The 233,284-nt window shown below is 40.2% G+C and overlaps 5 protein-coding genes, 2 long non-coding RNA genes and 1 other non-coding gene across 12 annotated transcripts in view; 5 read left to right on the top strand and 3 right to left on the bottom strand.

Annotated features, from left to right (window-relative positions):
• Nucleotides 1-348: 348 nt before the first annotated feature.
• Nucleotides 349-52,900, top strand: plxnc1 (plexin C1). 3 transcript variants are annotated; one of them, XM_088347349.1, is made up of 31 exons: nt 349-1,366; nt 2,850-2,972; nt 5,164-5,298; nt 11,384-11,484; nt 12,663-12,768; nt 12,842-13,007; nt 15,530-15,632; nt 15,701-15,779; nt 15,844-15,885; nt 19,769-19,902; nt 19,970-20,149; nt 29,887-29,995; nt 30,123-30,302; nt 30,782-30,949; nt 31,018-31,114; nt 31,238-31,339; nt 33,706-33,809; nt 34,613-34,654; nt 34,733-34,845; nt 34,910-35,108; nt 37,613-37,759; nt 39,014-39,182; nt 41,300-41,400; nt 41,532-41,589; nt 41,681-41,715; nt 41,781-41,876; nt 41,959-42,122; nt 48,715-48,862; nt 48,920-49,060; nt 49,121-49,195; nt 52,516-52,900. In XM_088347349.1, exons 1-31 carry the CDS (start codon nt 365-367, stop codon nt 52,618-52,620), a joined length of 4,524 nt encoding a protein of 1,507 aa, XP_088203475.1. In that variant the 5' UTR covers nt 349-364; the 3' UTR covers nt 52,621-52,900. The 3 variants fall into 3 exon arrangements, with proteins under 3 accessions (XP_088203475.1, XP_088203476.1, XP_088203474.1); XM_088347350.1 differs by having other exon boundaries at nt 34,721-34,845; nt 48,954-49,060; XM_088347348.1 differs by having other exon boundaries at nt 34,721-34,845.
• On the bottom strand, nt 32,072-36,660 carry LOC148357371 (uncharacterized). Its single transcript, XR_015852003.1, has 2 exons — nt 36,544-36,660; nt 32,072-35,144 (listed from the first exon to the last, which is right to left on the bottom strand). It is a non-coding gene; the product is annotated as an uncharacterized LOC148357371 (long non-coding RNA).
• A 2,338-nt stretch (nt 52,901-55,238) lies between the features above and the next one.
• Nucleotides 55,239-61,932, bottom strand: LOC148357369 (uncharacterized). Its single transcript, XR_015852002.1, has 2 exons — nt 61,737-61,932; nt 55,239-55,747 (listed from the first exon to the last, which is right to left on the bottom strand). It is a non-coding gene; the product is annotated as an uncharacterized LOC148357369 (long non-coding RNA).
• A 3,619-nt stretch (nt 61,933-65,551) lies between these two features.
• elk3 (ETS transcription factor ELK3) lies at nt 65,552-93,662 on the top strand. Of its 2 annotated transcripts, XM_088347895.1 has the most exons (5): nt 65,552-65,790; nt 75,126-75,272; nt 83,033-83,251; nt 84,231-84,755; nt 91,920-93,662. In XM_088347895.1, exons 3-5 carry the CDS (start codon nt 83,045-83,047, stop codon nt 92,037-92,039), a joined length of 852 nt encoding a protein of 283 aa, XP_088204021.1. In that variant the 5' UTR covers nt 65,552-65,790; nt 75,126-75,272; nt 83,033-83,044; the 3' UTR covers nt 92,040-93,662. The 2 variants fall into 2 exon arrangements, with proteins under 2 accessions (XP_088204021.1, XP_088204020.1); XM_088347894.1 differs by lacking the exon at nt 75,126-75,272.
• A 493-nt stretch (nt 93,663-94,155) lies between these two features.
• On the bottom strand, nt 94,156-154,151 carry cdk17 (cyclin dependent kinase 17). Of its 2 annotated transcripts, none has more exons than XM_088348438.1 (17): nt 153,889-154,151; nt 134,032-134,176; nt 125,600-125,764; nt 118,220-118,353; nt 115,527-115,652; nt 114,346-114,402; nt 114,153-114,267; nt 112,504-112,598; nt 110,155-110,217; nt 109,176-109,299; nt 105,646-105,766; nt 105,479-105,576; nt 105,301-105,406; nt 104,288-104,330; nt 104,121-104,211; nt 100,218-100,292; nt 94,156-100,146 (listed from the first exon to the last, which is right to left on the bottom strand). In XM_088348438.1, the coding sequence occupies exons 2-17, from the start codon at nt 134,156-134,158 to the stop codon at nt 100,106-100,108; spliced, it is 1,581 nt and encodes a 526-aa protein (XP_088204564.1). In that variant the 5' UTR covers nt 134,159-134,176; nt 153,889-154,151; the 3' UTR covers nt 94,156-100,105. The 2 variants fall into 2 exon arrangements, with proteins under 2 accessions (XP_088204564.1, XP_088204563.1); XM_088348437.1 differs by having other exon boundaries at nt 153,927-154,151.
• Nucleotides 144,463-144,535, top strand: trnam-cau (transfer RNA methionine (anticodon CAU)). The gene has a single exon. It is a non-coding gene; the product is annotated as a tRNA-Met (tRNA).
• A 38,837-nt stretch (nt 154,152-192,988) lies between the features above and the next one.
• Nucleotides 192,989-217,289, top strand: phyh (phytanoyl-CoA 2-hydroxylase). Its single transcript, XM_088348676.1, has 9 exons — nt 192,989-193,145; nt 193,824-193,873; nt 199,847-199,957; nt 200,018-200,186; nt 200,266-200,347; nt 207,504-207,685; nt 211,866-212,015; nt 212,079-212,210; nt 215,916-217,289. Exons 1-9 carry the CDS (start codon nt 193,080-193,082, stop codon nt 215,967-215,969), a joined length of 996 nt encoding a protein of 331 aa, XP_088204802.1. The 5' UTR covers nt 192,989-193,079; the 3' UTR covers nt 215,970-217,289.
• A 10,425-nt stretch (nt 217,290-227,714) lies between these two features.
• Nucleotides 227,715-233,284, top strand: part of ucmaa (upper zone of growth plate and cartilage matrix associated a) — a 6,656-nt gene continuing 1,086 nt past the window's right edge. The window contains exons 1-5 of the mRNA XM_088348678.1: nt 227,715-227,827; nt 227,938-228,026; nt 229,910-229,960; nt 230,023-230,115; nt 233,037-233,135. Of these exons, the coding sequence (XP_088204804.1) occupies nt 227,805-227,827; nt 227,938-228,026; nt 229,910-229,960; nt 230,023-230,115; nt 233,037-233,135 (355 nt within the window). The 5' untranslated portion in view covers nt 227,715-227,804. The remainder of the gene's footprint in view (nt 227,828-227,937; nt 228,027-229,909; nt 229,961-230,022; nt 230,116-233,036; nt 233,136-233,284) is intronic.

Genomic DNA, 233,284 nt, shown 5'->3' with positions numbered 1-233,284 from the left:
ACAACTTAGGCCGATCTACAAGCACTAGCTTGTAAATATTGCCCATCTATCCTAATATTCTTTATTTCTTTCCTTTAAGTTTCTTTTTACATGTTTATCTTGTAGTGTCATGTCCAATATTGTTGTTAATAACCTTAACTGCGCTGTTATCTATATAATAAAGACAATTCTCATTGTAGAAGTTTTTTTTATATATTGCGTTGACTGCATTTCATTTGAATGGGTTGTGTCTGTAAGATCAACAATAGTCCTCCTCGATGTTTGACGCCCAGCATAGATTGGCTCCCCCCCTTGAGACATTCCGCTATGTGCCGGCAGCACGCCTCATTGAAAGCCATGTGTCAGCTCCACACTCCACTGCAAGATGATGCTGCTGTTGCTGCTTCTGTCTACGCTTTCCGTCTGCCTGCTCTGGTTACAAGTTGCTCTGTGCCTGGAAGAGCCGGGTAGAAGCTTCACATTGGACGGGGATGTCCGCCATTTCACCGCCACCCCTCATTACATTTATGTCGCTACAGAGAAGAAACTTTACCAATTTAACCGCAATTTGAGTCTGGTGCACGCACTCAGCCAGACAGGCATCATCACTGGTAAAGGTGACAATGCCCGGTTCTCCAGAGTATCAGGTGGCCCATGGAACGATACTTTCAGCGTCAACGTGCTACTGCCCTTTGTAGAGAACAGAACCCTTATCAGCTGTGGCGTGACGGACAGCTGCGGCTACTGCGAGCTGCTGGAACTGGCCGACATCTCCACGGCACTTCACCGCGAGAACATCCTGGTGGGGCCCCCAAGCCGTGCCAGCTCCTCCGCCGCCTTCTTGGTGGCCCTTGATAGCTCCCGCCGAGACTTTTACATAATGACTGCCATCCAGCAACGCAAGAACAAGAGTAAGCACGTTTGCTTCCCCTTCACAGAGGCGGCGTACCTCCACGACGTTAATAACAAACACAATCGAGGCATCTTCTCCCACTCAGGAGATGGCTCCATGCCGCTTCTCAAAAGCAACGGGGACGTAGACTTTGTGGATGGATTCCAGAAGGGCGGAATCATTTATCTTTTTGCAAACTTGCGCTCTTCGCGAAAAAACAGAATTCGGCTCATCTGGATGGAAGCCAAAACTAAGAAAGAGGAGACCATGAAGTCCCTGCGTGGAGCGTTTCTAGTGACCCCCGGAAAAACTCTTAAAAGACTGGTTGCCTCCTCGGCCCTCTCACCAACACTGTGGACAGGCGTATTCAGCGCTGAGGGAGATCAGAGCAGCACAGAGCTGCTTCTGTTTAACATCACTCCCGATCTTACAATCACAGCAGATAAGGACTGGGATTTCTGCAGTGCTGTCAAATGCAGCCAGCAAAACACAAAGGTACCATATTTACCGCACTATAAGGCACACCAGATCACAATGCGCAACCCCAAAATTTGTGTAATGTGATATTTTTTCATATATAAGCTCACCAGACTATAAGGCGCATGGAAATAATACTACTGTAAGTGCTAGGGTTGAACAGAAAAAAAGAAGTGCCATATTAGCACATTGATTGGTCAGTCAGCGTATAATCCTGATTAGACTTGCATACAATTGCATAAAATTGGATGGAATGGGAATTGAACTCGGAAGGCAGCATGGGGTGCACTAGCTCGTATCCACTAGACTACGAGGGGTACAGACGACACATGAAAAGGCATTAAGGTCTAATCAAGTCATCACACTATTTTTTTGTCACATTACCAAATTTTTGATGTGGTTGTGCCAGGCCACAAGAATATTGTCAATATACATTAAACAGTTGCAGGATACGGACAACTTTCAAAGTCTTTATAAAGTGCACGAGATTCCGAACTGAATGACCAGAAATGTATTGTGGGAAGTAATTCGTTGTTCTGAACTGAATGAAGAGAATGGCATTGTGGGAAGTAATTGAATTGTCCTTAAAAAGAGAAATAAACGCATGGCTTCACGGATTCAAAATAACTGTCACTTACAATTCTTAGTCTCCATTGTAACATTTCTGGTACAGTGACTGAAAATAGTGTGAAAATGCTATGACTTAATGCCTTTTCATTTGTAGCCAGTATTCCTAGGGGTCTAGTAGATAGGATCCAACATTTTCCTCAACGTGATCTGGGTTTGGTTTCCATTGCATTTAAAGGTGGGGTGCGTCATTTGAAAACATACGCCTACAATCATGACTTTAAGCCAGGGGATGGCAGCAAATGTTTTACCTTTATTTCTGATACAAGCTCGGATAAACTCTTCTTTTAAAAGCAAATTGGTGCAATAGAAATTAAAGCATGACGGATCTTTGAACTCCGTTAGGCATTGTTAACACATCTGTAATAGAAAAAATAAATTAACTTTCAACTTTTTAAAAACACCTCAAACTAGCACCCCACCTTTAATGTTATGAAATTGTGAACAACCATTCATGCCCCTGATGGTAGGGATTTGGTGCTTTTACAATTGCTATCAAGTTCCGTTGTTATGTTTTGTTATTTATATCAGGGGATGGTGTTTTAATAGTCTGTAATTTGCAATAATCTGTGGTCTTAGCAGCACCTTGAGAATCCTTGTGATTAAGGTTTGAGCAAATAAATATGACTTGACTTGACTTCACTTATGCAACAATGGTAAGGGATAACACTTATTGACTGATTAATAAATGCACAAATATGGGAACACTATTCCGATTTTGTCCGGATACAAGGCACACCGGATAACAAGGCGTTCATATTTCTTTCCAATTTTGGGTTTTTGGGTGCGGCTTGTAGTCCGAAAAATACGGTATTTCCGGCGCCCTTTGCATTTTTGGGCTCGATGATCTCTTGCTGTTGTGTGCTTCCATCAGCCTAGAGAGCTGCAACCGATCAAGGTGCTCTTCAGCCAGAGCTCCATGACCTCCGTGCTGGCCACGACACAAGGAACGTGGATGGTCTTTTACATTGGGACAGCAGATGGACAGCTCATTAAGGTCTGACTTTATTAGAGAAATATTAAAGTGCCAACTTGGTGATTGTAAAAAGACTAATAGTACCCTAAATCACAAGCGATTTTAGTTCAACTTTTACCTCGACAATGCCAGTGGAAAATTTTCATCTTGAGAGAGAAAATTAAAGGCAACCGAGATACAGTTATTGCATAAGTCTGTACATCCTGTTCTTAGTAGTCAGTTGCTCCTTTTCAAAAGCTTGCAAAAACATGGGACAATTATGAATATTTATACCTATTGCTAATAAAATTGATTGTACTCATTGCAACAAATATTAAAGAAAACACTGTAAAGAAATAATACTCAAAACGAGCAAAGTAATCTGCTGATTTAAAAAATGTTTTTATCTTCCTATTACTAGGAAACCAGTATTAAACCCAGTAAAATCATGAAATAAACAAATTGATCTTGTTTCGGAATATATCGCTGAGTTTAAATATGTTTTCTTATTTAAATGGAAAAATGATTTCACATTTTAAGTGCTTGGTAAAGTCTCTCATCTCACTTTATTAGCTGTACCGCTTATCCTTATTAGGGTCGCGGGGGGGGGGGGGGGGGGTGGGGGGGGGGCTGGAGCCCATCCCAGCTATCTCCGGGCAGTGGGCAGGGGACACCCTGAACTGGTTGCCAGCCAATTGCAGGGCACACTTAGTAAAGTAAATAAATTAATAAAATGAGATCAATTATCTGCCATCTGATGTAAGATTATTTATCTGACTTCAAATACATTATTTTACTTGAGAAATGTTTTTTTATTACAATAAAACAAGGAATGTTGTCAAACAAGATTATTTAAATCTGCTCTCAGAATATTGTACCAGTTTTAACGTTTTTCTCTCATTTTGCTAGAAAAATTCCCCCATGCATTGTCTGCATCGCTTATCATCAGTAGGGTCGCGAGGGTGCTGGAGCCCTACTCAGCTTCATCTTCGGGCAGTGGGAAGGGGACATCCTTAACTGGTTGCCACCTAGTGGCGGGGCACAAATAGACAGACAACTTATTTGCTCATTCACACCTAAGGACAATTTGGACCAGTCAATTAACCTGACATGCATATTTTTGGAATGTGGGAGGAAACACACAAGCACGGGGAGAACATACAAACCCCGCAAAGAAAGGCTGGTAGCTGGATTTGAACCCATGACCTCAGAAATGTGCCAAAATGTGTTAACCACTCATCTGCCATGCTGCTGTTGCTAGAAAATATTTTTCAAATGGTAGCATAATGCTTTGGGGGTGGTTTTTTGACAGCAGATGTCAGATAACTTAGCTCATTTACAAATGTTCCTCTTTTTAAGAGGTAACTCATTTTAAAAATACAGTAAAATAAGGACACAAAGTTAGAAAATGATCTGCCATTTGGCTTTTTTTCATTTAATTTATTTCAATAATTGACTTGAAATTGAACTTAACTTCAATTGAAGTTTTTGACTGAATAACCAAAAACGGTGGTAGTATTAATGACAAGTATTTATTTTTGTTTATTTGTTTGATGATTTTGGATATTACCTCTGCCCAGCCAAAGTTTGAGATTATTTTACCAGTCAGATCATAAAAGTTTTCTTTTTTTCATCTTTTTTGTGGTTTGGATTTGCGTTTGGACTGTATTTGAAACAGTTACTGTATACTTTTGCTTTCACCATTTTCATGCTATACTAACAAAACACTCTGATAACAAGCATTAGTCTCTCTCCACGGTCCCCCTTCCCTCCTACCTAATGTGTTGCCAGTCCCAGAACAGTATTGTCAAAAGTAAGATAAAAGCAGATAAGCGCAGTGGAAAAAAATGATAAAGTACTTTTTTGTACTTATTAAAGAAAATATTTCAACTTTTTAAGGACACCTCAAACAATGCACCCCATTTCTTAGAAGAAGCCTGTAAAGTCACGTTTGAATGTTTACCTCATAGCACGAGGGAAAGTGAAACTGGTCGAAAAAGTTCCAAAGGAAGTATGAGTTTGAAGTTCCTGGCGGCAAAAAGTACAATGGTTTGTGGCTTGACCTTAACCATAACGAATGCAAGTCCACTCATGCAAAATGGCCACATGTGCTGAGCAAAATGTCTGAGACGTTATTTATGTGGTGGCATTTTGGTCCCACTCATTAGGTAATGCAAACTGTGGCTGAACCACAGATTGATTCGTCATTCTCCATTGTCATTGTTGTTTGCAGCTGAGTGTGGACAAAAATAATCGCAGCACTTGTCCCACATTGCTCTACCGGACGGCTGATCATCGCAAAGTGTTTCCAAGCATGCACCTTGATGAAGTGGACGGCAAACACGTGTACGCCGTCTTTAGTAATCAGGTTTGTTTGCTTGTTTGTACGTTTTTTTTCTGTTTTCAATATTAGAGTTTTCACAGGATGGCAGTTTCCTATTTTGACTATTATTGTGCATTGTTGTTCGTTGGTTTGACACCATTGTTGTTATCGGCCAAACGTGTGTCTTCTATGATTTCCCCCCCCTTAGGACTGATCGTTTTTTTGTAACCTTGGAGATTTAATGGAGGCGGCAGGAACAGGGAATAGAACAACAACAGCATAGCAGGGGACAGTGCTCTATTCGGTCCTGTTAAACCTGTATACGTCGGATATTCAGTACAACTTTGAGTCCTGCCACCTACAGAAGTTTGCTGACGACACTGCTATTGTGGGATGTATCAGAAGTGGGCAAGGGGAAATGTACAGGAAATTGATCCAGGACTTTGTCCAATGGAGCCACCAAGACCGGGGAGATGGTGGTGGACTTCAGGAGGCCTAGACCTCACCCGGAACCTGTAACCTTCAAAGGAGAATGTGTAGTTTTTTCAGACCTGCAAATACCTGGGTGTGCAGCTGGACAATAAACTGGACTTGACTGCCTACACAGAAGCTCTGTGCAGGAAACGACAAAACCGACTGTACTTCCTCAGAAGGCTGGCGTCCTTCAACATCTGCAAAAAGCTCCTGCAGATGTTCTATCAAACTGTTGTGGCAAGCGCCCTCTTCCATGCGGCAGTGTGTCCTGGAGGCAGCACTAAGAAGAAAGATGCCTCTCGTCTGAGTAAGCTGGAGAGGAAGTCGGGCACTGTTGGGGGCACAGACCTGGACAGCCTGACAACTGTAGCTGAGAGACGGGCACTGAACAAGGTGCTGTCAATCATGGACAATTCACTACATCCACCACACCTTCCTTGGAAAGACTGAGAAGATAGTTTATCCCTCATGCCATGAGGCTCTTTAACTCCACCCGGGGGAGTAAAAGCCCACATTAAACCCCAAACCCACATTTGCATATTTTACCCTATTTTTTTTATTTTACCCTATTTTTATTACAGTGTGTATTTTTTGGAACATTATTTAAATGCTATTTATTCTACACGTTATATTGGGTATTTTTGTATTCTATATCTTATTTTATTTTATTTTTTAACAAAAAGATACTGATGAAAATGTGAATTTCCCTACGTTTATGAATAAAGTATCTATCAAAAATTATCTTATCTTTAGGCTCTCTCCCTGTTTTTCCCTGCTTGTTCAAAATCCACTTATGTCTTTGAGTTTTTACAGAGGTTTAAACTTAACACTTGTTTGAAGGGATAAGAAAATATCTTTTTTTTTTTACAAGTAGGCACAGAATGTGTATGTTCCTCCCCACAATTATACAGATATGTTTTAGATTATTCCACACACCATGGATCTCAGGAAATTATTTTTCAAATTTGACAGTTTGACCTTATGTCCCCTAGAGCCTTTGACGTCACCCGCTGACAACAAGGAATTAAAACAATGGCGCGTCCCGTTGAAAAACTGATGTGATCTTAGTAATCAGGAAAGGCATAGCGCTAATTTTTGCTTGGAGTAATTGGAGCTTTGTTTACCGTGTTGCTGGCAGACTTCCAACTGTTTTATCAGAGTTGCGTGCTTTGATCATCAAACGTTGCGTGAAGTTTACGTATCGTCGTATAAAGCGTGCGTTCCTTTTTTGCTTTTGCCTCCTTTCAGGTATGTGATTGTGACTTTTTCTTTTGTGTTTTTTGCCGCAGGTCTTACAATTAATATGTTGTCCAGAGAGCATCCCGTTAACATTCGGGCTCCCGAAGGGTTTCCAGTTTTCTTTGGTACCAGTTAGCCCGATTAGCAGTCGGCTACCTGGCTCGCCTGCCGTGCTCATTGTTTTCCCTTAGGCTGGGTTCATGTTTGTTGCTGTGGTACTTTTTTTTGTTGTTGTTGGCTCACAGTTATCCTGTCTGCTTACTGCATGATTTTTGTCAGCCAGCCCCCTCTTTTCCGCAGGTCAGTCCTGCTAGCCGTTTTCAGCAGTTGGCTAGCCTGCCGTGTCACGGCTGGTTTAGCCTGCATTAGCTCACTGTATGTTATTTTTGCCAGTTTGCATCGTTTTGGCTGCTCGCCATTTATTGTACCATTACTGCGCCCACCTACGACACAACAATTAGCATTCTCTGCAAAATCTAGCAAAACTTTGCTGAAAACACTGAAAACATTTTCGACTAATTAGCATGTGAGCCAACTTGGTGACTGGCTTGCTAGGGTGCTGGTGTTCTTCATATGACGTCACAGCTCAGGAAGTCAAATAGGCTCTTCAAAATGCATTATCTCTGCAAATAACTGCAGTATCTATCTATCCATCTATCTATCTATCTATCTATCTATCTATCTATCTATCTATCTATCTATCTATCTATCTATCTATCTATCTATCTATCTATCTATCTATCTATCTATCTATCTATCTATCTATCTATCTATCTATCTATCTATCTATCTATCTATCTATCTATCTATCTATCTATCTATCTATCTATCTATCTATCTATCTATCTATCTATCTATCTATCTATCTATCTATCTACCTTGGTCATTTCCCTCAAGAGGGGTGACCGACAGCAAGATACACACATACAATAACAAAGAAAACAAAAGGGAAATAAATAGCAAAAAAACACACAAAAAATGTTGGACCATGGCCAACCCAATTGCCCAAACACGCAAATAAGTTAGGCACCTCGGGACCCAAGTTGGTCATGCTTTCGTCCCTCCAGATGAAACGGGACACCAGAGAGCGGCCATGTCACTCGGGTCAGGGTGACACAACACACTCTTTTGTTCAACAGCAGGGCCGCATCATACGGGTGCCCAGCCCATCCTTAAGAACGCGCCCACAAACCCACTATCCTTTCACAACACCTCTCCACTCCTTTCTATCACCAACAAGAGCTCTAGCTTCAATTATATTTAGACCTCTTTCCTGCAGTGCACCCATAACACCATGCATCCACGTCAATTGTGGCCTTCCTCTTGGTCTCCTTCCATTGACTTCTGCTCTGTAGATCCTCTTCAACATTCACTCCTCATCCATCCTCTCCATGTGTCCAAACCAACCGGGTACTCTCTTATCAACACGCTTGCTCAGTTCCATGACTTCTCCAGTTCTGTCTCTCACAATTTCATTTCTCAGTCTGTCCAATCTTGTCACTCCTAACATAGTCCTTAAACACTTCATCTCAAAAACATTCAACTTCCTTCTTAAATCTGCGTTCAGGCTCTTAGTCTCTGCACCATACAACACAGTCGGCACAATCACACTCTCATACAGTCTCCTCTTAACATCCATACTCATACTCTTGTTGTTCATCACTCTCCTCAGAGCACCCAAAACCTTGCTTCCTTGATTCACTCTGTGCAATACCTCACACTCCATTCCACTAACTGCAGCCACATCACAACCCAAGTACCTAAAGCTTTCAACTTCTTCCAGCACCTGTCCATGCAACCTGATTTCTAACGTAATGCCCACTCCATCTCGTGAACACTTCATCACCTTACTCTTCCCAACATTGACACATAACTTACGCCTATCACATACTCTTCCAAACTCCATTACCAGCCTTCTCAATGTTTCCTCAGAGTCAGCCACAAGCGCTGTGTCTTTTGCAGACAACAACTGACTTACCTGCCACACTGTTCCACTGTTGTCTATCATGTCTACACCTCTGCCAAATACTCTTGCATTCACCTCCCTCACCACACCATCCATGTACACATTAAACAGCCATGGTGACATCACACACCCCTGTCTTACACCAGTCAACACAGGGAACCACTCACTTGTCTCACTCCCTACTCTTACACATGCTCTGCTGTTCATATAAAAACTCTTTAATGCTTCCAACAACTTTCCACGCACTCCATACATCACCATCACTTGCCACAACGCCTCCCTATCAACTCTGTCATACGCCTTTTCCAAGTCCATGAAAGCCAAACAAACATCCTTACCTTTTGCAAAATATTTCTCACACAACTGTCGTACTACAAACACCTGATCCACACATCCTCTTCCTTTCCTGAAACCACTCTGCTCCTCCATCACCACCTCATTCGTTCTTTCTCTCACTCTCTTAATCAAGACTCTTCCATACAGCTTATCCGGCACAGACAACAAACCGATACCTCTCGAATTGCTACAATCTTACTTATCACCTTTACCCTTATACAATGGCACCACACATGCACTACACCAATCAACAGGAACCACACCACTTAAAAAACATACATTCAACAAGCGTACTAACCAGTCAATCATAGCTGTGCCACCTTTTTTCAGGCATTCAGCAGTACAACCATCCAACCCAGGTGCCTTCCCCCCTTTCATTTCTTTCACTGCCTCTTGCACCTCCCATGTTTCCACAGGCTTCACATTTAAATCACCCAACACGGGCTTTCTCTCCATACCATTGATCACCTTGACTCTCACTTCTCTCCCATCCTCCACATTTAGCAACTCCTCAAAATACTCTGCCCATCTCGTCCTGACTGCACTACCGCTAACCAGCAATCTACCATCCTTATCTTTCACTTTCTCTTCCTTTCCAGACTCACTGTCTCTTACTCTTTTCACTTCTTTCCAGAACACTTTTCTCCTTTCCTCAAAGTTCACTCCTATCTTTTGACACCATTCATCATTTGCTTCCCTTTTCGCTGCTTCCACCTCCGCTTTTACCAACCTTTTCTTCACTTTATATCTTTCATACGCATCGGCACTCTTATCTTGCAGCAACTCCTCAAAGGCACGTCTCTTTTATGTCACAGCCTCTTATACCTCATCATTCCACCATTCACTTCCTTTCCTAATACCTCGACCAACTTTTCTCATTCCACACACTTCTTTTGCACTCCTCAACACTGCCTCTTTAAACCACTTCCATTCAATTTCCACACCCTCCATTTCTCTTCTACTAACCCGTTCATACTCTTCCCTTATCCTCTCTATAAACTGTCTTTCCTTTTCTGCCTTATTCAACTCTGACATTTTCACCTCTTCCCTCACACTTTTCTTATAACTAGCCCTCCACGATCCATCTATTCTCAGTTTTCCTTCCACATAGAAATGATCAGACATACCACTCATTTCACCTCTGTAAACATGCACATCCAACAATCTACTTAACATCCCTTTCTTAACCACTACATAATCCATCAGTGCTTTGTCCACCATCTCGCCACCATCCACTCTGACAAAGGTATACTTATTCACGTCCCTCTTTTTAAACAATGTATTTCCAATCACCAACTCATTTTCCACACATAACTCAATCAATTTCTTCCCACTCTCATTTCTTCCTGGTACTCCATATCTACTAATCACATTTTCAACCGTTTCATCACCCACTCTAGCATTCAGGTAACCTAGTATTACCACTTTCCACCCTTCTTTCGCACTTGCCACACATTCGGACAAGTCCTTCCAGAACTCCTCTGTCTCCTCAGCGCTTCTTTCTGAACCAGGTCCATATGCACTAATAAGCATCCATACTTCTATACCCCACTTCAACCTCACCCACATCAATCTGGAAGATATATCTTTCCACTCCACCAGTTTTTCCTTTGCTGTCTCACTCACAAGCACAGCCACTCATTCTCTAGCATGCCCACCCGTAAATCCAGACCTTCTACCATACATATCTCCAAACTGCAATTCACCCTTTCCTTTCATCTTTGTTTCACTCAAGGCTAACACATCAACCTTCCTTTTAGTCATCATCCTTCCGATCTCCACTTTCTTCCACTCAGTCACTTTACTTCCAAATCCTCTCACATTTAATGACCCTATAACTAGGGTTTGCGAGACCTTTCAGTCTCCCGCCCCGCTTTGTTTGCCTTGCTGTGTCTTAGGGAGTAGAGATAGAGAGGAGAGGATCCCCAGTCCCCTCGCTCCCTCCACTTTAGTCGCCTCTTACGGCACACAGCGGACCATGATGGGAGATATTATGCCAAAAGCATGTCATATTTTCTCATATTTTGAGTGTTTTAGGATTTCGTTATCCCTTTAAAATGGTGTGCGTGTCAAATTAACTGTCATTGACACCATTGACGAATGATGTGTTGGCAGGTGAGGAGTGCACCAGCTTCAATGTGCCATGCCCACAAAACATTGGAAGATTGCTGGTCGGGGCAGGATCCAAGCTGTGTGTGGTGTCATGCTAAAATGAGGTTGGTAAGTTTTTCCTGCATTTAACAGGGTGGTGATGATAATAAGTCTAATGTTTATGCCATCACTTATGATTTTTAACGAGGAAAAAAAAACTACCACATTTTCCAGTCTCTAATGTGCATTGGATTATAAGGAGCACTTCAAAAAATTGTTTTTATGAAATATTTGTATATATAAGGCACACTGGACTATATGGCGCGTGAATCCTGCAATATAAAACAAAAAAGTTTATATTTTTTTATATCTGTTTAGTTCATACATTTATATCTGTATATTTCTTGTAATATCTTTTGTTTTCGTTTTTAGCAGGGATCCTGTAATATAAAACCTTAAGAAATTGTTCATATTCATTTATCTAGCTACAGGTAAATACAATTGGAATTGCACAACTAAAATGAATCAATTAATTTTAATGGTGAAACCTTCGTCCGTAATATTTATCTTTTATGAATTATGCATTTTTTTTAATTTACTGGCTTTTCTGATGTAACCCTAGCTCTTACAGTACTCCTTATTCTTGCGCCTAATGACCCAGCACGTTTTCTAAATTAAACTTTTTCACAAAATACTATTTCTTAAAGTGTGCCTTATTATGTGCGTGTTAAAGTCTGTAAAGTGCGGTACATAAATAAAATCTAGATATGTATATATGATTTGTAGAAAAATAAAACTATGAATGTGTGTGTGGACAAAAAAGTTTTTAATCTATTCAAACAAATCATTTTTTCTTGTAAATTTTTCTCTCTTATTTTACTGTATTCAAAAAAATAAATGGTTAAGAGATTTTTGAAATCAGCAAATTGATGTTAGCGAATGGTAAATATTTTTCCTCACTATTATATTTCATATTTTAGGACATTTTAAATATGTAAAATAATTATTTTCATGAAAAAAAATACACTGTACTGTATTCAAATCAGCAAAAGGATGTTAGCATGTGACAGATTTTTTTTTCATATTTCAATACATTTCCAAAATGTAAAATCATTTTATTGTAATATATATACATATATATATATATATATATATATATATATATATATATATATATATATATATATATATATATATATATATATATATATATATATATATATATATATATATATATATAATGAGCAAAAATAATATGAATAGGATGAATTTAATTCATATCCCAACATTTTTCTAATCCCAGCTGCATGTTCAGGGACGAATGCCAAAACTCCAACTGGCTGTCCTTTCCTGACGAGTACCATAAGAAGCGTATTTCCTACACGGTGAAAAAGCAAAGTAATGGTCAGGTACTTCAACGATGCGTCATCAAATGCACCCATGGAAGTCCATTTTCCTTTTTGAAGCTTTGCTTTTGTTTAGATCAGGTTGGAAATCCGCGTGCATGTTGAGGTGGATGCAGAGGCGAGGAGCACCTTCGCTTGTCAGTTTTCTGCAAGTTCTGGGGAGCTTTGCAACAGAGACGGGCCAAGACCTGTTTTCCCACAATGCACCTGCGTCCTCTTGGATGGCAAACTGACCAGCGAAGGTTTGTAAGTCAAAATTGTCAACGTGCAACCCATTTCATCAGTTTGTTAGTTTGCTAATTTATTTACTCCTTTGTTTTAACCCTAATAGCTAAACCAAACACCTCAACCCTAACACAAATTGCTTTTTATTTTATTTTTTTTCAACAATACGTGATACCAAAGTACACGATATTTTAGTGTACTTTGTCATCTCGCAACGTTTCATTCATTTGTCTATTTTTTATTTGAGTGTACAGACAACTCTGTTTATACCTATTTATTTTTGTCATCACACTACCCTAATTATCCATCCATCCATTATCTGCACCGCTTATCCTCTGTAGGGCCGTGGGGGCGCTGGAGCCCATCCCAGCTATCTTCGGGCAGTGGGCGGGGGACACCCTGAACTGGTTGCAAGCCAATCGCAGGGCACCCTAATTATTGTTATTATTATTATTTATTTATGTCAACACGCAACGTTTTTATTTGTTTATTCATTTATGTATTTCTTTTGGTCATCGATCCATTCACAAATCTATTTATTTGTCTTTGTCAACTCGCAATATTTTATTCATTCCTTCAGTCAACAGAACACCCTTTGTATGTATGTATTTATTTAATTGGTCAATACACTACCGTGTTTATGCATTTATTTTTTTCAACACACAACCTTTTTAAATATGTATTTTTTATTTTCACAAATACTTAGGCTACATCCTTTTTCAACTAATTTTTGTTCACATGCAACCTTTTTCTTTATGTATCCGTATCTTTGATTTTGTTCAGTGTGTGTTTGCACGCCGCCTCGCAGAGGAGAGATCCGTGTTTTAACCCAGCCAACGAAACACACGCACGCAATAAATGAACGAATCATGGCGGCTCCTCAAGCAAAAACATCTCGTTCCTTCCAGCCGGCGTGGACAGACAAATGAGACTTGGTGCGAAAAATGACCGTGCCATTTTGTGCATTATGCCTCGAGGGCGTTGTACCTCGCATAGCAAGTGTTAAACGTCATTGCGAGACGAATCATGAACATACGTTCAAGGATGAGTCTGACATGGCAGAGACATTAAAACGCGCTGTGTCCAGGTACGGCAAACAATCACAGACCCTTAAGACCTGTGTCACTGCTAAAAACACCACCACTGAACCAAGCTATCACATTGCTCACTGCATCGCAAAGCACAGAAAACCATTTACTGATAGCGAATATTTTAAAGAAGCGTGTGTGTATGCGTGTATGCGTGTGTGCGCGCACATGTGTGTGCGTGTGTGTGCGCGTGCGTGCTTTCTGCTCTGCTGCTGTTATTTCAAGTTTTTATATTTTCTGCAACAAGATATCATTGATGAATGGTATGGTAGCTGTCGATAGCACTCGTTTTTGATTGTAGTTCATTGTTAATGAAGAATGGTTGTTTCTGGTTAATTCTTGTGGAAAAAAGTTAAAGTCATGGATGGCTACAGGCCTTTCACTTGTTAATCACATTCATTTTTTAGTTGATTGATGAACAAGAATAGTGGAAGATAAATTGGTCAGTTATACCAGTGGTTTTCAACCAGTGTGCCGCGGCACACTAGTGTGCCGTGAGACCTTGTCTAGTGAACCGCTGGAATTTGCCCAATTTTATCTTTCAAAAAAAATCAGGCCATTATTCAGTGTTTTTGCAATCTTCAGACGAGGAACTGTAACAGTCATCCATATCAGTAGGTGGCAGTAGATTTTTATATACTTCTTATGTACTAATTATTTGCTCTTGAAATAGCACAGTACATATAATAACTGAATTTGTTTAACAAAGCGGTTTAAGATTGCACTGTAAAAAATAAAAACATAAAGCACATCATTTTTTATTTTAAGTAGTATTTTCTTCTTTTTATACACTAATTATCTGCTTATGAGGTAGTACATTGAAATATTTGACATAACTTCATTTTCATACATTTCGACGGACGATGTGCCTCGGAACTTTTCTATAAATAAAAGCGTACCTTGGTTCAAAAAGGGTTGAAAAGCACTGAGTTATACGATTAAAATGTAAATCCATGTTGTATATTTGGAGTGGTGTAAAATGACAGCTCTGTTGGATATTAAAAAAATGTTGTGCAAGTCTTTAATCTTGGTGTGGCACACTGTTTTACAAGGAAATTTGAAAGTGGCACTCCACACCGAAAAGGTTGCTGACCACTGCAATTATGTATCTCACCTCATCTCATTAGCTGCACCGCTTATCCTCAGTAGGGTCGCGGGGGTGCTGGAGCCCATCCCAGCAATCATCTGGCAGTGGGCAGGGGACACCCTGAACTGGTTGCCAGCCAATCGCAGGGAACACAGGGACAGCCAACTCGCTCGCTCATTCAAACCTCGGGACAATTTGGACAGGCCAATCCACCTGAAACGCATGTCTTTGGAAAGTGGGAGGGAACCGGAGTGCCCGGATATTTTTTTATTTCTCTATTTTTGCCAACATGCAACCTTGTTATGTAATGACACACGCTACTTTTATAACTTATCACACAACCCAATTTTTGTCATCCATCCAGGCCTGAGTGTGACAGTGAAATTCCGACTGCGCCCAATGGGATTTGTAGAAAGGATTAATTTGGAATTGTGCCCTGATGTCAGAGGCTTGCTTTCTCCTATGTTGTGAGTCCCAAAACGACCACGACAAATATTGGTCCAACATGAATGAAATGTTCTCCTCCTCGTTCCAGGTGCAGGAAATGTTTTGAGCTCGGGTGCAGCTGGAGTAACGGCCAATGTTCCTGGGCCACTGCGCAAGATGTGATGGATGTAAATACTTGATAGGTTTTCACCCTGTGACTGAAAACCTAATATTTTTGTTTTTCCCCAACAGGACCAAGTTTGCCAAATAATCCAATCCCAAATTATCTTTGCTGTAAGTCTGAGTCAAAAGCAGTGTATTTTAATTAGTGTGCCAAGGCACACTAGTGTGCATTGAGACCTTGTTTAGTGTGCTGCATGAAAATGCGGCATTTTATCTGTGCAAAAAAAGCCTTCCATTGTTTAGTATCTTTTCTTTCAGATGAGTAACTGTAACATTCATCCATATTAGTCGGTGGCAGCAGATTATATACTAATCATCTCCTCATGAGTTAGTACAGGGAAATACAATACAGGGAAGTACATCTATCCATTTTCTGTGCTGCTTATCCTCCCTATGGTTGCAGGGAATTATTGTATATTAAATACCTTTTGTTTAAAGAAGCTATTTAAGATCGCACTACAAAAATACTAACATAATTAAAATGGTAAATGGTCTGCATTTATATAGCGCTTTTCAAGTCAATGAAGACCTCCCAAAGCGCTTTAACTTACACACTCACACTCACACCAATAGCGGCCATGCAGCCATGCAAGGCGCCGACCTGCTTATTGGGGGCATTACTAATGCCGCCCTGATATATACAGTATATATATATATATATATATATATATATATATATATATATATATCTGGTTTCATTACACATCAACTGAACTATTTCAAGCCTTTTATTATTTGAATATTGCTGATTTTGGCTTACAGCTGAAAAAAACTCAAAAATCCTATCTCAAAATATTAGAATACTTCCTCAGACCAAGTAAAAAAATAATTTTATAACAGCAAAACTAAATAAAACATTTGAAAATGTCCATTGATGCACTCAGTACTTGGTTGGGAATCCTTTTGCACGGATTACTGCATCAATCCGGCGTGGCATGGAGGCAATCAGCCTGTGGCATTGCTGAGGTGTTATTGATGCCCAGGATGCTTCGATAGCGGCCTTCAGCTCATTTGTAGGTCTGGTGTCTTTCATCTTCTTCTTAACTATACCCCACAAATTCTTGATGGGGTTCAGGTCAGGGGAATTAGCAGGCCAATCAAGGACAGTGATGCCATGGTCAGTGCACCAGTTACTGGTGGTTTTGGCACTGTGGGCAGGTGCCAGATCATGCTGGAAAATGAAATCCTCATCTCCATAGAGCTTTTCAGCAGATGGAAGCATGTAGTGCTCTAAAATCTCTTGGTACACAGTTGCATTTACTCTGGACTTGATGAAACACAGTGGACCAACACCAGCAGCTGACATGGCTCCCCAAACCATTGCTGACTGTGGGAACTTCACACTGGATTTCAAGCAACTTGGATTTTGCTCCTCTCCAGCCTTTCTCCAGACTCTGGCGCCTTGACTTCCAAATGAAATGGAAAACTTGCTTTCGTCTGAAAAGAGGACTTTGGACCACTCTGCAACTGTCCAGTGCTTCTTCTCCATAGCCCAAGTCAGACGCTTCTTCCGTTGTCTTGAGTTCAGAAGTGGCTTGACCATGGGAATACGGCTATTGTAGCCCATTTCCCGGACACGTCTGTGAACTGTGGCTTTTGATACCTGGACTCCAGCTTCAGCCCACTGTCTTTGAAGCTCCCCCAAATTCTGGAAGCGGCTCTTCTTCACAATTTTGTTAAGGCTGCGGTCATCTCTCTTGGTTGTGCAGCGTTTCCGGCCACATTTTTCCCTTCCAACAGACTTTTTGTGGATATGCTTTGAAACTGCACTCTGTGAACAGCCTGCTCTTTAAGAAATTTCTTTTTGTGTCTTACCCTCCTGATGGAGGGTATCAATGATGGTCCTCTGGACAGCAGTCAGATCAGCAGTCTTCCCCATACTTGTGATTTAGTTTACTGAACCAAGCTGAGTGTTTTTAAGGCCCAGGAAACCTCGCCAGGTGTTTCGAGTTAATTAGATGATTCAGGTGATTAGTTGAATAGCCTACTTGTATACTTTTTCATGATATTCTAATATTTTGAGATAGGATTTTTGAGTTTTCTTAAGCTGTAAGCCAAATTCAGCAATATTAAAATAATAAAAGGCTTGAAATAGTTCAGTTGATGTGTAATGAATCCAGAATGTATGACATTTTTGTTTTTTTAATTGCATTACAGAAAATAAAGAACTTTATCACAATATTCTGATTTTCTGAGACAGTCCAGTATATATATATATATATATATATATATAAATATATATATATAATCAAAATACTACACATCATTTTGCTCATTTTATTTGTTTTCTTTTATAATGAAACAAAAAACGGGAAAAACAGTAAAGTGGTATGAAAAATTTCACTGGCAGATCATTTTTGGTCATTTAAATATATCTAGCTATCTATCTATCTACCCAGGTCATATCCCTCGAGAGGGGTGACCGACAGTAAGACAAATACATACAAAAAAAAAACAAAGAAAATAAAAAGAAAAAAAGTACCAAGAAAATCACACACGAGATTTTTTGGACCATGGCCGACCCAAATGCCCAAACACCCAAAACAAGTTAAGCACTTCGGCACCAAAGTTGGTCATGCTTTTGTCCCTCCAGATGAAAAGGGACAGGAGAAAGCAGCCATGTCACTCGGGTCAGGGTGACACAACACACTCTCCTGTTCAACAGCAGGGCCTGACAGCTTTCACTGGTTTTCCCCTGCTACATCATACGGGTGCCATTCCCATCCATCAGACACGACCAAACATCCTACTATCCTTTCACAACACCTCTGCACTCATTACTATCACCAACAAGATCTCGAGCTTCTATTATTCTTAGACCTCTTTCCTGCAGTGCACTCATAACACCATCCATCCACGTCAATCGCGGCCTTCCTCTTGGTCTCCTTCCATTGACTTCTGCTCCGTAGATCCTCTTCAACATTCACTCCTCATCCATCCTCTCCATGTGTCCAAACCAACCGAGTACTCTCTTATCCACACGCTTGCTCAGTTCCACTACTACTCCAGTTCTGTCTCTCACAATTCCATTTCTCAATCTATCCAATCTTGTCACTACTAACACACTCCTCAAACACTTCCTCTCAAAAACATTTAATTTCCTTCTCAAATCTGCGTTGAGGCCATACAACACAGTCGGCACAATCACACTCTCATACAGTCTCCTCTTAACATCCATACTCATACTCTTGTTGTTCATCACTCTCCTCAGAGCACCCAAAACCTTGCTTCCTTGATTCACTCTGTGCAATACCTCACACTCCATTCCACTAACTGCAGCCACATCACAACCCAAGTACCTAAAGCTTTCAACTTCTTCCAGCACCTGTCCATTCAACCTTTTTTCCAAAGCCATGCCCACTCCATCACGTGAACACTTCATCACCTTACTCTTCCCAACATTCACACATAACTTACGCCTATCACACACTCTTCCAAACTCCATTACCAACCTTCTCAATGTTTCCTCAGAGTCAGCCACAAGCGCTGTGTCATCTGCAAACAACAACTGACTTACCTGCCACACTGTTCCACTGTGATCCATCAACTCTACAACTCTGCCAAATACTCTTGCATTCACCTCTCTCACCAAACCATCCATGTACACATTAAACAGCCATGGTGACATCACACCCTCTGTCTCATACCAGTCAACACAGGGAACCACTCACTTGGCTTATTCATTTAAATATATGCCGGTAGTAAAACTTGGAAAGCGGTTTACAAACATAGTAAAATCCAAAATGACATTAAAATCATTAACAAAAATAAATATCCTGTATTTCCTCGGAGGCACAGTGAGAAAAAAATGATGTCGAATTTTTTAAAAACACACTCCAAACTGGGGTCAGGACTTAATTTTTAAACTTTTTTCACATATTTCATCAAAAAAAGTGTGCCTCGGCTCAAAAAAGGTTGAAAAACACTGCTCTAAAGGCTACCAACTCGACAGTTTCAAGGAAAAAGTAAGAGCAATCTGTGTGTTTCCTTTTAGAAGCCGGAGATCTCCTCCGTCACCCCCAATGTTGTGTCTTTCTATGGCTTCAACTCGGCTATTTTGTCTGGTTATAACCTCAGCCATGTGACAGCTGTAAGAATTCAAAGCGACTTGGACTGCATGCCAAGAGAGTGAGCTTCATATTTATAAATCTAAACGAATAACCCTAAAGGATGACATTTTGACTCCTGAACTCAGGTGTCCCGTGTGGAACAACACTGGCGTGAACCTGAATTTCCACATTCCTGCCATTCAAGGCAAAGGAAGTGTCCGCCTGTGCGCCGTGCTCCCGGATGGTAGTTGCCATGGCAATGGCACAGTCACCTACACATCATCTCCATCCTGCAGTGCTGTGATGCCAAGCAGCACCTGGAGCAGGTAGGCGTTCCAATTAATCATTTGTCCATTTTTCACTCTAAGTCTGAGTTTCCAACCTTTTCTGTAGCACGGAAGTATTCAATGCAGGGGTCTCAAACTCAATTGAGTTTGGGGCCTCTGAAGCTAGGATCAAAACATTCCGCTATTCTTAAAGGGACAGTGTTTTATATTAAATATATTTTTTATTTTCCTTTTTCTCAGGAGTTTTACTTTTTGTGTTGTTTCTCGTTTTCATTTTTCGCTTTTTCTTTTTCGTCCTTTTTGTTTTTTGTCTTTTGTTTTTCCCTTTTTTGTCTTTTTCCTTTTTCTTTTCCTTTTTTAGTTTAGCTTTTAGTCTTTTTTCTCTTTTCCTTATTCCTTTTTCTTCTTTTAATTTTTTCTTCTATTTTATCTTTATTTTCTTATTTCTCTTTAAAAGTAATAAGGTTCATTTTGCTCACTGTGTATCTTCGTATTTAGTCTTCTTCTATTGTGCTTATAGCACGCATTTTCGGTGGCATGACAGAATACAACGACATCTACTGGGAAAATAATACACTATCACATTAAGGTTGGGCCTTAAACTATCATCCTGGGAGCTGCAATTCAGCACTCCTTTATTATAAATTTTGTGCTCACATTTGCCCTATTGATTGCTGTACAAGCCACACACCCTTCCCACATGCTGCCTACCATTCACTACTGTTGACACACTACAAAATACACACAATTAAACTGACCCTCTGGTTTCACATTTCATTTTATAGTTTTGAATACAGCTTGCATGTGAGTATATAAAGTAGGGAGAATATCAGAAGGGGGAAATTACGAGACCTCGTACTCAGTGCTTGAGGCCGGCGCCACCGTAACTGTATTCAAGTCAAGTCAAGTCACATTTATTTATATAGCCCTTAATCACAAAAATGTCTCAAAGGACTGCTCAGGATTACAATGACACAATTACCTGATCTTAAACCAGCATGCGGGCAAGGAACAACTCAAAAACCTCAGTGTGAAGAGAAAAGAGAAACCTTGAGAAAGGACATCACATGTGGTAATCCCCCTTCCAAGATTGACCAGGGTGAATCATAATTAGCATTACTGTACACAGAATAGTAAACACTATTCAGTTGTATTTCATAGTTTCAAATAAACACGCCTACTCTTTTCCTGTGAAATGTTCAAAGTTTTGTTGCTGACAGATTATATTATATTATATGTTGCTCTCAAAGTACTGAAAACATTGAAAGTCATGATATGCTTTAAAAAGTAGCGGAGTAACACACCACGATGTAACAGCTAAGATACAAAATTTGATGAATAACGCGTAACAGTACTCATTACTGAGAAAAGTAATGCCATTCCAGGAACGTGTTACTTTGTAATGTGTCATGCTGGTGACCTGAATTCAATCCCTGAACTGTGAGGCAGACCTGCTAATAGCATTAAACCGTGGTCGCTAACTTCGAGCGTGCCAAGTAACTAAAAAAAAAAAAACTCGTCAAATAAATCTACCATGTGTGTTGGTGTTATGTGGTCTCTGTGTCATGTTCTTGACATAGGGGGGATTTTGTAAGGTTTATTGTTCTATTTTCTTTATCATTTATCCATTATCCGTTATCGGTCAAATCATAATAAGCTACAAAGCCAAGGGGCCGAGACACTTGCTCTCAGCCAAGAGGCTGAGTCAAGGTCCTAGCCACAGAGCAAAGCAGCGATCAGTGCGAATGCACCGTACCTCAAACTATGTTGGCAAGAAAATTTCGATGACGTTTTGTTTATGATGTGTGTGACATGACGCTGTGTGCTGCAGTTGACCAGACGTCATCTGATGGGTTATAAGAAATCCAGTTCTTCCAAAAGAAATGTTTCATCAGCTGCACCGCTTATCCTCAGTAGGGTCGCGGGGGTGCTGGAGCCCATCCCAGCAATCATCGGGCAGTGGGCAGGGGACTCTCTGAACTGGTTGCCAGCCAATCGTAGGGCACACGGGGACAGAAAACTAATTCGCTCAGTCATACCTGGGGACATTTTGGACCGGCCAATTCACCTGAAATGCATGTCTTTGGAACGTGGGAGGAAACCGGAGTGCCCGGAGGAAACCCACGCAAGCACGGGGAGAACATACAAGCTCCGCACAGTAAGGCCGGGAGCTGGATTTGAACCCACGCAGGAGGTTCCCACGACCTCAGAACTGTGCCGCACACACCGTGCTGCCCCAAAAGAAATGTACATTTGCAAAATATAGAGACACCTCGCTACTTCTGTTATCCTTGTTCACTTCTTTGTGGATATTTAATTTGATTGAATTATTTTGGTGAATTGTGTTTCTAATGGGCAGCAGACAGCGAGAAAGGGATTAGGGAGACCACTTTGTATTGGGTGGGTGTGACTGTGTGCGCTACTGTGATAGGCTGGAGTAAGCTGACAGTTAAACAGTTTTTGTGCCCAGTTTGGGTATGCACAGTCAACATCTCTGTATGAAAACATACTGGATGGGGTAGTGGCTAGGCTGTATGATTTTGGAAAAAAAAACCTAATTGCGAGTTTTCAGACCAGAATTTAATTTTAACCCCGCGACCCTACTGAGGATAAGCGGTGCAGCTAATGAGATAAGATGAGTCTCTCTTAATGCAGTGGTCAGCAACCTTTTCGGTGTGGAGTGCCACTTTCAAATTTAATTTAATTCTATGTGATTTTCAGATTTTAAAGAAAGGTGCATTTTCTCTGCTAGTTTTTTTTTGTGTGTACTTAATCACGGTAACCAGTGTTTCCCATGGAAACTTGTGAGACCCCAATCGGGTGGACATTCTGGGCCCGGTGTCTCACACATGCGGCCCGGGGGCCAATTGCAGCCCATGGGGTGTTTGACGACTTAATATAAAAGTTTAGAGGGACAGTTGTATTATTTAGCGCATCCTAGAGGAAAAAAAAAATATTCATTAAAAAGAACAATTTTGATTTAAAAAACAATCCAAAACACGCAAACTATGATATAAACATGCAGTTTTTAAAGAATACTCGAGAAATTTGTATTCATTTACATGACATGGGCTAATTGTCTGCTATCTTGCTGCTACAGGTCACTAAAATCCTAAAACACGCAAGCCAAGAAAATTGGTCACTTTGAGTCTCCATAGTTTGTCTTCTTCCTGTTTTTTGATTGCATTACACAATACAGCAACATCTTGTGGTCAAATAAGACACTAACGCAAATTACGAATTAATGGAATATTTCTGATGCTGTGTTGTTCTCATTTTTGTTTGTTTTTGCTTTTTACATTTTTAAAATAAGCGCTTTTCATTATATTTAAGCCTACCCTGTCCTTTATTAAGGAAATAAAGTTTTCAAAATCCTATAATTCTTGGGGGTGCTCGGGTTGAATTTGGGGGTGCTCGAGCAAGCTGTTTACGCCCATGGGTAAAAGTTCACTGTAGATTGAAAGATAACCCCAACGGGATTGCATCACTAAACTACTTATTAAACCCAGGGGCCGGGGCGTCAGATGCAAAAACGTTAATTATACAAAAAAAAAAGCGCACCTGATTATAAGCTGCACCCACCACATTTTAAGAGGAAAACCGATTTTGGACTTACACAAGCCGCACCTGTATATAAGCCGCAAGTGCCCACATTATAAAATGTAACACAAAATTAATCCTAACCCGACTTTAAGTCCCGCAATTGAAACTGAATGTCCTTCGTTAAAGTACACAGTCCAAAAATCACAGCCTGCAAAATGAACGGAAAATGATATCGGTACTTAAGGTTTGAGAGTCCGGGTCCTGTTGAAAGTAATCCAAGGAAAAAAGTGTATACAGTAATCCCTCGGTTATCGCGGTTAATGGGGACTAAAACCACGCGCGGAAAGTGAAAATCCGCGAAGTAGCGACGCCCCTTCAAAAATGTTAAAAAAAAGAAATAAATAAATAAAAATTTAAATTATTATTTTATTTTATTATTATAATTTTTTAGACCCGGTTAATGGGGACCAAAACCACCCGCGAAAAGTGAAAATCTGCGAAGTAGCGACGCCCCGTCAAAAATGCCTAAAAAAAAAAAAAAAAATATATATATATATATATATATATATATATATATATATATATATATATATATATATATATATATATATATATATTTTTTTTTTTTATTATTATTATTATTTTTTTAGACCCGCGAAGCTCTGAACTCACCAACGTGGAACTTCGAAGTAGCGAGGTCCCACTGTATTTCCAAAGGTAAGGGTGGGAAAAATATATATCCACTATTGTCCGCCACGTCCACAAACACGTCTCACCTTTACTCCACTTCCCGTCAGCCCCCGTTTGATTCGCCCCTTCTTTTTGATTCGCCCATGCAAAACATATCAGAATAAGTCTCTAAAATAAATATATTACAAAAATATACGGTTGCAAATACATATTATACATGGTTACACATATTTACAAAGAAAGACGGTACACCGAGAGAGTTTTCAAAGCTTTAATAATAATAATATAACTTTCATCCCAAACGGTGCCTGTGACAGGGGAGTTAATTGTAGCAACACGCTAGCAACACGCTCGCAACGCAGTAAACGGGTCTGTTAAAAAAAACATACTGTACTTGTAAAAATCACGGTAAACCGTCCTCATCTTCCTCCTTAGAACTGAAGCCATCAAAGTCGTCTTCCTCAGTGTCGGAAAGAAACTTTGTCATATAGACGTCGTCCCACGCTCCCGCAGCTGGACTCGCGCTGTCACTGTCGCTTGAACTCTAATCCACTCCTGATTCTGTGCCCTCCTCTCCGTCACGCAGCAGACCGGCTTCTCGGAACCCGTTGGTGATGGGGGATTTTTTGATGTGCCTTTCTTTTTGCATTTTGCATGATGAGGGTATGTTAACGCTAATTTAATTTGTGCACAAGCCAAGAAGTTGCAGTCTTCTTTGGCGCATATATTCCACCGGTCTAAATCTTACCTTTTGTACTCGAGTGCAGCTGGCAGCCGTTAGAAAAATTACATAAATTGGCCGCATCACTGAATAAGCCGCAGGGTTGAACATTTGGGAAAAAAGTGCGGCTTGTAGTCCGGTAACCCAAATAGTAGATGAGACGACAGAAAAAAGACAGCAAGCGAGAACGTCTGCGCGTTTGCCCTACTGTATAACACCGTTTTAGTTGGCCAAACACTCTTTTGCATGACAAACTATACACCCTTACACATTGGCACTATGTCACATTGCAATATTGATTCGATTTTGGTTAATCGAGGGCGCTAAATTTTAACAGCTCAATACATTGAAAAGAAATTCATCAATGAAATCAGACTCTAAGGGAAGTAGGAAGAACACAAAGAGATGCTTATAACTAGCTGACACAGGTGGCGTCTGGAAAGAAAGAAATAGGCTGGTAGCAGGGCCGGCCTACTGCTACTACTAGGCTAACACCTGGTGCTAGCACGCAATTAGCCAGCCGCTTGCTCCCGTACCTACACATGACGGGGTGGCGAGAGTCCAAGCGTTCTGATTTCTGTGTAGGGGCAAGCGGGGCGGTAAAGTCCCATCCACACAGGGGTGGATGGGGCGTGCGTGTTGAGATAAGTGGGGCCTCTTCCCTCGTACCTGAAGCTATGCGTGCTTTTGACGAATGTCCTCAAATTTAATTTTTATTTCGTATAATGGAAATAAAACCATCCATTCCACTGCAATTATGTGTGGGGTGTCATCAATTGTTGATCTACAGTTGTTATTTTGTTACAGTCATATACTCTCAGTCGGTAATGATGTCATCTTGAGGTAAGTTTGCCCCTTCAGGGCTTTTATGAATGTGTGACGCTACTTCTTAGATGTTCACTTTTTGCAGGTGGTTCTGGTCCCAATTAAGCGCAAAAACTGAGTGATCTTTGTGTGACAAATCTAAAAGTTTCTTATCCAACCCCTAACTGAGCTCAAGTCTGTTTTGTGCGGCGTCAGCCGCTTTGCAAAAATGCTTGTCTTTCACCATCAAGCTACTTCCTTCAGCAGTTTCAAAATCTGAAAGTTGCGCTTTGAAGATACGTTGCTCTGGTGCAAAAATTCCAGCGAATGACTCTTTCAGCACAGCCATTTCTCATATGATGTAATGTTCTAATTCTTTCTGAATGATCTTCGAACGATATCAATCTGTTCATCTGAATTAGTCATGATGTCTCTCTTTTCTGAGCAGGGTTCTACATTTATCATAGTTTGTTTTTCAAGCCCACTAAATTATTTTCCTATTCTTGTTTTAAAAAGTTTATTTATTTAAGTATTTTGAACTATATAATTTTTTTATGTCAACAAAAATACCATTTAAGAAATGCGATAACCTTTCATTCCAGAAATTAAATACAGACACAATAAACAAGAACATAGACTAACAGGCTAAGAGACAGTTTCCTACCAAGGGCTATCACCACATTAAACAAGCGCAGAATACTGTTAAAAAAATAAATATCTTGTCTATGTATAGAAAAATTAGTATTCATGTTGTTAATCGGCTTATTTTGAAAAATATGTCGCTGCTAATATCACGACTTTTTGTGCACTATTGTTTTGATGCACTTACAACTTCTGCCAGTCTTGAAAATATTTTGCCTATTTATCGTAACATCTGTATTTCTCTTTCAAGTCTTTATTACATGTTTATCCTGGAGTGTCACATCTTATTTAATTGTAAACAGTGTTTCCTACCTTGTTTTAAATAAGCATAAAGAAAATTCTAATTCTAAAGAGTTCTATAGAGTGCATAGTGAAATAGTAAATGCACCAAATGGTTCAGTAAAATAATACTAGACAGAACACAGTGTGCTCAGATCCTCTATAAATCTCTTGCCTATAACAGAAATGAAAATCACCATTATAACATAAGCAGGTAGACTTTTAGTTACTAAAAGTGACATAGTAAATTAGCGTGTCCTAGTGGTAAAAAAAAAACTTTTTTGATAAAAAACAGTATTTAGTTAAAAAAAAGGAAAAATGAACCATAAAAAGTATATATTTATATAAACATAAATTATACATATATATATTTATATATATATATATATATATTAGCTGCACCGCTTATCCTCAGTAGGGTCGCGGGGGTGCTGGAGCCCATCCCAGCAATCGGGCAGTGGGCAGGGGACACCCTGAACTGGTTGCCAGCCAATCGCAGGGCACACGGGGACAGACAACTCACTCGCTCAGTCACACCTAGGGACAATTTGGACCGGCCAATTCACCTGAAATGCATGTCTTTGGAATGTGGGAGGAAACCGAAGTGCCCGGAGGAAACCCACGCAAGCACGAGGAGAACATACAAACTCCGCACAGGAAGTCCGGTAGCTGGATTTGAACCTTAGAACTGTGCCGCACACGCGCTAACCACCATATATATATAAATGTGCATTTTTTTAAATATGTCAATTTTATTTCTTTTACATAACACGAGGCTCACTTAAAGGGAGCAGACATGGTTGTCTGCCATTTTCTTGCTAAGGGTACCACATTTACTGAAATTAATCAGGCCACTCAAAACTCTTGTTGCAGACTAATTTTCATTACATTTTGCAAAATATTATAATTTTACAATACTATGCCTAATACACAGTTTTTAAAAAGGTGCGACTGGTGCACCACTTGTTTGAGTGAAACCATTTTTGAACAAACACGGTGTGCTAATATCAGCCACAGCAGGAGTCTCCAATGCAGTGCTAGTATGCCTAAATAGCCCGCAGGCAGGTTCTGAAAATAGCAGTGATGGGTCAGTAAGATTCTCCAGGAAAGGATGTTTTAGTGGTTGGCCAGGCCTATTTTAACTTAACTTCAAATAATACAGTAATTGTCTGCCAATAACATAGTAACAACATAGTGACAAAATGATACATTTTCATTTCAGAAATACTGTCACAGAGCAGAAACAGACACAGGACCCAATAGCGCTCGTTTGCTCAGTTTTTATTAATAAAGTGGGAGAGTAGGGCTTGCTTCCACGATCCGATGGTTGACGGACAAGGGTAGCAGGTGGCAGGAGACGCGCAAGTGGCACTTCCGTGTCGAGCGAGGATGGTCGAAGATTGGCAGGAAATAAAAGTCGTTAGCCGGGACGGGAGAGCAGGGGCGGTGTCAAGTCAGGCAGGTAGCGGGGCAAAAACAGGTCGGATATCGGGGAGGCAGAACGGGCAGAGTCAGGTCTGGAAACAGGTTGGCAACGGGTATCAGGTAGAGAAAAACAGGGCAGGAACAGAGTCTGAGCTGGGAGCAACGGTTCGCACAGTGATTTGACAGAGATCTCTTGAAAGCAGGGGGTTTGAACAGAGTCCATTAGCCAATCAGCTCTCAGGGCTGTTGGCGCCAATTGAGCAGTCACAGGTGCACTGAATCGGCAATCATGACAAATACATGTTAAATTGTTAGCCAATTACTTACAAGAAGAAGCTCTCTCCCTCAAAAAATTTGGTGACCTCTGCTCTACAACTTGTGTGCCTTCAATGGAAATTGAGAATCAGCATTATTACATCACCGGACAGACTTCTAGTTTCTTAACACAGAAGTCCTAGGAATTGCCCTACCCCTCCAGAATGACCAGCAGACAGCCAAAAGGTGGTGTTATTCAAAAAACAATTTTACAGCCCATCTTGCCACCATTGGTCTGTAAATGCGGCAAGGTGGGGTTGTTCAAACGGGATGGGGTGGGTGTGGTTTTCATTGATGCATAAAGAGCTTGTGTCCAGGACCCCTTTTCAATAACTCACTCTACTTGTAGGCCCGAGACTGGAAGGTCGCTGGTTTGAGCCTCAGCCTTGTCATACTTAAGACTTACAACAATGGTACCCATTGCCTCCCTGCTTGGCGCTCGGTATTAGGTTTTGGAATTGAGGGGTTTGGTCACCTAATGACTCCCAACAAGATGTTGCAACACATCAGTTGGGTTGAGCAAGTGGGGCTGGGAATCCCTTCCTCTGTATTAATCTCCCAGAAAGAGTCAAAAATGTAAATATGTTCTTGACTCTAGCCACCTCCCACTGGGGATATTCGATCTACTAAAAGGTGGAGATGCCAAAGCATTACGCTCAGGAGGCAATGGACATGATCCGGGCTGACTCTCGTGACTCCAATGGAGAAGATATATCACACAACAGGAATATGACGAAAGTACCACTACAGTAATATAAAAAAAATACTACTGATATACTTTAACCTTATCCTATGGAAATACTACAAAAACACTGTGGAAATACTACAAAATACTACCAAATTAAAGAACAGTAATACTGTAAAAAAAACTACAAAAATCAGACTGCTGAAATACTACAAAAATACCTATAGGAATACTAGAAATATATGGTCTGGTGGCCCCACAGAACATTCTTTTCTTCACATTAGCATGTGAAGTGTCATGACAGAATTGTTTTGTTCAGCTTAGAGTTTGCGTCAATTGCAGATCAATGGTGAAACTAATCCAGTCAATTGGTTTTCCTTTGAGCATTCTATGTATGAAAGCCAAATAGCTTGGATGTGGTACTTCTAGTTTCTTGAAACTTGTGCCACAACCCTTTTTTGCAATGCCATGACCACTTTATTTTCAAATGTTACAACTTTTAAAGACATTAGTCAATCCCCACAACTGAAGTTGAGTCACCCTATTGGTTGAAGAACAATTTTGCATTATGATGATTAGAAAATCTTTAATTTGTATGCTTAAAGGGACAGTGCATATTTAACCACGACATGTTTCTGTATTAAAAGGTAGTCACGCCTTTTATTTCCTCAGCGGCAAGAGGAAGATGACGCTGGTTGGATCAAACCTGGATGTTGTAGGCGGCCTTCTTCACAGCCACACCTTACATGAAGTCATCGTTCCGACGAACAAAAGCTCCAGAGTAGGTTTTATCACACACGCGCCTTGACACACATTAGTCATGATTATCTTCGGAATGTGGTGTGATAAATAATAGCACTCTCAATTATGATTTCTCAATAGCTGTCTTTGTTTTTTACCACTTGCAGATTCTGACCTATCATTCCCCTGCAGCTGAGGGAACTCGGGTTTCTTTTTCCAGCAGTTTGTCCCTCAAAGTTGGCAATGAAACGCTTCCCTGCTGGCTGTCCATCTTTTATCACCCTGAGCCACAGTTTATAAGCTTTACCCCCATAAGAACCGGGGAGGATGTTCGCGTCACCATACAGGTCTGTCAGGTGTTTTAATCAGGCCCACCAAATTAAAATGGTAGAAATATAAATGCTATATGTGTATATATATATATTTATACACAGTAATCCCCTCGTGTTTTCGGGGGCCAGGGGGCTCTGTGCGTTCCAAATACGCATCAAAATAATCAAAACCCGCAAAGAAGAAACCTTTATTCATTTATTATTAAAGAACAAATCCAATTAACAGACTCAAGTTTATACATCCATCCATCCATTATCTGCATCGCTTATCTTCAGTAGGGTTCCGCCGGTGCTGAAGCCTATCCCAGCTATCTACAGGCAGACGGCAGGAGACACCCTGAACTGGTTTCCAGCCAGTCGCAGCGGCCTCTATACAAAAAAATAATTATTTTGTATATTTTTTCCTTCTGGCCAAGCCTATCAACAAAAATGGTTAACCCAATGGGGTCCGCGGCTCAAAAAGTTTGCATCTTACACCTTCTCACCTGTTGTAGAAAATGCGGGACAATTTGGAGATGAGCATTAAAGATGTGTATGCGTGGGGCATCCAAGGAGGAAAGGAGTACGCCTGCATCATGGAGGCGAAGCACACCGACAACCAGACTGACTTTTTCATTTGCGAAATTCAAAGTGTGCCTGACGTGACTTTTCACCAGTTGAAGGTGAATCTTTTAGATTTAAAATATTTTTACTCATCATCTGACTTGTTTTTTTATATATTTCGGTGAAGGTTGTATATGGACATAGGACAGTCATGCTGTGGAATACATCTTACTTGTTCTCGCTCATCTTGATGGTCCTTCTGCTGATTCCCTGCATTATCGTGGGTTGGTTACAGCAAAGCTTTGTCATGAATAAATTTTTATATATATATATATATATAAAATATACATATATTTATTCATTTATATACTGTATACAATTTTTATTTTTTCCTTTTCATCTTTAAGTGGTGGTGATGATTTACCGCCGCCAACAAAGACGGTTGACGGTAAAGATGAACAAGTTGATGGAAAACCTGGAACTTGACATCAGGAATGACATCAGACAAGGTGTGTTTCACTGTCATGTGAAAAATATGTATTTCTGAATTTGAATTGTTTGTCATTATCCAAACTATTCTGAATGTGTCAATGTACACGAATAGTCGCTTACACATAAAAAAAAAAATCTCCCAAATTGTTTCTTTTCAATAATAGTGTTTCTACATCCTACTGAAAAAAACACTAATTTGGAACCATTTTGGATTTTTTTTTTTTTCATTTTATAAAATTGAAAAGAAATATAAATATAAATACAATTTTTTTTGGCGGCCCGGCGGCTGAGCGGTCATCTCGTTCGCGGCACAGTTCTAGGTCATGGAATCAAATCCAGCTACCAGCCTTCCTGTGTGGAGTTTGCATGTTTCCTCCGGGCGCTCCGGTTCCCTCGTATATTCCAAATACATGCATATCAAGTTAATTGGCCAGTCCAAATTGTCCCTAGGTCTGAATGAGTGAGTGAGTTGTCTGTCCCTGTGTGCACTGCGATTGGCAGGCAACCAGTTCAGGGTGTCCCCTGCTCACTGCCGGAGGACAGCTGAGATGGGTTCGACCCGACTGAGGATAAGCGGTGCAGAAAATGATAGATCGATGGATAAATACCTTTTTTTTTAATTAATATAAAAAAACTTTTCGATAAGTGTCACATGAAAGGGAGGGACAATGTAAAATACATTTTAGACAGATTAAAATCATGATCAATTAAGTGTAAAATTGAATGAAACAAATCAGCCACATATAAGCTGCTGTCAAGTTTGTTAAAAGTAGTTTTAATTATGTGACAAAGGCATTATCATTAGTTTTTTTTTCTTTTTGCATTTTGTCTTTTTATCTTTTTAAAGTCTGTAAAATTCAATTTTTGCTTTGTAAGAGCTGTTCAATGTATTTTTTAAAGGGACAATGTGTATTATTTAACACTTCTTTGTGTTAAAAACGTTATTATCAAAATCATATTGATTTAAGTAAAATGCAAAAATACATGAATTATCATGTAACTAGGGCTTTGTATTGATAAGGTTTTAGCGATTTAGAATCCTTATCGATCCCTGCCTATCGATCCAATTCCTTATCGATTCTCACTGCGGAAAAATATGTACTATGTGACTACAGATATAGTACAAAAGGTTTTATTAATACAAAATTAATTTATTAAGGGGCTGGACTGTTGGACGAGGGGCCTCTGCTGTACCCGCTGCTGCACACTGGCTACCTGCAGCCTGAGTCTGACGGCCAATCGGGTCATCTAAATCATATGTGTAAAAAAATGTATTCAGAAGTGTGACTGGATACACACAGTGGCGCTAAATTAACTTTATGTCACGACTAAGAACTAAAACTAAAAGCTAAGGTAGATAGCTAACCGTTAGCAGGCTAGCTAGGTTGTTTACCTCCTGTGGCTACACTGTCCTCCTGTCTTCAAGCACCTCAAATACGCTGCATTCTTTTGAGTTTAATGCCATATTGTCCAGCCAGGTGTTTTGAGCATGTTAAGATAAGATAATCCTTTATTCGTCCTACTATGAGGACATTTCTTTTGTTACAGCAGTAAGACAATGAATAATGAATAACAGCTAAGAATATCACTAGTATAAACAAGTATTCAGAAATATAAAGAAACAAAAAAATAAAAACCAGAATAATTCTAACGGCAGGTGTGCAAAATAGTTAAAGTTAATGTTAGTAATGTTACCCCCTTTCGCTGCGATGGCTTTTTTGCAAGTATGGCATATTCCCGCATCGTCTTTTGGCGTGAAACACAGACACACCTTTGACAGTTTACCGCGAGCCGGTGACATCTCTGCAGCTGATATGATTGGTCGAGCAGCGACAACAAATAGCACATGGAACGACGTCAACTGATCCTGCATTGGGTTGCGTTCGTTTGAGCTTTACCACAGATTCCAAGGAATCGGTTAACTGCGGAGCCAGTTCCAAATTAGAACCGGTTATCGATGCGCAGCCTTACATGTAACAATGCGAATTTTAAAAAACTCGTTGGTTAAAAGATTAGCATTTATTTTACATACTGTGATACTCCTCTGGAGGGACATATTTGTCCCCCAACTTGCCGCTACGGGATACCCCAAAACCTCAAAAAGGCTTGGCAAAAAAGTGAGAAGTTAAATGCCATGTCTTGTTCACTTCGCGTTTGTGAGGAGAAAACCTGCTTTCTTCTTTATGGTTTTTTAGCACTCGTTTTTGGTGGCACCACACCATGCAGTGACATCTAGTGGTCGAACAATACACACTGTCCTTTAAAAATACTTCGTTTATCACTGCACTGTACACAAATAGACTCATATCTAGGTTAACATTCATATTCAGTCAGCATTCATATTCCCTAAAAAGTGCGGTACCCAATTTGATATTTCCTGCAGGTTTTGTAGACATGCAAACAGAAAAGGCGGACCTGATGGAAAACGTGGGCGCCATTCCTTTCCTTGATTACAAGCACTTTGCATCCAGAATCTTCTTCCCCGAGGTCAGTGAAAGCTAGTGACGTGCTGTTCTTGTCGAAGCGCAGTCAGATTTGCAAATAAATGAACCTACATCTTATTCATCATTTGATTGGAGGAGCAAAAAAGCAACATATAAACTGTAAATTCTGGAGGTGTCTCTGTAGCTGGTTCTATTTCTGTATTTAACACTACATAGGGCGGACTGCACAATAGGGCAAGAGTGCCCCCTGCTCCCCATCTTAAACGTTCTCACCTAAAGCAGAAAATTCATGACAATTTGGAGATTAGCATCAAAGACGTATTTGCACGGTGCATCCAAGGCGGGAAGGGAGTACGCCTGCAAACCCCCTGCATGAAATGACAAACCTTCGAATCATTAATCTTCAAGTCTCTCGCCGCTGCTCGATTACCATGTTCTTCCGCGTAGTGTAGAAATCAACACATCATGGTGGTCAAAAATACCAAAAGCATTCAAAGGAGGGAAAGTGAGGTTTTGGATTCAATTGATATTAAGGGCGGGACAACAGCGGAATAGCTTTCAAATTGCTGGATGAAATATAGGGTTCACATTTCACACGACGCAGCCCTCTTTGCGTTTTCTTTTAGTGTAGTTGTAAATATGTGCTAATCGCAATGGTAGTCTCCATCTGGCATGGTCACAAGATCGGAAAACACTTGATGTAAACAACTTGCAGTAGAGCTGAAAACAGCTTCAGATTTGTGAGGCCTTTGGCGTTTTGCAGCCAAAGGCGTCAACGCCAAATTCCCTACTAATAATACTCAAAAGCCCCAAAAAAACTCTAACTTTTTTGTGCTTTTTCTGCAGAATGAAGCTTTGATGGTGTCGTGTATGGCTGATGTGGGTCAGGTAGGGCCGAACACAAACCAGTCGTCTTTGTTTAAACTGCATTTCCATTGAATTTGACTATATTAGGTGACCGTGAAGGTTCGTTTGGACGAGTGCTGCCAGGCCTTTTCCAAACTTATCCAGGATGAGCGCTTCCTGACGTGCATGGTGCACGCTGTAGAGGAACAGAAAACCTTTACCATTAAAGACAAGTCATTATCGGCCACATTTTGCTGTTTCTAGTGTTCGAGCGCTAATCACGTCTTTTGGATGCAGATGCGCGCTGGCATCTCTGCTGACCGTGGCGCTCCACAGCAACTTGTCGTACCTCACGGATGTTATGGAGCTTCTGCTGAAGGATTTGATGCAGAAGAACAGCAATGCTCAGCCAAAAATGCTCCTCAGAAGGACAGAGTCCGTCGTGGAGAAACTCCTCACCAACTGGATGTCCATCTGCCTTTATGGCTTCTTGAGGGTAAGATGTCCACTACTGTACAGCTAGAATGTGTGACTTTGTGAAACCCATTGAGAAAATTGAGAGATAAATTAATAGATCAAAATCAAGACAAATACTATTCATTACAAGTATTTTTTTCAGTTATTAGAAAGCTTGACTAATATTATTTTTTTACATTGGTACTGGAATTATTGCACTAAGGAGCTTCAAGAACACAGCAAAAAGTCTGGTTAAAAATAAATGTGCAAAAAAATGATTATAAAGATTAATGATCACAAAATATTTCATTAGTCTGCAAATAAGTCTTTCTCGTGTTAAGTACTTTTTAATAATCAGCATTGTAAACTTATTTTTTGCAGTAAAGAGAAAATGCAAACTTAATATGAGAGAAAGGTTAATCTGTAAGTAAAATTTTACAGTGCGGTGGTGCAGAATTTTGCCCCTTTTTAATTTTATTTTGTTCTTATTTTCCCATACATTAAAAGTTTTGTTTTTTTAGTTGAATCAATGTTTTAATTGCAATATTTGGTTGCTATGGAGAAGTGCAAAGTAAAATGTCAAGTTGAAAAATTAACAACAACCAAAAGTTATAAAATTAATGATTTGAAAAAAAAAAAGATATACACAGGAAAAATGTCTTGCCTCACTCTAAGGAAACCATACATATAATATGCATTGTTTTCTTATAATTTCAATCTTATTTTAAACTTTATTTTCGTACAAAGAGAAAATGAATACAGTGGAACCTCGGTTCTCGACCATAATCCGTTTCAGAAGCCTGGTCGAGAACCGATTTGGTCGATCACCGAAGATCAATTTTCCCATTAAAAATAATGTAAAGTTGTTTTAATCCGTTCCAAGACCTTGAATGTTTAGCATGAATAATCAACGTGATCATAAAGCTAACACATGCTAATCGTACGTTCGCGTTATCGTAATCTTCTGTACGAAAGATTACGCTAACATGAACATGTAAAAATAAAAAATCAGGTCGTTTACAAGTCATTTAGCACGGGTGTCCACAACAAGTGGTGAGCGGTTCATTGTCTGCGTCCCAACACCCTCAATGTTGGGCTCCGTTCCAACACCCTCAATGTTTACCTGAATGTTTAACGTAAACATAATGCTAACACATGCTAATCGTACGTTCGCGTTATCGTAATATTCCGTACGAAAGATTACGCTAACATGAATGTGTAAAAATAAAAAATCAGGTCATTTACAAGTCATTTAGCACCCGGGTCTTCACAAGTGGTGAGCGGTTTCTTTGGAAAGGGGACTCTGTTCCAACACGCTGAATGTTTACCTGAATGATCAACGTAATCATAAAGCTAACACATGCTAATCGTACCTCCGCGTTATCGTAATATTCCCTACGAAAGATTACGCTAACATGAACGTGTAAAAATGAAAAAAAAGGATAAAGAAAAGAATTATGAATAGGAGTTCTTACCTTTGTGGTGCTCAGTATCAAGCAAAAAAAGAGGCACGTGTGCACGTTGCTACAATGTATGTGTTTCACCCGGTGCGGTTAGAAGGGGGCACCAACTGTCAATGTAAACACTGAAGTTTCCGGTAAAGCTGAGTGACATACTTCAGTGTTTACATTGACAGTGGGTGCCCCCTTCTAACCGCACCGGGTGAAACAAATACATTGTAACACACGTGATAAAAGTTGGTCACGAGGGTTGGGGGCCATCTCCACCCATGAGCCGCTCAGCATAATGTGTGAGTGTGTACGCTATGGTGCGTAGCATACGCACTCACACATTACTGGTGTTCGAAGACCGGTTTTTTGACCGAACACCGAAGCAAGAATTTCTCGAAATTTTTTGTCGAGCACGGATTTGTGCGAACTGAGAGGCGTTCGAAAACCGAGGTTCCACTGTACTTTAAGATAAATGCTAGCCTTTATTGGTCATTTTTGAGTGTTTTGTCAGGATAATGATTTCCTTATTTTAAATCTTACTTGACAATATTCTAAATGGTTTTTGTATTACTTTAATCCTATTTTTTCCTAGACCCTTTGCATTCTGTATTTTTTAAACCAAGCTGCATTAAGTTCAGTCAAAAAATTCAGGGGGAAAAAATCCACAACTGAAAAAAATGTACAATCCCAGTAGCAGAAAATGTGATTCATCTTTACAGTATATTTTTATTTTGTATTTAAATAATAAAAATACTTCAAACTAGATGACAAAAAATAAGGCTCTCATTACTTAAAATAAGTAAATTGGCCCAATCAGTAAATTATTACTGAAAATGGGCAAAATTATGTGCTAACCAAACAAGCAAAATTAAACTTTTAATTATTCGTATTTTACTTTAACATTTTCATTTGGATGTTTTGCAGTTTCTAGTTTAACATAATAATTTCAACGTTGACTTTTACTGCAGCCAGCCACACAGAAGTGCTTTTTTTCAGTTTCACTCTTACGCCACTCTCCTCTTAATTCCTGTTTATGAGCCGTTTTAAACCTTGACCACATTTCCAACACTTCCTGCCTGTGGCTCACATACAGGAGAGCGTCGGGCAACACTTGTTCCTGTTGGTGAGCGCCCTCACGCAGCAGATTGCTCGAGGGCCTGTTGACCGTGTCTCCGAAAAAGCACTCTACACACTCAGTGAGGACTGGCTTCTGTGGCAGGCGCAGGACTTTACTGAGCTGGTATCACAACACCGGAGAAGGGAATCCTTATTTCCTCAGTCAAACAAAACTAATCCAAGGCATTTTTGTTCCTAAAAGATATACAGTAGGCTCCTGGGATACTGTGACCCCTCCTTACGGTGTTTTTACTTCTTTACTATAGTCCCTTTCATTTGTTTGTAAACAATATGACTTATCTGATGGGCGGGGCTTAGCCTAGAGGCAAAATAATACTTGCGCCAGTCAGAAGACAGATAATACGATAGTTGTCGTTGCTGCTAGCTGTCGTCAAAAACTTTAGTGTTCATAAATTGAAGTTATACAGGATCCCAGCAGACACTCCTGATCAAAGAAAAAGAAAAGAGTTGTGGTAAACGCATTAGAGCAAAAAGATTGGACCGAGGCACTCAGCAAAAATTCTCGGGTTTTAAGCGCACACTTCACATCAGTTAAGAGAAATTAAACTTTTATGATTATTGCTGTTGAGTCCATATTACTTATTATATCGGCAAAATATCTTGTTATTTTCTTAGCCTCAACTGAATGTTAGCGTGTAGCCAACAGTTGCCCTATAAACACTGCGTGGTTCCAAAAAAAAAGGGCACGCATTGCCAACAATCGTTGGGCACAGAAAGTAATTTATGAGATAATTTTAATTATTTATGTATTTATTATTTTGATTCAGGAGAATGATCTCTTGATCAGGCTACATGTTAACGTTAGCTGAAGCTAAGAAAATAACAAGATACTTTGCTAATATAGTAAGCAATATGGACTCGACAACAATAATCATAAATGTTTAATTTCTATGAAGTGTGTGCTACAGACACGAGAATTTTTGCTGAGTGCTGCGGTCCATCTACAAGTCTCTTCTTTTGTCTTTGATCAAGAGTGTCTGCTGGGATCCTGTAAAACTTTTATTCACGATCACTCACATTTTCTTAGATTCTGTTACACAAAAACAAAACACAACATTTTAACACAAAAAGCAGAAATGAAAGCTTGGTTTCTTGACCAGAGCTGAGTATTTATTCTCTTCCCTCTAGCTTTGACTGTGACGTGGCGCGTAGGCTATGAAAGGGTCTGTATGTTTCTATCCCCCTCTATAAAGCAACTTCCCACTTCAAAACGGATAGATAACCCAGGGGTTTACTGTATTTTATTTCAACAATATGAGGCCAGAGATTGTCCATTTCTAAGACATTTGATTCATTCATGAAAAGAGAAGTATTTCATCACGTCCTGCTCATGCTCGCTGTCTTTTATATCGGGCAGAGGCTGAGGGCCTTGTTTGCGGTAGGCAGTGAGGGCGAGGTGAGCGAGCCCCTGGATGTAGTGGCCCTCAGCTGCGACACGGTGGAACAAGTCAAAGAGAAGATCCTCAACACTTTCAAGGCCAAATTCGGCTTCCCCTACAATAGCCCTCAGTGCAGCGTTCTTATCGGTGAGTTGGTAAGAGTTACAGACAGCTTTGAGGTGGCCAAGCAATTAAATATTTCATTAAGATTAATCATGTTTTTGTCGTAGATAATTCACTGTTAATCGATTTATATATAATTCCTTATACATGGAGGAAGGATTAGTGTTTATTTTAATCATTTGATATAACAACGAGAATAGAGAATGGAAACCTAGTAATTGATTGAATATTGTACCAGTGACGTGTAGTGAGGTTTGTGTCTGATGAGGCAGTCAGATTTGCAAACAAATGTACATACATCTTCTTCATTGTTTGATTGGCAGAACAAGAAAGTAAGGTTTAATTGTCCATGGACTGCTCTTTTTGAATAAAAGCATTTATAGTTAGGTAATCCTCCATTATGATAAAAAGGTCCATGCAACAAGAAAAAAAAAGTTACTGAAAGGCTTGACCTGCCAATACTTTCACATATTTGAGACTGAGGTGTGCATAAAATCATAATCCTTGATCTCACTGTCGCTTTCTGCAATGAAGCAAGAGAATTGCGTGCCTCACTCTGCATCTGCTGATGCTTAGCACAGTAATATGTTACAAATTACTTATATTAATAACATTCACGCTATAACCGAGATTTTTTTTAAAAATTAAAACAATATTAAATCAGAAAGAACTTTAACACTGAATGAGAATAACCAATTAGGACATATTGAGGTACTGCCTCCACTGAATGCATGTTCACCTTATTGTACGTATAAATAATAGAATAGAATAATAGAATAGAATAGAATATACCTTTATTATTATATTATATATATATATAATATAATATTATATTATATTATATAGATAAGTGGACCAGACCCCGCGATTAAAACTAAACGTCCTTCTTTTTGGTTTGAACAATTTTATTGACACTATTAACAGCAAATACCTTCATTTAAGTACACAGTCCAAAAATCACATCTGGCAAAATGAACATAAAATTATACCAGTACTTCAGGTTTCATGCAGACCTGCAGAGTCCGGGTCCCGTTGAAAGTAATCCAAGGAAAGTGTATATTTCCAAAGGTAAGGGTGGGAAAAATATATATCCACTATTGTCCGCCGTTTCCACAAACACTCACCTTTACCGGTCCCCACGTCCCGTCACCCCGCGTTTGTTACGCCCCTTCTTTTTAATTGGCCCGTGCAAGACATATCAGAATAAGTGTCCAAAATAAATACAAATAAATACATTACAAAAATATACAGTTGCAAATACATATCATACATGGTTACACATATTTACAAAGAAAGACGGTACACCGAGAGAGTTTTCAAAGCTTTAATAATAATAATATAAATTTCATCCCAAACCGTGCCTGTGACAGGGCAGTTAATGGTAGCAACACGCTCGCAACACAGTAAACGGGTCTGTTAAAAAAACATACCGTACTTGTAAAAATCACGGTAAACCGGCCTCATCTTCCTCCTTAGAACTGAAGCCATCAAAGTTGTCTTTCTCAGTGTCGGAAAGAAACTTTGTCATATAGACGTCGTCCCACGCTCCCGCAGCCAGACTCGCACTCTCATTGTCGCTGGAACTTTCATCCACTCCTGATTCTGTGCCCTCCTCTCCGGCACGCAGCAGACCGGCTTTTCGGAACCCGTTGGTTATGGTGGATTTTTTTGATGCTGCCCCACGCTGTAAGGATCCACTGGCAGACTTGCGAAAAAGTTGCCTTTCGCATGCGGCCAGTTTTAGTGAAGTTGGTGTCTTCCTTGGCGCATATATTCCACCTGTCTAAATCTTACCTTTTGTACTCGAGCGCTGCTGGCGGCCGTTAGAAAAATTACATAAATTGGCCGCATCACTGAATAAGCCGCAGGGTTGAAAGTTTGGGGGAAAAGTAGCTGCTTATCGTCCGGAATTTACGGTACTTTGCTTTAATAGACCACAAGAGCAATTCTCCTGGAAAATTAGCACGTTTGTTTGAAAAAGGCAAATAGCACAGGTAGCTTATTGTGTTTCTCGCAGTAGCATTAGCGTTGTTAGCACTAGAAGGCACGTCACAGACTCATTTATTTCATCGGGATGTCATTCAGAATTTGTAGTTTTTTAAAGTCCTCCCATTTCCTCATCACTTTTGATTTGCCATCAGAGCTGCAAAAAGACAGCGCCTTTTTTGCTCTAGAAGAAGTAGACGCTTACTCTCAAGTTATCGGAGATGTGACCATGCTTAACACTCTTCAGCACTATAAGGTGACAATCTTTAAAAAAGATCACAGCACAACAATTGTTACACTGCAGTTGTGTACATTTTTGTTGAATTATACTTCAAATTGTCCATTTTTTTCAGCCGCTTATTGTGATCTGATTTTTGTTGTACGTAGGTCCCAGATGGCGCTACAGTCAAAGTGTTTTCGGAAAAAAATTCTGTGAGTCTGAAAGGTGAGCTGATGGCAAAATTGAATACTGTGTGTCAAAATGTTTGAGCATTAATTAGGCATTAGTATTGACGTTTTTAATCATTTCCTTTCAGATGATCATAACTTTTCAGGGAAATATTTTCACTTGGTAAGTGGGACATCATGGGTGCCATTCTCATTTTAGCAATAGCAGAATTGCAAGTTCCCTTACAGATTGGCCCCGATTTGGACGAGGATGAGGCAAAAAGTCCTGAGAGAAAGAAGTTGAAACTGAAGGAAGTGCATCTCACCAAACTGCTGTCAACAAAGGTGAAACAGCGTTTCCTCCAACTTTGTCTTGTTCCTGCAAATAACTCAGTTTAAGTAACAGCGTGTGTCTTTGTTGTGTAAGGTGGCCGTGCATTCTTACTTGGAGAATTTGTTTAGGTGTATTTGGGGAATGCACAACTGCAAGGCGCCGCTGGCTGTTAAATATTTCTTTGACTTCCTGGACTGTCAAGCAGACAACATGAAGATCCTAGATCCAGATGTGCTGCACATTTGGAAGACCAACAGGTATTTTGTTTTGTATATGTTTAAGATTTGTATTTATTCCGAAATAAAATAATGTGACGCGGCAAATCTTTCTCGCTTGAGAGCAAGATAGGAATCATGATTTACATGTAGACATTTCTAATGTATAATGAATAGGAATGCATGAAAACTGGACTTGCAAAAAAATTATGCATTAGATATTAGCGCAGCAGCAAGAAAATAGACCCAATAATTGGTCACTTACAGCCACGCTTCAATATCCAATCAGATGGCATTATATTTTAGGGTTTTTCTTAGAAATAAATGACAGAAATTTTGGTGAAAATCAACTGTGTTTCTGAAACAGACAAAACAATAAGGCATTTATATATATATTAAAAAAAATGATAATATGGAGGCTATTATGTGAGGTAACCCTCAAGAATACTTTATAAATAGGCTTTTTGTTTCAAAGACAAAAGTCTGTGTTCAGGTGATTTAAAAAATACAGTAGGAGGTTCCTTTTCTGGGTCATGTAAAAATAATAATAAAGGAAAAACTAAGCCAGTGAAAAGTAAATAGGCAGCTATCAATGGTAGGACATGTAAATAGAAAAAACAAGGCTAAAAAAAAGTTCTAAGTTAGTGAGGGTTTTTGTCTCTTTCATTACATTTAATCTAAAAAGGGGTATTTAGAGTAAGGTATTTTTCTAGTGAAATAAAAACGGCTTCTAGTATGTTGTGTTTTTACAACAAATAAAACGATGTTTTTTGGGTCAAACAGTGTTGATTTTTTCTCAAAAAACAAGAGCTCAAAAAAAGTATGACAGTTTAAGGCTTTTTTGGTCAAAAGAAGTGTTTACGAAATAACTATTTTCTTCAAGTACAACAAACCAATTTATGATTTACTAAAAAATAAATACAATAATGTGCATGAGAACAATGTTCCCTCTAAGCTACGTGCGTGCGCAATTGCACACTGCTCATGTTTTCTCTGCGCCGAAGAAAATAAATCCAACACCTAAAAATCAAGGCTTGAAATTGTGAATTCAGTTGCAAATTTGGTAAAAAATTATTGCATGCAAGTAAAAACAATTCGGGTTTTCTTGGCGGTGGGTTTTAATCCAGTATTTCGAAGTCAACGTCAGCACGAGATTGAGTAAAGTAAAGTAAGCATGCATGAGAGCTCGGGTTCTCGCGCCAGGAAGGGGCGGGTAGGTAGGTTTGATTGGGATTTCACACCTCTAGATAAAAGTGTCTTCTGCCTGTCCCCGCTCACAGGAATTTGGGATTGGGGATAATGGAACGTAGTTGCACTGGTACAGCTCAAATTAGGCAAATTCATGGGGAAAAAATGCTGCCAGACCTGACAAGAGTGCACTGTGTCCATCTTTTGAATCCCCAGGAGGTATCTTAGGGTCACAGGTGTTTCACCCCTTAACCTGTACACCTTTCCTGAGCAGGGCAGAAAGGGCTGAGTTAGCCTTCACCTGTGGAAGCAGTCCAGCTACGACCTCATGACAGCCACAGCCACGTTGAACTAATTTTGACTACTGTGGCTATCTCCCTGACAGCCTTCTGTACTTGTTTGGAATTAAGTCAGATCTTCTGCAGGAAAATGCGCATATACAGTGCATCCGGAAAGTATTCACAGCGCTTCACTTTTTCCACATTTTGTTATGTTACAGCCTCATTCCAAATTGTATTAATTTAATCTCGTATCTCAAAATTCTACACGAAATACTCCATTATGACAATGTGACAAAGTTTTGTTTTTTTTCACTTTTTTTTGAATTTATTAAAAATAGAAAACTAGGAAATCACATTTACATAAGTATTCACAGCCTTTGCTTAATACTTTGTTGATCCACCTTTGGCAGCAAATACAGCCTCAAGTCTTTTTGAATATGATCCCACAAGTTTAGCACACCTATCTTTAGGCAGTTTTGCCCATTCTTCTTTGCAATAAGTCTCAAGCTCAATCAGGTTGGATGGGAGACGTTTGTGCACAGCCATTTTCAGATCTCTCCAGAGATGTTCGATCGGATTCAAGTCTGGACTCTGGCTGGGCCACTCCAGTACATTCACGGAGTGGTTCTGAAGCCAATCTTTTGAGATCTTGGCTGTGTGCTTTGGGTCGTTGTCCTGCTGAAAAATGAACCTTCGCCCCAGCCTGAGGTCAAGAGCGCTCTGGAGCAGGTTTTCATCCAGGATATCTCTATATATTGCTGCATTCATTTTTCCTTCTATCCTGACTAGTCTGCCAGTTCCTGCTGGTGAAAAACATCCCCACAGCATGATGCTGCCACCACCATGCTTCACTGTAGGGATGGTATTGGCCTGGTGATGAGCGGTGCCTGGTTTCCTCCAAACATGGCGCCTGGCTTTCACACCAAAGAGTTCAATCTTTGTCTCATCAGACCAGAGAATTTTGTTTTTCATGGTCTGAGAGTCATTCAGGTGCTTTTTGGCAAATTCCAGACGGGCTTCCATGTTCCTTTTACTAAGGAGTGGCTTTTGTCTGGCCACTCTACCATACAGGCCTGATTGGTGGATTGCTGCAGAGATGGTTGTCCTTCTGGAAGGCTCTCCTCTCTCCACAGAGGAACGCTGGAGCTCTGACAGAGTGACCACCGGGTTCTTGGTCACCTCCCTGACTAAGGCCCTTCTTCCCCGATCGCTCAGTTTAGAAGGCCGGCCAGCTCTAGGAAGAGTCCTGGTGGTTCCAAATGTCTTCCATTTACGAATAATGGAGGCCACTGTGCTCATTGCGACCTTCAAAGCAGCAGAAATTTTTCTGTATCCTTCCCCAGATTTGTGCCTCAAGACAATCCTGTCTCGCAGGTCTACAGACAGTTCTTTTGACTTCATGCTTGGTGTTTGTGCTCTGACATGCGCACTCAACTGTGGGACCTTATATAGACAGGTGTGTGCCTTTCCAAATCATGTCCAATCAACTGAATTTACTGCAGGTGCACTCCAATTAAGCTGTAGAAAGATCTCAAGGATGATCAGTGGAAAAAAGATGCACCTGAGCTCAATTTTGAGCTTCATGGCAAAGGCTGTGAATACTTATGTAAATGTGATTTCTTAGTTTTCTATTTTTAATAAATTCAAAAAAAGTGAAAAAAACAAAACTTTTTCACATTGTCATAATGGAGTATTTTGTGTAGAATTTTGGGATAAGAGATCAAATTAATACAATTTTGAATGAGGCTGTAACATAACAAAATGTGGAAAAAGTGAAGCGCTGTGAATATTTTCCGGATGCACTGTATGTGGTGCGTAAACCCCAAGGGCCAGCCTTATTTGGGTGGAGGGTGGCATGCCACCCAGCGATGGTAGGCTCATCCACAATGTCCTGGTAATTAACACTCTTTACCTGATGAGATATGGCTAGCCTGACTTCCCAGGGAACAGTAAGTTCTGCTAAATTGATGGCCTTTGAGCTCCTAGAATGAAGGATCATATCCAGTCGGAGGGTATTTGCCTCTACCTCCTAAGGAAAGAAAGCTTCTTTTTTTGATCGATCCACAACTCCCGATCCGATGCACGGTGCAGCACTGATGATAGGTGGTTGGATCTTTTTCCCTTTGGGACTTTACTGCTCTGTGGGTGGAACCTTGTGAGCCTCAGTGGTATTGGGGGCTGCTTGTATCCGTAGTTTGACCTACTTTTCGACCTCGGTGAGGACTGTGTCGTGTCTCCACCAGCAGTGCCCATCTGTCAGAGCTTTTGAGCAGCTGGTCAGAATGTGGTCCAGTGTGCAGAGGCTGGTGACACTAACTACGGGATGCCTCATCCTCTTTGCCCCAGATCTTAAAATTTATTTGTGTGGGTAGATCAGCCAGAGCACACAACAGGAATTTCAGTTTGCCTTGGTCGATGTCCCAGAGCATCTTCCAAGACAACGATCTCTCGAGCACCCCCTTCCCAACTGCATCCAGTGTGCCTGGGTGCCCAACCCTGTTGCTTTGATGTGACGATTTACTTTAGCTTTTTCTCGCACCCTTTGTACCACCATGTTCCTTCTCTCTCGCGCGTTGGTGTTCAGCCAGCTTTTTACGCTGTAGTTGTGAAGTCCCAGCAATCCGCGACACACAGTGCCCACAATTTCCTGATGCCTCCAGTAGGCTTTTGTGTCTTTCACGGCCTGAATGAAGCAGCCCCCTGCAAATGTCCACAGCAAGGGTTCCTGCTTCTTCTTCCACAGTGTGCGCAGCAGTGTGGCCAGTGTCCTTAGCAACTCTGGGCAATTCTTATAAATCTTTTAAGACGTCCCTGATGGACCAGGGGCAGATCCCACCCAAGCCCGTTCCACCACTGACCTCACTTCTTCAATGGTAAAGTCTGCCATGTTAAAAGGGATGCTTAGATTAAGCTTCGAAATACAGAAGGGCACACTCCCAGTGGTAGGAGCCTGCTGGAGTCGCTATGTGCTACCTTAATCGCATCTTACACTTCTTCCTTGGAACATGCCAATCTACTGCTCTTGAGATCGCCAAAGAGGTCCGATGTATAGCGGAAGGGATTATTCATGAAAGACTTCCTCTGCTGGCACTTCTCTTTCGGTCTTAAGCGCATTGCCTCCGCTCTCTAAACTGGGGTAGGTTATCTGCACTTCTGAGCTTAGCGACTCAGGGCTTCCTTTCTCCTGATGTTCTGCTCTCCTCCACCGCTTTTTCAGTTCCCGAAGGTCTTGACACATTTCAGCAATGCAGCATCCCCTTTCGAGGTGTTGTCAAGGATGATGATGAGGTCCTCATCCAGTTGTGCCCACCTGTAGTCCTTGGGAGATAACAGATTCAACCGCGACTTTTTCGGCAAGCCTTCCATGCTTTGCACTTCTTGGCTCATCCTTATGCTCAGAGCAAGTTGAGCTAGGGGGTCTTGAGCACTGTGGTGTGCCTCTTCACTCTGGTCCTCCATCGGCTGACAAACAAAGCTAGCAAACCTTGAGAAGAAACTAAGGATGTATTGCGCTGATGCAACTGCTCTTTACACTCGATTTTGTCCAGGTGAATTTTGACTCCATGCTTTTTCTTAAAACTAATTTTATATATATATATATATATATATATATATATATATATATATATATATATATATATATATATATATACAGTGGAACCTCGGTTGTCGACCATAATCCGTTCCAGAACCCTGTTCAAAAACCGGTATGTTCAATCACCAAAATCGTTGTTCCCATTAAAAGTAATGTAAATCATTTTTAGTCCATTCAAACACCCTGAATGTTTACCATGAACGTAAACATGAAGCTAACCAAGGCTAATCGTACGTTCGCGTAAGTGTAATCTTCCGTACGAAAGATTACGCTAACATGAACGTGTAAAAATTAAAAAATCTGGTCGTTTACACGTCATTTTGGAAATGGGGCTCCGTTACAACACCCTGAATGTTTTACGTAAACAAAGCTAACCCAGGCTAAACGTACGTTCGCGTTATCGTAATCTTCCGTATGCTAACATGAACGAGTAAAAATAAACAAAGGGTAAAGAAAAGAATTATGAATAGGATTTCTTACCTTTGTGGTGCTCAGCAGAAGCCATGCTGTATGTATAGCAAGATCGGAAACTCGCACACCTTCTTCATATTTTGCTATTATTTCTTTCTTAAATGCAATAGATGAACGCACTACTCTTCTTTTTTCAACTGTAGCAACTTTGCTGCTTGCACCGACCTTCTTCAGATGCATAATTAGGGGCTAAAACACTTGGTACACCTATATTAGAAAGGGAAAGCAAAACGAAACACGTCTGCACGTGATAACAGTTCTTCACGAGGGGTGGGGACAATCTACACGATCTACACCCGCTCAGCATCGCACCCTAGCGTACCGGCGTTCAAACTCCAATTATTTGACCGAACAGCAAAGCAAGAATTTTTCGAAATTTTTGGTCGAGAACCGATTAGTTCGAACTGAGAGGTGTTCGAAAACCGAGGTTCCACTGTAAATATATATATATATATATATATATATATATATATATATATATATATATATATATATATATATATATATATATATAATAAAATAAGAGCTAATAAGAGCTGAAGGAAAAATAGCTGGAAGTACACACTGTCCCTTTAACTTTCATATTAAGGCAAGGGTCTCAAGCTGTCATCCCTAGGGCTTCAAATGGCCCTCGGGCTGAAGATTTTTGACCTTTGTGTTACAGTAAAATAAGGCAGAACTTCCTAAAAAAAAAAATCATATTTTCCAAGTTGGTATTTTCCAAGGGCAGCACGGCGGCGCAGTGGTTAGCGCGTGTGCGGCACAGTTCTAAGGTCTTGGGAACCTCCTGTGTGGGTTCAAATCCAGCTACCAGACTTCCTGTGCGGAGTTTGTATGTTCTCCCCCGTGCTTGCGTGGGTTTCCTCCCACATTCCATGCATATCAGGTGGATTGGCCGGTCCAAATTGTCCCTAGGTGTGAAAGAGCGAGTGAGTTGTCTGTCCCTGTGTGCCCTGCGATTGGCTGGCAACCAGTTCAGGGTGTCCCCTGCCCACTGCCCGATGATTGCTGGGATGGGCTCCAGTACCCCCGCGACCGTACTGAGGATAAGCGGTGCAGCTAATGAGATGAGATAATGAGGTATTTTCCCATTTTTCAGTTTACCGCTACGTTTTTGGGTGAACATCTTGAAGAACCCCCAGTTTGTCTTCGAGATGGACAAAAGTCCTCACTTGGACGGCTGCTTGTCGGTCACAGCTCAAGCTTTCATGGATTCGTTCTCTCTCAGCGAGACGCAACTTGGGAAGGTAAGAGCTGCCATCCCACCCCATCAATGTGGTCCTGAAACTTTTTCTTTGGTGCAGCACGCACCCACCAACAAATTGCTCTACGCCAAAGACATTCCCAAGTTCAAAGAGGAAGTGCAAACTTACTACCGGCAGATTCGAGATGAAGCGCCTGTCACACGCTCTGAGTTCCACGCTTTTCTGCAGGACGAGTCAAAGGTGACCTTCGAGCAATAAAAAGAAGTCATCACAATTGTTATAACTCAAGTGTTCTTTTAGAAGCACGACAACGAGTTCAACGAAGGAACAGCCCTTAAGGAGCTTTACAAGACGGTGCAGCGATACTTTGCAGAGGTCAGATGTTTGACTTCATTGTAATGTTAGAGAGTCAATGAAACCGAGTGATTTGACTTAACACTAATTCAAATTCAATGCTAATTTAAAACAGAACATATTTTCTTCAGAATTTTGATTAAAAATCAGTATTGAGAGATTGTGTTACGGGAGAATGTCATCAGGAACACTTATGCTGCATTTCAGAAAATGAGGAATTTGCATTTATCAGATAGGACCTCAAAGCGTTTCAAGTGGTAAGTCGGGTTTTCCAACCTCTTGCCAGGAAAATATCATTGGAATTACTCAAAGTGGGAGGTCCTGATCGTAAAGGAGAATATTTCTTTTTTCCTGGTCGGAGATAGAAAATCTGACTTCCCACTCTTCTGGAACACAGCATAGGGCTACAGAAGTAGAGCCATGATTGGTCAAAACTCGACAAAAACTCTGAAAATAGCTGCCTCCCAAGATGGAGAAAAACAGCGATCGGCAGCGGAGTCGGAATGGGTCGACGCTCTCGATTGGGGCAACCCCGCTCCCTCCTCCGAACACGCAGGAATGGGGAGAGGCAGGCGCCATCGGACGACCGGACTCGGCGCTCGGCAGGGGGGGTCCGGCGGGCAAACTGGACAGGCAGAATCGGCGAAAACAGGACAGAATCAGAACCGGCAAACAGGACAGGTAAACAGGAGAGTCGGAATCAGGACAGGCGGGATCAGAACCGGCAAAGACAGGACAGGCAGAATCAGAACCGGCAAAGACAGGACAGGTAGAATCAGAACCGGCAAAGACAGGACAGGTAGAATCAGAACCGGCAAACAGGGGGGTCGGACTGGCAGGCTGTAGAGTCGAACAGGCAAAAACCCCCCCTCGCACCCCGGATTAGGTCGACGCTCTCGATTGGGGCAACCCCGCTCCCTCCTCCGAACAAGCAGGAACAAGGAGAGGCAGGCGCCATCGGCGTCGGACGGATCGGGCTCGGCAGGGGGGATCGGACAGGCAGGCACGGGAGTCGAATGGGATCGTCCGCTGAGTTCATTTCTTGGTTGGCTCATTCGGTCACGGGGGGGACCGGACCAGAACGGAGGCAGGAAGGGAAAACTCAATTGCGTTGACAATCATAACTTTTATTTAACAAAATAAAAGTCGTCCAAAACTCCGGGACAAAACAGAACAAAAACATTCTTACACACAGAATGGTCAAGTACAGGTTTCCTCTGACTCAAACTAAAAAGGACAGGGCATAACAGAACGGAAAATGTGTAATGAGCCAGCACCCGCAAAACCCACAACCCAGCCTTAAGTAGCACACACGCAATTAGCTGATCTGCTTCAGCTGGTGCCCAGGGGGCGTGGCCAGCCGGTCGCCACAGCGATCATGACAAATATTGTTGGGAAATGCTTTGGGTCGTCCTCTTCAATGTTTCTAAATAAGGGAGAATATGTTCCTTTGTATTATTTAGGGCTGGGATTAGCTTGCATGATTAAGGGTTAGGTTGAAATATATAGGGCTATCTTGCATAAATTAGGATTGCTAGCATAATTTAGGGTTAGGTTTAGTCAGTGTTAGCTTGCATGACTTTGGCATTGATTAGCCTGCATGAATTAGGATTAGAGTTATGTTTGGTTGCCTTGCACAATTTAGGGTTAGGCAGTGTCTTGTACCAAGCCCTTAAAGCAGAAGTGACAAACTCTGTTAAGCTCAGGGGCCACATGGTAGGAAAAACATTTTCACGGGGGCCAGACTAGTAAATAAATGGCATAAAGAGTCAGCCATAGCTGGAGGGTTGGGGGTCTTGTCGGAGACTCACCACTACATTATAATTTAGGGTGTAAGGTTTGATTATAAACCAATGATTATTTATGATTTTTTTCCCCCCGATATAATTTCCCCTTTGCTAAGATTTAATCTTTTGTAGTGTTTACCAACTGTGAATTCTTTAAAAAAAAAAAAAAAAAGGAAAACATTCTAATTCATTTCCACTACACACTAGTTAACTCAGGCAGACTGGAAGGTAACAAAAATAGCATGTATGCTCTAATTCAAATGATTAATTTAAAAGTATAAAAATCTTTTTGATTTATATTTTTTATGAAAATGTTTACTGAATATGGTAATTTTAATATTTATTATAGAAAAAAAAGCTAATGCTTCTTTAAACTGCTGACACGGAGGTGCCATTTTTTTAGCCACATTTGTCTCGCAGGCCATGAGTTTAACCCATGTACTCTAGGGTTTCCTTTATAATTTAGGGTTAACTTGAATCATTTTGCCCTATCTTTCGGGATTTAAAGTAAGGTTGCATCAGTTCGCTAACATTATTTAGGTTTAGGGTTAGCTTTCATGGTTTATCGTTAGGCAAAGTCTTAGACCTCGATGTTTAAGGCTTAAGGTTTTTTGTACCCTAGATAAAGTAAAACTTTTTTTGACTAAACAATTACAATCCAGATTCATGAATAAAATGTATTTATAGGGTTAGGTTTAACATTTTTAAGTGCAGAAGAAAAGTAAAACTAAATTTCAAATTGCTTGGACGTGTTTTTAATTAAAAAAAAACAATTTTAATAACTATAATTATTTCCTTGTTACCTTTTTTAACAAATAATCAGCAGTGTTGGGCACAATACTCTAAAAGGTTATTAGCTATAGTTACTTTCAAAAAGTAGCTGGGTTAATAATTGAATTACTCTAGTAAGTAACTAGATACCAGGGAAATAAACTATTTCAGTCTTTTTAAAAAGAAGTTGTTGTATGTCCAATAATTTGACATTTTCTGAGCATTCGAGTCAGTTGAATAGAGAGGAGCAGTCGAGTACTTTTTATCCTACACTTAAAAGTGCAACAAAAATAAACAGTAAACAACATAAAAATATAACAAACAGTACAGTATGTACATAAACACGCACAAACAATATACGTCAACACAAAGAAAACGTACAAAATCACAATCTGTTATGTGAACCCACACAAAACCTACATAAACACGCACTAAAACGTACATAAAAACACAAAACAAACCTAAACACGTAAAATGTATGCAAACAAGCACAAAAATAATTGCAAACACGGACAGAATAAACATATGAAACTTAAGGAAATACACACAAAATTTACGTAAACATATAAAATGTACGTAAACACGCACAAAAACGTACATAACGCACCGCTTTTGCCCCAAAGTAATAGTAACGGCGGGGAAAAAATAATTATTTAGATCACTTTTTTATTGAAAAATATAACGCCATTGCGTAACGGCGTTCTTCCAAACACTGATCATGAATAACAAAGTGGTAATTCTTTTTCTAACATAACACAGTGTTTCTTTGATAAACCTTTGCAGATCATGGCCAAGTTGGAAGAGGACAGCGCCCCCGCTGGTGTGAAAGAAGAGTTGCAACGAGTGAGGAAAATGTTTGATGGACTCAAAAGCTGCTCGTGGACTTGACACAGCCCAAAATCAGTGTTTGAAGAAGTAATATCGACTATGAACAAGGGCAAAAAATGTGACTTTAATCGTCCATGGAGGTTTATAATGTCAAATAATGTCAATTGTTGACACACTTCATCGGCGAGATGTGTCCTTGCTTTGATGATAACAAGCATGCGTAATAGTTGGGGCTAAAAAGCTTATCAGCTAAATCATTTTTGTCAGCTTGACTGTGAATATGTCTACGAAGCAAATAAGACTTTTTTTCTGAAAATTAAAGCTTTAAACTGCTGCATGAGTTTTTAGTTGTCTTGCTGTTTGTTACAAACATTTACGGTCTTAATTACAATAGACCCCCGGGGGGGTTTTTAAGGGTTATTGATCCATCTTCGTTATTCATTATCCATTATCCGTTATCGGTCAGTTCATTATATGCTACAAAGCCTAGGAGCCGGGACACTTACTCTCAGCCAAAAGGCTAAGCTAAGGTCCTAGCCCTAAGGCCAAGTTAAGGTCCTAGCAGGCGTTCCTTCCTCACAATGTTTCCAACTTACTGTGTGGAATAAGATGTGTTTTTGGCCCATCTTTATAGCATTTTCCTCACTATATGACATCATTTTGAATGCCTGCTTTGGTTATACAATGAGTGCTGGGTAAAATAAACAGGGTTAGGGTCAGTGCTTACAATTACTAGGGTCAGGGCTGGGGCTTGGATTAAGATAGGGATTAGGAAAGGGGTTCAGGTTACTTTAACTGTTAGGTTGGGCAGGGGTCAGCAAACTGCGACTCTAGAGCCATATGTGGCTCTTTAGTGCTGCCCTCGTGGCTCCCTGGAGTTTTGTCAAAAATGTTCGGGAATGGTAGATGAGGAATGGAAACTTTTTTTTTTTAAATAATATGACCCATTTTCAAACATTTTCCAATGCTATAAAATGTTTCCAACCAAACCTTGTATGTTAAGAATTGTCACCACTAACTGTTGTTAGCGGGTCTATTTTGACCCGGGGTCTAACTCAGTCCTGACTACTAAAAGGAAAGGCGTATCGCCCAATATAGTTAATACAACATTCTAACAAACATTATAAGCATCCGTAACCATTGTAATTAATTTCATGGCCCCTGAGACACATCCGTTGTCATCTTTTATAACCTTGAGATGGGTCATTGAAGACCTGAATACCACCACACCTCCAGAAGATGTTTGATTTCCTTGAGGGCAGTGTGGAGTTATTCTTAGCCACCCGCAAGCTGTGCTAGATCACTCAGGCTGAATCTCTGCGTTATAAACGGCTGGGAGGCTTGGCTGTTCAAAGGACCTGTTGCAGTGCGAGGTGGTTGTGTCGGGCAAGCTGTGGAGACAGCAGCAAAGTCCATGAAGTTTGTGGACGGCCTCATGACGCACAGTAGGGAGCCTGTCAACTATTACGTCGATTTGGCCGTCAGACACATTCTGCTCAGCCAGGATGTGTTGGGCATCAAAGTGAAAATCATGCTGCCATGGGACGCAAGCAGCAAGATCAGCCCAAAAAGCCCAATCCCAATGTTAGCATCATGGAGCCCAAAGACGGGCCGCTGCCCATCACGCCAATCAGAGGGGCGCCAAGCCAAATGTGCTATTTGAGGTTTATGTATGAATCCTTTAAAAATAAAGTCTTAAGTGTTTTGCAGCTTAAGCCACGTTTTATTTATTTATTTTTCATTTTAGTCTGATTTGGCTTTTAACAGGTGCAGCACGGCAGCACAGTAGATAGCGTGTGTGCGGCACAGTTCTGAGGTCATGGGATCAAACCCTTCTGTGTGGAGTTTGCATGTTCCTCCCGTGCTTGCGTGGTTTTCTTCCGGGCACTCCGGTTTCCTCCCAAGTTCCAAAAACAGGTTAATTAGCTGGTTGCAAATTGTCCCCAAGTGTGAATGAGCGAGTGAGTTGTCTGTCTCGGTGTGTCCTGTGACTGGCTGGCAACCAGTTCAGGCTGTCCCCTGCCCGCTAACCTAAGATAGCTGGGATGGGCTTTCACCTTGATGAACACCCACTTTTTCGTTTTTTATTTGTTAAAAAAAGTTTAAAATATCCAATAAAGTGTGTTCCACTTCATGATTGTGTCCCACTTATTGTTGATTCTTCACAAGAAACTACAGTTTTATATCCTTATATTTGAAGTCCGAAATGTGAGAAAAGGTTACAAAGTTCAAGGGGGCCAAATAGTTTTGCAAGCCACTGTATATGTTTGTGCTACTGGTGCATCTGGCGACACAATTGAAACATTGTAACATCCTTCATTTCAACTCTATTTGCCTTGCAGGTCATTTAGACCCAAAGACCTTTTTTAGTCATTTTCTTTGGAACTGCTTACATGGAAATATGAATAAAAACGTTTTAATTTTTTTCTTCTACGGTTGGGACAAATCTAGAAAAGAACATATATTTTAAACTAAACAAAAAATATATTTAGGGTTTTTGGGGGGAGTTTTTAACAAAGTGGCTGGTAATTTTGAGTTGAATATAACAGGAAGTTAAACTCTGTTACACAGAAAAAGGTTATCGATCAATGATGACAGATGATGCAAAGACTCACCTGACTCCGCTAATTGCACGTCATAGAGACACTACTTTAGTCTTCTGGAAATAGACACACCTGTACACTCCCAATCAAGAGGATATTTTAATGGTTTCATGTTGTGCAAATATCTCAAAAGTATTTGAAACGTCACTTTGTGCAGCTGTCGTCACACAATTGGGTCACTAAAAAAGGTTACCTTGAAGTTTTAGATACAGTCATATGGCAAGCATTTTGAAGCTTTGTTGTTCACAAAAAGCAACAATTAAAATAATTTTAACTTAAACCCTCCAGTAACAGATCACTTATAACACTACAGTAAATGGCAAAGAACACACATTTGCTTTTTTTCATCATGAATGATGCACAAATCCATTATGTTATTTACTACAAAGTGCAACACACCTCTGCAATGAAAACCAGTTTTGTGTGTGTGTGTGTGTGTCTTAAGGCACAATGTGTGTGTTTGGAGTTTTAAGATGACGAAAGAGTTTGGTTGAATTCAGTCAAAAGCTGGCTTAATGTATCCTTTTTGGAGAGCAGATCCGTTGAGCCCAGTTTAAGTTTAAGCAGGTCCATTATTGTTTGCCCTGAAAAGAGAATAAGAATTTAAAGAATTAATGTTATAAGTGGATAATAGCTGAGAAGCCAAATATTGAAAATCAAATTAAGAATACAAACAAAATTGCCCGATTCGGATGCTAAGAGTGGTCAGTAGCTGCAAATCCAATTTGGCCCCCAGATGGCAAATGGTAAATAGACTGCATTACCATGGCACTTTAACCAGTCACTGAAGCGCTTTTACAATGTATTTCACACTTACCCATTCACACACACACACTGACACACCGAAAGCGAAGCAAGGCACCTAGCTGCTTATTTGGGGAGTTAGGGGTTGAGTTCCTCTTTGACATTTAAATCGAGAATCGGACATGCACCCTCTTGGTTCCAAGACAAGGGCTCTGCCTCCTGAGCTATTGTCGCACCAGGTTGGATATTTATCGATTTTTTTCCTATTCATTTGGGCTGCCATGACAGGAAACCTAGCTAAAGACACTTGCGGAGGACTAAAATACAACTGTAAAGTTTCACAAAAATCGTCTCTGCCGTTTCAGAACCTATACGCAGTGTTGGGAATGGCACCGTTATAAATAACGCCGTTACTTGACTGGGCAATGCAATTAATACTTTTTTCCGCTGTTACAACGCCGTTGACAACGGTTAAAAGGTAGTGCATTAGTTATGCTTTTGTGATTTTCCGTACATGTTTACGTGTGTGTGTGTTTATGTACATTTTTGTGCCTTTATACGTATGTTTTGTGCATTTTTTACATACATATTTGTGCCTTTTTAAGTACATTTGAGCGTGTTTATGTACGTTTATGTGCTTGTTAATGTAAATTCTGATTGTCATTTTATTATGGTGTTTACCGTTTGTTTTTGTTGCACTGGATAAATCTGTTGCTGGTGTGATGCAATAAATATTACCACGTTCTATACAACTTCTCTATTCAACTGAATCAAATATAGCTCAGATAATCAAAATCTGTGATTCTTTTTTAAATTAAGGAAAATAGTTACTTTCCCTGGTAACCAGTTACTTTTACTATAGAGAGCAGGGGTCCCGACCCCTGTGCCTGTGGGCCAGTTCTAAAAATAGACCTAATATCGCTGTCTAAAAAGTAATTAAATTGGGATAAATTGCATTTACAGTGATGTAAATCAAAAACAAAGAGTATAAAAAATATATATAAAAACCTAAATAAATTAATTATTAAATAAAAATAGCAGAGTTTGATAATCTGAGAAGTGTGATGTAATGCTGCAGATTGAATCTCAGGGGGCAGAGCATTCCACAACCCCGGGGCCCGAATGGAGAATGCTTTCAGACCATCCAAACAAATGACAATGTCGTTGGTGGCAACAGTAAAGATGGACTCAAAATATTGAAAAACTTTAAAATGTATTACTGAGTTTAAAATATATGGTTTTTTTCATGGGTGCTCATTTAGTGATGAGTAGAAATTTTGGTTTTATCTAATTATAAAATAAGTTTATTTTGGAATAATAATAATAATAATTTCCTTTGTATTGTCATTCTTTGTAACAATGTACACAGAACGAAATGTCGATACATCTGACCCGTTGTAGCGAGTCGATGCAGCCGCAGCCAGAGGGCGCCGCCATTATACCAATTAGGTATGTCTCGGTCGAGGCGCGAACCAGCGACCTCCCAGTCTCAAAGCGGGCACACTTCCATCTAGGCTACTGAGCTGGTATGCTCTGCCTCCTGAGATTCGATCTGTATCCTCAGTGGAACTGTTTAAATCTAAGCTTAAAACACTCTTCTATTCTATAGCTTATGAATGACCTAAATTTCATGTTGACAATGTCTGTGTATTGTTTGTTATTACAACATTTATAGCAGCCTGGTCATCCTGGAAGGGGGATTACCTCATTAGCGGTACTTTCTCAAGGTTTCTTTATTTTCCTCAAGTTGAGGTTTTTGAGTTTTTCCTTGCCCTCATGTAGGCTTTAGATCTGGGGGTGGTGTAATAATAGTCTGTGGTTTGCAATAATCTTTGGTCTGTGCAGCCCTTTGAGACTCCTTGTGATAAAGGGCTCTAAAAATAAACATGACTTGTTTCAACATAATTTATTATTTGTAAACTGAAAATGAGGATAATGATAATAATTTTCTGCAAAATGTCGTGAAAGTTGTCATTCTTTTTTTGTTTCCTTTTGAAGAATAGAATTTACTTTTATTGTCATTCCTTGTAACCATGTACACAGAACGAAATGTCGATACACCTGACCCGTACACTTAAACTGTAGCAAGCCGATGCAGCCGCAGCCAAAACTTGAACCAGCGACCGCCCAGTCTCGGAGCCGGCGCCCTACCATCTAGGCTACCGAGCTGGTGTAATTTGCAATTGAAAAAATTGGAAAGGTAAAGAAGACATAAAATATTGCATGTTGAAGTTCATCAGTTTCCTACCTTGTTAAATCATTCTGAATAATTATTATTCATTAAAAAATCTGTTTCAAATATCAGTAAGACAGAAAATTAAATTAATCAATTAATTAGATGAAAATTCTTGTTCCGGGGGTGCGTTATCAAGGTGTCCTTTGTCTTACTCCGTGCCGATGATGTTGCTGTCGGCCTCAAAAGGTTGGAGACCCCAGTATAGAGTAATTCAGTGACTAACTGTGTTACTCACTACTTCTTTCAAAAATTAACTATAACCAATTACTTTTTTAAACTAACACGGCCTACATACAAACATGCACACACAAATCTGGATTCATTATATACTTTAGATTTAGATTCAATTTAGATTAGATAGAAATATATTTTTTAGATTTTGTAAATGTTTTCTACTACTATTTGCATCATTTTTTGGTCGAAAGTGGTTCTTTGACATAAAGAAACCACACAACAAACCTGGTGTTACTGCAAACGTCCAGTAGATGGCAATTAAGCACCATCAATAACTAAGGAAAATCACATAGTGAATGGAAAAAAACTTGCTGATGTTTTTCCATATCAGATTTTCGGAGTTTTCATAAAAAATGCAAACTTTGTAATAATAATAATAATAATAATAATAATAGGGCTAGGTCCTGAGTCCTTGTTTACATTTTATATAAACTTGTATTTTTTATATTATCCTAAAGTTTGTTCGAAAATATTGGTGTTCCCACGTTTTTTTTTTAAACATATTACAATGTAATATCAACCAAGAGTACACTATAGAACTGACGTGACTTTAAAAGCAAGGCCTTTTTAAGTCAAACCACCCTCAAACAATCTTTTAGGATCTTACAAACAGGGATCAGAATGGAGATTTTCATTTTCAGCTGAAATATCCAGCGTCCAGGAATAAACCAGGGCGACAATGCGGCCAATTTTTCTAACGGCCGCCAGGGTGCGCCAGAGCAATAAAGGAAAGAGTGAGACAGTCGGATTTTGAATTTGTTTGCTACGCAAGAGAAAAAGTGAAAAAGTCGGAATGCCTTTGGGGTTCAAAAACAGCGGAAATCCGCGGATCCGCGGAAAATTCTGATCCCTGTACAAAGGACATTGTTTATTTTTTGAGCACCTCCTAATAGTAAATACAGTTTTTGCCATGTTAAGTAGTGATCAGGGTTAGTATATGTATTGTCACACACCACTGCACGTCAATGGCGAACTCCGGCTCATCTCTAAAAAGCAAGATAACGCTTTACACCAAAAAATAACAGCGACCAAATGATAATGCATACCTGTCAACCAGTACGTTTTTGCCGTACAAAGTACGTTTATTATGCATTTTAAGACGTGTACGACGTACAACAAAATCTGCACGGAAAAACGCAAATTTGTCAATTATTATTACCGACTATCACAAAACGGCAAATCAATCGAGTTCACCGCAGTAGCCTATATCTCGGTATCGTTTTTTTTTTTCGTTGCAAACGAAGCGAGCGGTTTGATGCTACTGTGCGCATGCGTCTGCCGCCTCGGATTTCATGTGGTAGTTGTGTAGTGAAAGGAAGACAGTCTTTTTTTAGAGAACCGGCTTTTTCGGCTCAACTCATTAAAGAGAGCCGGCTCTCAAACGGCTCACATGCTTTGATAATAATAATAATAATAATAATTTCCTTTGTATTGTCATTCTTTGTAACAATGTACGCAGAACGAAATGTCGATACACCTGACCCGTTGTAGCGAGTCGATGCAGCCGCAGCCAGAGGGCGCCGCCATTATACCAATTAGGTATGTCTCGGTCGAGGCGCGAACCAGCGACCTCCCAGTCTCAAAGCGGGCACACTACCATCTAGGCTACTGCATTATATTACGAATTATTATGTTGTATAAATAAGTTAAGAAAAAAAGGAAGTATAAAAGGAGAAAATGAAAAAAGACCGGTTTGTGATTATCCCTTTAATCAGTATATTACCAACAATAATTTAATGCAGAAAATGAATGAATAATTTGAATAAGAAAATGCATTATTCTACTTAATTATATTTGCATGTATTTTTTCCTTCTACAGTGAACGTCCAAGCTACTTAATTTTTAAACTTTTTTATAATAAACCTCATTCATGTCGAGCAACTCAGTATCCCACAACAAAATGTTAATTAACAATATATATGATATAGCGAAACAAATGTACAATATAACATGTTAAACTACATAAATAAACACGTTTGGGGGGAAAAATATGGTGTAAGATTATTTCGTCTTTTGTAAGGGCATGGAGCCGTGGAGGTTGACAGGTATGATAATGGTGCTGTATCTGAGTTAGATCCGGATGCTTCTCCTGCTACTGATAACTATGGAAACCAGTACTATCCGTTTTATGTGGGGGAGAAAACCTTAACCCCAAGAACCTGGAGAACAGTGGGCGCCACAAGGCTGTACTTCCCCAAGACACACCACAGGAAATGGTGAAACTACCATCCAGGCTACTTTATCGAGAGAGAGAGAGAGAGAGAGAGAGAGAGAGAGAGAGAGAGAGAGAGAGAGAGAGAGAGAGAGAGAGAGAGAGAGAGATAGATAGATAGATAGATAGATAGATAGATAGATACTTTGTTCATCCCCGAAGGGAAATTCACATTTCCAGCAGCATCCCTGAGCTGAGAACAATCGAGAACAATCGAAAATAACACGGGAGCTGCTGGAGTGGCTGCCATTCGTGACGGCGCCGGAAGAAAAGATTCAATTTGAATCATGTACAAACAAACAAACAAAATATTCATGTTTCAATAAGATATCATATTACATTTGGAATTATCACCTTGAACTTATCATTAAGCTATAGTTTGTATGTATGTATGCATGCCATGCCATGCCATGCCAATGCCAAGCATGGCCCGAGGGCCGGATCAGGCCCGCCACGGGTTATAATTCGGCCTGTAAAACAGAGGCAAAAGCCCAAGAGAAAAACGAGCTGCAATTATGAATGTGTCCACATTATGTCACCAAAGACGCATGCCACTCACAAAGCAACTAGAGTTGTAGTTTTCTGCCCCTCTTTCTAAACACGTCATCATTATTTTCTTTTTATTTTATGTGTTTGTTTAAAGTCTGTATTTCTGCAGCACTTTTTCTTTTCTTGAAAATTGTGACGTTTGTGTTGCTATTTGACTGTTTCAAATAGTATACAATAGTCTTCACTGTCATCGATACCAACGTTGAGAAACATTCTCTGCAACGAGATTAGACGTGGCACTCAATGGTAATCATTTAATAAAGACTTTAAATAGAATGATAAAAGATTGTCAGGATGAATAGGCAAAAATATTAACAAAGCAATGCTCGAGAATGGCTCAAGCATTCCCAACATGTTCCCTTAATAATGCCGATCTTGTTTGTAGCGATGCAAATGTTCAAATTATAAAAGTGTTTAAAGTGTAATCTTTTAAAATTCCCTACAAAATAAAGTCAGACTGACTTGATTCTTGTCTCTAGTCATTTACGAGTCGAATAACTTGTTGGACAAAATGCCAATCGCAAATAAATAAATGATGCTAACTTTATCTAACCATCCCATTGACAAATAAGAGACAGACAACCGAGTCTCTACTTACCATTTTAGGGTACTAGGAAATACATAATTAAGAAAAACACGACGTCAAAGGCAACAAAAAGCCAAAAGTCGAACCAGTACGAGTGTTTAGGTAAAGATTTGTCCATTTCATTGAATTTTGTGAAGTCTTCGTCTCGCTTTAGCGGCGACAGTCCCATGTTTGCTAGGCATGAAGCGGTGCGTTCAAATTCCAGTAACGAGTGAGAATTATTTGTTTCGGAAGAATGGTAATTGTAATTATGGTAAAATAGTACGTCTATAAACAGTTTAATACGTTTCGTACACCAAAAGGCTTGATGCGTGTATGTGCTTAAGTGAAATTATTTTTTTTTTAACTAACATTTGCCTTATTCCCGAAGTTTATTGAACGTCACTCATTCCTAAAACCGGAAATATACGTTCCTTTGATTTTAGTGATGAGAATTCCGGCTCTTTTTTAGAAAAAAGGCTTTTTCGGCTCAGCTCTCTAAAAACAGCCAACGCTTTCGGTTCCAAAACGAATCATCTGATTATTTGTTTTGTTTAAATGCCTAAATTTATAATTATTATGTAACATCATACACAAAAGCACTTTAAAAGGGGGAAATGTAATGCAGAAAAAAGAAAGAAAACGTAACAAAAAAGGGGAAGAGAGAGAGAGAGAGAGAGAGAGAGAGAGAGAGAGAGAGAGAGAGAGAGAGAGAGAGAGAGAGAGAGAGAAACAGAAAAAGCGTAAAAAGGCTCTTGATTGGTGTGGAGTTTAATCATGAAGCCGTTCTGTTTGCAAATGACACATCACTAATTAATGTGTGCAGTACTGTACTTCATTACCAGCAGATGACGCAATCAATTCTGGTCAAATTGGTGTTTCCCGGAGCAAACACAAAGAAAAAAAACTGATTTCTGTGCGATATTATTTGTGCAAACAATTACAATACCTTCGTGATTAACCGACACCCGAGACCAGCTTTAGTTGTCAAGCATAGGGGAGACTAGGTAGAGTTGTAACACGGGGACAGTTGTAACTGCCAAAGTTTGACCAGTTGGAAAATTGTTTATTTGATGCTACTGATCTAGGATACCGCCCTTTTGATTCTGACCTCACACAAGACGTTTGAAGACTCTGAGTGACGTTGTCTCAATTTTATGGTCAGAAAACAAAATTTCATGTAAGATTTCCAACTCTGCATTTCTCACTATTTTCGTATTATGTCAAATGAACTAAAGATTGACAAATTTCTGGCACATGGCTGTAATGTCCACATTCTTAGCTTCATTCCATTTTTTTCATGCTAGCTAACAACCACATGGAGAAAACGTTCGCTTAAAGGTAGAGTGCTCAGCTTGGGATCAAGAAGTCGCAGATTTGATTCCCGGCCTCCTTGTTATATTTCGAGGTGTCTTTAGGCAAGACACTGAATCCCTAATGCCTTGCATGTTTGACGCTGCTGTTGGTTAGTGTGTAAAAAGGGAAAAGTGTGAAGTACATTGTAAAGCGCTTTGGGAGGTCTTCAATGACTTGAAAAGCGCTATATAAATGCAGACCATTTACATTTAAAGCCGCACTGTGTAACATTTGACCACTAGATGGTACTGTGTTGCCTGGTAACACTATCGCTTAAAATCTGCCTGGCAACCAAGTGCGCATGTGTGCTCGCAGCATGCTCTTCTGTCACCATCACAGTTCACAGGAGGAAGACATTTTAGCACAATTCCATGAAGTCTCAGAATTTGTGGAATGGGATAACCTGGAAAAAAGTGTTGACAAGTCGGGCTATTGCTACGCCTGCCTCACGCATTTCCGATGGATTGTCAAAAGCCAGCAAAAGCGGACGTAATTTGATCAGTTTTTCAATAAACGTGAGGCAAAAAAGGAAACGAATACCTCATTATTTATTCTTTGTTTTTTACATAATGTGCCTCTCGTTTTATGTTTATTGTTCGGTAATCTAATTTTAACATGTTCAGTATTTGTAACATGCTCTGATGCTCATGTATGGTATTTTTAACAAATTTCCTACTGTACTTTTGCAGGGCTTGGAACGGATTTGCGCATTTGCATTCAAAATGTGTGTGTACTGTTCGAAATTTACAGGTCACGAAGTTACTCCCAGAGCGAATTAAATTCTTAAGTAGAGGTACCATTGTAGGGGGATCACATTACCCCGATTTTAGCTAACCTGCATTGGCTCCCTGTTAGCTTAAGATGTGTTTTTAAGGTTCTCTTGGTATTATACAAAATCATGCATGGACTTGCTCCCTCATATATTTCAGATTTAATATTCCCCTATGTTCCGGTCCGGAGCCTTCGTTCTGAAAGCGCTGGTCTACTGGTGATCCCACATCCAAGAAGAGTTCCGCAGGTTCAAGAGCGTTCTCCATCCGGGCACCGGTGCTGTGGAATGCTCTTCCCCCTGAGATTAGATCTGCAACCTCAGTAGAAATGTTTAAATCCAAGCTTAAAACACACTTCTACTCTATAGCATATGAATAACCTATATTTTTTGTGGACAATATCTGTGTATTATCTGTTATTGCATTATCCATTGCAGCCTGGTCATCCCGAAAGGGGGATTACCACATGTGGGGTCCCTTCTCAAGGTTTCTTTATTTTCCTCATGTTGAGGTTTTTGAGTTTTTCCTTGCCCTCATGTTGGTTTCAGATCAGGGGATGGTGTAGTAATAGTCTGTAATAATAGTCTGTGCAATAACCTGTGCGTGGTTAGCACGTGTGCGGCACAGTTCTGAGGTCGTGGGAACCTCCTGAGTGGGTTCAAATCCAGCTCCCGGCCTTACTGTGTGGAGTTTGTACGTTCTCCCCGTGCTTGCGTGGGTTTCCTCCGGGCACTCCAGTTTCCTCCCACATTCCAAAAACATGCATTTCAGGTGAATTGGCCGGTCCAAATTGTCCCTAGGTGTGACTGAGCGAGTGACTTGTCTGTCCCCGTGTGCCCTGCGAGTGGCTGGCAACCAGTCCAGGGTGTCCCCTGCCCACTGCCCGATGATTGCTGGGATGGGCTCCAGCACCCCCGCGACCCTACTGAGGATAAGCGGTGCAGCTGATGAGATGAGATAACCTGTGCAGCCTTTGAGACTCTTTGTGATTAAGGGCTATACAAATAAAGTTGACTTGACTTGACTACTGTGCATTTGCCACAACTGCTGGTCAGACTCTGATTAGCAAAGCTGTTCATACGAAAGGATAGATATGACACAAGCACTTTGTTCTATCCCATGCTCTTCTTGTCATTGATTTCTATTAAATAACGAGTTATTCAAATATTGGACTATCTGAAGGTTATGTGTAATAATTAACAGGGATGGGTAGGGTTACTTTAACTGGGTTACTTTCAATTACTTTTGGATTACTCCAATACCAAATATGCTAATAAAAGACAAAAGAAACTAAATATGAATACAATTATGACTCACAACACAACATGTGGTAAGCTTTCTCTCCTGGCTTTGATCTCCGGCAAAACTAACATTAACTACGACAGAAACAAAATGAAAAAATCCAAACAGCTTGCCAACATCATTTTTGCCGTTCCATGTATTCCAAGCCTGCACAAAATTTAGTAATTTTAAAAGTAAAATGGTCTCCCCTGCGGTTGTTAACTAACCAAAACATCGTGCTGTACGAGGAATACTGCGGCTCTAAAGCCTTTTATATAATGATTATTAACCTAAAGCCGAAGTATAGACCACTCTAACTGCACGGCAGTCAAAGTAGTGCTGTTTTTCCGTTGCGCGAGTGTAACAGGAACCCGTACTGGTGAGCAGGAAGCAAAAAGTATGACGTCACTTATCCGAGTGGCGTTCAGTGCGTGTGCGAGAATAAGCGCGTTTGTGTGCGCGAGTGCACGCGCCGCCTTTAGTGCAAACGGGAAGTGCGCCCAAGTCCGTGTGCGCGTCCCGACTTCTTGCTCCGCGCTAAGAACAAAACAAGCAAAGTGAGAAACTGCAAGAACATTTGGCGATTCCACTTTCACGCACGAGCGGCATGGAAACTCCACACAAGACACGCAGCTAAGACTTTTTTACGCACATCCGGACCGGAACAAGCTCCAACAAGGGTATGTTATCTCTGATTCGGTTGACATGGCGAAAAAAAAATAGATTTTGGGTTTTTTTTTTCTTCACGATTGAATATACAGTACAGTAATACGATTGCTTCTCAAGGATATTCATACAGTATCAAATGCACAGTCGAGCACAACTATTTGTATCCCCAATGTTTTTCAGGGATGTGTTTCGAGATTAGCTTTTTTTTTAAATGTGTGTTTTTTTCTACTTTTTTTCACTGAAAAGTCAACGTTTTCAATAGAAATTTTGTTGAGTAATGTAGGGATTCCAGTTTAAAGTTGCTTAGTATAAAAACGTTTAAATGAGTTAAGTTAATGGCAGAGTGAAATATGTTATCATAATTTAGTATGATGGATTTCTTTTGATCTGTTTCTTATTTCTTTTTTTAGTTTTATTGTTTTCATTTGTTTCCCTTTTTCCTAGCTGTTTACCTATTTTTCTTTCTTTATTGTTTTTTTCTTCATTGTTCTCCCTTTTTTTTCTCCATTTTTTCATCTTTAGTTTACCTTTTTCAGTTTTTCCGACTGCTCTCATCACTAGGCCTATTTTTCTTTGGATGGGCATAGCGTACCTTTGGGTGGGCACTGGCCACCCCTGGGCATTTTATTACCCCCCAAAACTATTTGCACAGTATTGTTTCCAGTGTTTTTCAGGTTTATGTTTTTAAAACTGTTTATTTAGTTTATCCTTTTATTTTGTAATTTATTTGTTGTTGCACTGGCAAATCATTATTTTAATAGACCTTTTGTGTCCACTTTAAAGCTTCTTAGTATATAAAAAAGTTTTTTGCTTTTTTTCCATTTCCCCTTTTTAATTTTATGTTTTTTCTTCTTTGGTTTCCTTTTTCTTAGCTTTATAATTCGTTTTCCTTGCCTTTTCCTCCTCTTCTTATATTTTCGTGCTTGATGTCATTTTTCTCTCTTATTCCTTTTTTCCTAGCTAGTTTTTGTTGCTTTAATATTTTTTCTTTTTCTCTCCTTTTATGTTTTTTTTCTTTTGATTTTGGACTTTTCCCCTAGCATTTTCTTTTTCTTGTTTTTTCCTATTTTTCTTATTTTTTCCTGCTTGTTTATTCTTCTTTTTCCTCTTTTCCCTTTTCTTTTATTCTTTTGTCCCCCCCATCTTTTTACCTCTTTTTTTTTCTTCTTTTTTAATTTTTTTTTTCGCTTCTCTTTTTTCCCTTTTTCCCTTTTCTTTTCTTCTCTTGTTCTTCATTTTCTTTTTTCCTTTTGTTTCATTTTTCCTACATCCACCTCTGTTTGGGTGGGCACTGCCCACCCTTGCCCTGCTCTAGTAACGCTCCTGATAGGATGTTCTGACTATCATATGATATGTAAAGCATTAAGGGAATAAAAAAAAAGTGAGTGATGTATTGAAGATTATATGGGAAGCGGAAATAAAAGATTTTCGTGTGTAAAACACCCATGTTGAATACAGTATTTTGAAAACAGCAATCGGGAAAAAATGACCTTTTTTATTCATTGTATGTTGGAGGATCCTAAAGGGATATTGTATATTATTTAGCACCTCCCAGTGGTAAAAAAAGAGAAAATTAATTAAAACATATATTGTTTTAAATAATTCCTAATGTGCTGCTTCCAGTTGTGTGCTTTTATATTTTTTTAATATTTTTCATGCACCCCAAAATTCAACCCAAGCCCCCCAATCCCCCCAAAAAATGATTAATTATAACATTTTTAAAACTCTATTTTCCTTAATAAAGGACAGGCTGAAATATAACAGATAACACTAGCTAAAATATACAAAATAAAAAAAACAAAGGAACAACACAACTGCTTTGAAATGGTTCTGTCTATTTGATTCCTAGCATCGCTCTCACCCCCCTTATCGCTCCTCTTTCACTAGGCTAGTGTCACATAGGCATCGTGCTAGAGTCTGTGGAGGCTCCGGTGTAGTTCGATCACAGTATATTATACAGTATTTATGTTGAACAACAATATTACCACCCGATACCATTACTTCGTTATCATCAACAGATACTCTTTTTAGCTCCTTGAATGCCAAAAATGATCAGCTGAAATCAGGCATTTCCAAAGTCAGTTACGGCACTTAATAAAATTGTTACTGGGCTCTGCCTTCTGTTATAAAATCAATAATATGTGGCCCGCCAGTAATATTGACCACAGTTTAAAATACATTTGTACCATTTGACCAGACAATGGCAGTAACTCTTTGGCCACCTTGCCTTTGGTTTTCTCTGAGAATTTTAGACTACCTCATTTCCAACATGGCGACTGTATTGGCTAATTTGCTAAGAGACAGTGGCTGTTTTCAAAGTATATATTATCAAAAATTACTGCCGGACAAAACATGCTGACTACAACTGGATAAGAACGTTGTGAAAAGGTAAAGCAAGTGGAAACTGTTTCAATGGTGAGTCAAATGAAAATGCTACAAAGGCGGGCAATGAGGTCGCCACGCTGATAGCCAAATACTGCAAACCTTTGACGGGTTGTGAATTTCTTAAAGGCTGTTCAAAGAATGCCAGGTTGAATGGTCGGCCCTAACACATTTTCACATGACCAAATCTGGTCCGCCTTGCGAAAAGTTTGGACACTCCTGTCGTAGGGACACCACTTTCAGTGGGATTTGGACCATGTACCGCCTAGCATTATTAGTTGAAATTTCAGTAAATCAAAAGCTTGTAGGAGTATTCAACTGTTAAACGTCGCCCTCTCTTCCAAAAATTCTATAAATAAAAAACCTAAGAGTAAGCGTGAATCAATACCGATGTGTTTCCTGGTGACAGGAAGATGGACCTTCCTCCAAGGGTGCGGCCTTAAAATCTGGAAAAAAACATCCCTGAATGACAGGAAGCACTCATTTTAGGCTCACACAATGTTGCAAGTTCCTTAGTCACTTAAAACAGACAGGAAGATGCCCAGGAGGGTGTATTCATTAGGACGTATAATCAAAATGTTTAGCCACTTTCCTCCTGCGTTTCTGTCTCTATTGTTAGAATGCTGCAAATATCACAAGTAATTGATTGTAGTCACTCAGTACTTTTTCCATAAAGTAACTTAGTTAATAACTGAATAGCTCTTTAGTCAAAGTGATTAGTTACTAGGGAAAATAACTTTCCGTAACTTTAAAATAACCCTAACCCTAACTTTATAAAACCCTAACCCTAAAAAAAGTTGATGAATGTCAAAGCATTTGAAATGTTTTGAGCAGTAGTCGAGTCAGTTAAATAGAGAAGAACAAGACAGGTAATTGAGTTAAAAAACGTACTTCACCAGCAACAGATTCATCATATACTTAAAGTGCAACAAAATTAAACAGCAATCAATATAAAAAAATAACAATCAGCATGCACATAAACATTCAAAAAAGTACGTAAACACACAAAACGCACCTAAATACACACAAAACGTACGTGAACACAAAATGTACATAAATATAGACAAACATACGGAAACACGCACAATAACTTGAGTAAACATGCACAAAAATGTACGTAAATTTGCCCTGTAGTCTACATACCCCATTACTGAAAAATAACGGCGCTACGTAACGTTGTTATTTATCAATCCATCCACCCAATATCTGCACCGTTTATACTCAGTAGGGTCGCGGGGGTGCTGGAGTCCTTCCCAGCCATCTTTCCGGGCAGTGGACAGGGGACACCCCAAACTGGTTGCCAAACAGTCGCAGGGCACACAGAGAGATACAACTCTGTCGCTCATTCACACCTAGGAACAATTTGGACTGGCCAATTAACCTAACATGCATGTTTTTGGAATGTGGGAGGAAACCAGAGTGTCCGGAGGAAACCCAAGCAAGCACGGGGAGAACATGCAACCTCCACACAAGGAGACTTCGGTAGCTGGACTTGAACCTCCACACCGTGGGGCTGCGAGCTAACCACCCAGCCATTATAAAAAACGCTGGTAGCACGCCGGTGTTATTTATAACGGCGTTATTCCCAACACTGCAGTGTTCTAATTCCCATTCAAATCAAGAATAGTAAATTGTTTGACGAGTAGGTGAGTAAACACAGAGACAGGTCAACTAGTTAGACAAGGAGACCTATTTGGCTTAATCACCTTAGTGACAAGCACACATTTCCCTAAGAATCCGGATGTCAACTGTTAGGATTGATCTTACATTTGTCGTGCATTTGTCTGAGAAAGACCCTGACTCAAAACCACATGACTTTGTTGGTTGGGTGTAGGGCTGTCATGATTTGGAAATTCTGAAGACCATTAATTGCTGCACAAATAATTAAGACTGACGAATGTATTCTGAATCTTAAAAATGCGAACACGTTGTTATGATTTATTTTTGTTCTAACTAAAAAGTAATTCATGCATCATAATAAAAATGCTTGAGTATTGGAATTGGTAGTCATCTGCCAGTTTTGCCTAAGGATCCATAATGTACTACTGTAACATCCTTTTTATATTTTTCCATTACTAAAACATTGAAAAGTTCTATGTTTTGGTTGGAAATCTTTCAACTAGACCAAAGATTGATTTTAAAAAAATGAAACAAAAAACGTTTGTTTAAAATTGCTTCTAATTCATGTGTGTTTTGTTTCAATTGGTTTTTTTTTTTTTTTTTGTCGAGTTGATCTTAAGTTTGAAAAGGCATTTTAAAAATTCTTAAAGTCTTAAATTTAACTTGCCTTAAGCTGTAGAAACCCAGGATAAATGTCTCTCTTTCTCTTTTTAACTTTGAGGATTTTCACCACATTTTAAGTGAGTGCAGCTAACAGCAGCAGACAAATGTCTCTCTTCTTTGCTTCAAGTTCTTAGGCTTTGAAAACAAATACGGGTACACAATAAAGCAGGTATGTACTGTAACTAAGTAAACACACGGTTACTCTTAAAAACTGTAAAAAACAAACAAACTAAAAACAACAATTGCTCAGTTTAAGTTCTGTTGAACACCTGTTGATATCAACTTGAATATCAACTAATAAACTTAAAATTGCACAAGGCAAACAAACATATTGTCACGGAATCGAAGGGAAGGGGGCTGTCACGAGGCGTGGTGGAGTGGAAGGGGTGACCGGACCAGAACGGAGGCAGGAAGGGAGAACTCATATGCGTTGACGATCATAAGTTTTATTTAACAAAATAAAAGTCGCCCAATACTCCGGGACAAAACAGAACAATACAGAGTTCCTCCGGCACGAACTCAACAGGGCAGGGCATAACAGACGGATAATGTTTAAAACCAAAACAGGACAAGGCATAACAGACCGGGGAATGTGTAATGAGCCAGCGCCTGCCAAACCCACAACCCAGCCTTTAGTAGCAGACCAGCAATCAGCTAATCTGCTACAGCTTGAGCTCGGGGGCGCGGCAGACTGGTCGCCACGGCGACCGTGACAGAGCCCCCCCTTTAAGGGACAGCTCCTGAGGTCCCCAAAAAAGAGAAAAAAAAAAAAATACTACCTCACGCCCCGGAATGGTTCGACGCTCGGCAGGGTTTGGCAGGCAAACTGGACCGGCGAACACAGAGGACAGACGGAATCAGGACCGGCGAACACAGAGGACAGACGGAATCAGGACCGGCGAACACAGAGGACAGACGGAATCAGGACCGGCGAACACAGAGGACAGACGGAATCAGGACCGGCGAACACAGAGGACAGACGGAATCAGGACCGGTGAACACAGAGGACAGACGGAATCAGGACCGGCGAACACAGAGGACAGACGGAATCAGGACCGGCAAACACAGAGGACAGACGGAATCAGAACCGGCAAACACAGAGGACAGACGGAATCAGGACCGGCAAACACAGAGGACAGACGGAATCAGAACCGGCAAACACAGAGGACAGACGGAATCAGGACCGGCAAACACAGAGGACAGACGGAATCAGGACCGGCAAACACAGAGGACAGACGGAATCAGGACCGGCAAACACAGAGGACAGACGGAATCAGAACCGGCAAAACAGGCGAGTCAAAATCAGAACCGGCAAAACAGGCGAGTCAAAATCAGAACCGGCAAAACAGGCGAGTCAAAATCAGAACCGGCAAAACAGGAGCAGCAGAGTTGGAATGGCAGGCAGCAGAGTCGGACTGGCAGGCAGCCAAGTCGGAGTCGACCCGGCAGGCAGCGGAGTCGGAGTCGGCCCGGCAGGCAGCGGAGTCGGAGTCGGCCCGACGGGCAGCGGAGTCGAAGTCGGACTGGCACGCAGGGGAGACGGAATAGCAGGCAATCGGCACGGGAGTCGCGCAGGCAGGCATGAGAGTCGAACAGGCAGGCGTCAATTCTTCCCGGGACCCCATTCGAGGCACAGCAATGGCCACGACGGGCGGGGCCGTGGTTCGAACGGGCAGGGAAGGTTACCTCAGTGGTCGCTTGCCAAACTGCGTTCTCCAGCTCTCCCCAAGTCGCGCTGGGATCGTTCGCTGAGTTCTTGTCGTGGCTGGCTCATTCTGTCACCGAATCGAAGGGAAGGGGGCTGTCACGAGGCGTGGTGGAGTGGAAGGGGTGACCGGACCAGAACGGAGGCAGGAGGCAGGAAGGGAGAACTCATATGCGTTGACGATCATAAGTTTTATTTAACAAAATAAAAGTCGCCCAATACTCCGGGACAAAACAGAACAATACAGAGTTCCTCCGGCACGAACTCAACAGGACAGGGCATAACAGACGGAAAATGTTTAAAACCAAAACAGGACAAGGCATAACAGACCGGGGAATGTGTAATGAGCCAGCGCCCGCCAAACCCACAACCCAGCCTTAAGTAGCAGACCAGCAATCAGCTAATCTGCTACAGCTTGAGTTCGGGGGCGCGGCAGACTGGTCGCCACGGCGACCGTGACAGATTAAAATCGATGATTAAAAAACATTGGAAACTATTTAGAGCATCGATTCGTGGTATCACGTGATTTATGAGACACCAAAAACATTAAATTAATGCAAATTAGAGTGCACACAATTTTGTTGTGACGGTGGGAATTGTAGTACCACTTTGGTCTGGCCGAGTTCGCCAAGACAGTTTTTATAAAAAAGCTATGTTACATTTTTTATATACTACATTTTGAACATTGCATCATTTACAAAAAAAATGACATTAAAGTTTCCACTTTGTAGTGTTTGACTCTTCCATCATGAAACAAAGTTAACAATTTTCGAGGGAACAGACAGAAATACAGAGAAAAACTATCAGAAAATAAGTGAAAAATAGATAAAGTAAAATGAAAAATAACAATAGTGACTTGTTCAATTCTACCCAAGGGGCAAATTCTTGAGCATACAGGGTATATCATTTTCATATTGGCAATGTTTATCATATTCCAAAATTTAACCCCCAAAACCTCAATTGTCGACAAAATTTTGAAAAGTGGATTAAAAAAAAAAAAAATGTGGATAAAAAAAAAAATCTACATAAATTGAAATGTATTGCTTTTTCTTTTTTGTTTTGTATGATAAGTAAAACTTTAATATGATCTGTGGATAAGGTGGTAGGAAAAGAGTATCTTACATATTTTCAGGTGTATAACATACATTTCTATGATTTTTAGCAAGGTAATTGACAAACAATTATAATTTTTTTAATTGTTTTATATCATTGGATATTTTTTTTTGTGAACTATCGTCCCTCTGTCCAAAACTTCAAAATTTGAATAAAAAGGAGGGAAATTAGAAATCCGATTCATCGATTAATCGAAAAACTAATCGACCGATTCATTGATTATGAAATCAATCATTAGTTTCAGCCCTGTTTCTTAAAAGGAGCGTGTGTAATATTTAGTGCCTCCTAGTGGTCCAAAAATACTTTCATTCCATGAAATGAAATGAAATGATCTGCATTTATATAAAGCTTTACAAGTCAATGAAGACTTCCCTAAGTGCTTTAAAAATATGCTTCACACTTACCCATTCACACACACTCACACACCAATAGCGGCCGTGCAGCCATGCAAGGCGCCAACCTGCTTATTGGGGGCATTAGGGATTCAGTGTCTTGCCCAAGGACACTTCGACATATAACACTGAGGAGCCGGGAATCAAACCTGCGATCTCCTGATCCCAAAACCTACCTCCTGAGCTAATGCCGCCCATAAAAAAAGGTTTGAATAATAGGCATAAATACATGAACTATCATACAAATGTTAATTTTTATTTAAAGAAAAAACAAAAGTTGAAACATTTCTATTTCCTTTACACAATGGGATCCCCACTAAGGTTTCCGCCATGTTTGTCCGGCATCTTGCCACCACGGTGTGCCATGTATCACTGGCCCTCACTAGCACCAGGCAGCACAGTGCCATATACTGGTCAAATATTACACACTGAGACTTTAAATAAACAAAGAGATGTCCCACTTTATATTATTACCAGTTTTGTACTATTGTTAAAATAAAAAGTACATTTTTTTTGTTTCAAATAATTATAGAATCTTTGAAGAGCGTCTACGTTTGATGACAAACATTAATAAATGTAAATGTAAATATCAGTTAAAGTAATAAAGTATCCTCAAACGGACTGTGTGTATCATTTAGGACCTCAAAGAAGTAACAATCTTTTTGCAAAAGCCTTGCCATTGTTCAGTAACTTTGCTTTTTTGATTAATTGAGAAACTGTAACATTCGTCCATATCAGTAGGTGGCAGCTGATTACCATTTATTTTCTTTTTATTAGTTGTACGTTCATTACGTAGTACAGAGAATAAATCCAATAACTTTTTGTTTAAAGAGGTTTAAGATGGCACTGGAAAGAAATAGTGATGGCAAAGTTAGCCGCATAAAGCAGTAAAGCCCTGCAGGGGAATGCTTCACACACACACCTTTCAGAGGATTCATTTACTCGACTATGCTGTCATGTGGACAGAAAACTACATCACATCAAAATGTATTTGTATAGCACTTTTCGGGCACCAAAATGCAGCTCAAAGCCATAAATATACAATAAGAAAATCATGTCTCCCTACCCAACATAACAGAATGTCAAATACAGTCTCACACACACACAGAGAGAGAGAGAGAGAGAGAGAGAGAGAGAGAGAGAGAGAGAGAGAGAGAGAGAGAGAGAGAGAGAGAGAGAGAGAGAGAGAGAGAGAGAGAGAGAGAGAGAGAGAGAAAGTAAGGAAATAGAAACAGAAAAAGCGAAAAAAGGCTCTTGATTGGTAAGAGAGAGGTATATATGTATGTGTGTGTGTGTGTGTGTGTGTGTGTGTGTGTGTGTGTGTAAATATTTATAAAAAAATATATAAAGCGTGTATAAACATGAATTGTTCTGTGTTACTTCCCGCTTATGCAAGCAGTAAAAATGTAAAATAAGTAGGTAAATTAAATTGCCTAACCATTTTTAGTCAACTCATTTTTTTCTTCCAAAGTTATTGGACTACACTCCAACCTAGCAAATCATTAACTGAATCATTCACAAGCTACACCGCTTCAAACGTGGCTGAATACGTCATCAATCCACACATCGACACGCTGTTCACAGACCACTCATCTTAATTACTCAGCACACGCTTCAGGTATTTAAACCAAGTCAAGTCAAGTCATGTCATGTTTATTTGTATATCCCTTAATCACAAAGGTTCTCAAAGGGCTGCACAGACCACAGATTATTGCAAACCACAGACTATTATTACACCACCCCCAGATCTAAAACCTACATGAGGATAACCTCAACATGAGGAAAATGAAGAAACCTTGAGAAAAGACCGCACATGAGGTAATCCCCTTCCAGGAAGACCAGGCTGCAATGGATGTTGCAATAATAAATAATACAACATAAATATATAATTTATACATAAATAAATAATTGTCAACATAAAATATAGATTATTCATATGCGATAGAATAGCAGTGTGTTTTAAGCTTAGATTTAAACATTTCCACTGAGGTTGCAGATCGAATCTCAAGGGCAAGAGCATTCCACAGCACCGGGGCCCGAATGGAGAACGCTCTCGAACCTGCGGATCTCTTCTTGGCTCTTGGGATCACTAGTATTCCAACATTTTCAGAGCGAAGGCTCCAAACCGGAACATAGGGGGAAATTAAATCTGAAAGATATGAGAGAGCAAGAAGCACATCACCGCAAAAAAATAGTAAAGATGTCAAGTAAAAATATTGCACATATTTTGGTTAGTTTAATTAGCAGAATGGCCTGGGGTTGTTAGGCATTTTCTTAGGGCGAGGTTGTTGGTGTTTGTTAGTGAGCTAAGCTGAAAGTTCCAGCCCCTGAAATAGAGCCGGAATTCCCCTTACTAATCGCTCGTCCGAAAAGGACTTGGCGTTACTAACTCGCGAGCTGAACGACCCCTCCTTCCTTGCAGAAATAGTCTTCCCCCTCCACTGTGAAAGAAGCACTGCTCGACGCGAATGGCTACAAAAAAAAAAGAGCCTCGCTTATCCAGCTTTTACCACCAATGAGCGTCGGTCCAACGGCCAATCGTAACGCACACGTTTTACAGTGTTTGTACGGGTGTGTGAAATCCTTGTTATTAAATGATGTTATCAAGGTCAGGAAAATGCTTGAATTTTGGGTGACCTGGCAGTCCGACTCAATAAACCACACTTTCAAATGAAGAAAGAAAATAAAAGTGTGCTCAAGTCCTCATCATGTGAAGGGGTTAGCACAGGAGTCTTAAAGTCGCAGCCTGGGGGCACTCTGCGGCCCCCGGGATGGTAGTTTGAGGCCCCTGCCTTAATATGAAAGTTAAGGGAGAGTGTGTCTCATTTGCCCACTAGATGTTGCTGTATTCTGTTGTTCCACCTAAAGCCAGTGCTAATATCACAACGGAAGAAGACAAAATAAGGATACTAAGTGTCTAAGATGCACCTTATTACTTTTGAAAAGAGAAAGGAGGAAATAAGAAAAATAAAAAGACAAAAAGCAAATAAAAATTTAAAAAATAGAATTTTTTTTTCATTTCTCTTTTTTCTCTTTAATTCCTTCCTTTCCTTTTTTTCTTTTCTCCATTTTCCCTTTTTTGCTCTCCTTTTTCCTACTTTTTGTATTTCCGGTTTCCTTTTTGCCTCTTTACTTATTTATTCTCTATTTTTTATTCCTTTTTAAAATATATATCTTTTGCTTCTTTTTGTTCTCATTGAGAAAGGCTGGGGGAACATTGAAAGGAAAAGGTTGGCTTTTGCTCACTTTCTGTCTCTGTAATTTGTAACCTCCCTTGGACTCCTTTTTGGTTGCACAACACATTACAGTGAAGACTAGTGGGCAAATATAAAACACTGTGCCTTTTAGAAGAGCGGAATGTTTCTATCAGCACTATTTTGGCCAAACCTCACCCGGACCCAAGCTTCAGTGGCCCCCAACCCAATTGAGTTTGAGTTCCCCTTATTTAAAGGTGGAGTGAGTCATTTGAGTATATAATATTTTCTCTATGCCCAACTAAGTTCCAAGAGCCTTAAATTTTGCTCACTGTGCCTATATGATTTGATCTTACTATTACCAAAGCTCTTGCAGGACTTTAAACACATTAGGTGGGAAGAAAGAGAGCGGAAGGGGAAGGGAGGTTGGAGAGTGACTTTATTCTTCTCATCATAGTTTTTGGTTTGTGTATCAGTGTAGTTTTTTTTGGGGGGAGAGCGAGAGAGAGAGCGAGAGAGAGAGAAAACAACACTATATTTAAGACAAACCTCAACAAAACCGCCAAACGCTCTACCCAGACACAAGCTAATTCTTCAGCCATTTTATTTCACTGCACGATGTTTGATAGTTTCATTAAGTCTATGAATTAATAATATAGCCAAAGCTTGTGTCCCATATCAATATAAATATACCACATGAAATTCGACTCCTTCCTGCACTTACCTAAAAGTGTCGAGGCTCATTTTGACCGTCATGTTTGTCCTAAATAATGGTTTTAATACAAAATGTGAGCAAAGTTATTTTGTAAAAATATCTCAAAATACTGAAAATGAGCATACCAACGTGTTTACCTTCAGTGCAGACGGCACTGGGTAAAGGAGAAAGTCCTCTTCTGTGTATAGCTGCGCCCATTCGTACTGCTCCCCCTATCAAATTACTCCAGGTGCTTTGCTAGAGCTTTACAAATTATGTTTTTTTCTTGGGTTAAAGTTTGTTCAGTGAGTTTTCCTAAAAAAGTGTTTCAACAATAAACTTAAATTGTTTATCGCCTTAACGTTCCGACGGCCCATTGCGTGCCGCTGAACTTTTAATAAACAAATACATTTCTGTACAACAGCATCAGTCACTAAAATACGTCATCCCACATATCATTGGAAAGCTTAAACACTCTGAATTTAAGATATGATACTTCAAAACGTACTCATCACAGAAACATCAAGATCAGTCTGAAACAAGATACACAAAAACTGAAGACGGCATGACTCACCAACAACGTCTTCAAATTCTTTGAATGACCGCAAAAAACATCTGTAACATAACGGTCCATCCATAATATCCAACCATGTAAAATATTTACTCCAAAACACATGTTAATGATGACGGATAAATAGAAATCTGCTTTGTTGGACATTGCTTTTTAAGATTTGTTTGTTTCAGTCCAAAACTCCCCTTTAAAAATTAACAGACTTGTAAAATTATTCACCATATGGTATTAAGCTCTCCCCTTTTGATTGGCACCTTTCTCGGCCAATTCCCAACATAATTTTATGCCATTTTCCGTGGGTGCATTCAAATTGGAGCTGAAAAAAAACGTGTGTCAGGCAACCCGTTACTCATTTTTACACAACATTAATACGCACAAGTGTGCACAATCATTGATTTGACTTCTGGAAAGAGAAGTCAAACGTTTACAATTCTTTCACAGTGTCTAAAAAAATTGGCCAAGTAAAATACAAATCTGCAAACGTTTTTGTGTTGTAAAGTAGTCATCTACATATGGCCACCTTTCGAAACGCATAAAAACCCACGCTTAGAAATCTTTTTTAAATACAATGTTTAGTTTTTCAGAATGCAATAAAATTTGACAAGGTGCCAGGTAAGGTAAGGCTGCAAGCTATTGCCCATGCTACACTGTTTTGTAGGCATACGATTGCAAAATAATAAAAAATCAGGCGAGAATAAAAACCTTTTATTTCTGTGTGTTCCAACTCAGATTACTCAATTTTAGTAGCAATTGCAGAGATTATTTCAGTTTGGGACAAGACTTCTGAGTCATACCTTTCAAAAACAAACCAAAGAAGTCCATATTCTCCAAATGGTTCAAGAACAGCATCCAATTTACTTAGAGTACCTCTAGGATTGGGATTTTAGGTGAATTGTACAGGATCGTTAATGGGCAAATGAGCTTTCATTTCTAGAATAGAATAGAATATACCTTTATTGTCATTGTTACAAAATGGGTTAACATGTTGTGACAACGAAATTGGGCATGACACTCCAGTTTCACACATTCACAGTGAGGTAAAAAAAACAAGAAGATAAAGGAACAGAGAAGATAAGGTTATAAAACCATGAGGATAAGGTTATAGTTTTAATTTACACAATATTTACACAAGAAATTTCGGCATGTGGGATGTTACATACAGTTTGGTATCGTAAGGGTTTGTGCAATATGCATTTGGTGCAAAAATAGTCATCATAGTGCAAAAAAATAGTCAACATAAGCATTTGGTGCAAAAAATAGTCATCATAGTGCAAAAAAATAGTCAACATTGTGCAAGGTGAGCAGTAAACATAGTGCAGTCAACATGTGCGAGAAACATAGACATGAGTACCATTTTACGTTCGTATGAGGTAGTGTTTTTGCAAGAGTTTTTCAGTTTTTTTGTGACCTGTAGTGCTTGCCGTGAGGCAGCAGGTCGAAGAGGTGGTGGCCGGGGTGAGAAAAGTCCTTGATGATGCTTTCTGCTCTGCTGAGGTGGCGAGAGCAGACAATGTCCAGACCTGGCAGAGAGCAACCGACGATTTTCTGGGCTGTTTTGATGACCCTCTGGAGCGTTTTCCTGTCTGCTTCTGTGCACCCAGCATACCACACCGTAATGCAGTACGTTAGAATGCTCTCCACTGTGGCTTTGTAAAAGGACACCTGCAGCTGCTGTTGTAGATGATTTTTCCTGAGGACTCTCAGGAAATGCAGTCGCTGCTGGACCTTCCCTGAAACCGCTCTGGTGTTTGCAGACCAGGAGAGGTCGTCAGAGATGTGCACACACAGAAATTTGAAGGAGTGGACTCTCTCTACACAGTCTCCTTTTATGATGAGTGGTGCTGGATTCCTGCCATTCCTTCTGAAGTCCAGTATCAGTTCTTTTGTTTTTGTGGTGTTCAGTATGAGGTGGTTTTCCGAACACCACGTTGACAGTGACTCCACCTCATCCCTGTACGCCGCCTCGTCCCCTTCAGAGATGAGGCCGATCAAGGTGGTATCGTCGGCGAACTTGATGATTGTGTTTGTGGAGTGGGTCGGTGAGCAGTCGGAGGTGTAAAGGGTAAAAAGCAGGGGGCTCAGTGGACAACCTTGGGGGGAGCCAGTGTTCATTGTTAGGGTGGGAGAGACATGGTTACCGAGTTTCACGGACTGTGGGCGGTTTGAGAGGAAGTCCATTATCCAGTGGGAGATGGAAGTAGAGAGTCCTAGGTGTGTGAGTTTCTCCACTAGGATCTCTGGGATAATGGTGTTGAAGGCTGAGCTGAAGTCCAGAAAGAGCATTCTGATGTAGCTCCCCCGGTGGTCCAGGAGTTTTAGCAGGGTTTAAGTGCTGTGTTTATGACGTCGTCAGTTGAGCGGTTTGCCCTGTAGGCAAACAGGTGGGGGTCCAGTGTGGGTGGCAGGGAGTTTTTGATGTACTGGGACACTAACCTCTCGAAGCACTTCATGACCACAGGCGTAAGAGCGACAGGCCTGTAGTCGTTGAGGCTTTCCACTGCTGACTTTTTGGGGATGGGAATGATGGTGGAGGTTTTGAGGCAAGGTGGAACGGTCGCCTGTGACAGGGACCGGTTGAAGATGGTGGTGAAGACCCCAGCCAGCGGATTGGAACAGTCCTTGAGTACCCTCCCTGGTACTCCATTCGGGCTAGCTGTCTTCCTGGGGTTTATAGTTTTCAGCACACGCCTAACTTCATGCTCCTGAAATGTGAGTGTGTTCCTGCTGGTTGTTGGTGGGTGTGATGTGGCTGTTTGTGGCTTTCCAGCTTCAAAGCGAGCAAAGAACTGATTAAGGTCCGCAGCTAGTGAAGCATCAGCCTCAACAGTTGCCAGGTTGTGGCCTCTGAAATTAGTGATGTGTTGAAGACCCTGCCACATCCTCCTCGGGTCATTTCCAGCGAAGAGGTGCTTGATCCTCCTCATGTAGGCTGCCTTTGCCTTCTTAATGCCTCTCTTCAGGTCAGCCCTGGCCACACTGTAAAGAGCCTTGTCTCCAGACCTGAAGGCAGTGTTACGGTGTTTGAGGAGGGTGCGCACCTCGCTGGACATCCAGGATTTTTGGTTTGGGTAGACCTTTTTTCATTTTCATTTTTGTGGAGTAATCCTGGAAAAAAGACACATTTTGGAGACATGTTTTTCCAAATGATAACAACAATGTGGACAGAAGTGGGAAGGGAAGCCAAAATCTTTACTCAAGTAGAAGTACTGTTGCCTCAGATTAATATGACTCAAGTTGAAGTAAATTATGCAAAAAAACTACTCAGGTACTCAGTAACTGTAGCAAAATCCTATTTATTGATTTTTTTAACAGCTTCCATCCATCCATCCATTATCTGCACTGCTTATCCTCCGTAGGGTCACGGGGGTGCTGGATCCCATCCCAGCCATCCTCGGGCAGTGGGCATGGGACACACTAAAATGGTTGCCAGCCAGTCGCAGGGCACACAGAGACAGACAACTCACTCGCTCATTCATACTTAGGGACAATTTGGACCGGCCAATTAACCTAACATGCATGTTTTTGGAATGTGGGAGGAAACCAGAGTGCCCGGAGGAAACCCACGCAAGCACAGGGAGAACATGCAAACTCCACACAGGAGGTTCGATCTCATGACCTCAGAACGGTGCCGCGCACGCGCTAACCACTGCGCCGTGCTGCCCTTCAATAAATAGCCATTCAATAAACTCATAAAAGTACATCCAACAATAAATTACATATAATTAAAAAGAAATTTAAATAATCAAAATAAATTATGTTTGGATTCCATGGTAAATCACGCACACACACACACACACACACACACACACACACACGTTTTCTACCTGCCTGGCTGCGACACAGCTCCTTTACAAGGAGGTGAAATGTGTAATCACGGTTAAAATGCTCACCAGTGAGTTTTTTTCCACACAACTAGGCAGTCCCTGAATGTTCCACACCTGACTGTAATCCGTCAGTCACCAGTTCCCTGGGCACTATTTAAGCTGTGATAACCCCTTAGTTGTGTGGGAGAACAAGGAGTGAAAGCTGCAGAATTAAAAAAATCGCGGTACTCGGGTACCTGGTTTGAATGCCTGATGACCCAATTGAACTGGCCAGGTGCCCAACTGCCTAACCAAAAGAGCCTATACAGCAGTTGAACATTTCTGATAAACAACCCATCACTCTAAGATTTATGTTTGTCATAACATGATCATTATTATCATCATAGTATTAACTAAATACTTGCTCCAAATGACCGTACTTATGTGGGGATTTAAGTAACGGCTTTAATGTAGCCTAAAGTAGCGGAGTAAAAGTACCATTTCTTCTTCACTAATCTACTCAAGTTAAAGTAAAAATTTATAGAGATTTAAAAATACTCCCTGAAGTACAAAATGTCCTAAAGTTTACTGAAGTAAATTTAACGTAGTAGATGTAAATCGTTGCTACCCACCTCTGAATTTGAGTATAAACTATGGTCTGCGAGTGATCCCAAGAGCAAAGAAGAAACCCGCATGTTCAAGAGAGTTGTCCATTCTGGCCCCAGTGCTGTGGATTGCCCTGCCCTCTGATTTAATTTGCAACCTTAGTGGAACTGTTTAATGTAGGCTTATAACACACTTATATTCTGTACCTTATAAATGACTTATGTAACATGTTGTCGATGTCTGTGTATTACCACATCCATTTTGGCCTGGTCATCCTGGAAGGGCGATTACCTCATGTAGTCCCTACTCAAGGTTTCTTCATTTTCCTCATGCTGAGGTTTTTGAGTTTTTCCTTGCACTCATGTAGCTTTTAGATCAGGGTATGGGTTTGGTGTGTAATAGGCTGTGGTCTGTGCAGCCTTATGAGATTCCTTGTGATTAATGACTATACAAATAAACTTGACTATTTTTGTATTGAGAAGGTGTTGTGTTTCTACCAATATTTGTCAGGTCACCAGTAAAATGGAGAGCAGCAGCACTCTGTGGCAGTTTCTTTTACAACTGCTGCTGAACCAAAGCCACAAACATCTCATCTGCTGGACGTCTGATGACGGTGAGTTCAAGCTGCTCAAGTCTGAGGAGGTGGCCAAGCTGTGGGGCCTGAGAAAGAACAAGAACAACATGAATTATGATAAACTGAGCCGGGCCTTGCGCTACTACTACGACAAAGTAAGCCTTGTTCTTCCGATTACCGTATTTTCGCGACCATAAGGCTCACATAAAAGTCTCAGATTTTCTTTAAAGTGTGTGACGCTCCCTATTGTGCAGTGCGCCCTGTGTATCATGAAGAGCAGCTGGCATAGCCGAGGACACAATGAAGCTGCCATTCACATTGCAAAGAGTATTGCTCAATTCCGATTTTCGGGTGAAATCTGATGTTTTTTTAGATCTCTTACATTTTCAACTAAATGTGACTTTTATGCGTATCCTGTGACTTTTAAGCGTCTCTTGTTTGATTGCCATCATATACCGCTTAGGTAGAAGAAGACGCCTCGACGTCACACGCAATACATTGTTAGCGGAAGTGCTGTAGCGTGGCTAGAAATTTGAAAGTTATTGTGCTACCGAGGAGCAGAGTTGTCCTCCCAAATATGAATTAAATCCAAAAGCTCAATTTCCTTCAGTTGAACGCTTTCAGTTTCTTCGTCTACTATAGTGTGTTGATTTCTACACTGCGCGGAATAACATGGAAACCGAGCAATCCATGAGAAAATTTAGATTAATGAATCAAAGGTTCGCAAGTGGAGGAAACTTAAAAACTAACACCGACAAGTTTTTATCCTTGCGTTTTAATTTGTAATCAATACTTAAACAAATAAACCACAACCGAACTCAGTTTTTCTACCGCTGTATCTTTTACCACTAAAATTACGAATGCCAAGCGATTTAGCTTTCCTACATAAAATGCCCAAAGGACGGCCAAATGACTGGATTAATTTCACCATTGATCTGCAAATGAGGCAAACTGTGGTGTGAACAACAAAAATCAAAGGGCACCCGCACCCAATCATGCGGGTGCGCCCCCTGTAGTGTTAAGTACAGAAGTAGAACCAGCTACAGAGATTGTGCCCTTTCACATGGTGCACCCTATGGCCGGGAAAATACAGTACGGTGACTATCAACTAACTCAACCTTGCTCCTTTCTCAGAACATCATCAAGAAGGTGATTGGCCAGAAGTTTGTGTACAAGTTTGTATTATTCCCAGAAGTTCTGAAGATGGACCCGGCAGCGGTGGAGACCCGTCGGAGATGCGAAGACGGCAGAAGTGTCATGTCCGAGGACGAAGACGAAAGGCATCAGTACCCAGGCTGCATCCAAGAAAAGCCCCACTCCATCAAAACACAAGCGGGATATGATTGCCATGACGACAGTTCCACCGTGATCCGGTTTGTCTCCAAACGTGGCGATTCTTCCCTTCATTTGATTGAAAACTCCCTGACGCGCTGCTCCTCGCCGAGGAGTCCCCTCTGCACAGTGACTGAGGATTACAATGTGCCTTTAAATCTGTCGTCGGGTCAGAGGGAAAGAGAGCGTTCCAAATTCAGGAAACCCGAAGACTTAGATATTTCCTCATCGTCCCCCCTGATGACAGAAAGTGATCTTCTCTCCTTAGCCATGAAAAGTCCAGCCCTTCCTTCTGGGTCTTTGACTGCAGCTCTCCTGACTGCACAGGTACAAAAGGGTGTGGAACAATGTTCCCTGCAATCTTCCACCGGTCTAAGCGTTCACAAAAAGTCTGTGAACATGGTTTGAAACAACAATGAGCATCATCAACCCCAAGTGTTGTACATAAGTCATTATTAAACATGTCCAAAATCTGACTATGTTACATTTTAGGGCTGCAACAAATAATCAAACAAATCTTGTAAAATTCAAATATCAAATTCGTTAGCAACTAATTAGGTCATAGATTTGTTGTGTCACGTGATTTATGAGCCACTAAGTGTGTGAAATCAATGCAAATAAGAGTGCACACAATTCCATTGTGTCGCTGAGAGTTGTAGTATCACTTTGGCCCAGCAGAGGGCACCAAGAATGATTTAAAAAAAAATGTAAGATAACTTTTTTAGGAGGTCTGTTTTTGTTTAACTCTGCATCATCACAAACAAACTTGCCATGAACATTTTAAGTTTGTAGTATTTGACAGTTTCATCATGAAACAAAGTTGCCAGTTTTCAAAAGAACAGAAAGTGCTGAAGATGTTCAGAGAAATCTATCTACCTTGGTCGTATCCCTCAAGAGGGGTGACCGACAGCAAGACAAACACATACAAAATAACAAAGAAAATAAAAAGAGAAAAAAAAAGCAAAAATACACACAAACATTTTTGGACCAAGGCCAACCCAAATGCCCAAACAACCAAACAAGTTAGGCACCTCGGCACCTAAGTTGGTCATGCTTTCGTCCCTCCAGATGAAACGGGACACAAGAAAGCCGCCATGTCACTCGGGTCGGTGTGACACAACACACTCTTTTGTTCAACAGCAGGGCCCGACAGTTTTCACTGGTTTACCCCTGCCGCATCATACAGGTGCCCTGCTTATCACTTAGAACGCGTCCACACATCCCACTATCCTTTTACAACACTTCTTTACTCATTCCTATCACCAACAAGAGCTCTAGCTTCCAATAGATTTAGACCTCTTTCCTGCAGTGCACTCATAACACCATCCATCCACATTAATCGCGGCCTTCCCCTTGGAGACCATTTACTTATGCTCTGTAGATCCTCTTCAACATTCGCTCCTCATCCATTTTCCATGTGACCAAACCAACCCAGTACTCTCTTATCCACACGCTTGCTCAGTTCCACTACTACTCCAGTTCTGTCACTCACACTTTTATTTCTCAATCTATCCAATCTTGTCAATCCTAACATACTCCTCAAACACTTAATCTCAAAAACATTCAATTTTTTCAAATCTGCGTTCAGGCTCCAAGTCTCTGCACCATACAACACAGTCGGCACAATCACACTCTCTTACAGTCCCCTCTTAACATCCATACTCATACTCTTGTTTGCTCATCACTCTCCTCAGAGCACCCAAAACCTTGCTTCCTTGATTCACTCCTTGCAATACCTCGCACTCCATTCCACCAACTGCAGCCACAGCACAACCCAAGTACCTAAAGCTTTCAACTTCTTCCAACGCCTGTCCATTCAACCTTATTTCTAAGCCATGCCCACTCCATCACGTGAACACTTCATCACCTTACTCTTCCCAACATTCACACACAACTTACGCCTATCACACACTCTTCCAAACTCCATTACCAACCTTCTCAATGTTTCCTCAGAATCAGCAACAAGTGCTGTGTCATCTGCAAACAACGACTGACTTACCTGCCACACCGTTCCACTGTTATTAATCATCTCTACACCTCTGCCAAATACTCTTGTATTCACCTCTCTCACCACGCCATCCATGTACACATTAAACAGCCATGGTGACATCACACACCCCTGTCTCACATCAGTTAACACAGGGAACCACTCACTTGTCTCACTCCCTACTCTTACACTTGCTCTGCTGTTCACATAAAAACTCTTCAATGCTTCCAACAACTTTCCACCCACTCCATACATTACCATCACTTGCCACAACGCCTCTCTATCAACTCTGTCATACGCCTTTTCCAAGTCCATGAAAGGCAAATAAACATCCTTACTTTTTGCAAAATATTTCTCACACACCTGTCGTACTGCAAACAGCTGATCCACACTTCCTCTTCCTTTCCTGAACCACTTTGCTCCTCCATCACCACCTCATTCGTTCTTCTTCTCACTCTCTTAATCAAGACTCTTCCATACAGCTTACAGACAACAAACTGATACCTGTCAAATTGCTACATTCATACTTATCACCTTTACCCTTTTACAATGGCACTACACCAATCAACAGGAACCACACCAATTAAAAAGCATACATTCAACAAGCGTACTAACCAGTCAATCATAGCTGTGCCACCTTTTTTCTAGCATTCAGCAGTACAACCATCCAACCCAGGTTTTTTCCCCCCTTTCTGTCACGATTGTCCTATTTGGAACACCTGTGGCAGCTTGATTGGCGCCAACAGCCCGGAAAGCTGATTGATGGCCACACCCTTCTTAAGCCCCTGTCTCCAGTTCAAACTTTGTCAGATCATTGCAAGCTGTTGTGTTTACACTCAGTGAGCGTTTCCATTCGACTCCGTCCCTGTTGAACCTGTTTTCTGCCTGATCCCTGTTTTCGACCCATTTCTGAACCTGACTACGCCTGCTCCGCCTGCCGCCTGCCTACGATCACTTTTACGAACTCGACATCGCCTCTGATCTCCGGCCCTGGTCTAACGACGTCCCATTCCCGCCAAGTTTTGGTTAACCTTGACTTCAGCCAGGTCTTCACGATGATTAAACTATAACCCTTCCAAATGTAGCAGTTTCCCATGAGTTATAGCTCCAGGTCCTCCGTTTCTTGGGTAAAGGATCTGCTGGGGTGGCATAAGAATGTTGTTAGCTTAGCCATAGCAGTAGGCCGGACTTTTAGCCTCGCTGTCGCCTTCTCTCCCGCTGCCGCCTTAGTTGCTTCCCCGACCTAAAAACAATCCACGGAGCGCCCTTTGGTGATCACTATTTCTTTGAGCTCTTCTGACTTTTCCCAGAGTCAGATTCAATTGATGAATTTATTTTCAATGTAACAAGCTGCTAAAAGCTATCTGTCGCCATGCTACCAAATTTGTTTTGGGGAAATACATTGACTTGTGTGCCCGCCCCGCTGTTTGTTTCACAGCATACACCAGCCTATCAGTCACCCACCCAACACACAACCTGCCCCTGTAATGGCATTTTCTGCTGTCTGCTCAGAACACAAAGGATACATTGATATCATAGACAGTAAAGACAATTCAATTCTATTTTCAATCAACTCTTCGCCAGTCCTCAGATCAAGCAATCAAGCAAGCCTAAATCTCACTCTCTTTCAATAAAACCTGAGAAACGCATGCAATTGAGTCCTGTGTCCATTCTGGTCTGTGACACTTTCATTTCTTTCACTGCCTCTTGTACCTCCCATGTTTCCACAGGCTTCACATTTAAATTACCCAACACGGACATTCTCTCCATACCATTGCTCGCGACTCCTCAAAATACTCTGCCCATCTCGTCCTGACTGCACTACCGCTAACCAGCAATCTACCATTCTTATCTTTCACTTTCTTTTCCTTTACAGACTCGCTCTTTCTTACTCTTTTCACTTCTTTCTAGAACATTTTTTTCCTTTCCTCAAAGTTCGCTCCTATCTTTCGACACCATTCATCATTTGCTTTTCTTTTTGCTGCTTCCACTGCCGCTTTTACCAACCTTTTCTTCGCTTTACACCTTACATACTCATTACCACTCTTATCTTGCAGCCACTCCTCAAAGGCACGTCTCTTCTGTCACAGCCTCTGATACCTCATCATTCCACCATTCACTTCCTTTCCTCATACCTTGACCAACTTTTCTTATTCCACACACTTCTTTTGCGCTCCTCAACACTGCCTCTTTAAAACACTTCCATTCCATTTCCACACTCTCCACTTCTCTTCTACTAATCTGTTCATAATCTTAAACTCTCTTTCTTTTTCTGCCTTCTTCAACTCCAACATTTTCATTTCTTCCCTCACACTCTTCTCATAACTAGCCCTCCACGATCCATCTTTTCGGAGTTTTCCTTCCACATAAAAATGATCAGACATACCACTCATTTCACCTCTGTTAACATGCACATCCAACAATCTACTTAACATCCCTTTCCTAACCACTACATAATCCATCAGTGCTCCATCCACCATCTCACCACTATTCACGGTCACGGGCCAGAAACGGAGACAGGACCCAATAGCGTTCGTTTAATTTAGTTTTATTGCTTGCTTCCACGATCCGATGATTGTCGGACACGGGTAGGTGATGGCAGGAACGCCGAAGTGGCACTTCCGTGTCAAGCGGGTATAGCGGTGGGTGGCAGTAAAGCTGGTCGGTAGCCGGGACAGGGCAGCAAGGTCGTTAATCGAGTCCAAAAAAAAGGTTGGCAACAAGTATCAGGTAGGAAACAGGGCAAGACAGGTCGACGGCCGGGACGGAAGAGCAGGGCAAAAACGGGTCCAGAAACAGGTCGGCAACAGGTAACAGGCAGGCGAAAAACAGAGCAGGAGATTGTCGGAGGGTTTGGTACTTGGTTAGCAAAAGCGTAGGTTCGCAGGACGGTCGACAGCTTCCTCTTGGGAGCCGGGGGTTTAAAAAGAGTCAGTGAGCCAATCAGTGCTCAAGGCTGTTGGCGCCAACGGGGCATTCACAGGTGCCCCGAATCAGCAATCATGACATCCACTCTGACAAAGGTATACTTATTCACGTCCCTCTTTTTAAACAATGTATTTCCAATCACCAACTCATTTTCCACACATAACTCAATCAATTTCTTCCCACTCCCATTTCTTCCTGGTATTCCCTATCTACCAATCAAATTTTCAACCGTTCCATCACCCACTCTTGCATTCAGGTCACCTAGTATTACCACTTTCCACCCTTCTTTCGCACTTGCCACACATTCGGACAAATCCTTTCAGAACTCCTCTCTCTCTTCAGCACTTCTTTCTGATTCAGGTCCATATGCACTTATAAACATCCATACTTCTACACCCCACTTTAACCTCACCAACATCAATCTGGAAGATATCTCTTTCCACTCCACTAGTTTTTCCTTTGCTGTCTCATTCACAAGCACAGCCACTCCTTCTCTAGCATGTCCACCCGTAACTCCAACCTTTCTACCATACATACCTCCAAGCTGTAATTCACCCTTTCCTTTCATCTTTGTTTCACTCAAGGCTAACACATCAACCTTCCTTTTAGTCATCATCCTTCCGATCTCCTCTTTCTTCCACTCAGTCGCTTTACTTCCACATCCTCTCACATTTAGTGACCCTATAACTAGGGTTTTCGAGACCTTTCGGTCTCCCGCCCCCTTTCTTTGCCTTGCTGTCCCTTAGGGAGTAGAGATAGAGAGGAGAGGATCCCCAGTCCCCTCGCTCCATCCACTTTAGTCGCCTCTTACGACACGCAGCAGACCACGTTGGGAGAATTCTCTTACCTCTCACGAGGAGAGGCCCCCCTCACCACAGGGCAAATACATCTGAAAAAACGTAATTAAAATAAAGTAAAAAGCAAAATAAAATGACATGTTTAACTCCATATTGGGAATGTTTATCATAATCAAAGATTTAAGCAAAACAAACAGATTTGTTAGGAATATTTGAAAAGTGGAATTACATTTCTGATTTATTTTTGTTGGATTAAAAACATTGATACACATAAATTACATGTATTGCTCTTTTTTATTTTGTATGAGTCCAAATATAATATGATTTTTGGATAAGGTAGTAGGTAAAGTAGGTAAAGAGTATCTTACATAATCGCAAGTGTACAGCGTATTTTTGTTTATTGTCAATTCAATTGCCAAACACTTAGATTTTTTTTTTTTATTGTTTTATATTATCGAATGTTCTTTTGTTTTGTGCACTATACTTCTGTCCAAAACTTCAATATTTTAGTGAAAGGGAGGAAAATAAAAATGTCCTTACGAAATCAGATTAATCAATTAATCGAATAATTCATAGATTATGAGAATAATCACTGTGGCATGCAAAAAAAAAGTGAAAATTTGGGTTTTCTTCGGGCTAGGTCCCTCAAATTAAGTTAACCAGTGGCCTGATTTTACCTCTAATGTGGTGGTAGTTGGGGAGGATATGGGAGGAGGGGTTATGTTGTCGTAAGTGACGCCATATGTTCCAGAAGGTTTACTGCTTAAATAAATTTCAATAGAAATGCAGTCCATTTACAAAAACAAACTGAGCACCATTTTCTGTTAAAGGGGGTAAATGTTTGTTTGTTGCAATGTGAGGGATTTTTGGTTATAAGTTGAAGTAAAAATACAAAATTAGAAACAAAAACTAAAAGATGCAACATTTTCAGACAATGGGGTAAATATTTTTTCGAATTGAGAATAATTTAGCTATAAATTGAAGTTGAAATATAGTATAATTACAAATAAAGCCCCATTTTCTGACAATAGGGGGTCCTTTAACTTTTTTCAATGCGAAAAAAAAATCGTAAATGAAGTGAAAATACAAATATGTCTATGTAAATAGCTATTTTTAAAGCCCCAATGTGTAATATATGACCACTAGATGACAAGGTGTTGTCTGGTACCAGCGAGGGCCAGTGATACACTGCACAGCGTTGCGCCAGGATGACAGACGAACGTGGATTTAGGTGGGGATTCCACAGTGTAACAAACAAAACTAATTTCTCGACTTCTGAATTTTTATTAAAAAAAATAATACTGGTATGATATTTCGTGTATTTTTGCCTTGTATTCAAATCAAATGTTTGTTTTGGGGTTTTTTTCATAATGATTTTTTTTAAATATTACACACTGTCCCATTTGATAATAGACCGTCATTAAAGTTTAAAGACGGTCTTAACAAGAACAATGATTCGAAAAGTTCCTTAAAAAAACGTTATATACATAAACACATAGTTTTTATATCTTGTAGGTAATAATGTTTACATATCATATGCAATTTACTAAGCTCAGTAACTTTTGTTTACTTGCGGAGTTTTCTTCGGATGTTCTATTTTTTCTGATAATTCAACCGTGCACCATGTATAAACGGCCTCTGCTGGTTCTTCTAGGTATTGCAAGTTACCGTCACCACACTTTAATCACGCTCTGTTCTCAGTGCCAAAGTAAACACGAGCGTTCCACTTTCCATTTTTATATATTCACCCTCTGTCTTTGCTTATGTGTGTCTTTGCAGACACCATCTGGTCTTCTACTCACTCCCAATCCGCTTCTGTCCAACCTTTACTTCTGGTCCAATTTGAGGGCAGCAGGACCTCAAAGTCCAGCCCAGTCGCATGGCACCTTCCAGGTTTAACCCCTTACCGTTCCTATTGAAATGGCCTAAACTCCCAATCCAAGACATACTCAAAGTAAATTGAATGCTGTTCTTGAACCGTTGGTTTTGGTCTCTTTTAAAAGGTAACACTCATGTTTTGTCCCAAAATGCAACAATCACTGCAATTGCTACTAACAGCAAGTAATCTGAGTAGGAACACACAGAAATATAAGTTTTTTTTATTCTCACCTGAATTTCTTTTGGAATCAAATGCAGATGGGTGTAGCATGGGAATCTTAGCTGGGATATAGGTGAGACAAAAGCTTGAAGCCTTTCCTGGTACCTTGTCAAATTTGATCACAATCTGAAAATTATTTTATTTTACACACTTTTCTAATGGTGTGTCAAAATGTTTCCAAAGGTGGCCATTTGGAGACGATCAGTACACAGCACTAAGACTTTGCATTGTGTACTTAACTTTGGCCAACTTTTAGACAGTGTGAAAGTCTTAAATCTTTGACTTCTCTTTCTAGAAGTCAACCCATGATTGTACACACTAGCGCGTAATACTCACGCATAAAAATGGATTCCGGGTGGCATATGCACACGTTTGTTTTCAATACAGATTGAATAATTACGTTGGGAATTTCATTGGCTAACCAATGTGTCAATCTACATTTGAATCTCTAAAGATTTTTGATGCTGAATCAGTCACAGCTTTTTTTTTCAATACAGGCCCTCATAGGTTGTCACAGGCTAAAGACTGTGAAAAAAAGCGTGCAAGTGGCCAAGAGTGGTGACAATCAAAAGGTCAGGTCATGAGCAGTGCTAGGAATCAAAACGAGTATTTCGGTCTTGGGTTGTAAACAATTTTTTGTTTTACTTTTTAAAAAATATTTTAACTAGCATTTTTCAGTTATTCAAGTGTTTCCTGTCCTTTATTAAGGAAAAGAGTTTTAAATATGCTATCATTTTTGGGGGTGCTTGAGCAACCCCAAAAACGGGCTGGTTATGCCCATGGTGTCAACGTTTGAAATGTCAGAGACTGGAATTTCAGTTTTTTGTATTTTGTAAGGGGAAAAAAATGAATGTATTTTATGCATCACATAAATACAGGGTGGAACAGAACAGGATTTGTAAACCAGTCAAAGGTAGCGTGCGTTCTTTGAGGTGTCTTTAAAAAGTTGAAAGGTAAAAACTTTCTCCAATGCCCAACTGAATTCCAAGAGCCCCATATGCCTTATTTTCCATTGCGCCTATCAGCGTTTATTTTACTTTTATCAGGCCCATTCAGGGTGAACCGAACCCCTTAAATGATTACCCTAACCCCCTCTTTCTCTTCCTCTATCTATGATATCAACCCCATTCTAAATTCATCGTATAAGAGTTTATTGTCTAAGAAACAAACGCAAAACCTGTGGTTCTGCTATTTCCTGGCTTAGTCGTGATTGCAGGTGTAAGTTTTCATATGACGCACCCCACCTTTAAGCTACAATTCAACCATCAAGTGTACAGGTTGCACTTATACTGTATGTATCTTTAACAAGACACCTAATGTATAGGTGTTCAAAGGGAAAACGTGTAATAAAATTGTCAATACAACCTAAGTCTTGTTTTTCTAGGTTTCAATCTGTTTTCTATTAAATCAACTTTTTATATGTGTCTCATGCAGTATTTTTATTTCAAATGAACCCATTGACCTATGGGTGAACCAATTGGGTGTTTTTCTACCAGTGTACTGCAATACGCATTATTGCCTTTTTGTTTTGTTTTTTTCAATAGAAATTTTCAATTCAGTGACATTCATTGAAATTTGTGTCTGTTTTGTTTTTTCAGATGTGAATACTTTACATTAGAGGTGGACACTTTACATTTTTTCTATTTATGAGTCTCTATATTGCATTTTTTTCCAACTAAAGTGCAACCGTAAAGGTGAGTGATGCTAATATAAAAATATATGTAAAATTAAAAAATCTTGACCTAAAATATTTCATTCTCACTCATGTAGTTTTGCTTATTCAAATTAGTAGTTTTTGTTTTGTTTTTACCACTCGTAGGTGCTGAATAATACACAAAGTGTCTTCGCTCAAAATTAAGAGACACTGAACTAATTATTCAGTTCATACAGGAAAAAAAACATACTCCAGACTTGTTGTAGGAAACAGATTAATTTTACTTTGCGGTGGTTATGAGAAATAAATAATTTTCAGTAGAAAGTCATGCACACTGACTGTTCGACGGCAGCTCAGTGTGGTTTCACAAACACAGCAGGCCTTGCATGCAGCAGGCACACGCGCTCACATGAAAAATACAACAATTCAATTTTGGCAAAACCAAAACCGCAGTAGAAATCTCCCGTCATGCACGTTTCTGCAATTCCAAATATAAGTCAACATTTGCAGTTAATAGTGACAGCATATTTCCTTTTTTTTTAAATACAATTCTGTGGTGATGTTGCAACTTACACATTTTGTGTCATGGCTATAATTAATACAACATCAGATTTACAACCTATCGGTATCAAAAAATAGTTTTATGTTACCATGACAACATCCGCATCTACCTGTTAAAGACAAATACGAAGCGCTAACAGGATTAGGACACGATTAGCTGCAAACAAGTTGTAGTAGTCATTACTGCACCTCTCATTTTACGATTGGGATGAAGAACATTTGTAGACATTTTCTCCAGACATTCCTCATGTTTTTTTACACTCAGCTACTGGGAGTATGAGAACAGGTCATTGCTAAGTAAATATTGTAATGTACTGTAATGCAAATGAAGGAGCTCATGGGAAAACTGGAACCGAAAGGAGACTTTAAATGTCTATTTAGTTGCCACTACAATATCGGGCCTGCCCGGAGAAGCCCATCTACTCCACGTCAAGGTTGTAGGCTTACATAAAAGTTCAAAAGTCTCGTTGCAATACTGTTAGGTGAATTCTGCAAACTCCTGCCAATGAAAGACAAAAGTGGGCAGGTTGACCAAAACACTGAGGAAAAAAAATACAAGAAAGGGGGGAGGAAAAAAAAATTCTGAAATACACTTTGTCCCCCCCCCACAAACACACACTTTCACCCAAGCTCAGTTTCCAAACACAACTGCATCTGGATCAAAGGGGCCACCCAGAAAAGGAAAATAGAGATAATGCAGACAGAATAAAGCTGAATAACACAACATGAGAGAGAAACTAGGCTGAATTTTAGGATTGTTTTTCAAATTCGAAAGCACGTCTTATTTTACCTTAGATTTTGCATTTATTTTTTGAGAAAATCCTCAATTTTTGCACTCGCAGAGAGAAAGAAGAAAAAGTTTGTAAAAAGGATTTAAAAGGGGAAAAATTTGTATTATGAAATTAAAATGTCATCAAAGTTGTGACATTAGTAAAAAGAAAATTAGTAAAAAGAAAATTGAGCGATGCAAGAAATCAAAAAATTACGAAATCAAGTCTGTTGAGTCCCAAAATATTTTTTTAAGACAATATAACGGGACTGTAGTTCAAATCAAGAAAACAAAAACGATACTTTAAGAAAAGTTGGAAATGTATGAAAAAGTATTAAAACAAAATGATGATCCGCAATTAAAGCAGGAATACAAGGAAAATGTTTGATCATAGCATTGTCATTCTTTTCATTTCATCTCAAGAGTGTTATTTTTCATGTCAGTGCAGCTCCAATGTAGAGGTAAAATCTTAAAGCCCCAAAGTGTAATATTTAACTACTTGAGGGCACTGTGTTGTACTGTATGAGCCATGGCCAGTCTTACACGGCACAGCATGGCAGCAGGATGCTGGACAAACATGGTGCCAACTTAAGAGGAGATTCCACAGTGTAAAAGAAATACAAATTTCTGTGATTTGTTTTTAATTAGAAATTAACATTGGTATGTTAGTTCATGTATTTGGCCTGGTATTTTTAACAATTGATTTGTGTAATTTGGCTGCAAAGTATTTGAACACCTGAGAAAATGAATGTTTATATTTGGTACAGTAGCCTTTGTTTGCTATTACAGAGGTCAAACGTTTCCTGTTGTCTATACCTGTCTATACCTGTCGTGTAGTGATTCCTTACCGTTCTTTGAATCATTAAGACCCCATGAGGTGATACTTTGCATGGGGCTCCACTCCGATTGAGATTGACCGTCACGTTTAGCTTCTTCCATTTTCAAATGATTGCTCCAACAGTGGACCGTTTTTGACCAAGCTGTTCGGCAATTGCTCCGTAGCCCTTTCCAGCCTTGTGGAGGTGTACAATTTTGTCTCTGTTGTCTATGGACAGCTCTTTGGTCTTGGCCATGTTACAAAATTAAAGTCGTATTGATTGTATGGGGTGGACAGCTGTCTCCCTCAAACAGGTGCACCTGATTCAGGATGATACATGGAGTGCAGGTGGACTTCTAATGGGCAGACTAACAAGGTCTATCAGGGTCAGAATTCTAGACAATATACAGGTGTCTAAATACTTATTTGCACCTGTATCGCACAAATAAATTGTTAAAAAAAAATCATGCATTGTGATTTCTGCATTTTCTTTTTAGTTTATCTCTTTCACAGTGGACATGTACCTATGAGGAAAATTTCAGACCCCTCCATGATTTTTAAGTGGAAAAAAACAGCAAAATTGCAGGGTGTTCAAATACCTATTTTCTTCACTGTATTTATATATATATATATATATATATATACCGTATTTTCCGCACTATAGGGCGCACTGGGTTATAGGGCGCACCCCCAAAAAATAGTTTTTGGTCCTATATCTTCCATAGATAAGGCGCACCGGATTATAAGGCGCTACAATGGGAACGTCGACAAAACAGTCAGATGATTCAGTCAAACTGATTACCCCCTTAACATTCCCAAAGCTTGCAAAGAAGCAAATACGTGTCGTAGACACGTGCGGATGCAGTGTCTGTACGATGTCACTTAAATGCGTCATTTCAAATATCATTCGGAAGGTTGAAGTTTTGGGATTCAAGAAATGCCAAACATTTCTATGTTTCTATTTTCTTTTTCGCTCACAACTTTACTGTGCATATGACAATAAACACTTGGAATTGAGTTTAATTCACTCAACTAACTAATTCACATCACAGCAACATCAAGATCGTTCTAAGACAAGATACCGGGAAAATATGAAGCCGCGTAACTCACCTAAGTTCTCACGTTCAATAATGATACGCAATCATGGTCTTCTTACAACCGTGAGTGAAGTAAATCCAGGAGAGTAGAATATTTACAAATACAGACTAATGAAACATGTTTCTTTATGGCGTACTTTAGCAAGCTTGCTACGCCATTGCTAAACTCGGCCGATTGCAGGGTTTGTTTTGGCCATCTAGCCAATCCGAGGCTCCGAATAACTTCAGCCAATAGCGATCGATTTAACGGATGATTGACACATCTTTTTCAGCCAATTGCAGGGTTTGTTTCGGCCCTCTAGCCAATCCGAGGCTCCGAATAACTTCAGCCAATAGCGATCGATTTAACGGATGATTGACACATTGGTTAGCCAATGAAACGCCGGAATATAAATCCCAGCATACACCGCGGACTTGCTACGCCATTGCCAAACTCGGCCGATTGCAGGGTTTGTTTTGGCCATCTAGCCAATCCGAGGCTCCGAATAACTTCATCCAATAGTGATCGATTCAAATGATGATTGACACATTGGTTAGCCAATGAAACGCCGGTATATAAAACCCAGCATACACCGCGGACTACTCCACGTTCGGGGTAAAATCGAGTCGGCGGCTGTTGCGAGACCTTGCGAATTTAATATTGAGCCATATATAAGGCGCACTGTGTTATAAGGCGCAGTGTCAGCTTTTGAAAAAAATTAAGACTTTTAGGTGCGCCTTATAGTGCGGAAAATACGGTATATATAAATATATATCAGCTCAGTAGCCTAGATGGTAGTGTGCCCGCTTTGAGACTGGGAGGTCGCTGGTTCGCGCCTCGGCCGAGACATACCTAATTGGTATAAATATATATATATATATATACATATCTCATCTCATCAGCTGCACCGCTTATCCTCAGTAGGGTCGCGGGGGTGCTGGAGCCCATCCCAGCAATCATCGGGCAGTGGGCAGGGGACACCCTGAACTGGTTGCCAGCCAATCGCAGGGCACACGGGGACAGACAACTCACTCGCTCATTCACACCTAGGGACAATTTGGACCAGCCAATTCACCTGAAATGCATGTTTTTGGAATGTGGGAGGAAACCGGAGTGCCCGGAGGATACCCATGCAAGCACGGGGAGAACATACAAACTCCGCACAGGAAGTCTGGAGCTGGATTTGAACCCACGCAGGAGGTTCCCATGATATGAACTGTGCCGCACATGCGCTAACCACTGCGCCGCCGTGCTGCCCCATATATATATATATATATATATATATATATAAGCATTTGCTTCTTACAACCCCTTTCGAACATATTATGTAACGTTATTTTGTTGTTGAGTTATTGTTTATGTTCTGTTTTTTATGTTGATGTTCGAATAAAGTTTTCATTCATTCATATTATACATATATATAATTTATTTATTTATTTTAAATGGTTGACTGAGTCTATTTAACCCTAGATCGCAAAATTATCCTGGTAACATTATAGTGATAACATTATAAGTTGTTATTTTAGAAATATCTAACTGGGTGCACATTATCCTAATTTGTCAAAAAACAAAGCTCTCAACTTGAAAAAGGTTGGAAACGCCTCTAATCTAACGTTAGATCCATAATTTTGATCATTTCTGAAATCTCTGAATTCAGACTTGTCCTCAAAATGTTTTGAAGATAAACAATAAAACCGAAAATAAATAGCACAATAGATGCGGTGAGTGGTCAACAACAACTTGAATCACAGCTTGGATGCCATCCGTGGAATTTTCAAGCAAAATAGAATCGGGGCGTGGGACACAAAACAATAGCAATCGTAACTGACTGCTTAACTGTGCAATAAGGATCGACTTCACATCTCACAAAACACGCACTCAGAAACACACACCAGATGCAGGGGTCAGGAACCTTTTTGACCAAAATATATAAACATACCACTTAAAATTTGTCTCCCTCCCGCAGTTACTTATGAGTTATAAGGCTCATTTTGACCTTCATTTTTCCATTTTTTTGTCACAAAGTACTGCAAACGAAAAATTTTCGGCTTTACACTATTATATCCCTTCAATGCAGAGGGCGGGGGCATGAGAGCAGGAAGTGTGCTGTGCGTGCACTGATCCGCCCACTCCCACCCTCACCCAATCAAATCCCTCCACTCCTACCACTTACCCAATCAAATTGCTCCGTGTACTTGGCTGGTGTTTTGACAGTTTACGGTTTGTCATTTTTGTCCCAAATATTGGATTAAAACAAGTTGCAAGAAAAGTTATTTTGTAAAAATGTCACAAAATACTGCAAGCGAGGGTAACAACGTATTTTCTTTCAGTGTAGCAAGAGTTGGGCAAAGGAGAAAGGTTGTGCCTCTGTGTAGCTCCACCCATTCCTACCACTCACCCAATAAAATTTCTCTAGGTGCTCTGCTAGAGCTTTTGAGTAAAAACGTTTGTTTTGGGTTTAAGTTTGTTCCGTGTCTTTTCATCACAATGAACATAGTTTGATGAGCTTAAATATAAAGGATTATTCAGTGATTTGCAGCCAAAACAGGGTCTGCTGGGGTGACACCTTTACTGTATACTGTAGTTAAAATTGTATCTTGTATATACTGGACCAAACCGTTCATCTATCAGTATTGACTTGGATTCGCATGCACAACACTCTACTCTGCAATAAGTACTATATTTTAAAAAATGTGCAAGTTCAATTTTATCTCCCAGCCATATGTACTCATGAAAAGAGCCATATATGGCTTGCGAGCCATAGGTTCCCGTCCCCTGCACCAGAGTGAGTTAAATACATACAGTAGTACTTTAGCAGCAAACAACCCTCAGCACTCACATCTGGAAATAAATAAACACACCAATTGACTTATCACAAGAGTGGTGTGTGCGTGTGAATGTGTGAGTCAAACAGGAAGGAGGTGAGGGTCATCATGCGAGAGAGGTGGTCCAGGTAGAGCGTGATGATCAAAGTATCCTTCCTCCAACTCTAGAAGAGCATGCTTTGCCTCCGGTGGATCTTGCTGTTGCCTGGATCCCCAAGATAAATTCAGATAAATAAACTGAATCCCATTTCCTCAGACAATAGTAAATGAGCTCACCTGACTCGGGGTAGGAGTTCCTGTAACCAGGGTCTCTTTGCAGCTGCACTTCTTTCAAGGTGAAGATGGACACACCTGAAAATCGGTAATAAATCTGAATATTCGGACTCAACCCTTCAAGACAGGCCGCTTGGATTTTTGGGGGGTTATTTTGGCCATGAAAGAGTCAGAAATCATGTTATGAGTGATTATTTTTGGCCTTTTTTTTCAGAACAACCCAAACGTTCAATATCTGGCAATATCTACCATAAATATGTGTTAAGACAATGTAATAAGCAAAAAGCAAAGTAAAAAAAACAGACTTGGATTTATTTGTATTCTAATGAAGTACAGACTGGGACTGAACATGAACACATTGTAAGACATAAACTGGAAACATGAACTGTTATAAATATATATAAAAAGGTTTTGAGTCATGCTCGAGTAATTTTCTATATATTGTCAACCATTTGACACCATCACCAGGCGTTTTATGGGATTGTATGGTAGATGGTGAAGCAATTCCTGGAAACGGTATCCCAATTATATGTCCGTTTGACAATTGAAACTAAAAAAGTAATGTTCAAAGGATTCAAATGTTTTTATTTTTTGAAATTATTATTGGTCAAAGATAAAAAAATGATTTACAAAATGCATTACTTATGCCTCGTATGTGTTATTTCTTGCCTGTGATTGGTCTGTTGCCAGACATGGATGCCTGTAAGGTAAGATTGTGGAGAGTTGCTGCCACTTTGAGAGTATTTTAGAAAACTACTTTAAATTTAATTTGCCCAACAGTTGCAGAGTTACGGTAATTTAAAAAGCGCTAGTAAAACGGCGGCGCCAGCGCCCCCATGGTAATAAGAGGATTAAGTTGCATTTTTAATGCTGCCTCTCCCAACACAGTTGCCACCTGCGCACACCGGTTAGCCGGGATGCTAAAAGGCAGGTGCGGCCCGGATTATAACCATATTAGTATTTTTGTTCGGTCTGCATCAATAAACGACAAGATGTCAATTTAAGTTTTGCCGAATCATGTTTATCTGTTATTTGACTATTAGAGGGCATTCCATTAACTGAAAATGAGAGCTTAAAAGCACAAGGAAGAATACAAACTCAAAGTGACTGACCAAAACCACATTTTTCTTCTCATTTTTTCTTCCGCCATTAATCTTTTTTAATAAAACAAGTTTTCTTACCACTTAATAAGATTTTAAGAATAATTAACAACAAAACAAGCAAACCTATACAGTATCTATCAAAATTGCTTTGGTCAAATATTGTGTGTGATTATGTTAATTAAATGGTGTGATGAGTAATTATAATCCAACATTCCCTCGGAAAATGCTGATTTACAAGTGAGCTTTGATTTGAGATTTGATCTGCTACTACAGTGGAACCTTTTAAATCTAGGCTTAAAATACACTTACTGAATATTTTATAGCTTATAATTGACCTATATTTCATGTTGAAGATGTCTGTGTATTTTTTGTTGATTCCCTTGCAACATCCATTGCACCCTGCTGATCCTGGAAGGGGGATTACCTCTCATGCAGCCCCTTCTCAAGGTTTCTTAATTTCCTCAAGATGAAGTTGAGTTTTTCCCTGCCTTCATCTAGGTTTTAGATCAGAATAGGGATGCAACAGCTTATCGATACAATCGATTATATTCTATGATTAAAAGCATTTGCAACTTATTATATCATCAATTTGTTGTATCCCATGATTTATAATCCACAAAGTACGTCAAATCAATGATTGCACATTGTTCAGTTGTGACGCTAGGAGTTGTAGTAACACTTTGGTCCTGCGAAGCGCCTAGACCGTTTTATTTAAGAACAGTTACTTTGTATTTTTTATATCCTAAATATTGACCATTATACCATTACAAACGAAATTAGCATGAAAGTTTCAACTTTGTAGTGTTTGACTGTTTCATCAGGAAATAACATTAACCATTTTCAGCAACAGACAATTGCTGCAGAAATACAGAGAAAACAAAAAGAGAAAATATGTAAATAAAATAAAGTAAAAAGAAAAATAATAATGACATGTTTAATTCTACACAAGGGACAAATTCTTGAGCAAATATCATTTTCATCTTAGGGATTGTTGCCATATTACAAGACTTAACCACAAAAAACAAATTTGTTGACTAAATTTGAAAAGTGGGTTTGTTTACATTTTTTATATTTTTTGTGGTTAAAAAAATTGCAATACATAAAATGAAACATATTGCTCTTTCTATTTTGTTTTGTATGATGAGTCCAAATACAATATGAACCTTGCAGGTGTATAGCATACATTTCTACGTACCGAACACATGTATTTTTTTATTGTTTTATATAATCTAATGTTCTTTTGTTTTGTGCACTATTTTTCTATGTGTCCTAAATTTTAATATTTAAATAAAGAGGACAAATTTCTAAATATCTTTGAAAAATCTGATTTATGGATTAATCGAAAAAATAATCACCTGATTAATTGATTATGAAATTAATCGTAAGTTGCAGCCCTAGATCAGGGGATGATGTTATAGTAGTCTGTACAGCCCTTTGAGACTTCTTGTGATTAAGGTTTATATAGATAAACATGACTTCACTTGACCAATGGGAGGCACTAAATAATAAACACTCTCTTTAAGGAAATGTAACCATGACCTGAAATGAAAAATATATTTTTTCAAAACAAACAGAAAAGCATACATATACAGTATCTATCAAAATATAATATTGTGTGTGATTATGTTGAATCCAATTGAGTAATGAAAAATTATAATCGAGCATTTATTATCTGATTTCATTTCAAGTGTTCATTATTTCTTTCTTTCTTTGAATGACGATAAGATGTGATTCATTTCCACAGAAGAACAAAATGTCAATCAAGGCTGTGAAGAGATTGCTTGGGGGCATTTTGATACAAAAGTAAGGCCTTGCTTTTAAAATTAATGACTGTTTTGCTGTCATGCTATTCAAATATTTAAACACGATTATTACATTTCTCCATTTAACTCTTAGTCGATTGTGCACTCAAATATGATTAAAACATTTCTTTGACAACACCATTATTTTGTTACATCAAAGATATTTTCTCATTGGCAAGATGAGGGAGGCGCGTTGGCTACCAGCCATGGGCATCCCCCTCGAGATGCAGGGCCCATTGGGCAAGATCTTTAGCTCACCCGTGGGCTGCTATATCCTCCCTGCTGCTGGCCAAGATGTGACCCACAAACCGGGCCTCGTTCACTTAGGCACAAAATGGACAAGATGCTGTCTGGTTTTTGGGTAGCTGTGGTAAATCTCTCATATTAGGCACAACAATGCAGAATCATGTGTTTTCTAAAAAATTACAACGTTGCTATCTCTATTATACTACACCCCTTTTCTCAACGGTTTTTCCTTTGTTAAGTAGAAAAGAGAGTTTCTCTTGTCAACAAGGTTCTTTAATCTTTTATTTGATTAAATTTCCCTTGTCATGTAAATAAAACAGTTAGTCAGATCAGGTGCATAGTTGATATAATTTCGATATAATTTTCCTTCTGAAATGATCAATCATTATCTATAACAATGAACTGACAAATTGATCATTTAAAACTTAAAACACAATATGTTTAGAGTATTGTTTCCTTCATGATAAATGCTAGACACCCTAAAAGGCGAATTCAAATTAATTCGTGTGGAAAACCGTGAGCACCACCTGCTGGCTGAATTAGTAACCACCGAATTAGATTCTGAATCACATACATATAATTTAAAGCAATTTACTCTACAGAAGTATACATTTTCTCATTAAATATCTTTAATTGAATGAAGATGCAAAAGTTAGGGATACAAATGAAGGCAAAATCAATACTGCAACCATTTGAAACCTTTCTAAAGGAAATTGATTTAAAATCATTTTTAAGCTGCGACAGTTTGTGCTCACTCTCGTGCAAGGTGTGAACTCTCATTCCAAGATGCCTGAAATAGGAATGTTTCATGCCATCCTCAGCTGAAATCCTCTTCTTGGATTCGTACTGTGAGGCAGAAAAGCATGCTTGAAAAAAATGAGGCAAGGACGTATTATTGTACATTTTGCAAGTGTTCACTTACTCTGAGGAAAGACAGCAAAAGCTCGATCCCTTCGCCATCCAGCCTAAACGAGACGAAAAAAATAAAAAACGAAGCTGGTTAATGGCTGTCTGGAGCAAAGGCTGCTGGGAAAGTGCAGCCTCACTGGAGGAAGGCACAGCTGCCTTTAAAATGTTCAACAGGATTTCCTGTCGTGCTACACAATTTTGACTCAAGGTCTGTTGCTGTAGCTTAGTGGTCTCAAACTTGATTGAGTTGGGGGCCACTGAAGCTAGGGTGCAGGTGAGGTTTGGCCAAATGGGGTTTTTAAAAAAAAAACGTTGAGAAAATTATTTCGCTGTTCTTAATGAGACAATGTTTAAGATTGCCCACTAGATGTTCCTGAAATGAGTCGTGCAACCAAAAACGAGTCCAAAGAAGACTACTAAGTACAAAGACTCAAAGGGAGCAAAAAGCCCCATTTTATTCACATTTTTATCCAGCCTTTCACTTGTAAGATGAAAAGAATGGTAAAATATTGTTTAAAAAGGAAGAAGGAAGAAGAAAAAGAGGCAAAAAAAGGAAACTGGAATAAAAAGAAAAGTATGAGAAAAGAAAGCAACAAAGAGAAAATAGAGAAAAAGAACAGAAAGGAATTAAAGGGTAAAATAGAAAAAGAAATGTGTTTTTCTCTCTTTTCATTTTTTTATTCTTCTCTTTTTTAATTTTTAACTTTTTGTTCTTTTATTTTTGATTTTCGTATTTCTCTTTCATTTAAAAGTTAGTAATAAGGTGCATTTTGGTCACTTTTCTGTGATTTGTATTCTTCTGTTGGATTTTTAGCACACATTTTCGGTGGCACGACAGAATAAAGCAATATCTAGAGGGCAAACAATATACACTGTCCGTTGAACTTTTATATTAAGGCAGGGGACTCAAACAATCATAGTGGGGGGCACAATTGGCCACCAAGTAACAAGTTTAAGAACCCCACTATAGCTACTGACAATGATAAAAAAACAGACAAACAGTCAATGAAGACAAAATACAGAAACCTGGGAGCGTGGTTGATGAACGGCTGAGGTTTATATTTGGGGAAGTTATAAGATTTAAACTCTTCGATGGAGGATATGCCCGGCCAGTTTTCCTCCGTGGGCGTGCCTACAATCAGAGAATCCCACGCAAGTCAGCGCGGGTGAGTGATTTCGGTTTTCTATGGTCCGGTAAACTTACCGAGTAACCTGAAGATGAGGTGGAGCTCGTCCTCCACCGTGGAGCCGGGGAAAAGCGGCCGACCCGCAGCCATCTCGTAAAATATACAGCCAACGCCCCTGGGAAGGAACATACAGCAGTGATATTTGGATAGGGAGGGAAAGGTGAGACAAAAAAAATATATTTACCACATATCAATTTGTGTTGAATATTCTGAGGACCCCAAAAGAACATCAGGAGGTCTGTACCATAGAGTCACCACTTCATTGGAGTATGTTTTGGTCGGGACTGACTTTGCTCTTGCCAGACCTGGAATATAAACAAATACATGAAAATAAATCACCAAAAAGAACAGCTTAAAGCAGGGGTCTCAAACTTAATCGAGGGTCTTAGTGAGGTTAGGCCCAATAAGTTTTCCTCAAGAAAAATTCTGATTTAAAAATATCCACTGTTCGCAAATATCTTTTTGAAAAAAAAATACTTCACAAAATAAGATCCAAAAATAAAAACATATCAAGAGTTAAAGTGAAAATAAATCAATCAGTAATAAATGAATCCATAATTTCCGTGGGCTGCACTGTCATCAAAGGGACAGTGTGTATTATTTAACCACTAGATGTTAATTTATTCTGCTGTGCAACCAAAAACGAGTGCTAAAAAGAACAACTACAGAGACTTAAGGTGAACAAAGCACAATATTGTTAGAAAGGCGGGGTATGGGTCAAAGAAAGAAAACGATCGAAAAAGGAAAAGGGGAAAAAAGAAAAATGACATGGAGGAAAAAAAGGTAAGCAAAAGCAAGAAAAAACTCGTAAAGAAGGCAAATTTATCTAACAATGAGTAGATTAAAACAGACGTTCATCTCATAGTCCATATATTTTGGTTTTAAATCAATATTTTTTTTCCAATGAATTATTTTTTCCCACCAGACGGTGCTTAATAATACACACTGTCCCTTTCGACTTTCATATTAAGGCTGGGGCCTCAAACTATCACTCCGTGGGCGGCAATTGGCCCCCTAGCCGTGCATTTGAGAACCCCGGTTTAAAGAATGATTTACTCCAAGAAAGTCAAGTCAAATTGTGTTACCTGCTTGCACAGTTTAGTTATAGTGGCCTATGAGGCCAGGTGGGTGAGAGTGTTGCCCTTACAGCAACTGTATTTCTTTAATAAATAATCTGGTTGGTTGTTTGGTTGGTTGGATCCCTTAAACACTAGGGTGGGTGAGGCACCAGTTCTGGTGAAGCATCTTGGGCAAGTACAGTCATCCCACACCAGTCCAACATGTGCAAAATATAATACAGTAAAATGAATAATATAGAATAGAATAGAATAGAATATACCTTTATTGTCATTGCTACAAATGGGCTAACATATTGTGACAACGATACCCATAATACATGGATGTAATTTCTTGTTTATTTGAGCTTTGGGTTAAAAAATATAGCAGAATACTACTTCTGGGTTCGCCAGGTTACTTCTGGTTTTCAATAGTAGTCTCACGCAACAGCCGTTGCAGATCCAATTCATCCTCATCCATGTTAAATGATTAACAAGGCAATGTCGTAAGTTTCTAAAAATGTTTATATGATGTTTAAACAACTATATCTTGTAAAAGTTCAGAGAGATGTAATGTTTCTTCATTATCTACATGCTTCTTGGGACTAAGGGTTATTCATATAAACGTGACTTGAATTGACTTTATTTTTCGCAAACTTATTGGAATATGGTCTTCTCAATGATTTTTTTCGTATTGGTGCACTTTTCACCACCAGGAGAAGGGAATTAAAGCTTCAATAACACGTCCCCTGTAGTCGCGGTCCTTTGCTGGTGGTTTAGCTCAGTGTCGTATCGAAGACACTACAGAAATGGATTGCGGGTAAAAAAAAAATTTAAAATCAGGTACAGGGCAAAGGCTGGATGGAAGATTGAACATTTATGAAATGATGCATATAGACTATTGAACCGAATTGAACCTACAAAAATAACTAATAAATACATTAAAATATGATCATTTAAACCCCGCGACCCTACTGAGGATAAGCGGTGCAGCTAATGAGATGAGATGATCATTTAAACAAAGCAGTTTTCTTATGGCCCTGTCACTAGTCTTGAATTTTCAACAAGCACACAAGACACATTTCCTTGATAAGAAAATGCTCATTGAATAAAAAGACGGTTTTCTTCATTTACCATCAGTAGCCTTTAGTGTATTTTTGGCAAAGATGGGCTAAATTAACTTTTAAAAAATAAATAAATAAATAAAGGAAATTTACATCATTCACTCAAACATTTTTTAAATATACCGTATTTTCCGCACTATAAGGCGCACCGGGTTATAGGGCGCATCCCCCAAAAAATAGTTTTTGGTCCTATATTTTCCATACATACATAAGGCGCACCAGATTCTAAGGCGCTACAATGGGAATGTCGACAAAACAGTCAGATAGTTCAGTCAAACTTATTACCCCCTTAACATTCCGAAATCTTGCAAAGAAGCAAATAAGTGTCTCAGACATGTACGGAAACAGTGTCTGTACGATGTCACCAATCACTCAAATGCATCCATCGTTCCACATATCATTCGGAAGGTTAAAGTCTTGGGATTCAAGAAATGCTAAACATTTCTTAGTTTCCATTTTATTTTTTGCTGGCCACTGTGTGGACAGCAAAGTAAGAATTTTATTGTGCAGGGAAACGGGGTTCTTTACTGTGCATATGGCAATAAACACTTTGAATTTAATTTAGTTTAAAAATAGACTCATCACTGAAACATCAAGATTGTTCTAAAACAAGATACCGGGAAAATATAAAGCCGCATAGCTCACCTAAGTTCTCTTGCAGCCATTACGTTCAATAAGGATTCGTAACAATGGTCTTCTTACAACCGTGAGTGTAGTAAATCCAGCAGAGTAAAATATTTACAAATACAGAATAGTAAAAAATGTTTTCTCTATGCCTTAGTGTAACCCAACCTGTGATTCACATTCATCTTTTTCGGCCAATTGCAGGCTTTGTTTCGCCCCTTTAGCCTATGCGAGCCTGTAAATGATAAAAAGGATCTTCCCCCTTTACCTCCGAATAACTTTAGCTAATAGTGACTGATTCAAATGATGATTGACACATTGGTTAGGAAATGAAACGCCGGTATATAAATCCCAGCATACACCGCAGACTACTTCGCCTTCGGGGGAAAATCTAGTCGGCGGCTGCTTGCCTTAGTTGCAAGACTAAGCGACTTAATATTGATCCATATATAAGGCGCACTGTATTATAAGGCTTTTAAAAAAAATAAAGGCTTTTAGGTGCGCCTTATAGTGCGGAAAATACGGTAATTTGATTGAAATACTATTAATAAAAGTGCAAACAAACATCTATACTTCAAAAACAACAACTTCTTCAAGAAGAAGTTATGTACTGTAAAAAAAAAAATCATATAGCAGGGCACGCAGGCCTTGACTTTGATACATGTCAATTACTCTATTGTTTCCCTGAGTGATTTTTTTTAGATGCATTGGATGGATTACATGAAAATTCCTACTTTTGTCATATAATTTTATAAAAATACTAAATTTAAAAAAGCATCAATTGACAAGGTCCAAAGCAAAATCCAAATATGTTTCAATATTCAATATTGTTGTCAATATTTTGATTAAACCAGATTTTTTTTTTCATAGCATCCTTTGTTTGACAAAATGACTCTTGGCAATCCTCTCACCAAAATCTGCCAGCTTGAGCTCCCCCTTCTCGTTGATGAGGAGGTTCTGAGGCTTCAGATCCCTGTGGAGAACCTTCCTCTTGTGACAATACGACAGCCCACGCAAAATCTGGAACAAAAAGACCTGGAGAAAAATGAAGGGGAAAAAAATCATGAAAATCTTTCATTATTTCTGTTGTATTTTTGTTTTTTTCTTTTAAGTCATGTTTCAACAAACATCACATCACAGAATGAACAAAAGACCTGAAAAGAAAAAAAGGGCTAACAGGTTGAAGCCCAAGGCTCATAAAAGACCCGACCCTAAACTAATTTTGAATGCTTCTTCAATCAATCATATGGACAAATGATCATATTATACTCATTTGTTAATACGTTAGAAAATAGACCACATTGTTGAATCACGATATATACTGTATCTTACAGTTTCTGAGAAATTATTATTTTCACATCATTTTCCTCACTCTTTAACAAAAATAGTGTGTAAAACCTGTGACAAACATGCATTGTTTTGTGATAAACTTTACAGTTTAAAGTTGGATTGGACGTGAACCATAAGAACCCTACCATCCCAGTAAAGCGCCTGTTCAGCCCTCCTTCCTCCGTTTTTACCTCCTCAGATGACATCAGCCTCACCAAGGGTAATTTTTAGTGTCGTCTGCTCGGTGTAAACCAAGATTGCATCTCTGCGTTACTCACATCTCGGTGTTACAAACACCAATGTTGCCCCGATGAGCATACTGTATTTACAGGTCAAGCTGGACATCAGTTTTCTTTCTTTTTTTGGAGGCCAGTTCATGTTTAACACAAAGCTTGCCAAAGGCCCTGCACCTACGCCCGGTCTCACAATCCAACCTTACCTGACTTGTTTACATAGTTCTGTACAGCTATTCTTTGTGTTTACAAAGAAGCTATCTCATTACCTTCCTTGAGGACAACAGTAAGGCCCAAGAGGGAAAAAAAACAAAAACTGAATCCTAACCTTCACATTGTGCATGCTCATGATGTTCCCACAGTCATCCATGTACTGCTTGAGATCTTTATCCTGTGAAAGCCACAGACAAAAGTATTAGCTTTGTGTTTCCTTAGACCAGGTGTAGGGAACGTATGGCTTGCTCTTTTAATGAGTACCGTATTTTCCGCACTATAAGGCGCACCTAAAAGCCTTCATTTTTTTCAAAAGCTGACCATGCGCCTTATAATACAGTGCGTCTTATTTATGGATCAATTTTAAAATTGCAAAGTTTTCCAACTAACTTGCAGCCGCCGACTAGATTTTTCCCAAACGCCAAGTAGTACGCGGTGTATGCTGGGATTTATTTACCGGCATTTCATTGGCTAACCAATGTGTCAATCATCATTTGAATCGATCACTATTGGCTAAAGTTATTCGGAGGTCAAGGGGCGGATCCTTTTTTATCATTTACATGGCATTGGCTTAAACGGCAAAACAAAGCCTGCAATTGGCCGAAAAAGATGAATGTGTATAGCACGTGGCTGACAGCATAGAGAAAGCATTTTTTTCTATTCTGTATTTGTAAATATTTTATTCTCCTGGATTTACTACCCTCACGGATATAAGAGGACATTGGCTGCACATTATTATGAACACAACGACTTCGGTGAGCTACTCCGGGTTTTATATTGTCCCTGTATCTTGTTTCAGATTGAACTCGATGTTTCTGTGATAAGCGGTGCAGATAATGGATGGAATGGAGTGTCTATTTTTAAATTAAACTCAATTCCAAGTGTTTATTGTCATATGCACAGTAAAGGTGCGAGCGAAAAAGAAAATAGATACTAAGGAATGGTTGGCATTTCTTGAATCCCAAGACTTTAACCTTCCGAATGATGGAACGATGCATTTAAGTGACATCGTACAGACACCGCATCCGCACGTGTTCTCGACACGTATTTGCGTCTTTGCAAGCTTTGGGAATGTTAAGGGGGTAATAAGTTTGACTGAACTATCTGACTGTTTTGTCGACGTTCTCATTGTAGCGCCTTATAATCCGGTGCGTCTTATGTATGTTAAAAATAGGACCAAAAACTATTTTTTCGGGGTGCGCCCTATAACCCGGTGCGCCTTATATTGGGAAAATACGGTACTTCTGGCACGGAGATAAATTTCACAACCTTAACACCATGACTGGAGTGCAATACAGCATTTCTACTACCAGCGACAGGAGCGCTGTAGTGCTTTTATACCTTTAAAGCTGGTAAGAAGAATTGTTATGGATACTTTCATTTGTTTGTCAGCATTGTGACGCATCCGGTTGGCGGGGCTATGCCTGAGGGCAAAAGAATACTTGCGCTGGTCAAAAGACAACGGTAAAAAACACTGTCGTAGCTGCTAGTTGTCGTCATGTTTTGTGTTTACGTGCCATCGTATCAAGAAAGAAAAATCAAACATTGATGACTGTTGCTATTGAGTCCATTTAATTTATTATATCGGCAAAGTATCTTGTAATTTTCTAAGCTTTAGCTAACTGTTAGCGTGTAGCCTAATTGCAAACGCAAGCTTTGTAAACATTGCGTGGTTTAAAAAGAAAAATAGGCAACAATCATTGGGTATACAATTAAAATATCTATAAAATCATTAAATAAAAACCATCAATGCATGAATATTTAAATGTATCTAATAAAAACCTTCGATTGTTTGCCCAACGATTACTTGCAATGTGTGCCTGTTTTTATTTTCGACCCACGCAGTGTTTTCAAAGCTACTGTTGGCTACACGCTAACAGTTGAAGCTAAGACAATAGAACTATACATAGTCAATACAATAAGTAATGAAAGGGTCGATAGCATCAATCATAAAAGTTTTATTTCTCTTACCTGATATAAAGTCTGCGCTGTAAACTGTAGTATTTCTTATGAGTGCCTCGGTCCAATCTTTTTGCATTAAAGACGTATCTTTTTTTTCGATCAGGAATGTCCACTAGGATCCTGTGAAACCTCAATTTACAATCACTAACGATTTTTTTTTCTCCAATTCTGGCACACTAACATGTCACCAACTAGCAGCTACGATAGTGTTCTTTTCCTTTGTCTTCTCACCATCCCAAGCATTCTTTTGCCTTGAGGCTTCGCCCAGCACACCGGATACGTCACCATGTTTATAAAGCGTTCTTTTCCTGTTTTTGCGGAAAAGCCTATTTGGCCCAACCTCACCCAGACCTTAGCTTCAGCGGCCCCCAACTCAATTGAATTTGGTGTGGCACTCACTGAAAAACAGAAGAAATCTAAATATTGAGCGTTCATGGCTGTTTGTGTGGAAAATGTTTCCCACCCCCGCTTTAGACGACTTTCAAGGGTTCATTTTACTTACCAGGTACTCAAAAACGAGCGTGAGGCTTTTGTCCGTGTGGACAATGTCATGTAGCGTTACGATGTTGGCGTGTTTCAGGTCCTTTAGTAATGATACTACATCAATGAAAAAGGCAATGAGGATTTAAAACAGGACAAAATTCACATCAAAAATCAGGGTACCGTATTTTCCGCACTATAAGGCGCACCTAAAAGTCTTGTTTTTTTTCAAAAGCTGACCATGCGCCTTATAACACAGTGCGCCTTATATATGGCTCAATATTAAATTCGCAAGGTCTCGCAACTACGAGAAACAGCCGCCGACTCCATTTTTCGCGCTGTGCATACTGGGAAATATTAAACGATTGGTAGTTGCCGGGGCTCGTGTTGTATTTGTTTACTAAGTGGCAAAATGGCTACCCCATTAAACTGCTTAATTCATATTCAACAAATACAGTATTTGTCTGAATCCAGGGTTATGACTGGTGAAGATGTAAAGCACAATTTACCTTAAACAAACGCAGAATTATTCAGAATGTCACGTTTGAGAGAGAGAGAGAGCGAGAGAGAGAGAGAGAGAGCGAGATTCTCTTTCATACGTGCATTTGTATAAGAAAATGGCTCCTGTTAAGAGACACGTGTACAACGCCGAGTTTAAACTCAAAGCGATCAGTCACGCAGCACAACACGGCAATAGAGCGGCAGCGAGAGAGTTAAACTTAAATGAATCGATGGTACGGAAGTGGAGAAAGGATGAAGATAAGCTCCGCCAAGTAAGGAAAACTCAACAAAGTTTCCGTGGCAATAAAGCAAGATGGCCAGAGTTAGAGGAGACACTTGAACAGTGGGTTGTTCAACAAAGAGCGGCAAGCAGAAGTGTCAGTACGATAACTATACGTATGAAGGCAACAGCGCTGGCACAAAAACACCGGACGTGTTGGATGGCCCATTCACTGAGATATGGTCAATTCGAACACAGCAGAAGAAGAATTCGAGGGATTCGTCGATGAGGAGCTTATAGAGTGATCTTTGTTTTTCTTTTGTGTGTTTACGTTTTACATTTTACAGTTATTATGTTATTGCTTTGCACTCGTTGTTTTTGCACATTACGAGTGTCACTTTATTGCGATTGCACTAACGTTTCATTTAAAATAACAGTATCAGACGTTTTTTTCTTTGCGTGTTGACTAAATGGACAAAAAATAAAATGATATGTCTATGTTGTTCAAAGATGTCAAAGATGTGTCACGAAAATGCTTTACCTCAGAGAAAATAATAAAACGGCTGTTTATTTATTTTGGGAGTGAATGGAGTTGTGGAAAGCTTGTTTGTTAATAAAGTTTGACCTTTTTGAATATTTTGTTGACATTCCCTTGAGCGTGGCAACATCTAGAGGTTGCATAAAGTAACTACATTCTCTACTGTAGTCAAGTCGCCACATTTATTTACCGTAAATAGCCCTTAATCCCAAAAATGTCTCGAAGGACTGCACAGGATTACAATTACAAAATTGCACAATTACCTGATCTTAAACCAGCATGCACTTATAGCGCCTTATAATGGGGTGCGTCTTATGTATGGCATAAGTTTTAAAATATATCATTCATTGAAGGTGCGCCTTATAACATGGTGCGCCATATAGTGCGGAAAATACGGTAAACTGAAACTAACCTTCTCTAATGGCTGTACAAGGCGCCCCCTCCTCGTGCTCCAACCGGATCTCTTTGAGAGCCACCAAGTTGTCCGTCAACTTGCTGCGTCCTTTGAAAACGGTGGCGTACGTTCCCTGTGATGAGACGATGGAGAAGAGAAAAAATAATTACTTTTCAAGTTTATCTGCCTTGACCTTGTTTCTTATTCTCACCTCTCCCAGTTTGTCTAGCTTAATGTAGGTCTCCAGTTTTCCAAAACCAATCTCAGACTGAGAAAAGAATACAGACAGAACATCAAAATTTGCAAAGTGAATGTATTTCACTTTAACAGCTAGATGAGTCTTACAGCTAGATCTTACATGTAATTACATGTAACAAACAACATTATTATCATCACCATTACATCACTATTAACACCCTCATCATTATCATGATTGTTGTCATTGTACAATTTCAGAATACTATAAAATAAGAGTATCTATTATAATAAGAATAATTCTCAATGGTGAGTTGTCCATCAGAAAAAGTATCTTTTGACCTGCTGCTAGAGGGGCTCAGCAAGCAGGACCACACATAGCTAAGTGTCCTGATCTGTGTATTAAAAAGACAAGACATGGACGCTTAAGCCATATGCCTCCATTATCAAAGCGCCAAGTTGTCTGCCCTAACTATGAGTTGTGCAGGGCATGTCCATTTTGTGTTCTGATCAAAATGTATCTCTATGTGATTTTATCCCCATTTATTTAGTTTTTGTTAAATTTTCACCATCATCACCAACATATTTATTCACCCCATTGTTTTGTTTTTAAATATAGCCCTAGATTGTGATGATTTTGCATAATATAATTGTGACAGAAAAATAATAACAATAACAACGTTCAACAATAACAATAGTTATATAGAGGATAATAATAATAACAACAACAACAACAAAAGCCACGCCAACAACAACACAAATAGTTATAATAATGATAACAAGCTTAATTTATAGCTTGACCCATGTATTGACTGTGTAAGGCTTTTTTTTTGCTCACTAATATATTTTTGGATACCGAAAATATTAATAATAATAAAAATGTCCTTTGTGTGTGCCTTGGGAAAGTACAGCCAGGTGGCACCCATCCCTCTCCAGGCCAACATATGTTTCCAGATTAATTATTAGTTTTACCAGTCTAAACATGACTTGAACCCAGGCAATTGCAGCAGAGTACCAAAGGGGTTTGATTATACAGCATAACTAATCCCAGGGCACGTAATAGTAGTCAATGTTGCCTGACCCCAAAAAAATGTAAGCTGGAGCAGCTCCTGCTGTGGCGGTTGTCATGGCAACAGGCACAGGCTGTTCCCAGTGCAACTGACACCGCAGGCCTGTAAAAGTGGTACTGACACGCACCAGCGAAGCTCTGCGCGAGCGCCGGCTGAGCGGCTGGTCGAAAGGCGGATTGGTAAGCTGCAGCTTCTCCAAGTAACCGTCGGGAATTCGGATGTCGGCGGGCAGCGACAAGCGTTTGTTCAGGTCCTGAAACGCAACGTCACCAGACATTATTGCATATTCGCCAGGGAATATTGATTTAACTACCTCAATGTGGCATTTAATCCTCTATTGTCTATTAAACACAATAGGGCTGCAACAACTAATCAATAAAATTGATTATTAAAAGGGTTGGCAACTAATTAGATCATCGATTTGTCGTACCATATGATTTATGGGCCACTAAGTACGCTAAATCAACGCAAATAAGTGCACACAAATCTGTTGCTATGCCAAGAGTTGTGGTACCACATGTTTTTTTTTTTTAAATCTTTTTGTATTGGACATTGCATTATTACAAACAAAATTGCCGTTACAGTTTCAACTGTGAATTATTTGACAGTTTGAAACAAAGTTTGTGAAACAGTTTTCAAGGGAACAGAAAGTGCTGCAGAAGTACAGAGAAAGAAGATCTGAAAATAAATGTATTGAAGATATAAAGTAAAAACAAAAAGAATATTAATGTCATGTTCAACTCTATACAAGGGGCTATATGCCATTTTCATACTGGAAATGTTTATCATATTCAAATTTGTTGAAAACATTTTGAGAAGTGGGTTTACATTTTTGAGTTTTTTGAAAAATATATCTTTTTTTTGGATGATAGGTCCAAATATAATGTTATCTTTGGATAAGGCGGTAGGAAAAGAGTATTTTTTGCAGGTGTATAGCATATATTTGTATTTTAGTTTCTTTTCAAGTTAATTGACAAACACTTGGATTTTTGTATTGTTTTATATTATCGAATATATTGTTGTTTTGTGCACTATTTTTCTATGTGTCCAAAACTTTAACGTTTGAATAAAGAGACATTAAATATGTCTTTAAGAAATCTGATTCATCGAAAAAATAACGGACCAATTCGTGGATTATGAAAATAATTGTCTGTTGTCCCACTAATAAAAACTAAAGGAGAGCATCACAGTATCCAGGAGACACCCACACATGCACTCAAAGTGACAGAGCCAAAAATAACTTGGCAAGACAAAACAGATCAGGTTGAGTATTTTACAGGTTACAAAAGCAATATAACTGGGAAAATATGGTCTTACTTGATCCATGATGCAGCTAAACAGTAATGCAGTGTATCAAAATATAAAAATATTGTGCAGACTTTGATGCTAATATAATTTTGCAAATAGCCGTTTGGATTATTTTTATTACACATTAAATACATTATGTAATTGTGCTGCTTTGCAAACAAAATCCCTTTGACGTGATTATTTCACCCTAAAATAACAGCAAGGAAATTATTTTGACAAATATCAAGGCAGGCAAAGCTCTTTACTCGCTTAGTATATCACCGGTCTAAATAGATAAACAATAAATAAATTAAATCTTAGCGACTGCTAGGTCAAAGAGAAGAAAAATAGGGTAAAAAACCTTTTCCAATTGGAGGCAGAAGGCTTCTAAACTTGAATATTAAAATAAGTAAAATTGAGTTTTAAGATTTTATTGAGAAAACTCATGGATATTCAAACGAATATCTAATATGTTTGTGTGTGTGTGTGTCTGTGTGTGTGTATCCTTTAACTAGACGGATCGTAGGGGTACCATTTCCTGTGGTGTGTCTTGGGCAAGTACAGCATGATGGCACCTATCCCTCTCCAGGCCAACAAATGACTAAATTTATATAAAAGATTGGCAAAGTAAACATTTTTATTATAAAGGTTTGCAATATTGGTTATCATTAAAATGTTTTTTTTTTTATGTTTTGTGTATTAACTAGTCCAACGCAACATATATTTTAAGGTATTTTTCATATATTTCATTCAATATTTATCAAAATAATATTTTTCCACAAACACCAAATTGGCCAGAAATTTGAAAGTGCACCTGCCCAAAAACTACTTTCCCTTTGGATAAGATTGGCAATGCAATACAGTAATTATAGGTACGTGTACCATATTACGGAATACTACCGTATATGTGCAATAATAATCAATCGATTAATATCGCTGATCAAATTTGCAAAATATTGTAACAAAAATCCAACCAGAGTAGAGGCGGTGAAAGCGCTGACACTTTTCCACTAGACCACCAGTGGTACAGGTGACATGAGAAAAGGCATTTGCGCTCATCTTATTATGCCACTATTTTTACTTAGGATGACAGAAACACTGATTTGCATAGTGCATTCTGATAGGTCAAAAGGTTTCTCCTTTTCTTCACCGGCAAATGTTAGATAATGGAGACAGCAGAAAGTCTTTTAACTAAATACTATACAACTTCTTTTACCTACGTATCATCTTAGTTAAGCAGTTTGACACTGCAAGGAAATCAGATCGAAAAACTGACGTGCTCTGTCACATGAGCCTGTTTGAAAAAACATCGTCATGCTAGAGAATCTATAAACTCTAGGTCAGGGGTCTCAAAATCACAGCCAGTGGGCCCAAAAAATGAGAATGAAGTATTGTTTTTTTAATGTTTTTTATGTATAATCTTATTATATGTTGGGAGCTGTACAGATACCAATATATTGACACCCGCCATTATAAGGCAAGAAAAACACCCAGACTAGATCCTTGAGAAGATCCTGGTGGTCACATGATTACCTCCATGGAGATTCTCCGGTGGACTCGGTTTCTCAGACAGACGCCCGTTGGGGACTGGACCTCGTCCGAAGACGTACCAGACGCTTGATCACTTTCCCCGTCAGAACCCATCTTGAGATTCTCGTGTACGATGTCTGAAACAGAGCACTCATATTAAAAAGAGCTCGCCGCAAATTTGTCGAATGCACGGGAGTTTACGCTTACTCTGTTTTCCGATCTTTCCGGTTGCTTTCATGATGCACGCTAGGCATTATGAAGTAGTTATAAGGCTGACAAAGCGGCAGTGTGAATTATTTTTTCTTGTTAAGTCAAAATCCCTTAACAACCGCAATGAAAGAGGCTCATTGCCAAACAACAATTATGTGCACTGGTAACATTCAAAGAGCGCGATTTTAGGCTTATCGTAGAGGTTAAGTTACAAAAAGAAGAAGAGAGAGCCAAAATGCAAGGAGTAGAAACTTTTTTTTTTTTTTTTTTTACAATTACGTGGAGTTAAGTCTGTTACTGATCAACTTAACATAAAATGCTGATCTTTAATTGGTTTGCAACAAGGAAACACACAAAAAACAGATATTGCGGACCAGCGTCTGACCTGAAGCATGTCAACCCCTGCATTTACCAGCTGGCAGAGATGGGAAGCTGCATCGTGGCTGTCATAGACTTTCTGGACTTGTTTACAAGCTGGGGGCGTCGTTGGTGTCATGCTCTTTCCGGACATCTTCAACATCTTACCTAATGTTTACTATTCTGTGTACAGTAATGCTAATTGTAATTCACCCTGGTCAATCCTGGAAGGGGGATTACCACATGTGAGGTCCTTTCTCAAGGTTTCTCTTTTTTCCTCACACTGAGGTTTTTGAGTTGTTCCTTGCCCGCATGCTGGTTTAAGATCAGGTAATTGTGCAATTTTATAATTGTAATCCTGTGCAGTGCTTTGATACATTTTTGTGATTAAGGGCTATATAGATAAATGTGACTTGACTTGACTAGATATGTTACTGGCTTAAGTCCCACAATGCCAGTATCTTCATTTCACAATCTCATGTGCTTGGTAGAAGACTTGGTGAGTTCATGATTCAATACTGTATTTATTCGGTATGGGTTCAAGAGTCGCAGTGATGCCAAAAAGAGAAGTAAAAACATGAAAACGAAATGAAAAAGGTAAAAGGCAAGCAAATGGCCAACCCTCACTAAGTTGCATGACCGGAACCTTTCCACAGTCAGGACCGTTATTCCAAAAAGGGAGGCGATTAAGCAAGGAAATATTCTAAGGAGGTGACAAACCTCGCAAGTAGAGGTTTCAACAACCGCAATATAAGGGGGCTAGTAAATAAATATAGGCCGTCGTTTTGTAAAGAACAATATGATCATGTCTCTGTTAAAAAAATGAGTTGTTCAATTTTGAGTTTAGAATCTTCAAGAACATTCTGCAAATGCTCATTCTAGCATTTACAGAGGCTTGCGAAACTATTTGCCCCCCTTGAACTTTGTGACCTTTTGCCACATTTCAGACTTCAAACATAAAGATATAATATATATATATATATATATATGTATATATATATATATAGTACAGTATGTATATAAATATATAGTACAAAATGAGGAGAGAATCAGTTCTTCAATAAAAACAGTGTCCATCAAAACGCTTGTTTCCGACTCTTTTCTTGGAAATGTAAACACGAACTATCCAAAAACATAATTCCATCACACAACCAATTAAAGGGCTCTTGCGACATTCAAATGAAATGCGTAGAAAGATGACCCAAATGGGTCCCAGAAGATGACAATTATTGCGGGACGCATTTGCATGATTCTTCACTTCTCTCACTTGGTAACATTCTCTTGATCTACGCTCGAATATATCCGGGGTCTGCCCCACTTTCCGTTCACTTTTGCATCCTGATTTAAATGTTTCCGTAGTTTGTGACCCACTGCACGAAATTTATACATATTTTCTCTGAAGAAAAACCTCCAGTCAAATGTGGCACCGATATTTTGCATTCTTATATAACTGCCCCGTGTTTTGTCATCAGCATTCCTCCATCTGGGCCAGGCTCCACTGCGAGGCTCAGAATGCCTATCAACCGGACACACACAATGGTATTAACATGCCTGGTTGCACATAATCAAAAAGCGATGTCCATCATACCACTTTATACAAACGAACAAATAAAAGAGAATCGTTGTTTAATATTTCCCAGTATGCACACCGCACTTTTTCTTCTACGCGAAAAATAGAGTCGGTGGCTGCTTAACGTAAGTTGCGAGACCTTGTAACTCGATATTGATCCATATATAAGGTGCACGGGATTATAAGGCGCACAGTCAGCTTTTTTTAAAAAAAATCTGATTTTATGTGCGCCTTATAGTGCGGAAAATACGGTATATGTATATATATATATATATATATATATATATATATATATATATATATATATGATTAATCACAGAGATTAGGTTCCAAAAAGAACAAGAGCGAGCCAAAATAGTATGATTTTTTTTTTTAACAATTACAGTAAACTTAGCGTTGTTCGGGTGTATGTAGAGTTACGTCTCTAAGGTGCATCTCTTATTGATCTACGTCATATAAAATTCTGATCTCCTATTTGTTTGCAACAAAATATCACGGAAATACAGATATACTACCGATTTAATTCACTCCCACAATGCTTTTTTTCTTCATTCATTTCAGAATTCAGTGTGCTTGATAGACTTCGAGTCGATGATACAATACTGGATTTTTTTGGTATTTAGTTCCATGAGTCCAAGCCTTGCAGTGATGCCAAAGAGAAAAGTAAAAACACGACAACAATGGAAACAAAGTTTGAGATTGTGAAGAAGGCAAGCGAACGTCCAACCCTAACTAACTTGAATGGTCGTAACTTATTGACATTTGGAACTGTTATTAGAAATAAGGAAGCGATTAAAGCAAGGACATCTTTTAAGGACATGACAAATCTCGTGAGTAGAGGTTTTAGGACATCTTTTAAGGACATGACAAACCTCGTGAGTAGAAGTTTTAAAATCTGTCAACACCATAAAAATGCTTTTAATATATTTTAAAAAACTGCATTAAAAGTAAAACATCTTCATCGTGTGAGAAAAGATATATATCAGAATTTTGATTGTATTCGTCCGTGGGGCCCACATGGTAGAAAAATAGTACTAGTACTAGTAGATTAAAGAGAGAGAGAGAGAGAAAAAACAAGAGCGAGAACATAACAAAATGAGAGAGAAAAAAAGAAAATAAGAAAAAAACAAGAGAGAAAGAGAGAGAAAACAGACAGAGAACAAAAAGAGTAAAGGAGAATAGAGGAGAAAATAGAGACAGAAAGAGAGGATATACAGTGTAAAAAAATAGAAAAAGACAGAAAAAGAGCTCTATTTTTATAGAGAAAGAGAGAAATGAAAAAGAGGAGAAAAAGGGTGAGTGAAAGAAAAAAAGAAAAACAAAAAACAGACGGGGAGATAGAGAAAGAGAGAAAGAAAGAAAAAGAGACACGGGGAGATAGGGACAGAGAGAAAGAAAGAGAGAAATAAATAAGAAAAAGGAGCTACAGAGAAGTAGAGAAAGAGAAATAGAGGAGAGTGAAAGGTGAAAAAGAGATAGAAAATAAATAAAGAGTTAAAAAGAAATAAAGAAGAGAAAGAGAAAGAAAGAGAAAAGAAAGCTAGAGAGAGTAAAAAAGAGAAAAATATAAGAAGCTGTATAGAGAAAGAAAAAAATAAAAAGTGGAAAAGAGAGAAAGTCAGAGAGAGTGAGAAAGGGAGAAAAAAATGAAAGAGAGAGAGAGAGAGAGAGAGAGAAAGTAAAAAATAGATAAAGTAATATAGCTCCAGTTGCTTGGAGTGGTGCCTGGCTTTGTCAACATCAATTGGACATATTTCAAACTGCAGTTGAATCTTCTCTTGTGCTTCTCTCGGTGTTGTCTCGCAGGCCAAATTAAAAACCTTGGTGGGCCTGATCTGGGCCACAGGACGCATGTTTGACACCCGTGATCTAAGTAGTCTCTCAATGTTTTCTTTAAGCGTTATTCGAAGATTATTCTATTTTTATCTCAAAAGAAACATTGGCATCCATGTTTAAAAAAATAAAAAATAAGAAAACTATTACTGCCCATTCACTGTTAAATAAAGCAACGATCAGTCTTTACTGATGTGGTGGTGAAAGTATTTTTAAAAAGAATGGTGTAAAAAAAAATATGAATTCAGTGCTGCTGGCCAGTGGAAAGCATTCAGCGTGCTATAAATTTCGTTGAGGCCAGTGTTTTCAACCGCTGTGCCGTGGCACACTGATAATTAAATGTCTTACTGTGCGGTGGGAAATCAACCTATTTCTGTGCCTGTGTGGTTCATTTCATTTGGATTTACTTTTTGAAAATGCAACTGCGCAAACTGGTGGTGCCCCGTGGGATTTTTTTAATTGAAAGGAATGTGCCTTGGCTCAAGATAGGTTGAAAAACACTGCCCTAGGCCATAGTTTGGACTCCAATGATTTATTGAACTCATTCAGTGCCATAACATATAAATATATTTCAGAAGCATTCTCCCTAAGCACCAAAATATGTTGATTTTGAAAAACTATTATAAAGGATAGTGGGATGTTTGGACGCGTTCTAAGGGATAGGCAGGGCACCTGTATGATGCGGCAGGGGTAAACCAGTGAAAGCTGTCGGGCCCTGCTGTTGAACAGAGTGTGTTGTGTCACCCCGACCCGAGTGACACGGCCGCTTTCTTGTGTCCCGTTTCATCTGGATGAACGAAAGCATGACCAGTGCCGAGGTGCTTAACTTGTTTGGGTGTTTGGGCTGGCCATGGTCCAAAAATGTTTGTGTGTGTTTTTTTTTTTGCTATTTTTTCCCTTTTTTGTTTTCTTTGTTATTGTATGTGTTTGTCTTGCTGTCGGTCACCCCACTTGAGGGATGTGTGTGTGTGAGAGTAAGAGAGTGAGAGTGAGAGTGAGAGTGAGAGTGAGAGAGTGAGAGAGAGAGAGAGAGAGAGAGAGAGAGAGAGAGAGAGAGAGAGATTCTAAAGGCTTTGGTGCAGCTCATCAGTAAATTTCAAGCCTCTGAAAATGATTTCAATATAAAAAAATCACCATTAGATGACAGGAGTGGCTTTTTTGTCCACACATTGAGATAGCTCCCACTTACTTGTGTTGCTTTTTGTATCCAGCGAATGAGAGTGTGTAGGGGGCCCATATGGCGGGTTGACCAATAAAACAGTGTGGTGAGAAAAGCGAACAGACAGATAAGACTTCAAAACTTTTATCTTACGTCGATAGATTTTATTTTGTGCACGTCTGTGATCGCCACGATGACAAAATTTGTGTGATCAAATTACCGGAAACGTGGGGGTCTGAAAAGTTCTTGCAAAGTTTATGCATTAGTTCAGTTTATTCCCATAAAAAAATATTTTGCAAGCAAAGTGCCATTCTGTTTATGGAAAGCATTGTTTAGATCAGGAGTCTCAAAGTCGCACAGTTTCAGTGACAGTGACAGTTTCAGTCCCCCCTTTTAGAATCTAAGTTAAAAGGACAGAAAGCCTAGTGAAAAGAAAGCAGAAATCGCTCACCCGCCCTGACCCGTGTGTGATTGAAGGGGGGAGAGGGACAAACAGAGATGGGGGATCCAACTGGATGCTTGATCTTACAGTACACACAGTCCAATGTTTTTCCCGAATTGCCCAGTCCACGTATTGAATGGATTTGGGAAGTACAGTCCATAAACATGCCGGATTAAAGTCGCCGGTGACGATAAAAGCTCCGTTGAGGTGTGCAAGCTGCTTTTTATTGATAGCAGCGGGCAGGAGATTTAGCGCTATGCTAATGTTAGCATCCGGTGAAACGTTGGCATCCGGTGAAACGTTAGCGGTGGAACGTAGCGATGGAACGTAAACAGCAAGCACAATGACCACAGTTAGCTCTCCCGATAGATAGAAGTGTCTGCACAATACTGCTAGAAACTCCATACAGAGTGAGGAGTGTGTGTCAATGATTCGGCTGTTATTGTAGCGCGTGGTCTCCAACCCCTGTTTTTACCGGAGTCTCTGTCTCGTTCGTGCCGTATTCAAGAAGGTAGCCAGATAAAAACAGCTCCAGCTTCCTCAAAAACCACTTCCACCTCTCCGGATTTGCCATGACGCTTCACATGAGTTGTGAGCAGTGTTGGTAGTTAGTAATGTTTTCACTTTACAGAAAAAGTAACTAGTTACCAGGGAAAGCAACAATTTCCATGACTTTAAAATTAAGTTGTTTGTCAAAGAATTTGAAATTTCCTGAGCAAATACGAAACAAGGCATTTACTTGTAGAGATGGGATTTCCAACTGTTTTTAGAGAACCGACTTTTTGGATCGGAGTAGCTCACCGAAGTCGTTGTGTTCATAATAATGTGCAGCCAATGTCCTCTTATATCCGTGAGGGTAGTAAATCCAGGAGAATAAAATATTTACAAATACAGAATAGAAAAAAATGCTTTCTCTATGCCGTCAGCCACGTGCTATACGCATTCATCTTTTTCGGCCAATTGCAGGCTTTGTTTTGCCGTTCAAGCCAATGCCAGCCTGTAAATGATAAAAAGGATCCTCCCCTTAACCTCCGAACAACTTTAGCCAATAGTGATCCATTCAAATGATGATTTACACATTGGTTAGCCAATGAAACGCCGGTAAATAAATCCCAGCATACAACGCGGACTACTTGGCGTTCGGGGGAAAATCTAGTCGGCGGCTGCAAGTTAGTTGCAAGACTTTGTGAATTAATATTGATCCATAAATAAGGCGCACTGTATTATAAGGCGCATGGTCAGCTTTTGAAAAAAATAAAGGCTTTTAGGTGCGCCTTATAGTGCGGAAAATACGGTAATTCTTTCAAAGTGGTATATATGGTGTTATGGATCAACGGCACTGGCATTAATCTTATTTCATAGGTTTTATCAAATAATATAACTTCACACAGTGAAATAAAATGTGCTGGGGGATGAGCTTTTGCCTGGAGAGCAGGTTTGGCGGTTTTGCTGAAATATATCTTTAAATATATGGTGTGGCTCTCTTTGTGAGAAAAAAATATATGAAATGAAATGAGTGTGTTGCGCTTTTCAAGTCAAGACTTCCCAAAGCGCTTTACAGTGTGCTTCACATTTCCCAATAGCGGCCGTGCAGCCATGTAAGGCGCTAACCTGCATATTGGGGGCATTAGGGGTTCAGTGTCTTACCCAAGGACACTACAACATGTAACACGGAGGAGCCGGGATTCGAACTGCGATCTCTTGATCCCAAGACGAGCGCACTACCTCCTGAGCCACTGCAGCCCCCATTTTGCTATTGCGAATCTTTGGGTCAAAGAATGTTCCTGACCCCTGATTTTGCGCCTTCCTTACCCAAGCGACTGCCATTGCGCGGAATGGACATGAAGGAGCCCAGGGTGCCGCCAATGACGCTGTGCGGCCGGCGCAGAGGCTGCTTCTTGAAGGAGCCTGTGTACTGGTGAAGAAACGAGTGCATGCTGTGGGAGGTGGGCGGTCGGCCGTTCCTCATGAAGGGCTCTGAAAGGCAACAACAGGTTCCGTTTCATCCGTTGCATCATGCTTGCAGGATCCATTAAAATGAACCACGGCATTACTGAACGGAGCTGTTTATACAAGGTTTATAACAAGCTCGTACGACTTTTAATTACTGACAGTGCAGTAGGAGAAAATGAACTGACAGCAGTGTTTCCCAAACAATTTTGTGAGACCCTGGTGGCTGGACAGTCTAGCCTTGTAACTGTTACCACCCCCCAAAAAACTCTAAATATTTTTGGGTTTTTTTTTTAAGATCACATTTACATTTTCAATGAATCCTGTTGTACCTGCCCATATTGTCATTGCACAGTGGTTGTGTTTATAAGTCAAGCCCTCTGGCCCTGAAGTCACAAATCCTGCAAAATGTCTGAACCTCAACTTGGCTTTGATTCATAGGACTAGATTAGTCTTATTCAAGTACTGTAAGGGAAATGTCTCAAATATTTGTTTTTGTTATTAATACAATGTCTAGAACATGTACATATTTAGTCATCAAATTACTTCTTAGCCTATTATGTCAATGTTGCCATATGGCATCTTTGAGCGTTTGTGGTAGTCAAAATACGTGATAGCAAAGCTCTTAACATGGCCAGGAAACGCATCCTGAGCAGAAGACAGTTTCAGATGCAGCCAGCATTTTCATTTATCCTGATGTGAATGCATTTTTGTTTGTAATATTTCTCTATATTTGTTGGTTTGTAGAATTTTTACTTTCATCTATATGCATTTTTATATGTATATTAATTGTGTCTTTTCTGATTAGGTGAACAAAATACCAAAGGTCAAAATAAATGTTACAAGTGATTTTCTATATTCGGGCTTTACAGTTCTAGGGCAGTCCAGGAGCTTGTTTCCCTGGAATGGAAGTTAGTACATTTTAAATTCGAAGGCATCAATCCGGTGATTTTTTACAGCAAAATCAAGAAGCTAGATCTATGACGAATGTGTGCTCTAAAACTATTGAATAATAAAAGCAATTGACCAAAATGGAAAAAAGAAACAAAAAAAATAAATGCAATAACAAAAGTAAAAAGAGGGATAAAAGAAAAACAGAATAAACTTGACATTTTATATAAACACATTAACATTGAAAACACAGCAAATAAAATTAAATATCTATAAATCCACAAACAAAGATAAAACAAGTCATTTTAACCTTTTTAATGCTCAACAAATGTAAAGTCAACAACAAAAAATTCCCCAAAAATGCAAATTGAACAATCATAATAGAAAAAAAAGGCGTCTAGGGGGTAAATAGCTGTTGATTTGTGGGGAAACGGCTTCCTTTGTTCAATTCCAATAGCCAGTCGGCTCAAAGAGACGCTTCTTTTACTAACGACATAAATAGGAGTGCTCAAATTTTCCTAGGATTAGCCCTATTTTTGCCTCGCTATCCAACTATATGGTCGCTATTTTTGGTGGTGACATGATCCGAAAAGACGTGAGGTAACGAGCTCAGAGTAGAGCAGAAAACCTACAGTCCGGCTCCCGTAATATTTATTTATCCTATTTATTCCTAGAATGTGACCCCCAGCCAAAATGAGTTCGACACCTTGATTTAAAGCAAATATCTCCACAAAATGTGTACTTAAAAAAGTCTTAAAGTTACAATGTTTTCCTTTTTCGTTAATACCAGTCACTTGACTCAAAATACAATGAACTTGGTTGTGTTATTTACATTTTAAATGAACTGTTTAACTCCTTCTTAATTAGTTGTGCGAAGCAGGCACAACTAATACAATCCCCCGAGATATTATTATTAGTTGTTTTTGCTTCAGCAAGGCACAACTACATTGCCAAGTGCTGTGCACAACTATTATAATCCCCCGAGATATTATTATTATATCTATCTTCTTCCGCCGAATTTTAACGGGGAACTCCTCCCAGAGCTTTTCGAGTACCCCATCGATTCATATACCAAAAATTCCGTCCCCCCACAGAACCAAGTAAAAAAATGACAGAAACATCTCTCTGGGTTAAAAATGTTATGCTAACTCATAATGCTAACAACCGGGGTTATATACACATGACGGGATATTCTTCCAGATCAATCACAACTCTTACAATTGCCGCGGGAATTGTCTAGTTATATCTATCTTCTTCCGCCAAAATTTAACGGGGATCTCCTCCCAGAGCTTTTGGAGTAACCCAACGATTCATGTACCAAAAATTCCGGCCTGACCGGGACTCTTGTGGCCTGTCTTTTGACAGCGATACGAGTCACTGGGGCCCCTTGTGGGCCCCGGAGACGAAAAAAAGTCCCCATCCGCTCTAATGTATTTTGAGAGTCTCCCATCCGGAATACATGGGCCCATTCATTTCTATGGGTAGTCATGGAAACGAGGGCTTTTTCAGAGGTTAGTAGGGACTAAGCAGGGACTGTCCAGGGTGGCTTGACCCCTCATTACCTTGAACCATGGGTAAATGGTGAATTCCAAAGAGTGGATGCTAGCGTGAGGATGCTAACAGCTATGTGCGCCGCTAGCAAGGTGTTGGGCTGGCTTAGCCAGCCCAAGTATTAGCGATGAGAGGTTGAAGCTATGCTTACTCATGCTAGCTCCAGAAACTATTGGTGACGAGTGTGGCTGGCGCAGCCAGCCCAAGTATTAGCGTAAGCTAGCTGTAAATACTGTCCGCAATGGGCTGGGCTGGCACAGCCAGCCCAAGTATTAGCGCAAGCTAGCTGTAAACACTGTGGGCAATGCTAACTTCTTCATGCCCAAAAAAATTTGGGAATGGCTACATTGTAACAACTTCATATTCACAAATTATGCTAATGGTTTCATGTTAATGAGTTATGCTAAGGAGAACATACTAAAAAGTGATGCTATCAGCTAAATGCTAACTGCTTCATGTTAGAAAATTTTGGTAATGGCAATATTTTAAATACTTCATATTTACAAATTATGCTAATAGACTCATGTTGAGGAGTTATGCTAATGGATACAAGCTAAAAAGTGATGCTAACGGCTAAATGCCTACTTCTTCATGCTAAAAAATTTTGTTGAAGGCAATATTGTAAAGACTTCATAACTACAGTACAAATTATGCTAATGGCCTCATGTTGATGAGTTATGCTAATGGATACATGTCAAAAAGTGATCCTATCGGCTAAATGCTAACTTCTTCATGCTAAAAAATTTTGGTATTGGCAATATTTTAACGACTTCATATTTACAAATTATGCTAATGGACTCATGTTGAGGAGTTATGCTAATGGATACATGCTAAAAAGTGATGCTAACGGCTAAATGCTAACTTCTTCATGCTGAAAAATTATTCTAATGCTAACATGCTAACGACTCAGCAAATTGAATGGGCTCAATGCATTCCTGATGGGCCGATTCAAACAGAAAGGCTCATTCCTTTCGAACATGCACATTTTATTTTTTTTAATGTGTAATAACAGTGTTATTACTATGTTATTAGCATGAATGTGATTTTTAGACCTCCACCAGGCATATCCTTGTTGCTAACGGTTATTGGCCCATCTCAAATGAACTTGCCAGTACCGTGGGGGCCAGGGGGGGATGGAGTCACGCCACAGAACCAAGTAAAAAAATTACAAATACATCTCTCTGAGTTAAAAACTTTATGCTAACTCCTAATGCTAACAACTCAGCGCTACCGGTTCTTTACCAACATCTGCCAGATAAATCACAACTCTTACAATTGCCGCGGGAATTGTCTAGTTACAATTGTCGTTACTGCAAATGACAGAAACGTAGTGAACATTGTTTATAAAGAGATTATGGTAGAAAAAGCACTGCAGGAAAATTACATAATAAAGACTTAAAAGAGAAAGATAAGAAAAAACGACTTTCAGGATTGATCGGCTGAAATATTTATGAGGTGGTCCTTGGAGACTGGGCTAAATTGTCCCCGCATCGGAACAATAGTGCAATGAAAAGTAGTGAAATAACATTTAGCGGCAATGTAATTCCAAAATAGGTTGATAAACAAAAGGAATATAGTACTTGAATTTCTTTACATAGGTTTAATATACATTTTTCCAAATCCTGTGTCACTTTGTTGTCCAACTGGATTTTTTTTTTAAGCACTCAAATCCTTTTTTTTCTCCTTTTTAATTAAACACTTAAAATTAGCACTTTTTGCAGATGTTGTTTTGGTAAGTTCAGCAATGACATGAGGGATCGAAGCACTTGTAAAATTAGGAATTCAGGCTATTCAATGTAGCTGCAACCTATGAATGTTTTTTTGTTTTTTATGTTTTTGAGGTGACAATATAATTCATTAATTTCCAGTTCGAGGGTAACGGTGTTTTAAAACCAGGGTTTGTATAGGTGCTTGAAATTCTTGAATTTTAATATTGTGTTTTCAAGGGTTGAAATGTGCTTGAATTTTAGGTGGAGGTCTTGAAAATGTTGCCATGTTTTACAACAAGTCTGCTTAAAGTTAAGTGTTTAAATCTAGGCATAAAGGTTCGGCTCCCGGCTCCTCTGAGTTACATGTCGAAGTGTCCTTGGGCAAGACACTGAATTCCCTGATGCCCTCGATAGCAGGTAGTTGCCTTGCATGGCTGACACTGCTATCGGTTAGTGTGTAAAAGGGAAAAATGTGAAGCACATGGTAAAGCGCTTTGGGAGGTCTTCATTGACTTGAAAAGCGCTACATAAATGTAGATCATTTACATTTACATGTTTCTGTGTTGTGCCCAATACAAAAAGCAACAAACAATACAAACTAAACGCTCCAGGTGTCGATACTGTTGCTTATCCGACCGTCAACTAAGCCTTAACTACTCTAAGCTGACAGCTTCCTAACTGACCTTCTGGTTTAAAGAGCTGAGTGTGTGTTCATGCACATGTGTGTGAGTGCCCTTACTTCTGTTATATAACGTCATTAAAATACTCTTCATCACTACAGACAATAATGTTTCCATTCACTCTCTATCACTTGCAGCATGTAACAACTGAAAGACCCATGATAGCGGGCTGGTTCATAAAAGCACTTTTACGGTTATGAAGGGTCTAAAATGCCTGAAGATTCTGTTTGCTGAATAATAGATTAAAGAGTTTTAAACTCAACTCAAATTATTTTATTACAAGTCAAGTCATGTTTATTTGAATGACCCTGTACAGTCTATAGTTACAGACTAAAGTAAATTATAACACCATCCCCTGATCTAAAATCTACACGAGAGCAGGTAAAACCTTAAATTTAAGAAACCTCGGGGTAAGTAGAAACCTTTTTATATTTTTTGACAGTTTGTATACAATTAAATACTATTTTATACACTGAAAATTAAAAAAACGCTTTTCACAATCTCAAGTGTTTAATTATTTTACAAATGATGACAGCACTGTCAGATATTAACAAATGGAGAAACCTTTTTGTCGAGGGCGAGTTTGACTTGTTTTAAGATAGGTGATGAAGTTGGGATGTGTATTATGTGCACTATATGGAGCAGCTTTGAATTTCATTAACACTCTGTGTAATGACAATAAGGATTCTAATCTTCTCTATGATAATCTATTTTATCAGACATGCATACTGTATCTATATATTTTAAATTTTGTCAATATCTGCAAAACATAAAACAAAAGTATTTTTTGTTGAATAACAGCTCTGGAAAATTACAAATAGCCAAGGCTGGCGTAATTTTATGACTGCAAAACTAAAAATATCGACCGAAACTCTAAGGTGAAATTGTGGTCAAATTATTTAAGTTTATATTTATATATTATATTTATATTTACAATACAGTAGACCTCCAGGATACAGCAACCCTGCCTTATGACATTTTTAGCGTTTTCAGCCCCTCTTTCCACTATTCTGCCCACTTTATGATATCAACAACAAATCATTTTGTATGCCAAAAAAGAATAAAAATTAAACTTTGCTGTTTTCGTGTGTGTTTAGAGATATTTCCCTAAGTTGCCCTTTTGCAAATATGAAATGCTGGTCTGCTATTGGTTTCCTATAAGCTACTGGCTGAATTAAGTCCCACAATACCTTTCTCTCGCTTTATTCAATTCAAAATTGCGTGTACTTCATAAAAGCTTTGCGACTCGGCTGTGCAGTACTGTATTAATTGTACAATATTTATTCATTATAGGTCCCAAGGCTTGCGGTGATGCTAAAGAGAGAGGCAAAAACATTAGAACCCTGGAAAAAAAGTTTTGATTATGAAATATAAGGAAGGCACACAAAACGATAAGTTGAAAGGCCGTGACTAATCAATGATCAGGGACCATTATAAGACCGAAGGAGGCAACGAAGGCAAGGAAATCTTCTAGGAGCATGACGATCCTTGTAAAGTTTTTAAATCACAATCCTCTTGAAGCTTTAAAATCTCTTTTGTATTTACCCCCACCCTTTGCCATCTCCTCCTCCCTTCTACACTTGCTATATCACTGTACTAGCTCAAGTCACATCACATCAAAGGTAATTAAAATTTCACGTCACTTTAGACTTCCTAAAGCACTTTAAATGTGCTTCACACTTACCTATTCAAACACACTCACAAACCGAGGCAGGCATACAAGGCTGCCTAACTGCCTAACGGGGGCATTAGGGCTTCAATGTCTTGCCCAAGGACACTTCGACATTTATTACAAAAGTCTTTTTTTTTTTCAATTAGGCACAAAATGTGTAGTGTTCCTCCCCACAATTATGCAGATATCTTTCCAAATATTGCACGCGCCATGTAGCTCGAGAAATTGATTCTCAATGTAGACAGTTTGACTTCATATCCTCCAGAGCTGTGACATCAGCGCAAGACAACAAAGACCAAAACAATGGTGGGTCACGTTGAAAAACAGACGGTGATCGTAGAAATCAGGGAACACATAGCGCTCATTTCCATTAGGAGTAATTGGAACTTTGCTTAACGTGTCGCTGAGGGACTTCAGACTGTTTTGTCTCAGTAGCGTGCTTTGATCAGCAAAAGCTGCGTGAGGCAAGTTTACCTGCCATCCTGTACGGCATGTGTTCCTTTTTGCTTTCGCCTCCTATTAGGTATGTGATTTTAACTTTTCCTTTTGAGTTTTTCGCCATGTTAATATAATATTGTCCAGATAGCTTCCCCGTTGTTGTTTGGGCTCCCGAAGGTTTCCAGGTTAAATGGGTAACCTGCCATATATTTGTTTTTTCCCCAGCTGGGTTTGTTTTTGTCGCCGTAATCATATTTTTTTGATGGCTTCCAGTTATCCTGGCAGCTTACTGGAGAGGTTTTTTTTTGCCGAATGGTCTCTGTTCACCCTTTAAAGTATCTGGCTGCCCTGCCATGATCTTTTGGCATATTTAATGCTGGGTTCGTGTTTATCGACGTAATCGTTTTTTTTTTTTCTTGTTGGCTCCCGGTTGTCCTGGCTGCTTTCTGCATGTTTTTGGTAGGCAAGCCTCCCGTTTTTACGTCGATCAGTCCCCGTAAGCCATTTTTAGCAGCCTGCTAGCCTGCCGTGTCCCGGCTGGTTTATCCCCCGTTAGCTCTCTGCTATTTTTGCCAGTTCTTTTCATTTTGGCTGCTTGCATTGGTTTGCACCATTGCTGCACGCATCTGCGGTACAACGCCTAGACACTCTCCACAAAAAACGACTAAAACTTCTCTTAAAACACTTAAAATCTTTTTGACTAATCAACATGTAAACCAATTCGGTGACCGTTTTCTTTGCTAGGGTGCTGGTGTTCTTCAAATGATGTTACAGCTCAGGAAGTCAAAGACGAGACAAACTGTGTTCGAAATGAGAATGATTGAAATATATCCATGACATATATGTATAAATATATATATATTATGAAAAAAAACATTAACTATTTTCTCACAATTTGTATATTTAAGAATGTGGGCATTCCTTTAACTCAGAGGGGACAGGAATCGAACCTGCAACCTCTTCGTCCCAAGATGAGCGCTCTACATCCTCATTTTATTTCCGATATAGCCGTTAAACGTTTTGATGGACACCACTCTCAGAAGCTTTTTTTCACGGTCCTTCGCATCCAAAAACCAAAAAGGGCCTGGACTTCAAAACAGTGAATAACTCGAATAGGTGAGATATTTTCAGACCTTGTTTTATGTTTGTCATTTTTCATGTTTTTAGTCATCAGGAAGGTGTGTTTTCTAGCTATTCATGGTGGTTGGGAAAAGGCCAATTAGTTTTTAATGATTTCATAATGAGAACATTTGCTCGGTACACGAGCAATTCGCGCTACGGGCCCATATAAAGAGGTACCACTGTCGTGTAATTTTATTTCATGTGTTCGCGATGTTATCCCCTGATACAAACCGTTATCCTTGGTGCCGCCGTCTTCCATCGTCATCTGCTCAGCCAGCTCAGACAGCGACTCGTCGATGGTCTGGCTTGAGCGAAGCGTTAGCGACAGACGCTTCTTAATCCTCTTCATCTTCTCCATGGCGGGGCTGTGCACAGCCTATGAAACACGCACTCAGTCAACATTCGCACCCAAAGCCAAATTTTGGCCAAAAGTGAGCTTTGAGAGCAGTGGGTGGGATTCCGGGCAATCTCCTCCTTTGCTATGACCGGCCTCATGAATTAACTAAGGCTTTTAATCAGATATTAATCGCCTCCACAAATGCATTAACCAAACATGCATAAACCATATGAATTAAAGGTGAGTATCACCGATTGGAATTAAGGCTGCAACTAACAATTACTTTCTTAATCCATGAATCAGTCGATTACTTTTTCGATGAATAAGATTTCTTAAAGAAATTTAAAATTTCCTCATCTTTATTAAAATATCAAAATTTTGGATGGATAGAAAAATAGTGCACAATACAACAGAACATGAGATTTAAACAAATCCAAGTCTTTGACAGTTGACAATAAACTAAAATACATACACCTGAAAATATGTAAGATACTCTTTTCATACAACCTCATCCCAAGATCATTTTATATTTGGATTTATCACACAAAATAAAAAGAAAGAGCAATAGATTTTAGTTTATATGTAGCATTTTTTGTTTAACCCACAAAAAATATACCAAAAATGTAAACCCACTTTTCAACATATTCTCAACAAATTTGTTTTTTGGGGGTTAAATCCTTGAATATGATACACATTCCCAGTATATAAATGATATATATGCTAATTAATCTGCCCATTGTGGAGACTTAATGATGTCATTATGTTTGCCACCAGGCTGTACTTGCCCAGGACACTACACAGGAAATGGTGCCCCAACGACCCTAGTGGTTATGGGATCCAGGCAACCACTGCAGTACTTTCTGTTCCCTTGAAAATTCTTAACTTTGTTTTCTGATAAAACATTTAAGACTACAAAAATTAAACTTTCATGACAATTTTGATTTTTATTTGTAATGTTGCTACATATATATGGATATAAATATGTATATTAAAAAAAGAAAAAGTATATAAAAATGATCTTGGTGACCTGTGCCGGACCAAATTGTACTACAACTCTCAGCGCCTCGACAAAATCACGTGATACAACAAATTATTCATCTAATAAACGTCTTGAATACCCGATTTGAATCAGCCCTAATTTGAACATCGCCATTTTCGCCAATATCACCGGCGGAGATGAGACTGAATGGAGGGTGAGAAGAGGACAATCAACTGTAGCGAGGGAGGAAACAGACGGAGAACTGTCCCGCCTGCCCCTAAAGATCCTTAGCGACCAATCAAGCTGACCTTCCTTCCTTTTTCCTGCAGACAGCCCCTACTCATGACACATCCTTTCAGCACTTTGTCATCCGTGTCCTGCATGGTGCAAGTGATTAATTACTGTGAAGTTTACAAAGTCACCCATCCGTCTAATCATGAATAACCTTTGCAGTAGGGGGAAAATATGTCAGAATTTAATTAAACTTTTTGGATCGTCTATACTGGGGCCACACACTGCATTAGCCAAAAAGCTTGACTTTAGCAGCTAGCCTCAGTGTACCCCACAGTATGGGGTCAATATGGCGATAGTCAATGAAACTGAAAGATCTTTACATCATTTATTCTGGGACAATCAAGCAATATTAGGCATAAACCTTCTCCTTAGCAGATAACAACAGGATCCTGGCCACCCGATGGAAATGCAAATACTACTATTAGCAGTTAGTAACATACAGCAGCCATGTCAAACAAACGGCCAACGGGCCGGATGATTTAATCCGGCCTACCATAAATTTCTGAGTATGTCAAAAAAGAAGCAGTCTCTAGGTCAGGTGTCTTCAACATGGTGCCCCGAAAGATAAATTGAGTTGCCCCCACAGACATGTCTTGAAAATAGCTCACTTGTGCTGGATCATAGAGCTTTCCTAATAAAATTATTTTTTTAGTGGTTGACTATTTCTATTTAACCCCATTTCTAATACTTACGCTGGTAATAACATAGTATCAACATAGTAATAACATGATAAGTTGTTCTAGATTTGCATATCAGACTAGGCACCCTTTGGCTAATTAGCAACAAAAAGTAGCTCTCAGTCATTTCCATTAAAAGTTATTATTTTTTAAATAAATAGAAAACAAATGCCCTCTCTAACCGCTAGTGGGCAGTGTTAAATCAAAAAATTACAAGATAACATGCTTAAAAACATTTAAGTAACGCATTTAGGTAACAGAAGAAAAATAAACAAAATTAATCACCAAATGAAAAGTAATCACTATAGATTTTCACTGCAAACCGAAGCCACAAAGTGAAATATATGTATTGCCACTGCTATTCCAAAAGAGGCAAATCCCCAGTTTTTGTCACTTTTTTTATTTTTGCATGAATGGAATGCTTACATTTGAAAACTGGCTATGTTGCATGAAATGATGGTTTACAGTTCAAAAACCTATGCCTATAGATGTATTTTTAGAAAACCAGCAACATTATAAAAACTTTTTTTTTTTTTTTTTTTTAAATACTACATCCAAAATGAGATGCATGCATCCTGTATGCTTGTGTTATTAGCCTACTTTTAGAAGAGGAATTGTGTCAAACCAACCCTGGTGGCTGTTGTCGTGTGGATCTGATGACCCCACAAATGATAGATAGATAGATAGATACTTTATTCATCCCTGTAGGGAAATTCACACTTCCAGCAGTCCACCCTGTTGTTTATTAACAGATTAACATGATGCCCTAGGGGTGCTTGTAGCGGAGTGGATGACGTCACGCTAGTCCAAAAGTTCGACATCCCTGCGGCAGATGGAAATCTTTTCTTTGTGAAAATCCAGGGATACACCAGCTTACAGCATACATAGTCACAAGTGCACACTATACAAAATGTATTTGATGGGGAACCAATTTAATGAAACTTTTTGTGCAAACTGACCATGTCAATTTGAAATGAATTTAGTCCCTTCACACAGAAAAACATAACTGAGCTAGTTTGTTTTCTACCTCTATACAAAGACTTGAAAAAGGAACTTGTGTTTGTGAGTGAAGCAAATAAAATAAATCTGGTTTAAAAATCTTGCAACGTCTTGACTCACAGGGAATATCAAGCATGGCCTCGGTCTCCCTTTCTGAAATTTCGTAGGAAGAAAAAAAAGGGCAAATTAATCCCAACCCCCTTATGGAAGCATCCCCCAAGGCATCATGGGTTGTCAATGTAGAAGAGCACTTCGCAGAGGAAGTAAAGGCCTAATTACTGGACTAATAATTACACTTCTCGTCGTCAAAACCTCCTTTAGTCTTCTTTCTTACGCTACCTTTCTTGTATCCTTTTTCCAAGACGAAAAAGAAAAGGACCCTTGGGGTAAAATCTCTTTAGGGTTCTGTGTTCTTTAAAAATTGACGCATCAATGGTAAAATGGTCTGTTATGCCAACAGGAAATACAGACAGATTGCCGGTCAAATTGCCAATTGTGTGTGAGAATTGTGAAAAATCTCAACAAAAGTAACAGAACCCAAACTTGAAAGAACTCCATCTGACAATTCAAATGGAGGTGAACAAGCAACAGAAAGAACGGATAAACGAAACTCCAAAGAAAGGCTCTCTGGAACCAGGCAGACATGGTAAACTTGTACCAACCGCAATTTATATTGGAACCAGCTCAGTAGCCTAGATGGTAGGGCGCCCGCTCTCTGACTGGGAGATCGCTGGTTCAAGCCTCGGCCGAGTCATACCTAAGACTTACGACATTGGTACTCATTGCCTCCCTGCTTGGCGCTCAGCATTAAGGGTCGGAATTGGGGGGTTTGGTCACCTAATGACTAAAATGGCTGCGCCCTGTTTGGCTGCGGCTGCATCGGCTCGCTACAGTTGAACTGTACGGGTCAGGTGTATCGACATTTCGTTCTGTGTGCATTGTTACAAAGAATGACAATAAAAGTAAATTCTATTCTATTCTTATATAACTAGGAATATTAGATAGATTACTGCAAGTGTTAGTTGATTTTCCTTGGTGTTTGCTTTGTACTATTGAAAAGGAATTCAAAAGAATAATTACGACACAACTTTAAAAGTGCCTTGTTTTGAGTAACAACTGTCTCCTTTAACACAAGCATGAAAAATTGGAAATAAAAATAACTGATAATACTATGCTGTGTAGCCCTAACACAGGTGCCGATAATTTGACTTCACCACTACACAGAATGACAATACAAGGAAATTATTATTATTATTATTATTAAATGATGATGATGCGTTGGGAGTGCCTGAGGCTGAATTACTCTGGCGTCAATCATATTTAGACATGCATTTCAGGTGAATTGGCCGGAACAAATTGTCCCTAGGTGTGACTGAGCGAGTGAGTTGTCTGTCCCCGTGTGCCCTGCGATTGGCTGGCAACCAGTTGAGGGTGTCCCCTGCCCACTGCCCGGAGATGGCTGGGATGGGCTCCAGCCCCCCCGCGACCCTAATGAGGATAAGCGGTATGGCTAATGAGATGAGATGAGATGAGAAGATCACATGGGAACACAGGACAACAGGGAGTTTCCTGTTTATTGGCTGGCCATTACAACAAACCCTTAGGCTTCTATATGGTGACTCTACAAAGACTTCAAACGATGAACAACACCTCAAACTCAAAAGAGGTTATGATACCCCTGACTTGTATCATGACCAATGATCCTTCTAAGCTGTGCAAGTGTGCAATTGCGCACTCCCCATACATTCCCTGCACACAAGAAAATAGATCCGGCACAAAAAAATAAGGCTTAAAAATGTTAATTCAGTCGCAAATTCAGCCAAAATTAGATAAAAACAACACGGTTTTCCTTGGCGGTGTGTTTTAAATGTGGCATTTAGAAGTCAACGTCAAAGTTGCATAAAGTTGAATAAAGTCAGTAAAGTTTTCGAGAACCAGCTTTCTTGGCCCAGCTCACAAAAAAAAAAAAAAACGCTCTTTTGGCTTCCAAACCGTACAACCTTTCCAATAGTACATTAGTCAACTCATTAAAATGTGAAAATTAAATTAGCTTTGCCGGAAACTCAGCAAAATTTTATTTGATTCAGTTTTGGACATTTTTTATAACAATGTGGTTGCCACAATTGCTCACCGTGATTCCAAGTGACCCTCACAGACTTTTTGTGAACACTCAGAGCCGTGGAAGATTAGAGGAAACATTGAACACGAATCACCATGTGGTCAATCAAAACCAGTGGCTTTGTATAAAAACAAGGCTTTTTAACAATAAAATTTTCCTTTAGTGTGAACCAGAAATTTGTTTCAAAGGCTCTCAGTGACAGCAGTGCAGTCACAAGAATGTGTTTGTTACCCATGAGGACGCTTACAAATAACATCAGTACTGCTGCCCGGTGCAGTGGGTACTCTCAGCTCAAAGACCCTTTTGTTTACCCGGGAGAAGCAAAAAAAAAAAAAAAAAGAGAGAGCTTCGGCATGACTGACCCACAGGGGCTTGGTGAAGTTCTTGTGAGCGAGAGTACAAAAGGCTGTAATGTTAATATAAATAGAAAGCTGGAAGAGAATTAAGCAGAAAAAAGATAATATTATATAACTTAAAGAAAGCAAAGCGCAAGAACAATTGTAAGGATAGTTTCTATCACTTTCCATTAGATAATGGAGCAAGTCAAGTCATGTTTATTTGTATAGCCCTTAATCACAAGAAGTCTCAAAGGGCTGTACACACTACAGTTACCTACATGAAGGCAAGGAAAATCTCAAAACTTCAGCATGAAGAAAATGAAAAAACCTTGAGAACGGACAGCACATGAAGTAATGCCCCTTCCAGGATAACCAGGCTGCAATGGATGTTGCAAGGCCTCAACAAACAATACACAGACACTGTCAACGTGAACGATAGGTCATTCATAAGCTACAGAATATAAGTGTGCTTTTGGCCTGGATTCATTTGATTAGTTAGTTAGTTAGTTAGTTAGATAGTTAGATAGATAGATAGATTATTCATCCCCGTAGGGAAATTCACACTTCCAGCAGTCTACCCCGTTGTTTATTAACAGATTAACATGATGCCCTAAGGGTGCTTGTAGCGGAGTGGATGACGTCACGCTAGTCCAAAAGTTCGACATCCCTGCGGCAGATGGAAATCTTTTTTTTTGTGAAAATCCAGGGATACACCACCTCGTGTTAGCAAGTCCGCCTCCTCTCCGATTCCCCCCGGCTTTCGTGTCTCTGTATAGCGGCGCAGAAGCCGGATAGCTCCGGGTAGCTCCGGGTGGCTACACGTTAGCGTCCGGAATGCTAAACGTGAGCCACGTTTCCGCAAAACACAGCAACTGCGCTCCCTGTGCGCTTCGATGTTTTCCACCAGCACTCGATGATCTTATTTGGTAGCTTAGCTAGCCCGGCTCTTCTTCCACGATAGGCCCCTTCATCACGCCGGCACGAGAATTCTTCAGGGCAAGGAGTTGATTCCTTGAATAAACGCATTTTTGTGCGCTAAAACCCATGTCCATAGGATAGAAGTAATCCATAGTGTAGTTGTCAAAACGGGAAGAAAAACACCGAAGATAGGAGCAGACAATAAAACAATAAATCAGGGCAGCTGCTGGAAAAGGTAGCCGCTCGTGGCGGCGCCGCTTTGATCTGATTTTTGAATTTGGATTAATTAATTTAATTAATTTAATCAATTTAATTTACTAGTTATCAGTCCAAGAAAAAATACATGTTGGGACAAAGAATAAAGATATGAAATGGAAGAGAGGAAGTGGAAGTTAAAGACAACATGTTAATTATAGATTTCAAAGCCTGCCTGTGAGGTCTTTCTGAAGGACTCAAACCTATGCAAACACAATCAGGCTCCATTATATACCAAAAAAAAACTAAAATAAAAAGGTGCTTGTTTAAAAACAAAAGTGGCTAACCTTTACCAAAACGAAATTTTTATGTGATCGTTGGAGCGGTTTATTCGCGCACGTAGACTTGCTTCAAAATAAAGCAGCCTTGGATTAAAATACTAGTTTCGAATCAAGACTTCTTGTTGTTGAAATTTGAAAAAGCGGTAGATTTTTTTTAAAGCGGTAGGCTTTTTAATGGGTGAAAAGCAGTAGTCTGACGTGTAAAGCGGCACGGTTGGCAGGTATGCTATTATCACCCCACCCCACAAAAGCCTTCACCAAACAAAACAAGACCGATTCTGAAGTCTGAGTGCAGTAAATCTTCTTCCATGTGTGCTGTTTGAGAGGGCGAAAAGGCAGTAAACTCCAATCTTCAATTACAAAGGATGAGCCTTGAAATGGGTGAGCAAATATGTGCCGTTATCAAACAACAAAGAACACCACGGTGATCTCCATGATCCAATCTTGACAGACACTTAAGTGGGCGGAGGGTGGCCGATCTTGAAAAACCGTGTCGCGTTCTATGCCGGAAAGAGAGCCATTTAAAATACGCAGTTTAAAATAGCCGGTTTAGCCCTTTCGTTTTCGTATATACACTGAACAAAACATACAGAAAGCAGCCAGGGGTGACGCATTACCAGGGATAGCTTTGCAACATGCTTGCGACATCATGCGTGTGATGTGTATGCTGCCGTGCAGTGAAGTGAAAGACTATCGCTGCCGTCCTGTAAAAGCCTTCCGTTCTGGTGTTGACATAGTGGTCAATGCTTTAGAAGAAATGGCTCAACGATTGCGCTGATTCACTTTGCAGCATGGAATATGTTGCAATAAGCTACCACCAAGCTCTTGTCTACATTTCTTTTTTCTGTTTTACAGGATTCCGTCATGGAACCTGCCAAATATCTTCGCACATGCCTTCAGGGACAGAGGAACAGGTGGTACGGCTTTAAGGTGCCATGTTGGGTGATTTGCTCCAGTAAGCATGTTCCTGTCTTCCAGCAATGCCAGGTCCCCATGAAAGCTTCAGCGTTTTGTTACATTGTATATAATGAGGAGGCTAGATTTCGACTTGGACCATTTTGTATCTTCTTGAGTTCTCCAATATTTAAATGAACACAAAATTGCTGAAAAAATAAATGAAAGCTTCCTGTGATACTTTGAGGTTCGCATTAGAAAAAGAATTGTCTTAACTTTTTTTGATCACAATGTAGTATATATTCCTCACAACAAGATGAGATGTGGAACTATGAACTGTATTGGGCATTACCTCAATATATCCTGCCATAGAACATTTTGTTTCTTGTGGAGGAAACCAGCAGACCTCATTTTAACCCTTCCAATTATTGCTACCTCACAAAGGTCATATGTTCAATAGAAGAATATCAGGTAAAATAATGATCTTTAAAATCAAAATATAATTTTTTTGTTTTATAGGACTGGAGTAAAAACATCTTCACCGGGACTAGTTGTTTGAAAAAAAAGATACCCTGAATTGGATATGCAAATTCCAGAGAGTGTAGAAACTTAATTGAACTGTTTAGCAGTACATTGGAAGCCTGCGGCATCCACAAAAGGGGTAAAGGGGTCAGAGCGGGCCTCTTCAATTAGTGCCCCGGAATCAATCCCAAAGTGTCCGAGCATGTAGTCCAGCTTAACTGAACTGAATTGCATTGAAAAGATAGCAAGGGCATTCAAGTTTCAGAAATTCTTATGGTGATTGACACCATGACAGCAGGGCCAGTCCACCGACATTGCAGGGGATTGCTATTGTACTATAACAGATATTTAACAAGAAATTATTACGATCTAGAGCAGGGGTCTCCAACCTTTTACAAGCTGAGAGATACTTTTTACCAGTTATCAGTGCAAAGGGTAACTAGTGTGATATACATTTTTTAAATAAAATCGTATCTTGTACCGCTTACTATGTTGTTACTATGTTCTCACAGGGTAATTATTGGAAGAAAGAGAGAGAAAGAGAAAGAGAGAGAGAGAAAGAAAAAGAGAAAGACAGAGAGAAACAAAATGAAGAGAGACGGATAAAAAGGAGAAAGAAAGAATGATAGAAAAGAGAGAGAGAGACAAAGCAAAAGAGAGAATGAGAGAGGGGGAAAGATAGATAGGATGAGAGGAAAAAAGGGAGAAAGAGAGAGAGAAAGAAGGAAACGGGAAAAATAAAGAGAGAGAAAAAGTGGAGGGGGAGAGAGAGAAAAAAAGCAATAGAGAGAAAAAGACAAAGCAAAAGAGAAAGAGAGTAAAAGAAAGAGAAAGGGAGAGGTAAAGAAATAAAGAAGAAGTAAAAAAGGAAAGAAGGACAGAAGGGAAAAAAGAAAGAAAGAAGGAACGATAACTAAGGTTAATTTGACTGAGTCAAACGCACAAAACAATCATTTTACTGGAAAATCACAACGACCCAGTTGTAGGGTATTTTCAGAACAGATCCGCGGGCACCTCAGCTGTCCATAGGGGGCACCAGGTTGGAGAACCCTGATCTAGAAAACATGTGTCAAACTCCCGGCCCGCGGGCCACATCTGGCCCGCCATGTAACCATATCCGGCCAGCAAGACCATTTTACATTATTGTTATTAATGGCCCATCAATATGAACAACGCCGTCTCATCCCTGGACATCATATTCTGACGTTTTAGTCACTGTACCTATTCCTTCATATATGACGTATACTATACTATGTACCAGGGGTCGGGAACATATGGCACGCGAGCTATATATGGCTCTCTCTATGGCTCAGAGACAAATTTAATTGCATGCAAATTTTCTCCATCTCGTTCAAAACTTGAGCTTTTAATCCTGTTCAGATACACGCAAAGCCTGACCAAAGCTGAATTACAGAGCAGTTCTTGTCAGAATATATAGGACACCCTTTCACTACTATTTACAGTCAAGGTGTCACACAAGAAAAAACTCGTTTTGGCTCTACAACGCTAAAGAATCCTTTCTATAAAAGCTCACTTTATAATCTGTGTTCAGTGTTCAGATACTTTTTGATGAATCCACGGAACAAAATGTAAATACGCCAAAACACTGGAAGAGAGCTTAAAGTTATTTGATTGGGTGAGTGGGAGGGATGGGTGGAGCTATGCAAAAAGTGCAAGCACTCCCTCCCATCTCTCGCCCTACTCCGTCTGCGCCAAAGGTAAGCACATCAGGCTCCCTGTTCTCAGAATGTTGTGACGTTTTTACAAAATAATTTGTGCAACATTTTCATATTTCTATTTTTTACCGGAGATATATTAAGGAGAGCAAAATCTTTTGGTATATTTAGTTTTTTTTTTAATATATACATTGACATAGGAGCAAAGGAATTTGAATGTTATTTTAATGTTAAGTTGTTTAAGTTAAGCTCTAAGTTGTATAATTTAACAAGATATTTCTATTTAGAGCAAAATAATAAATACAGTATAAGTGATTTAAGGTTTAAATTTAATATTCTTGTCCGTTTTTATTCATATTTATGCTCCAAAACGGCCTCGTTGGCGCAGTAGGCAGCGCGTCAGTCTCATAATCTGAAGGCCGTGAGTTCGAGCCTCACACGGGGCAAGTCTTTTAACCAGTTCGGTAGCCTGGATGGTGGGCGCCTGCTCCGAGACTGGGAGGTCGCTGGTTCAAGCCTCAGCCGAGTCACACCTAAGACTTACAACATTGGTATTAATTGCCTCCCCGCTTGGCGCTCGGCATTAAGGCTTGGAATTGGGGGGTTTGGTCACCTAATGACTCCCAACACAACAGTTGGGTCTAAAACGACGGCGCCCTGTTTGGCTGCGGCTGCATCGGCTCGCTACAGTTTAACTGTACAGGTCAGGTGTATAGACATTTCCTTCTGTGTGCATGGTTACAAAGAATGACAATAAAAGTAAATTCTCTTCTATTCTATTCTCTCAAAAACATTCAGTTTAAGTGTGTTCAATAAATGTTTATCCTGTTTAGTGTTTTGAATTTTGGCCCCTTGTGCAATTGAGTTTGACATCCCTGATCTAGAACATGTGTTCATACCTACGACAGATGGAACTCCATCCATGGCAGGTAGCGTATTTGGATTGTCAACACGTCATTCTGCTTTTGAACCCCAGGTGACATGCCGGTACGGCATAAGGCATCAGACCGTGTCCAAATGAGCCAAAGGCTCATATAAAAGGTAGGGTGAGCCCGACATCAACGTTATGGTGATCTAAAAAAATCTGAAAGTTTGTCTATCTCGCCTGTTTAAATCGTTTCAGCACTTATTTTTGTTTCAGAACAGATCCGCGGGCACCTCAGCTGTCCATAGGGGGCACCAGGCTTCATCAACAACAACAAAATAAAACTATTCAAGTATTGATAACTATAATAATAGAATGAGAATGAGTGCAGATCCAAAAGATCTTAACAATCCAAAACTGTTTTTTTCTTGAAATGCACAACTGATCTCTGTTTAGGATTATTTCGATGACTCAGATCGAGCAGTTTAAATACGTTTGGATAATTCTGAACGGGGCAGCACAGCGGCGCAGTGGTTAGTATGTTTGCGGCACCGTTCTGGGGTCATGAGATGTGTGGAGTTTGCATGTTCTCCCTGTGCTTGGGTTTCCTCCGGGCACCCCGGTTTCCTCCCACATTCCAAAAACATGCATGTTAGGTTAATTGGCCGGTCCAAATTATCCCTCGTGTGAATGATCGAGCGAATAGTCTGTACCTGTGTGTCCTGCGACTGGCTGGCAACCAGTTTAGGGTGTCCCCTGCCCACTGCCCGAGAATGGCTGGGACGGGCTCCAGCACCCCCGCGACCCTACTGAGGTAAGCGGTGCAGATAATGGATGGATGGATGGATAATTCTGAATGCAAACAGATCTTGTAGCTTTTTTAGTAATGTTTCTTTCACACAAATTACAAACTACATAATGGCTCAAAAACAGGGGTCTCCAACGTGGTTACCGCAGGTAGCAGGGTGCCTCCCTGAGAGCAGCCAAGGTGCACGCGCAACAGTTCTGAAAATAGCTCACCAATGCTGGGTCATTGTGATTTTCTGGTAATCTTTTTTATTGGTTGACTATTTTGAATAATTGAACTGGCAATGACATAGTCAGAACATGATAAGTTGTTATTTTAGAAACTCAATAAAATTAATTCCAGTTCATGGGCTTCATCAACAACAACAAAAAAAACTATTCAAGTATTGATAACTATAATAATAGAACGAGAATCCATAAGTGTATTAAACAAATGTATGTATTCATCTTCTAATAGATTTAGTTTACAGGAAATACAATTTATGGGTTTTTTAAAGCGAATGAGCAAAACATGCAATTTTTTAACTAGCTACCTAGCTTTGTAGCTAGCTATCTTCTTACCTTTTTAGTTATTTAGCAAGCTATCCATCTAACTTTGAAAGGTTTTGCATGCTATCTATCTAACATTTTTTTGCTAGTTGTCAGGCTAAATTTTGGTCTATTTTCTAGCTAGCTATCTAGGTCTGTTTTTAACTTTCTATCCGGGTATTTAGGTGGCTTCTTACTCTTTCAGCTAGCTAGCTATCTCCCTTTTAGTTTTTCACCTGTTTAATGTTTTAGCTAACTATCAAGCTACCGTTTCAGCTATTTAGCAAGCCATCTAGCTAAGTTTTTTTTTAGAATTTTGTGTTAAACCGGGTGCCCTTGCGCTATATGGTAACAAAAAGTAGATCGACACTTAAAAAAGGTTGGAGACCCCTGTTCTAAAAATACCAGTGTATTTGTATCATGACAATAGCAGTAAAACCTGGAAGACTTCGTATATTCAAATTTTTTGCTGAAGTGACCACACTGTGAACTTTGCTAACGTTGCAGACAGCCAATGATCAACCCACTGAGAAGAAAAAGAGATGATTAGAGATACCTGATGGAGACGAAAAGGGTAACATGTTTATATATGAAGCAGCATTTGAGGGAGTGCATCTGATTAGTCTATTCTGTTTTTAAAGTTGGACACCTGCAAATGAGATTGCATAGGATGCCACTTCATTATTTTGATTATCATTTGTATTTTCCTGTTTCTTTTTTGTTTTCATTCATGTTGCAACAAATATCACATTACAAAAGGAACAAATCACCTGAAAAGAAAAATGGGACGACAGGTTGAAGCCAAAGCTTTATAAGAGACCCATCGACAAAATAAATTTGGACACTTCTTCTACCAATCAGATAAATAAATTATCATATTTTAAATAATTTGTTCATCCATTTGAAAATGACCACAATTTTGAATTGCGATCTGCACAGTATTTTACAATTCCTCAAGTTTTTTTCTTCTCCCATCCCTTTCCTCCTTACTCTCCAACAACAATATAAAATGAAAACAGTGCCAAATAGTGCTAGTGTTAGTCAAATGGCTTAACAATAAAGAAAAATACATAAAAATGTATGTTATAAGCCTTTATAAAAATGTAAGGTACATTTTATAAAGTGAATAAAAAGAGAAGCAACATTGGAGGGGAATGAGAGTATTTGGTCGGCTGTTTGTTTAATTGTTTGTGGCTTTATATTTATTACAATAATGCAGTTCTTTAACATCTGTCAAGGGAAAAGCTTTTAAGTGCCAATTCCTGTTCCATTTTTTTTCTTTGCAGGAAAGATGTATTCATAGTAGAAAACGAGAAAACAGAACTTTACCCCACAAGGAAACATTACAAAACAAATAAATGACATTTCAAACTGATAACAAAATTGCTAGTGACTCGTATAACATTTAATAACTAAAAATCTATCCATCTCCTCTAGTATATTTATCCAAAATACATAAAGTACATGTTTTTTGTTTTGTTTTTTTCAATTGATGTCAATAAGGCACATGTTTATGACGTGATCAGCTAAATCGTTCCATAAATAAATTGCTTTTGGGGTGGCACAATGGCTTATCAATGTTGTGCGAGAATGTTGGACCTTAAAGTTCTGGATTCTCCTGAGATGATAAGTGTCTGCTCTGTTGCTTACTTGCCCTGTATACTAATAATCAGGATTTTAAGTTACAAAAAATAAAATATTTAACATGTTGGGTTTTATAAACTGTATGTTTTCCTAATTGCTTTGTTCTATAACTGAATCAATATTCTATATTGCTCTTATGTGCATTTCCCCAAATCTCTATAGAACAAATTAAGTAAGGCAAATGTATTAACTGTATATTATATGAAGGTTTTTTGGTCAAATATATGTCTTCATCTTCTTATAACTGCAATGTCTGCATTGTATTGCACATTTAAAGTTTCTTTTATAGCACATTTAGTTGAATTTCAGTATCTGAAAAGTGCTATAAATATACATTTGGATTTGGCTGTAATGGTGCAAAATATAGTCTTAGCTCACTTCTGCCGGGCTAAACAGGTACTACAAGCATGCATTCTTATTTGCATTGAATAAATTGCTGAGAGTCGCATAAATCAATGATCCTAGTCATTGCCCACAGTTTAAATAGTCGATTTTATCGATTTCCTCGATTTGTTGGTGCAGCCCTAATTGTCAGTAGTAGCCAATCATGTTGCTTTTCCTTGATTTCCACATCCTTTAGGGTTCATGTGCTTTTGTAAGATATGATATGTAATAGAAAGAGATCAGGAGATGGCTTTTAGAACAGGTTGGAGTTTCTTATCTGATGAATTGGTCCTCTCCTGGACACCTTGCTCGTTCAAAATCCATAGAAGTCTTCTCTTCTTATTTTGAATGTCTAGTGCAAAAACGTTATTAATCATGAAAGCCTTCCACTGTCACATTTGATTCAAATAAAACCCAGAGCGAAACGTTTTTTGAAAAATAAAAAATTTAGATTTTTCAGACGCGTATTGTAATTTCTATGCGATTTTAAAAATAATCACATATTACAATACACGGCATGTCAAAAAGGATTGCAAGTAAAAGATGAAGAAGGCGCATGTACAATTGGACTGGGAGGTAAACAAACCTCCATCAAAGCAGCATTTGCGCCCTTCACGCCGTATGGAAAAAGTTCGCAAAGGCACAAAAAAATAACCAATTCTGTGACTCTAGCTAAAAATGTCTAATTTGGTACAATCCCAAAACTGCATTATCGATTAGAAGTAACACTTTTTATTTATGCAAGTTAATAAGTGAAATGTTATAATAAGTGTAAAAATAGTTGTAGCAGTAGTGTTACTAAATTAGCAAGAATGGTGGGTTTGAATCAATACATTTCTTGCACTGATGAACATGGTGCAGTAGCACATGGTAAAATTTATATTACACTAATTGCAGACATCATATTTACAGACTTAAAAGTATGTGGATTATTTTTAGTGAGCAATGTTTACCTTTTTATATAGTGTGCACAATTTGTTTTAGTTGTTGTTTATTTTGTTTAGTGTGGGTTATTTTAAGTGGGGAGCCAAGGGGGCGCCAGCCTGCAAAAGTCTGGGAACCATTGCGCTAAAGCTACAAGCTGTGGCGTTTGTGTCGGTGGCCATTTGCGCAAAGGCTTTTTGACTGACTGCTAACACCAGCCTTTCACAGTCGCGCACACACTGCTTGCAAACTTTGCCTCGCCTTTATTGGCTAGTGCCATTAAAACGTGCCTCTGATTGGCCGACGCTGTCAAACTCCGAACTGTGGCAATTTTTGTTGGCCAAACACTCCATCACTTAAATAAAAATTGAAAGCTATAAATCCTACAAAAAGAACACAGTGTCTTGCGATTACACTATTGCACTACGTCACAATGCAATATCGATTGGATTTCGATTACTGTATTTTCCGCACTATAAGGCGCACCTAAAAGTCTTTCAAAAGCTGACCATGCGCCTTATAATACAGTGCGCCTTATATATGGATCAATATTAAGTCGCAAAGTCTTGCAACTAATGCAAGCAGCCGCCGACTAGATTTTCCCCAAACGCGAAGTAGTCCGCGGTGTACGCTGGGATTTATATACCGGCGTTTCATTGGCTAACCAATGTGTCAATCATCATTTGAATCGATCACTAATGGCTAAAGTTATTCGGAGGTAAAGGGGGCGGATCCTTTTTATCATTTACAGGCTCGCATAGGCGAAAGGGGCAAAACAAACCCTGCAATTGGCCGAAAAAGATGTGTCAATCATCAGATGAATTGATCACTATTGGCTAAAGTTATTCGGAGGTAAAGGGGGCGGATCCTTTTTATCATTTACAGGTTCGCATAGGTTAAAGGGGCAAAACAAACCCAGCAATTGGCCGAAAAATATGTGTCAATCATCAGTTGAATCGATCACTATTGGCTAAAGTTATTCGGAGGTAAAGGGGGCGGGTCGTTTTTATCATATACAGGCTTGCATAGGCTAAAGGGACAAAACAAAGCCTGCAATTGGCTGAAAAAGATGAATGTGAATAGCATGTTGGGTAGAACTACGGCATAAAGGAAACATGTTTTACCATTCTGTATTTGTATATATATATATACGTATATATATATATATATACGTATATATATATATAATATGTTGTATATATATTATAGATGTATATACAGTTCTCAGGTCATGGAAACCTCCTGCGTGGGTTTGAATCCATCTACCGGCCTTCCTGTGTGGAGTTTGTATGTTCTCCCCGTGCTTGCTTAGGTTTCCTCCCACATTCCAAAAACATGCATTTCAGGTGAATTGGCCGGTCTAAATTGTCCCTAGGTGTGAATGAGCGAGCAAGTTGTCTGTCCATGTGTGCCCTGCGATTGGCTGGCAACCAGTTCAGGGTGTCCCCTGCCCGATGATAGCTGGGATGGGCTCCAGCACCCCTGCGACCCTACTGAGGATAACCGCTGCAGCTAATGAGATGAGTGTATATGTATAACCGAGTAATCCCTCGGTTATCACGGTTAATGGGGACCAAAACCACCTGCGAAAAGTGAAAATCTGCTAAGTAGCGACGCCCCTTCAAAAATGCTTTAAAAAACCTCGGTTTTCGAACGCCTCTCAGTTCGAACAAATCGGAGTCCGACCAAAAATTTAGAGAAATTCTTGCTTCGCTGTTCGGTCAAAAAATTGGAGTGCAAACGCCGGTAATGCGTGAGTGCGTACGCTAGGGTGCGATGCTGAGCGGCGTACGGGTGTAGAGCGCTCTTTTCGTGACCAACTGTTATCGCGTGCGGACGTGCTTCGTTTTGCTTTCGCATTTAATATAGGTGTACGAAGTGTTTTAGCCCCTAATTATGCCTCCGAAGAAAGTCAGTGCAAGCAGCAAAGTTGCTACAGGTGAAAAAAGAAAAGTAGTGCGTACAACTATTACATTTAAGTGCCATTAGATCGGTATTTTAAGAGAAAAGAACATCCTTCCAAACAATAATTTTCCTTCCTCCTCCATCCCTCTCCCCACCTCTGACCACCACAAAGGTAAGAAATTATATTCATAATTATTTTCTTTATACTTTTTTCAATTTTATTTTTACACGTTCATATTAGCGTAATCTTTCGTACAGAAGATTACGATAACGCGAACGTACGATTAGCCTGGGTTAGCTTTATGTTTACGTTAAATATTCAAGGTAAACATTCAGGGTGTTGGAACGGAGCCCCCTTTCCAATGAACCGCTCACCACTTGTTGTGGAGACCCGGGTGCTAAATGACTCGTAAACAACCTGATTTTTTTATTTTCACATGTTCATGTTAGCGTAATCTTTTGTACGGAAGATTACGATAACGCGAACGTACGATTAGCCTGGGTTAGCTTTATGTTTATGTTAAACATTCATGGTAAACATTCAGGGTGTTGGAACAGAGCCCCCTTTCCAATGAACTGCTCACCACTTGTTGTGGAGACCCGGGTGCTAAATGACTTGTAAACGACCTGATTTTTTTATTTTACACGTTCATGTTAGCGTAATCTTTCAGGGTGTTGGAACGGATTGAAACGATTTACATTATTTTTAATGGGAAAAATGATTTCGGTGATCGAATATATTGGTTTTCGGAACAGGGTTCTGGAACGGATTATGGTCGAGAACCGAGGTTCCACTGTATATGTATATATAAATCCATATACATAAACACACACACTCAAATAATATATATATACATACATACATATATACATCCTGTATTTGGCTCCATCCATCTTCCCATCAATTTTAACCATCTTCCCTGTCCCTGCTGAAGAAAGGCAGGCCCAAACCATGATGCTGCCACCACCATGTCTGACTGTGGGGATGGTGTTTGAGGTGATGAGCTTTGCTGCTATTACGCCAAACATAACTTCTTGCATTGTTGCCGTAAAGTTCGATTTTGGTCTCATCTGACCAGAGCACCTTCTTCCACTGGTTTGGAGTGTCTCCCAGGTGGCTTGTGGCAAACTTTAAATGACACTTTTTATGGATCTCTTTAAAGAAATAGCTTCCTTCTTGCCACTCTTCCATAAAGGCCAGATTTGTGCAGTATAAGACTGATTGTTGTCCTATGGACAAATTCTTCCACACAAGAAATTACAGTTTTATATCTTGTCTGAAATTTGGCAAAATGTCACAAAGTTCAAGGGGGCCAAATAGTTTCGCAAGCCACTGTCTACGACACATTACACATTATTATAAGTGTGTGTGTGTAATTAACCGTATGAAACAAAATCCTGATTAATACAACCACATCTATATAGCCTGATTTTACAACTCAAGCAATAGACTCTAAAAATTTAAAAAAATGATAAAAAATTGGGTAAAAAAAAATAACAAAACATTACTTGGTGATATGTAATCTAACTTTCTGGATTGTTTTGGGGTGTGGAGAGCACTTATAAAAGGAATTGACTATGTTTAAATATAAAGATGAAACAGAATAATGCAAAGTCATCAACAGATCCGAGAAAATCATTGAATGCTTCTGCTCAGTTCAGAGAAGATTGCCAGCTCTCACTACCACACAAAGCCATCATCTTTAAGGACTCGTCTCACCCTGGCCACCAATTGTTTGATCTGCTGCCCTTTGACAGATATTGCAGGTCCCTTAATACAAAGAATTAAAGGCTCATAGACACTTTGTAAAAAAATATAACTAATATCTTGACAATGTATGGGGAAAAAAATACTTCAGATTTCATTTTTTAAGTCTTCTTTTTGCACAATGTTGCTGCTGATGCCATTTCACTATATTCTGAATCAGATACAATGTAGGCCAGTCTACAACCCTGTACAATTGATCCTAATATACCTTGACAGGATGAATAGGTAAACAAATTAATGATTGCAACATAGTGCTTAGGAAAAACTAGCCTAAATTATAACAATAATCATAATAATGATAATAATAAAGCTGTAATAATAAAAAATGGTGTATTTTTAAAATAGTGCAACAACATAACTATGATTTACGACAGCCTCTAAGCGCTGCGTTGTAAATATTTATCTTAATAGTCTTTTACCTTTCTTCTCTTTTAAGTATTTATTACATGTTCATTCTGGAGTGCGATGTCTAATCTCGTTACATAAAATGTTTCACAACGTTGATACCAATGACAATAAGGACAATTCAATTCAGTAATTTGAGCGATTTAATCGGAGGTAGGCTATTTTAGGCGCGTGTTAAAAAACAATGATGGAAGCAGCAAAAAATGGTTTTAGAAATATGACTCCGTTATCGAGATGATGATCTGGTGCCTCATTTAATGATTGCATTTGTGATGCACGTTAAAACTATACAGCAATCGGATACTGCAAATCATTATGATAACAAAACTCGAAATATTCGCAAGTCACGCATCAAATTATGCATCCCAGTTACAAAAACGTTGACATTTCTCCTATATCAAAACAACATTCAATGTGGTATATCAATTTGCTTCTGTGTTGACACTCTTAAGTAACCATAACACCACTCTGATGCTCTCGTTCTCGTTGCCGAATTAACCCAAAAACCAAGAGCCCCATTTCCAGATAATCCGAATCCCATCCAAAATCATGTTTGCGAAGAATTGTACCTGTAAATGGGGAATTCCGTGATTTCACGGCGACCTACCGGAGCTGCGAGGCCCGGATGCCCTCCTCTGCTGTATCCGCCCACAGAACTCGACCAAAAAAAAAATAGGTTCTGGGTCCAAACGTACTGATACAGGAATGAAATCTAGTGGTCGGGAATTGAATTAAAAGCAGCGACCGACGAAGACTTCAAAAATGCCGTTGTTAAGGCTGCGTGTGGAGGAGAAGGATCTCTCCAAATCGTCAACCTAAGGGACTGCGTGAGGGCGGGAGGGGTGCGAGCAAGCTCACTTGGTAACCAGTTGACTTCCGGTTTAAGTGCAAAAAAATAAATATAAGGATAACTGCGTCCGGTTTGCCCAGGGTTGTCACACTCGTTTTAGATGCGGGCCACATGCCAAGGGAAAAACATCTGACGGGTGCCAGACTCTTAGATTAAAGAAAGATAATAAGAGAGGGAGAAGGGACAAGAGAGTGAGAGATAAATGGAGAAAGAACGAAAGAACCCTGGGACACACCATGCCCACTCAAAGAAAAGTGAATGTAGCAATGAGGGCAGTCTGGGCATCGTATATGCTATCCCATTCATATAATATTGTGTATGTCAAAGGACACAGGTGTGGCCTCTCCTTCCCCCTTTAGCACGCAGTTTGTGCGTCTGTCCCCACAGAGAAAATGCAGACTCAAATTGACCAAAACGCACCTCATTACTTTGAAAGAAAAGAATTAAGAAAAGGAAAAGAAAGAGGGGAAAGAGAAAAAGGGAAAAAAAAGGAGAATTGAAGGACAAAAAGTGAAAAAATTAAAAAGATTTAAAAAAAAAATCGAAAAGAAAAAGGAGAAAAAAGGCATCATTTTCTCATTTTTGTTTTTTTTCTCTTAATATTTCATACCTGTCAACCTGTACGTTTTTGCCGTACAAAGTACGTTTATTATGCATTTTAAGACGTGTACGATGTACAAGAAAATCTGTACGGAAAAGCGCAAATTTGTCAATTATGGGTACCATCCGGTATACACCGACCATCACGAAGCGAGCGGTTTGATGCTACTGTGCGCATGCATTTGCTGCCTCGGATTTCATGTCGTAGTTGTGTAGTGAAAGGAAGTCGGTCTTTTTAGAGAACCGGATTTTTCGGCTGAACTCATTTAAGAGAGCCGGCTCTCAAACGGCTCACTTGCTTTGATGCATTATATTACGAATTATTATGTTGTATAAAGAAGTTAAGAAAAAAAGGAAGTATAAAAGGAGAAAATGAAAAAAGACAGGTTTGTGGTTATCCCTTTAATCAGTATATTACCAACAATAATTTAATGCAGAAAATGAATTCATAATTTGAATAGGAAAATGTATTATTCTACTTAATCATATTTGCTTGTATTTTTTCCTTCTATGGTGAACGTCCAAGCTATTTAATTTTTGAACTTTTTTTTATAATAAACCTCATTCATGTCAAGCAACTCAGTACCTCACAACAAAATGTATCAAATATATTGTATCATATACATATATATATATATACAGGGTTGGGTTACTTTAACATGATTACTTTTGGATTACTCCCATACCAAATATGCCAATAAAAGACAAAAGAAACTAAATATGAATAAAATTACTAAATTTTGTGCAGGCTTGGGGATTAACAGAATACATGGAACGGCAAAAATTATGTTGGCAAGCTGTTTGGATTTATTTTCATTTTGTTTCTGTCGTATTTTATGTTAGTTTTGCCGGAGATCAAAGAGATCAAAGCCAGGAGAGAAAGCTTACCACGTGTTGTGAGTCATAATTTTATTAACCCTGTATATATATATATACAGTGCATCCGGAAAGTATTTACAGCTCTTCACTTTTTCCACATTTTGTTATGTTACAGCCTCATTCCAAATTGTATTAATTTAATCTCTTATCTCAAAATTCTACACAAAATACTCCATTATGACAATGCGAAAAAAAAGTTTTTTTTCCTTTTTTTGAATTTATTAAAAATAGAAAACTAAGAAATCACATTTACATAAGTATTCACAGCCTTTACTTAATACTTTGTTGATCCACCTTTGGCAGCAAATACAGCCTCAAGTCTTTTTGAATATGACCCCACAAGGTTAGCACACCTATCTTTAGGCAGTTTTGCCCATTCTTTGCAATAAGTCTCAAGCTCAATCAGGTTGGATGGAAGACGTTTGAGCACAGCCATTTTCAGATCTCTCCAGAGATGTTCGATCGGATTCAAGTCTGGACTCTGGCTGGGCCACTCCAGGACATTCACGGAGTGGTTCTGAAGCCAATCTTTTGAGATCTTGGCTGTGTGCTTTGGGTCGTTGTCCTGCTGAAAAATGAACCTTCGCCCCAGCCTGACGTCAAGAGCGCTCTGGAGCAGGTTTTCATCCAGGATATCTCTATATATTGCTGCATGCATTTTTCCTTCTATCCTGACTAGTCTGCCAGTTCCTGCTGCTGAAAAACATGCCCACAGCATGATGCTGCCACCACCATGCTTCACTGTAGGGATGGTATTGGCCTGGTGATGAGCGGTGCCTGGTTTCCTCCAAACATGGCGCCTGGCATTCACACCAAAGAGTTCAATCTTTGTCTCATCAGACCAGAGAATCTTGTTTCTCATGGTCTGAGAGTCATTCAGGTGCTTTTTGGCAAATTCTAGACGGGCTTCCATGTTCCTTTTACTAAGGAGTGGCTTTTGTTTGGCCACTCTACCATACAGGCCTGATTGGTGGATTGCTGCAGAGATGGTTGTCCTTCTGGAAGGCTCTCCTCTCTCCACAGAGGAACGCTGGAGCTCTGACAGAGTGACCATCGGGTTCTTGGTCACCTCCCTGACTAAGGCCCTTCTTCCCCGATCGCTCAGTTTAGAAGGCCGGCCAGCCCTGGAGGTTCCAAATGTCTTCCATTTACGAATGATCGAGGCCACTGTGCTCATTGGGACCTTCAAAGCAGCAGAAATTTTTCTGTATCCTTCCCCAGATTTGTGCCTCAAGACAATCCTATCTCGCAGGTCTACAGACATTCTTTTGACTTCATGCTTGGTGTTTGTGCTCTGACATGCACACTCAACTGTGGGACCTTATATAGACAGGTGTGTGCCTTTCCAAATCATGTCCAATCAACTGAATTTACTGCAGGTGGACTCCAATTAAGCTGTAGAAAGATCTCAAGGATGATCAGTGGAAAAAAGATGCACCTGAGCTAAATTTTGAGCTTCATGGCAAAGGCTGTGAATACTTATGTAAATGTGATTTCTTAGTTTTCTATTTTTAATAAATTCAAAAAAAGTAAAAAAAACATTGTCATAATGGAGTATTTTGTGTAGAATTTTGAGATAAGAGATTAAATTAATACAATTTGTAATGAGGCTGTAACATAACAAAATGTGGAAAAAGTGAAGCGCTGTGAATACTTTCCGGATGCACTGTATATATATATATATATATATATATATATATATATATATATATATGTATGTATATGATATAACAAAACACATGCACAATATAACATGTTAAACTACATAAATAAACATGTTTGGAAAAAAAATATGGTATAAGATTTTTTTGTATTTTGTAAGGGAAAATACGACAGTTTGTAAGGGCATGGAGCCGTGGAGGTTGACAGGTATGATATTTTTTCTTTCAAGTCCAGTCAAGTCATGTTTATTTGTATAGCCCTTAATCACAAAGAGTCTCAAAGGGCTGCACAGACCACAAACTATTGCAAACTACTATTATTACACCACCCCCTGATCTAAAGCTTACACAAGGGCAAGGAAAAACTCAACATAATCAACATGAGGAAATGAAGAAACCTTGAGAAGGGACTGCACATGATGTAATCCCCCTCCCGGGAAGACCAGGCTGCAATGGATGTTGCAAATACAAATAATACACAGATATTGTCAACATAAAATATAGGTCATTCATATGCTATAGAACAGACTATGTTTTAACTTTAGATTTAAACATTTCCAATGAGGTTGCAGATCAAATCTTAGGGGGAAGAGCATTCCACAGCTCTTTCTCCATTTTTCTTTTTTTTTCTTTTCTGTTTTTGCATATTTTTCGAATTTCTTCTTCCATATTTTTTATTCCTCTTTAGATTTTTTGCTCTTCTTTGTATCTTTATTTGAGTAATACTGGGTAAAAATTGGAAGAAAAATTGTGCTTTTGCCTATTTTCAGTCTCTGTAGTTTGTAATCTTCTATGGACTAATTTTTGGTTGCACTACACCAGGGGCCAGCAACCTTTTATGTGTGGAGTGCCACTTTCAAATTTCCTTGAAAATCAGTGTGCCACACCAAGATTAATGACTCGCACAACGTTTTTTTAAGATCCAACAGAGACAAGGCTGCACATTAGCAAAATCAGGAGACACAGCAGCCACCATCTCCAACTCCATCTCCTCGTGGTCGTCTGTGATGGGGAGAGGCAAACGTGACAAGCAATCTGCAGTAACATTCTCATGTCCCGGTTTGTATTCGATTGTGTAGTTAAAACACAGCAGGCGAGCAGACTAGCGAGCTATTCTCATGCCTGCACGTCCAAGGCCTTTGGTTGTGAGTAGAGTGGTCAAAGGGCTGTGATCAGTCCGTAAAGTGAAGTGACGGCCCCAGAGATAAGTACGCCACTTTTCAGTCGCCCAGACACATGCCAAAGCCTCTTTTTCATCTGTTGAGTAATTTCGCTCGCATGCAGTCAGCGTCCTGGAACCAAATGCAATGGTCTGTTCTGTGTCACCTTTCATTTGTGTCAACGCAGCACCGATACCATAGTCTGACGCATCTGTTGTCACGACTGTTGGCAGGGAAGGGTCGAACAAGGCGAATGCAGAGCTAGTAGTGATGATCTCCTTCACTTTGGAAAAGTTCGCTTGCGCCTCTTCAGACCAGTGGAATGTACAGACTGTCTGAGTAGAGCACGGAGAGGTTCCACAAGCATGGCGTAGTTGGGGATGAACTTTGAGTACCACGCAGTCAGGCTTAGGAAAGATCGCAGAGATTGATCGTCGTGTGAAGGGGGAGCTTCAACCACAGCCCGTACATGGCCAGGATCTTGATGTAGACCAGAGGCAGAGATGAGATGCCCAAGGAAGGACAACTCTGTTTTTCTAAAGTGGCATTTTGCAGCATTGACCTTCAGCCCACCCTCCTGTAAACGATTGAGGACGGCGTTCAATCCGGCGTCATGTATTTCAGGCGTCTCCCCACTGACAATGATGTCGTCCAAATAGCACTGCACACCCTTTTGACCAGCCAGGATCTGAGACATCATGCGTTGAAAGGCACTAGGTGCTGATGCCAGGCCGAAAGGCACTCGTGTGAAATGAAACAGTCCATCTTGTGTTATAAACGCTGTAAGATCTCTGCTGCTTGGATGTAGCTGCAGTTGGTGGTATGCATTTTGTAGGTCAATCGTGGAAAACATTGTAGCACCACGGAGCTCAGTGAACACCTCCTCAATGTGTGGCAGCGGGGGACTGTCGATCACCACAGCCTTGTTTGGTTCACGCAAGTCCACACACACAAGAATGCCACCTGTTTTCTTGCTCACGACCACCAGAGGCGACACCCAGGCAGACGCGTCCACTCTCTCGATGATGCCATCAGTTTCCAGTTTCGTCAGCTCCTCCGACACCTTGTCACGCATGGCATATGGGAGTCTGCGTAGCTTTTGCTGGACTGGAGGGACGTCAGCACGCACTCTAACTTTGTGTATAAAACCTGTAGCAACGCCTAAAGCATTTGTAGTGTTGACAGCGCGACTCATCTCCGATGCGGCAGGTGTTGCAATCTGCCAATCTTGTATGTGAAGGCAAAGTGCAGTGAACAGGTCAATTCCCAGTAGTGGAGTACCGTCAGGAACTATGTAGAAGTCAGTATGTGCACTCTGGTTGCAGTATGTAGCAGTAAGTTGAAGACAGCCCAACACTGGAATTGGCTTCTTCATGTAGGTCACCAGGCGTACAGTAGGCTTTGAGAGAGGCACGTGCATGAATGAATGTCTGTAAATTGTCTCTGGCAGAATTGAGACTGCTGAACCAGTGTCCACAAGCAGGTCAGTAGTAATTGACTGTTCATCATTCGCATGGATAGCAACTGTACACATAAGGCGCTTTGGGACTGCAGCTGTAGGGGCTACATGACACACAGTAAGGTCTGGGACAGTAACTTCTCTCACTGATCGAGTAGGAATTGCGCTGCGGCACACTTTACCAAAATGTCCCATTTTTCCACATTGGTTGCATTTTGCATTTTTAGCAGGGCATTTGGGGTCATTTGCTAGATGAGAGTTGGAGCCACAACGGTAGCAGGTTTTGTGTTGAGAAGAGCGCTGTGTATGTGTACTGCTGCGATTCCTTTTATCTCTTTGTTGCACGTGCACAGGAGCAATAGCCTTCACTTTTGCCATAGCGGATTCGATTTGTGTAGCAATAGCGATCGCTTTGTCAAGTTTTAAGTCCGTTTCCAACAGCAAGCGTTCTCTGATCCTCGAAGAGGACATCTTCTCAATGAATTGATCCCTAATCATATCATCAGCAAACGTGCCAAAGTCACAGTTAGAAATTAATTCCCTCAATGCGGCAATGAACTGAGCAGTGGTCTCGCCCGGTCTCTGAGCACGCCGACGGAACGTGCTACGCTCAGCCACGACATTCATCTTCGGTACAAAGTGCCAGTGTCGGGAAGGGAAAAGTAAAAAAAGTAAAATTCTCTGCCCCTCTGTGCCTAAACAGTGCAGCAGTAGTCCGTTTGTCCGGCATGTTGTTTGCAGTCAATGCCAGCAGGCAATTTTCCAACATCTGAATCCAGGTGGTGTACAACATCGTAGGCTCACCCGGGGTTTCAAGCAAAGCAGGGGGTTGTGAGATTCCGATACAAGTCATCCTCGTCGCCAATATGTTGTGTATGTTGTAGAGTTGTAGTAGGATTGTAGTAGATTCAAGACAGGCACGGATGATACATTCATAGAGTGTTTACTTAACTTCTTCCTCGGTAGTTCTCAAGCACAAGTTCAAGGCTGCACATTAGTATACAACGACTCCGCAGGAAGGGGAGTGTATAACACGACACCACAGTCCAACAGAGCTGTAATTTTACACCAGTTAAAATATAGAACATGGATATACATTTTAACTCAGGGTTTTCAACCCTTTTTGAAACAAGGTACACGTTTATTTATAAAAAAAGTTGCGAGGCACTAAAATGTTTGAAAATGAAGTTATGTCAAATATTTCAATGTACTACCTCATGAGCAGATAATTAGTATATAAAAAGAAGAAAATAATACTTAAAATAAAAAAGAATGATGTGCTTTATGTTTTTATTTTTTACAGTGCAATCCCAAACCGCTTTGTTAAACAAATTAAGTTATTAAATGTACTGTGCTACTGCAAGAGCAGATAATTAGTACATAAAAAGTATATAAAAATCTACTACCACCTACTGATATGGATGACTATTACAGTTCCTCGTCTGAAAATTGCAAAATTACTGAATAATGGCCTGATTTTTTGGAAAGATAAAATTGGACAAATTCCAGCGGCACACTAGACAAGGTCTCACAGCACACTAGTGTGCCCCGGCACACTGATTGAAAAACACTGGTATAACTGACCAATTTATCTTCTACTGTTCTTGTTCATCCATCAACTAAAAAATGAATGTGAATAACAAGTAAAAAGGCCTGTTGCCATCCATGACTTTTTGCCACAAGAATTAACCAGAATCAACCATTCTTCATTAAAAATGAACTACAATCAAAAAATAAGCGCTATGGACAGCTACCATACCATTCATCAATGATATATTTTGGCAGAAAATATCAAAACTTGAAATAACAGCAGCAAGCCAGAAGGCACGCACGCGCACACACGCGAACACGCACACACGCACATACACTCTCTTCTTTAGAATATTCACCATCAGTAAATGGTTTTCTGTGCTTTGATATACAGGGAGCAATGTGATGGCTTGCTTAAGTGGTTGTGTTGTTAGCATTTACAAAGGTCATCAGAGTCTGTGTTTATTTGCCGTACCTGGACACTACGCGTTTTAATGTCTCCGCCATGTCAGACTCATCCCTGAATTCATGTTCATGTTTCGTCTCGTAATGACTGCTGTGCGAGGTACAACGTTCCCGAGGCAAAATGCACAAAAAAGCACGGTCATTTTTTGCACAAAAGCCTCATTCGTCTGTCCACGTTGGCTGGAAAGAACGAGATCTTTTCGCTCAAGGGGGCCGTCATGATTTATCGCGCACGTGTGTTTCGTTGGCTGGGTTAAAACATGGATCTCTCCTCTGCAAGACGCTGACAAACAAAGCAGAGGAGGGAAAGGCGCTGACCTAAAGCCTCTAAATAACACGGCGCACAACCGAAAATGTATGAATTCCAGGTAAAAATGCGCATTTTTAAAATATAATCATTATTATTTTGCCGTGCGCTCGCGTGCCACTGGTTTACCCCTCGCGTGCCACTGCTGGCACACGTGTCATAGGTTGTCGACCCCTGCACTATACAATACAGCGAAATATCGTGGATAAATATAAAACACTGTTCCTTTAAGAACAGTGTAATGTTTTTTATCAGCGCTGTTTTTGTGGAAGACTCAATTTGGCCCAAACTTACTCGTATCCTAGCTTTTATGAAAGCCCAAGAGTGCCATAATTCAAATAATAAAATGAACATTACATTAATACAAACGTCCTTAAAACGAACAGTCAATTAATAAAAACATCATTAAAACAAATATTTAATTCATGAAAACGGCATTTTAAAATAAATGGCCATTAGCGAAATATTTTTATTAAAATGTTATCACAATAATAGTTTACATAAATGCCAGGGTTCTTTTTTTTTTTTTTTAACAAAGTACGTTTTAATTTTAAAACATTCTTTGGCCCAATACTTTTTAGTATTTCCGAACGCTATTTTTTTGTGAAGTCTGGTTTTTACCCAAGGCTTTTCACCATTTGCATTCTTTAGTTTTACACTTTGCAAGACTACTCTTGCTGTCAATCAAACCACGAGAGGCAGTACTAAAGACGCAATTAATTGGCAGATTCTTTGAAACAGACTCAAGTAATAGACTCACTTTGCACGACTTACTTCCACGTTCGAGTAAGGATAATGAGTCATTTCCGGTCTCTCGTAAACAGCACGAACAAAGTGCAAAATAACGTCATGGCGTAGTTAACCAAAACACGCTCTTTGTTTGAGTTGCCGAAGATCACGTTAAATTATGTTTGGAGAATTGTCCGAGCGTAGCACCACAATTCTTTAGGTAGTGGACAGGGGACACCCTGAACTGGTTGCCAACCAGTCGCAGGGCACAGAGACAGACAACTCACTCGCTTGTTCACACCTAGAGACGATTTGAATTTACATGATTAATTGCTGTTAAAATTGTCGAGAAAAATTGTTCAAACCTTACATTGTTTATTTGCTGTTAATAGTGTCAATAAAATTGTTCAAACCATAAACCACAGACCAAACTTTAAAAAAACAAGAGTAACTGCGTCACATTTCAGGGAGGTCAGTCATGTTGCTTCAAGCAAAGCAGAAAACCTGGCAGAAAGACTCATCCGCAGAATACGACAAACTGAACACATGAAGAGAGGTCTGTAAATAGAATCAAGTGCCTTAAAGGATTATGCTGTTGTAAAAAAAATGTGAATTTAACCACGTGTGGGCTAGTGCTTTATCCAGATGCACCGTGGTTTGGTGTATCACCTGATGGGCTGGTATATGAACCCTATCGAGCGACCATCATTTGGGCTCGTTGAAATTAAATGTCCAAATATACAAAGTTACATTGATGGTGTAACAGAGTTGAAATTTGATTGTTTTGAGCTCTTTTTTGGGGGGGAGGGGAATTCTCAAAATCTGTGTTTTCGTTGCATTACTAATAAAATTCTGGTACCGCATTTGTTAAGCCATGGGCGTGTGCAACTGTCTTTTTCGTTTGGCACATTATGGGCTTCTGCGCTTGCCGTACCTTCAGCTCAATAACATCGTGCTGAAGATGATTGCAGTCGTGCACAGACGCCCTGACTTTTGTATTGTTTTGTTTACTGAATGCAGGCAATAAACCGAGTGACTGTGAATCCTTGTGTCGCGCTTGATTGAGGGTCGTTACAATTGCAAGTACATCAAAATTGATCATGGTGTGTATAAGCTGAAAGAAATCCATCACCATTTTTGGCAAGTCCAGGGGCAGTTGCTGATTACAGGACTTGAATGGTGTGACTTTGTTATCTTTACCAATGAAGACATTCTTGGGCAGCGCATTCACAGAGACAATGCTGTGTTGCATTGTATAAAACAAAAAATTGATTCGTTTTTCTGTACACACATATATATATATATATATATATATATATATATATATATATCAAAATACCTTTCAATTTGCAAATAAGTCGACATGGAACAAATTAGAATGCAATACTTTTATTAAACAAAAAGTCAACGAGCTGCAAAGAGAGTCATGTGTATAATCTAAAGAAAACAAAAACATAACACAAAATTCAACACTAAAGCATATTGCAGGTGAGTTATCAGGAGTCAATTATCTATACAGTAATCCCTCGGTTATCGCGGTTAATGGGGACCGATACCACCCGCGAAAACTGAAAATCCGTGAAGTAGTGGCGCCCCTTCAAAAATGCTTAAAAAAACGTATACAGGTATACAGTATACTTACGTTGCGTCGCCGAGTTCCTTCATGATAAACAGCGACACAGAAGAAGGGGGTGAGGTGGGAGGAGTTGAACGAGGGGGAGGTGAGCGAAGCGGTAACTCACCATGACTAAGCATTGTGTCAGGGCCTCCCCCTCCTCTTCACAATAACAGTGTCCACACCGTGTCCTCAGTTGACATAAGCTCACGCTTGCTCGAGTCAATAAATGCTTTCTTTAGGTAGTGGACAGGGGACATCCTGAACTGGTTGCCAACCAGTCGCAGGGCACACAGAAACAGACAACTCACTCGCTCGTTCACACCTATAGACGATTTGAACCGGACAATTAACCTGACATGCATGTTTTGGGAATGTGGGTTGAAACCAGAGTGCCCGAAAGAAACCCACGCAAGCACGAGGAGAACATGCAAACTCTACACAGAAAGGTTTGATCCCATGACCTCAAAATTGTGCCGCACACACGCTAACCACTGCGCTGCCGTTATTAGCAAACAGAATAATAATACTGTTGAAAAACATCAGACACTTTATTGATGATCTTATTGCACTTATCCAACTGACAATGCCAATAAAGTGTCTACATTCTCACTAATTTACGTAGCAATAATTTACAGACACTGGTATATCCTGCAAAGATCAACAACTATTGCCGGAATGTAGTAATAGCTTTTTCCAGTCGTCATGGTTTGTGAAAAGCAGACACTAATATTTAAGTTTATCTATCTATCTATCGACCTTGGTCATATCCCTCGAGAGGGGTGACCGACAGCAAGACAAACACATAAACAAAACAAAGAAAAGGAAAAAGTAGCCAAAAAACAACCGAGCACTCTTATTACCACACACTTGCTCAGTTTCTCTACTATTCCTGTTCTGTCTCTCACAATTTCATTTCTCAATCTATCCAACCTTGTCACTCCTAACATACTCCTCAAACACCTCATCTCAAAGACATTTAACTTCCTTCTCAAATCTGCATTCAGGCTCCAAGTCTCTGCACCATACAACACAGTCGGCACAATCACACTCTCATACAGTCCTTTCTTTACATCCATACTCACACTCATACTCTTGTTACTCATCACTCTCCTCGAAACACCCAAAACCTTGCTTCCTTGATTCACTCTGTGCAATACTTCGCACTCCATCCCACCAACTGCAGCCACATCACAACCCCCAAGTACCTAAAGCTTTCAACTTCTTCCAGCACCCGTCCATTGAACCTTATTTCTAACACGATGCCCATTCCATCCCGTGAACGCTTCATCACCTAACTGTTCAACATTCCCACATCTATAAATCTATAATAATAATACCCGAGTTGATTCATACTGAGTTGTTCATATTTCAGATGAAAAAAAAAATATTACAAACAACACTTACATTAAAAATGTCTGCTATTATCAGATTTGATAATAATGGTGCCAGACAAAATATTAAATATTGTGACAAAGTTGTATAAGGACATCCCAACTTAAAGACAAACATTTCCCCACTGTGCCATGCCATCCAAACAGTACACAAGTCAAAGTTTATGAGACAAATGCTTGAGTGAATGGACTAGATATAGTCTGACTCACCTCCACACACAGCTTTGGCTCAGTCCTATTGAGAGGGGTTGTACGCTCTTCCACCCTGGAGTTACTCGTGGTGAGAGGCACAGAGCCAGTGTGGAAATGTTAGTTGCGCCACAGCTCAGCGCCTATACGTTGGGATTGACCTGGTAGACAAGAGGGTAACCTCCCTCCGCATTCGGGTAGCCTCCTTCTTCCTCCGGGTAGCCTCCCTCGGCCTTTGGGTTGGGGGTTGGGTCCTGACTGTTGTGTTTGCGCTTATGGACCAAATAGCAGTTTAGAGTAACCAACCTTTTTGGAGTCCTTGGAGGGTATGCTTGAGAACGTGCCCCCCGGGGACTCCTTCGTACTGCTGGGGGATACAACACTCACGTGGGGAATGAGTGTAAGACCTGGAGGGCTGTGATTGGGCAGAACAGCCCCTTGACCTAAACCCGAGTGGTGTAGTTATTGGACTTCTGTGCCCGTCATGGCTTGTCCATAACGAACACCATGTTCAGGCATAAGGGTGTCCATATGTGCACTTGACACCAGGACACCCGAGGCCGCAGATCGATGATCGACAGTCTGAGGAGTTAATTGCCACATCAGAAAATGGTACTGCACATGCTAAAACTTATAATATATTTTCAAGGTCATACACAAACACAAACCATTCTGCAAATGAATGTGTGGACCGTGTCGATGTCACAAAATCATTTTTCAGGAGGCATTCGGGTGGTGTTTTTGAATCTCCCATTACTATACTATTGCATCAGGTTATTCAGCTCCAATTGAAGAATACTTATCAGAATTCCTGAAATGAAAGCATAAATATTGTTACCTCCTCGCAACACATATTCTTACATGGATCCTTCTCCTCAGCCAATACTCATCAATTTCCATTTTCGTTGACCAAGAGTTTGAGAACAATTTAATGACTGAAAAATGTTTGTCAAATTAAATACTGAAAAAAGACAACCCAAAACTGTTTTTTTATTTCTGCATTTTTCTTCTTTTTCTTTGTTTTTCTTTTTCACTTTTCTTTTTTCCTTTATTTGTTACTCCTAACCCTAGCTCTAACCCTCTCCCTATCACTAACCCTAATCCTAATCCTAACCTTTTACCCTAACCCTGACCCTAACCCTAACCTTAACCTTAACATTTGGGGAACATGGACACATAGCATAGAGGAATTCAACCAATTCATACAAACCCTCAACACACACCATTGTACAATTACAGTCAAACATTCCACAAATGAACACTATTTAGATTTTCTAGACACAACCACTTACAAAGGACCCTCATTCACCCAAACACAAACTTTAGACAATACGGCCTTCTTCAAAGACACAGACACACATGCGCTCTTACACAAAAACAGCCTACATCCAAAACACACCTACTGGGGCTTAATAAAATCACAGTTGCTCAGATTCCACAGAATCTGCTCACAGAATACGGACTTTGAAAAGGCTACCCAAACCCTTTTCAAGGCACTGAGACCAAGAGGATACTCTAGATCTTTCCTCAGGCAAGTCCGTAAAACATTTTTAACCACAGGGCAACTGGACACACAGAAAATCCCTCATTCACCCAAACACAAACTTTAGACACTACAGCCTTCTTCAAAGACACAGACACACATGCGCTCTTACACAAAAACAGCCTACATCCAAAACACACCTACAGGGGCTTAATAAAATCACAGTTGCTCAGATTCCACAGAATCTGCTCACAGAATACGGACTTTGAAAAGGCTACCCAAACCCTTTTCAAGGCACTGAGACCAAGAGGATACTCTAGATCTTTCCTCAGGCAAGTCCGTAAAACATTTTTAACCACAGGGCAACTAGACACACAGAAAATCCCTAACCCTAAGCTTAACACTTACCCTAACCCTAACCCCAACCCTATCCTTAACCCTAACCTAAAACCTTACTCCTGACCCAGGGGTCAGCAATAAATGATTGGTGAAAAATTAATGCCATTAATTGCGAAAAATTAATGGAATGGTTGCTTAAACTCATAAATCCATTTATTGCAAAATTTAAATAATTAGCAATTATTGCGACCCATTAATTGCGAAAATATTCGGGCTCATATTACCTATGAAAACCGTAGATATCAACGTTATTTAACAACGGCAATGCTTTTCTAAGAAATTTTTAGCGAAAATTTATTACTTTTGCACATATTTTTATTTCAAAACCTCAATTTTTGACGATGATTTTGAAGTAAGGCCGGCCTTATATTCGGGGAAACACGGTAGCTGTACGTACGTAGTGTGGTTGCAAAGCAGCTTTTTATTGGTCGGGACAAAATCGGGCTTGTTGATTGGCTCACGTTTTGCCTCAAGCACGTACGTCGTGGATGCACATACGCACACGTTGTACACCACTACTACTACGCTGTATTGATTGTAATCTTCGCACGGTTATGGGACCGAAGGAAAAAATGGTTAGAGAGTACTTCACGCAGATTGATGTCGTCAACGGCAAATGGCGCTGCTCATGTGGCGCCGAGCGCATCCAACGGCGCAACACCGGTTGGAGCAATTTGGAAAGCCACATTAAAAGTCAGCACTTGAAGAAAGAAAGTGATGCAAAGAAGCAGGAGTCATCCAATCCTGGATCGATAGAAAATTTCCTGTCGTCACCGGCTAGTATACCATTAAATTACCAATTAATGGCTAGAAATCCAATAAATACCCATTAATTGGCCTTGCCGCGAAAAAATTAACATTAATTTTTTCGCACTTAAATATTTATTTTTTTTCCAAAAATCAATTACTGATGACCCCTGTCCTGACCCTAACCTTAACCCTAAATCTCTAACCCTAACTCTGTAAAGTAGTCCCAAAAATCCCTGACAGCAACGAAACCTCGAGCCAGTAAAATTATCCGAAAACTATGACGCAGCTTCCCATCTCTGCCGGCTAGTCGATGCAGGGGTTGACATGCTTCAGGTCTAGACGCTGGTCCGCTGACTCATCTCAAATTGTCATTCTCCCTCGTATCACCACCAGCCAGGCAGTCCGTCAGAAAAAGACGGGAAAAGAAAAGTATGAGTTTGGCATCAAACATAAGCTATTGAATAGAAGTGGGTCTTAAGCCTAGATTTAAAAACTTCCGCTGAGGTTCAAGATCTTTTTTCCGGAGGCCGCATTTTATAGCACCAGGGCCCGGATTGAGAACGCTTTCGAGCCTGCAGACTTTTTCTTGCTCTCGGAGCCACAAGTAGACTGGCATTTTCAGACCGGAGGCCCCGTGCAGGAACACAGGGGGAAATCGAATCAGAGAGATAAGAGGGGGCAAGTCCATGCAAATATTTGTATGTTAGTAAGAGAACCTTAAAGCCACATCTTAATCGGACTGGGAGCCAGTCCAAGTTAGCTAATATTGGAGTGATATGGTCAAACTTTCTTGTCATAATCAAAAGTCTCGTTGCCGCATTTTGAACCAGCTGCAAACTTTTAATGCATACATTACAGTAATCAAGCCGAGAAGAAATAAACTCATTAATTATAATCTCATCATCTGATTGTGACAACATTGCGCAAATGTTTGCAATATTACAGAGGTGGAAGAAAGCTATTGCAAATTAAAAAAAATCGCATGTATCTGAAACGCTAGATTAAGATCAAATATAACACCTAAATTTTGGACCGAGTCACCATGGGTGATATCACATTTGTCAAAGTTCACAGCAGTGTTTGAGAACAAATCACGACAACGAGCTGGACCAACAATCAACATTTCAGTTTTTTTCTCGGTTAAGGCGTAACAAACTAAGTGACATCCAACTTTGTATCTCAGTAAGGGAGGCTAACAAATTTCTACAACTTATCTGAGCAGTTGTCTCCAGTGGCAGATACAGTCGAGTATTATCTGCTTAGCAATGGAAACTAATATTATACTTGCGGATAATATCACCAAGCGGAAGCATGGGGCCAGGTACAGAGCCCTATGGAACACCACAGGGGACATCAAAATGTCCAGAGGTCAGACTGCCGTAGTAAACACATTGTGTCCTGTCTGACAGATAGGACCTAAACAACGAGAGTACGGTTCCTGAAGATACCAATCCATTTTTCCAGACGAACAAGAAATGTTTGATGATCCACAGTATCAAAAGCTGCACTGTGATCCAGCAGCGGTATTACTAAAAGATCATATATCAGTTATTTGCTTTGTATGCTAACTAGACAAATTCAAAGAGATTATTTCCTGACATTAAGTCTTTCAGCTGCTGTGCAACCACCTTTTCAAGTAATTTTGCAAAAAATGGTAGATTTGACACTGGCATAAAATTACATAGGCTTTCCAGGTCAAGGTCAGGTCGCTTAAACATGGGTTTAATGACAGCAGACTTGAAGACTTCCGGAACAAAACCGGAAGAGCGATATATTATTATTTAAAACTGAAGGTACTAAGATTCCAAACAGATCTTTCACCAGTAAAGCAGGAAACGCGTCAAGCAGGCAAGTAGTTCGTTTGGCCTTACTGACCATCTGTGTAAGACTATCAAGGGACAAATCATGAAAACTGGATAACGTTTCTGAACACGGACGTCACCCACAACCTCCGCATCTCTAAGTTTGGACGAGGTTGCAGTATGTTAATTTAAATATCATTCTGGATGAGTTGGATCTTTTCATGAGAAAATACCATAAAGCCTTGAACAGAATAGGTAGAACTATTTGGGTTAAGTTGCTGTTTAGTAAGGGTCACCATTGTATTGAACATTAAAATCACCATTAATTATAACTTTGTCCGCATAAGGTACTAAGTCAGTCAACAGTTCAGAATATTTTTCCCAAAAAATTGAATATGGTCCAGGTGAGCGATACTTAACAACTACATAAAATGGTGGTGACATAGAGAACCTCATAACAAGTGATTTAAACGTTTTAAAAACAGCAGAGGTACCGGTAGTAAATTTTAAGCGTACTTTTCGATATAAAAGCAACACTGCCACCTCTCTTGCACGGTCGTGCCAAATGTGAACTCACAAAGTTAAGGAGAGAAGCCTCATTTAGCGATACAAACTCATTGGTTTCAACTAGGTCTCACAATGACCAATTAGGTTAAGATTGTGATCACTGATAGAGTCATTGATAAGTAAAGATTTTGTGATCTAATATTCAAATGACCAAGCTTCAGCACTGTGGACCGAGTTGAACCCTTTACTGAATATTGAACCTTAGTGGTAAACTCAGTGGTAACTTTCACAAGATTTTGCTGCCAGTCACGGATCTTTTGCTTAAAATGGCGGCAGGTGCGGCTGGGATTCCATACCACAGGAATATTATAGACAGGTTGAGTGACAAGATGAAAACCAGTAGAAAATATTGTTATTTTTAAGTCTTTTTACTTTTTTCTTGCTTTATTCTTTCTTCTTTTTTTTCCTTTTATGTTTTATTTTCATTTTCTTTTGTTTGATCTTTTTACTTCTTTATTTTTTGCTTTATTATCTCTTCTTTTTTCTCTCTTTGTTCATTTTCAGACTTCCCCTACCGCTACATCCAGTATTCTTTGCGTGGGCTGAGCATGTCCATGGGTGGGCCCGCTTCCTGAAAGGTTTGGACACCTCTGACCTAGTCCAAATATATTCATAAATTGACTTGTGAGATATGGATTCTATTATTTTATGAATGTAAAGAGAGAGGGAAAATGGTTATGTCCATCAAAAGACAGCGCCACAATTTGTAGTTGAAATCTTAAGGCCCAGTTGTCATGATTTGCCCATTGCCCTCACCTGTGCCCACTCGTTTAGCCCCAGCTGCTGCTCGTTTCCTGATTGATTCGCCTCCTACTTAAACACATCACTCTCATTCACTCTGTGTCAGTGTTAGGTTTAAGTCCCCGACATTTATGATAAAACGCTCTGAAATAAAAAGGCAACAGAGAATCTGATCAATTTATATATCTTGCAAGGAGAGAGATCGAAGAATGTATACCGCCAATCTCCCAAATCACTCTGGAGAAATCTTCGATCTCTCTCCTCTTTTTATTAGGGTTCGCCCTATCGTACATAAGTCTCAACTTCTCTAAAGGGAGGGGTTCTATCAGGGGTCATCAGTAATTGATTTTTGGAAAAAAAAAAAATATTTAAGTGCGAAAAAATTAATGTTAAGCAGAAAAATTAATGTTAATTTTTTCGCGGCAAGGCCAATTAATGGGTATTTATTGGATTTCTAGCCATTAATTGGTAATTTAATGGTATACTAGCCGGTGACGACAGGAAATTTTCTATCGATCCAGGATTGGATGACTCCTGCTTCTTTGCATCACTTTCTTTCTTCAAGTGCTGACTTTTAATGTGGCTTTCCAAATTGCTCCAACCGGTGTTGCGCCGTTGGATGCGCTCGGCGCCACATGAGCAGCGCCATTTGCCGTTGACGACATCAATCTGCGTGAAGTACTCTCTAACCATTTTTTCCTTCGGTCCCATAACCGTGCGAAGATTACAATCAATACAGCGTAGTAGTAGTGGTGTACAACGTGTGCGTATGTGCATCCACGACGTACGTGCTTGAGGCAAAACGTGAGCCAATCAACAAGCCCGATTTTGTCCCGACCAATAAAAAGCTGCTTTGCAACCACACTACGTACGTACAGCTACCGTGTTTCCCCGAATATAAGGCCGGCCTTACTTCAAAATCATCGTCAAAAATTGAGGTTTTGAAATAAAAATATGTGCAAAAGTAATAAATTTTCGCTAAAAATTTCTTAGAAAAGCATTGCCGTTGTTAAATAACGTTGATATCTACGGTTTTCATAGGTAATATGAGCCCGAATATTTTCGCAATTGATGGGTCGCAATAATTGCTAATTATTTAAATTTTGCAATAAATGGATTTATGAGTTTAAGCAACCATTCCATTAATTTTTCGCAATTAATGGCATTAATTTTTCACCAATCATTTATTGCTGACCCCTGGGTTCTATCTAACTTGTTGGGACCGCATTCTAACTGTTGCTACGCAGAGTTAATCAATCTTCTTTCGCACGCCTTGCTTTCCGCCCCATGATCACAGCTGATTTCTGTTTGGACACCTCCTTTCTTCTTTCAAGGCTTTCGGTTGAAAAAAGCCTTGAGTTATTGCATGCAGAATTGGAATATTATTACACAGATTATTCCAGGGCAAGTTGCACCCATTGGTATGTGAGATAAAGGGACAGACTGCACAAAAAACAACTCATGGCCTTGAAGAACAGCTTACGGCTGAAAACTCTACAAGAAGGGCTGAGAACACTTATAACATATTAATGTCAACTCTAGGATAAATATATGTATATAATTCCAACATTTACCTCCTGTTTATCCAACTGGTGATATTAATACTTCATTCAACTGTCACTTCGCATTACGATTTTCAACAAAGAAATCATGAATAAAACAACAGTTGTTACATTTAGAGGTTGCCGTCATAATCGCCAGGATCTGAGTAAAGATCAGGAAAATGCAGAGACAGGTTATCATCATCAACATTTGTGTCATTACTATTTTATCACCTTTTTTGCGGTTAAGATAGCTGTATATGCGTTAAAATGAGCATTCTACCTGTAGATCTTCCTTCTAATGCTTCCAGAGTTGTGGACAATCTTCACTGGTTTGAGACGACTGCAAACTATTAAAGTTTCGTTGAGGAACTACAGCTCTACAGCAGGTACCACAATGCTATTACAATGACGCAAATGAGGACGGTTACGGCGTATGCTAAGATAGAAATAGTTATTTTAGTCATATTTAATTACTTTCTTACAATGTGTCAAATGAACCCATGTGCTTCGTTCTGCAATCTTTACTGCTGTGCCTGTGGTTAACAACACCTGGTAGGGCCCTTCCCACTTAGGTGAATGCCAGTGTTTCTTCTTTATGCTTTTTATCAGGACCCAATCTCCTGGTTCAACTAACTGGCTTTCCTATTCTTTCGGGAGAATAGATTAGGACATCATTGGCGGCTTTTGATGCTGTTTCTCATGAGCATGGCAACCGTTAAGATCCCCATGCCCCCTGGCGTGATGTTGGAAATTCGTGTGGCCGCGATGCTTGTAGATGAGGTGAGGCCATCCAGTTGTTCACATTGGACCGCACCTCTTTTCGGATCTGGCAAACTAGCTTCTTCCCTGAGATGACAACAGCCCCCTGCCTCGAGGCGGACGTGTTTAGGAGACACAGCTGATGGCCAGAGTGCTGGCACACTCCCCAGATTCCTGACCGCTGCCCTTGGGAAGAAATGTTAAGTTTGTATGGATGAGAAAAGCATAATGAATACCATAGAACTGAATATTCAGGGAAAGCTATAGATGGAAAAAAGGATAGAGGGATTATATATATATATATATATATATATATATATATATTTTTTTTTTTTAAATAGTTTATGCTATCCCTATTTCTCCCCCCCTGTTGAGACACTTTTTTTGTGGCTCCACATAACTTAAAAAAACAACAAATTCATTTATAGATTCGTATATTTTCTTAAGTTGTCTTTATATTTATTATAAGTGAAAATCAAAATCCCCACTATAAGTTGCCACCCTAACTCCAACTCGAAGATAAACAATTTATTTTTTAAATTGTTAGTTTTAAATCTCAAATTTTGCTTTTTCACTCATTTAAGTCACTGAATCAGTTTAACCATTATTCTTGTCAATATCATTAACTCTAATTTGAGTGATTGAGTGTTTTCTCTTTTGTGGATTGATCATATTCGAAAAAAATTTGTATGCACTTTTTATTTGCATTTTCTTTTGATTTTCAATATGTTATCTTGCTGTTGGCCATTCCCCTCGAGGCAGATGACCAGGGTAGATTGTTAAATTATCAATTTAGCCCAATAAAACACGTTTTTATTGTTATGATTCACTCTTTGTTTTGTCTTTTGAAAAATCATAATCGATGTATTATCTTTTCAGTAAGTAAATTTGTTCAAAACAACAGTATTTTGCAAAGAAAGCAAGTAATTCACGCTCAAAGTTAATGATTTTGCCAAAAATGAAAAATACCATCCAAAAATGTTCTCAATGTGGGCGATAATCTAATGGTGAATGGTTATTCTAATTGAGTATTGTTAATCAATTTGACAAACATTGTAATTTTGTTATATTACAACATTTCTTTTGTATAATATTTTTCTATCCGTCCAAATTTCGTAATTTGAATCTCAAAAAACAGTTATATGGAGAGCTTATTCAGAAGACAATTTTTCATCAATTGCGGACAAAACTAGGTTTTAACTTTTATTTTACTGAAAGTCTCAAAACTTCCCCCCTGAGTTAAAACCCAAGTTCACTATCTATGAATACGAGTGCAATAAGACAGCATTTATAAATTTGCAAGATGAATTTATCAATCCTCCTCGCGTACATTTACACTTTGTATTAACAAGACTCTATATAACTTCAAGCAGACATATTCTTGAATGTTGTTGTCTTTCAGTCTTTGATTTGCGTATTCAACATTACATTCACCATTTGAATGTTGCTTTTGGCCCATCAAAAATACTTTTTCAAAATGTGTCCATGTCAAACACGAAATTACTTTATTGTCTTTTTTGTCAGTTCCACTGACAACGACTGCAGGAATCTCCTGTTAGCTGTCTGAAAAGCAGCTGGGATGTGCTCCGTCACCCCCTTGGCCTCGCTGTTGATAAGCGGTGCAGATAAGGGATGACTGATGTCTTTGTTCTCAACTGTTTTTCCCCCTTTCAGCAAATAATTTTTGTCCATGAACTCTTTTTGACATATTGATATGTCCTTTGGAAAGTGCATTGACTTTCAAAAAGAAAAGAAAGAGTCTTTTGTGGAATTCAGTGGCACTTAAGAGTCTCGTTAATTTTATCGTGCTTACGTACTGGGATGTTGATTATTCAATGTCTTAAAATTTTCTCTAAATTTAAGTACTAGTAGACATTATCTGAGTTTAATTAATTTCTATCCATTTATTACCTGTGCAATTATTTTTAAATTAGCATGATATGTCTCGAAATCAACTAATCAGTTACTTTTATTTCCTATGACCCTCTTTAAGATTGATCAATCTGTTTCTCATTGTCTTCTAAAAATGCTCTTCCATAGACACCGTTTCCTTTTAACTTAACCGAACCATAAGTCAATATTTGTTACACATTTGTTTATCATTTGTCAATTGTAACACTCATTCTAAAAAAAAATCAGTGTGTAATCAATTGTCCTCCCAATTGTCCTTTGGGATAAACTTGTCAAAATTCCAAACCCTCACACTATCTAAACATCAAAAATCTCAAAAGATCTAAAAAAAATCTAAAAAAAATTCCAAATCGAACTTAATGTCAAAACTTTCTAATTGTATTTTCCTCTCTCTGTAATCATAATCATTCTTTTGTTATTGATTCAATATAGAGCAATGCATACTTGTCACTTATGAATGATCTTGTTGAGTCGTACTTATTTCATTTTATTATCATTATCTTTTATTCTGCGCAACAATCTTTGTTTCTACGCATTAGTCTTTGTTCTATGCAGCCCTTTGAGATGCGTTGTGATTAAGGCTATACAAATTAACATGATCTGGCCCGACTATTAATACTTGTTTCTTTCTTTTTTGTTTAAAAGAAACATTTCATTCAGTGACTGAAATAGCTTCAGCTAGGTTATTAATGATTTCTAGTTTCAAATTTTCTTTTCTGTGTTAATTTGTCGTCATTTTCAAATTTCTTTCAAAATTTTGATTATTAAAAATGGTTCAAATGACCTGCATTATTTTATTGAGAGTCATCTATTATTGAATACAAGAACAACAAAGGAAATAATCTTTTTATCTATGACGCCTCTTTTGAATTTCTCCATTTACGAACGAGAAGATGGACACTAAAATTATGGACGGTTTCCAGTCGTCTTCTTTGCTTCACTCGTCCTTGCCTTATCAGGAGCAAAACTACATGTCTTAAAGTTATTACCCTTTTGCTATTTGCATATTCAACGAGAAATGATTAGTTCGGTTACTCAAATATTCTTTCTTTTTAAACTACTCTGTATAATTAACTTGTATTATACACTCAGTGTTTTCATTTCCTCACATACCTGTCCTAGACGCATCATTTATGCTGGGGACGCAACTTTTTTCCCTTTAAGTTGTCATTATCATTTAGTTACTCTTTAACAAAGATTTAACGCTTTACAAACCTTATCGTTATTTTGGTTTTGCTGTATGAGTTTTTATTTTCCTGCACGCCGATCTTAGCTAATGGGATCTCGTCGCTTCGAGATTACATCATTGTTGATGGTAATTGTTGTCAAGCGAAGGTTAAGTCAGTATTTTTATTAGACAAACGGCCTTTTTTCTTTGTTCAATTCATCAAAGAGAGCTTGCTTTTAAACAGCTCATTTGCTTTGATGATTGATATCATGAATTATGTTGTACTAAGATGTTAAGGAAAGAAGGAAGTACAGAGTGTAGAAAGATGGAAAAAAGACAAGCCTGTGGTCATTACCATCAACAATTAAATGCAGAAAATAAATTAATAATTCGATGATCAAAACTGAATGAATACGCAGATATCTACTATATTTGTCACCGATTCATAACTTCGATCTTTGTACCACTAAATTTTAGAGGTTCATAGATCTCTGCCTGGATCTATAAATCTTTTAGCAAGCTAGTACACGGAATTCAAAATCCCTTAGGGGCAAAATAAACTCCGTACACTACAATATCTCTATTAATCTATTCTTTTGCATCTATCACATTATCATTATTGATAGTTCAGTTTTGAAATTGTTTCATATATATATATATATATATATATATATATATATATATATATATATACATATATATATATGTCATATGTGTATGTGTGTGCAGCACGGCGGCGCAATGGCCAGCACATGTGCGGCATAGTACTAAGGACCTGGGAACCTCCTGTGTGGTTTCAAGTTGTCCCTAAATGTGAATGAGCTAGTGAAATGTCTATCTTTGTGTGCCCTGCAATTGGCTTGCAACCAGTTCAGGGTGTCCTCCAAACGCTGCTCGATGATCGCTGTGATGGACTCCAGCATTCCTGCCACCCCACTGAGGACAAGCGGTGCAGCTGATGAGATGAGATTTACCTATCATGTTTATGGTTCATACCGGCCGCATATGAACACAAAACATTTTGTGGTTCTCACCTGTAACACCCGTAGTGTTGACATATTCCTTAATATCATCAAAATTGTTTTTTCACTTACCATTGTTCATCCCATGTAATATCTTCATCATCGTTATTAGTGCTACCTTTTCCTCGTCGTTCTTTCTCCCATTTTCTCCTCAGCGGGTTGTTGAGTCCAAATGAGACAAGAACCAAAATTCTAAAACTCAAAAACATCGTTAGTGCATCACTTTTGCTGTAAAATCAAACTTTACCTTATTTACTTTGTAGTGTTTTCACGATAGTTCCCTAGTAATATTTCTGTAGTCTATAATATTTCCCATTATGGTAAGGAAATAGTGTAATGTTTGTATAGTATTACTGTAGTATTTTTGTAGTCGAATTTATATTATTGTAATACTTTGCCATCTCATTTCTTGTTCTAAAGCAAAACAATATGTTATGTCTTTGTTCATTTGCCTTCAATTAGATATTCATCCTTTCAATAATTCTCTTTTATTTTTATAGCTTAGCTATAAAAATACTGTCACATGTTTTGCACAATGCTGACAACTTTTTTTTTACTACGATGACTATTTTTCACCAAATGCATATTACACAAATCTCAACTGTATGTAACATCTTACATGCAAATATTTTTGTGTAAATATTGTATCAATTATAACTATAACCTTATCTTCTCCTTAATTTAGTGTCCACTTACTTCCTGCGCCCTCATTTCCACCTCTACACTTCCTTGCTGCTCCCCCCTCATTTTTTTTTCTTATTATTCACACCCTGTTTGATCAACTGTATGATCTCAGGTGTCATGTGTGAATCCTCCCCTTCTACATCTAAAACCATTCTTCAACCTAGTGTTATTACCGGCGCCATGAGTGGCATACTGTCGAGAATCCGGCAACCTTGGATATATGCCTCCCAAACATTCCGTTTTTTAAAAAAAAAAAATACTCCCTTTTTCTGCATTCTCATTCTTATCACTTTCCTCCCTACTAATTACTGCCAAGGCCGTTGCCATGACCGCCAACTGGATGCCTCGCTAACTTAGAAATGTCCCATGTTCCCGGTTCTCCGCGGAACAAATCATCTTCTTTTAACTTTAAAAATAGTTTCTTAACCCTTTCATTTTCATCTGTTCTATCAATTCTTCTTAAATATCACTCTTTAAACAATCTCAGCTCTTTTGAAAACGTACCTTTTTTTAGCGTTTAAAAACACAATTTTCTGAGTTGTTTTTTCTTTCTTTTTGACGAGTAAGACAGATAAACACGTAACATAAGACATACACAGGGCTCAAACAAACAAACTTCTAATTAATTTTACAAAATTTGGTGATTTAGGTTTCTTGTTTTTTGTCGCAGTTCTCTAATGCCTGCTGTGGATAATTTTCCGCTAAATTCATATTGTTTTATCCAGTAACACAGAGGCTTGATTGCGATTGGATCTTCCCTATAAATGACTCTCCAGTCTTTACATTGGAGTTCATCGAGTATTTTTTTGTCTCTCCTTACTCTGTCCTTTCCCCATTTTAAGTCTGCAATTTAGTTCCGGTGGGTGTTAATACATAGGGTATTCTAACACCGGGTTATTTTCAACAAGACAGCGATTAATTACTCATGTGGTAAAGCTCGCTTCTACCTTTTCAGGTGGAGCTTTCTTGCCTACAAGCATCCACAGAAGCTCACTGTTGTTCTTGTTGGTGTTTTATAAAATACAATTGCCTAGTGGCAACTATATTTTCATGTGCTCTCACACTCACACAGACGTCTTGTTGTTAATCGTGATCACGCTTTTACATCGCTTGTTATTTTTTTTTTCACTTATTTTCGAGTAACAGAGGACTTCCGCGCATCCTGGAGGAATTTAACTAACTTATAGCGCTAAGTTAGGGGAGTCCACGCCTCCCGCAGAATTTTAACTGTTTGAAAACTATTCACCTGATAGAGTCTAGAATTGTCAGGGTTTCTCTGTTAAGAATCTACCCCCCGTAGATTTTCCTTTTCGACGGAGGATTCTTAATCTTTTCGACGGAGGATCCTTAAATTTTAAGAATCTACCCTCCGCGAGACATTTACTTTTACCGGTTATCTACATGCACACAATGTTATGAATAAATTTTACTCACGATTCTCTGAGTCCGTGGCTTTCCGTCATCCGTTGGATCCCAGCCCGCGAGGGAAGGTCCAATCCCGGAAAAGGGTCTTTACGCTGTGGCCACAGTCTTTCCTGGATTTTCCTCTCGCGTCCTGGAATCGTCAGGTATCTTGGAATCCGGCTCTGAAGGACCAATTAAATGTTAGGTTTAAGTCCCCAACATTTATGATAAAACGCTCTGAAATAAAAAGGCAACAGAGAATCTGATCAATATATATATCTTGCAAGGAGAGCGATTCAAGATTGTATACCGCCAATCTCCCAAATCACTCTGAAGAAATCTTCGATCTCTCTCTTCTCTTTTTATTAGGGTTCGCCTTATCGTACATAAATCTCAACATCTCTAAAGGGAGGGGTTCTACCTAACTTGTTGAGACCGCATTCTAACTGTTGCTATGCAGAGTTAATTAATCTTCTTTCGCACGCCTTGCTTTCCGCCCGATGATCACAGCTGGTTTCTGTTTGGACACCTTTCTTCTTTCAAGGCTTTCGGTTGAAAAACAACTTGAGTTATTGCATGCATAAAAGGAATATTATTACACAGATTATTCCAGGGCAAGTTGCACCCATTGGTATGTGAGATAAAGGGACAGACTGTACAAAAAACAACTCATGGCCTTGAAGAACAGCTTACGGCTGAAAACTCTACAAAAAGGGCTGAGAACACTTATAACATATTAATGTCAACTGTAGGATAAATATATGTATATAATTGTTAGGTTCAAGTCCCCAACATTTTTAATAAAACGCTCTGAAATAAAAGACAAAGAGAATCGGTTATTTAGAATTGGTTATTTTATTAATCATCATTATGAGAGCCGCGGAGACCAAGCTGTTAGAATCTCCTCCTCGCTCGCTCGCTCTGAAGACGTCTCCGAACCCTCCCTTCTAATATTCAGGTTCTTGGAGAAAAACAACTTGAGTTATGGAATGCACAGGTCAGGGTGCACCCACTGGAATGTGAAAGAGACAGAAACAAAAACTCATGGCCTTGAGGAACAGCTTAGGCTGAAAACTATACAAAAAGGGCTGAGAACACTTATAACATATTTGTGTCAACTGTAGGATAAATATACGTATATAATCCAACAATAATTCCAACAGTCAGTCCGTCAGCGAACCTCCGCACATGCAAGGCAAGAACTTTTTTTCTCTGGCTCCCGTCTGTTCCGTCCTGTCCTGTTTCCTGGCTTCCCGATCATCTCCGGTTACCCGACTTGTTTCCGTCCTCCGACCACGCTTCGATTTCCGGCGCCTGACTTCCCCGATTCCTCAATAGAGCTCTGTATGAAACGATATGCGTTTGGGTCTACTGTCTGTTCTGGTTCTGACTCCAGTGTGTAGTATTTGACCACGAGATGCCACTGTGTTGTCTAGTACGAGCAGGGGCCAGTGATACACGGCACAGCAATACAAACATTGTTATGATAGTTCATGTTATTTTATTCAGATCTGTTTTTTCCCCAACTGAATGAAGGTTTTTTTGAACCGTTAGAAAGCAGTAAATATTACACCCTGTCACTTTAAAGCATGAGTGTCAAACACGCTGGCTGCAGACCAAATCAGCCCCGCCAACGTTTTTAATTCGACACCCAGAGAACCCCAAGAGAAAAATCAGCTGCAGTTTAGAATACGTGTACTTGATGTCAAGAAGCTAGGTGCAACTGGAGCTATAATACTTTCTCTCCCTCTTTATTTCTCTCTCTCTCTCACTCTTTATTTTTTTCTCTCACTCTCTGTCACGTGATGGACCAGAACAGAGCAGGAGACCCCAGAGCGTTCGTACAATTCTTCATTTGGGGAAGCGTAAAGGGTTAGCGGGAGACGCGATGACCGTCGAACGTCAGCAGCAACGCCGTGAAGACAACTTCGGAACACGTAGCCAATCGTAGCGTGGGACGGAAGCAGGTCGGATCGGAGGCAGGCAGAATCAGGTAAACAGGTCAAGAAGGCACAGGTAATCAGGAGAGTCATACGGGGTACAGAAGTAATCCTCAGACGAAGAGGTCTCGGCGTAGCGTGCTTAAAAAGGGAACATAAACCAATCAGGAAGCGCATTCCAGCGCGCCAGATGATTACCCCAGGTGGCTCCAATTAAAGTTTTCAACTAGCAATAATCGCGCCTCGGATAAACCTCATGGGCTACTTAGGTAATCACGACAGAACCCCCCCCCCTCAAGGGACGGCTCCAGAAGTCCCCCAGGAAAAAAAAATTAATCCAAGACACGTTACAGCAGGGGTGTCAAACTCATTTTAACTCGGGGGCCACACGATAGAGCAAACATTCTGTCGGGGGCCGGACTAGTAGATTAAAGAGAAAGAAAAAAAGATAAAGAAATAAGAGAAAGAGGGAGGGACAAGGAGAGAGGGCGGTACAAAGAAAGAAAAAGAGAGAGAGGGAGAGAGCGTGAGAAACAAAAGATAAAAAGTTGTGAGAGAGGAGGAAAAGAAAGGGAGAGGAAGAAAGAAATCCAAAGAGAAATAGAAAGAAAGAAGGAGAGAAAAGAAAAAAGAAAGCGCAAAGGGTATGAAGAGAGAAAGAGAAAAGAAAGGAAAGGAAAACACGAAGTAGAGCAAAAGAGCAAGAGAAAAAAAGAGACACAGAGAGTGAAAGAGACAGAGACAGAGTGGGAGAAAAGGGGTGGAAAAGAAAGAGAGAGAGGGAGAGAGAGAGAAAGAGAAATAAATACAAGTACAGTCTCTTTGTGAGAGGCACCTGGCTTTGGCAACATCAAGTTGACGAATTTCAACCTGCAGCTTGTTTTTCTCTTGCGCTTCTTTGAGTGTTGTCTCGCGGGCCGGATTCAATCCCTTAGCGGGCCTGATATGGCCCGCGGGCCGCCTGCTTGACACCTGTGCGTTACAGGGAAACACAGGTAATCCAAGGGAACAAAAGGTCATAGGCAAGTCACAAGTAATCCCCGAAAAAAAAATATGTCACCGATAATCCAAAATAGTGCGTCCAGTAGTCGTCCGACGAGCCACAGAAGGTCCCCAAACACCACACCGGCGATCCCCAGGAACGGATAAACAATCCGTCGGTTAGAACAGAAAAAAAAAAGAAATTCCACAGGTAAACGGAGAACTATGTAACAGCACAGTACCTCTCAGAATTCCTCCGAATGGACGGAAGCCCCCTCATCAGCATCCGAAGGGGCGGCAGAGGGTGGGTCCGGAGGGCAAACAGGACCGGCGATTCAGACAGAATCAGGACCGGCGATACAGACAGGACAGGCAGAATCAGGACCGGCCAACAGGACAGGGAGAATCAGATCAGGCAAGACAGGAGAGGCGGAGACAGGACAGGCAGAATCAGAACCGGCAAACAGAACAGGAAAAATCAGTACAGGCAAAATCAGTACAGGCAAACAGGACAGAATCAGAACAGGCAGAATCAGGACCGGCAGCGGGGTCGGACTGGCAGGCAACGGAGTCGAACAGGCAGGCCGGAGAGTCGAAGTCAGACTGGCAGGCAGGGGAGTCGGACTGGCAGGCCGCGGAGTCGGACTGGCAGGCAGGGGAGTCGGACAGGCAGGCAGGGGAGTCGAACAGGCAGGCAGGGGAGTAATTGCGCAGTCATAAGGCCGATGGGGTGGCAGGGAAGAGGCCTTAGCTTTACTGAAGACTTCCCGTAGGTGGTGGTAACAAACTGGGACCTTGGACAGATTGGGTGGAGCCCTTGTGGAAGTAGAGTGATCCGGGTAAGGAGCGGCTCGCAGACAGGTTTGGTGGCAGTCCATGCCTCATTCTAGTATGGACCCAGTGCGCCAGTCAAAATGGGGGTTGTGTTGGACCAACCATGGATGACCCAGAACGAGGGGTTGGCTAGGGGAGTGAAGTAAATGGAATCGGATCTTCTCTCGGTGATTTCCAGACAACTGTAATTCTATGGGTTCAGTTATTTTAGACACGGTGCCTAACAGGTGACCATCTAAAGCCCGAGCAGATAGAATAGAATAGAATATACCTTTATTGTCATTGTTACAAAATGGGTTAACTTATTGTGACAACGAAATTGGGCATGACACTCCAGTTTTACACATTTACAGTGAGGTATGAGCCAAGAAGATAAAGGAACAGAGAAGACAAGGTTATAAAACAAGGGGGGTAAGGCTATAGTTATAATTTACATGGTATTTACACAAGAAATGTCGGCATGTGGGATGTTACATACAGTGTTATCGTAATATCATTGGTATCGTAAGGGTTGTGCAATATTGCATTTGGTGCAAAAGTCATCATGGTGCAAAAAACATAGTCAGCATATGCATTGGTGCAAACATAGACATTATAGTGCAGAAAAAAAGAAATGGTCAGACATTGTGCAAGGTGAGCAGTAAACGTAGTGCAGTCGACATGTGCAAGAACATAGACATGAGTACCATTATATTGTATGAGGTAGTGTTGGCACGAGTTTTCAGTTTTTTTGTGCGGTGTCTGTTTTGAGCAGTGAACAAACATAGTGCAGACAGCATGTACGTGAGTACCATTTTACATTCGTGTGAGGTAGTTTTTGCAAGAGTTTTCAGTTTTTTGTGCTGTGTCTGTTTAGGGTGGTAATGGCTGTGGGGAAGAAACTGTCTCTGAGTCTGTTTGTTTTTGCTTTGTGTGACCTGTAGCGCTTGCCGGAAGGCAGCAGGTCGAAGAGGTGGTGAGAAAAGTCCTTGATGATGTTTTCTGCTCTGCTGAGGTAGCGAGAGCAGGCAATGTCCTCCAGACTCGGCAGAGAGCAACCGACGATTTTCTGGGCTGTTTTGATGATCCTCTGGAGCTTTTTCCTGTCTGCTGCTGTGCACCCAGCATACCACACCGTAATGCAGTATGTTAGGATGCTCTCCACTGTGGCTTTGTAGAAGGACACCTGCAGCTGCTGTTTTAGATTATTTTTCTTGAGCAATCTCAGGAAGTGCAGTCGCTGCTGGGCCTTCCCTACCACCGCTCTGGTGTTTGCAGACCAGGAGAGGTCGTCGGAGATGTGCACACCCAGAAATTTGAAAGAGTGGACTCTCTCTACACAGTCTCCTTTTATGGTGAGTGGTGCTGGATTCCTGCCAGTCCTTCTGAAATCCAGAATCAGTTCTTTTGTTTTTGTGGTGTTCAGTATGAGGTGGTTTTCCGAACACCACGTTGAAAGTGAGTCCACCTCATCCCTGTATGCCGCCTCGTCCCCTTCAGAGATGAGGCCAATCAAGGTGGTATCGTCAGCGAACTTAATTATAGTGTTTGTGGGGTGGGTCGGTGAGCAGTCGGAGCTGTAGAGGGTGAAAAGAAGGGAGCTCAGTGCACAACCTTGGGGGGAGCCAGTGTTCAGTGTTAGGGTGGGAGAGACTTGGGTACCGAGTTTCACCGACTGTGGGCGGTTGGAGAGGAAGTCCATTATCCAGTGGCAGATGGAGGGAGAGAGTCCCAGGTGTGCAAGTTTCTCTACCAAGATCTCCGGGATAATGGTGTTGAAGGCTGAGCTGAAGTCCAGAAAGAGCATTCTGACGTAGCTCCCCCGGTGGTCCAGGTGTTTCAGCACGGTGTGAAGTGCTGTGTTTATGGCGTCGTCAGTGGAGCGGTTTGCCCTGTAGGCAAACTGGTGGGGGTCCAGTGTGAGTGGCAGGGAGTTTTTGATGTGCCGGGACACTAACCTCTCGAAGCACTTCATGACCACAGGCGTAAGAGTGATAGGCCTGTAGTCGTTGAGGCTTTCCACTGCTGACTTTTTGGGGATGGGAATGATGGTGGAGGTTTTGAGGCAAGGTGGGACGGTCGCCTGTGACAGGGACCAGTTGAAGATGGTGGAGAAGACCCCAGCCAGCGGATCGGAACAGTCCCTGAGTACCCTCCCTGGTACTCCATCCGGGCCAGTTGCCTTCCTGGGGTTTATGGTTTTCAGCGCACGCCTATCTTCGTGCTCCTGAAATGTGAGGGAGTTGCTGCTGGTTATTGGTGGGTGTGATGTGGCTGTTTGTGGCCTTCCAGCTTCAAAGCGAGCGAAGAACTGATTAAGGTCCGCAGCTAGTGAAACCTCAGCCTCAACAGTTGCCAGGTTGTGGCCTCTGAAGTTGGTGATGTGTTGAAGGCCCTGACACATCCTCCTCGGGTCATTTCCAGCGAAGAGGTGCTCGATCCTCCTTGTGTAGGCTGCTTTTGCTTTCTTGATGCCTCTCTTCAGGTCAGCCCTGGCCACCACGTAAAGAGCCTTGTCACCAGACCTGAAGGCGGTGTTGCGGTGTTTGAGGAGGGTGCGCACCTCGCTGGACATCCAGGGTTTTTGATTTGGGTAGTTTTTGATTTTTTTATATACTGTGACTTCATCCGTGCAGTATCGGATGTAGGATAAAACAGTGTCCGTGAATTTCTGGAGGTCATGGTGTTCAAATACCTCCCAGCAAGTTTGATCAAAACAGTCCTGCAGCTTAGAGAGGGCTCCCTCAGGCCACGTTTGTATTGTCCTCGTTACAGGTTTTGTTTTCCTTCGGATGGTGTATGAGGGGGTAAGGGATAGGCATAGGTGATCGGAATCCACTAGGTGGGGGAGGGGGGGAGCTTTGTATGCATTTTTGATGTTGCTGTAAACGCGGTCCAAAGTTTTTTCACCCCTTGTTGCACAGTTCACATGTTGAAAGAATTTTGGAAGAACAGTCCTTAAACATGCCTTATTAAAGTCGCCAGCGATAATGAAAGCTCCGTCGGGGTGTGCAAGCTGTTGTTTGTTGATGGCAGCGAGCAGGAGGTTTAGCGCTGTGCTAGCGTTAGCATCCGGAGGAATGTAAACAGCTATCACAATGAGCACAGTTAGGTCTCGCGGTATATAGAATGGTCTACACCAGGGGTGTCAAAGTCAAATGGACGGAGGGCCAAATAAAACATTTGGCTACATGCCGAGGGCCGGACTGTCCAATCTTTACTGAAACCAAGATTTAACCTACTGAAAACACAACAAATATATTGCAATATGATTGGATAAATAAAGCAATATTTTCTTATGACTCTGTCAGTCATTTTTAATTTCAGCAGGCACAGAATACAAATGTCCTTTATATAAAAAACTCGTAACATATCTCATAACAACAACTCATAACCATTTTCTATCATTCAATCATCTGAAATTATTAAAAAGAAATATTGCCTCGAAATACAATAAAATAAAGTGCAAAAATCTCTTGTTACTTAAAACCAATAGCAATCAACACACTGGACCTCATCTGTCCTGCTCAAATGTACATTGACTTTCCTTTCTGTGCTTTCTCTGGGTTAGTGTGAAAAAAAGGAATTACTGATTATCAAATAATAACAATCAAAAGTCAGATTCTCTGCTAAATAGGAGACAATTTTATCAAAAGACATCAAGATCTATTTTCCATGAAAAGCCGAAAAACAAGAAACACTCCCAGGACAGAGTCGGCAAACAAAAACAACATAGTCAACATAGACAATAAAGCTTTAAAATTCCCGAGGGGAACAACAAACAACAAAAAACAAGACCTTCTTTATGTGCATATTTAACTTTTAAACTTGAACGGAGTAAAAACTTCAAATGTGTAATTGCACAGGAAACATTACTGTATTATTACTGTATTTACATACATTTATATACAGTACTGTATTAATACAACTTTACATTATTTGTTTGAGGCTGACGCTGATACTTGGCAGTGCTTCATCTTTTGCACAAGTTCATCAATGTTCGGGGTCAGGCTCTGAGCTGAGGAAATCCTCAGAACTGAGTGAAGGTGTTCAGCAGTAAGTCGACTTCTGTGTGATGTTTTGTTCAGTTTCTTTAAGGAAAACAGTTGTTCACACAGGTATGTGCTGCCAAACATAGACAATGTTTGAGCAGCCTGGGTGCGCAGCTGGGGCATTGTGTCGGGGAGGAAGCGCGCAAACTCCGCAGCACCCACTGCTGCGTATTTTGCCTTCAGCGCATCATCGCATTGTAGCTCAATCAACTCCATTTGGAGGTTTGGCGGTGAGCTTTCCACATCAACGGCAAATGGATTGCTGAGCAGTGCAAACCTGTTTTTTTGTGCTTCAAAGTCAGCAAATCGGTGTCGAAAGTCAGCAGCGAGTATAATAATTTTATCAGCAAACTCTGCGCTCGGGAAAACACTGGTAGATAGCTCATCTTTCATGGTCTGACAGCTAGGAAAGTGACTGAAGTTTTCTTTCCGCATTTGTGCCTCCCACAGAGTCAGTTTGGCTTGAAATGTTTTCACTGTAGTGTACATTTCAGAGATGACACAAGCCCGACCCTGCAGCTGCAGGTTCATTGCGTTCAGGTGACTCGTAATGTCACACAGAAAAGCCATTTCACACAAAAACCTTTTGTCTCGGAGTTGTGTTGTGTCTTTCCCTTTGCTGTCCAAGAACAAACAAATCTCCTCACGAAGCTCAAAACACCTGCGCAGCACCTTTCCCTGGCTTAGCCACCGGACCTCAGTGTGATAGGGCAAATCACCATGCTCCGTTTCTAACTCGCACAGAAATGACTTAAACTGGCGGTGATTTAACCCTTTGGCTCTGATAAAGTTAACTGCACATGTGATGGTGCTCATTACATCTTTCATTTTCAAGGCTTTACCACACAAGGACTCTTGGTGTATGATACAGTGATAAGCTGTCAGCTCACGTGTGACGTTTTCCTTCTGCATCTTCTCCCGTATCTTTGCCACCAGTCCACTCCTGTGTCCACACATCGCAGGTGCTCCGTCTGTTGTCAGACTCACGAGTTTTTCCCAAGACAGCTCCATCTCGTTTACACATCTTGAGACCTCTTCATACAAATCATGTCCAGTAGTTGTGCCGTGCATAGGACGTAGCGCTAACAACTCCTCTGTCACGTTGAGGTTGGAGTCCACTCCGCGGATGAAAACTGACAACTGGGCAATGTCAGAAATGTCTGTGCTCTCGTCCACAGCCAGGGAATATGCGATGAAATCTTTCCCCTTTGTAACAAGCTGCTCTTTTAGATTGTTAGACAACAGGTCTACGCGATCAGCAATAGTATTTCTGCTCAGGCTGATGTTTGAAAAAAGTTGTCTTTTGCCTGGGCAAAGTTCGTCACAGACTTTAAGCATACAGTTTTTGATGAAATCCCCCTCGGTAAATGGCCGGGCTGATTTGGCGATCTCCTCTGCTAAAATAAAACTGGCCTTGACAGCAGCCTCGCTTTGTGACTGGGCTTTTCTGAACAGACCCTGTCGAGATTTGAGACCTCGTTTAAATTCCTCGACCCTCTGTAGCCTTTGTTCTATGTCCAGAATCTTGGTTTTCTCCGTGTGTTTTGTTTCATGATGCCGTCTAATATTATACTCTTTCATCACCGCCACACTTTCTCCACATAGCAGACACACAGGTTTTCCAGCTACCTCCGTGAACATGTACTCCAACTCCCACCTTGTTTGAAAGCCCCGGTTTTCATTGTCCACCTTCCGTTTAGCCATTTTTGATTTTTGCTGTTTGCTAATGACTGCTGCTGATCCACTGCTGAATAAATCAAACCACCCCCCGCTTTGCTCCCGCTCAGCGCGTCCCCGTTGCATTGTGGGAAATGTAGTATTCATGCGTACTGCGGGCTGCTGGCTTGCAGCGGCCTGCGGGCCGGATCTAATAATATATTGATATCGTCACGCGGGCCAGGTAAAACCCTCTCGCGGGCCTGATGTGGCCCGCGGGCCTTGACTTTGACATATGTGGTCTACACGATACCGCCAGAAACTAGTTCCCCACCTCTTTTTTTGCCGGAGTCTTCGTTGCGGTCGTATCGGTGTAGCGTGCGTCCTGCTAGCTGGACTGCAGCGTCGGGGATCCGCGGGTCAAGCCATGACTCCGTGATCACAAAAATATTGCTATTCCGTACAAAGCTGTTGGTAGTTATCCGCAGCTCAAGCTCACTGATTTTGTGTACGGTGGATCTGGCGTTGGTCAGGAAAATACTCGGAAGCGCTTGTCAGTGTGGTCGCCTTTTTAGCTTCTCCGCTAAGCCTCCCCAAGAGCCTCGTTTTTGTTTACGTTCCCTCCGCCGTCTCCGTCGCTTGTTGGGCGGGCAGGTCACCCAGGGAGATCCCGGTGGTCTTCGTATGTCCTTTGGGATGTTGTTGTTGGTGTTGTAATCGTGAAATGAGTCGAAATCTAATCTTAGAACCCGGGTTAATAAGTTCCTGGCGACTTAAGGTGATAGTTGCCGAGCAGGTATTTATCAAAGAAAAGATGAGAGAGAAAAGAACACTTAAAGTAAAAAGAGTTACTGGAGAGACACGTGAAGCCGCTGCGTATAGACGCGCCGCCATTTTGAAGTATGAATCCATACCGGATTAGGAAGGGGTTTAACAGGTATCCCCATTTTGTGTGAGAGGGACAGATCAAGGATATTTACCTCAGCGCCAGAGTCAATCAGGGCCGGAAATGTCTGAGTAGAATCGGGGAAGAAGAGAGAAGCCTGGATAACGGGTCTAGCGTTTTTGGGAGCAGATACGAGGACTGAGTTCAATCGGACGCCCCTTATGTCCGACGAGCGTTGGCCTTTTGCCGGACAGGTGGCCACGCGATGTCCCTTGCCACCGCAGTATAAACATAATTGATTAACAAACCTTCGCTGGCGTTCCTCGGGGGAAAAGAGACCTGGTCCACCTCCATCCTTTCTACGATGGGGATGACCGGAACCCGGGGGTTCGGTACATTATTAGCTTCTTGAACTTGCCTGGTGACGAATTGGCTGGGACCCTCCCTCTCTCGGCATCTCGCCTGAACCCTACGGTCGATCCGGGCGGTCAAGTCGATAGCTTCGTCAAGTGTTGCCGGAGGAGCGTGGGACACTAATTCATCCTTGAGATAACCGGACAAACTGTGGAGGTAGGCGTCGACTAGCGCCTCTTCATTCCAGTGACTTTGGGCTGCTAGTGTGCGAAAGTCGACAGCATAGTCAGCAATGGAACGTCTCCCCTGGTGGATGTTCATGATCGAACGGGCGGCGTCGACCGATGAGGAACCAGAGTCAAATACCTTAGTCAGCTCTTGAGCCAAGAGGTTGAATGACTTGCACGCCGTAGCACCTCTCTCGTAGGCGGCCGTTCCCCAAAGACGCGCTCTTCCCGTGAGGTGATTAATGGCAAACGCTACCTTAGCTGCTTCCGTAGCAAAATTGCGGGGCTGGAGGTCAAATATTAATCTACAATTTATTATGAACGGGCGGATCTGAGCGGGATCTCCCCCAAACTTCTCTGGCGCGCCCACTCGCGGCTCAGCGAATCCTGCTCTGAATGAACTGGGAAAGGCCGAAGGTGCCCTGTCAGTGTTGGGCACCGATGAAGTGGCTTGATGGGTCATTACTTTGGAGAGATAGGACCAGTCCCGACCCAACAGATCCCACCCGAGCCGTAACTGACTCACTTGCTTAGCCAATTTCGCCACGTCGGAAATGACCTGCCGAACTGCACATTCTAAAGGGGGAATGGGCTGCTGGTTCTGGTTTTCATAGTCGCCAGGGGGCATATGTACGAACGCGGGGTCCATTCTGGTCTGAGGATTCTGTCACGTGATGGACCAGAACAGAGCAGGAGACCCCAGAGCGTTCGTACAATTCTTTATTTGGGGAAGCGTAAAGGGTTAGCGGGAGACGCGATGACCGTCGAACGTCAGCAGCAACGCCGTGAAGACAACTTCGGAACACGTAGCCAATCGTAGCGTGGGACGGAAGCAGGTCGAGTTTACTGGGACTGGAGAGAAGATCGTAGCGTGGGACGGAAGCAGGTCGGATCGGAGGCAGGCAGAATCAGGTAAACAGGTCAAGAAAGGCACAGGTAATCAGGAGAGTCATACGGGGTACAGAAGTAATCCTCAGACGAAGAGGTCTCGGCGTAGCGTGCTTAAAAAGGGAACATAAACCAGGAAGCGCATTCCAGCGCGCCAGATGATTACCCCAGGTGGCTCCACTTAGGTAATCACGACACTCTCTTTCTCTTACTCTCTCTTATTATTTTCGTTTTTCACTCTCCAAATTCTTTTTTTTTTCTTTCCCTCTGTTTCACTCTTTTCTATTTTCTTCATCTCTGTCTTTCTTTTTCTCTTCCTCTTTCTTCCTTTACTGTTCCTCTCTTTCTTTGTTCCTCTCTTTCTATCTCTATATCACTGTTTCTCTTCCTCTGTCTCTCTTCTTTTCTTTGTCTCTAGTCTTGTCATTCTCTGTTGTTTTCGCTCTCTTTTTTTCCTTCTCTCTCTCTCTCTCTCTCTCTGTCTAGTTCACGCCCCCCACCGTGAGATTTCTACCATGTGGCCCCTGAGCTCAAATGAGTTCGACACCCCTACTATATAGTATAGTCAAAAACTAATAACTGATAGATAGATTTACATGAAAATCGAGAGCTTTCGGTTCTTGTCGATGCATTCTGCAGGAAATAGGGAACACCACCGCATAGTGTATTCCACTGCACAATTTAGCAGACATTCAGTAACATTAAAATAAGGTTTTAAAGTAAAGAACAACAATGTAATCGTGTTCGACTATGCAAATCATTTTTTAAAGTTTGTTTTTCATTAAAAAAAAAAATAAGTCCCACCCCCTTGTTCTTTGTCCCACTTAAAAACAGACGACAGGGTAAAGGTTGTCACACTGGAGACGCTGGCGCTTTCAAACCCACTCAACAATGTCTCGTGCTGCAGAAAGGCTCCGATTGATGATCGGACATCTCGATCGATCACCTGATGTGATTGTATCTTTTTTATGTCGTTTTATTTTTGGTTATTAATATTTTATTGCCGATGTTTGCTAACTGCGTAGTCAATAACCGGAACGTGTCCCTCTTAGGGATTTATACAGCACAGTTGTAACACTACTTAGTTAATCCGTCATTTAAGTTATTTGTTGTTGGTGTAACTATCTATGGTTCTTATTTTACCAGTAAAATGCCCTGATGGGGTGTGTGCTTTAATATATTGTTAATCCAAGTATAAAATTCTGTACAACATTTTATTTTGAAAAGCTTTAGGACAGGCGCTTTTTCGACGCATTGGTCAAACTGATCATATCAAGGCATTTTTATTTCATATTGTCAATCAATTCATTTTTATTTTTATAGTCCTTAATCACAAGAAGTCTCAATGTGTTGTGCGTTAAACTTTAACCTATATAGTTAATGTAAGTTTTACCTAAGAATTCAATGAGATTTAAAGATTTAATTTAAAAGTAAAATGAGCATTACAGTTTTAAGTTGACTTCTCTTCAATACTTTACATGAAAAAACGCGGTTTTAAAGCTTTAGCTCAAGATTTAATAAATTTTAAAGTCTTACCCTGTAGAGTTAATATAATTTTAAATGTTTACCTTAAGAATTAACCATCCAACAACAATAAAAGTGTTTACTTTTATTCTTAACTTGAGCTTCCTTCAGGCTACACCGACGATGGCTCACACCTCCACCCACCAACCTCAAGAATTAAGGTAAAGACGTGGCATTTCAATTTATTTTTAATTAACGTTCTTTATTCTTGTTACAAAAAGCTTTTTGTGGGTTATTTGAAAGCCAGTGGTTGCTATTACTTTGATTATAAGTTTTTGTATACATTTCTGTTACCAAACAAATAGCTACAATATAATCGACTGAAGTTTATTCATTCAATGCCTGAGGTTGCTCCCAATATTTTTGTTTTACTTTCCAAAGATTCATGTGCCATTGCACCTCGACTACATTAGGGAGCATTGGCGCTCTCATTGGCACGGTTATGTTTACATTCAACCTCCACGACATGCATAAAGCAAAGTATAAGCATTAAGTATGAAGTGTTGATACAAACTGGAGCCGAACCTCAAGTGACCCCATGAAAAACGAATTAACCCGGATCAGGAGAGAGGAGACAGAAAATAACTAAAAGCCAGTATAAGTGCTACAAAAATCAAGTTTTTCTCTCTTAACTATGTACATTTGAATATACGTCACATTTGATTTTTGTACTGCAATAATAAAAACTCTTGGAAAACAGCCTTGGGTCATTTGAAACTGTAAAATTCCCTTCTTGTGCAGGGGTGGCGAACAAGTTTGACACAAAGAGCCGAAATTTTTAACTGTGAGAGTCAAAGAGCCACACCACGCACTGACCTGCCATGACAGACAGACACACACAATTAAAAACATATTATTTCCCATAACACACTCCTCTCCTTACAATACAACAAGTATTATTGTTAGTTAGATAGATAGATAGATAGATAGATAGATAGATACTTTGTTCATCCCCGAAGGGAAATTCACATTTCCAGCAGCATCCCTGAGCTGAGAACAATCGAGAACAAAACAATCGAAAATAACACGGGAGCTGCTGGAGTGGCTGCCATTCGTGACGGCGCCGGAAGAAAAGATTCAATTGTGTTGATTTAAAAAACTAAACATGAAACAAGGCAAAGAGCCACAGGATATAGAAAAAATGATGATTCTTATTGACCAAGAGCCGCATGCCACCCCTGTTCTTTAATTTAGTCATTCATGTTGAGTGACTTTGCTCTTCTGAACTTTATAGACCTTTTTAGCGAACGCCAAATGCCACTTCGACTTTTACTTCCGCATTCTCCCGAGTGATGTTTTTAACTTCCGGTAGTTTAGCTTTGCTTGTGTTGGTTGCGTTTCCAGCCCTGATAAACACACAACAGGATAGAAGAAAGTCAATCATGGAAAGTTAGGGGGGTGGACATGCGCCAAGTATTGGATGCCAAAATTCACAAAAGCGTCTGAATGAGTGGCTTGATCACAAATGTTTTGACCAGCCACGACGCGGATTTGTTCATCCATTGTTTCCATTCTTCAAGAAGCCAAAGGATGATAATAAATCGCGGCTGTGGCTGAGGCCATTTAACCTGAAGAAACCACCCTAAAACGTTTTTGTCTGTTGCTTCCACTTTGTGGAGAAAAGAACGACAAAAGAAAATCCTTTCCCAGAATTCTGGCTGGGATACAATCAGATGCATGCTCATTTATTCCATTTCACACATTTTCGCCCAAGAACAAGACTCTGTCTCGAGAGTTAAAACCCTTCTTCTCCACAAAGGAATAGGAGCCGTCATCAATCCGGTAAGTTCAGCATTGGCTTGTCTTTAGCTTACACTATTACTTTAAACATGTACTCTCACAGTTATTACATTTTACCTAATGACTCCCAACACAGCAGTTGGGTCTAAAAACCCGGCGCCGATCGAAGGCGACGAGTCACGTTGATAGCTTCGCGTGACAACATGATTTCCGGTAGATATCATGTTGATGGTTGATACTGGCTGAATAATAATATAAATAAATAAATTTAAAAAAAAAAATGTGTATCCACCTGTTGTTGCCCAGTATACTGTTGCCATAAACATCATAGCCTTGCAAGTTTAGCAGTATGCTATCTGTGTTTTAGTGGCGCAGCAGGTTGCCAAACAGTAAAGTATGATTTAGACTATTTTTTCAAAATTTGGTAATTTGTAACACTTTAAAGAAGGTGTTAGAAGTAACACCTCTTCTTTAAAGTGTTGGTCCTCAGTGACGACACAATTTTATTTTAAATCAATTTCCATGATCAAATATTTAATACAAATTGTTATTGTTTGTTATCATTGTAAGTCGCAGCTTTCTTAGAATTGATAAAGCAATAGAACATGAGTGAAAATAGTCGTTGTTCATTTAATGCAAAAAATAATGACATCCAACTTCAAAAGAACAAAGGTACACCGACAAATTGCACAGTAGAAAACATTGCAGTTTCGACCTGAGTTAAACAATTGACATATTTCTTAGTTCTAGCATTTCACAGTATTGAGGTATGAAGCTGGTCTTCACTAAGAGCTTAACTCTCAAAATAAGAGTTGAATATTGTGTCGGCCGTTCCAGGAGAAGTGGAAATTGGAGTATTCTTTTTCACCAAAATCCAAAACCACTGCATCTGCCTAATTAGCCAAGAGATTGGCTGTTTTCGAAGAATATAATATCAAGGAGCACTCCTAGACGAAATAAGCTGACTTCAGAAAGCTAACTGAAAACGAACACTGTGAAATTGCCACTGAAGGATGTTTTACTGTTACAGCAGTGCTTTTTCACCAGACTCTGAGTCAAAGGAAAATTGTACTTAGGCGAGCTATGAGGTTGTGAAGCTGATCGCCAAGCACTGCAAACCTTTGACGTATGGTGAATTTATTAAAGACTGTTCAAAGAATGACAGGCTGAATGGATTGGTCTCTCAGGAACCGTCCTCTCGGGGTTCAGATCCTACCTCTCAGATAGGACGCACTGTGTTAAATATGGCGAAATGACATCTGAGCCCTTTAGTGTTACCTGTGGTGTTCTGCAGGGTTCGGTGCTTGGCCCCCTTCTTTTCAGCGTTTACATGCTTCCATTAGGTGATATTATTCGGAAGTATAATATCAGTTTCCACTGCTACGGAATCTGCCACACTAAATTGTGGAAATTTGGAGGCCTCCCTCACCGAGATAAAAGAGTGGATGTCACTCAATTCCTTGCGTCTTAACTCTGAAAAGACCGAAATGTTAGTTATTGGTCCATCTAAATCCCGTGACTTATTCTCAAAAACTGCTGTGAACATTGACAAATTTCACATCACACAGAGTGACTCACTTAAAAATCTAGGTGTCATATTTGACCCCAATCTGTCTTTTCAAACACTTGTGAAGAAAATTACTAGAACAGCTTTCTTCCATCTTCGCAACATTGCTAAAATTCGGATGCGGAGATCATAATTCACGCGTTTGTTTCCTTCCGTCTCGATTACTGTAATGCACTACTCTCCGGTCTCCCGAAGTCCAGAATCAAGAGTCTTCAGCTGGTACAAAATGCTGCAGCGAGGCTTTTAACTAGGACAAAAAAGTACGATCACAGCACGCCGATTTTGGCTAACCTTCATTGTCTCCCTGTTAGCCTAAGATGTGATTTCAAGGTTCTCTTAGTATTATACAAAATCATACACGGACTTGCTCCCGCATATCTTTCAGATCTGATTTCCCCCTATGTTCCAGTCCGAAGCCTTCGTTCTGAGAGCGCCGGTCTTCTCGTGATCCCAAGAGCCAAGAAGTGTCCCGCTGGTTCGAGAGCCTTCTCCATCCGGGCACCTGTGCTGTGGTTTCGATCTGCAACCTCAGAGGAAATGTTTAAATCTAAGCTTAAAACACACTGCTGCTCTATAGCATATGAATAGCCTATACTTTTCGTGGACAATATCTCTGTATTATTTGTGATTGCAACATCCTTTCCTGACTGGTAATCCTGAAAGGGGGCTGCCACATGTGCGGTCCCTTCTCAAGGTTTCTTCATTTTCCTCATGTTGAGGGTTTTTTTTTCCTTGCCATCATCTTGGTTCCAGATCAGGGGATAATGTAATAATAGTCTGAAAAATAGTCTGTGTAATAACCTGTGCAGCCCTTTGAGACTCTTTGATTAAGGGCTATACAAATAAAAATGACTTGACTTGACCTGAATAGTCGTTCCTCACACATTTTCAGTGTACGAAATCCGGCCCGATTTCTGAAAGGTGTGGACACCCATGGCTTAGCCTGCCATCAAGCATGGTTGTCTGCAATTGATTTTTGATGACCTTTAAAGCTGAAAAACCTGTCTCACATGCAGCATTGCTGGCTGGAAGGGTGAGAGCTATTTTGCACATGCTGAAGAGCTCAGCAAACACCTCTGAATTTAATGCCACACACAAAATTAAAAAGTTCAGAAATTAACACAAATAATTTCATCTTTTTGACCTAAAGTGACATTAAAAACAATGTTTTTAAATTTTGAGAGCGCCACACCATATGGTTTAAATACTACAAAACAGACAAACCCGTTCTCCAGACAAAAGCCAATAATACAGCACATTTTATTTCATTGTGTGATGTTTGATGATTTGATCAAATCTCTGAAATAAGTCTGTGTCCCAAATATATACATATATGTATATATATATATATATATATATATATATATATATATATATATATATATACACACAGTGGAACCTCGGTTCTCGACCATAATCCGTTCCAGAACCCTGTTCGAAAACCGATTTGTTCGATCACCAAAATCATTTTTCCCATTAAAAATAATGTAAATCGTTTTAATCCGTTCCAACAACTTGAATGTTTAACGTAAACATAAAGCTAACCCAGGCTAATCGTACGTTTGCGTTATCGTAATCTTCCGTACGAAAGATTACGGTAACATGAACGTGTAAAAATTAAAAAAACAGGTCGTTTACAAGTAATTTAGCACCCGGGTCTCCACAACAAGTGGTGAGCGGTTCATTGGACAGGGGGCTCCGTTCCAACACCCCGATTGTTTACCTTGAATGTTAAACGTAAACCTAAAGCTAACCCAGGCTAATCGTACGTTCGTGTTATCGTAATCTTCCGTATGAAAGATTACGCTATCATGAACGTGTCAAAATTAAAAAAAAAGGATAAAGAAAAGAATTATGAATAGGATTTCTTACCTTTGTGGTGGTCAGCAGAAGGCGCAGGTGGATCATCTACAGCAGGGGTCTCCAAAGTGATGTCTGGGGGCACCAGAGTGCCCCCTGAGGACAGTTGGGGTGTCCGCAGCCCTGTTCTGAAAATACCTCACGAGTGCTGGGTCACTGTGATTTTCTAGTAAAATGTTTTTTTTTTATTGGTTGACAGAGTCTATTTCTCCCCATTTAGTAATAATTCACATCGTAATAACACTGTAACAAAGTAATAATGTGAATTATTATTTTAGAAATTCAAATAAATACATTCAAGTTCATGGTCTACAAGGAAAAATAAAATATATTCCAGGATTGATCATTATACTTTAAGCGCTAAATTAAGAAATCGGGGATCTATTTAACAAATGTATTCATTCATCTTTTTATTGATTTACAGGAAGTACAAAACTAAATTTCAATTAATGGATTTCATAAGGCAAATAGCAAAATATGTGGTTTTAGCTAGCTATCCGGCTTCATTTTTAGCTTTGGAACTAGCTATCTTTGTACTTTTTTAGCTTTTTAGCAAGCTATCTAGCTAATGTTTTACTTTTTTTTATGCTATTGAGAACATTTTAACTTTTTCTCCTAGTCATCACGCAATTTTTGGCCTCCTTTCTATATAGCTATCTAGCTTTGTTTTTAGCTTTCGATCTGGCTATTTAGATGGCTTTTTACATTTAGCTATCCATCCAGCGCCCGTTTTAGTTTTTTTTCCTTTTTACCTTTATAGGTAACTATGAGGCTACCTATTTAGCTATTAAGCATGCCATCTAGCTAAGTTGCTAATTTAGAAATTCATGTCAAACCTTGTGCCTCTTGCGCTAGTTAGTGAAAAAAAGTACCTCGACGCTTGATAAAGGTTGATAAGCAACAGATCTAAAGATAAATAAAAAAAGATTGGTAAGTCATAACCTGATGAAATTATTTTGACTAACAGATATACGTTGGAGTGTGACCTCCTGACACCAGAAGACCGTCTCTACTACGAACAAAATGGCTTTCTCGTCGTCAAGAACCTCGTAGCCAACAAGGACATCAACTTGTTCAGGTCACAAATTTAAATAGAATATGGCAAAGCATGGCATGGAGGAAAATAACCTTTTTGCAGGAAGGAATTCGAGCGAATTTGTCGAAGGGAAACCACGGTTCCTGGTTTGTTCTTGATGAGAGACGTCAAGCTGGACAAGTCCGAGTTTGTTAATGATCAGAAAGCCGTCACCAAAATCCAAGACTTCCAAGAGTCTCCGGAACTTTTCCGCTACTGCACCTTACCACAGGTATGAAATCTTTCAGCTCTTCTGAATTTTTGATCTCTGGTAGCAACCAAGAACATCTGATGATCTTCTGTCTTGACAGATTCTTAAGTATGTGCAGTGTTTCACTGGACCGAACATCATGGCGATGCACACCATGCTCATCAACAAGCCTCCAGACACTGGTATTGAACCCTCCAGACTTTAAAACTGTAATTAAGAAATATACAGTAGACCCTTGGGATAAGACATGAATGTGATCTGAGGTAATAATTGCAAAGCAAAATTGCGGGGGATAAGAAACAATGGTACTGCATAGCTAACTGAACCCTCGACATCCCAGATAAAGAACATTAACAAAATAGTATATACCGTATGGACTAGCATATAAACCTACACAACATATATGGCGACCCCATAAAGCTAATTTAGTACTAAAAACTAGATTTAATTAAAAATAGGTATTTCCTTTTACTTACTTTTATTAAAAGTACCCAAAATATTAAAGAAACATGTATCTAAATAACAACAATTATTTAAATAAGTGAAGAATATTCCGGGAATAAAGATAGATATAAGACAGTTTTACATCAGTTTTTTATCCTGTAGATAAATTGATCCATGAAGAAAGGGCAGATAGATAGCTCGATCCACGACAGAGGGCAGAGAGATGGCCCTCCACCGGCGGAAGGCAGACACCATGTTCGAACAACAATAGATCCCCGAAAATAATGGCAAAAAGATCGATCCACTAAAGAGGGGTGATAAATAAATCCAATAAAGGCACATAGATGCATAGAAACAAGAAAAGAGAAATTGGTCCAAAGAGGATGCTGTCCCCATCAACCTGCACAAAAACCTGACCCATCTGCCTCAGCCAAACATATATGCCAAGCAGCTGTTTGTCGACTTTACTCAGCTTTCAACACCCATCATCCCTGACAAGCTGGCGCTGAAGCTACATGCAGTGGAACTGCCTGAGTTATTGTGCCACTAGATCAGAGATGTTCTCATCAACAGGCCTCAGGTGGTGAAAATGGAGAAGACAACATCTTCCCATCTGTTCCTCAGCACGGGCACACCACAGAGGTGTTTGGTCATCCCAGCCCTATTCATCCTATTTACTCGCAACTGTGCTGCCACCTATCCCAACAATAGTCGTAAAGTTTGCGGACGACACTATACTGGTGTGTCTCATCTCAGGCAACAACGAGACCCAATACAGAAATTAGAAACACCAGCTCTCACAGTGGTGCTCACCAAACAACCTTGTATTTAATGCTGAGAAGACTAATGAGGTCCAGAAAGACTGATCACACACCCTTTTTGTGGTGGAGCATGTGGGCAACATGAAATTATTTGGCTTCCACATTATATTAGACCTTTTCTGGTCTATGAACACTTGCCGCCTGGTGAAGAAGACTCAGCATTGAATCCTCTTCCTCAGGAAACTTAAACAGGCTGCTCTCTCTCTTCGGCTGCTCCTCAACTTTTACGGAGCTACATTCTGTGCCTCAAAGTGATCGTGTGGTATTGCAGCTGCAAGGCAAATGAGAGGAAACAACTGGCGCGGGTGGTTAGAACTGCACAGGGTATCGTGGGCCGCACAATCCCTGACTCTCAATCCATTTATCCAGGTGATTCAAGAGGAGAGCAAAGGTCTTCGCCATAAATCACTTTCACCAAGAAAGCAATAGTCAAGTCAAGTCATGTTTGTTTGTATAGCCCTTAATCACAAAGAGTCTCAAAGGGCTGCACAGATTGAAGACTATTGCAAACTATTATTACAGACAATTAACCTACATGAGGGCAAATTATACACATATTATCAACATAAAGTATGGGTTATTCATATGATATAGAGTAAAAGTGTGTTTTAAGCTTAGATTTAAACATTTTCACTGAGGTTGCAGATCGAATCTCAGGGGAAAGAGCATTCCACAGCACCGGGGCCTGGATGGAGAACGCTCTCGAACCTGCGGAACTCTTCTTGGCTCTTGGGATCACTAGTAGACCAGCGCTTTCAGAAGGAAGGCTCCGGACCGGAACATAGGGGGAAATTAAATCTGAAAGATATGAGGGAGCAAGTCCATGCATAATTTTGTGTAATTCCAAGAGAACCTTAAAATAACATCTTAAGCTAACAGGGAGCCAATGCAGGTTAACTAAAATCGGCGTAATGTGATCAAACTTTCTTGTCTTGGTTAAAAGCCTTGCTGCAGCATTTTTTACCAGCTGAAGGCTCTTGATTTGGGACTTTGGGAGACCGGAGAGTAGTGCATTACAGTAATCAATACGGGAAGTAACAAACACGTGAATTATAATCTCCGCATCTGACTGAGACAGCATAGGACGAATTTGAGCAATGTTGCGAAGATAGAAGAAAGCTGTTCTAGTAATATTTTTCACGTGTGTTTGAACGGACAGATCGGGGTCAAATATGACACCTACATTTTCAACTGAGTCACTCTGGGTGGTCTTACATTTGTCAATGTTCAGAGCAGTTTTTGAGAACAAGTCACAGCATTTAGATGGACCAATAACTAACATTTCGGTCTTTTCAGAGTTAAGGCGCAAGAAGTTGAGTGACATCCACTCTTTTTTCTCAGTGAGGCAGGCTTCCAAATTTCCACAATTTAGTGTGGCAGATTCCTCCATCAGAAGATATAGTTGAGTGTCATCTGCGTAGCAATGGAAACTGATATTATACTTGTGAATAATATCACCTAATGGAAGCATGTAAATGCTGAAAAGAAGGGGGCCGAGTACTGAACCCTACGGAAAACCACAGGTAACACTAAAGCTCAGATGTCATTGCACCATATTTAACACAGTGCGTCGTATCTGAGAGGTAGGATCTGAACCATAAGAGGACGGTTCCTGAGAGACCAATCCATTTTTTCCAACCATTCTAGTAAGATATTATGGTCCACAGTGTCAAAAGCAGCACTAAGGTCCAGCAGCAGCAAGAGTGATGAAGCGCCGGAGTCCAATGTCAGTAGAAGATCATTGGCTACCTTAATCAGGGCTGTCTCAGTAGAGTGGTTAGCCCTGAATCCTGATTGCAAAATTCAAATAGTAAATTCAAAAAGATTGTTATCGGATATAAAATCATTTAGCTATAATTACATAAGCTTTCTGGATCAAGGTTGGGTCGTTTCAGTGTAGGTTTGATAACAGCGGACTTAAAAGCCTCTGGAACTACACCCGAGGAGAGTGATATGTTTATAATATTTAGAACTGAAGGTCCAAGGACCCCAAAAAGACCTTTGATCAGCGAACCCGGAAGCGGGTCAAACAGGCAAGTCGTCGGTTTGGCCGTATTGACCACCTGTTTAAGATTATCGAGTGACAGATCACTAAATCGGGAAAAATTCCCTGGGCAGCCACTATATATTTCAGCCCTTTTTATATGTGATGTATTAACAGTGTCTTTAGAAATTTCTTCCCGTATGTATTGAATCTTCTTATTAAAGAAGACCATAAAGTCATGGGCTTAATGGGTAGAGCAATCTGGGATAATCTGTTGCCTCGTTAGCAATGCTACAGTGTCGAAAAGGATTTTGGGGTTCTTCTTTTGTGCCGCAATCACCTTCGAAAAAGAGGCTGATTTTGCGGAGGCAAGGGGTGTTTTACATTGCAACAAGTTGTCACACCACGTTTGAGGGAAAATCTCAAGCTTGGTAGCGCGCCATTTTCATTCAGATTTCCTGCATTCTTGTTTAAGCGATCTAGTTTCATCAGTAAACCAAGGCGTGCATCTTTTAGATAGATAGATAGATACTTTATTCATCCCCGTAGGGAAATTCACACTTCCAGCAGTCTACCTTGTTGTTTATTAACAGATTAACATGATGCCCTAGGGGTGCTTGTAGCGGAGTGGATGACGTCACACGCCAGTCCAAAAGTTCGACATCCCTGTGGCAGATGGAAATCTTTTTCTTTGTGTCCAGGGATACACCACCTCGTGTTAGCGAGTCCGTCTCCTCTCCGATTCCCGTAGGCTTTCGTGTCTCTGTATAGCGGTGCAGAAGCCGGAATAGCTCCGGGTAGCTGCGGGTGGCTAAACGTTAGCGTCCGGGATGCTAAACGTGAGCCACGTTTCCGCAAAACACAGTGACTGCGCTCCCTGTGCGCTTCGATGTTTTCCACCAGCACTTGCTGGTCTTATTTGGTAGTGAGTTTACATTTACCATGATTACGGATGGTACCGAAGACTTATAAAGCCGCTAGCCGCTTAGCTAGCTCCGGCTCTTCTTCCACCATAGGCCCCCTCATCACGCCGGCACGAGAATTCTTCAGGGCAGGGAGTTGATTCCTCGGATAAACACATTTTTGTGCGCTAAAACCCATGTCCATAGGATAGAAAGTCATCCAAAGTGTAGTTGTTAAACGGGAAGAAAAACACAGAAGATAGGAGCAGACAATTAAACAAGAAATCTCGTGATTTAAGCCGTATGGGTGCTACTGACTCCAGGACACTATCCAGGGGAGCATTAAACTCATTCATGAGTGAGTCAATAGAGCCTTTATATAAAGGAAACGACGCAACTGCTCCTGAACGAAGATCAGAGAGCTTAGAAACTATGCCAGTGCTTATATTGCGTCCGCTAAATCCTTCATTTTTTTTAATACTACATTTACCCAGCACCTCAAATGTAACTAAATAATGATCAGAAATAACAGTACTACACGGTAACACCGTCACGTTTGAGGTTGAAACTCCTCGAGTCAGAACCAAGTCTAGCGTGTTTCCGTCTTTGAGTCGGCAAATCAACCAATTGATTAAAACCAAATGTATCAATTAGAGACCATAACGCAACAGTAGGTGAACTGAGTGGGGAGTTGATATGAATGTTAAAGTCCCCCATAATAATTATTTTGTCTGGATAGGTTACTAGGTCAGACAACAGTTCAGAGAATTCCTCTAAGAAAACTGCGTATGGTCCGGGTGCACCGTAAATAGTTACTACATAAATTGACATTAAGGAGGACCGCATAACAAGAGCCTCGAACGCCTTATAATTATTAGAGGTACGGGGAGTAAGTTGGAGTATTTTTTTCAGAAATTAGCGCAACACCGCCACCCTTCTTCAAAGAGCGTGCTACATGACAGCTCACGTAGTCTTGAAGAGAAGCCTCATGTAACGGTAAAAACTCATCCGGTCTCAACCAAGTTTCACACAGGCCAATCAGGTTAAGTTTGTAATCACAAATAATATAATCAACGGGTAAAGCTTTAGGAGCAAGCGATCTAATATTCAAAAGACGAAATTTTAGCTTTGCTGAATCGTTTAACTTAGCTGAAGTCTTTGTGGAAATCGTCACAAGATGTCGCCGTTCGGGCATGTTGAGTCTCAGGCGTCGGTTGACAGGCAAGATCGATGAAAAAATATTGGTGGAATTAGTCACAATGCCATCATCTTAGTGTCCTTCTCTGCCGTTTTGCCGATATAGCTCCCTTGGCTTAGCACACTTGCCCGAGCGACAGCCCCGCTTTTGTTTACGATCCCTACGCCGTCTCCGTAGCTTCGTAAGTGAGTTGGCCATGCACGGAGATCCTGGATCCCTTTGTATCTCTTGCGGGATATCAAAAGTGGTAGAAAAAGTCTAAATTTAGACGCAGACCCGATTGTATAAGTTCCTCCCGACTATAGGTATTATTGGCCACGCATGTGTTCAGAAAAGAAAGCATAAAAGACAAGAGAATGGTAATAAATAGAAAATTAGCTGAAGAGCTGTGAGCCGCTGCATTTGTGCGTGACAGGAACATCCAGCCACTACTACCATACTGAGAGTGTTTTTTTTCCCAGAACTGTCAAGTCCAGTAGTATTTTTTTATTTATTTATATACTGTTTTTTTTTCTTTTCAGAATGAAAGCCAAATAATATCTAAGTTTCTTATTATTAAGCATGAAACTTAATATTTTATTTTGGAGTAATTGTGTAGTAGTATTTCCATTGTAGACCAGGGGTTTCCAAACTTTTCAGTAAGCGGGCAGAATCTGGTTAGCAGAAATGTGTGTCGACGGACTATTTAGCTTGGCAATCTTTGAACAGTCATTAATTAATTCACCCTCTTTCAATGGTTTGCAGTGCTTGGCGGTCAGCATAGCGACCTTGTAGCTTGCCTTTGTAGCATTTTCATTTGACCCGCAGGGTCTCGTGAAAAAGCACTGCTGTGTCGTTAAAACAGTTTCCAGTTGCTTCACCTTTTCACAGCTTTCATGTTGTTAGCTTTTTGTAGTCTGCATGTTGGCAGTGCCTCTTGATATAATATTCTTCAAAAAGAGCTACAGTCTCTTAGCAAATTAGGCAGACGCAGCTGTTCCGGATTTGGGTGAAAAAATACTCATTTGCACTTGCCCTGCAAGCAGCAGCCCTTACAGTCAACTGTACTTTTTTTATTTACAGTCGACACGTTGGAAATGGGGTGGGTTAAAATTCTCACAGAAACTTAAGCGGGAGTTGCCTAAAGTGTTACTGCCAATCATATGGTGAAATGGTGATTTTCTCTTCGTACAAATGTATTTGTCCTCAACATTACTGGTGAGCCACATTTTATGAATTTTATGACAGAAGCTGCGGGCCAGTAAAAATTTGATTGCAGGTCGTAAGTGGCCCCCGGGCTGGACTTTGGACATGCCTGTTGTAGACTCAGTGGGACAATGGGGACAGAGTTGGCACAAAAAAATCTTTTTTATAAGTAGTACTATGTATACTATCATTTAAATGGTAATTTAAGTTTGACCATTTAGGTTTGGCGGGCTGTATGAAAAAGCTTGACGTGCCACAGTTGGCCCACGGGTTTTAGTTTTCCCACCTTATACTTAACGCCCTTTTTCTACTCAGCCGCATCTTTATGTACATATAGACAGAATTTTTGTACAGAGTCGTTTCCTTTTTTGCATACGAATATTTTATCTTATTCTATCCTTTAACTAAAAAAATTTATCTACACCTGGGTTGCACAGAAAAATAAATTGGGAGTTTATGTTAATGACAATAAAGACAATCTCATATCGAAGGTTCGTATAGGTGCTTGAAATCCTTGAAAATGATTGAATTTTAATGTTTTCAAGGTTAGGAAAATGCTTGAATTTTGGGTGTAGTGCTTGAAAATTATTTAAATTGTTGCCATTGACATGTTTCTTGGCAGAATGACTCTATACCCACTTAATAAATGAAGAAAAAAATCCAAAAAGTGAGTGAAAATGACCCCTAAGAAGCCTTGCTTTTCTAAAATAGCTTCTTCTGGACCATAAAGTGAAAGGGCATAGTGTGGGGTTGCTGTATCCAGGCTGTTTACTTTCATACTCATGAGATCTTTTTGATGTGCAGGAAAGAAGACGTCCCGCCACCCGATGCATCAGGATCTCCATTACTTCCCGTTCCGACCGGCCGAGCGCATCGTCTGCGCTTGGACGGCTTTGGAGCAGGTCAACCGTCAGAATGGATGCTTGGTAGTCCTGCCGGGGACGCACACCGGAACCCTCAAGGAGCACCAGTACCCGGACTGGGAGGTGAGGCTGCGTTTGGGAGCTGCATCCATATTGTTGCTATGTATTGAATTGAATTGTCTTGATTGTCATTGATATCAACGTAGTATGCAACGAGATTAGACATGGTATTCCTGAGTAAAACATATAAAGATTTCAAAGATTTAAAAAGAAAAAGACTATGATGATAAATGGCAGAAAAAACAGGGGCGTTACCAAGTGGCAGGTTGGGCAGTGCCTACCCATGGACACGCTCTGCCCACACAAAGGAAACTGGACATAGTGGTGAAGGCAGTCTGAAATAAAAAGACAAAAAAATATTAAATAAAATATAGCCAAGTTTCTGTAGCCCACGATCGGTGCTTCTTTGGCTGCTATCCAGCCCCTACCACAGATGGTTAGCCCATGGGAAGAGGGACCCAATTTGTCCCTTCCGATTGTGCCCAGCTTGACCCGTGAGCCACCAGGCGCTAGCCAGGGGACCCAACCCCTACAGGCTTGGCTCGAGAGGGGGGACCCCCGGTAACCCACATCCGGAAATTGTGTCCCAAAATATTGTCTCCTGCCCACTGGCAGGAAGGCCCGGGGACGACCCAAAACATGCTACTTTAGGCTGGTCTGCTTTAGGCTGATCTGGGAACGCCTTGGGATCCCGTCGGAAGAGCTGAATGAAGTGGCTAGAGATAAGGAGGTCTATGCTTACCTGCTAAGGCAGCAGCCCCCACGTCCCAACATCACATATGCGGAAGAAAATGGATGGATGGAAATAAAATATATTAAAACAATTTAAAAAAATAAACCAAAGGGATAAAAGTAAAAAGGACAAAGAAAAAATTGAAAAAGAGCAAGAAAAAGGAAGAAAATTAAAAACAAAAGAAGATAAAAAACAAAAGGAAAAAGGAAAGAAAAAAGAAACAATAATAAAGCAAGAAAATGGGCTACAAAATAAAGAAACAAAAGGAAAAAGGAAATATAAGAAAACAAGCAGAAAATAATAAGAAAAGGAGGAAAAAGTCAAAAAAGATGAATTAAAAAGCTAGGATAAAATAGAAGAATAAAATAAAGAATAATGAAGAACGAAATCAGAAAAAAATAAGTAAAAACTAGAGTGGAAAAGAAACAAAAGAAGCAAAAGAAGGGAAAAAGATTAATAGTTTAAAACAAAAATACATTACAGTAACGTTTTTTTCATTCTGCCGTGACCTTTAAACTCATTTAAACCTTTTTTATACTAAGCAACTTTAACCCTCGTGGAATGCAGGTACATATTATGTACATTTACAGTTAATGCTTTTTATTTTTGATCAAAGAGAGAGCATTTAAAAGTAAACACTTAAATTTCCCATTTAGATGTTTAAAATTGCATTGTGCTGTTCTTTATATGGTATTGCATTTAGGAGCCAAACACAAACTGTTCACAAAGCATGCTATGTACATTATTTGGATGGATAGACATCCATTATAAATCATTATCTTTGATTTATCATAAACCTGGTGTATTTCAAAGAGTTACCCAGGATTTTGGTATTTTTCTCTATAGTACCGTGGAGTCAATTGTATACAAAGTTAAAAAATTATTTTGAGTGGCGCGAAAGTCCAAATACAGTATGTATAATATGATAATAATTTTGCCGCCAAACCACTGACTGCAGCACCCATTATTCTGGTTTTGGACACCGTTGTACATCACGTGTGCGACAATTCTTTTGTAGAAGTCTCTGCAATGGAAAAGAATTGTCGTGCCTTCTACTTTGTTGCAAAACCAAGTGTCGTGAACTTGAATTGCATGTGTGCCTCTTGGCACAGCCAAAGCACTTGCAGGCGTGTTCACCCTGCACTGCTTCAAAGATAAACAACTGATTGATTGGTGGGAAAGAAAGATCGAAATGATTACCGTGAGAAAGGTAAACAATTCAAATAAAAATTGGTTTTACTCTCAAATATTATTGGTCAGCTGCTTGAATTCGAAAGGATCAAGACCTGTACAGGATATATATAGGGGGCCAAATCAACCGAGCGACCATTACCTACCAACACTGACTTGGGCAGGATGGAAAGGAAATACTCAGCCAATGAAGCACTGCATTTGGTCATGGAGCAAAAACTGAACCGGAAGATTTTTTTTTTCCTCTGACCCCTCGGATTATTCCGATGAGGATTTTGAACCCGGTTGCTTGGCAGAAGGGGGACAGGTTCCTGACGACAATGAACCGGGTGAGGATGTCAAAGGAAAAGAACATGGAGGAGGATCTGGGTGACAAGAATGTGCAAGATGATGCGAAAGAAGACGTTAGTGGACAAAACATTTGGTGATCGAAAAATGAAAAAATTATGTGGTCAACACACAAAGTAGCTGGCCACTTTGTGCCTCCGACACTGCCGGACCCCAAGCCAACTTTGTTGCAGCAAACCGTAGTCCTGTCACCACATTCAATTTATTTTTTACAGAGGAAATTTTTAACCAGACAGTAGCCATGACAATGACCACCACACAGTGCGCACTCATGGATTTTCATTTTAGACAAGAAACTGGGTCGTCAGATGTTCGCTGCAACGATGTCCGTCTTCAAGTTTAGTGGTTAAATGAATAACTTAAATTCTACATATTTACAGATAGGTCTTATGCCACCAAACATTTTCAGGGGCTGGAGGTCAAAAAGTATATAATCATATTTGTTCTCATCCATTTGATATGCCCCACTTGAGACCCATGTCTGGCAACGGTCCTGGAAAAAAATATACACATATAGACTGGCCTAAATTGTTATCATAGTGCAATATTGGTGAATGAAAGAGAATAGTGGATCGTAACGATAGTGCAATGAAAATAAGTGCAATAACCAGGGTTCGTACAGGTGCTTGAAATCCTTGAAAATGCTTGAATTTTAATATTTAGTGTTTTACTGTCAGGATGAAGTACTTGAAAATGTTTGAAATTGTTGCCATTGCCATGTTTCGTGTCAGTCTGACTCTATAAACCATGCATGAAATAAAGAAGAAAGAAAAGTGTGTGAAAATGATGCTCAAACGCCTGCTCTGGTGGTTTGTCTTTATGGCGTTGTCATGTGAAACGTGACTGCTCCTTACCGGTCGCTCCCAAGAGAACAGCTTTGTTTAGAAAACAGGCTCTTTCGATTATGCTCCCTGAGAAGCAGAGTTAAGATCGGGCCTACAAAATCCAGCCCGACCCGACTCTGCCAGCAAGTGTTGATATTCGCCTGATCCCGACTAATTACCTTGACTGACACGACCGCGCCTGAAGAAAACCCGAAATGTAATATTCTGGTCGGGTTGCTGTCAGACCAGTTAACTTGATTTTCCAGGACCAGCCCGGAAATCCCCGAAATTTCATATTTTATCTGTTAGGACTCAAGGATGTACAGTGCTGTTCAAAATAATAGCAGTGCAATGTGACTAACCAGAATATCAGTTTTTAGTATATTTTTTATTGTTACTTGCCAGACAAGTTACCAGTAGGTGCAGTAGATTCTCAGAAAACAAATAAGACTCAGCATTCTTTATAGGCACTCTCCGAAAGCTATGCAATTGGGCAAATAGTTCAAAGGGGTGTGTTAAGAAATAAGCAATCCTTAGTTCATTAATTTTAGGGAAGAAAAAAAACAAATAGGTGTGAAGGGGGATTACCACATGTGAAGTCCTTTCTCAACGTTTCTCTTTTCTCCTCACACTGAGGTTTTTGAGTTGTTCCTTGCCCGCATGCTGGTTTAAGATCAGGTAATTGTGTAATTTTGTAATTGTAATCCTGTGCAGTCCTTTGAGACATTTTTGTGATTAAGGACTATATAAATAAATGTGACTTGACTTGACTTGAATAAAGTGTGAATAGGGTAGTGCCTGTTTAAGGATGATGAAGCCAGCACAGGTCAAATGTGGATTATAGTCAGGTGCGGCCTATGTTATACAAAATGTTTTTTCTTTTAAAAATGTATTGGGTGCATCTTATAATCAGGTGCGCTCCATAGTCACGGTATATGTACACACATGGCGATTCCACAGTGTAAGGAATAGAAATTTCTTGATGTACGATTTTTCTAATAAAAGTTAACTTCGGCATGTATTTTTGACTAGTAAAATATTTCTTTTTAATAATTTAACCACTAAGAGGCGCCAAACTGTCCTTTTAAGAAAATGAATGAGACTGTACATTTTTTTGAACATCGCAAAACTCCCCTATTTTTTTCAGGGCGGGGTGAACGTGATGTATCACGGCATTCGCAACTATGACCCGCAGCACTCCAGGGTGTACCTGGAAATGGAGAAGGGCGACACGGTCTTCTTTCACCCTCTGCTGATTCACGGCTCGGGAACGAATTTGTCGCAAGGATTCCGGAAGGTTACCCAGAACTCATTCCCTCTCCAGTGAAGCCGAATGGCAAATTACTTCCCTATTTTTCAGGCCATCTCCTGCCACTATGCAAGTTCTGACTGCTGTTACATCGACGTGACTGGAACCTCCCAGGAAAATTTAGCCAAAGAGGCCCGTAAAATCTACTCCAAGATCCCCTCATTTTCTGGGGTCAGCTTTGCGGTAATTTGTTTTTGCCTGTATTATTGTGTGTGTGCTTATGCAAACAGATGGGATGTTAAAAATAAAAAAAATGTTTGTGGCCATAGCTTATTGACGTTAAAGATCCATTTAAGCTAGGCTTCCTAAGACAGCTGTAGACGTCACAGATCCGTTGGAGCAGAGGTGTCGAACACAATTGGACTCAGTGGCCACATGGTAGAAGAAATACACTATTGGGGGCCGAACTATTAAATTTAAGAGAGGAAGAGAGAGGGAACAAGAGAATAGAAATCGAGAGAGAGAACAAGAACGAGAACAAAAACAAGAGGGGAGAGAAAGAACAAAAGATATAGAAATCAAAAGCAATAACCACAGAGAGAGAGATCAAGAGGGAGAAAGGGAGACAACAAGTGAGAGAACAAGAACAAAAGAGAGAACAATAACAAGAGGGACATGAATGAATGAGAGAGAGGGAACAAGAGAGAGGGATCAACAGAAGGAAAAGAAAAGAGAGAACAAGAGAGAGAACAAAAGAGAAAATGAGGAAGGGAGAACAAAAGGGAGACGACAAGAAGGGGGGAATAAAAAGAGAATGAGAGAAAAATGAACAAAAGTGAGAAGAAAAAAGAGATTGAGAGGGAGAGAGATTACAAGAGAGAGGGGGGAACAAGAAAGTGAACAATAGAATGATGAAGAATGAGAAAGACACGTTGATATAAAAAAATAAAGGAAGGAAGGAAGAGAAAGGAGTGAGAGAGAGTGACAAAGAGTGTGAGAGTGTATGAAAGATGATGAGGAAAAAGATAGATATGAAGAGAAAAATAGAGATTAAAAAGGAGAGAGGAAAAGGGAAAGAGTAAAGGAAAGAAAAAGAAAATGAGAGAGTGAAAGGGGAAGAAAGAAAAGGAGAGAGAGATAGAAAAACTTAAAACTGCATCTCATTTTTCTCTTGAGCTTCTGTGGGTGTTGTCTCTGGGGCCAAATGCAACCTGATCCGCCCACTGGCCGGATGTTTCACACCTGTGCATTAAACCTAGTCTACTTTAGAGAGCTACTTATGAAAAAAATCTGTTTTCGGTAGATTGGCATAGACGTCAAAGATCCATTTAGCTGGTCTGCCACAGACTGCAATAGATTTCAAAGATCCATTTTTGCTAGGTGGGCTTTAGACGCCTATATACATCAAAATTCCATTTAAGTCAAGCTGCCACAGACTGCTTTATTTTTCAAAGATCCATTTTAGTTAGGCTGCCTTAGACGGCTACATATATCAAAGATCTGTTTAAGTTAGGCTACATTCTATATAAGGGAGTGCAGAATTATTAGGCAAGTTGTATTTTTGAGGATTAATTTTATTATTGAACAACAACCATGTTCTTAATGAACCCAAAAGTCTCATTAATATCAAAGCTGAATATTTTGGAAGTTGGAGTGGGGCTTTTTTAGTTTTAGCTATTTTAGGAGGATATCTGTGTGTGCAGGTGACTATTACTGTGCATAATTATTAGGCAACTTAACAAAAAACAAATGTATACCCATTTCAATTATTTATTTTCATCAGGGAAACCAATATAACAGCTCAACATTCACAAATATACATTTCTGACATTCAAAAACAAAACAAAAACAAATCAGTGACCAATATAGCCACATTTCTTTGCAAGGACACTCAAAAGCCTGCCATCCATGGATTCTGTCAGTGCTTTGATCTGTTCACGATCAACATTGCGTGCAGCAGCAACCACAGCCTCCCAGACACTGTTCAGAGAGGTGTACTGTTTTCCCTCCTTGTAAATCTCACATTTGATGAGGGACCACAGGTTCTCTATGGGGTTCAGATCAGGTGAACAAGGAGGCCATGTCATTAGTTTTTCTTCTTTTAGACCCTTTCTTGCCAGCCACGCTGTGGAGTACTTGGATGCGTGTGATGGAGCGTTGTCCTGCATGAAAATCATGTTTTTCTTGAAGGATGCGGACTTCTTCCTGTACCACTGCTTGAAGAAGGTGTCTTCCAGAAACTGGCAGTAGGACTGGGAGTTGAGCTTGAGTCCATCCTCAACCCGAAAAGGCCCCACAAGCTCATCTTTGATGATACCAGCCCATACCAGTACCCCACCTCCACCTTGCTGGCGTCTGAGGCGGACTGGAGCTCTCTGCCCTTTACCGATCCAGCCACGGGCCCATCCATCTGGCCCATCAAGACTCACTCTCATTTCATCAGTCCATAAAACCTTAGAAAAATCCGTCTTGAGATTTTTCTTGGCCCAGTCTTGACGTTTCAGCTTGTGTGTCTTGTTCAGTGGTGGTCGTTTTTCAGCCTTTCTTACCTTGGCCATGTCTCTGAGTATTGCACAGCTTGTGCTTTTGGGCACTCCAGTGATGTTGCAGCTCTGAAATATGGCAAAACTGTTGGCAAGTGGCATCTTGGCAGCTGTACGCTTGACTTTTCTCAGTTCACGGGCAGTTATTTTGCGCCTTGGTTTTTCTACACGCTTCTTGCGACCCTGTTGACTATTTTGAATGTAACGCTTGATTGTTCGATGATCACGCTTTAGAAGCTTGGCAATTTTAAGAGTGCTGCATCCCTCTGCAAGATATCTCACTATTTTTGACTTTTCAGAGCCTGTCAAGTCCCTCTTCCGACCCATTTTGCCAAAGGAAAGGAAGTTGCCTAATAATTATGCACACCTGATATAGGGTGTTGATATCATTAGACCACACCCCTTCTCATTACAGAGATGCACATCACCTGATATGCTTAATTGGTAGTAGGCTTTCGAGCCTATACAGCTTGGAGTAAGACAACATGCATAAAGAGGATGATGTGGTCAAAATACTCATTTGCCTAATAATTCTGCACTCCCTGTAGATGTCTAACATCTGTTTTATTTAAGGTGCCACAGACAGCTATAGGTATCAAAGATCTGTTTAAGTTAGGCTGCCCCAGACTGCTATAGACATCAAAGAATATTTTCAGCTAGGCTGCCACAGACTGCTATAGTACGCAATGTTCAATATTAGCTAGGTGACCTTAGATGGTTTTCGACGTCAACATTTTAGCCAGAATGCCACAAATTGCTCATATTTCGAAGATCATTTTTTGCTAGTCTGCTACAGCCTGCTATAGCCTATATGTGGAAGATCCATTATAGCTAGCCGGCCTTAGACAGCTATAGATTTTAAAGAAAACTTTAGGTTAGGCTCCCACAGACTGTTATAGTTAAGTCAAGTCATGTTTATTTGTATACCCCTCAATCACAAAGAATCTCAAAGCGCTGCAGAGACCACAGATTATTGCAAAAATAATGAATTAGAACACACCACAAAAATCAATTTTAGCTAGGCTGCCACAGACTGCTATAGATGTCAAAGTTCAATTTTAGCTAGGCGGCCTTAGATAGCTATATATGTCAAAATTTTAGCTAGTCTGCCTCAGACTGCTATAGACAACGAAGATCCATTTTAGCTTTCCGGCCTAATACGGCTATGGACATCAAACATCGTTTAAGTTAGGCTGACACAGACTGCTATAGATGTCAAAGATCTATTTTTGCCAGGTTGCCTCAGACGGCTATAGAAGTCAAGTATTTATTTCAGTTGGTCGGCTGTAGGTGGCTATAGACATCAAAGATCCATTCCAGCTAGTCTGCCACAGACTTCTATAGATGTCAAGATCCATTTCAATAAGTCCAGCAGCTATTGAGTGCCTATTTTCTGCCCTTGCAGGATGGATGGGCTCTACGAGGCCGCTTGGTACAAGGGGAGAAACGCTCGCTTTAAGACAACAAAAGGATTATAAGCAACGAGAAGAGTCTCATTTATTTTAATGGTTGAGGTAAAAGCTAATGGGTACAAAATATTTTTTCATAATGGGGTTAAGTTCTCTCTATGGCATACTGATACTTCTGGAAATCCTGTCGCATAACACTAATATACCATATTTTCTGGACTTTAAGGCATACCCTCAAAATACTCTGAGATTTGTTGTCATATATAAGGCACACTTGACTATAAGGCCCGTGACATTAACACTAGATGTCCCAGAATGACCAGCGGACAGCAAAAGGCTGTGTATTTTAATCTAACAAATCAACGGTCCATCTTGTCACCATTGTTCTATAGATCCGGCAATTTGGGGTTGTTCGAATGGAATGTGGTGAGTGTGGTGTTGACAGAAGCGAGCATGTGAACAGGACCCTTGTTCAATAACTCACTCATCTAAAAAGTGAAGATGTCAAATTTTGTGCTACAAAACAGGGACCTAATATATTATTTTGTCTTCATTCTGATTAGAAAAAATACGACATAAATTACCACAAAAGCTCATCTACAGTAATGGGAAAAAATAAAGAAATTCTACGAAGATACTTGCATGAGAAAACTTCAAAATACTTCTACAGAAATACTATAAAAATACAGCGACAGTAATACTATAATACAAAAATATTGTTTCATAAATATTATGACAGAAATACCACCAAAACTCTGCTACAACAATAATAATTTGAATATGCAACAAAAGTACAACCGCAGTAATACTTTAAAAATACTACAGAAACACTTCATAATATGACAAAAATACACCTACAGTAATACTACAAAAATAGGTTCTGGTTACGCCCCCACAAACATTCTTTTCTTCAACATTAGCATGAAAAGGGTCATTACTGAGTGGTGTTGTTCTCACCAGAGTTAGCCCCATTTGCAGATCAATGGTGAAACTAATCCAGTCAGTTGGCTGTCTTTTGGGCATTCTATGTAAAAAGCCAGATAACTTGGCTGTGGTACTTCTAGTTTTAAAACAGCTGTGAGGGTCTCATTATAACAAATGTTAGTAAATTAAAGCTGATTTCATAAAACATAAATATTGGAAAATAGTTCACTACTGAATGTACTTGATTAATTTGTAAATGGCCACTGTAGGTAGAACCGTTTCATTGTAATAATGCATTTCTGATTTTATTTACTGTCTTTCAGAATTATAAGGCGCACGGAATTGTTCTCATTTTTCTGATGTTACCATGTGTATATGTATATATATATATATATATATATATATATATAATGTTTGAGAAATAAATGATTAAATTAACACTTCAATCATTGTCAGTTGTCGTTTTTTTAAGTTGTATATTATTTTTCAAAGAACAATCACAAGTCAATATTTACAAATTCAGGTAGATTAACTGAAGATCTGTTTCATTTTAATACATCAATATACAGTGAAGAAAGTAAGTGTTTGAACACCCTTCTATTTTCCCATTTTCCCCACTGAGATATGGAGGGGTCTGAAATTTTCATCATAGGTGCATGTCCATTGTGAGAGAGATAAACTAAAAATAAAAATCCAGAAATCACAATGCATAATTTTTAACGATTTATTTGTGTGATATACCTCCAAATGTCAAGTCAAGTCATTTTTATTTGTATAGCCCTTAATCACAAATAGTCTCAAAGGGGTTCAGAAGTTATTACATATAAGAAGTTTAGGTTATTCATATGCTATAGAGTAGAAGTGAGTTTTAAGCTTAGACTTAAACATGTCCACTGAGGCAGCAGATTTCAGGGGGAAGAGCATTCCACAACACCGGTGCCCGGATGGAGAACGCTCTCGAACCAGCGGAACACTTCTTGGCTCTTGGGATCACCAGTAGACCGGCGCTTTCAGAACGAAGGCTTCGGACCGGAACATAGGGGGAAATCAGATCTGAAAGATATGAGGGAGCAAGTCCATGCATGATTTTGTATAATACTAAGAGAACCTTGAAATCACATCTTAGGCTAACAGGGAGCCAATGCAGGTTAGCCAAAATTGGGGTGATGTGATCGTACTTTTTTGTCCTAGTTAAAAGCCTCGCTGCAGCATTTTGTACCAGCTGAAGACTCTTAAGTCTGGTCATCGGAAGACCGGAAAGTAGTGCATTACAGTTATCGAGACGGGAGGTAACAAACGCGTGAATTATAATCTCTGCATCCGATTGAGAACGTATAGGACGAATTTTAGCAATGTTACGAAGATTGAAGAAAGCGGTTCTAGTAATTTTCTTCACATTCAGATTCAGATCTACTTTATTGTCATTCTAGTACACGTGTATACAGAACGAAATGTCGATACATCTGACCCGCACAGTTTCCTTGAATGTACAGATATAAATAAAATGTTGTATTGAGTTGTAGTATTGAGTGCTAATAATATACTAAATAATTATGGCTATGTATAGTATTTTACAGTAGCGCAAATAGTGCAAGAGGAGTAGCCAACCAGATGTGCAAAATGGGCAGTCAGGTAAACAAGTCAGGTAAACAGAACAATAACACTGTAAGTACAATAGTGCAGAGAAACAGATGTGCAAGGAGTGGCTAGCTATAAAGAACTGCCAGTAGTGTAAAAAGTCAAACCGAACCCACAGATGTACAGATTAGCAGCAGTTTAGATTTACTATGTGTTTGAGTGACCATTTAACAGTCTAATGGCCAGGGGGACAAGACTATTGTGGAACCTGGTGGTCCTGCACCGCACACTGCAGTACCTCTTCCCAGAGGCTAGCAGAGTGAACAGTCCATGATGGGGGTGAGAGGGATCCCTGATAATGTTCTTAGCTTGGGATAGGCAGCGCTTCTGGCCAATGTCCTTAATGGAGGGAAGAGAAGTCCCGATGATTTTCTCTGCTGTCCTCGTCACCCTCCTCACACTACCCCAGTCGGTAGCGCTGCAGCCTCCACACCACACAGAGATACAGCTGGTCAGGATACTCTCTATGGTGCCCCTGTAGAATGTGATGAGGGAGGGTGGGGGCAGGCGGGCTCTCCTCATCCTCCGCAGGAAGTACAGGCGCTGCTGTGCCCTCTTAACCAGTGATGCAGTGTTCACGGACCAGGTGAGTTTGTTTGTGATGTGCACCCCTAGGAACTTGATGCTGCTGACAACCTCCACAGCCTTGTTGTTGATGAAAAGTGGGGCATGGTTGGGCTGGTTTTTTCTGAAGTCGACAATGATCTCTTTAGTTTTGTCAACATTCAGGACCAGGCTGCTGTCCCTGCACCAGCCCACCAACTGCTCCACCTCCTCTCTGTTGGCCAGGTCGTTGTCGTCCCTGATGAGGCCCACCACTGTTGTGTCGTCCGCAAACTTCACGATGTGGTTTGTGGCGGACCTAGGGACGCAGTCGTGTGTCATCAGGGTGAACAGCAAGGGGCTCAGGACACAGCCTTGGGGGGAGCCCGTGCTGAGGTTGATGACATCAGAGATGTTCTGACCAATCCGCACTGACTGGGGTCTGTCAGTGAGGAAGTCCAGCAGCCAGTTCCGCAGGGGGGTGTTGAAACCCAGGAGTCTCATTTTGTCTACCAGGTGTTGTGGGATGATGGTGTTGAATGCTGAACTGAAGTCCAGGAACAGCATCCGCACATGGGTGTTCTTCTCCTCTAGGTGTGTCAGGCTCAGGTGAAGCGCAGAGGAGATGGCATCCCCGGTGGAGCGGTTTGTCCGGTAGGCAAACTGAAAGGGGTCGAGTGAGGAGGGGAGACTGGAGGTGATGTGCTCTTTAACCAGTCTCTCAAAGCACTTCATTATGATGGGAGTCAGTGCAACGGGCCGGTAATCGTTGAATGATAAGATCTGGGGTTTCTTTGGCACTGGGATGATGGAGCAATCTTAAAGCATGATGGTACTGTGGCTTGGTCTAGCGAGGTGTTGAAAATGTCTGTTAGTACACAAGCCAGCTGATCGGTGCACTCCCTAAGGACCCGCCCTGGAATGTTGTCCGGGCCTGGAGCCTTCCGTGTGTTGACCCTTCTCAGGGTCCTCCTCACGTCAGTTGAGTCCAGGTGGAGCGCTCTTTCGTCCTGATTTGGAACCGCTTTCGCTGCAGGGGTGCCATTTTGTGCCTCGAACCTCCCAAAGAAGTTGTTGAGGTCATTCAGAAAGTCCATGCTAGTGTCCTGCACAGGGGCGGTGGTTGGCTTGTATCTGGTGATGGCCTGAATGCCTTTCCACATATCCCTGGTGTTGGTTGTGGTGAGGAAACGGTCCTGGATTTTTTGACTGTGCGATCGCTTTGCTAGTCTGATAGCACGGTTCAGGTTAGCCCTCGCTGATCTCAGCGCCTCCTCGTCACCAGATTTAAAGGCAAGGTTCCGTACCTTTAGCAGTTTGCGTATCTCAGCAGTCATCCAGGGCTTCTGATTGGCACGGGTGCAGATGGTTTTGGTATTGCTGACGTCTTCTGCGCATTTACTGATGTAGGCTGACACAGACATGGCGTACTCATCTATATTTATTTTGTTGTTGTAAGTGGCAGCCGATTTAAACATGTCCCAATCTGTGCATTCAAAGCAGTCCTGTAGTGCCTCCATTGCCCCCTCAGTCCACACCCTCACCTGCTTCACTGTAGGTTTTTATCTGGTCAGCAGGGGCTTGTATGCAGGAATTAGCATAACAGAAAGGTGATCTGATGAGCCAAGGTGGGGGCGGGGGGCTGCTCTGTATGCTCCTTTGATATTTGTGTAGGCCAAGTCTAATGTGTTCCTACCTCTTGTAGCAAAGTTGACATGCTGGTGGAAATGCGGGAGAACTGTTTTCATGTTGGCCTGGTTAAAGTCCCCCGCCGCAATGAAAATGCACTCGGTGTAAGCATGCTGCAGTTCACTCACAGTTCGGTAGAGAACGTCCATTGCCTCCTTAGTATTAGCGCTGGGTGGCACGTACACGGCAGTAATGATGGTAGCACTAAACTCCCTCGGTAGGTAGTAGGGTCTGCAGATCACCGTCAAAAGTTCAATGTTTCGTGAGCAGTGATTTGAGATTATCTTAGCATTTCTACACCAGTTGTTGTTGGTATAAATGCATAGTCCGCCACCCCTGCTCTTACCGGTGAGCTCGCCGCTTCTATCAGCACGGAAAGCAGTTAGCCCCACAATGCTAACAGCGTCATCCGGGATAGATGAGTTTAGCCATGTCTCCGTCAGAATTATAGCGCAACAGTTCGTCATCTCGCGGTTCGATGTAAGTTCCACTTGTAAATGGTCCAGTTTGTTGTCCAGGGAGCGAACGTTGGAGAGGAAAATAGATGGGAGAGGCGTTTTGAAGGGTTTAGCCTTCAGCCTAGCCGTTAGCCCAGCCCGACAACCTCGTTTCCTCCCCCGGTCACAGCGCTTCCTCTTTCCACTTTTCTTCGCTGCTTTGTAGGCCGCTGGGTCTTGTTGACGTAGCACTCCGAGGCTAAGTAAACACTCCAGAGTGATCGTAGAAATGAGCGTTGGATTTCTGGATGTTCGCATATCCAGCAAAAAACTGCGATCGTATATTAATCTACAGTTAGAATTGTCTTTGTTCGCCCTCAAAAACTGAGTCGAAGACTGGGGTTTTTGACCAAAATAAGAGAAACTGTTGGGAGCAGATGCAGCCGCAGCCGTACAGGGCGCCGAAGACTGGGGTTTTTGACCAAAATAAGAGAAACTGTTGGGAGCAGATGCAGCCGCAGCCGTACAGGGCGCCGCCATTTTGAATGTGTTTGAAAGGACGGATCGGGGTCAAATATGACACCTAAATTTTTAAGTGAGTCGCTCTGTGTGATGTGGCAATTGTCGATGTTCACAGCAGTTTTAGAGAATAAGTCACGGGACTTAGATGGACCAATAACTAACATTTCAGTCTTTTCAGAGTTAAGACGCAGGAAATTGAGTGACATCCACTCTTTTATCTCGGTGAGGCAGGCCTCCAAATTTCCACAGTTTAGTGTGGCAGATTCCTCCATCGGGAGATAGAGTTGAGTGTCATCTGCGTAGCAATAGAAACTGATATTATACTTGCAAAGCTTACAAATGCTGAAGAGAAGGGGGCTGAGCACTGAACCCTGCGGAACACCACAGGTAACATTAAAGGGCTCAGATGTAATTTTGCCATATTTAACGCAGTGTGTCCTATCTGAGAGGTAGGATCTGAACCATAAGAGGACGTTTCCTGAGAGACAAATCCATTTTTCCAACCGTTCTAGCAAGATATTATGGTCCACTGTGTCAAATGCAGCACTAAGGTCCAGCAGCAGCAAATTGATGATGCGCCAGAGTCCATTGCCCGTAGGAGAACATCAGCTGTCTCAGTAGAGTGGTTAGCCCTGAATCCTGATTGCATTGATTCAAAGAGATTGTTCTCAGACATGAAATCATTCAGCTGCTGTGCCACTACTTTTTCGAGTATTTTAGAAAGAAACAGTAGGTTTGACACAGGCCTATAATTACATTAGTTTTCTGGATCAAGGTTGGGTCGTTTCAGTGTGGGTTTAATGACGGCGGACTTAAAAGCCGCTGGAACTACACCTGAGGAGAGTGATTTGTTTAAAATATTTAGAACTGAAGGTGCAAGAACGCCAAAGAGACCTTTAATAAGTGAACCTTGAAGCGGGTCGAACTGGCAAGTCGTCGGTTTGGCCGTATTCACCATCTGTTTAAGATTATCGCGTGACAGTTCACTAAAACGGGACAAAATCCCTGGACAGCCACCATGTCGTGCATCTATAGATTTCAGTGCTTTAGTATGTGTTGAATTAATACTGTCTTTAGCAATTTCTTCCTGTATGCTTTGGATCTTCTTAGTAAAGAAGACCATTATGTCGTGGGCAGAATGAGTGGAGCTATCTGGGATAGTCTGTTGCCTTGTAAGTGATGCTACAGTGTCAAAAAGGACTTTGGGATTGTTCTTTTGTGACGCAATCACCTTTGAAAGGTAGGCTGATTTTGCAGAGGCAAGGGCCTCATTATACTTAAACAAACTATCACACTAGATTTGATGGAAAACCTCAAGCTTGGTAGCGCACCATTTTCTTTCAGATTTCCTGCATTCTCATTTAAGGGATCTAATTTCATCATTAAACCAAGGCGTGCGTCTTTTAGGTCGTGATTTAAGCCGGATGGGCGCTACTGAATCCAGGGCACTAGCCCGGGTAGCATTAAATTCATTTATGAGTGATTCGATAGATCCTATGTAGTAAGGAAAGGACGCCACTGCTCCTGGAAGAATATCGGAGGGCTCAGAAACTGTGCCCGTGCTTATATTGCGTCCATTGAATCCTTCAGTTTTTTTTGTACTACATTTAGCTAGCACCTCTAATGTAACTAAATAATGATCCGAGATAACTGTAGTACACGGTAACACCGTCATGTTTGAGGTTGAAACTCCTCGAGTCAGAACCAAGTCGAGCGTGTTTACATCTTTATGGGTTGGCAAATCAACCAGTTGATTAAAGCCAAATGCATCAATTAGAGACCGAAACGCAACAGTAAGTGAACTGAGTGGGGAGTTCATATGAATGTTAAAGTCCCCCATAATTATAATTTTGTCTGCATAGGTTACTAGTTCAGACAAAAGTTCAGCAAATTCGTCTAAGAAAGTTGTGTATGGTCCTGGTGCGCGATAGATAGTTATTACATAAATTGACAATAGAGAGGACCTCATAACAAGATCCTCGAACGACTTGTAATTATTAGAGGTACGAGGAGTAAATTTAAGCGTTTTTTCTGAAATGAGCGCTACACCGCCACCCTTTTTCAAAGAACGTGCTACATGGTTGCTAACGTAGTCTGGTGGCGAAGCATTATTTAGTGGTAAAAACTCATCTGGGCGTAACCAAGTCTCACAAAGACCGAAACAGTTAAGTTTATAAATCGCGAATAATATTATCCACAAGTAAAGCTTTAGGAGCAAGCGATCTAACATTCAAAAGACCAAATTTTAGCTTTGAATCATTTAACTTAGCTGTAGTCTTTGTAGAGATCGTCACAAGATGTCGCCGTTCGGGCATGTTGAGTCTCAGGCGTCGGTTGACAGGCAAGATCGATGAAGAAATATTGGTGGAATTAGGCACAATGCCATCATCTTAGATGTCGCCGTTCGTGTGCGTTGGGCTTCAGGCGTCTGTTGACTCGCAGAATCGACAAAGAAATAATGGTTGGATTAGACAGATCTTCATGTTCTTGCTCCTTCAACTTCACACGCTCCCCTGCACGACATCCCCGCTTCTGTTTTCTGTCTTTGCGCCGTCTTCGTCATCGATTTTTCTTTTTCTTCGGTGGAGCGGGAAAGCAGGGCGAACCCGAGTCCCTTTGAAGCTCGTTCGGGATGTCATGGGTGGTATAGAAAGTGCCGAAAAGTCGAAATTTAGGCGCCCACCCAGTCGGATGAGCTCCTTCCGGCTGTAGGTCTTATTTGCCACGCATGTATCCAAAGAGAAAAGCTGGAGGACAGAGGTAAATAGTAGGGTAGCCGGATAGCAACTAGCCGCAACGTAAACATGCGCCGCCATGTTGGAAAACCAGAGCCGGAACCGAAATAAATGAAATGCATTTATATAGCGCTTTTCAAGTCAATGACTTCCCAAAGCGCTTTTACAATCTGCTCCACTTTTCCCAATAGCGGCCTTGTATTGCAGCCATGTAAGACGCTAACCTGCTTATTGTGGGTATTAAGGGTTCAGTGTCTTACCCTAGGACACTTCAACATGTAACACGGACGAGCCGGGATTCGAACTGGGATCCCTTGATCACAAGACGAGCGCTCTACCTCCTGAGCCACTGCCGCCAGTATTTGAACAAAGACTTTCATCAGCACAATGCAGAAGGAATCATGGCCCATTACTCAAACGACCTCATGGCCCAGGACGATACATGGAGTGCAGGTGGGCTTCTAATGGGCGGACTAACAGGTCTTTCAGGGTCAGATTTCTAGATGGTACTCAGGTGTTCAAATACTTTTTTGCAGCTGTATTGCACAAATAAATTGTTAAAAATCATGCATTCTGATTTTTGGATTATATTTTTTGTTTATCTCTCTCACAATGGACATGCACCTACGATGAAAATTTCAGACCACCTCCATGATTTCTAAGTGGGAGAAATAGCAGGGTGTTCAAATACTTACTTTCTTCACTGTATATTGATGTATTAAAATAAAACAGATCTTCAGTTAATCCACCTGAATTCTTCACTTTACTGTATGTATGTGTATGTATTTATATATGTATATACTTGTATGTGATTGTATGTGCGTGTGTGTGTGTATATATATATCTATCTATATAGGTTTATATGTATATATATATATATATATGTAAATATGTATATATGTAAATATGTATATATATGTATATATATGTTTATACGTATATATATATATATATATATATATATATATATATATATATTCCAAAGACATGCATTTCAGGTGGATTGGCCGGTCCAAGTTGTCCCTAGGTGTGAATGAGCGAGCGAATTGTCTGTCGTTGTGTGCCCTGCCCACTGCCCGATGATTGCTGGGATGGGCTCCAGCACCCTCGCGACCCTACTGAGGATAAGCGGTGCAATGAGATGAGATGTGTGTATATATATATATATATATATATATATATATACAGGGAGTGCAGAATTATTAGGCAAGTTGTATTTTTGAGGATTAATTTTATTATTGAACAACAACCATGTTCTTAATGAACCCAAAAGTCTCATTAATATCAAAGCTGAATATTTTGGAAGTTGGAGTGGGGCTTTTTTAGTTTTAGCTATTTTAGGAGGATATCTGTGTGTGCAGGTGACTATTACTGTGCATAATTATTAGGCAACTTAACAAAAAACAAATGTATACCCATTTCAATTATTTATTTTCATCAGGGAAACCAATATAACAGCTCAACATTCACAAATATACATTTCTGACATTCAAAAACAAAACAAAAACAAATCAGTGACCAATATAGCCACCTTTCTTTGCAAGGACACTCAAAAGCCTGCCATCCATGGATTCTGTCAGTGCTTTGATCTGTTCACGATCAACATTGCGTGCAGCAGCAACCACAGCCTCCCAGACACTGTTCAGAGAGGTGTACTGTTTTCCCTCCTTGTAAATCTCACATTTGATGAGGGACCACAGGTTCTCTATGGGGTTCAGATCAGGTGAACAAGGAGGCCATGTCATTAGTTTTTCTTCTTTTAGACCCTTTCTTGCCAGCCATGCTGTGGAGTACTTGGATGCGTGTGATGGAGCGTTGTCCTGCATGAAAATCATGTTTTTCTTGAAGGATGCGGACTTCTTCCTGTACCACTGCTTGAAGAAGGTGTCTTCCAGAAACTGGCAGTAGGACTGGGAGTTGAGCTTGAGTCCATCCTCAACCCGAAAAGGCCCCACAAGCTCATCTTTGATGATACCAGCCCATACCAGTACCCCACCTCCACCTTGCTGGCGTCTGAGGCGGACTGGAGCTCTCTGCCCTTTACCGATCCAGCCACGGGCCCATCCATCTGGCCCATCAAGACTCACTCTCATTTCATCAGTCCATAAAACCTTAGAAAAATCCGTCTTGAGATTTTTCTTGGCCCAGTCTTGACTTTTCAGCTTGTGTGTCTTGTTCAGTGGTGGTCGTTTTTCAGCCTTTCTTACCTTGGCCATGTCTCTGAGTATTGCACACCTTGTGCTTTTGGGCACTCCAGTGATGTTGCAGCTCTGAAATATGGCAAAACTGGTGGCAAGTGGCATCTTGGCAGCTGTACGCTTGACTTTTCTCAGTTCACGGGCAGTTATTTTGCGCCTTGGTTTTTCTACACGCTTTTTGCGACCCTGTTGACTATTTTGAATGTAACGCTTGATTGTTCGATGATCACGCTTCAGAAGCTTGGCAATTTTAAGAGTGCTGCATCCCTCTGCAAGATATCTCACTATTTTTGACTTTTCAGAGCCTGTCAAGTCCCTCTTCTGACCCATTTTGCCAAAGGAAAGGAAGTTGCCTAATAATTATGCACACGTGATATAGGGTGTTGATGTCATTAGACCACACCCCTTCTCATTACAGAGATGCATATCACCTGATATGCTTAATTGGTAGTAGGCTTTCGAGCCTATACAGCTTGGAGTAAGACAACATGCATAAAGAGGATGATGTGGTCAAAATACTCATTTGCCTAATAATTCTGCACTCCCTGTATATATATATACAGTATATATATATGCAGGGTTGGGTAGGGTTAATTTAACTGGATTACTTTCAATTACTTTTGGATTACTCCAATACCAAATATGCTAATAAAAGACAAAAGAAACTAAATTTGAATAAAATGACTAAATTTTGTGCAGGCTTGGGGAGTAACGGAATACATGGAACTGCAAAAATGATGTTGGCAAGCTGTTTGGATTTATTTTCATTTTGTTTCTGTCGCATTTTATGTTAGTTTTGCCGGAGATCAAAGCCAGGAGAGAAATCCTACCACGTGTTGAGTCATAATTTTATTCATATTTAGTTTCTTTTGTTTGTCTCTCACCTCTCTCTCACCCACCTCTCTCTCACCACACACACACACACACACACACACACACACACACACACACACACACACACACACACACACACACACACACACACACACACACACACACACACACACACACACACACACACACACACACACACACACACACACACACACACACACACACACACACAAACTCCCCTTCTCCCCTTCATTCTAATCTACTAGTCCAGCCCCCGAGAGAATGTTTGTTCTGTGTGTAGCCCGTGGCCAGAATGAATTTGACAGCCCTGCCTTAAATCAAACGATTTTATATTATTGTTGTAAATGAAAGAAGCTACAGAAAAACGGTATATGAAATGTTGTAAAATAGCATTGCCGCCCCTTTTTTCATTTTAGTCTCATCTCCCTCACTTTTTCCCTCTCCTCATCCGACCCTCCTCCTCTGATTTAAACGAAGGATCTTGGGGTCCTTGCGACAGTTTGCAAAGATGTTTCCGAGTCGAGTCTTCGCTCTTTCTTGCCTTACCACCCTCCTTGTCCTTGCCTGTGAGTATTTCTTAGGGAGTAGGTTCATGTTTCTGTCCTAGAAGGGAGGAAATAAGAAGTGGCAGATTATATGTTGTTACATTTTAATTTTGTTGTGTCATGCAGGGATTACAGTTTCAAGTTGCTTAGGATAAAAAAAAAATAAACGTTATTGTAATTTAGTTGGTAAAAGAATTTCTGAAGCGTATTCATTCATTGAGTGCAGATTATTACATTGTCAGTACTGAACAAAGGGACCCCGAAACCTGTCGGTTTCCCTGCTTTTTTTATGTTTTTCTTTTATTTGTTTTTTCTTCCTTGTTTTTTTCTCCTGGCTTTTTTCCTTTCTTGCTTGCTCCTTTTATGATTAACTTTTTTTCTTCTTTTTTTCATTTCTCTTAGCTTTCTCTTGCCTTTTCCTCTTCTTATTTTCACATGCTTTTATACTTTTTTCTTATATTATTTTGTTTCTGTTATCCCAACATTTGCTTTAGTTTGTCTTTTTTTCCTCTTTTTGTTACTGCTCTCACCACTAAATCCCTTTTCTTTGGGTAGGCAGAGCGTGTCTGTGGGTGGGCTCTTTCTTCCCTTTTCCTTATTTTTTTTTTATTTTTCGTGGCTTTTTACTTCCTTTTCTTTCTTTTTTTCCTTGAGATGTTTTAAATTTTCTTTCTTTCTGTTTTTTTCCTTTTTCTAGCTTTTAATATCCTTTCTTTTGCTTTTGTTCTTTTGTGATCTATTTTCCCTTATCTTTTATCTTTAGTTTTCCCCCTGGGTTTTTACTTCTTTTTTTCCTCTTTTTCATATTTTTCTTGTTTTTTTCCTTTTCTCTTTCTCTTTTTTCTGTTCTTTTTTTGTTTCATTTTTCCCCCAGCATTTTCTTGCTTTTCATTTTCCATGATTGGTAATAGATTAAAGCAACAAAAACATTCTGAAGAGCCGTGTAGTGAGATGAGTTAAAAGAGCCGGTTCTCGAAAAAGAGACTGAATACTAAGCATGACAACAAAGAGATGCGTTGCAAATTTGCGCAGCGTACGCACACGCAGACACTATGCACAGCAAAGTGCAAATTCTAATGCAACCTGGACACCAAGGGTTAACATCTCAATACTGAGAAACTGCTTGCTGTGTGGGAAACCGACACACACACACTGTGCTGTGGCGAGCAGGAGAGTCCACGCTAGCGTCCGCTCACATACACTGTACGAATGTTTGCATATCCGCTGCCTGGACTGCCCTCTTTATTACATCCACTTTTATTTGGGGGGGCAGAGTGTGTCCGTGAGTGACCACTTCCAGGAATGGTCACCTGACTAAGATTAATCAAAGTGTGACGACGGCTCATCCAGGAGGTTACAAAAGAACCTTGGAAAACATCCAAGGAACTGCAGACTATGCTGGCCTCTGTTTAGGTCAGTGTTCATAACTCCACCATAAGAAAGACACTGGCCAAAACAGGCACCCATGGGATGGTTCCCAGGCAAAACCACTGCAGTTACAAAATAATACAAGGAGTCTTTGACACCTATGACAGATATGTCATATATGCATACATACATATATACACACATTCATATATGCACACGCACACATATACACATATACACATATATATATATATATATATATATATATATATATATATATATATATATATATATATATACATACATACATGCATATTTCCTTGCCTTAATAAATGAAATCAACATTTTAAAACTGCATTTTGTATTCCCTTGGGTTGTCCCTATTAAAATCGGTTTGATGATTTGAAATATTTGTGATTGCTAAATACGCAAAAAAAAAGGAAACAGAAATCAGGAAGGGGACTAATACTTTTTCTTGGAACTGTATAAACAAATTGATAAAAATGGCATACTGAGTCAAATATTATCTGTCTTAGTTTCCGGTGTCTGTGAAAGCGCCAAGGACCAAAAAGCGTCAGATGTGGAAGGTGACACATTTGTCATGAATCATTTTTTTCGTACCTGCGACTAAATTTGGCTTTTTTTTTAGAGGCTAAGCGACCCGTTTTCATGGCTGGGACGGACGCTTCCACATTTTTCAAACGACGCAGTCGCCGTTCGGTCAGATACTATGAGAAACTGGGTGAGTACACCAAGGACAAAAACGGGAAAAATCTTAGACATAAAAAATATATCGAGTTCCAAAATGGATGCTTGGATGCTGAAATTAGCAAATGTTCTTTTATTTTCATTTTGCACTTTTTATTATTTTTATTAATCGTAACACTGGTCAATCAAAGCATGGCATACTGTTGGAATTCTCAGTTGTTTAAAGTACACACACATACAAAAGAATGAATGCTAAAAATAATCCATCCATCCATCCATCCATTATCTTCCACTTATGCGGGGTGGGGTCACGGCAGCAGCAGCAGCAGCCTTAAAAGGGAAGCCCAGACGTCCCTATCCCCAGCCACCTCCTCCAGCTCATCCGACGGGATCCCGTTGCATTCCCAAACCAGCCGAGAGACATAGTCTCTCCAGCGTGTCCTGGGTCGCCCTCGGGGCCTCCTGCCGGAACACATGCCCGAGGGAGGCGTCCAGGAGGCATCCTTATCAGATGCCCGAGCCACCTTAACTGGCTCCTCTCAATGCGGAGGAGCAGTGGCTCTACACAGAGTCCCTCCCGGATGACTGAGCTTCTCTCATTTCGGCCACTTGTATCCGATCGTGTTCTTTCGGTCATAACCCAAAGTTCATGACCATACGTGAGGGTAGGAACGTAGATTGACCAGTAAATCGAGAGCTTTGCCTTTCGGCTCAGCTCCCTCTTCACCACGACGGACCGGTACAGGGTCCGAATGACGGCAGACGCTGCACCGACCCGTCTGTCGATCTCCAGTTCCATTCTACCCTCACTCGTGAACAGGACCCCAAGATACTTGAACTCCTCCACTTGGGGCAAGATCTCATCCCCAACACGGAGGGAGCATGCCACCCTTTTTCGACTGAGTACCATGGTCTCGGACTTAGAGGTGCTGATCCTCATCCGCTTCACACTCGGCTGTGAATCACTCCAGCGAGAGCTGAAAATCACGGCCTGAGTAAGCCAACAGCACCACGTCATCTGCAAAAAGCAGTGACGCAATGCTGAGGCCCCCAAACCGGACTCCATCCCCACCAAGGCTGCGCCTAGAAATTATGTCCATAAAAGTTATGAACAGAATCGGTGACAAAGGGCAGCCCTGGCGGAGTCCAACCCTCACTGGGAACAAATCCGGCTTACTGCCGGCAATGCGGACCAGACTTTGGCACCGGGCATACAGGGACCGCACAGCCCGGATAAGACTGTGTGGTACCCCATACTCCCGAGCACCCCCACAGGGCCTCCCGAGGAACACGGTTGAATGCCTTCTCCAAGTCCACAAAACACATGTTTTGTGCTCTCTTACTCCGCCCACAATAGACAGGCAAACTCCCTTGCACCATCAAGGACCCTGCAGAGTGTGTAGAGCTGGTCCAGTGTTCCACGGCCAGGACGAAAACCACACTGTTCCTCCTGAATCCAAGATTCGACCTCCTGGCGAACCCTCCTCTCCAGTACCCCTGAATAGACCTTACCAGGGAGGCTGAGAAGTGTGATTCCCCTGTAGTTGGAACACACTCTCCGGTCCCCCTTCTTAAAGAGGGGAACCACCATCCCAGTCTGCCAGTCCAGAGGCACTGTCCTCAATGTTTAAGCGATGTTGCAAAGGCGTGTCAACCATGACACGCCCACAATATCCAGAGCCTTAATGAACTCCGGGCGGATCTCATCGATCCCCGCAGCCCTGCCACCGAGGAGCTTTTTGACCACCTCGGTGACTTCAAACCCAGAGATGCGAGAGTCCAACCCAGAGTCCTCCGGCTCTGCTTCCCCAGAGACGTGTCGGTGGGATTGAGGAGGTCTTCCAAGTACTCCGCCCACTGATTCACAACGTGCCGGGTCGAGGTCAGCAGCGCCCCATCGGTGCAGGTGGTGAGACCATGGGAAGAGAGTCTCACGTCGTCTCTTCGGGCAGTGCCCAACCGGACCCCGCGAATAAAGACCACCAGGCGCTCGCCAGCGGACCCCACCTCCAGGCCTGGCTCCAGAAGGGGGCCCCGGTAACCCACGTCCGGGCGAGGGAAATTGAGAACCAACTCCGGTTTCCTCCCACATACCAAAAACATGCATGTCGGATTAATTAGGCGGTCCAAATTGTCCCTAGGTGTGAATGAGCCAGTGAGTTGTCTGTCTCTGTGTGCCCTGCGACTGGCTGGCAACCAGTTCACCAGTTCAGGGTGTCCTCTGCCCACCGTCCGAAGATAGCTGGGATGGGCTTCAGGACCCCTGTGACCCTACTGAAGATAAGCAGTGCAGATAATGGATGTAAGAACATTCAGGTATTTTTGCAAAGTATTTAAATCATTTTATTTACTGGAAGAAAATTTTTTTGTATCACGAGAAGGCACTAAATATTACACACTGTTCCTTTAAAAAACATTTTTAGAGGCATTTTGAATGAATGACTTACCTTCTTTCAAACCCTTTGAAGTTTCTTTCCACACCTTCTCAGGCAGCAGTTGAATAGTTGTCATATATTTCCTTTTGTTTTTCTGGGTCACAGAAAAAACTATTTTGGCTGTTGAATGTATTTCAAATATTTTCCTCCTCTTGTGATATACTCATTGTGCAAAGACCGTGTCACAGATCAACAATTTCATTCGTCACAAATGTGTTGTTTGTCTCTGTGATCAGAACGCTACCAAAAAAAGTTAAATGTGGTAAAACTGGATGTAGGTTTAAATTTTGAGAAGAGTACTGTGCTATTTTATATAGAGTAAAATACAATAGAAACAAAAGTGGTCTGATATGGCCGCAAAAACATTAGGCAGGGCTGCTAAGTCAATCAAGTATTGCAACAGAGGCCTCTTGAATATTCATCACGGTGTGCACTGGCCATCAGGAGTCGCAGGACAGCACGGAGGAGCATCGTCCATACTTTAAAATCCAGTCACATCCATTTTTTTATGTGTTTGCAGCTGAGCAGCGGTTGTATCGGGTAAATGCAGAACGTCGCCGAAAATACAATGAAGAGCAACGCAACGAGTATGAAAACTACGCTGAAGAAGATCGTACCGGTAAATGATTGAAACACTCAAGAAAGCAAAAATAAAATTCGATCATTGCAATCTCTGTAAAAAATGGATCTTTGACGTCTATAGCCTTTAAAGGAAGACAGGCTTTTTCATACTCTGCATGTTCGAATCAACATGCAGGTTGTTGGGAC

The sequence above is a fragment of the Urocampus carinirostris genome, chromosome 11 (assembly GCF_059441175.1).
Source record: "Urocampus carinirostris isolate Australia breed hairy pipefish chromosome 11, RoL_Ucar_1.0, whole genome shotgun sequence".
NCBI classification, from domain to species: Eukaryota; Metazoa; Chordata; class Actinopteri; order Syngnathiformes; family Syngnathidae; genus Urocampus; species Urocampus carinirostris.
The sequence above is the reverse complement of the archived record's forward strand: the minus strand, read 5'-3'. Positions and strand labels throughout refer to the sequence as shown.

Bases quoted from the DNA above. Each gene is read 5' to 3' on its own strand.
- cdk17 (XM_088348438.1), bottom strand. From the start codon at position 134,158: ATGGAGAAGATGAAGAGGATTAAGAAGCGTCTGTCGCTAACGCTTCGC. The intron at 114,403-115,526 runs GTGCGTGTCAGT...TTCTTTTCTCAG, and splicing joins GCTCGCGCAGAGCTTCGCTG to TCTGAGATTGGTTTTGGAAA. The intron at 105,407-105,478 runs GTAAGTTTACCG...CTCTGATTGTAG, and splicing joins CCTCATCTTCAGGTTACTCG to GCACGCCCACGGAGGAAAAC.
- phyh (XM_088348676.1), top strand. From the start codon at position 193,080: ATGTCTCGTGCTGCAGAAAGGCTCCGATTGATGATCGGACATCTCGAT. The intron at 193,146-193,823 runs GTATCTTTTTTA...AGCTTCCTTCAG, and splicing joins ATCGATCACCTGATGTGATT to GCTACACCGACGATGGCTCA. The intron at 199,958-200,017 runs GTCACAAATTTA...ACCTTTTTGCAG, and splicing joins AAGGACATCAACTTGTTCAG to GAAGGAATTCGAGCGAATTT.
- plxnc1 (XM_088347348.1), top strand. From the start codon at position 365: ATGATGCTGCTGTTGCTGCTTCTGTCTACGCTTTCCGTCTGCCTGCTC. The intron at 11,485-12,662 runs GTTGGTAAGTTT...TTCTAATCCCAG, and splicing joins TGGTGTCATGCTAAAATGAG to CTGCATGTTCAGGGACGAAT. The intron at 15,780-15,843 runs GTAAATACTTGA...TTTCCCCAACAG, and splicing joins CTGCGCAAGATGTGATGGAT to GACCAAGTTTGCCAAATAAT.
- elk3 (XM_088347894.1), top strand. From the start codon at position 83,045: ATGGAGAGCAGCAGCACTCTGTGGCAGTTTCTTTTACAACTGCTGCTG. The intron at 83,252-84,230 runs GTAAGCCTTGTT...CTCCTTTCTCAG, and splicing joins TGCGCTACTACTACGACAAA to AACATCATCAAGAAGGTGAT. The intron at 84,756-91,919 runs GTACAAAAGGGT...GTGTCTTTGCAG, and splicing joins CAGCTCTCCTGACTGCACAG to ACACCATCTGGTCTTCTACT.